Source organism: Plutella xylostella, chromosome 8 (assembly GCF_932276165.1).
Source record: "Plutella xylostella chromosome 8, ilPluXylo3.1, whole genome shotgun sequence".
Lineage (NCBI taxonomy): Eukaryota > Metazoa > Arthropoda > Insecta > Lepidoptera > Plutellidae > Plutella > Plutella xylostella.
In genome coordinates, this window is record NC_063988.1 from 4,227,881 (window position 1) to 4,463,007 (window position 235,127).

Consider the following 235,127-nt stretch of genomic DNA (forward strand, 5'->3'; position numbering starts at 1 on the left):
GAATTCGACACCCGTACATACAGTACCTACGATGCCTTCACCTTCAACTTCGCGCCAAGATAACAAGCAGCACAGCGTAAATCACGTTGCCACAGATGACGAAGAGATCTTACTGACGACCCTCTCACTAAAAATCAAGTCCATTGATGGCCGTTATATCACCCTGCGGGCCCTACTCGACCAAGGCTCCCAGATATCCCTAATATCTGAAAATGCTGCTCAGCTGTTAGGCTTACCAAGGCAACGCTATCATGCTTCAGTATCAGGCATCGGAAATGGCTCGAAACAAGGCAAAGGAATGATTACACTCGATTGTCGATCAATTCATGACGACTATAGTTTCACCACTCAAGCATTAGTGATAAAGCACGTCATTAATAATCTTCCCAACATGACCTTCAATCAAAAACCATGGGACCACCTGCAACATATCAAGCTGGCTGACCCCCAGTACAACGTATCAAGACCTATTGACCTACTACTGGACGCCAGCATCTACTCTAACATAATTATGAGTGGTCTTATCAAGGGTCCTAACATGGCACCCATCGCCCAGCAGACGAGAATGGGCTGGATATTATCAGGAAGCGTGAAAACTTTCAATTGTCACGTGGTAGTCAACAATTTATCAGACATCTCTCAATACTGGGAGCTTGAAGAGATTAACAATCAACCAGATGATCTCACACAGGACGAGCAATACTGTGAGGAGTTCTACCAATCCACTACCAGACGTCTGGAGGACGGAAGATATGAAGTGGCTATACCTATGAAGCCCAACTTCGAAGAAAAACTAGGACAATCAAAATCAAAAGCCATGGCACAGTTCCATAATTTAGAAAACAAAATGAAGAAAAATCAGAACTTTTCAGAAAGTTACATAAAATTCATGAGAGATTTTGAAGAACGCAACCACATGCGTTTAGTCAGCGAACAAGTACAAACCTCGTACTATCTCCCACATCACGGTGTGTTGAAATTAGAATCAACCACTACTGCATTGAGAACAGTATTCAATGCGTCAAGCAAGACTTCGTCTGGATATAGTCTGAACGACCTGATGGAACGCGGTCCTAACCTTCAGAAAGATTTACAAAGCTTGATACTCGGTTGGCGTCAGCACAAATACGTCATCACTGCAGACATAGAGAAAATGTTCAGACAGATCAACGTCAGAGAGTCAGATCAGCATCTACAACGCATAGTCTGGAGGGAGTCACCACAAGAAGCCCTGAAAGAGTATCAACTTTCGACCATCGTCTTTGGGCTAAAGGCCGCGCCATATATGGCAATGAGAACACTGAAACAGTTGGCGATTGACGAAGCCGACATGTACCCATTAGCATCAAGGGCATTAATGACGTCATTCTACATGGACGATCTTCTAGAAGGAGCGAGCACGATCGAAGAAGCAAAACAGCTACATAAAGAACTTATTGACATCTTGGGAGGGGCTGGCATGAATATCCGGAAGTGGTCCAGCAATACAGCGAAGCTAACTGAAGGTTTATCAGCCGAGCAACTTGACACCCCCCTCGACTTCAAGTGCTCAGAATCCAGGAAGACGTTGGGCATCCGCTGGAACCCTACAAGTGACACGTTCACATTCCAGAACAAATATCAATCAGAAAACAATGAAAAACGACTTACAAAACGAGAGTTATTATCAAAGATATCAGTGATATTTGATCCGCTAGGATGGTTATCACCACTTACTATCCGAGCGAAATTATTATTCCAACAAACATGGTCCGAGGAACCCTTAGATTGGGATGGACTATTGCCAGAATCGCTAAACAACGACTGGGAGCAACTAAAACAAGATCTTCAACACATAGATCATTTCGAGATACCTCTAGATATCTGGGAGATAAATCAAACTATCAAATACATGGATTTTGCGACGCCTCAGAGAAGGCTATTGCTTGTTCTATTTATATCACAACACACGATTCTAAGGGCGAGTTTACATCAACACTCATGACTGCGAAAACAAAATTATCACCGTTGAAAACAAAACCGTCGCTACCCAGACTTGAACTTTGTAGCGCGCTCCTATTATCACGGCTTATGGAAAAAGTCATGGAGACCATATCAGACAACACACAGATTTTCGCATGGACCGACTCTATGGTGGTCCTTGGCTGGATCCACGGAGACATCAACAGGTGGAAACCATTTGTCGCCAACAGAATACGTTCCATACTGGAAATTATCCCTGCTACATGCTGGCATCACGTCAAGTCAGAGGAAAATGCAGCTGATTGTGCCACACGAGGAGTAACTGCTGCACAGCTGTACAAACACCCGCTGTGGTGGAATGGCCCGGCTTGGTTGTCCACATTCGAAACAGAGAAGATCAAAGAAAAGACATATCAACCTCCAACAATTGAGACCAAGAAAAACAATGTGAACGCAGCCTTATGTCATAAGAATGACCTAGTGGACAAGTTATTAAACGAATGCAGTTCACTGCACCGAGTAACAACCACTATCGCTTGGCTATCACGTTACATAAAGTGGCTGCAAAATAAACAACAAGTATCATATAAAAACTACCTATCAACTGCGGAGTTGCAACAAGCACATAATTTAATTGACAAAAGTGTACAATCGGTCGAATTTGAAGAAGACTTATCAAGATTGTCAAAAAAGGAGAATCTGAGGACTTCTAGTAAACTGCTGAGCCTCAACCCATTCATCGATACGAGTGATGGACTACTGAAAGTTGGCGGACGACTCAACAATTCGTCTCTCAGTCATGCAGCCAAGCACCCCATCATCCTACCGAGTCACAGCAGACTCACTGAGCTCATCGTACAACAAGCTCACTCCGCCACGCTACACGGTGGACCGAGCCTAACATTATCATATATCAGAGACAGATACTGGATATTAAGCGGGCTCCGAACGGTGAAACGAGAATTGCGCAAGTGCGTGAAATGCAGGCGATTCAACTCAGAACAGAGACATCAGATCATGGCAGACCTGCCGGAGCCTCGAGTGACGCCATCCCGCCCGTTCACGTACACAGGTGTCGACTTTACTGGGCACTTTGACATCAAGGCCAACAAAGGACGCGGCGTGCGAACACACAAAGGCTACGTGGCGGTATTCGTATGTCTATCAACAAAGGCCGTACACTTGGAGCTAGTATCTGACCTCAGTACACCTGGATTCCTAGCTGCCTACCGCCGATTCTGCGCCAGACGGTCTACACCCCGGTGTATGTTCAGCGATAGAGGAAGCAACTTTATAGGCGCCAACAGGCTGCTGCAGAAGGAGTACAAAGAGATCCTCCATACTATCAACGAAGACCTGCTAAGTAAGATCAGCAGTGAATACCACACACAGTGGAAGTTCAACGCACCAGCATACCCATCAGCAGGAGGCCTTTGGGAAGCTGCCGTCAAGAGCTTAAAATATCATCTCAAAAGAGTGATTGGCGAACAGAAACTCACCTACGAAGAGTTTATCACTCTACTGCATCAGATCGAGGCGTGCCTCAACTCACGACCTCTCATATCATTAAGTGAAAGCCCAGATGGCGAATACTTGTCTCCAGGACACTTCCTGGTGGGCGGCTCACTAATCACAAGGCCACAGACGGATCCCGAGCAAATGAATTTGACTACGAGATGGCGTTTAATCCAATCAATGAACAAACAGTTCTGGAAGAAGTGGTCATCAGATTACCTACAACAGTTGCAAATAAGAACAAAGTGGAGAACATCTACCAAAAACATGGCAGTTGATGACGTCGTCCTTATCAAAGACGACAACCTACCCCCTGGCAAGTGGGCGTTGGGCAGGATCGTCGCCGTACACCCCGGCCAAGACGGACACGTCCGGGTAGCTACTGTAAAAACGAAAGGCGGCATCATTAAACGACCGATCTTAAAATTGGCTTTGTTGCCAGTTAGAGAAGAACACGCCACGTCACAGATAAGCGACGTACAATGCACGACACCAACGACTGATGACGTCACAACAGCTGACTCGCAAGCAGACGCGCCCGATCAAGTGACAACTCCCACGGTCAAGGCCAGCGGGCGACCAAAGCGAACAACAAGGAAAGGCATTTGTCAGTACATATCCATGGCGCTACTACTTTTCTTATCAATGATGACTTCAGCACAATGCGACTGCAATATCACACAATTTAACAACAACATGAACATGTATTTCGACAAGATGTACGATATGAGCATCGTCCGAGACGACTGGAAATTAATCATGTATTATAATATGAGTACATACTGGTCCGGACTGCAACACCTGGAAAAATACGTCTATCACCTGGAAGAATTTCTGGATTCAAATCATTTATCAACACAATACCAGAGTATCGTATATCAACTGCAACACGACTTATCAGAAATATATCACTATAATAAAATACTCAAGAAACACGTCACCAAACGGCAAAAGAGAGGCCTTATCAACGGAGTGGGATACATAGCCAACTCATTATTTGGAGTTTTAGATGATCGATTCGCAAGAAAGTATGAGAAGGACATTGAGAAGATATCTATGAACGAAAATCATCTACTACTTCTATTCAAGAACCAGACGAGTGTCATAGAAGCACAGTCGAACATTCTACAAAGGAACGAGGACATCATGAACAAGCAGTTTGGGATGATCCAAAAACACCTACAAGAAGTAAAACTCGCGAATAATAAACTGCTGACGCAAAACAATGATGAACTTTATATCATATCAGCGGCCCTCTCAGCATCAATCATGATATCCAACGTGCGCCGTGTACAAGAGAACCTTATCAACACCATTACAGACCTCACCCACGGGCACCTGGACGCGCACTTGTTGCCACCAGAACAGTTGGAGGAGCAAATGAAGGTCATTTACAGTCACCTGCCTGAAGATCTGACTGTACCTAGTGATAAACATGACTACAGAGACTTGTATAAATTAATGAAAATTCATGTGGAAGTCGGAAAATCTTACTTAATCATTGAAGTCAGAATACCGCTGGTGAGCAAAGAAACATACGAGCTGGACAAAATTATCAGTTTACCTCACCAGTCCTACATCATCGAAACAATAACTCCGTATATCGCATTTAACCTTAGAAGGGATCAACTTATATTGCTATCAGAAAGTGAAGTAAAGGAGTGCACACACACATCAGTAAATAAAATACTATGCTCCATTGATAAACTCATACATCAAGTTCAGATGACACAGAGCATATGCAACATCAGCATTCATAACAAACCCATGTGCCGTACAAGAGCGGTGCCGTGCCACGAGCTGTGGATTAAATTACACAACAACAATCGATGGTTGTACTCATGCTGTGAGAACTGCTCGCTGCGCATTTTCTGTCCTGATAACAAAATGACATTGAAGTCGTTGACCGGTAATGGCCTACTGGATATAGGTCAAGGTTGTGCAGTAAAGAGTACGACATTCTCGATCATTGGACATAGCAACTATATGAATGAGCCACATGCAGATGGAAACTGATAATACATACATTGTTGGATCATCAATTCTAAACCACATCGTGAATACGTCAGATATGACGCCGTTCGTTCCAGAAGACCACATTCATGACTGGGACAATTTGAAAACACAGATTGACGACCTGAAGCAAAAGGCTAACGAACCCCTCAGCATTCATGATGTGCACCAGTATTCGGTAATGTACACCGTAATGGGAGTCGTCATCATCTCCGGAGCTGTATACTCTCTCCTGCGATGGCGAAAATACAAGCGCCGCCTCGAGCTGACCACAACGAGCATCGAGTCCCGCGGCGCCCCCCCGGCGCTGCCGCTGCGGCTGCTGCGAGCGCGCGCCCCCGCCCCGGCCCCCGCCGCCCGCGCCCCCGCCCCCGGCACCCCGGCCCGCGGCACCCCGAGCGCGGACCACCACGACACTTGGACTACGCCGACTGTTCGACCGCGCTCAGTTAGATTAGACATTCCTTCCGTAATCATTAATAGTGAAGTGTGTGAATGAAATACTTAAGTACTTACTATATTGTATTTTTTGTATTTGAATGAAATATTTAAGTTCAATATCTTAACATTGCATTTTATACATAATTAATTTTATTTACAGTTATCATTATACTTGTAACTTTACTTTAGCTACAGTAACATTTAAATCTTATTTTATATAATGCTCTTCCTTCTTTTGAGTGGGCAGGATGTACGGGCTACGGCTACCGTACAATAGGTACTTACTTAGATGTTATATGTATTATGTATATTGCTATAAGGTTGAAATCAGATTGATACTTACACACACATACATTACTTGTTGACTATGCAGTAATATTTTATAATGGAAATAAATTAGTGTTAAAACAGCGCTCATTGGGTTTGGTACTATCAGCCTTAACATAACCCCAAATCTTATCATCTATCATTATCATAGAACTGTAAACACACTACAGGGTGGAACTTATAATTTATAATCAATTATGTAAAAAATATGTAATTATATGTAAAACCTTAGCAATTATTCACTTACAGACTCGATAACTGCATTTAATTTTCATGTCTATGTCTAATCTACATAATGTTTATTAATCCCCATACTCCATAGTAACCCGTTCATGGGATTACTATATAAAATTAGTGTTTTAATATAACATAATATACCTACCTACCTATTTAAATTTTGTTAGTTACTTGGGTTAGAAAAAAGAATGAGTCATCCCGGATTTAAATGAAAACAAATAGTGCAGTTAGCATCGGCGTCATCAATGGCATTAAATATATTTATTGCGGTAGTTAGCTTAAACTAACAGAGACAGGCGGAGGGGCGGCCGGGTTTACATCCTCGATGACAAGTGATCCGTTCGACCGCACAGGGACGGATTTAGGGATTTTCAATGTCTCAAAATTAAAATTCAGTAGGTAATGTCAAAACGTTAAATTCATTTTTGAAATTTAAAATTTTCATTTGATTAGTCCTAAACCAAATTTTCCATGTTCCAATTTTAACTGTCAGTTAATAAAATTAAATAAGCTTGAATTTCATCAGAGGTTTTATATCATTTATGTTTGAATTCTATTTAGTTACCATAGGTATGAAAATAAGATAATATATAAATAAACTAAATCACGTTTCCCGATTTAATTTACGGTTTTTATGTAAATATGATCGTGCTTCTCCTGCACTATACCTACTGCATTCATAACATTAAATTTATTGAAACAGAAAATGTTTTATAGACGATAACTACTTATGAATTCAAATAAAAATAACAAAGATAGAAACAATTTTGACCAAACTCACATCCAAATCCCTCCCTGCGACGACAAGCATCTGTTTATACAATTATCGGTTAAGAAGCAACACTGTGGCGCGCGCTGTTCCTCCTAAATGAGTCCTTCATGGACGATACCAATCGGGGCACTTATTAGTGGCCACCCGAGCGAGCAGGGATTAGTACGCTTCCCGCCTGCTACACTTACACATCAGAAGAAACAAAAACAAGTGACAGTGCTCCAAATTTGAATTTCGAAAATTACATTGCTGGCTGAAAAGTTTTGTTGGAAAAAGAAGTTTGCGCCAATAATGGAAAACTTCCTGCACTATCAGTGCAGTAATGAGAGTTGGGAGCAGCAGGTTTCGTTCGCGACTGCTGCGCAGGCGCTGCCGAGTGCTGCAGAAGTTCCAGCTGTCAAGCAGAGATGCCAGGCTAATGCCAGGGAGCGTGATCGGACGCAGAAGTGAGTATCTTTTATAATTTAATATATTATATAATAAAATAAAAGTACCTACCTAATAAATCATTCATCAAAGGATCCGTTTATGGTTGCCTGATTAGAATGCTTATAGGTACCTACGAGCGAACCTTACAAAATACAAATACAAAATATTTATTTTCAGTAACTTAGTCTATGTATAACAAAACATTGTTGGGGCTCTCCTATTAAGTAAATATACCTGTACGTAGTAAGTTACATTCAATAAACTTAAATGATGTAGGTAGGTTTAACCTTAAAGTTCCTTAAAGGAAGTTTTCCAAGCTGCCTACTGTCAATCGGGCTCGGTAGATATGACCAGCCTACTGCCACTTCAGCTTGCAGATTACAGAGAGATGTTTCGGTAGTTACCAGTAGTTTCTTACAGTTGATAGTATATCTGAACTTTTATCCCTTGCTTTGAACTTTAACCGTGAGTTAATAGCGAATACTAATGAAATAATTTTGAGTCGCCATAGCGTTTAACAGTTAAGATTAACTTTATTTATTTATCCTACACGATCATAAATGTATAGTTACCTGTAACTACACTCACTGTCCATTACAAAATAACTCCTACCATATTCTGAAAAGAGCTTCAATTCCAAGCAGCGTGAACTCGGCGTTCAGCACACTGCGGCGGCTGATCCCGACCGAGCCGGCGGACCGCAAGCTCAGCAAGATCGAGATCCTGCGCCTCGCGGGCTCCTACATCACGCACCTCGACAACCAGCTCTATACAGGTACACCTCGACAACCAGCTCTATACAGGGTACACCTCGACAACCAGCTCTATACAGGTACACCTCGACAACCAGCTCTATACAGTTACACCTCGACAACCAGCTCTATACAGTTACACCTCGACAACCAGCTCTATACCGGTACACCTCGACAACCAGCTCTATACCGGTACACCTCGACAACCAGCTCTATACAGGTACACCTCGACAACCAGCTCTATACAGTTACACCTCGACAACCAGCTCTATACCGGTACACCTCGACAACCAGCTCTATACAGGACCTCGACAACCAGCTCTATACAAATACACCTCGACCAGAATAAAACGTTTGATGTCAATTACTTTTAAAAGTGTAATTACCTGGTATTGTATGCTTAATTTTAAGATAAAAGTGTAATTGCATAAGTTATTTTACTTTAATATTTGTTATTTATCATAAATCCAATAAAGAATTTTTGAAAAAACATCTCGACAACTGGATGTCATGTATTAAACTCCTAAAGTGCAGATGCTTGAATTCAAACGTACTTTCTTATACTCTTATGATTCTGAAAGCACACAATTTGATTATAGCGATGTCTACTATAAATTTTGCCTGTGAAAATGAGATTTACGGAAAGACTTAAAGAATTTAAGGTTTTGATAGCACAATTTTTTATGTGTGCCTTCAGAATCGAAATCAATGTATACTCACTACTAAGATTGGCTAAAGAGCAGAAACGGTATATCCTTAAACCTTAGAAGCCATCTCTCTATTGATCCCTGGTCCTAAACTGAGAGAGTGTGGCTGTCCCTGGCTATTTCCACCAAGATAGGTAAATAGATCGGTAACTTTAATTTGTACCTATATTTCGTTGAGAAATATTTATGCCAACACTATTTTATAGGAATGGGACCGAACTAGGCCAACAGCTTATTCCCCGAAAGTAGCATTCTCTACTTTCTTTTCTCCCTCGTACGCCCTTGCACCAGGCTACTACGGACATCTTTGTTTAGTGGGTATAGTAGGTTGGGTACCTACCTACAGTGCTCCAAAATTGATAATGCGCATAGAGATCTTTGACAGATCGGTGGTTTTCGATTATGTGACACATGATATTGACTCCTATTTCTTTCGAACAAGGTGCAAAATGCAAGTGTTTTTTTAAGGCTCATACGATTTAATCATTCGGGTGTGAAGATCTGCATGTGCATTATTAATTTTGGACAAGTGTACTCTTATTGATATTGTGTTTTTTTCAGGAGAGATGGCGCAGCCGTGTCTTCAGAAACATGAAATAGACAGCAAAAATCCGTCACTGTGCACGTTTTGTTGGTCCGCCGTCCAAAAAGTGGTGAGTTATTTTCCATCATTTCTTTTCTATAAATACTATGCCCTTCGAACCCTTTGGATTTTTTTGTTTATTTATATTTGTGTAGCTTTTTATAAGCAGTACATCTATCAAATATACTCAGTCAAAATTGTATGAACTATTAATTCTTTCAGAAATATTCGGCTCCTCCAGGAACTGTTGGATATTTTCCGTTCTGAAATGCTGCCATCATCATCACATTCCTGTCATGCGTCTAAGGTCAAAAATTTAAACGAGATTAATTATATTTCTGACCTACTACCTACTCGTATACTGTAAAAGCAATAGATTTAAATTCGTTTAAATATTTGGCGCAAGGTTTTAAATTTCTGGTCCCTTATGCAATACTAAGAAGACTCGTTAGATACATGTGAGATAAGTAGGTACATTTAATAAAACAAATAGGTATAAGATGGCACCATTTTTTATTAATTATAATGTATAAAAGCTTCGGTAGGTATCTTTAGCATCAAATATTATGATCACAACCTGAATTTAAGTGTGCAATTTAATGCCAGACGTCTATGAAGTATGCGGTACATAGTGAATTAATTAATAAAAAATGTGAATTGGCAGTGTTTTTTGTTGCTAAGTATATTAAATTTTGATAGTAGTATAAAATCTACTTTCTTGTAAAAATGCATTGGACATGTATATGATAAATACTTTATGTATAGTTCTAAATTGTGAATAATTTAGTTTTCTACTTGATACTCATTAAGTTTATGCTCTCTACACTATTTACAGTAGAATAAGTAATAATTATGTACTTATCTATAGTTTTATTATAATTTGTTAAAGTTGAAAAACCAAATTAACTAGATTAGTACATATTAAGGACAAAAGTAGGTACCTATTTAGGAAGTTACGAAAAAAATATCCTTTTTTGGTCCAATTGCAATATTATATTTACAAAGATTTTTAAGTACAAGGTTGTTTTTTCATATTTTTCGTTGTATAATTTATCTAGCACTTCTGGATAAGCCAGTATATTATATTAAGTTGATACCTAAAGTATTTCATGACCATCAACACCTAGTTTTCAAGCATTTATATGTAACACAGCTTATTTATTAAAATTATCTGACTAGTAAAAAATCTAGTCAAAACAGTTCTTGAAAACAATTAAGTAGTTTCTTATTTAAAAGCTAATCCTTCATAAATTAAGGCAAGTTCGTATTTACAGAAATATATAAGTATCATTATATCTAAAACTTTCCAACTTTTTTACAACATTCATACCCATGATAAATGCAATCATGCAAAAAACTTCAATTTTAAAAACATACAACATAATTTTCATTTAGTACAAATCATACAATAATACATCACATACACAAAGGTTTCCTCTATGAAGACATCACAGACAAAAGATATTAAAATAACTAACGATAAACCTCTAGGTACATCAGCACTTGAATAAAACAAAATTTTTCTGTAAGGAATTCTTCAATGCTTTCTATCTTGATGCATCTCAAACCAATAGCACCCGTTTAGCACAACTCTGCTCGAAAACTATGACTATACTATACAACAAGATGAGAAAATCCATCACTGGTTCAGTGGTCATATATTATATCGTAGCGGAGGCGGAGGTGTACTAAGGGCTTGAGAAACTACACGTCGATCTAAGAAAAACAATGATATTATTCTTCCCATTTCGAAAATAATCCTGCACATGCATGCACAAACAGCACTGTGTAAAACATTGCGCACCAGGCTAGCTGTTACTAAAGTTTCACTTTATTCAGTCCAAGTCTGTTCTCACAAGGGAGCTGTAAGTCCTTGGCTATCGCAGGCTATTCCTGTCTCTCACTATGAACGGGCTCGCTTCGTGGTTGTTCTTCTCTAAGTTCCCAGAGAGTGTCGGGTCTGGTCGACTTCTCTTGAAGAAGCCGAGTTTCCACAGCGCTATGATGAGTAGCACCAGAACTATCAGTCCGACTATCACTGACACTATGATCACCCACAGTGGAACCTCTGACGGCTCGCTTATCATCAAGTCTGGATACGCTATGGTTTCCACCTGAAAAAAAAACATGACAACTTAAAATTGGACGTAGATAAACAATGTAATGATAAAATGTTATTACTTGAATAGTGTTGCAATGATTTTCGGGAATGGGAACTCCAACAGTGGGATAGTTCACCTGATAATGACCACATAACCAACACTAAAACCCACCGTAGTAAAATCGTCCTGCTGCTTATTCTGCCTGATATTATAATGCTCCGGTATGAGTATGTAGGCGGAGGAGGCGATGTTCACGTGGCTGACGCGGGGGTAGTCTTCTACCAGCGTGGAGTTCCACAGGCGGGACTTCACGGTGATGGTGGCGCCCTGCATACGGCCCAGCCGGTAGATCACGCATTGGAACTGGATGCACTTGGCCGTTTTGTTTTGACAGCTCTGTAAATAGTCAAGGACAAAATTTAGGACCAAAAAATGGTAAAGGCTTATGTATGTACGCAAACGCATAGCCAATAATAAGGTACTGCAGGACAAGAGCTTACCCCAAGAATGGAGGGTTATTGAAATAAGAAATATACCTATTAATGTTTAATTTAATAAGTAGTAAGCATATTTATTATTTGTATGTCTAAAATTGTCTTTAAATAAAAATAAAACAACTATTACCATGTTTACTATGTGTTTCCTTTGCCCATCTTTGTCCGTATAAGCCTCTGCTTTGACGGGGTCGATGTCTCTTCTTCTCCTCACTTTGTTTTCTCCAGCACTGTTATACTTCGGATCAGTATCATTGTGCTCTTCTTTCAATGGGTTGCTGGATTTCCCCATACTGAAGAACGGGTTGATTTCCAAATTCTCCAGAATCTTTTCAGTAGGACCCGGTCTGATTTTGAGAGGATTGATCTCCCGCTCGGACACGAAACACTCTCCATTGTTTTGATCTGTAACATGATTCGGAAAATTATATTAATTCGCAAACATTTGAAATTTACTTGTTAAAGTACGTACGTAGTAAGTACGCTGCCAATCTTTAAGACTTATTTCGAACTACGATATGTATTCTATAAATCAGAGGCATACCACATTCAGTATATTTTATATTTTGTACTTTAATGAAATCACAAAAAAGGTTCTAAGCATATAAAACATTGGTTTAAAGAAAACTCTAAAATTTATGATTAACTAGTTAGTTACCTCCTTCGACGGTGGGCACATCCTCGGGGTACAGCAGCCACTTCCCCTCCCTGGAGTCGGCGGCCACCTGGTGCGGCCACGAGATCACCACCTGCACCGACGACACCCGCCACGGACCCGAGTTGTGCACCTGGGTTTGGAATAGACAGTGGTAAGACGCTGGGACTTCCCAAGTATAAAACGCACTGTAGAGGTGCACATGTGAACTATTTAAAAATACATTAGTAGGTAGCTAAAGACCCAATGATGGCTTGAGCTTGGATGGCTTAATAGCCAGTTACCCCATAGATATTTCACGCATAATGGCCCACCTTAGAGCTTAATGCGGAAAATCGCCATTATAGATAGATAGATAGAAGACCCAATGATATTTAATAAAAAACACATGATCACGGACATTTTACTATTTTGCGTTCTGTTTCTATTGATTGTAGTTGATGTACTGATATAAAAGAGTAATTTAAAATTTATAACTCACATAATAGATGTGCTTGACTCTGGTACCGATATCGTCAAAGTAAGTCATCGCTGATTCTCCTTTCACCTCTCCACCATAGAATACTTGTTCAGGGGTCGCCACACTGAAATTAATATAATTAAATTAATCATCATGTACCTATTACGCAGTTGAATCTATTGAAATAGTTTGTTTATACCATCGTTATCATAAAATTTACTAACCCTCTAATAGACAATTCAGCATTCTTGATGACAAGAGCTTTAACCTCGACCGGTTTCTTTCCGGGAGTGAGTTCCTTAGACGTGGAGTTAGCCCAGACGGTGAAGACGACGAATGGTTCATTGTCATCAAGGGCTCGGGCGTCAAACCTCATCGTGATGGGCGTATCTCCCTCCAGCTGACGCTTGAAAGGGTTCTCTAGCATACACGTCACTATCGTCTTGTTAAAGCTCGTGCAGATCACGTGTTTATCCTGGAATATGTTTGAAGTGTCAGTTATTATAAATACTTAATATCGTTTTCAAACCATATAGGCAATGATGCATAGGTATACTTCATGTCTATAGTGTTAACACTACGGAATATAGGTGAAAGTTATAATGGGTGGATTTCAACAAGTCCTAAAAAATCTTCATTTCCGTGGACTTTTTTATCTTTAGGTTTTTTATATTAAAAAAACGCTTTTTTTAAAGTTTTTGTTAATGTTAGTGTTCTTACTTAATGGCTAGCAGATAAGTTAAAAACTTAACGAGATACAGATGATTAAAAATTTCGTGCCACGGCGATGAAACATGCATTCACGGCAATGAAACAAGTGTCCACGGCAGTGAAAAAAACATCCACGGCAATGAAACTAACGTCCACGGCAATGAAAGAACTGTGCTATGGATATGAAAGAATCAATCCACTGCAATAAAAAAAAACTCTGTGAAGGAAATGCAAACTTAGGCAGATTATGTATGATAGAAATATTTGGATAGATATTGGAACGAAAGAAAGAACGACAGTATACTGTATAAAATAATAAAGAATGTAGTATGGAATTCTTTATGTAGTATTATGGGGTTCGTATTGAGACTTATAAAAACGAAATGTTTAATTTGACATTAATATCGTTCACAACATATAATTAACCTTACCTATTATAACATCTATATTTTCATAAAGTATAATATTATACAGTATACTGAACTGTTAATTTTATGTAAAATTCATAAAATATACTATGATATGACATAATCTGTGCTGAATTACACATCACCGAACAAACCCCTAGCACCAAAACCTAAAGATAGGTGCAGTTAGGTGCACATGTTTGTCAACAGCGAAGCGGGGCGCAGCATGTGCACTTAACCGCTCCTCCTCGCTTTCCTCGTCATCACACCTATCTTAAGGTTTTGGTGCTAGGGGTTTTGATGGTGTTGTGTAATTTAACACAGATAACGTGATATGACAGAATATTTTATGAACTCTATGCTAAATGAAAGTATATTTTAATTGATATAATAATATGAAATGTATGTTATCATCCAGCCTATAATCATCCACTGCTGAACATATGTCTCTCCCAAGGAGCGCCACAACACTCGGTCCTCGGCCTTCTTAATCCAGCTACTACTGGCTGCCTGCCTAAGCTTTCACATTTTGTTAGCTATGTCGGTAACCTTAGTCCTCTGACGGATAGTCTCTTTTCTGATACGATCCATTAGAGAAACCCCAAGCGTAGCTCACTCCATAGCACGCTGAGTGACTTTAAATCGGTGGACCAGTCCCACTGTCAGTATCTACGTCTCTGCACCATACGTCATCACTGGCAGGGTGCACTGGTTGTAGACCTTTGTCTTCAGGCTCTGAGGAATGGCCGAGGAGCATATAGGCTATGATTCCCGAATGCACCCCAGTTAGATGCGCTTTTCAGCCTTCTTGTCGAAATTGCTTCTGCCTAGCCGAATAGTCTGCTTGAGGTAGACATATACCTAGTTGTCTCATCAACGATAACCGGCTCCCGATGATGTGATCATTCTACATGACTTTCATCTTTCCCAAGTTCATACCGAGACCTACACGTTGGCAAGCAGCATTTAGGCCACTTAGCATCCAGCTGAGTTCCTGCGGAGATGTATGTTCTATGCTATTCTATTATCTGCTGAGGGTGTAAGTACCTGCATCTGGCTCTCTCGAATGGAACCTTTGTGCATATGCCCAAGGTCTAAACTGCCTTTCTAAGCTTGGACCATTTTTGACCACGCTGGTCCACTGCGGGTTGGTGGGTTCACATATCTAGATGTGCTAAATCTAGATATGCAGATTTCCTCACGATGTTTTCCTTCACCGTAAGAGCGATGGTATACATTGAACTTAAATTCAAAGAACTCATTGGTACTTGTCAGCGCCGGGTTTGCACCCGCATCTCTGGCATGAGAAGCGGGCGCTTGAGCTAAAACCGATCTTATTTATACATAACGTTAATTATAATACTTATGTTTTAATATTTAGTTTTTATACAACGCGATACGCGCCCGTTTTATGGAACTGAAAAAAGAGGTACTTTGACAAGACCTGTAGGTAATTTTAGTTATTAGTATTACCTGTATTACAAAAGATGGTAAAGATATTTTTCTTTGCCTAATCATACATACCATGGCGATGAAAACATATGTCACGGAAATGAATCATCTGGCCACGGAAATGAATAACCAGGCCACGGCAATGAATACAAATTATTTTACAAGACATGGCGATGAAATTTTTCTCATTTCCGTGTCTTTTTTTTCATTGCCATAGCAAATTTTGGCCACGGAAACCACGGAAATGAAAGCATGGCGATGAAAATGAAGGCATTAAATATAAATAACAAAAAAAATATTAACTATTCGATGAAACTAACACTTTATAAGATGAATATTTTCAAAATGCTTTCTTTTGAATGCTTACTCAAGAAGACAAACTTAATTTTGTAGAAGTTATATCTATCCACGGCGATGAAAGAAAAAATGTCCAGTCACCAAAAACAAATATAAATTTCATTATAGCGCGAAATCGTGAGCACCTGTGTACCTCTTTCTACGTCGAGCAGTTAGGCGACACTTGTAAGAAACGATTAGCGCACCGAGGGGGGGACCAAAGTTCATAGATAAAACAATATCCTTGATCATGTTTAGGACACGGCGATGAAATGTAGTTCTGGGACACATGAATTTTCACTTACCGTTCGTTATATTCTTTATTTATTTGAATTAATCTATTTCGTAACAATACTTTAAATATTAATGTATCAAATGAAACTAAGTTTAAATCTAAACACTCAATATTTTTTCATCAATGAAGAATAATACAAAACGAGGGGACCTGGGGACAAACACGGCAATGAAAGATTTCGACGTTTAATATTTTTTTGTAAAGTATCCATTAATCCTATTGATAAAATATTTATTGCTTCATATAGATTATTATTCCACATAACCGGAAAAAAATATTAGAAAATTAGATCTTTGTTTTTTAGTACCGATTTCATTGATGCCACGCAAATTTTGGCCGCGGGAAATTCACCCTAATTTATATTAATATTATTGCAACATACAAAACGCAGATTTTTCACAAAAACATCGTTCAAACCGAATGTCCTCTTTTTTATAGCTCCTGTGTAAACTGACTTAGCAGCAATGCAGTGAGGTACCAACAAATTCAACAGTGTGGTAGAGATCAGGTTCAGATTATGTAGGCGCATTGAAAGAAAATGAGGCTGCTATTGTTAGTTTATTGATTATACTTACGCTAGTGTTAGCTGCAATGTAATGCAGGCTTTCGTGATGCATCACAATCAGTTGCCCTTCGTATGCCGATTCTCCGTAGTTGTCAACCTTCACTGCTAGCTTCACTTCTTCTTCTTGGCCCAGTGTGAGAGCATAGTCTAAACCATCTTCGGCTGAAAGAAAAAAAAAATACATTAATTATTCGGTCCTGGTAGTTTCGTAATTCCTCTCGAACTAAGTAGAATCGTGATGTAAGGTTTTCGATATCTATTTCTTATTCTATGGGGGGGTGTAATTACTTGGACCTGGCTCTCTCGAATGGAACCTCTGTGCATGTCAGCTCCGGGATTGTAACCCGCATCTCTGGCGTGAGAAGCGGACCCGACCGTACTACCACCGCTCTAGGACGTGAGGTTTCTGAGAAGCCCAATAAACATAACTGTCGTCACTGAACTCCTACTTACTCTTAGGCAGCATGAGTTGTGGGTCCACCACGAGGTCGCTCACGCAGACGGCGTCGGCGCCGCAGTCGTTGAGGAAGTTGGCGGTGAAGCTGGTCGTGGCGGTGGCGTTCAGCACGGGGTACTCATCGATGTTGGGTAGCGACCCCACGGTGCTGTAGCGCGGCTCCGCGTGAACTAGTTTGTAAGTCACTTTGAACTGGAAGTAAAAACAAATGAAGACTAAGTAAGTGAGGAAAGCTTTTAAACCGGGACCCACAAATTAACGGAAGCGTCCAGAAAAGCGACCGTGCAAAAGTAATAAATATTAATTCATCCATACTTAAAAACTTTCACGTATTAGTTGGACGTTTATTAAAAGTACATTTATTAAGACGACCGAATGGCGTAGTGGTTAGTGCCCTGACTACTGAGCCGATGGTCCCGGGTTCGATTCCCGGCTGGGGCAGATATTTGTTTAAACACAGATATTTGTTCTCAGGTCTTGGATGTGCCCGTAAAATGGCAATAGGCCCGCCCCCTATTACATTGGGACTAACATAACACTCTGGCGAAAAGTGGGTGCAGCAATGCACCTCTGCCTACCCCGCAAGGGAGTACATTAGTACAAGGCGTGAGTGCGTGTTTTTTTTTTTTTTGTTTTTTTTTTTTATTGTGTACCTACATAAATAGGTAAATACATAGTTACATACCTTGATAGGAGTCTGAATATCTCTCGTATTATTCTTTAAATACACAATGTGCTCTCGGCAGTCTTCGTAGTCTTTCTTCAGAATTATCGTGTTGTCAATAATGTTAGAATTGTTCGCGGTGGGATTAAACCCGAAGAAAACTCTTGAAAACTTCCGTCCTCCGGGAAAGGTCTCAGCTTCTATGATGTAGTTTATTTGGTGAGTGTTCGTTTGAGTGGATTTGACTAGAGATTTGATGATGCAACAAGCTTGGAAGTGGAAGCAGGTGTAGTTGGCTGAAGGGTCCGCTTCACAGCCTTGCTTCGATGGGTCGACGTTTATGATCGTGCTCGATGGTCGAACTGAGGTTTTAATATCGATAATCGGTCTTGTTCGGACTAAGGCCACGCTGCTCTGTAAACATATATAAAAAATAAATTATTAATTTGATTGATTTATAAGTACCTACTTATACAATGCGGTACTTATTATCATGTATATAAGTATGATTTTAACTAAAACTTACATTTTCATAAGCCCCAACCAATAAATCTGGATAACCGTTAGCGTCAAGGTCAACTCCACCGGATAAAGAGTATCCGAAAGTCTTCAAAACTCTGGGCAAAGATTCAGCTGCAATCACTTGATCAGCTTTGGGACTTAAGCCAGTTTTTCTGTTACCCAGATGAATGTAAACTACCCCATTGCCCTCGTATGGGCTTCCAATAGCAACGTCTTCGCAGCCGTCTTTGTTTAGGTCCCCAGCATTCGCTATTGAGATTCCGAACTGTGACTCTGGTTTTCCTGTCAGCTTCAGACTGTAGGTTTGGCTGAGATGGTGATCTTCGTTGATGTACAAGTAGACGGCTCCTCCAGCGTCTCGGGAGAAGTAGAATGGAGCGCCAACGAGAAGGTCAGGTATTCTGGAAATTAACGAAAAAATTATCGATTTAAATTAATCCGCATACATTCAAACTTATTTACTGGAAGAGAGACATGAATCTAACTCTTGATATATTTTTATAAAAAGAAGAAACATTTTTTTTGTAAAGAGCGTTGCAAAAGTGGAATACTAAGCCGAAAATATTCGTAGCACAAAAGATTTTCAGAATGTCTCCAGAGTCACCCTCTTTCGGCTTAGTATACTACTTTTGCAACACCCCGCATAGCAACACAAATTATTAGTACCTAATACCCCAGAGCAAAATATATATGTACATATTACGAGTACAGCACTATAGCCAGCTCTCTCTGAAGAAATAAAAAAAGAAAGTTGTTAACTATCAACACTTACCCATCTCCATTAACATCAGCAGCGGCGATCTCATAACCAAAACTAGAGCCGAACTGCTCCCCACTGATGATGAGGCTGACGTTGAGCAGGATGTTGGCGTAGGGGTTGGTCCAGTCGGAGTTGGGGCGCTTGTTGAAGATGATGACCTGCCCCGTGCCGCGGGAACGGGGAGCCCCGGCCGCGTACGAAAACTCTTCTTTGAAGAAACTGGCGCCGGCTACTGACATCCCTGGAATAGGTGAAAATGAGGTTTTGTTAGTGCATGGTCGATTAGGGGATTTAGTTTGGTGGTCAAAAAATATATTTTAGCAATTTCAAGTACATATAAATTTTGCCAGTGGCAAATGAGGGATATGGAGATAATCATATCATCGATTTAAATTGATCATCATCACCAGCGAGCAATCGTCCACTGCTAGACATAGACTTCTCCTATCCTTCCACCAGTCTAGGTCTCAGAATCACTACCACTAACTATTTTATTTATTTATTTATTTATACTTTTATTGCACAATATACAGAAGTAAATATGTACAATGAGGTGGACTTAATGCTAGAAGCATTTTCTACCAGTCAACCTGCAGGAGGTACCGGGAGCAAATTTTATGGGAGTGCAAAAAAAAAAAACTTTACACGATTTTAGAGAGAAAAAAAAAACAAATAAGTGCAACAAATAAATATAAAATCCTGCAACAATTTATACTTAGGGAGTTTACTAATAGATAATATATAATCCTATATGCCTATATATATATATATATATATATATATATATATATATATATATATATATATATATATATATATATATATATAAATACCTAACATAAATATATATATAATACATAAATACCTAACATAAATATATATATATACTTATATTATTATATAAACACACAATAATACAGGTGCAAGAAAAGATGAACTTTCTTCTATCCTATCCTGCTGAGATAATGAGCCCGAACCACTGATTTAAATACTGCTCGGCTGGGAGCCTTCCTGATAGACTCAGGGAGGTCATTCCACAGTCGGACAGCTGTAACGGAGAAGGAATGAAGCATAAAACCTGAATGATGTAGTGGTAAGGACAACAAAAGATTATGGGAGGAGCGGAGGTGCCTGCTATGCGTATCTGATAGAAAGTTGAACATAGATTTAAGGTAAGAAGGGGAATTAGGTTCAAAGAGGACAGAAAAAAGAAGGCAGAGAATACGTACATTCCTCCTATCTTGAATAGGAAGCTACTTTAGCTTAGCACGATAACTGGACACGTGATCATATTTTCGGAGACCAAAAATAAAACGTATACAGGTGTTCTGCAAGCGTTCCAGTTTATTAAGCAATTCCTCCGTCAGATCCAAGTAGCACACGTCAGCATAGTCAAGAATGGGCAAGAGAAGAGAGGTTGCCAGAGAAAGTTTTGTCTTGAAGTTTTTAAGGCGAATAAGAGAATGCATAGAGGCATAGATCCGACGAGACACATTATCAATTTGTGGCACCCAACTTAAATGATCGTCGATAATCAATCCAAGATCTTTGACCGTGGACGAAAATGGAATACTGCAACCATCGAACACCAATGGCACCGAAGTTAGGTCATGGTTAGACATTAATTGAGAGCTGCCGACGATGATCGCTTGACATTTCGTAGGGTTTACCAAAATACCAAAGCTTTTTGACCACTCAAGGATACGTGTTAGGTCTTCATTAAGTTGATTGATAATCAAAGCCAAGTCATCAGGATGACCCTGACTGTAAAGTTGCAGATCATCAGCGTACAGATGGTAGGAAGAAGATTAAATGAGACTAAATGAATAAACATAGAGAAAAGTAAAGGAGACAGGATACCGCCCTGAGGAACGCCAGCAGACAAATCGGACCAGTCAGATAATACCGAGCGGCTTCGGATTGCCTGCTGACGACCCCGAAGATAGGAAGAAAACTGGCTGACAGCAGGGAGGAAGATCTTGGATTTTTCCAAAACGGCTAATAGTAGGTCATGGTCCACAGCGTTAAACGCATTGCTAAAATCAATGAGGACAAGCACAGTAATCATTCTGTTCTCCATACCACACCTTATGTCCTCAGTGACTTTCAGCAAGGCAGTCGTAGTACTGTATTTTCAATCAAAAGAGTTAACAGTGTGTTAAAATCGGATAAACGATCGAATTAATTAATTAATTCCGAAAATAACAATAGAATATCAACAGTATGTGCCATTGAAGAAGCTTATTTTTGCTAAAGACCTCTGAATCAAAAAATGTTCCAAAAAACCTTGAAAAAATCCTTACCCAAATAACTATACTTCTCAACGGGGCTAAACCCGTCTTCCACAGGCGCCATGTAGACTACGGAGTCCCGCTCCAGCAGGTCCTCCTTGGCGTCTTGTCGGAACACGGTGCCGCGCCACGTGTAGGGGCCGGGGCTGCCCAGCAGCAGCGTGTCGTCGGGCAGTAGAGCGCTGCTCGTGCCCGCCTGGCAGAAGCCGTACTCTTCATGCTCTCTGGAAGTGGAGAATTTGTGATTGTGTTTTATTAAATTGTGTTTGAGTGGCCAAAGGTAACTTACAGTGGATAATTTTTATGAATAAAACATGTGAACAATTCATTACACACTGCATGAAATAAAATAGAATATTTTTTTATAGGCATCTGCATGAAAAGAGACTGCCCGAGTGATGCATCAACCTAAAGCTTAGCACACCATGGTCAGTCAGGCTGCTGGCAAATGATCTGATTATGGCTGACTCAACAGGGACAAAACCTAGACTAGCTTTGGTTCATTTGTCACCGACATATTCATATTCATACCGACACGTGAAGAAGAAGAAGTTATACTAGCAACAGTCTCTTCCATGAATTCGTCCAATTCCCAATCACGGACCATTTTAGGGCTGGCCAAATTGACACAAACATCAATATATATTTCATGTAATTACCGTTGCACAGGCCTGCCTCTGCAGGGCTCCCACACCTCGGCCAGCTCGAGCTCGTTGCTCAGCGTGTAGCACAGCCCCTGCCCGTACTGAGACTCGCCCGACTTGCGGATGTACCTGGAAGTTACCACCACATCACGCATTATAATCAGGAAAGTTTCGTGGACCAGCGTACTCTTGTGATATTAAGAGATTTATTTCTGATTCACTGATTGGAGATAGCATGAATTTCTAATAAGTAATTTTTCATTTTACATTCACAAACTACATAATTACAATAGAGGAACCCCCACCTATGTGCACAGACGACGGCCTTCCTCCCCGGCCCCTGACTCCGCACGGACACGCCCAGCCACTGGCCCGTCTTGATCTCGTAGGGGTGCGGCGCCGACAGGTGCTCCGAGTCGATCCCTGCACACAACGACCGTCAGTACCGGCCTCACCTCACTCAGACCATGATGGATGATGGCAATGGAACCGTCAATGCTTTTTATAATGCCAATGAGAAAAAAAAGCTTCATGGAAATTTTGATCAAACGACAAAGCTTCGTAAAGAAATACTGATGGTGTTAATAAAAAAAACAACCCAAACACAGGAAATTAATCACAAAGTTATCGTTAGGGTACTCGCAAAAACTTGCCGTCCATATTGGTTTTTTTGTTGCAGTTTGTTTCATAACCAAGTTTACTGTACAAAATACTGGTGCATTTCCATATTTCCTTCATGACAACTTCATCCCAGCAGGAAAACAAACTATCGGTGATAATCTTAGCAAATGCAAAGCATTGTATTCAGGCGTGTATAAGATGCAAGAAAAAGAGATCCTAGAGACAGAATGAAACAATTTTCCTGGCACAAGAATATCTTCCAATTGTGTCGATGACCAACTCCGTGCTTTTAACAAAGATACCATCAAGGCTGTAGCTCATGCACGTTCCAAACTTGCTCAAACCTAAATCTTGTGATACATGGTGACCTGTGACTTATTGACATACAATTCTTCAAACCTGTAAATGTTTTAGATCAAAAACGTGAATGTACGACTATAAACGTGTGGTCTCAGGTTAATGATCGTTATCAAGGTCTACTTTGTTAATGTCGAGCTGATACTTCGGATGGCCGATCTGTTAATTCACCAGTAAGATACCAATTAGGTTATATTTTTTTAATCATAAAATTATATGCCTAACGGTTACTTTATAAAAGTTAATCGGCCCAGCGTTATTTTGAGTAGTTCTAAATCTTTGTGTTAGGCGATAAAATGGACTACCAGACATAAATTGGTTTTATTCATGATATCAATTTAGTTATTTCGTCTTATAAACGATACTTGTAGCTTGGAAGATTTGTTGTTTTTTTTGAGTTAAATTAGCCAGTCACCGTTGCCATTGTTACGATTAGGTGTTTAATCTAGTAAAACCTGGTGGTTCTCAAATCAATTCCAACATACATAGTGTTTTTGGTTACTGCTTCATTATTTTTGTATTATTAATTAAAATAGTTGTGCTTTGATGACAAATTGTGAAGTGATATGTTTCTACATTAACTTAAAACTAAAAACTGAAACCAAAACTACAAAATAAATAAAAAGAACAGCTATTATAGTGCTGCGCAGGCGTCTGAGATGATGTTTTACAAGCTGTTAGTGCATAATCGATTGGTATATGAAGTTCTTACGGAGACGTAATTATCTTTGCATTATGTGCCTCCCAAGTAGTAAAAAGCCCACCCGTATGGAATTCAGTGAGGTGGGTTAACAGGTCCAGTTCCCAAAACAAGGCAAGGCGTGCCCTGCGGTGGGTATTACTTCATTAAGAAACCTTAAAAGAACCCCAAATGCCAATCGAATACATTAATGGATATATTTTGTGTGCATTCTAGATATACAAAGTATGTCTCATACTAGTTAGTGTTGTGCTTGAGCATGCTACAAGAGCTATGATGGATGGAACATCGGTAGCATTCAATGTCAGAAAGTTAGTACGAACCAAAAGAATACATACGATTGAATTACAGCGTCTGCCGTACAGTGAAAATTGAGTAAAACTATTGAACAGTCTAGGTAATGACATTATTTTTCCGTTCAATGAGTAGAAGTAGTTTTAACCAATTCCAAGATAACAGCAGATGGTAATCCAAAGATATGTAGAGAATTACAGCAAAGTATTAGTAGAGATTAGTTGAGGAGCAAATTATTAAAATAATAGTAATGATATTTGAGACCACAGCTCACTTACTCGTGTCTAATTTGCCGAATTCCGCTGTTTGTGGCACCACCGACAACAGATAATGGTTTCAGTTAAAATTTAAGAAAATATGACGTTCTTTTATTGAATTATTTTAAATAAAAGATGCGACGCTACGCGTTCCACCATTATTTTGTGATTGTCTAATAAAACAAAAGTGAATTTCTAATTTTAAATATTCTATATTCAATTGCTGAACTAAGCAAATCGTGATTTTAATCTAAAAGTGGTTTGTTTGCAATTGTGTAAGTTTTACTATAGTTTCGCTAGTTTCCTATTTCTGTAGCTAAGTACATACACATGTGCTTACTAATATTCTACTACTTACACTAGCTCCCTGGTTTCTTGTCAGTCATCATAATATCAAATACCATCATAAATATTATCATCTCATATTACTTGATTTCTGGTAGTGCCTTTCGCCATATAAGGTTCTATAAACAAGGCCTATAGCAACAAATCGATACATCAGTAGGTATTGACATTTGATGAACTTACAGAAACATGGCTAAGGTCTATAGGTATATAAGTATCTATATTATATACCTATAATACTCGTAATGACTAACGTGATATTGTTACAAAACAGAGTGAAGTGAAGATACTCGTTGACCTAATTGAAGATTGCTGTAAAAGGTGAACAAGGTACATACAGAGGAATAGTAGAAAATTGTGATTTAATAATAGAGAATAGAGATAATCATACATAAGGTGACCATATTGGCTAGTAAGAACAGTTGATAAAATGACAACACAGTATGATTATAACGACACAAGAGTTTAGGGTGACCATGAGGGCTCATTTACAATGAAACATTCACCGATATATGCCCAAAGCTAAGATAAGATATTTCATTCATATTTTTATGCTTAGTCAAACATGGCATTAAGGGTTTTTTTTAATAATAATTCATCAAGATCATGACTTGTGTTCAGTTGTGAGCATACTTGGCCCAATAACTACAAACTTTTTAGTCTCCCAAAATGAGAGTTAAATTTTTTTATACATAATATATTTTTTAAATATTTTTTTTACTATAAAATGGTGCACATACTCAGCTTGCCATCAGTGACGACCTGCAGACAGTCCCGGACGGCGGGCGTCAGCGGGCACTTCCACAGCGCGCCCGAGCGCGTGGTGTTCGGCTGCCGGTTCTGGTCCAGCGGAGCGCCTATTAGCAACCTGGAAATGAAAGGATATGGTTGGGAATTGTTTTTTTTTTATTTAGCTTTGAAAAAGTTTATTTCTATTTTAATATCTATTTATAATATATTATATTTTCATTCATTTAAATTCAACAATCAAAATCAATTTAAAATCTACCATCCACAAAAAGCTTCGTCATTAACCTATATAACAAATGTTATATCAGCAATATGCTGCATCCTATTATACAAAATAATTGTATAATAGGATGGTGCAAAAGTGCAGTAAGGCGAAAGGAGTTCATTATTTTAAAAAAATAATAACTTTTGTACCTGCTATAACTTATGCGAATTCGTTGGGAGTTTCGGCTTACTATTTTCAATTTCACGAATAACGGTACTTGCTCAAAGAATAAGGAGGAAGTTTTAAGATTAGTAGAGAAACAGTAAATTACTAATGTACAAAAAAATCAGGTGAAATATACACAAAAATATTAACCACCAGCAAAGTGTTCATCAATCATTTTGTTGTTTTAAAAACCTGTAATTTATCAATTAAGTACGCAAAACATATAGTCAGTGAATAACAGTATTCGACGAATTAACACACATATAAATTACACTGTAATCACATAAAATTGGTCACCCTATCGCGTCAACATCATACGCTCGAAGAAGCATTGCTAACGAGGTGACCATGATTACGGGCATTTGTGGACTTTCATTACATTACATTATAATAATGATACTATCACAGATACAGACGTCGTGGCGTTCTGTTTTGGGTACATGCATATAATTATTTAACAAGATAGTTGAAAGCCGCAACGCATGGCTACCCTTAAATTATATGCAGGTTGAAAAAACTGTAATTGATAATAAGTAGTAGGTTCTTACTTTTACGTATAAACTACCCAAAGTAAATTATTTTTATAGCAGTTTAAAAAAATAAGTTTCATAGGTTTTTTGGTAGTTTGTTTGGTACATTTTCTACATCGATCTACCTAAACTGACAGCGTTAAAACCAGAGCTGATGTATAGTGCGGTATGCCAACCTACGTATGTAGTAGTATACGTACAGTTTGAAAATGAGCGTAAACCACTAAAGCTATACATTTCCCCTACAAGTCGGCAGCGGCGGTGGTGGCGGTGGCTTCATTAGAGACGGTACGTTAACTACACACTACGCCATCGCCAGGGGACGTGTCCCTTGTCACTGGGACATAGGACATCACTCACTCTGTTAGTTATTGCACCAAAACAATGGTTTTGAGAACAAAAAAAGTAGTTTAAAATTGTTTTAACCACATTTTAACTAATAAATTGAAAATTTACATAAAATTATTATTAATTATTTTATTTTGGTTGTTATCCTTGAATTAACCGTACGATCGTAAGAACAATTTGATGTTATTGAATCAATTAATCGAATCAAAAATAATTAACTAATAAAATATTGTAGTCGATCAATCATAACGGATCGAATTGATTAGCGTACATCATTCGATCATCCGCTGGCAAATAACCAAATAACCGATTTATTCGTTATTCAATTTTAGCTACATTAGTCATGGTGATGCGGTCATCTGTCGTTCTTTGTATTGATGTAAATTGACATCTAATAATAATAAATTGTTATTCGAATATCATCATACGCACCCATAACTTTATGAGAACTTTATATCCCTTTGTTTTTATTTCCACTTAATCCTTATCGGACCGCCATTGCTCAAGATCTCCCGTGCAATGTGCATTCTGAATAAGCACTTCGCTTTGTACTAAACACCCACATGCGTAGGTCAAAGAACCCTTCAGAAGGTATTAAGAAAAGCCATGATACGAATTAAGACCTCATTGTTTCCCGCGTTGCGACATTTCCTTATCTAAACAGAGTCCCGAGAAAGCATTATGCGCTGTGCGCCCTAAATTTTGAGTTAAATAAACAGTGAGTTTAAGGCGAGGCAAGCGGACGAGGTAGTACTAAAATGACGAAAATAGTCGCCAGTTTCTTCCGCGTGTACGTTTTATAACTGCAAGAGGCAATCGGTCAGACCCTCATGACCAATTTACAGCACAAAGGGTTCATTATAACGTAGCGGAGCTCGCCCACATGCTGCCATCGATCGTGCCCTCATTGGGTGCTATAGGATGCGCCTACGCCGCGGAATATCGCAAGATACTTAACTACCCATTGGAATAATGCAATATTGAGCAGGCAATTTTCTTTACCACATTATCTCGGTAAATGTGAGTTTGAAAGGCAAATGGGTTGTAACCTGAATTTTAAACAAACGCTCCACGTAGGTACCTGTAGATATACTCGTGCATTATATGCGATCAGTTCTAACAAAAACATACAAAATTCGATCCTTCCATTAACCGCAAGTGAACAAGCCAAACAGTGGCATCGTAAAGACCGCTCCTACCTCAGCTCTACAATATCGCATCCTTGGGCACTCCCCACCTCGTGAGCTAATAAATTCCCATCAGCCACCTATCTATCCTTGACATCGACCGATAGGCCTCCATATTGCGCAACCATTTAGATAGCTGTTACAATAAGAATGCATTTTGTGGGTGGCCATCAATCTTGAGCGGCTGTGGAGAGGCCGAAAGCTTTTGTCAGATTTCGTCACATATTTGGCGTAGCGTGTTTACGGGGTTTGGTGATAAAATGCGGAGTGGCATGCGTTTAGGGTGTCGTCGTATTGTTATGGATAAGTGGTTTCTTGTTAGTGAAATATGCAGGAAATGATAAGATCCAAGCTTGATCCAAGTACAAAAACTGTTAAAATAAATATGTAGCTCGATAATACAATCTTCCGCTTCATTCACAATATCTTCATTGGCGACTCGGAACCATTAAAAGTAATAAAATAGTGAGCCCTTAGAACTCAGAAAGTCAGAACTATTCGATTAAGCCAATTGACATGATCAAAGAGCAGCGGCGTATTGAGGAAACATGTACGAGTGCGTAAGTCGTAAGTACGCATATTTAATGAGTCTAAAGTAAATCGAGCTGTATTACAGGGTAATAAGGTGGAGTGAAATGCAGATGATAAGACTGGAGAGAATGGAAGACTGGCACGTATCACGCGTGATCTGTCTTCCGTCCGGGCCGCCGCCGCCGCCGCCGCCGCCGCCGCCAGAGAAAGAAATACTCAGTTGAATGAGTGTGAAATTACTTATCAGTCTAACATACTGCATTCTAGCGGTGCGATAATAATATCAGGTCAAGAAACTGATACCTACACATTGATCTATCCATTTAATATATTATCTAATTGTTATTACATGACTATCATAATTAGATGAGGTACCTATGCTTAGTTTAATTTCTGCAGGCTGCAGCAGATAGTTCAGCGTTGATGATTATTGCCGCAGTGTAAGGGTTATGTCGCGGGAAACCTTACGAATGTTCCGTTGTCAATTTTCATAATTCTTCCTTGAAGCAGCACCAGTTCGGATGTGGTTTGCGTGAAGCGACACTTGATATGAATAATTCGTTTATTGCCACCGCAAAAGGTGTTAAATTCAAATCTGTTTTCTTTGCACGCGACAGTTAAAAAGTTACAAAAGCATTGTGTTGTGCAATTATTTCTTGCATTATAAATAGTAAACATACACAACTCTGTTAGTTTGTCTTTATATTATCCTACTGGTCACCATAACACGGCTTCTTTATATTATCCTACTGGTCACCATAACACGGCTTTTTACGGCGAACAAAGCTCCCAGCATATGAATAAACCTAATTTAAAGTGAATCTCAAATAAACCCAGCAGCCAAACAATCCATTCTCTATTCCAAGTCTCGTGCTATGATTGAGTATCAAACAACAGTAGCCTCTATTCACGAGACATAAGAGATGCATGGTGATTTGAAGAAGAGTCGAGCAGAGGTGGACGAGGAGAACACAAATGAAACGGCGTGAATCGTAGCGGCGACTTCGATCTCCGCCGGTGGTCCCGGGGACTGTGGACACAGAGCATTGTCCACGAACACGCCCGGCTACTCTGTGACCGGCGCATTGTCATGAAGTACTCACCTTTCGATTACTGGGAATGTGTGTCTAGTACTAGCTGCACACTTCCTTAGTGGCAAGAGCAAATATCATTCAGCGGTCAGCTCTAGCATTGACAAAGGAGTATTTAGAATTATTAAGGCCAAAGGTTATGAAATATTGATATCTGAAGCCACTGCAGCCGTTTATTTATTTAGTTTATGTAGTCAAAAAAGGCAAATCATTAAAGACTACGATACCGATGTCAAGTGAAGCGTCTCTTTGTTTACTACAGACATCATCCAGATATGGGAAAAGCACGTGCCACTACGTGTGTGGCGCAAATTGTATGGAAATAAGGCAACAAGTGCATGCAAATTTGTCCACTGTCCGAGAGTCATGACTTCGGGCCAACTGTTGCAGAGAGATCTCGGCCGAGACGAGAAAAGAGAATAGACAAACGTAAGTCACAATCGGTGAAAGCTTTAAAAGTGTAATGGTGAAGTCACGACGCCAGCGGCAATCGGCGAAGAAGTAATAAGCATAGATTCTGTTTCTAATCGTAAAGCATCGCTTTCCCCTGTTACGTTTGACATGGAGCTTGGCGTGGAGCATGAAACCTCTCAATTAAGTGTGTTAGTAATAACTGCGGGCCCACGACGCGGCGCGGTCGTGACCGCGGCTGTCACCAGGCACCAGGGGCTTTGTTGCTGCAAATCGAAAACAAAAACCCAACCACGTGTAACGAGAGACACTGGACTCTGCCCGCACTCTGTAAGAACGATTATACCGTGAAATAACCGGGATGACACCTCCGAGCGGTGGATCCATTATGCATCATCTTCTGTGACATTCAGAATTTATTACTCGTGTCTGAATGATAGAGTAGGTGATGCAATGTATAAGAGTATCAATAGGAAAGTAAGAAAGCTTTTGTGAATAATAAGTACAAACAAAAGCAGTTGGACAAATGGACATAGCTTTTTAAAGATAATTAACAGCTTCTTTAAAGATAGATATAATCTATCTGTCCGGTAAGTAGTTGTGTTATCATCATAATCTTCGGCCGTAACCGTCCTCTGCTGGATGCTTTATGGATGTGTCAGTGTACCTCTTCCAAGGATCATCACTAAGAAAAAGTATTCAACATATTATTATACTCTCTAGGTCTAGTAGAATCGTTTGGATGCACTTAGATTACATATTTAATAAACTGAGTGTACTAGAAATCGATTTAAACTATTGAATAGAAGTTGTCTTGGGAAATATTAAGTTCAATCTTGAAGAGAAAACAATAGAGATACAGATAATATACAAATGTCTGTATGTAGTGGTCTCGGCCGATATCTCGTGTCGCGATCTGCAGCTCATTAGAGCCGCCGCGGCCGCCGCTCGTGACCGCTCGTGTCCACGGGATACTCTAGCTTAAACATAAAAGGATCGAACAAGACCGTTTAAGCAGTGGGTACATTTAATACAACTAGATAGAGTCGTGGTTAATGCAGCAGCACTCCCGAATTTTCGTATGCTAGAGCGACTCATCTACTGCATTCTTTGCTATCGGGATCTTTCATGTCCGACTCTAACTTCGTGCTAACATCTGTAATAGATACTTCGAGCCTTTTAAACAAGTTTAAAGAAACTTAGTGAGGAAGGCAATTGATTTTATCAATTTATTGCTACTGGAAGACACGGTTGGTTTATAGCGTTTTACCCAAGCGAGTCCAGGGACGAAGTAAATCGTTAAGTTTATTGAGCTATCTCCACATCCGAGTTAACATATTGAACGGCAGACGATGATATCGACGGCACCTAATCAGCCGTTAATATCACAAAGTTGTAAACTTTCACAGACATATTAATACGGTCCCGCCTGATGGTTGATAATTTTGTTCCGCACTTTAAGTTTAATACGTCTTTTGTTCAGGCGAATAAAATAAAATGCACAAGTGTAAATGTGAAATGCCTCGGAGTCGCGACGCTCTGCGTGTCCAGCATTGCATGCGGGAGAAGCATCGGCATCGTGCAGATTATCGCAAACCAGTTTCGTTTTACGACGCGACGGCAAATAAATAATAGCTAGTTCAGGACATTAGTCAGATATCGAGCCCGCAGAACCGAGCGTGTAGGTGGCTGCATCCACGACTATAAATAAGGTTTCCAGCTAATCGGACCGGCACAGACCGCATTACTCGGTATGATAGGATACCGTTTAATCCGCCGCGCGAAATGGACTATTTTTATATTGAATCCGGGTACTGAGCCGGTACTATAACGATGGAATTCATGACGAACTTGACCGTTGGTACCTATTTACTATAGAGGTACTTTAAGAGTATCATCTGGTATGAAACTGAATCTTTCTGTGTACTGCCACTAAAAGCCGTAGACATCAATTAAGCACATTAGTCTTCCGAGGCCATGTTTGCTTGTCACAAACTGCATATTAATACATATTAAAGTATAGTAAATTATTTACGTTATGTGAGGCGTGGCCGCGGCGCCCACGCGGCCATCGGCGCTCCACGCAACGTGTGCGGCGCCTCCGCGGTCTCGGCACTTCCGACCACAAAGAGCACAACAAGATTTAAAGCCCCTCGTGACCCATCGAGCACCGATGAACAAACATACTTACAATCTATCAGAATCAGGACCGAACCCCCCGTAAATAGATAAGCAAACAAGATAAGTTTCCTTAAAAGTCCTAACGGCTTATTAGTACGAAGGTACGGGCCATGAAACAGTTTCTTGAACTTCCATTATGATATTTACTCATGATGGTCGCCGGCCAGGAATGCGGCGACCCTCGTGTTTACACACTGACATTTTGTTCCCACGCAGAGCACATAACTACTCACCCTTTCTCGCCAAACGAGGCGCCAGCTACTGATTATGATGGTTTATGAAAACACTGTTTATGTTAACGGTTTGTTTAAATAATGGTGCATCGGAAATCACTAGCTACTGCATACTGCACAAGTTACAAAAATATTCCGCCAGTCAGAGATAGCGCTGCAACCCTCGCCACCTCGGGGCCATTTTTAGAACAGCAGCCATCGGCATCCGAAGGAACTAGATTTACTGATTCGGGTCACCGCACGATGCACATTATGAGCTGCTATAAATAGATCGCTGGCCGATATTCAAAATAGCTGCATAGTTTCATAACCACTTACCTAAATTTCCCTTTATTACGTTAAGTTGTTCCAGATATTTGCCTTGTTAACTAAAGATGAATAATGAGGCGTTATCTAGTTCAGATGGTGTCCTTGAATCATGAATGTGTCGCGTGCAGGAAGTATCAATTGAGTCAATCAAAGAGCTCGGATCCACATCGCTCAGCGGCCGCGACGCACGTGTGAACTGGGTCAGTGAGCCAGGTTGATGACCCAATGATATATTTATTTACACACTACACTAGGACGACAAGGAAGGACGGGATAACAAGATCACTATGATGAAAAATTATACAAGGATAAAATAAAATGTTTTGTTATGAAAACATGTTTTGTTACTTTTCCGGCTAGATACTGAATTTACAAATTGGTTGTCGTATACATGTAAACAGAACTAATGGTGCCCGTCTGTCACAAAAATAAGCACAACCAGATATCCCGGAGTGCATGGCCAATTAGCGTTAGTACTATGCCCTCAGTTGGATACAATAATATGAATCTAAATCCATGTACGGACCAGCCATAATCGGGCAAAATTTAAACTGATTGGCTAAACAGCTGACTTAACAATACAACTATCTTCTCACTGGAGGCGGCTAGGAATTAACCCTTATCTAGTACTTCGGGCCTAATTGGCCCCCAACATGGTTATTTTCCTCGATTATCTTAAAACTTGCTCATTTGAATATCGAATAAACGGTTGCCGCTTAAATGTGCGACAGCAGAACCAGCTAATGAGGAGAGCTTGCGCGTATAGAATAGCTCGCATTCTCAGAATGGGGCATTTCTATGTAAAGCTGGATATAATCCCAAGGTTTGTTAAAGGGTCTGCTCCGGGTTACTAAAACCCTCTGAGGTGAGCTCGTCACGTCGCGTTTACCATAACAATGGCAGGTACGGACACCGGCCGACGCGTTCCCAACACGATAATTTATGGAAATGACCGGGAACAAAAACACTCGACAAAGGTGTCCTACTCGAAATTAACTAGATGGGTTGGTTGGTGTCGTGTTCTGCTATTGTCTAGCTATTGTTCGTCGCGGTCGTTATCGTAAATATCGTCTTTGGTCAGTGATTTTTACGAGCTCGAGAAGAAGTTATTGAAATGGACTTTCGCTGGACTGAGACTTTATTTACGGACATTATTTTCGTGTTAAATGCAATAATAATATGTAAATTTTGTAAGTGAAAGAGCGCCGTCATCGGCTGCGATTTAAAAAAATCGGTATCTCCGCGAGCAATAATTAAAATGTCCGCGCAATGAGCATAAATTGTGTCTCTTTATTCATTGAATATTCCATACTGAGCGGAATGCGCGGTTTGCGCCCGGCAGCTATGTTAAGTGCCCCGGCTTCGCTTTGTCGCCCGATATCGCTGCTTCTCGCTAATTGGACACAATTTACTGCGTCTGCGCAGCTAAAGCTAAAGCCGCTCTTAATCCGGGTAAGTGGTTAGCTATGCCTTTGCCCTTAAAGGGAATGAGCGCCAAATTATCAATGTAAAATATTAAAATATACAAAGAAAAACATGGCTAATAAAGAGGATGCAAAGAGAAAAATGGCAATGGCAATATTTTTATAGCCCCTGCAGTTCAGATTGCAACACTGGCTTATTTTAACTCGCGAGTTAGCAAATCGCCTAATAAATAACTATCAAACATTTTGTACGATAAGAAATCGTAATTTACTCATATTTCAATGAATTTTTCCATCTGATCCATAAATCTTAGCGTCGGTAATAAAAAGATCAAAATTTCTCAGAATCACAACGCAACTAAGAATTTTAGCGAACGACGAATAAATCATTGTGTTTTCATAGATGCTGTCAGCAGCTGATGATGTTCCGTAATAGGAGGAGTTTTTTTTAATATTATAAAAGTGCGAGTGGCATCAGAGCGATGGCCTAGTCATGCTACCTAATTTTCGCTGGTTTTCATCATCATGATAGTCAGTATCGTGTACTTAAAAATCTCCTATAAGAAAATCAATAGCATTTGGTTTCTCACCTCTCATTGTCATAGCGAAAAGTTTTTTTATTATTGCAGCCTACGCCCGACTTATGAAACTTTACCTACAGTAACGTTAACCCAGATACCTTCAGGGGCTCTTCTGTAATCAAATAACTTTCTATTTTTCGTCATCGATCTCGAATCTTGTGATTATGTCGTGGGCGATCGCATCTAGTGTCGTAAATCGACAGATAAAATTGGTTATAAAATAATGTAAACGAAAAGTGAAAAACATTGAGAAAAACTTTATTGGGTAGGTACCTACTTCCCTCATAACCCTCATAGTTCATAGTCTGAATGAAGCTCGCTTGCAGAAGTGCACATGATATTCAACTATACTAGCACTACTACAAACTTCTTTACAACGTTTTTACAGGAATAAGGCTTTTTATTCGATTTTACTGCTGCAACCTAAAAACTGTTATACACTATAACCATTGACAAGCTGAATAATTACAAATTCTATTTATTGGCATGTCATGCCTCCATCACTATAATAATTGTACTACATTTCGTCAAAATCTCCTACATAATATCGCTTATAATAAAATTGTAACACTTATCTTCCGGAATCAAACTTTAAACATACCGACATAAAGCAGGCTCTTCAAACCCTGTAATAAAACCATGTACCTATACGATAAAGTAAAATTACATACTATAAGTCTATATACTCTGTAGGGACCAGTCAGTAAATCAAGATAATTTCGAGTGAGCTAAGTACGGCTAAGTTTAGCCACGCGCACGCGCCGGTCGGATGGATCTAATCTTTTAAATAAATGGTTCCAAAGACATAGAGCATAACTTTAACCTGTTGTAATTAAGTTTTATCGCTGTTTGGGTTAAGTTAATGAAATTATGAATTTGCGTATCTTCTTTCAATATGCATACTTCATTTCATAAAAGCTCCTACCTACGTTATTTACCTACATGTATTTTAGCCAATTTCACGCCATTTTTCAGCAATTCATGCAGCAATAACAGTCCTGTAAGTGCGGGACTTGTAATGCATCTATTAGCATACAATTGTGTTACCTACTATATATCTACTATTTATCTACTATACTATTATACCTATGGGCTATCGTGCGTTCATGAGTCATGCTAGAGTGTAAGTAAAGGTACCTCTTGAGGTACGGGGTGGGGCATCAAAAATGGTTAATCATTATACGTTTCAAATTTTACTGTAGTGATACAGTCTGCAGTAATACATACGAGCAGTTTCATTTGTAATTTAAACCAATGGTCATATAATAATAATTGATTTTCTTACAGAGTATATGGTACTCTCTATAATCTTATTAAACCTTTTAAAAATTAAGGCACTGTTATAAATGAAAAAATCATTAATAACATATAGCACAGTCATTGCCATCGTCTTGCTGGGCCGCGCACATAAAAAAAACATTTCTCTGATTGAAATGAATAATTTAAATTTTAAAACAGCTGGTGGTTAACGTGTTAACTGTCTTCAAACTTATTCTCACTACAGGATCTCGCCAGTTTTCTATGAATATGCTAATGGAAAATACTACGTAGGTGACTATTCGTATCTTATTGTATACTAAATAATTGTAAAGAATACAAAACATGTGTATCACGCAATGCATGTATACAACTAATTAAAGTACATATTGCTTAATTAATTAATAGTTTTGATTAAAAATACTGCACATACATATATATTCTAGTCTTAATAACGCTCGAAAGAAAAAAAAAAAATGATGATGATGTCCTCTTCGTTGTATCCGACAACAGCGACTCTTGCTACACTCTGTTATGTGCTCTTATGTGGCTGACAAGTCCGAACTTCGTCTTGAACACCCTGTCACACTGAGCACAGTAGAGCTGTCCCATCCTGTTGTATGTATACTGTATAGTTGTAGGAGGGCTTAGGGCGTGTCTTCCGAGAGTGGCGTTTCACGTCAAGGTCTTGAAAACGAGACTTTTTAAAATTTTCTAAGCCTTTGTGGACAGAGAGGTTGTAGCCCGATAGTTAGGGTAACGTAACGTACTTACCTTGGGACGCTTGTACCTCGGGACATTGATTGTATTTTAAAAACCGGCTGAATAAACACATTAAAATTCTACCCTAGGCATAGTATTTTACTCGCTTGGCAAAACTAGTGAGTCTCGTGATCATACCAGCATCGAGTGTGTGGTGAAGACAATATGAAGTTTTTTGGAGTCAAAAGTAGTTTTTGTATAGTTTTTTGAGTTGCGTTATCTCATTGAGGCATGCTCAAAATAGAGACATGGATGTCACGTACAAATTTTCAGTAATTTAATTTTATTACATGGCAATTATCTGAAAGATTTCTAAATTAAAAATAAAGGTATTTAAATTTTGGTTAAATATTGTTTTTTTTGTACCTTGGGACACGATTAAATTTGTACCTTGGGACACTGTTTCCTATGGCTTTATACTATGGAAAATGCAAACTTCTAAATAACGCATTATATCTCTGTTCTTATTACTTCTTATTAGTGGCAGAGTGAAACTGGACAGAAGAGAGATGCAGTCAATCAATAAGAACAAAAATATAAGGCGTTATTTAGAAGTTTGCATTTTCCATAGTACAAAGCCATAGGAAACACTGTCCCAAGGTACAAACGTGTAACGGTCAAGCATTTTTACATTTATCTTAATTTAATAAAATCTGGCCACACCAAAGCTCCAGCACAAATACTAGTGATAATAGATTATATATCCTACCGAATAAATAAAATTTCACATTAATATCTTAGTTTTACGCTGCGATAGCTTCATTCAAAGTTGGGGTAGTCGAAAATGTCCCTAGGTACGTTACGTTACCCTACTTAGGCCTAATTTCACACCATTCGGTTATGTTAAAAATACCTCGGTTTGGTTAAATGTTGGACCGTTAAGGTTAGTGAGTGTCCCACCATGCTAAATCATGGGGTTAACTCCCTTGATCGCGTGATAAACTTAATTGCTGCTGTGGGGTTCCGCTAAGACTTGGTTAAGACCGGTAACCAGGCAACGGGTTGTTGACTTTTGACACATTTGTCAAGAATTCAAGATGGAAAAATGAACAGAGCCTTTGATAAACAATACACGAACTAGATGTTGTGTGACATAAAAAAATAAGCGAAATACTGTCTGGGTTTTATATACTGTCAAACCGAGATAAAAGTTTTAATTTAATGTCCTAACCTAACTTGGAACCGCAATATAGAAACACAAATTAATGGCTCTACCTGGAAATCAAACCCGGGTTCCCTGGGTGATGAAGCTGAGCTTCTACCACAGACCACAGAGGTAGATATGTCGCAGCCGGATCGTATAATCCGCCGTATTACATTATGGCTAGCCGCATTACAAGACAGGGCCTCTTTGTAATGCGGCGGATCAACGTTTAGCCGTATTGAATATGGCTGAATGAAAATGCGCCGGATTGTATTCGACATCATACGTCATTCAATATGGCTGGCCGTTATGTAATACGGCGAGAGATTAGCCGCCGCATCAAAAGATTTTAGTTTCGTTTTTTTATCCCTCGTGACACTGCTTGACATAACAACAATAATGGCGTTGGATACAGATATTTGATGATGATTAAAACAATGAAATCGTGTTAAATATGTTAGTAAACAGTGACTTCAAGAAGAATTTTCACGTGAAATTAAATAATATCTAAGTATTCCGATCGATTCGACGACCGAATGGCGTAGTGGTTAGTGACCCTGACTACTGAGCCGATGGTCCCGGGTTCGATTCCCGGCTGGGGCAGATATTTGTTTAAACACAGATATTTGTTCTCGGGTCTTGGATGTGCCCGTAAAATGGCAATAGGCCCGCCCCCTATTACATTGGGACTAACATAACACTCTGGCGAAAAGTGGGTGCAGCAATGCACCTCTGCCTACCCCGCAAGGGAGTACATTAGTACAAGGCGTGAGTGCGTGTTTTTTATTCCGATCAATGCGGAACAGTGAAAAACGTGCAAAAGTTATAACGCACATCAAACAGCTAAAGTGACCATGGATTCTGCTGGTCGGCGGATTTCCACACAGTATTACTGGGTCAAAAAATATAATTGTGGCCGGCAAAGACTATTTGATCTTGAAGAGACTGCGACTAGGCAAACGTAGTGTGGGACGCCCTCCGGCTAGATGAAATGACGACTTACGAAAGGTGGTTGGTTATGATTGGATGTGGAAAGCTCTAGATCGCATCCAGTGGTGTGCTTTGGGAGAGGCCTACGTCCAGAAGTGATGATGATGATGAAAAATAATAATTTCGAAGATCCTACAATCCGAGTAGTGCCCATGCACAGTATTTTGATACTTTAACGGAAGTCCATATGACAGCATATTTACTCTATTATGATTACAAAATGTTTGTCAAACTACCGAAACCGCAAAATTCCTTCAGCAGTAATTTCATGGACATGGTCACCCTACAATTTAGTAGTAGTACGATGCGGCTAAATATGGGCCACCGTAATGAAGAACGTATCGAAATGACAATCCGGCTAAACGTTGATACGCCGTATTACAAAGCGGCCCTGTTTTGTAATGCGGCCAGCCGTAATCTAATACGGCGGATTATACGATCCGGCTGCGACAGATATAAGAAGTTAAACCTAATGACTTAATGAGAACTATTGAATTAAGTGAAAAGTCTTCTAACAAACTATTTTAAAATAAGACTTACTTAGAAATTGAGATGTTATTTGTTGAGTCCTTTCTTTTGCACTGACACTCCATCTAGTTCGTTGTATGGTTTTTAAAGGGCATGGCGTAATTATATTATTTTCAATGACGGATGTCAAAAAACAACCTCGATAGAAATAGTAACCATGGCAACCTCAAAACCAAAAAGTTTGGTTGTTTGAGGTTGTTTGACATTATAGAGACATAGACACCAATTTCAATGAATATGACAGAATATTGAATGAAGTGTGAGTGAATGATTCACATAATGCTTGATTTATGAATGGTCTGTTAGATTTTCGTCATGGGACTCATCCAATTTATTTAACCAAACAAGGGTATTAATCCTTAAACGCGTCGTCAGCAAATCCGCTATTGAGACTGTAACTAACAGAATCATGAGAAACCAGGTCTTATAGTTTTAGACCTGGTTTCTCATGATTCTGTTAGTTACAGTCTCAATAACGGATTTGCTGACGACGCGTTTAAGGATTATTACCCTTGTTAACTGGATGAGTCCCACGACGAAAATCTAACAGACCATTCATAAATCCAGCATTATGTGTATCATTCACTCATTTCCATCACACTTCACTCAATATTCTGTCATATTCATTGAAATTTGTTGTCTATGTCTCTGTGATTTCAAACAACCTCAAACAACCAAACTTTTTGGTTTTGAGGTTGCCATGGTTACTATTTCTACCGAGGTTGTTTTTTGACATCCGTCATTGAAAATAATATTATTACGCCATGCCCTTTGAAAAACAATACAACGAACAAGATGGAGTGTCGGTGCAAGAGTAACTTCTCGGGAAATAACTTATCAATTTCTAAGTAAGGTCTTTCATATTTTGTTAGAAGATTTTTCACTTAATTCAATATTTCTCATTAAGTCATTAGGTTTAACTTCTTGAATCTACCTCTGTGGTCTAGTGGTAGAAGCTCAGCTTCATCACCCAGGGATCCCGGGTTCGATTTCCAGGTAGGGCCATCAATTTGTGTTTCTATATTGCGGTTCCAAGTTAGGTTAGGACATTAAATTTAAACTTTTATCTCGGTTTGACATTATATAAAACCCAGACAGTATTTCGCTTCATTTTTATGTCACACAACATCTAGTTCGTATATTGTTTATCAAAGGCTCTGTTCATTTTTCCATCTTGAATCTTGACAGAATGAGTGACAAGTAAACAACCCGTTGCCTGGTTACCGGTCTTAACCAAGTCTTAGCGGAACCCCACAGCAGCAATCAAGTTTATCACCCGATCAAGGGAGTTAACCCCGTGATTTAGCATGGTGGGACACTCACTAACCTTAACGGTCCAACATGTAACCAAACCGAGGTATTTTTAACCTAACCGAATGGTGTGAAATTAGGCCTTAGGTTTTTGTTTTAAACAAGGTTAGATTAAGCCTTGTAGCTGTCAAAATTATATTTTGACGACTGTAATAAAGTTATTATTAACTATAAGTACAGTTATAATAAATCTACTTCGTAACTACACTTAACGGCCTCTTAATCACTTATTCGCCGAAGCCCTTCATAAGGTTCCGCAATACGCAGCTTCGTATGCCCTTTAACCTTTCTTGATAAATAAGCTCAGAAAGCTCACTTCATACAATCATTTCATTGCACCTACCATGTGTGGAGATTCTGGCAGTAACCCTCCAGTCTAAAAGGAGGCAGGAGGAGAACACTAGTAATTTCTCAAGCAGCGTCGCGCGCTTGTCAATTCTGACGTAACTTGTATGAATCTGACAGATGTTTAACGCTTCTCCATGTATACATATATGAAGCCATTGAAAATCGCGGCCCTGCTGTTTCCATTTATCCGTGATATCCGACTACGGCACCAGATTATGCTGTAGTGCATCTGGCTTACAGATGTTAATCTCGACCCCACTTCGCCTTTAGTAAGGTTACCTTGTTGATGTGTGTAATCGTGTATACTTTAACTTCAATTGATAGAGTCCATAGCGGCATAAACATCCAAGCCATAGTAGCTTTCCTAGCTATCGTTAGAGACATAATTTACAGGGTCACTAAGAAGATAGCAAGGTTTTGTTCCACTCGCAATTTATTCCTTCAATACGAGTACAATAATGGTAACAAATTTAAAAATACTACATTGCTATTAAACATTTTTTTCAGGACGTATTCGGCCATATGTTTGCTTGAGCTTTTTCCCCACAATGCTGCGAGCAATTAAACACATATTTCATCTCAGTTCGAGGAAATGATTCGTAAGCCCCGTCACTCCGTCACTCTTGATTGTCTTAGCTCGCTCATGAATCAACAACCCGGCTCTAGTTTATTTGCTTAGCTCGCACTTCAATTGGAGATGATAACAAACAAGTTTCCCTCGGTGAATCACGGAGAGTGAGCTGTGTGAGACGGGTGGGGAGGCAATTATTCTCATTATTAGCCCCATGTGAGTCACGGAGGGCAAGGAATCATGTGTGGCGCTTATGAATTCTCAAGCTGTCGGCAGTTTAATATTACTCTGATGAATGCATTAATGCGAGTGTGCCACTTGTTTTTTTTTTAATTTGACTGCATTATTTTTGGTTTTGAAGATTGGAGTCAGCTTATAAAACACAGCTGCAGCTGTGTTTTATAAGATAAGATTTTATTTTATTTAGTCTGAGTATGAAAGAGGAATCATAATTATTTTTTTCTGACAGTCGTTTTTTACAAAAAACGTTAGAATTTCTCCTTTTACGAGAAGTAAGTAAGTGCTGAAGCCAATAGCATTAGGTACTCTGCGGTTGTGTGGCTTAGCTTGCTAACTCGCCAGATTAGAGCATTGACTCGGGCGGATATGAATAGCCGCGGGTTCTACTCCACCAGATGCTTCTAATTACTACTGCACACTGGAGATGTGTGTGTTGTTTATTTCATTGAAAGCACTAAAATATAGCGTAGTCAAGTGGGTGGTCCCGACCGTGATAACCTAGCCATCAATGAGTGAGGATTATGATAAGTTTCGTTGGTAAATAACCAACTATAAAGATTAGTAATGACTTTGGACTTCCATAAAGCACTGTTACGAGAACTTCAGATGGGTCTACTTATCCGTAGAAGCGCGAGTTAGTAGTCTACGCTTCATTGAGCCATAAAAGGATTTTATAAATAAAGATAAAAAGCTCTACTAGTCTTACAAACAGGGATGTGCAGTCAACTAAAGTGTTTAAAAGTATAATTACTTAATCTTTTAAGCTGATGTTTTTTAATCTCGACTACTATTTTAGGAGTCGGTACTTAATGAGTATAACACGATTTTATTACATATATCTAAAAACTCCTCCGGAAATTCTTGATCCCTGGAAGCTAACCACACTCAAGCCTCCCACTTGAGATTACTATAACACCTTAAATAGATTCATACAAGTGCCGGGCTTCAGGCATTTGATGTAGCCACTTGAGAGTCGAGATCAGAAGCATGCGTAACGTATGATCGCTGCGATGATTATTCCCGTCTGCTTTATGTTTAAAGCTACAGATGTCCGGTGCTATATTATTATGAATACACACGTGTCGGTGACAAGCACAAAAACTAACCTAGGTTACCTAGGGGTTGTCGCCGTGTTGAAAGGACTGGCCAGGCAGATGAGCGTCAGTCGCTGATATATCAGTCGGGGATACTCCTTTCCTGCATCCTTCGAAATCAGTGGTCTAAAATCGACTATGCTTAAGACAAACTTGGTGCGATACATCCTGCGCTGTTTACTGAATGTGAGCAGAAATATTCAACCACTACGTAATTATGTAACATCATTCATTTTCCTGTATTCTGTTTTAGGGAAATAAGTGACAAAATATTCGTTTATAATATGGCTAGCATAAATAAATGTAAAATTTCCAACGACACCAAAAACGTCAGTGTGCTATCGAATCCGAGTAAACACGTCAAAGGATCAGCTCAGAGCCAGTGAATATTAACGCGCCGTCGTAAAGTACATTCCGGACAGTTATAGGTTTGTTCTCACAGCGCTCCGGTGACCGTCCCCGACAGATAAACTCTATATTCAAATTGCCAATTTCAACTCTGGCCTGGAATTGCACAGTTTATGTACGGGACTCACTGCGGTTAACTTTAGATGTTGTTTTTTTAAATTATTATTTATTTTTTGAATAAGTATACATTATGTTATATAAATTTGAAGCTTTGGCTCGAATGTAGGTGCTGTTTTACTCTGACATTCAAGCTTATTTCAGTAAGAAAATATCATGAATTAAGTACCAAATATTCCATGTTATCCGTTTCAGTTGCTATAGGTAAGTATATAATAACTAATACCTATATGTATGTATATTATTGTCGTATCCTACCTATCGTAGTAATACACACAGTAACACACTGTGTGTTTCAATTTCTGAGCGAGTCAGCATTTGTATCAGATACAAGTAATACGGCATTGTTCGGCGTCTCATCTACATATCTCATTACTTTGTGCTCTTGTATCAGCCGACTCTACATGCCATCGTGGCGCCTTTCATTAGAAAATATACAATTCCTTCGTGTAATTCAATATATCTAGCATGAGTAACAAAAGTTGGCCTTCCGGTATGCTTTAAAATGACTGTAATTTATCATGTTTTGACGACATCAGCCACATATTTATGAGTCTACTCAAATGAAAATGATTCCCAATCCTTAAAATAGTATTGATTAATAACTTTGGTCACACAACTTACTTACACGGTCGTCTATGGAAGGTGTTTACTCAACTAATACGAGTAGAAGACTATATGCAGGAGTTCAAATAAGCTCTGCATTTTCTTACCTGAAAAAAAACGAAAAATAATGTTAAGTTCAAAAAAACCTTCAACAACCCGAATTATGAGATTGGTAACAATTTGATTAATATTCCATTGATTGGTTAGTAACAATCTACTAGCACTATGTGTCTAACGAAATTTCACCAACAGCTCCAAATAGTTCTAATAATTTCGGCCTCGTTAGCGCAGTCAGTATCTACCTAGTTAAGTAATACTTGCATCACTTATACACTCACTATCATTAACTGCATTAATTTATAATTTTTTTATAAGACAGCATTCTCTGACACATGATTGATTCTTTTCTATAATATCTGTTGATATAACCAACCTTTCTACATTATCTTAAGTGCTTCACCAGTTATCATAGGGCCATTAATTATTCAAATATAATAGTCGGTTTGATGCGCCCACGTTACCAAATGTTGTTTTGAAAGTTTAAAAGTACAGTCTTACAGAAAATTGCTTGCTATGAATTTGGTACGTTATTCATTATAGCTAAACAAGTTATTGTAGCCAAGCAAGCATGTGAATTACATATTTTTTTTGGTCATAAAGTTACTTTGTGTCATCGAAGAACTAGGTGAAATCAAAAGCTAGTATCGTCTTTGGGACTGAAAACAATTTAGTACAGACTACATTTTGTTCTCGATCATACCGAAAGCAAATCTAAATTTCTCAAAGATTACAGTAATTGATTTAAATGTAATAAGTACCTACAGGGCCGTATGAGATGGTATCAAACTATTAGGCTGCTTGTAAACAGTAATTGTAAGAACAAATTGTTTGTATGTTAGATCGTCTCGGTCTAATCAGATAAAGGCCCCTTTAGGCGCCGCGCCGTACTTTTGTGTAGATTTTGATCTTTAGGTCCATTTAAATTTCGTTATATGAATTTTAAAGCAGAAAATAATGTAACCAACATAAAAAATCAGCTGTAAATGTCGTAAACTCGTAAAATTCAATTATTTTATAAGTAAACTTCATTATTCTTAGATAGGTAGTACTTAATTCGTATTATACGTATAGTCTCTTGGTATAATAATATTTTTTGTGTGTATTGTTACAAAATATAATACACTAAAACCACGCGGTTAGAAGGATCAAAATAAGCTTTGTATCAGGTTACAAGTCGTACTTATTTATTGAGTTATATTTTAAGTGCAGATGGCATCCGCTTAGAGATTATCGTTACTCACATAAGTAGCTTTTACAATAATTTAGTTCAGAGTTCCTCATAGAAAGTACAAGGCACAATATATTTGTGAATTTCTCATTGTATGATATCTTTTAAAGTACGTATATAATTAAATAACAGATAGCATAGTTAAGATTCACGACAACTATATCCCTGAGAGGGTCATTAATACGGTAGGTTATTGCAATTTAAAATATCAATTATCTTCATGGAACCCTTTTCAAAAAGTAACGACAATCTTATAATACGGAACCCTCTATAATATTATATAATCCAGTTAAAATATGACTGTGTAACTGTTTATATTATAGCGTACCCTTTCTCACCTTCCCATGCTACTCATGTAGTGACCGGGTAATAAGGCAGGCGGGATGAAAGACTTTTATGGGCTGAACCCGGGTCGGGTTACTAGCTTCCTAAACCAAATATTTAGCTAATCAGCCGTCACATGTTTGTTTAGAGAATACCCTGCTTTATTGAATATCTAAACAGAGATTATAATCTCTTTGGATGTTTATTTGTAAACAAAACCAAGGCATATTTTGACCTACTTTTTAAACGCAGGACAACACGGTCCACAGCATTGCAGATTTAGATCATCATAAGATCTAGGTTCAGTAAAAAAAGTGTAACATATTATAACTTAAAGGTAATTAGGTACATACTACATATTTACATACATAATATTTTACTTTTGTCTCGCCAACAGTGCGTAGCGCGTATATTTCATGTGATTCATGAATAGCTACATAATAAACAGTAACGTCTCTAGACATTACCTGAAATTATGAGGCTGTAACGATGTTTTCAGACGATGACGTCACAGAGCAATGACCTCTCAATATAGCTCGTAAAATTCTTACAAGTTCGCTTGTTTTCGCAGTCAAAACAAACTCAGCTACAGCGTAACTTCCAAAGAAAAATATACTCTATATCGGGATTACTAACAGTTGGTTATTTGCCCATTGCGAAGGGAGGACGACTGTAAATAGCTCGCTCCCTTACTCGTTTCAAACTGCTTCAAACTTAGCGCTGACGTCAATTGACGGGTGTTTTATTATTCAACTTTCTTGGAATACTTGTATTCTTATATTTACCACATGTATTTAGCTACTTGAGGATAAGAACTTGCTGCTTCGACCTCAATAAGGAAAAAAATTGCCTTACATTCAAGTTAGGTACCAAAACAATGTATACCTATCAAAAAGCAGAGACTCTATTCATCTCTGTAATAGTACCTTTGGCCTTATCGCGAATACATCAGAACATTTACGAAGCATTTAGTGCCAAATTAAATACAATTTGAATTCGAAATTCCTGAATTCAGATCGTTGTCAAAACAAAATCGCGAAAGACCATAGCATTACTCCAAAAATAAATAAAATTTAGTATTCTTTTTATCTAGCTCAATATGTGAGTAGGTATATACATGTTTATCGTATATTTTATATAATTCTCGGTAATCAGATTGTAGAAGACTACGCTAGTCCACAATCAGCATACTAAGTGCATTGTTGCCATTCAAAGAGTTAGATCAAACGTGAGATCAATATCGGATTGATAGTCTTATAATGTTGACGTTTAAATTTTATGACGACACGTTGGATCAAGTATGAGTCAGATGGTAAACATTGATAAGTTTATTTAACTGGTTTACGATTAACAAGATCAAAGAGTATTAAAAGGTTGCATCGTGCATTGGTATAGATTGACACAAAGTGATAGCTTGGCCACTGATTCACATTTTATATTTTACTACCTACAAAAATTCATTATGTAACTTATTATTATTGCATAATCTCCATTGAAATTAAACCTACCTAAAGTAATAACAAAAAAACCGGCCAAGTGCGAGTCGGGCTCGCGCACAAAGGGTTCCGTAGCAGCAAATCAAAATTACAGTTAAATCAACCTATCTCAAAAACTATAAGAGATACTTTGATCAAACCAAAAATCGTTGAAAGAGTTAATTAGCATGCATCACCTCTATTTTTTTTAGAATTTTATACCCCGTAGTTATAAAAATAGAGGGGGGGGGACATACTTTTTACGACTTTGAGAGCTGATATCTCAAAAACCGTTCACTTTAAGAAAAATGTTTTTTAGAAAACTTTATATCATTTTAAAAGACCTTTCCATTGATACCCCACACGGGTATGTACATCGAAAAAAAAAATTTCATCCCTCAGTTACATGTATGGGGGGCCCCACCCCCAATTCTTTTTTTTACTATTTAGTGTCATATTTTTGTAGCGGTTCATACAACACATATTCCCATCAAATTTCATCACTGTAGTACTTATAGTTTCCGAGTAAATCGGCTGTGACAGACGGACAGACGGACAGACGGACAGACGGACATGACGAAACTATAAGGGTTCCGTTTTTGCCATTTTGGCTACGGAACCCTAAAAATATCCAGTTCGACAGTGGTTAGAAGGAATACTTTCAATACCATGTCTTTTTTAAAGTAATATTGAATCTTGAAAAATAAAACATAAAATAAAACAAAATTAACGTCAATTTCGCAAATTTACACAGAATCGCACTTCAAGCGTAAGCTGTCTGTGCTATTAAATCAAGTTATAGTTGATGAATATTCTTAATTTCCCCGGTACTTAGCAGCATTCCACAGTACAGTAACTGCAGTTGCTTCCGTCTCATTGTTGCTCGGCCTGCCGCGGTAAGCTACAGCTTGTTTAACACCACACAAACATAATATATGCCATCTAAACCAACTTAAGTATAGGCCTTTAAGGTTTTGTTCCCTAGTTCACGCCTGCACCGCACAGTTGGCAGTAGGGCATGCAATACCGGAACAATTTTCAATACCGGTATTGAGTTCCGGTATTACAACTCAATACCGGGATCCCGGTATTAATACCGGTATTAGACTTCCTTGTAATAAATGGCATATACTGTGTTTAAAGGTCGTATACATCAAAATAAAACAAGAAAATGCAATCATATTCTGTATTTTGTTGTAGATTTTTACGAGAAATCAGTTTTAGAGTTTAAATTTTAGAATAAACTATTTTTTTACATCCGGTGCCGGTTTACGCATGGTCAACAGTAGATTTCTAGCAGCCGAAAACTGCATTAAACGGTTGGGAACAAGTGCGCTTTCACAGTATATACACACACAAGGCTAACTAAATCTTAATCGCTTTATTTATAGCCTAAAAAAGTCCGATTCCGGTATTACTTCAATACCGGTATTAACTTTCAATACCGGTATTGGAAAAAAGCGGGAATTTTGTACGGGATCCCGGTATTACGAATACCGGTATTGCGGTATTGCATGCCCTAGTTGGCAGGCTGGTAAAGCACATTTCACACACAGTGCACACGCCACATTCACGGGCACCTTTATGGTCCTGCTGATTGGACTCAAAACAATACTCGCATGTAAATAACCTAACCAACGTTACAAACCGTCCAGCCATTTGGGAGCTCCACTACCACAGATAGCTATACTCAGACACACAGACACGTTAAACTTACATTACCCCTGTTTTTCTTTTAAGGGTTAAGAACAAGCATACAGAAGAATAGAAGTCGGTATTAAATGTAAAACCTCCTCCTTAGCGTCTGAGTAAGTTTAAAATGTATATCTCCTAATATTTGTGGCGCATTGCCAAATGTAAGGGAAATAAGTTTAATCTGAGTCTGCATTTAATTCGAATGAGTGAGTCATTATCATCCATCATGTCTGTGTTTTTTTATCAGAAATTATGCTCATTTATTTTTAACTGGGACTAACATAACGCTCTGGTGAAAAGTGGGTTCAGCAATGCACCTCTGCCTACCCCGCAAGGGAGTACATTAGTACAAGGCGTGAGTGTGTGTGTGTGTTATTTTTATTTTTATTCATATTAGGTATACTCAAATATCCTCAGTTGCTCTTAACTTAAAGGTAAGTATGGTTTCTTGTTAGCAAATATAATATTTGGAATGTACTCATTTATTTATTACGAGGTATAATGCTAAATTCATATCTTAAAAACAATGTCCACCGTGTATTGTACTTAAATATTATGATATTAAAATTTGTTAAATAAAGACTGATATAATAATAAAAATTAATATTAAACTTGATAATTTTACCTAGTACTTACTAAGTTAGTCTATATTTTTTTTACAGAACCCAGTCGCTTCGCGGGCGGCAGATAATGTTCAGTAATAGATAAGTCGTGACGAAACTTTATTTGTACTCGATAGAACCGAAATAAACACTGCATCGGTGTGGTCCGTATTCAATACAGTCTTGGGATTGTAATTACAACTATTGGTGCTTGTACTGTTAGCAGCAAAACGGCATTCAACAACGGGACTAGACCACAGTCTTGGGCCAAATTCACGGGTAACATAGAAATCTAAGTTTCATTAAACTATGATTTCATTAAACACGTTTATCCATTTCGTCTAAACGCGTTTAGAGCAACCTGAAATTCATCGGTGCAATTTAAATCTCGTTTACGTCACCGGTGTTTCAGCCACAGACGAGCCGGCAACACTGAAATGCGTTTAGTTATTGCGTCGCGCCGTACTTACTTTTGCGTAAGTATTTTGATTTCGAGCAATGGAGTAACAAAACGTTTTGACACATTATAAAATAAAATAAAAATATATGTCGTTGTTAGTTAGTTTTTATTTGCTCAGTGGTTTGTTTATGACGTTTGACAATGACAGCTTCTATAACTGCGTTTAGAAACGCTAACTAGCCAATTTATAGCTATTAGAGCTGTAACTGCGTTTTGCTCTAATCTAGTTTAATATATACGACCGAATGGCGTAGTAGTTAGTGACCCTGACTACTGAGCCGATGGTCCCGGGTTCGATTCCCGGCTGGGGCAGATATTTGTTTAAACACAGATATTTGTTCTCGGGTCTTGGATGTGCCCCTAAAATGGCAATATTCCCGCCCCCTATTACATTGGGACTAACATAACACTCTGGCGAAAAGTGGGTGCAGCAATGCACCTCTGCCTACCCCGCAAGGGAGTACATTAGTACAAGGCGTGAGTGCGTGTTTTTTTTTTTTTTTTTTTTATTTTAATATTGGTCGGTGAAAATCGAAATGAGCGTATAAGCTCGTTTAGAGCATAAACTGCGTTTTCGATCCTACTAACCACGTTTAATTACTTCGGTGAATTTGGCCCTTAGGTTGTTCTAAACAATAAAAGTTAGACTTGCGCAGAAAGGTTTCCACGAAAGTTTAGCAGATATATATATTTTTTAATTATGTTACATTCTAAATATAACTTTGTCATATAAATTTTTGCAAAACATGAATTCCCCTAGGCTTGAGTTAATTTTCTCTCCGACTGTACCTTTAAAACGCCTATACTGATAATGTTGTTGATAGAAGGAATATTTAATTACCGGCGTGGGGGCGTTTGTGGGAATGGCCGGATTGCTCTTTCTCTTATTAATTATATCCTATTGTTATATTTTAGACAATAGATAATGTAAACGAAAATGTTAAGCAGTAACACATTGTGAAAGAAAAGAGTGGACTGTTTCTAAAAAAAAACTACATACAGATGAATTGAGAACCTTCTCCTTTTTTCTAAGTCGGTTAAAAAGGGAGTGTACTTATCAGAAAAGGAATCTTTTGAAAAACTAAAAAAAAAGTTTTTGCTGGTCTTTTTGGTGACTCGATTAGTTTAAAAAATCACATCAAGTTGGTATATCTTACGATACTTATGTAACAGTCATATATAAATACAATATATTTAGTAGGTAAGTATTTATATAAATCACGTCATAACGGAAACATCAATCATGATCATAAAGCATGGTACCTACGCAGCTTCAAATCAAATTACTCATACGTCTGGCTTCTAGTTTTTAATCCGAGATCTTTAGCAGGAAACACATGGGCCACTTCACAGAGAGAAATGGTAATCTTTCTCGGGAAGTGGGTAGAGAGTACAAGTGGGATGAATGAGCGTATAGGTACCTACTATGTGGTATGTCGGCACACCACCCATAAACATAGAAGCTCTTTCATTTCAATTTGTAAAAAAATGTGTTTTGTGCTTGTGAAAATGTTACAGTACAATCTGCAAAACAGATATACTTAATATGCAAGCGCAAACACTTTAATTTTAAGCAAATGATTGATGATCATACCACCATTATTTAATTAATCTAATTGAAATATAATAAGTCTTGTTATGTTCAAACTGTATATGTGTTTGGGTGGATAGTTGTATAATTTTTTTTAACTTCCAGAAGTTGTAAAACACAAGATTTTGAACATTTTCAGGTAATCTCTACGGACCCTGTATACTATACTTTCTGTTGTGGTATGGCCATGTCTAACATGATCTAAGTCATTTGAAGCCCTTTATGTTGCGCGTATAAACATCATAAACTGAAGCGTTGTGCGCAGCATACGGACAATGTTAGACTTTAACTAGACGCCCTAGTGTCTAAACAAGCCTAGTTCATTGTACTAAGGTCGTCGCTCCGCTGATCCCCTTGTCCATCAAGACATACATAAACTCAGCTTAATTATCGTCTGCTATAATCTTTATTACATGACAATACATCATACTAGCGACCCGTTATGATGTTCTTGGAAGTTCGTTAGCAGAACTCATCTAAGTATCATCGAGTTTACATTCAGTATGGAATTATTTAATAAGACGATGCCTAACATTGTAGCAATAATCTATACCAAAATATAAATAAAGTCTATGCTCAAAGAATATTCGGACAGTCACGGTTAATAATGACTTTATTGCCGAATATAAACCTCTATAGAGACACGAGAAAGTGCATAATTTATTTGAGATAAAAGAGTCAGAGTTATAAAGAAACTTTCATCCGAAGGAAAGCACAATAAAACACAAGAGTCCGAAATGAAGTTGTAAATAACGGAAGAAATATAATACATACCTATAGCGGTTGGCTCTGGGTTTTGTGAATGAAAATCTCTTATACCTACTACATATATTTATATAAATCGGATGGTGCTGTCATTCGGATGGCCATTTAAAAGTGTAATGGTCTCCCGATCTCCTTGCAGTATAGCAGAAATGTTTATTGCATCGTGGATGGTATCTGGTACTGCTGATGGCTGTATCCTGTGTTTCGACTTTCGCAATATATTGCCTGCCTCCGTTTCATTGTATAGCCTCAATTTCGATACACTTATTTCATAAACTCAAATCAGTAGTTATATACTATACAACTGTGATAAGGATTAGCAGTGTTTTGAGCTCCTACTCATATGAGTGATTGCCTGAATATACCCTCGACGTTGTGAAAATACATACTATGTATATTATACCTAACGTATAGGTAACATTTCGGAGTTACGCTATCATTCAAATTTATAACACCCCTCTTTCTAATCACCGATAAGCTTTATTGATTCAAATGTATGTTGCATAGAAACTATCTCCCTGCTGGTTCGTATCTTATCCATACGATAGTGGGCCACATCCACACACATACCCACAAATATACATTTATCTAACCTAACCGGAAACGATTGGGATCAAGCCTAACTGCTAAAAAAGTTATCTTCATTTGCCCAAAGCAATAAAAAACCTCCCTGAAGATTTGTCTTCGAATAAACGTATAAAGATAAGATAAATGATAAATTTTAGCAATCATAACTCTGCTATAAAGTAAGTGTCATTGCGTGGTTCGTGGATTTCGTGATAGCGTCGCGTGCCTCTGACCAAGCCTTTAGCCCGTCGGACCGCTCCCTGCTATATACAGAGTGTTACAAGCGAAATTTTTATCTAACAATGGCAAAACATGGAATGTGACATCAAAAGCTTTCAATACTCTGTTTTATATTTTTCATAGGTCAGGTTGTCATGTTTAATTTTTTCCTTTCTTTTTGTTCCTTATACTTTGATATAATAATATAATTCCTAGTGTAAATTTAATTCTACCTTGGACACTTATACTCGGTTCTTTATCGATACACGTAAGTGGCTGTAATGTCCACTACACTCAAAGAAATTATCCTAAAATAGACATTTAATTAAAACTCATAGCCCGACGTAGTCAAGCAAGCACCATCATAACAGATAAAACCTCTATAAAGTTCATAATTACTGGTCACAAGCAGTAATGGAATAGAATACTTGGAAATCTTACAGTGCTCTTTACAAGATCATAAAATTTTACATTCACTGAGTATTATAATCTCGTAATCATAGATTTTATATATTATATTCCGTTGGCAGAATTAAACTACGCAGTAATTAAGAAAAATAATTATAATTTTCGTATAACAATCTGAAGTTAATTTAATTTTTTATGGTTTTATAGCAAGTATTATAAAGATAAGTGCTACTTTCAAGCTACTGTTCACAAGTAAATAAACATCCTTGGGAAATTAAGTTTCACAATCTGCAAGAGATGAATTTACTTACAACCTAGCGGTATCTATGACAATGTTGAACCTCTTTAAATGAGTTAAACCTCGACCAAACCCATAATATATTATGGTAGGTATACGTTTGGGTTGCACTATACAGAGTGTTGCAAAAAGGGTATACAATGCCGAAACCAGCATGTGCAGCATGTTATATCTAAGCCCGAAACTGAAATCAGAACTTCAAAATACGTGAAAAAAAAAACATAAAAATTTAGTTGGTTACGTGACTTTTTACTATGGAGAATGCTTTTTTAAGAAAAAAATGGTTTTCCATCTAAATCGGAATAGGTACGTTACTAACTTTAACTATATTTACCGCGAGTTGTCGTAATGTGATAGGTACTCCGTCTGAAATGTGTTGAGTGTTGGCGAGTGACATTAGCGTGGCACATAATTATTGTCTGACCTGGAAACTACGGTGGTCACTGTAGCTTGAAATACTATTTTGGACGTGTACCTACGCTAACTACCCCGCTTAATTATAAAAAAGTTACTGGACGCTTTAGCTAATGAACTGTTTTGTCACTCTCTGAACTCTGACAGAGAACAAATATTTGTTCTTTGACAGAGAGTGACAAAACAGTTCAATAACTAAAGCGTCCAGTAACTTTTTTATGAATAAGGGGGTACGACTCTAACGATTGCACTAGCGCTCATTAGTTCGTATTTTGTCAAGGTAGAGTAGCCCTCTGGGGCCGGCTTAATTAATGACATTGCAACACTGCCACATGCCCCACGCAGAGAATTCATTACAAAAACTAAATGAATCAGTTTTTATATACTAAATAATGGCATTCTGTAGTTTGCAAAGGTATACATAAAATGTATGGCTTTAATAGTTTATTATTGTAATGCTTTTGTAAATTGCTCGCAACTAATAGTAACAGGTATTGTATTTGTTAGAGTAGGATATATATACAGGGTGTTAACTAGAATGCGTTTGAGCGGGAAATGGGGGTTAGTATTAGTCTAACCAAGCACGTTTCTAAGAAAAAAAACATCAGAATCTCGAATATTTATGTTTAAAGTCTAAAGTAAAGTGGAAAGTTTTACCTTAATCAAAAACATGGTCACCCTACACAAACACATAACCAATGAGACATTCGATTGCAAAAGAACACACACTGTAAATTTGTTATCAACTTCACTTTTCATAATTTATTTGATGTAACTATGATTGTAATTTATTACACAGTAGGTAATAACAATTATTAAATAAAATTGAAATTATTCATGGTGATTAATGACATACTAATCAACAATTAAACAGCTGATTGTCATAAAGTTTGATAGATCGTACAGAATAAAATTTATGACTTTCTAGGAGCTCAGAACAATAATTAAACCTTTTTACTCAGAATAAGGTAAGCGTTTAGTATTCACCCTTGATACTCACCACATTTTATTTTTCTTTTATTACCTAAAGATGCGTACAGACCGGCCCAACGAACGCCCACCGATGGACATTTATCATACATAATACAGGGGCAGATTGAGCAACGAAGGTCAACAAAACCCGTTCGTTGGCGTTCGTTTGGCCGGTCTGTATGCAGCTAAAGATAAAAGACCACAATGCATAACAGGATGATAACAGGGTCTACTTCAATGACGAATTGCTTTACTTACACTCGCTCATCTCGATTTGTGTTGTGTACTTGCGATTGAGACGTCTTTGATGACGAATAGTACGGAAATCCTCATAATAAGTATGGCCTCACTTTAAATACCAGTAGAATAATAACAATCTTGCGTATCATAACCATCGAGTATTTATGATAGTCATTACCTTCTCTGTGGATCTAGTCTGTCAGTCAGTCATTGTTGTTTACTTGTTTACAATCATTTTTTACAATTATTACCTAAAAGGGAAAAGGTATCTACAATTCTATCTTTTGATTACCAAGCCTTGTTCCTCATTTCGTTTTATGTTGTGCTGTGCTGTGAATACGTGTGACCTATGTTATGAAGCATAAAATGAAAATGTTCTGTATTCATAAAAGATAATTGTGTATCAATTAAGTGATACTTATGGAGTAAAATGAAATGTCTACAATGGATTGGGTACTTTGAGTACCCAAAATCTCGGTAGGTACCTTGAGGATGTGGCTCCACGAGTGTGGTGCAGATGCACGCATACTTTTTTATTGACCTTGGCTTTGAATTGTTTGGCCTTGATCTTGGCTTTCAAGTTCATGGTCATTCTGTCAAACGTACCTAAAACTGAATAGGGTGACTATGAAATTTTAAAATGTACTAAATAAAACTGTTTTATGTTGGTCAGCTTAAAGCAAATAAAATACGTTTTTTAATGTCTTATCGTGTTCAGTATCATCAGCTGTATCTACCATTTCCCGCTCCAACGCAATTAAGTTAACACCCTGTATATATATATGTTTCGTATGTATTTCATTTCATTTCATAGGTATTATAGTACTTAAGTACATAATACGATAGGTAATCTTAACCCATAAATTACATGTACTTATACTAAATTCTATTTAAATTACAGCATATTCGACATCTTATTACACTTATGTACAGTATGTAGGTATCTATCTATACTATGTATGTACTTATATGTCACTTAATTAACAACTTTCTATCAGTGAGTAGCGACTGCAGCAGTGATTCGATAATGAGCCGCGAGCGAGCTAGGAGCGAGACACTATCCGGTCACGTCGCGATTTAATATTGGCAACGATTATCGCGAATATCAATCAACCGGCCGTTTTCCATAGTGGTCTAAGTTAAGGCGATCTATTTACTGTATTTATTTTAAAACTTACACTTTAGCCTTATTTTGTTAAGATAATGCTGCGTTGAACTGAGTATAATATCATACTAATACACAAATATGGGCTCAAAATTTATGATTTTGAGCCCATATTTGTGTAATAACCGTCTTAGTGCCATAGTCTAAATCAATCAATCCCTGTCGGTTATCTAACCGACAGGGATTCAGAGTCAAAAGTCAACCACTAAAACCTGGTTATGCTCTAACCGACAATGGAGAAATTGGCACTAGCCTAAGACTCTTGTCTTGAGCCAACTGTCATGTCTGTCGGATGTGGCGGCGCGGCGGCGCCACACATGCAAATTAGGAGGGCCCAAACCGAGTTTACAAGTAGGTAACAGTCATCAAGGCTACTAAAGGCAATACCGTATTCAGAAACGTTCGATTGAATTTTGCTGGTGTAATAATACACTTTTTAAAGGATCCCAATTGTGAAACCAGGTGAAGTGTAGAAAGTAATGTACTTATACTTAATTAGGTAGGTAAGCAATACCAAACCCCATTTTTATTAGTACCTGGTTTTTAATTTGTGGTTTTATTCGAATTCAGTTTTGAACTTCAGCACACTCAAGTATATGCAGATCTGCATAATACGTGTGTGTTTTCTATGCTGCCATCAATTAAATATGTGGTTATGAATTCAAAACATGGTTGAGGCGTTTCGTATCTTTCAAGCTTGACTGACTGAAAAATAAAATTTCTGCTCACAACAACGGATGGTTCACTTATTACGTTTATAATAGATTTTTTTCTTATTCTATATTATTATGGATATGCCTCCACTGATCAAAAAATATCTGTTATAGTCGGATAAGGCAGCTAATAAAATAATAACTGCCTATAGTTTTATGACTTCGTTGTGGAACTGGCACCAAAACTGCTTGTATCGACGTCGTAAAGTCGCCGTCATTTCCGCACTGTCATTAGATTTTATTATTGATATAAATGACGATTGTGTTGTGGTCACACTACATATAACAGTATTAGCTTGTGGCCGAACAATAAAAAATAAGATGGTTGGACCTAAGTGACCCTGTATCAATTTAGCTGTTAAGGTGTAGAAGAGAAAATCTTAATTAACTATTTACTTTTACGCGAATGCTTTTACAAAATCAATCAGTAACTGTTTTGTTTAACTATCATCGAACTGATAGAATCGCAAAGGAAAGTATGATTTACTACAGAACAGCTCCTCTAACAAATGGCTCGCTCAATATCAAGTTACAAGTTTTCACAGCCGGCCGAGCTTGTCTTTGCGAATGATTGGAACGTTTACAAATTATCAGCTCCACCTAGTCTAAACCTGAGCACTGCGCTAACGCAGTTCGACAAAACAAAGGAGAGTAAAAACAATGAACTGACATGCAATCAAAAATGAATTCTAATTTCAAAAGGAACAATTAGGGCGCATTCACGCCCCAGCGCTTGTATTCAAATTTGGAACACCGCTGAACATTATGATGACTTTTTGTTTTTTCATCCTGTCGCCTTTTGTTTTCATAGGTAAATTTTTCTTTCTCTACATCACCCGCTGGGCCGATGAGTGGGTGTGCATTTACGTTGGCCGTTATTACGTTGTTGTTAAGTTTTTAAAGCTCTCTTGCGTAATAAAATAAACTAATAAAAGTTGCATAAAAAATTTAAACAATTTTATTTCTGGCTATTTTTAGTGCGATGAATTCTACTTTAGAACTTTTTTTATATAGCCTAGTTTGTGTCCCACTGCTGGGCGAAGGCCTTCTTATGTTTTGTCCAACCATCACGATCCCCCGCAACTTCGGACCACCACTTAGAACTTAACCATACAAAATCACGTAGGTATAAGTTATACAAATGGTCGTAAATACATGTAGTGTTTCAATAGTTGAATCACAAGTCGCAAGTCAGCCCAGCAGCTGCTTGGCTCAGTATGGCTATCACTGATGGCATGCGCCGCTCTGACAGGACATACAGTTTAACTATAAATTCCTGACAATAAAGAGTGCGATTTTGCAAAGACTTTTTATTATTATCATTTATTTTTTTTTATTTTTTTTTTTTTTGTCCTTTAATAAATATAATACATCGATTAAATACGGTAACGTACGTAGTAACAATTAGTTACAATCCACTTCCGTTTTCAAAGACTTTATAGTTTTACTGTTTTGTAGCTTTACATCATTTAGCCTGCTAAGTTGAAAAACAAGCGGCATTCTGAAATAGATACATATTATACATAATAACTTAAAACCACTATCTGTAATCCCTAATTCCTAACCCACTCAGCATTCATCTAATCTATTTGTTATTTGTCATATCAATGTGGCATGCAAATGACTTATGCAAACGCGACTCCGGTTGACCGACGGAATAGTCAATGTCGGTCGTTTCGAAATAGATTGTGCTTAGACCGGTTAGTGAAATGGCAGATAATGGTAGGGCCACTTTCCCGCGATCTGGGCCACAACAACAGGAGGGATCGGTGAAATTAAACACGTCTCCAGTGTCATTCGTGCTGGGGAAATAATAATAAGGGCTATTCCCGTCTTGCTATAGAATAACACATTGAGTAAAAAAAATATTCATGAATTAAAGTAACTCGTGTAACGTTTCACATTTAAAAAGGTTGTTTTTTTTTTCAAATTTAAGTATACCTTGAAACATATCTAAATACTACATAGTATCGAAAGTATATAGGTACTTAATGAAAAATCATTAGATTATAATATATGATACTCATAGTCATCTGACTGACATCCTGAATGTAAGTACTAAATAATTGTGAAATAAATTACTGTAAGTATCACATACTTTGATCAGTTTGATTTACTAAATCTGGTACGAGAGTGCACCGGAAATGGGAAATACAATAGTGTAACTCTAACCGCTGTGTTTAATAAAAAAAATAAAGACTATTTTACCGTAATAAACTAACTCACATACGCAAACGTCAGCAACCAACTTTGTAACATGATAACAGACGATTATCGTACATGTTTGTATGACATGGAATGTTGTTTGATCGATTGATGGGGTATGATGAAACGTGGGAACATCACTAGATTTACTATGTCAACAAGGTTTTCCTCTCTACCTCCCATAACATTGCAAAATTGTATATGTATATCTTTACTCACACAACGCCATGGGTCGTCGACTTTTTGTGGAAACCTGTATATTCTAGAGTTTTTGACCACATTCCATGTAACTATACAATTACATAATCCGTAAAGTATGGACTAAAGAAACGACTAAACAGAAGAAAATCATTCAGTTTTCCGCTGGCGCCAATTCCACCCCATCCTCAACATTAACTCATTTCTATAACTTTCACGATTTATGAGTTGTCGTAAAGCTCACTAAAACTATTCAACGGACAATTTACTTGCGGAGCCGAGTGGGTAAACAGCGGAGAGTGGGCCAAGAGAAACATTGCACAGACAACTAATACTCGTTGCGAAACTTCAAGAGAGCGATGCCCGACGATGTGAAAAAAACTACCGACTCATTTGTTTAGAGTCTACAGTATGAATTGAGTGTGAACAGACAGATTCGTAAAACAACCTGAAGTACACACAGCAGCATGTTTGCAAATACCTCTACCTACTCTCTGTACGTGTAGTTAACTATACAATGACACAGATGATGTAGTGAGTAGTTATTTATATCTCGGCTGTGGACATCGGCAGTTAGGTATGCCGTATGCCAGATACATTCAGGTCAATGTCCGCATTGTGTAACTTGTGTAACACATTGTGATGCCGCGGCGGGGAAGCGAATGCTGTTTCAGGAAATATTCAACCCGATTTAATTAATTATTGTCTATTTTGCTCAGGTATTTATTCAATACTAAATTACAATACCACTAAATAATATTTTACTTAGCTTCATTTAAAGGCGGCAGCAATGTCTTGTGGAATCACAGAACTTTTGGGTCGAATAATATTATACGAGGTGGTCTTTTAGATAAGGGTTAGTGTTATTTTTTAAAAATATTTTGTAATCTTATATCGCTGATCTTTAAAGTAGGGTTTAATAGTACCTTACAATAACAATAAGAATCGTGTAAACCTACTCCGCAATTTATAAAATCCCCAACTAACTAGGTAACAACACATTCTTTTCCACTTAGTCATCGTCCTAATAGAGTAAATTACTCTACGCTCGTATAATATACTAATCCAACCTCCGCATATCATTTGCGTCTAGGGGATTAAGTTATTAAATACCATGTCGAAATAACACTAAGCGGTGATATCCTGCTACAAATTTCAAATATAACTTCACGCCTTTACTGATACTTTTAATAATTACATGTATTGTTTAGTTGATACAGTATAAAGTATAGAGTGATACATCTGCTCTGGTAGTAAAGCTAAATTTTTGTTCATGATAAGGTTAACAAATAAGTAGATATTTATGAAAAACTTCCTCAGCACCTAAACGATAATGGACAAAATTTCATTTTCTTTACCCTATATTTTTATTAGCTATTCGGAAAGTTTATAAAAAATTAGAGGACCCGTATTTTTTTATTTTGTATATACATTAATTTTTGCATGTTATTTTTAACTTTAAAGATAATTATTTAAAAACCGGAAGTGACGTAACATATTAGGTTCAATTTTTTTTTGTCTTTTGCCTTAGTCTCGAAAAAATCATAAATGACACTGACAAGTGTCATTTAAACTTTGTTTACATACCAACCAACAAATGGGTCATTTTCAAATGACATTGATATTTCTAATGATACAATAAAGTACTTATCATGTAAACAAATAAGCAGAAGCATTTTTTCAGCTATGGAGGCGGTGGCATGCTCTGGGACATAGTATATAGAGGTCATGTCTTAATACGTACTAACCATTTTATATGATAAATAAAAAAAAATGACAGAAAGTGTCAGAAGAGAATTTATGAAAATGACCCAAATAAACAACAACGTCACGATAAAACGTCAACGTCAATCAAAAATGAAAGTGACAGTTACTTTGTTTTTAAATCTATAGGCTTTGATTATCAAAATGCATCGCACCTGATGCATGACGTCATCAGCACTTTTTTACTATTTTATGATTTTCTCAAAAATGATAACTCCAAAAAATACAAAAATATTTTTTTTGTGGCCTTTAGAGCTAAATCTCGAAATGGTTTTCGATTTATAGCAGCTTTAGTTTTTTGAAATGTTGTCCATTGTACTGAATTCCCCGGAGGTCGGCACACGCCGCGTGAACAGACGACACGTGGCCAAAACCATTTAGATACACTCGATACGATACAAATACTTATTTATTTATATAGCCATCCCTCTTTTTCTTATGAATATAAAACGAAATAGAACGACGCATTCTTCATCACTTACATTATAGTATAATTGAAAGGGGAGGGAAGGAAAACCACTCATCCGAAAACTAGGGCATTCGTCAATGGTCCTATGTATGATTTTTCTTTTCCTTCGCAAGTTCCCGAACATTACGTATAATATCGTAAAACTAGGGGGTGGATGGGAGCACCGGAAATAAAAATGATAATACGTTCGTCGTAATAAATTCTGACAACATCCTATGTTTTGTTATTTTTGTAAGTGCTGTCGTAAGTCGTGACGTTTGCATTTTATTCAATAGCTGATGTTTTTTGGGTAGAAATGGGGTTTTTATAACACGCTTTCGTCTGCATATTAAAGCTTCCGTTTCATATTTTTTGTTAGGCACTTCGTGAAAAATATACCTTACACTTCGTGAATGGTGTCTACTTCAAAAACATCCAAACTTAAACTCACGACCCTATTCTTCCATTCTAAAATGCCTCTTCACGGCAAATGGCATTTTATTGTGTCGATGATTTAATGGCAAATTTAAAGGCCACTTTATAAAAACACTATTCAATTTACAAACGCGTGAACTTTCACAAAGCTTTTGTCAGACATTTCCTTTGTATTTGTAGCGCTTCGCGGTAAAGTTACTTGTGGTTTTAACTAAGAATAGCGGACTGACAATAGTGCAATAACTACGGTCTGTGGTGAGAACAGTAGCACCACTAGCACTATGTATGAAAATCAGATTTGTTTTTGTGTTTTTTTTAATGCTTAAGTATATTTATAAAAATCTGAGAATTCAATATCCTCGCAATCGCGATCGCGATGGCGTGGCGTTTCCCATGATTTCTTATGGATAGATTATTATGTAGTGAAACTTTATATTTAGGTAACTGTAACACAAATGTTTTTTTAGAGGCTTGGATTCATGGCTGTACGCGATGATTACTTAGCACTTTGGTATAATTCCATTTTCTTCCGATAAAATCATTTGTTTCTATAATAATGTGCTAGCATAATTAAATACAAGGTGCTACCTTTACTTACAGCATAAGTAAGGCTAACAAATTCTACTACCCATATCTTTGAAACAATGATCACCTCTGACCTCTTCTGTTGTAAACCTGTGAATTTAGCATGGCCGCGAATCACTGCTTACTTTATCACTCGCTCGTTGCTACATATCCAGAGTAGATCCAAAAAAGAGTATATCACAGCAGCAGCTGGTCGGGGCTCCAGGTGTGAAATTTACAACTTTACATAGAGTGACACATCTTTGCCAAATAAAGAAGCGAAAGCTACACGCGTGCAAAAATATTTCAAACAATAAGCCATTCATTTAATTAAAAAGGTTTTTAACTACACTCCCGGGCAATGAAAAGGTTCCACTGAGAAAAGCACCAAATTCCTCATAAACGGAAAGCTAGCTAGCTAGCTTAATGAAGCCTTCTGAAATAATGAAGTACATTTAACAGAGCACCAGGATATTACCAACTAAAAACGGTAATATTTTATTATTTTTTTAAAAAAATTGGGGTGTTTTGGTATCGGTATTTTGTGAGTGGAACTATTTCATTGCCCGTGAGTGTAAAATAAAAAATATTAACCATAGTATCACAATACACTTAACTAAAGCAATCCCATGCCATGTTCTTATATCCACTTATACATACAACAAAGAGCAGTGTGTTCCACTAATATGGTATGCCAGGAACAGGGCCAGCCTTGTTCCTGCTAGTGGCTGCGCACGCGCCTAATGGCACACTGTATGGGCCGTATGAGTCGTATGGCCCATGTAAGGCGAAGCCGGGCATATGAATTAGATGAATAATTAATATTTATATTTACACTCACTAGCACGTGGATTGGTGCAAGGCTGTGCAGAGTTGATTGGATTGCGCTTACCTGTAAATAGAAAAATAGATAGGTTAGTTGAGATTGTATTCAAATAGGTATCCATGGTGAAATCGGGCCTAAATGGATATAAAACTGTTTGACTGACAAAGCTAAAATATCAGCTTTAAATGCTATGTCCAATGTCTAATAGAAAGAACCTACAAACTGAATTCCAACACGATAATCGCATTCCCTCAACAAAAGGGCATTAGGCACCCCTCAATAGACAAAGAGGGAGGCGAAATGGAGTGAAAGATATAATAATTAAAAGGGAACGGCCGCCTGTCAGTCAGTCACAGTAGACGACATCCGATGACCACCCCACGGCCTTGTGTGACCACTCCATGCCAGTCATTCGAGAGATGCACAAGGGAATAAGTTCATATTAATTGTCGAAGGGTGATGATTCGGAAATCTAGCAACGTCCGAAATGCTGGTATTATGCCGAAAGGAGAACATAAAGGTTTATAGCAATATACGTATATATTATGAATCTGAGAAGATTCTGCTCCTAGTTCCGGGACTGACTGCAGGTGCAGATAAAATGGAAAATAAAAATCACAACAAAACCCCCTTTATCAAAATATTAAAGAAATATAGTGCGTTGGCTCAGTGACCCGAAGTGGATCTTAAAGAATGAAAGGTACGTACTATAATTTTAATTGATTAGAGTTGTGATAAGTAAACTATTCCGTAGTTGAAATAAACAGCTAAAGTCGGTTACATTAATAGTACGGTCTATTAAATTACCACATCTTACCATAAATAAAACTCCATCTTAATGAGTCCCATAAAAGTCTACTACTACATTATAATTTTATTAAAAACCTTTTATACTAATTAACGACTTACGAGACACATATCGTCCAGAAATCGTTCGGCTTCGTATAAAAATATCCCAGCCCTTGTTCGAAACAATCGTAAATTAGAAAGGCATTCTGTACATGCCGCCTAACACGATTAATAGCGTGTTCCGAGCATGGTAAAATGATACTTAAAAGGATTAAGCTAAGGATCTTTTGGTCAGCTGAAAACATGCATGTGAATTGTACAAAGAAATTGTTAAACCGAATGGTGGTTCGGAAATAACACGCGCAGACAGCCGGAAAAAACAAAACAACACTTTCTCAGTAAATCGAGTGCATCTCGTTATGTTACCCCAAAAAGGATTAATGCTTTTTGTGGAAAGTAAATTATTGTTCAGAGAGCCTCCGTGTGGGACCAGGCAGTTACATGAGTGAGGAATGCACTTTTACGTTATTTGTTGGCACCATAATGAAACGCTTTGATGTCCCTTACTAAAATAGTAGATTTATTTAAACAAAATATTGAAACATTTTATTGATTTCATATTACTTATTTGCCTTTTAATAAATATCTACTGACATTTAATATGGCTTAGGTAGGTACACAGCATATTATGTAAACCGATTTCCAAACACGTGTGTTAACTCTTCCCTAATCCATCTTGAATTTCATCGAAACACACACAAAACTAGCTTTACAAAGTAAAGATAAATATAACGTGTTAAACAGTTCGTTCTGTTTCCAGTCGATTATCCAGATATCGTGTTACGCCGACCGAAGTAGGAGCCGGTTATCCCACAGTTAACTTGAGTGTCCAGAATAACACCGCAAACGACATAAAAGCTAGACTTCAAACAAGAATTTATGTTCAAAATAAGAACAAGTTGTAGGTTACTTTTAATTACTTGTAAACGTTTTTATACTGGCATTCTTCGCTCCGCATAAATTACTTTGGATGCTACTTAGGTACTTTTATCTTTATTATTCATACCTTAAAGTATTTATGATTGAGTTTTTATCAGGACAAAATATATAAGCAGAAATAGTAGAACAAAACATAGCTAAATGGCACCGGCTAATTAAACATTTAAGTATTCTACTATTTCGTGATGAGTAACATATAACGGACTTCTTTTCAATTATTTACTATGTAAACACCTACATAATCAATTATTGTTAATCTTTTTCATAACAATCTGATCTTCCAATCATTGGATGGATGGACGCCGAAGTACAAAAACAAATTGCCTTCCGAATATAAATGAGGCTTTTGGCGTTTTACACGAAATTGCAGATTACAGATCGACACGTGACCACTGATCGGCAGAATCGAGAAAATACAGTGGGTTCAATAAAATAATATATTTATACCTACTCTCAGATCATTGCAATAAATACCCACTGACAATGATATAAGTAAGTAAATGATAAATATAAAGTTATTATAATAACCGAAAACCAATCACAAAATAGAATCCAAAGATGAATAAACCCAGGCGTTAAAGCAGTCATTCATAAACCAATATAAATAACAGAGACCCTATGCAATTCACCTTATATAGAGATGATGAACACCCGGAGGCGCGGGGCAGCGCCTTTCCGCGGGTCCGACGTGTCTTAATGAGCAGTCCCGAGTAACAACTCACACCGTGTCACAAAAAATAACGTCAATTAAAACCCTGGGAGAATACTGAAAAGGCCGTTTAAAATAATTGTTGATAAACCTCGCGATGAAAATCATGCAGATAAGTAAGAGCCGGGCGCGGCTCGTAATGGCGAGAATTTGCAAGCGGTATTTATGGGAAGATTTATTGCCTCACTTTTGGGACGGATGCAGTGGAAAGCTGGACATGTCTGAGCTATGCTATAAATAAAACCATCACAATATTGTGAGTTGAGTTTGAGAATGAAAACAAATCAAACGCTATTTTGTCCGAACCAATTCTACGACAGTTAAATGTTTCCCCTACATTTATAAATATAGTTCACTTGTCCATCTCTAAACACATTCATTGATCCAAAATTAATAGCGCCAGCAGGCATTTGTTGCAACTTGCAACAAAGGCTGTTAAGCTAATGGCAACATTTAATAGTCATATCCAAGTGTCGACCCTCCAATCCAATAAATTAGCAATTAGCCTGCGGACCTTCAAATGGCAGACCGGCTGGGCGAAGTGAACTGCAGAAAGTTCAGTTCACTCTCGTAATAACAATCCATCACCTTCAGACAAAAGGGCTAAGTTCAGTACTGTAACATGGGCTTACCTTAATTATGAACTAATAAGCTCTGTATTTGGCTTCATGTACTAAAATGCATGAGTAAATGCTGATGCAGAAACTATTATTTCTGTTTTGTATAAGCTCTATAAATTGATTTCATATGAATTTGCAATGCGTATTGTGTGCGTGGGATGATTATCTTACTGTCCAATACTTTGTAGTGACACCTACTTGACAGAACTAGATATTATTTTAGCTTTTAATGTTCTGTAAATAGTGCAATTATGCGTCTAGACAGCAATATCCTTAATTACACGGTTACAAGTGGGTTTGTTTAATTAAATAAACCAGTTTTACGAAAGACAGTTTCAACGCTGTTGAAGATAACACGTTACATGGGTGTAAAAAGTATGCTTATCTGTAAGCAATATGGGTAGAACCTGCAAACAAATTACTGGTTTGTAGTGGAGTGCTCATAAAACACGATTGGAATCTTCTAGACGCAGAGCAAGAAAGGGTTTGAGACAAAAAGAAGGAGCTTAGCTGGTTCGCCACCCACGCGAATTCCGCCCAGCGCAGCGCGACCCGCAGCGCCACGCCGCATGCTAGCTGGGAATAATTATACCACGGCTATGTGAGATGTCATCTCGCCTAGGAATACACAAATATAAACTACAGTTTACATTATATCCTTTAAACACATGTGTGTGCAGGAACTGAAATTAACATCTAACATCATTACTCTCGCCTTGGGGTATATGGTATATAAGCAGGTATTTAATGCGAGTATTCTAGACATAAACAGCCCATGCTGGCTTTATCAGGTGGCTGTCGTAAATTTGGAACTCCTTTGTTAGTCAAATTCGATCTGCGAGTTTAGCATGCTGTTGTTAAGACATTACGAAGAATGTTGCAATTTTGCAAGCTCCCATTTAGATATTAGGACTAGCACTTGCATTGCTGACTGATTTATTGGATAGGTACACAGTACTAAATAATATTATCATAACTTTGAAATGTCATTGCATTACTTTCGACTAGCCATTTCTTTGATAAAAATAAGTTTTTCTGTGGTAATAAAGACCTGTACTGACAATATACAGAGTGTTTCAAAAAGAGTATACGCCGAAACCTGCATGTGCAGCATGGTATATCTAAGCCCTATATTTAAAGGATTAAAATTATACTTATATCTTCCCTAAATCATAAAACTTTTTTATTATTTCATATGGTTAACCATAATTCTATTCATTCACGAGTTTCACGACCAAGTTGAATGTCGCTGTCGGTGAGATATCCTGTCGTGACGATATTGAAATGAAGTTTGCGATCGCGCTCCGCCGCTCCACCCGCGGACTAATTGAAATGTATTATGCCAACACATTTTATGTACATAAATAATATTTCCTGCCATTGGTGTTCCAGGTCAATGGCCCGCCTGATTCACTAATACGAGATTAGGAGCTGATAGTTTAAATGTAGAACGGAAGGCGGAATGGAAATCCGGTGCGTAAAATTTTAACCGCAGTTTCAGCTGACGCGGATTTTTTATAGATCATCTTCATATCAAATGCTCATAATATGCACTATGAAACAATGCACATGCTCGGGTCTCATTAAGTTCATCATTATTATGGTAACCACATTATAAGTAAAAGATTGGCTGTTTCCTTTTGTTTACTTATAAATTAATTAATGAAACTTTTCTGACGATACTCTATTCAGAAGCAATAAAATCCCATATCTATAAACCATACAAAGTACATATTAATAAATAAGCCCCTGTACTACTAGTCAGCTGAGTACAAACAAGCCCTACATAGGTCCAAGTGTAACTGTAATCAATTACAGGAGAGCCTCTCTCGACGCCGGTAACGGAAAAACGTGGACCCATTAGACGAACAGTTACGTAAAACGCATAACGCTCTACAAATGGAAAAACTGGTCACTAATGCCAAAGTGTAGCGGAGATGTAGTCGCTGAACCTCTCACCGATAACTTTTATGTGAAGCATGAATTAATAAATACCTAATGTGGAGTTAGTTTACATAAAAGCTGATATACCTACTTACATATTATGATTCACTATGTATATGTAATATCGTATAGCGATTTTTACACGTTACCCTGTCTTTCTTCAATATTCATAAGCAGGTATACAGCAATAGTCTAATAAACATTAGGTACAATATTGATAATAAAATTGTGTGACGATAAAAGGTGGCAACTGCTGTCTTGTCTACAACTGCAGTTCCACTAAATAAATATCATACGAGTACCAGTCAACCAATTTTTTTAAAATATTTGATATTTCACATAAAATCGTCAGGTAATTAAATATGTAACAGTACTGCACCCCCGCTACCTGCTGCGCCCGCGCAACTAACGGCCCGAGTGCGCAAAAGACTCAGTCAATGGGATGTGAAAAACCTGACGGGATTCTAGGCGCACTTTAATGGGCGGACGACACCGATTACGCCCAGCCCGAGTCTTTTTACAAGACAACATTATTTATTTATTTTATTAGCAATATCAAGCAAAGGGTTTAACGAATTTTCTTTAACAAAAAACATAATGCTTGTAAATGCCAAAATGCCGATGTGTTGAACTGTTCTTCAGTTTACAAGTGGTTGCATTTAAGGTGGTACTTACAACAGATCAGCGTCGAGTTTATAGCTAAGATCAAAGCTTAAATCATCATTACTTGCCATTTGCCCTTCAAATTGCCACAACAGAACACTATTTTATCAATTTGAACTCGTAACCTCAAATCAAAGCATCAAGCAGACAATCCCACACCAGGACGCGGTACAGCCGCGGCCACAAGTTGCTGGCTACACCGTTATATCGGTAACTGTACATAATACGAGACACTCCACAATTCGATACAGCTCCCTCGGATCTAGGAGTCAATTACTTGATCGAGATTTCCTTTTTTTATTGGCGCACCTGCCCGCTCGTGTTTTGTTATTGACGTTCTTACTTTATCAAGTAACTATAATTACTAAGCACATAAAAACTTGCCAACCGGATCGGAGATAAAATCTGAATAAAATTACGCGTCTAATCTGTATAACTGCAAAGTTGGCAAGTTGAGGCCAAGGAATGGCTGGTAGAGTTAGGTGGCTCCAGCAACCCAATAGATGCACTATCAAGTTCTAGTCTCGCATTGCAATAAACGAGCGTATATCTAGGCGGCACTTAGCTAGCATTAGCCTCAGACGTATCTTAGCGTGGAGTGACGTGTGCGTCTGCACGCACTGACATCTCGCCGCGATTCGATTAATGTTTGTTACCGTGTGCGGCTGAAATTACACATAATTGAGCGTAGCCGTCGTGAATAATGTCTACTCGACGATTACATATTCACATTAATGCTACAGCTGTACCGATAGCTTTTCAACTTGACGTGGCTTTGATGATAATGTTCGCTTCATAAATTAATTAGAAGGAATCTGTATTCGAAGCGTACGTCGAGGTCATTCCGGCCTGTCGTTTTATTCTTTGACCAGTCGGATCCAACAGAGATGAAAACGATAAGAAATAGTATTTGGAAGCACCCGTGACCAATAAATCATCGAAAAAGTAACTCTGTTATAATAATGTTTCCTTTTTATTCCAAGTTCGTATGTTAACATCCGCCCCTGCGACCTCCAGTTATATTCAAATATAAATTCACTATCAGATAAGCCAACTGATAACGCCTCGTATTTGATTTGTATGTGTGTCAACGTGGATTAGTTCTTATCGGACCTTCTGTTAAATTCATAGGGATTTAAGTAGAAAGTTTTATACTAACATAGGTATAGGGGTCGAATCACATCAAAATATTCGCTAAAGTAAGATTTTTGTTTGGTATTTTCGACAACCCGAATACTTATCTCAATGAATACAGCAGCAATAAATAAATTCATTCAAGAAGGTTTCAACATAGTATCTGGGTTTCCAACCTTTATAATGACGAGGGTCGAGTCTGGCGGAGATAAACCAGCCAATCCGATGACGCCATGGACGGTCCTTGCGCTGGACAAGATTAATACCGCCAACTTGACCTCATATAGCTAACGAATGGTGTGATACATGATACAGCTATGATATCATCTACAAACAGATTATCAAACATGCGAGATTACGAGTATAACGGGAGATTAGGACAACGTTTTGTATATTTTTGGCGTTTTGGGGACGTATAGTGCTCTGAATCGGCAGAAAAGAAACTGAAGATTTAAAAATAATTTAGAACTGATCAATAATACTTACTCGTATACAAGAAGCCATAACTCCCTAGTGGAATTAGCTAATTTAATCCTTTTCGACCATTCTAAGTCAGTATAATTATTGGGAAACACAAAGGGATATAATATTATAAGCTTTAATTTTTTTCTAGTTTTAAAATACTCGAAAAAGTACCAAATGAATTAATCCAAGTACCTAAGGTTAAACATTTAGAAACACAGTTTACTTGACCTTTCCAACAGTAACTAAAAGGATTGTGATTTGTGAGTCACCGAGTATTCTAGCTAACCTTCCATGGGTTCTATTGAATGAGCGCGTCGCGTCATTACGATTGAATGAGGGTACAGTCAGCTTCATGTATCAATGCAGATTTGTACCTTGTCAAACTCACAAACCACCTTATTCACGCAAACTTTGGTGGTTGGTTAGTTTGACAAGGCATAAATGTGTAGAGCTACTTATGAAGCTAACTGTACCTACTTGATGCACGAACCTATGCAGTACATTAATAAGATTTGTAGACAATTTACGATGCATTGTTTCTGTACTCGATATCGTAACCATGTAAATGTTCGCACGCGATTAAGACTATTGAAAGTTTATCAATCGATAGAAGGTATCATTTTCCAAGATGATTTTGAAGCATGGTAAATGATACCATTGCACGTTTAGTAAATAAATCGAATTAGACAGTGGAGTCGACAATAACAAAACAGTTTTGGACAAAGATAGAGCACATGTTCGGCTGCAGCTTTAGATTTCTACGTTCAATATTGAAAGGTGCAAAGACTAAGTAAAGCGTTAAAAAAAACCCCATGGTCAACTGTTGGTTGTAGGGTCCTATATTTACCTGTGCGCGGCTCGCAGCCTCTGGCCGCCGTATAGTATTGTTATTGTACCAGATTCTTAGAAGTCACGTTCCCGCCTTCTTACTTTTTCCTTTGTACTTACTAATAACGAACTTCTTTTAACATGTACTCCAGAACAACATTTAATAATAATGTTTTTAAATGTGCTTTAGTTTAGAACAAGCCAGCCTAACGACCATGCGAAATAATAAGGGCGTTCCTACATGTTTAAAGGAAATGTGAACGAAAAAGGAATAAGGGAAAACAAATGTAAGTTCTCTCCAATTGTGGTCTTCCTATTGTGCTTCGCAGCGAGTTGTTAGCGTTATGAGAAGCGCAGCGCGGCCGCAGGGCAGCTATTTACCATAACAAGGGCGGGAACACAATAGCAAAGCCGAGAGGACGCGACTAACAAGGTGTAAAACTAGCCTTAGATGCCTTTATGGGAAACAAGTGCATGTAAGTGTTTTGTAAACTCGCGCAGCACGAACTGTCTTACTAGCGCAGGTTTTCGTGAATGTGATTGAAATTGTTAGCCGAGTCAAAAACTCTTGTATTTACTTGAGGTAGGTACCAAAACTAAATAACATGCAAGCATGTCTTTCATTCTTTGTAAGAATTTCTACTTATTATCCGTATGCCAAATAAAAAAATGGTTCTACACGAATAAACTTACGCATATATAGTTAGAATCACAAAAGAAGTACCTATAGGATAGATACACAAAGAAAATAAAAAGCATAAAATATTTTCTAACATCGCCGCCGTAGAAATGAGTTATTTGAATTCAAATTTATTAATGTTCTGTTTTATTATTGAGAGTCCTTAATAAAGTATTCTTATCTTGAAAATGAAGCTACTAAACGTTGAAAATTTACTGTTATTGCATTCTAAAATGGTGATTGCTTTTTGAGTTATGGAGATCTTAAATACTTAGCGTAAATAAGCTTCTTATTATGTCAGTCATAATATTTACTCTATAAAAATAAACGTAAAATAGGAATAAATGTGTATGTTACAACTTTTATTGACGAAAGCTTGGAATGCACTATTCTATTCTATTCAGAGAGGGGGGGAAGTTCCTGTACGTGGCTTTCTCGAGTGGAACCTTCGTACATATCCCCTTAATTTCAGCTCAGCCAGCCTAGCTCCCGAGTAAACTGGAGGAGCAAGCATGGGTGTTGCAAAAGCTGAGGTGCACTATTGGAACTATTTTCACTCCTTTTCTGATCAACCCAATTCTATGGTATTTAGGAGATACATACTCATAAATTGAAATAGAATCATAGTAACTAGTATCGACGTAAATAGTAACTAATTTACCCAAGAAATAGCTACCTGTGTTGAAAAGTATCGAAAGTGGTGACCATTCCGGTACCGGGCGCTGCGCAGACGCAGACGTCCAATTAGAGGGAATGCGCAGGCGCAGGCCGACCCATGCACAGGACGTTCACTTATTGAGACCATTTTACCTACAACGTATTTATATTTATATTTACTGTACAAGCAAACATAAAAGTAACGAATTAAAAAACTCATGGAATGTATACAAACAATGGCGGGCTTACTGCCAAAAAACAGTTTCTTCCAGCCAACCTTCGACTGCTTCGGAAATCATAGCAGAACCTTGATAAATTTAATGAGGCTGAAGCTGTTGTGTGGGTCAATTTCAAAAGATAAACCTAGCGTGTCTCACAAGGCTGCGTAAATTCAGAATTGGGTGGGTTTCTTCTTCATATATTTTGGTTTTAAGTACACAATTACTTATTTAATGAAGCAGAGAGATATGACTTAATAAATAATAATATGTGTTGTGCAGTAGACATCGTTGACATTCGATACATTTATGGAAATAATAACTGGAGAAATTGTGACCTTTACAAAATGAATGGTTTACAAAGAATATAATCTTAAAATGGGCTGTGCAATAACCATATATGTGATTCATAACGACCTCGAACATCTTGTTCGTTTAATGTAAAGCTGATAACGGTAAGACTGTTTCCAGTTTCCAATAAAACATTTTACTTTCTTATTTTGCATTCGCTATCTCGTTTACAGCCAACTCTTTCATCCTTCAGTTGTAATAATACTTATTTTTAATCCCTGATGATAATAATAATTGTTTGTAGTTCTGCAGTTATGTCTGCCTGTATGTGCGGATCTCCTCTTAAGGCAACTTGTCGACAATGGCCTGGGAACTCGCCTCATTTGAAGAGAAAATATTATGGCTCGTCGCACTGACTTCAGCGAGCTAAATCGATTTTAAATGGAACCTTCCAGGCCGGGTGTCATGAAGAAATATGAAGAAGTATCGCCGCCCTGACTTCACAACAAACTCAACTTACTAGTTTTATTTTTATTTTAACCTGCCTTTTTTGACTGCATACGTCGATGCTCTAGTTTTTCGTCAATACCATTTTAAGCGATAACTATTTTAAAAGCTTTGATCCATTATGTTTACCAGCTAATTGGTCAGTATTTACATCGTTATGGGAGATCGCATTATTCAAAACGGTACTCTGATGAGCCAATTGACTATGTTTTCGATAAATTTAATATCACTCAACAAGGTGAATGGTGAATTCGGTAAATTTTCAAAATTATTACAATTTGAATAAATGTTATCATTAATGGTACCTACGTATATTTTTACTTTCACCCATATAAAAAAAAAGGTTTGAGTCAGTAAAAGTTTAATCAAACAAGCCTCTACCTTCCACAGGCAGGATGATATCATACGCGATTACGAAATGTTTATCAAATGATCAAATTAACGCTGGCGCCATATTTGTTTGATTTACTATAAACGGATTCAGGTTTTCTCGTAAAGCCCAATTTTTTGGTTATTCCAAGGTTTTTCTAGTTACCAAAACTCCTGTATTGTATATGTTACTGTAAAAGCCCGAACCACGGTAAATCCTAGGATTTACCAGTAAATCTTAGGATTTACCAACATGAGTTGGTAAATGTAAGGATTTGTGAAAATGGGTCATTTTTTTCGGGCTTTTACCATTAGAATTTGGTAAATGCTAGGTTTTACCACTGACACCTAGTAAAAGTTGGTTTTGGGAATAAAACAAAGATTAATTATTACCTATTCATTTATTTCAATCAAAAACTTAAATTATTTTCTTTCAGAATTTATATTATTTTTTATGAACAGTCATTTTAAAACCTTTAAATCAACATAATTTTTTTAAAAATGTGTAATAATCATATATTTTTTCATTTTGTAATTATTATCCACCTCTAAATTATTTCCTAAATAGTTAAAATTAAAACTATTAAAATGTCTTCTCAAAAACATAACAGAATCGATATTATATATTTTTTTTGTTAATTATTGGCATTTAGGTACAGAAATATACTTGTTGAAAACAAATTAGCTTGTAACTTAACAAATAAATTGAGAAAAAAAACAAAAGATAATTACCTACCTATTATTAAAGATAGGTAGCTAGGTTAAAAAAAATACTTGTTACAACACGGAGTGCTGTTCGGTTAGTTATAAGTTATCATCATCATCACGACTCATTACGTCCCCACTGCTGGGGCACGGGTCTCCTTCCAATGAAGGAAGGGTTTCGATCTAGTCCACCACGCTGGCCTAGTGCGGGTTGGTGGACCCCAACACAAGCAAGCTTGTGCTGAGTGAGTTGTCGGGTAAGTGGGCAACCCGACTGTCAGACGTTTTCAAGCCGCCCGAAGGCCTCTGACTAGGCTTAACGACTGCTACCGAATAGGGCGTGCAAAACCGGTTAACCGGTTAACCGGAAAACCGGTTAACCGGACAATATATCACGGTTTTTCATAACCGGTTTTGAGAGTTCAAAACCGGAAACCGAAAACCGGGTTTTCACCGATTTTCATCGTATTTTTATATACTTTTTTACATACATTAGAAGTTGAACCCATAAACTCTAAAAATAAAAGAATTTGTATATCGGTTGGCACAGTGATGGACACTAGATTAATGGTGAAACTCATAAAAAAGCACTAAAATATTGTATGGAAATTGAGTGACGATTTTCTGGTGCACATGCCGGCACTCTGCCTAGGCGCAGTAAAGCAAACACGACGTCAGTGACCGATGTGTGCGTGTGAGTTCACATTTTTTACTGTATGAAAACTTATTGCTGTGTGAAAAAAAGGTACTCTGGGTGCACATAATTATAACGTTGAAATCTGGCCCAATAAAGCACAACAAGGTGGTCTTCATACAAACTCTAGGTAAAACAGGACTGCATTGACCGTTGTTGAAAATATAATTAGGCCAAGTGCGGGGACTGCATTCGACGTTATGGACTTTTTTCATGAAGTGTTGAGGACGTCAAATCAAATGCAGTCGTATCCATCAATGAGTTAGGCTTTCTTTCGTTGCGTTGATATGAACAAATCTGTAATACATCAAAAAAAACATTCATCATCTTACTGCTACTATAGAGTGGTCGTAAGAATCAGACGATAAATGTTTTTTTTTTCAAAATCTGCCTGTATGTTTAAAATATACAATTATTGATGATAACAGAACGATATAAAAACACCATTAAGGTGCCACACTTTTTTTAGATGTGATAACAGTAAGTACCTACTATGATAATTCTTATTTAACTTTTTTTCCTGTTCACTAAATTATTAATTTGTCATATGGTTGATTAAAAATAGGTAAGTATATCATAAAAAATGTTTTATTCGTATGTTTTGTGGATATCTCTATCTAAGAATATGGGTTCCTTGTTTAATTAGTACTGTATGACAAAAAATATTTAAGTAATATCAAAACCGGTGAAAAACCGGTTACCCGGTTTTGAGGCTGAAAACCGAAAATTCAAAACCGAAAATTCAAAACCGGTTTTGAAAACCTTCCGGTTTTGCACGCCCTACTACCGAAGCAGCAACCGGGACCCACGGCTTGACGTGCCGACCGAAGCACGAAAGCATCCAGAAAAGAACCACTTGAAATCGGTCACCCATCCAATGGCTGACCATGCTGGTTGTAGCTAAACCTCAGTGATCAGTTACAATCACTGAAGCCCGCTCGACTACGGACGCTTTGTTCGACTACGGAGGTAATAAGTTATAACCTGGCTTTTTCAACATTTACCGTGCCTTAATGTAAATCCTAAGATTTACCAAGTGAATAGTGGTAAAAGTGCGAATCGCAAAATCTTTCGGGCTTTTACCATTAAGAGTTGGTAAATCTTAGGTTTTACGCGTAAATCTTAGGATTTACCGTTGTTCGGGCTTTTACAGTAACATATATATTTTCATTATTCTGAACATGCTCTTCCATTTCCTTACAAAAACATATCAAAGAGCTCTTCATATAAATGTTATCCAACGATTCACACACAATTTGATTATTACAAAGGGACATTGTGAGTCCATACAGGGCTGTGACCTTGCGGCTAACGAAGGCTGCTCCATACAAGGGTCGACAACAAGACGAAATCTGAACGCATAAAGACCTGCCACAAAAAATAAACCAATGAAAGAAGGCAGTAGGTTCGGACCACTCCATACCTTGATATTAGCCCTACATCAACCTACGTAATTCGGTAAGTTACAGAAGGCCGCTGAAGGTTTTTTTATGTAAGTAAGTACTTATAAATGGATGAAATTATACGCAATGCAGAAAAACAATAATATTACAAGTAAGTACAGATAATACATAGATAAATCCTGCAACAATTTCCATATAAATTATCTCGTGTTTTAAGTTTGAATATCTTTGCAAGATATAAGACAGTGTAAATTACAGAGCCAAGCGTTACTAAACCCTCGTGAATTCTGGGTCCAATGAACTGGTCTTATAAAAAGCAGGTATCTTGTTCAATGTTTGAGCGAGCGCGAGCCGGCTGTAGGGTATGCGTTTTTTTGGTTCTACATTCGTGTTTAATTGGAGTTGATAGCGAGAAACAAAAAGTTTTATTTTTGAATCCGTAAATTTTGAAATGCCAAGAAAGCCGTTCAGTGATTGACTAGTTTTTGTGTAAAGACTACCTTCATCCTTATATTAACTATATACCTATACTAGAATATAAGCTACTCTTTAAATACTGAAATGTAAACTTGCATCCAGATTATTCATCATCATTTCAATAATAAAGTTAATTGTGTTAACACCGGCACCGTCACCCATGAATTCCATGAGTATTTATGTATAATATGCCACTATGTACACCTTACAAAACAATAAAATTATATACTATGATTTGAATTGGCTGTAATCAATCAAAACACCCAACGGCATATACGAGTATTGTAATACGCACAGATGTGGTTCAAACTAGGTTACTCTGATAAGATAACTTCACAGAATGGTGCAAATCTCTGCACGCTCTGAACTACGTATTATGTATTGTACATATAAGTACTTATACACTGAAATAAATACAAAATGTACCTACTGTATTAAGTGAGACTGCACTATTTAAACGCTCATCAACCCATTCTAGCTAAGACGAGTGATTAACTGTGACTGGTTCGTAATGCTTTAAGAGGATTTAACGCCCCATTTTTGTCCATACACATGTATAGAGGGTGTCTTACGTTGATCCGACATGAAGAGGCAGTACCTTAAATACTGAAAATACAGCATTTTACTGAAAGGAGACTATATTCAGACAGATACTTCCCCTTTATGTGGTATCGCCGTGTGATACCCGGTATAATATACCTTTGTGTGAAGAACCTAACAGACCTATATCTTTGGGACTTGTAAGTAAGTCTTGTATGATTTCTGTTGAAGAAAAAGCAATAACTTAAATGAAATTGCTGCATGTAAATGTGTAACAACAAAGAAACAAACAATAAATTAATTAACCTCGGGTCAAAATCATAACATAAACAATACGGACCGGAGCAGGTTGCAAGAAATAAGGGACATTGGTGTCAATTATTGTTATGAAGCTCTGACTCTACGAAAATATAACCAATATGATAGGCAAGTAGGTACGTTCTTTTGTTGTACATTAAAAAAATATAACATTATTGAATTATCCGCAATATTTCCCATATACTTTGGAAAAATAATGTACTACAACTTTGCGTAATTACATTGGCATAATGAATTAGCATAGAAAACCCTTTATTTTATTTTAGTTTCAATTTTCTGTGCCCGACAGGGTGCATAAAGTTCCTAATTTAATGTATTGAACACCTGCAAAACTTATGGATGCAATAAATGATTGAGTATTGAGTATTGAATTCTGGAACCTAATGCAAAATGGATATATTATAAAAGCGGTGAAACAAGAAGGCGCAAAAACAATAGTGCCACGAAACAGTCGTAAATATTTATTTATGAATCATGATCTCATATTCATATTCAAAGTCTGCGCAAATGCGAAGAACGTGATGAGCGCTTCAATCAGTTAGTCTTTATTGATGAAGCTCGATGTTACAAAGTGGAACATTGATGTCCTCTAGTCATCATGGCATAGAATTTGCATGACTAAAATGTAAATATCTTGTCGATTCTACGGGTAAACATTTTCGAGTTGATTGCTTGGCAACTGATTCAAAAAAGCTCGCCAGAAAAGCACATTAAGTACCTATTATAATTATTAGATGTTAATCATTGTAATAAGGTTTATTAATTGTGATAAATCTAATTGGTTTCTGCATTAATATCAATTAAATATTTTACATTAAGATTTTAAAACAACTTTCACATGGGTTAATGCATATTAAAACGCTATGGACTTGGACAATACCTTAAAATGTGTGGGCGGTGGCAACTTATATACAACTAAAACCTTACATTATTAAGAGTTAAACATGAAACAGAAGGTAAGAGGCACGTTCAAGTATTCACAGTAGTTCTTAATTTGAATAAATGTCTATGGCTGGAGTTACAGCTGCCTCGTTGATATACTATCATTGTGCTGTGGCAGGTCGCCTACACAGCCTCTGAATGTAGGCGTTGCCTCTAAGCACGTCTAATGTAGACTGAAGGGTTACTCTATACTGACGAAAACAAATGAACGAGAGCTGTCGAGCAATCGGCACGTTTACTACAACGGATAGAGTCGTGGTTCGCGCAGCAGCGCTCAGCAACTTAGTTTTTCGTTATAATAGAGTGACCCCTCTGGATCTCGATGCGGTCGAACTAGTCATTTGAGCACACGATTATACAGTATTAAAAATGTAAAGTCGGACTATTAGGCATATCTGCATGGCTCGGCGTACAGATTGCTACCGGGGACTAGCCAATGGCAAGGGTATTATGGTAATAAATACTCAATATTATGCAGAATAAAATGCGTGTATTAATGCAAAGATGGTAGCTACTCTCTACGATACAAGCGAAAGCATTAAATAGCCGTTTTTAGGGTTCCGTAGCCAAAGTGGCAAAAACGGAACCCTTATAGTTTCGTCATGTCCGTCTGTCCGTCTGTCCGTCTGTCCGTCTGTCACAGCCGATTTACTCGGAAACTATAAGTACTAAAGTGATGAAATTTGAAGGGAATATGTGTTGTATAAACCGCTACAAAAATATGACACTAAATAGTAAAAAAAAGAATTGGGGGTGGGGCCCCCCATACATGTAACTGAGGGATGAAATTTTTTTTTTCGATGTACATACCCGTGTGGGGTATCAATGGAAAGGTCTTTTAAAATGATATAAAGTTTTCTAAAAAACATTTTTCTTAAAGTGAACGGTTTTTGAGATATCAGCTCTCAAAGTCGTAAAAAGTATGTCCCCCCCCCTCTATTTTTATAACTACGGGGTATAAAATTCTAAAAAAAATAGAGGTGATGCATGCTAATTAACTCTTTCAACGATTTTTGGTTTGATCAAAGTATCTCTTATAGTTTTTGAGATAGGTTGATTTAACTGTAATTTTGCTGCTACGGAACCCTTTGTGCGCGAGCCCGACTCGCACTTGGCCGGTTTTTAATATTTTATTATCAAAAATGAAGTCCTTGTAAATGTTGTAAGTAATTTAATCATTTCAATGCACGCGCAGCTTATTTTATTCCCTGCGCTTTTCTTTGATGTGTTCTTTATCTATGCGTGTATTTCATACATGCCGGGAGCCAAATTACTCTACGTGAGTTTTATAAATACTCTTCTGGATATACAAACAAGTTATCTTAGGGCTGCCTGCTACCGGTGTAATTGGAACATCAGTTTCACTTGTCAGTCTGTCCGGGGCAATGAATTACTGACTGAGCCATTACGGAGGCGGCAAACCGTGATTACGACGACTTGCCCTTAAATAAATGTTTGTTTAGATACAAGAATTCCCTTTAGGGCGGCCGCTAGAATTAATATAATGGCCTGTCAATCACAATTTCTCTAACACTTTTACATTTAGTTAAGTATGTACCTACCTATGTAAAGTATAGTTAAAATAGTTCAAATCGTTTGGTACTATCAAATAGTGATAGTGATTTTTAAGCTGTTTCTGTCATCGATTTACTAATGCATAAAAATATCGTCGATAAAACATGTAAGTATTATTTATCTACTATACTTACATGTAATGAAATTGTAAGTTATTAAATTGTATCAAAGCTATATCCTTAAAAAATTACGTTTTTTTTGCACTGGTATTGATCTTACACTGGTACTGGAATCATTTACCCATTTTGAACGCCACTCATGTACCTATATACAGTCGTATACCGACTACTCACATATTATTTTTTATAGGACTCTCCATCTCCATTCCCCATGCACATTGTGTCACTTGAGAAAGTGACAAATTCTTTCTGTCACCATCTCCCATTAGAGACCCCGTTCCCATACACAGTGTCAGTCTATCTGTCTGTGTGTCCCGCTGGGCATGACGTGTGAACATTCTAATTGGATATAATCTCTCCTAGGGGTAAACACTGGACCGAAAATTAATTCCCGCGAACTAACTTGGAACCTTGTGGTGTTTCCACAAGAGTTATAATATGTTGCTATGGTATACGTGTAGAAGATAGTTATAGTACTTAATAGAAATGGTGGCTTGCGGTTTTCCATACATATCGGGGATGTTTGAATAATGAAGTATTTTTATTGTGATAATTTTACTGGCTTTGTCTCCTGTTTTCTATTCGTATAAGCTTATTTAATGTATTTTTTACTACGGTGTGTTGGAGAATTATAGATTTTTTTAAATTATAATTCCTGTATTTTTTTGTACTATAATATTAGGACAGTATTTACGATAGGTCACCGTAGAAAAAAATCGGTACACAACTTTTCTGTGGGCTGCGGCGACTAAACTAAGACTAACGACTTAATTTACTCAAAATCCCACGTCGAAACCTCACAAGAATACAAAGTATTTTTACGATCCTGTAAAGATACATACCCATAAATGGGTTTAAAAGATATTTATGTATGCGGGTAACAAAATGTGTGTTACAGAATGTTGTGAGAAACATCAGAAACATTAGAAACAACTCTATTTGTGGTAAACTGAGAGTTACGTGCTAAAGCAGAGCCCGGCGCTGCGGGGTCACTTTAGCTTAAAAAAACGAAGTTACCGCAGCTCTAACCACGAATCTATCAAGTAGGTACTATATCCTAAAACATATTTTATTAAATTATTGTAATGATTTTTGTTTTACCTGTTATGTTACAATTAATATAAATAAATGAATAAAATAAAGTAACGATTGCGTGACAGCTCCCGTTCATTAGTTTTATGTTAAGCAAGAGTAGCCCCGCTGCGCCTGCGCCCACGCACCCTTGCATTCTAGTTTCGGGAGAAAGTCACATGCTCTCGTGAGGTTGACTTTTTCCACCATAAATGTGTATGACGTGTTGTAGGTACTTTACACGCCGACGACTGAACAGTAATCCGATCAAACTTGTTGATTTTTCCCGAGATCATTGTTTAAAGTATTTCCTCGTCAAAACATGACTGCTGAAGGTGTTGAATGTTATTTGAAGTACTTAACAATAATAACTGCCATAACTTAAGTATCAATGGTGCTTAAATTGTATCATTCCTTCTTGGTCGAATTCAATCATACATCTACCTAGGATGCACATTATCTGTGGGGGGTGTAAGTACCTGCACCTAGCTCTCTCTGAAATGGAGCCTTTGTGCATATGCCCAAGGTCTAAACTGCCTCCCTAAGCTTGATCCATTTCTAAGTAAGTATAAAATTACCCGTCGTAAGTATACTAATACTTCAGACTAGAATAATAATTGCTATTGGACGTTATCTAAGTGTCTATCATCGCCTTATCTAAACATTCCTCCGCTAAGTATTTACATAGTAGGTCAGTGTACCCAACATAATATTTACACTATACGGTCAAGGGATACGGCTGGTAACTGATTTCCTTAGATTATCCGGATCTAGCCAAAATTAAATTTTCATTGAAATGCTCTATGTTGCTGTTACTGCAAGCATTTTCCCTAATACGTCTTTAACGTATTTATAAGTAAAATACCTATGTATGTATTAGTTACAAAGATTTTGGCTGAAATATTGTGACTCATTCTATAGAAAAGTACTACGATTTACGGGGTTATCCTCATACCCCATACCTAACGTGACCATACGTCCCGCTTTGGGCGGGACAGTCCCGCTTTCAAGCTGTGCGTCCCGCTGTCCCCGGCGAGGGCAAAAATGTCCCGCTTTCAGATTCACAGACCAAGCGATAATTTAAATTACCTACATTTTGTAACTTTATCCCATATTTCCTTTCTTTCTTTTAATCACTTGAGACAACCTATTTATCTCCTTATCACTTAATCACATAGACTATAGGGAGTAATATGAGTCCGAGTTCCACTGAGACTCCGCGAGTAACTTCGTTCAGTGACGATCATTGACTCGCTCTTGCTCTATCGTGTATATTATAAATTTATCTCGCTCACCTACCGATTCCTAACAAAGAAGAAATGCGTGGGAGTACATGCTTTTCAAAAAAGTAATCTGTATTAACTTTTATGAATGTGAAAATAAGATAAGATGCACTATTGATAAGAACTTTAAATTAAACTACTAAAATTATTTAAAAAAATCAAATTTATATGATGGTTAAGAATTTTGTAGCGTCTGGTATGAGAACACCCAAAAATTCCGAAAAACATTTTCAGAATTTGAAACACCGAATGTAATATTGTAATAACGATTTTTTAAATATCGATTTATAAAAATCGAATAGGTATAATAATCACGAAGGTTTGTTATTACGATTGTTAAATACATGAACGTAAAAAAATACGATTACTTTAGTAAGTATACGAAAAATAACATATACACATTTATTATAATCACGAAAATATCAAATCCGGGCCGAAAATATGATAATTCGTGATTTTGTCAAAAATAAAATGAACGTTTCAAAAACTTTAGAACAGATAGGTGCGACGACGATCAAAGCGAGGAGGAGCGTGTTAGGTGCACATAGATATCGAAAAACAAAGCGGAGCGTTTCAAATATAGAGTAAAAATATTATTAAATAGAAAACTATTTGTAGTATTTGTTGTTAAGTTACACAACAAAGCAAAACAATTGCTCGGATTTTTACGGTGTTTAACGTTAAAAACCTTAGGACCTAAACCTAAAGATAGGTGCGACGACGAGTAAAGCGAGGAAGAGCGTTTAGGTGCACATAGATGTTGAAAAACAAAGCGGAGCACAGCGAAGTAAAAAAAAAGTTTACTTAATTGTTAACTAAGTTACATTCGGGGATTTGTGTTTTCGGAATGTTAAAACTTCGGAATTCGTTATTTAAATAATTCGAAATATTTAAAACATCGAAATTTTAATATTCCAAAAATTTACTTTGGTCATTTTAATAAATCTGTTGTTTGAAATTTCGTTTATCAACTTTTCGTAATTTTTGTTATTCGGAAACTTAAAATTTACTAGAACTATGAAATTCATAATAAAAAAAAACGTTATTTTCATATTTGTAAAAAAGTTATTCGGATTTATGTAGTGTACCCGTCTGGTATATTTATAAAAACTTAGTAAGTACTTAGGTATCCTAAATATACCAACTTTACAAGATTATTAGATAAATATAAAAAATGGTCATTCACCATTCATGCATCTCTTTCACATTTCACTTTTTCATCGTAGGGATTGAACTTTCAATTGATGCACTGAGAAAACTGAACGAAAAGATAATAATATGTATCTTTGAGGGATATGAAATTCCGCAGGTGTCCCGCTTTGACAAAAAAAATAAATGGTCACGTTACCCATACCCCCTACAAGGGGTGGTTGGATCCTCTCCAAGAAACTATCTGAGGAGGAATTGCTGACTCATTCATACACAGATTAGTTATATACCGTGTCCCGGAAACGTGACTAACGTAAACAAGAGGTAAATTATAAGGATATCTTTGAATAGGTTCAGTTTCACACTCGAATCAATGTAAATAATAATTTAGACTATAAGTAACTTCATAAGTTTTACCTACTCAACGATAATTCACTGCTGCATTCCATACCTACTCAAGTTCTGCTTAACAGGGCGTTCTCAGGTGTGATACTGTCAGTTAGTCATACAATTTAATAGCTATCTTAGCTAACTGTAAAACTAACATGAACGAAACGCAATCAGCTATAGCTAAGCTTAGGCATTTGACTAAGACTTTTATTTTGTTTGGCGTAATTACGTACAAACCGGTCGAGGTCGAAGCGAGAGGACTTGAGCTAAATCTTTATTGCCTTTTCGGCTGTTGAACTCGCGAACAGCGCTTTTTGTTTATCAAAACTCATCTAAGCCGGCTTTGCGACATTGGAATTTAACTTGTTTTAGTAATAAGAAGAACTAGCCTAAAAAATGAGCTAAAATAAGACTACTCTTGCAAAGACAGTCGAGCAACAGTCATTGCATAGTAATGGCAATATTACCTATACCACTGCCGTATATTAAATATTAAACCGAAGTAGGTACTTAATAAGTAGAATAGAATAGAATAGGTACTACTTTATTGACTTAACAGATCACAAATAACAAGAAGTTATACAGTGGATTGACGGACTTATCGATCTCTTCCAGGCAACCTTTGGGTGGAGGAATTACGTAAAGAGTACATGAGGAAGGTGTATAAATATTATAGGAACTTTTCTTGTAAGCACTGGTAAAGCTGGAGCGATGGTCGTAGAGTAGGTCAGTTGGAGCTAAGCTGGCGCCGCCCTGGATACGTAGCATCCCGACGCATCACTTGGCAGTGTTGGCATAGCTTGTATGCCAGAGTCAGCAATAAAATAGGACAGCACAACAGCTCTATATTTATATAATGTGTATTCGGTGAGGAGCGATTGTGGTATCAGTATCCTGCCAAGACGTTTTCAAGGCTGGTGATAAAGCTTACAGAAAAATAATCAGCATAGCGGTACCTATTTGTGTAATAATTTAAATAGCTATGGTTTTTACAAAAAATACCTAGATTTATCGTCAATTCATGGTAAGATTAGTTATATATAGAGATGTTGTTTATTTTTACACAGTTTCGTAGATATTTAAATGAAACATTAAGCCGAAGACATTGGAAGCGGAAATAAAGACGAGCACATCATTCTGGAAAACAAAAACAACACTATTTATTGCCTTTGTAATAAGGCTGTAAGCTCTAAGGATCCTCTGGGGCTTATCTTGGAGTAGCACCATTTGTTCATTCACTTACTTAAATAAAACTGCTTGAGAAAATGAAAATAAATTGTTTCTTAGAAACCGTTGAAGTTGTAGCACAATCAGTTATTATAGGTGAGGTAACAGGTGTAAAACTTTTGTTTGTTTAAGTGAAAATTTATGGTAAGAAGACATTGTGCCTGTTTGCCGCATACCAACACAACAATGCAGCTATTTAACATCTTAAGTTACTATTCGAATAATTATTCAATACTAGGTAGGCACTCCTCAATACAGATGGTTTTTCAGCTCCTACTTTGGCTAAGGACAATGACGCACACTGTGCTATTTGTGACCCGGCGAGACATACCTATATAATAATAAGAAACGAAATATAAAGTTACCAAGAATAAGATTACCAGGATTGTACCAGGATCTCTGTTAGCTATTACTATTGAGCCCAATAATTTTACGGGTATGTATACCTACATTCATTACATTATTTTGACATGGTGCATGCAATAAAAGAAAAGTCTAGAAAGTATAAACCACACTAACTTTTTATATTTTATTCAAGTACTTAGTTAATTTAGATAGTAAAGTTAGGTACTTACTAACCATAATGAAAGTGTGAAAGTTATACATAAACAACTTTCTTGTAAGTAATAAGGGTACCTAGACCTACTTATATGTTAAACTAGGTTCCTACCGTCTCATCACAATGAATGAGTCTGAATTGATGCAATACTATACACAAACCTACATAGATAAAAATACACTACATGCTAACTCGCACTTATCCAAGAACTCTGATAAATAAAGTTAGATATCAAGTCCACCCATATTTAATCACGTAAATAAATACGTACCTAAGTAACTAACGTGTATAAAAATGATAATAATGATGATAAGTATGTATAGTTACATTTACATAATTATTAGTTAGGTATGTTGTTGATGTTGAGTTGTTGCACCTAAAGAATGAGAATAATCTTAGGTACCTATTTCCCAAACGACTTCATTAATGAATAAGTATACCTACTTAGGTAAAACTTAATTCATGGAAGACCTTCGCAAGTGACATCATGGACTGCTCAGGTAATAAACAATATTAAACAATGAACTCTGAACTCACCAACTAGTCGAAGATGAATCCGTGATGGTCTGGTGTTCCGCTACAGAAAATCCAAAGTACGAGCCGGATCTCCCAAACTTTATCACAGGAATCCTGGGCTCCAGATTAAAACTGGCCGCACTGAGTAAAATGCACACAAATAAAACACATTCGCGCCAAAAAAATACTGCCATCGTGAGCAATGTGGTTAGGCTGTCGGTAGAAAAATAGGTCGAGAAAAGGCACAAATCACTGTGTTCTTGAGATTAATTGGCACATCGCGGTTTTCGTAACTTGTGTGTGAGACGACGAGTGGCGCGGACCCCCTGCACGGATGCCGCTCGCGGCCGGAATACTCAGAATACGTATCTGTACTGCACAGTGCGACTCTACACCACGCGACCAAACTTTATCCGTAGAGAGCGCGCGAGTCGAGGCGACTGAACTCATAAAACACGCCTATACTTGTGGACGCCAACGCCATCTATCTACAGAAGCTAAGAGTAAAAGTTGAGTGCTGCCATCTAGTGGTGAAGCTATTCATAACGACATCAGCCGCTGAACAAGCAGCTGAATGGTTGAGTTGATTGAAAGGTCGTGTAGTGTGTACTACTTATGATAAATGACATGACTATCATCTTTACTTCAAAAATTGCCATCGATCTCTTGAGCATTGATGGAAATTATTAGACAGTCTATCCTGCGATCAAGTTCTCCGAGACCTTAGTATAATTTAATCATTATATAAGTATTGCCTTCTCACACTCTCGCTATGTGATATTATAGTTTTGCATATGCGCTACAGGCTTACATACTTACCTACTCTCAGCAGTCCTTCTGGAACTTTTGCTGCTTCAGACATGAGACCGCTACATGTTCCATATTATATCCAGGGATGTCAGTCTGGTATAAAGAACCTTTCAAAGATGCTTCTTGAAAGATCCTGAGCATCTTCGAAAGGTCCTTTATACCAGACTGTTCCTATAACATGACGTTTAGCACCCTACTCTTATATTTATTAGCTAGGCTAATATTAGTATATGTTACGACCAAAAGTTCGTAACTCAAACCATTTAGTCACAGCTCAAAGAACGCAACTGGTTTTCATCGGTAATTTTTCGTGAAGTCTTTGGCAACCACCTTCCAATCAATATGAAATCATTAGCTCATTCAATCTGAGGTTATCTCCACAGCAGCGGTGCTCTGCACCTAATTAAAGATTATCACAAGGAAAACCACCTATTCAATGCTTATAAAGGACGCTTAAATTAAAATAAAAAACAATTCATTATTCAAAGTAAGATAAGTTTTAATAAATAATATTTATAAGGATACAAATTCGACACAAAAGGTGATGAAGAAATAACAATTCAGTAATTGATGAATATGATAATTAGGATTGGGAAACAGAATAATAACGTAATCTAGTCTTTATCTAGGTCTCTCCTCAAGATTTATCAGAACTTCTGATGTAATAATAGAGAAAGTTCAAAATATGATTTATCGTAAGATGTCGGCCTCCAACCACTTTGAAACATTTTGTGGTCTTGTAGGACAGGACACATGAATTAAGATAATGTAACGCTGTTCTACAGTTACAGATGCTCAGCAAACTGTGGCAACAGGAATTAATACTCTATTAATACTGTCTTAGAGTCATGTTGTTAATAACTCTGACTGAAGTAGTCAACCAGCGAGTCCACAACCTTACATTCAGCAACCGTGTGGGTTGCGCGGCGCGGGGCGCGGATTGGTTGCGAACTCGTGACCAAATCAGTTGGCATTCGACGGAGCCTATGTCACGCCAGGTAGGTGTGTGGTGTCGCATTGCGGTATAAGAACCAGCAAGCCTTGCGACACCATTCAGTGCACGGCGAGAATTTAGGGGATCGGGTGGAAAGTGAGCTCGGTCTGTGAGTGCGCGAAGAGGAGGTTGAGCTGCGAGTCCAGACCGACGTTGAACACCTTGATGAGGCGTGCTGTAGGGTTTGTCGGCTCCTTGCGGACCAGCGCCACGCCGGACACCCGCATGAGGTGCACCTCGGAGTCCACAGAGCCGCCGCCGGTGGTGGCCAGCTTCACGTGGCACGTGACGTCCACGTGGATGTACTTGTCCACGGCGGGCGCGCGCTGCCCCGGCACCTCCACGTACTCGGTCCGCTCCTCCACTTGCGGCAGGTCGGCTCTGAACACGGACGCCTCGCCCAACAGGCCCTGGAAATAACATGACTGTGAGTCACAAATAGAACGTCACGCCCACTGAGAAACGGGAAGTTATTCGCATTGCTGCGTTGGCAAGTATCCCAAAAAGAAAACAACAAAAACGTAAAAATAAACATTTCTGCTGCACTGACAGCTGCCCCACAAATCTTTGAAACTACGCTGCTGCGAGCCAAATCACTTTATGAATCAGTCTTCCAAATACCAAACGCGAATCATGTATCAACTGACCCCATTTCCAGTGACGGTAAACTTCATGCCGGTACTGACGGCGCGCGGCTCCATGCCCAGTCCATCAGGGTGCGAGTCGGACCAGAAGTAGTTCTCAGGAGCATTGAGGGTGTCTGGCTTGAAGGTGATGCGCTTGCCGTAGCCCAGGCCGACGGACTGCAGCAGCATGTCGCGGCCCTGGAACAGGTGGCGGCGGCTGCCGGCGGGGCGCACGCGGTATTGGAACCCGGCGATGATGCGCGGGTCCACGTATGTGCCTGGGAACAAGGAAGGTTTTGGGTGAACTTTCTGTTAAATAGTCTTTAGGATTGAATAAAAAGATTTTGATGACTAAATATTATTGGGACTAAATATGAAAACTACCGATTCCTCTAAGCAGTACGGGAATCAGGTAGGTACGAGAATCCGTTTTGGAAGTACATAATACATAGGCACTTAGATAACCTTTTCTAACTAACAAGACCCCGAAAAAGAGTTTGATAACGAAGTATACTCACCAATAACAGGGAATTCGTATCTTTCAAGGCCAACAATGCAATACTGGCATGGAATGTCTCCGATGTCGTCACCGTTCACAGTGATCCTCCTGGATGAAGACTCGATGCCTGGCTTCAGCTCGTATCCCTTCCTTAGCTGCTTGATTCCAATAGCAGCATTCAACACTCGGACCACGGTAGCATTTCCTCTCGCGCCCTTCCTTAGTATAGCTGTCCCAGTGACCGGGACTAGCTTAGTGGCGCCATCTTTCTCGTACCATTCCACCTTGCATAGAGTGTTAATCTTCACCTTCTTCTCGATGGTACCGTCGTCATAGATTTTCTGGTCAAGTTCTATTTGGTTCTTCTGTAGGACAATAAAATACAATTCGTTAGTTACTATGTCTATACTGCGCAGTAAACTGTAAATTGTATAGTGCATCTGGTATTCAAAATAGGGTCATGCAAATCTTTAAACAACTGGTGTCTTTGTGTCTTATGCAAAAAAAAAGAACTAGTACCTAAAAAAAATATAATAATGTCCAATAAAAAAAATATACATTGATATTCTGAAGTGGTATTTTTACCTGTTGCTGCACAACTTCTAGCGTGCCCTGCGGGTTGTGGTCCGCATCATAGATCGTGAACTTGTCTCCCACAGAGACCGCTTCAATCTCGAAGGAGAACCCTTCAGGCCGGGAGTCGGTCCAGAAGTAGTTGCAGTTGTCATTGAGCTTGGAGCCGACTGGCTCGAACGTCAGGCGCCGGGCGAACCCGCGACCGATCGACTGGAGAGTCAACGCTTTACCACCGAACAAGTAGCGCGGCTTCACGGACATGGGCGCCGCGTCTAGAGCCTGAAAATTTCAATTTGCTGTCAAATATGCTCTTTGGGGAAGATGGACTGAAGCTTATACTATGTAATACTTTTAATGGATAGGTGTTTAAAGTGAGGTAGGTTTTTTTCTTTTTTTCAAGTAAATTTGTGCATTACTTTATTTTTATAAATGTTTTAAATTAATTATTGATTGATTCTTGATTACTGTTTGTTTTCAAATGGGTGTGCTTGAAAGTTTTAATCCTGATCCAGTTTACGGCTATTTCCTCACGCATACGTCTTAATTTTGATGGTCGTCCGTGCTTACACAGACTTGTTATTAAACATGAGCCCCATGATATTAATTCACATGTAGGTATGAAGTAAATGTATGAAATGAATTGGCGATCAAATTGCAAGAGTTATGCAGGAAACAATGGATGCATGAAAAAATATCCACAAGCAAGACCAGAGTTGTGGTTTGTAATTGATATTGAACGAGGCTTGTGACCAGTATGAATGATACTTATGGTTTACCTAGTGTGAGTAAACATGCTGCCAGCAGGTCCCACAAGTCGGGGCGTCGCCATGTTTCTTCCAGTTTGTATTGCCAACGCCGCGGAGGCGAAGGGTCTGAAAAACTGGACGGTCCACATACCATCGCCTACAACGGCCAGTGCAAACAACCAGTCGACGAGACACGTGAGTGGTAGCGTGCAACGTTGGTAATGTTTTCTTTCTGTAAACGTCAGCAACGAACACTGCTACACACTCATACTATAACGCGATGCCCTAATCTCTTAGTACCCGCCCTCGGCCAATCGCCGGACTGCTGAAATCAGTTGACTGTTCACCGTCCTGTACATGCACTGAATTTGAACTCTTTTGGCTTAATTAGGAAATAGGTAATTTTGATAAAATTTACTGCATTCTCTTTGAGCATATTTTTCTGTAAGGTTGCCATTACAATAAGAAAACAATATTATAGTTACTTAAATCAAAGTTTAAGGAAATCAAATATATTTTGCTTCTGATTGTTTACTGAAGATCGCTGAAGACTATAGCAGAGTTGCAGTAGAGTCAGACAGTTCCTACTTAATAAAAATGCGAAACTAACCAATAGGAGAAATATTATGACAACCTTAGCAGCTATTGCGCTTTATCATTCGAAACTAATCCGTGAAATTCAGCACAAAGTTTCAGCAACACATCGATTCTATTGTGGCTATCAAAACAAAAACTTGGCCAAAATTGTGTAAATTATGTTATATTTTTTTTAGATCCTAGATCCTACGTCTAATTGCGAAATTATATAATGTTAGTTCTTTTACTGAAACTATCATGAAGGGTTACAAGTTTTGGCCAAGTTCATTTATATTTTTGTATGGCGTCATTACAGAACACTCACCATCCTAGTTTGTTTCTGAAATTGTGAAAACCTTACAAAAATATCTAGACTCACAATAGCCACAATACGAATAACACGATATAATTTTTATTAAACTTATTCATGTTTTACGACGTTATATCCTCATGGTTAGAGAATATCTAGGATAGAAGTCTACTTTTTATTAACAAAAAGCGCAATAATAGTATGTTCAATAAGAATGCATTTACCTTTTAAAGCTCAAATTCAGTCATAATATCATCCATCAGTCAACGATTCCTTTCACAGTCCATTAAAGTTATAAATTTTGCCCAAAGTTCTGAAAATACGAGTTTGTGGAACATCGTCGTTTTCCTGGTTACAAATGCTAAGCATCACATAGATGGTACAGAAGCGTTTATGTTTCATATTTCGATTTGTCGATGGCTAAGCAAACATTCAACAAATACGGTCCGTTGGAAAATACTCGCTTATTGCAAACATTCATACCCAACGAAGGAAAGGAAATGTGGATGATTGCCCGATCTGATAATCCTCAAACAGCAATCGTCAACACTTCGTAACAAAATAAGTCGAGTATTCCCCAGAGACACTCATATTATGCATTGTGATATACCCAATGATTAGTTATACGGAGTGAAGTGTGGTCTCACCTTCATCGGTCTGACTTTGTATCGGAACCCAGTGCGCACGCGGGTGTCCACATAGACTCCTATGACGGGCATCTCGTGGGGCGCCGGCCGGGGCACGCGGTACACGGCCGGGACGTCTCCCAGGGTGCTGGCGTCCAGGATCACCTCGCCCTCGCACTCGCTCGTGCTCCAGTACCGCTTGAAACATTCCACCGGCTCCTGCAAATGTATTTGACCCGTTGACGATATTTCAAAACAAAATACACTCGAACACTCGCCGGCAATCATTATGGCAATAAAATTATAATAAGGATAGGTCTATTCTTGATCAGGGTGAGTGATTATCTCATGGAAGTAGACGCCGGGAAGAGTCCCACGTGATGTGTTGGCAGTGTCGCGGAGAAATTATAAATTGTTGTTTATTTATAATGCCAAAAACAGACGTAACACAAATCTAATTTTAATCAATTAGCGTAATCATTAAGTATCAGTCATGTAACGCGCCTGCTTCTCATTCTCATCACAGATATGCGGATTTGAATCCCGAATATTCCCGACGGGGCATGCACTGAAATTAGTTTCTGGAAGTTTGGTGGAGTATAATAGCATAATATTTACATGTGTGAACTAACAGTGGTATGTATTATATCGTGGTGGTCCAAGCCTAGGGTAGGCAGTTTAGACCCCCTAAGAATAGAATAATCAGTACATCTCTTCATAGAATGACGCGGATTGCGCTTGAAGATTTTCCTACTTCAACTACGGCGTAGTATACGTCTTCGATAATAAAAGGAATTTAATTTGTCTATGATAAAATACCCATCCATATCAATTGAAGCTTCCTTCTACGTTTCACATAGTCAATAATGTCTCGTTAGATAAAATTGAGTTGTTGTTAGACTCCGATCTAATGCAGCTGGTACAAAGTCCAGACCCACTCACCGCCTACTTATTTATAAATTCCATCTGAGCTATTTCTGTAGCGGATAGTCTTCGTTCTACGAGCGAGGATGTTCAATTTATCTAGACGATTATTATTGGATGTTTCAATGTCAAATTTGTTTACCGTCGTCGCCTGTAAGGTCACCTAAAACCTTAGTACCTACTTGTACTGAGATAGCCTGAAATGCTTCAATAGGTTCATTGTTCGAGACAATCGAGACGGAAGCCCAACAAGAACTTATTATTCCATAGCTCGGCATGTTTTTAGATTAATTGAAGAAGGGATGCCATAGAAATGAAAAGGAAATTAGTAGTCTCAGAACTAGACTGATTGGTAGGCACCCCTATTTTTTAAGTGTATATTATACATACCTATACATTGTACTTAATGAATTCGGCAATAGGTACTAGGTATACATAGGCGGGGTGGAGGTGTGCCGAAATCCACGTCACATGACTCAAGATAAACAGGAATAGGTACAGTGGGTGACGCAATTGATAATAAAATACTTAATAATGATCTTTCACGTTGCGTCGTCTTCATAAAACAAATACGTATACTTAGAGTGTACATTGAATTACGCAAGAATAAGATCAAAATAGGCAGATTTGGTTTGTCAGTTATCATTCATGTTTTCACAGTGTTTTTCCTATAGGAGTAAGTATAACGATATAATAATTATGACAACTAATGTGAAATTTGTGGTGAAAGTAAGTTTAAGGTGCAATTAAAATGCACCAAAAATAATCATACTATAATAAGATGATTATAAATAAAATAATTTGCGACCTAACAAAAACGTGGCTAAAACGTGCTGTTGCTGTATTATCTTTACATATCAAGGTAAGCAGCAAATACATAAGATTACGATAAGCAAATAAATTTATAGTTAGGTAGCTCCTTAAGTTTTAGGGACTGCCTTATGTATAAAGAGAAATAGCACTTTATCAGATAAAATTTAAGCTATGTAAGTCTTCCTTAGATATTACCAAACATCAACAAACATAACTTTCTGAAATGTTCTTGATTGGCTGAATCCGTCATTGCCTAAGAATGAAATTTTATGAGGAATCTCAATATTTTATACTTTCATCATCATCATCAGCATACTTACATGAACCTCAAGTTCGGAGAAGGCTTCTTCACCATCGCTCTCGTAGTCAGAAGAGTACAGCGAGTAGCTCTTGGGAGTTCCTTCAAGCTCCTACGAACAAAAACATTCAACATTAGCTGACGGAACCTTTGACTTTCGTCATACCTACATGATACCTACTATATCTGCTCCAATTTACACAACAGTGCCAGTGTAAAGACTAAAGCTAGACAAGTCTATCGAGTTATCTTATCGTTAGTGAATAAGCCTAGTGATAAGATAAGAGAATTAGTCCATTCCTCAGACAGTTCCTGCCTCTGCATGAGGCATTCGGCTGAGAGATAGCGTGGCTATCTGTGACGAGGCTAGATTCTAGATATTAATTAAGTACCTACTTATGTCTATCTAGATTATGTTATTATTATACCAAGGATAGAAAGAGTTGGCTACTCCAATAATTAATACAGTTTTTTGTAGGACTACTTTTATTACTTGTTCTGTTCACAATTATGATATTTTAGTAAAGGAAGCATAGCGCAAACTTCTGAGAACAAAAATAGCGACGAAGGCCAAAATCGCTAAGTTTACATTTCCTGTAACCGACACCTACAAGCTGCGACCACAGGATGTTGATAGCTGCTATTCGGAGTAATCGTATTCCAAGTAAGCTAATTTTGTTACTTAAGTATTTATCAAATTCCAACTATTTATTTTATTTATTTATAAACGCTTTATTGTACACAAACAAACAATATACAAAACAGATTACAAATTTAAAACATATAGGACGTATACAAAGGCGGGCTTATTGCCAAAAAGCAATTTCTTCCAGCCAACCTACGACTGGGTGAAAGAGAAATAGAAAATTAAATCTTTTAACTAATTAAATTTGAAGTAGGTACAATTAACAAAAATAATAAAACCTAACTATTATTAAAGCAAACATGAGACAAAACTACAAATATAAATATAAATAATATCATAATAAATTATAAATATAAAATAGAACTGCATACATATATACTTTAAATTATAAATAATATATATTATAAAATATATACATACATATATTATTTTATCTGCCAACCTAACGATTCAAAATAGTGATTCTTCACATTTTTTTTTAAAAGTTGCCAGCGATGGTGACTGTCGCACGCTCTCTGGCAAGGAGTTCCACAGGCACGCTGCCTTCATAGCGAATGAATCGCTATATGAGGCGGAATTATGAACAGGAATGCTCAACAATTTGTTTTCTACCGACCTCAATGCTCTACCCTGAGAATGAGAACACAAAAATGAGAACTTGCACTTCAGGTATTGGGGAGATGAGGGGTTATTTAAAACACTGTACAATATGTTGAGAATATGAGTATTCCGGCGAAGGCGAATTGGAAGCCACTGTAATTGAGCTCGATACTCAGAAATGTGATCATATTTGCGCAATCCGAAAATGAATCGAATGCACAAGTTCTGGAGACGTTCGAGTTTGCTGAGTAGCTCTTCAGTGAGGTCAAGATAGCTTACATCGGCGTAATCAAGAATAGGAAGCAGTAAGGACTGTGCCAACGTAACTTTAGTGTTCAGTGGTAGAAAGTACTGCAAGCGCTTAAGAGAATGGAAGGACGCGAACATTTTCTTGCTGACAGCATCTATTTGGGGAATCCAAGAAAGAGTGCAATCCATGATCACGCCAAGATTTTTTACCGTAGCTACGTAGGGTATGTCAGTCTGATCGTACCTGACTCTCATGGCAGCTGAAAAGTCAATTTTACGAAGCATTCGTGAGCTTCCGAGAACAATTGCTTGAGACTTCGAAGGATTGAGTAGTAGACCAAAAGACTTGACCCACTTAGAAATTATTTTCAAGTTTTCATTTATACAACTAACGGCTGTGTTCAAACTCTCTGGTGGTACACCGGCATAGAGCTGAAGATCGTCTGCATATAGGTGGTAGTTAGAAGTAAGTTTGCTAGCCAGAATGTTGATGAACAGGGAAAAAAGTAAAGGAGAAAGGACGCCGCCTTGAGGGACGCCAGCCAGAACTGAACACCAAGAAGAACTCTCGGCATTAGTACGTACACACTGCTGACGCCCTTTGAGATAAGACTCGAACCAACTTATAACTGCCGGAGATACATTAAGAGATTGAATAACACCAAGGAGTAACTCAAAGTCAACCGAATTGAATGCATTGCTGAAATCCAGCAACGCAAGGACAGTAACTTGCTGATTATCGATGTTGTGCCTGATGTCATCGGTGACTTTTATTAAAGCTGTGACTGTACTGTGGCCTGGACGAAAGCCGGATTGAAAAGAGTTCAGGAGTTGGTTGTTGGAGAGGTAGGAGGATAACTGTTCGAAGACTAGGCGCTCGAGAACTTTGGACAGAAAGGGTAGGATAGAGATGGGTCGGAACTGGGACAAGGACGAGGGATTAGGGACTTTTGGTAGTGGAAGAATGAAGGCCTTTTTCCAAAGACTGGGAAAAGAACTACAAAGAAAAGAATAATTCATCAAATTGGTGATGTGCGGTAAAATGACGTCCAGAATAGAAACTATCATGTGGGCACTGATATCATCAATACCTACAGCTTTACTAGTAATATCAGAGATGCATCTCTTAACGTCACGGCCAGTAACAAGTTTGAAATTGAAAGAAGGGCAGTCAGGGATTGGCAAGGAAGAAAGATGATTAAGAGCTTCTGTTCTAATTTGATCATTTAGAACTAAAGGAGGTGTAGAGAAATGCTTATTAAGAGCAGAGAGGTCAATGTCGAAGTTAGAATTTGCCTTAGACTTCCCTATGCCCAGTGTTTTCAAAAAATTCCACAACTGCGAATTATCACAGTTTTCTATGGATGTATGGATGTATCGGCGTTTTGCGTCCCTACACACTCTATTGCAGCGATTTCTCAACTCCTTGTACACTTTCAGGTTCTCTTCAGTTGGATGTTTCTTGTAGCGGTACTTGGCGTGATCTCGTTTCGTCATGAAGCCTTTGATCTTGTCCGTAAGCCACGGGGCAGGGAGCTGTTTGACACGGACAGGACGAAGGGGTCCTATCTCATATGCACAATTGCACAAATGCACATACGCACTCATAAAATACAAATTTCATCATCATCTTCATCACGACCCATCACTACTGGGGCACGGGTCTCCTTCCAGTGAAGGAAAGGTTTTTTTAAGCCTAGTCCACCAAGCTAGCTTAGTGAGGGTTGGTGAACCCCAGTTGTCGGATAAGTAGGCCACCCGACTGTCAGATGTTTTCAAGTCGCTCGAAGGCCTCTGAAGAGGCTTAACGGCACCTAGCTTCATCGCGAAACATCTACCTATATTACATTCTACCCCTGCAATAGCATCTGTGACGTCACACACCTGAGCGGAAGGCAGGGTCTCGACGAGCTGCGGCTGCTCGTCCAGCGTGGAGGTGCCGGCGAGGCGCGCGCGCGTGAGGCTCCACAGCCGCTGCAGCGCCATCGGGGTCTCCTCGTTCTGCAGGTCCATGGCGGGGCTGGCCAGCATCTCGGTTCACGGAAACTGATCGAAAAAAGAATAAGAAATTTCTTAGTGGCCAGTACGTTTTTGAAGTGACGGAAACTTTTTGCACGGACATAAGTACCTAAATAGTGGTTGACTAGTTCGTTTTTTAAAAACAGAAACTTATGGTTTTTAAATTGAATTCGTATTGTAGCTTGCCTGCCTGTTTAAAATTTTAGTCGTTATCGATTCGAGCTTTTCTCAAGGATATGCGTGCTGGCGGGGCCGCCAAATGTAAATCAATAGCTACCAACTGCAACCTGAATACTATTATAATAGTAAGTGTGTGCTTTATGTAAGCAAGTAAGATAGTAAGTGAGCAGATCTAGAAAATAGTCCTCTTTATAAAATACGGATGCCAATAAACCTAATTGTCTCGAAATTGGTACCAACCAGTTTAGTAATAATTTGCTAAGTGAACTTACACGAAAAACTAACAAGGTACCTACATCGTGAAATTTTCCGATTGTTAGATGGTATCACTTTAACCAATTAGAAGATCTTTGGTAGGTAAATATTATATTTCCACAAGACGCTGAGGAGAGTGACTCATTTAGGTCACTTATCATAATTTATTCAGTTGTAATCCTGAAGCCATTCAAAATGACCTTCAGTTATTTCAGGAGCTTCTGTGTAATTTCTAAATTATTCATAACTTTACCAAGACAACTATCTTCGTTATATTTATAATTAAGTCTTAGTGAAGTTACTATTTTGTTTTAGTTTTTAATAGGGCCGATACGATAATCCGACACGAAAAAATAGGCATTATAAATAATTTTTCTAACGATTCCATAGACAACGTTTTTATATTATTTTGTCAACCTTGGAAAGGGAATTATAAACTTGTTTTATTTGGATTCCCAGGAAGGGCGAGGCAGGTAACCCTACCCTTGTATCTTCACTCACTCGCAAAAAAACCTGCTCTGACCTTATTGTAGCAACACCCAAAATACGTACTTATTGGCTGTTTTATTTATAAACAGTATTTTTTTATAGTACTTAATAAGCTGTCGAGGTTTAAAATTTAAAAGTTAACTCAATTGTTTTTATTGTTAGGTCGATAGGTAGGGTACAAATGTTTTAGTTAAAATCATGGAAGTAGAAAAAAAGTTAAAATCAATGGCTTAATTTCAGCATACATTAAGGGAGCATTAGGCTAGGTAGATCGGAGTAGTACTTAGTTGTTAGTTAGGATTTACATTTTACAATGTATACATATTAAAACTATAATAAATTATTATGGGAAATAATAAATTAAGTAGTATTGAACCACTTACGTAAGTAAGTAGTTATACAATAAGGTACATAGGGACACGCGTGTCTTAAAGTAGGTACTGTGTAATTAGATAGACTAAGACTACATACATACACACATTTATTTTTAATTTCATACTAACTAGGTACTTAATAGATCCGAATTTATTAATTAAGTACAAAAATAGACTTTACTGTTTCAGTTTTGTTTACACGCAAAACAGTAACTTTCAAAGTAAATACCTAGGTAGGGTACCTAATTAGTAATTAGGGACCCTAATTACCATCCAAGTAATCGTTAATTATAATTAGATAGTTATAGACTTAATTATCGCAGTAAACACAGATAGTTTCCTAAAGACTTTTAACGAAAGTAGATAGACACCTATGTTTACACAAAAAATACTTATTCTCACTATTTACTAACAGCTTTAATTGATTACAATCAGGTAAGTAGGTACCTGCCTACAACTAAAGTAGAAAGTGATTAATTAAGTGGTTCTGACTCTATTCCTGCTAGACGTGGTTGTCGTGGGAGAAAGCGCCGTATAAAAATGTCGGCCATTTGCTGCATCCGTCAGCCAATGCCGTTAACTTCTGGAAACTTCTAGTTGCATTCAGAATTTCTCCATACACAAAAACACCATGTACTTTTCTGCAATTTTTCACTCACTATCGCTTAACATATGGTAGGAATAACTTAAAATATATCAGTCGAATTAGTGCTTACCTTCACAAAGAACAAATTAACACGAACAACTGTGTCTGGCACAGAATCTCAGCTTGATTCAATTGTCAATAAATTGCGGACAGTTAAAATCTCAAATGCAAAAACTGTTACGTTTAATTCAGCAAAAGTCGGCAAGGACGGTGCAAGCGGCGGCGCTGAACAAACTGTACTGAAGAGCGAGAGCGGCGCGCGGCTATTTTAAACTTCAGTCTCGTTTGTGCGGCACTCCCAAGTATACCCGCCCGGTCGCTCACACAGGAACACCAGCCGACCCGCTATTCGACTTTATCAACAAACCCTAATCTGCATCCGTCCCTGTCTGACCCACAGCGGATGATAAGGACGGATCACGTTTTGGTAACAAGAATCTATGTCACCAGTTGAATAGCCGTCTGATACGAGATGAGAGGGACGGGTATAGGATCACGCAGGTGGCGCGTGGCGAGACGGTTCAGCAACACTTGGGTCGAGGCTATTACGCATGCGCCGTCGTGCAGTATCGAATACTCCATGGAGTTCGAATACGTCACGCACTTGGCTGTTTTCGATGGAGGGGGAGGATAAAAGGAGTGGGAAACACGTGCTAAACGTGACCACTTGTTTGGAAATTTGGTTGACATCTGGAAATGCGACCAACAAGGGTCATGTTAGACCATACCGCGACCATATCCACTTTATGTTACTTAACTTAATCAACTATTCGGATTCTATAATGAGCAATATAGTGCATATACTGAAGCAGATATACAGACAGCATAATAGATCCTTATACTTTCCTCCCCTAGCACAAACACTTTCATTGTAAAATCTATATTTCTTTTTTCTCGCTATCCCCCCGAGGAGGGATTATACCATAGGGTTTATACCAGGCGCTTCCAATATTATCGGTCGGTGGCCAGCAAGTTAAGCTCTGTTAGATGACATGATCAATTTAATGATGACTTGTTATTATCAAAATGTTTGCACTGAGGATAATGTATGTACCTATGTATGTATTGACTGTACACGGGACCTATCTAGAATAAAGTAGGTAGGCTTAATCCACGTGTCTGGTGTTCATGTCTGCCATTTCAAGTTATTCCTTATCTACCAACAATGTTACAAATTATACCATTTACGTCGCGGTCCGGTATACATAAGAAGGTAGTCTGCGCTTAGTCAGATGTTCTAGATTTATCTATGCATCTTGATCTATCTAGGCACCTAAGTAACTATCTAGTTCTTGCAAAGTTGCCTATCGGCGTCCTGTATAACTATATAATATATTTGTTGCCTACTGACTGTCATTTAGTCAATGATTTCAAAAGGAAGGATACGCCCGTCAGAACGTTTTGTCAAAAGAAAATGGCACCCGCGCGCTGGCCCTAATTCATACAAATTATGACAGATTTATGAGATTTTAGGGCCAACGCGAGGGTGTCATTTTCTAGTGCGGTTGGGCCTGTCCTTACGCTACTAATATATAAGTCAATGCATTTAGTTAGTTAAGTAGGTATACCTACATAGATAGATAAAAATTGATCTAATTTTCCTATTATCTTTGGAATAGTAAAATTAATTAATAGAATATGTCGTACGGCATCAAAGCCTTCTTGATCGAAATCGGAAAAAAACATAGCTAGGTCTACCGTGAAATTTATTTACAGTTCGCTTGAGTAGGTCGTCCCATAATGAAAGCTTTTGTTGAACTGATACATGAACATACATAGGTACTTTATGGTGTTAAGTATACCTACCATTCGTGAGTATAGGTAAGTAAATACAAAGAAGAAGATCCAACGATCTTGAACTATGATCATTGATCAAACAAAAAAAATGTTCCGGTTTCCAACATTCCTATTATACTATAGTTTTCCGGTATAAACTAGTTAAGATCAAATAATAAGTTATAAAAATACCGTTTTGTCTCGTGTCCTTCATACAAGTGGACGTGGACATTATACAAATATGTATACAGTAGGAAATTATAGTAGCTAGTGACAGGCATTTTATTATTACAACAACCTAAACCGTAAGTTGATCCAGAGTTTACCGTCGACCAGTTTAGTAATACACTACCTATGACCTATCTATACTATATAGGTAGGTACATAGTGCTTACATTGAGGTCTTATTCTAGTAAAATGTCCTAAGTACCTATAAGGTAACCTTAAAACACCAGAAGTTCTCATGTAGGTAAGCAGTTAGCGGTACATGGTTATAGGAATCTAATAAGTACTTTCTTAAAATACATCTCAATAAACAATTGTTATGTATAGCTATTGGCCACCTTCCAGCACTAGTAAGACGAAATAAGTTAAGTATGGACTTTAGGTATCCATAGGTACAATAGAGGATCTATTGCACACCTCATTGTATTAGTCCTGTAAATCCCAATAACGAGTAAGAAAAAATGTAAATCAGAATAAATATTTGATAGCAGAACTGGCCCTCAGTTCTATAGCGATGATTTCACGGAAGTATGATGTTTGTAAAACCTTTAATTCTTCAGTGAATCTTTTAAGAGAGTGTTTGTTTTAACTGACTGGTTTCAAATTATAGCATTGTATTTCGATCGTCATAACCATAACTTATTAGCAAGTAGGTGCCTTAATTAAATAAGTATAAGTATAACACGACACGACAGTATATTTCAGATCGCTTCCAGCTTTCAGTAGCAAGAACTGAATCGTATGACAGAAGAAAAAATATTAGAGTTCAGCTTTGATGATCGATGAGTAAAATTTTGGTAAATAATTTGTATTACTGTTGACTTTGTAAACTTTGAATTTCTATTTCTAGCTTCGGCTTAATTATATAAATATTATGCTTACCAAATAATTTGAAAAGCGTAGTACAACAAGGTAATTTCTATGCTACGGCGTAGCACGCAATGGCATCTAGTGTTGCCCAAATTCAGTCTTGGTCTTGCAGTCTTGGTCTTGTTCTTGCGTTTTTGCAAGACCAAGACCAAGAACAAGACCGCGTATTTTTAGCAAGACCAAGACCAAGACTGACCGTGCAAGACTTGAGCAAGAACAAGACATAGCCTGCAAGACTCTTGCGTCTTGCAGAGCGCTATTTCACTGAAAAGTTAGGTGTAACAGTTCGGTGTATAGGTAAGTACGCTTAGGAATTCTATGAGATGCAAAAAACTGTATCAAAGAAAATGAAAAACTGGACCTATGCGCATTACGACTAATACCATAAACATAGCGAATAAAAAAATATCTATTAAAATCAAAAAGTAAACTTTAATAAATAGTAATAGACTAATAGGTAATTGCAAGACTTGCAAGACTCTTGCTGCAAGACCAAGACCAAGACCAAGACTGGGAGCGCAAGACCAAGACCAAGACCAAGACCAGGTGTATTGGCGCAAGACCAAGACCAAGACCAAGACCAGGTGTATTGGCGCAAGACCAAGACCAAGACTGGCTAAGTCTCGTCTTGTTCTTGCATTTGGGCAACACTAATGGCATCGTGCATGCTCTAAAAATTTCAATAATCAAATGACCTGAAATATTTAAATAATCGCTCGTAGTTAATTGTACTTTTCTTTCAGTATTTTAAACATAGGTACGGTCAGCTGCATAAGTAGCTATACACTTTTGTTCCTCGTCAAACTAGCTACATAACTAACCGACAATGTTTTGATTTGGTTTTGATAGTCAGTTTGTGAGTTTGACTGTACCTACCCTAAATATCTGCCGCGGCCAGGAATCGAAATGTACCAACGCTACCGCGTTTTAAAGTGATAATTCGAAGCAGTTGATGCTCGTATCCATTATTATGACTAGCATTTCAGTAGGTAGTGATAGTAACAAATCCAAAGAAGTAATTGATAAGTAACGCCAACTACTGAACTTATTGTACGTACGTAACATAAAAAACTAACTTATCCTATCACTATGCGGATTGCCGCATGTCGATCTATGTCATGAGAGAAAGATTATTAGTTCAGCTGTCTCGGCGCATTCACAACAATGCTGATCGTTAGTTATTGTTAACTGTGCGTGTTTCCTTATCAACACTCATTGAAGGAAAAGCTTAGGTAGGTAACATGTTTGATACAGGGATTAATAAAATTACTTTGGGGTTATTACACTTACACATAAGTAAGTCAAAGTCAAATATTTTTATTCGTCGTAAAAATATAAAATTTTCTTATGAACTTCAATTTTTACAAACTACTCTCCGTTCGGATAAGGGGGGGCTCTTTCTGTCTAAGGAGAAGAACGGAGGCAAGAAACTCCTGAGCCATCTTTTCAAAAAAATACTTAAAACTAGTTGGTATACAATACTTATAAGCTTAATAATTATTATTATAATAATATGAGCAGAGCTAAGCACACTTATTTCTTACGTAAGATTATAATAATAATATAAGTTACTTACGTTACCGTAACTAGATGACCAGAGGAGAGATGGTGTTTGGTAATTATTATAGAAATAACACCATACAAAGCTTTCGAAGTGGTAAGCTTGGGCTACAGCTTCTGAAAGTGGGGAAGGAAAATACATACCTAAATAACTATAAATATTCCAATATCATATAGGTACTCACGATGACAATCATGACGGTTATTCATTTGCCTCCACGAGGCGTATATAGCCCCTCTGTAATTCTAGTTGTTGTCAGAATAAGCTATGGATTTGTTCCCGAGATACATAGGTCGGCTGTGTATCTGATATCTACCAACGTCATGGAATATTGTAACGACCTGTAAGTTTCCAAAACAATAGGGAATATGCAAGTGGTTCAAATAAAGGTCAAATATTATTTATAATAAACTTTCTTGTTTCTTAACTACGACTCCATCATTATTTTTGATTATAATTTATTTTTGAGCAAGTAAATGAAGTTGAAAAGTACAAAAAAACTTCGGTAAATTCTAACTTCCGAGAAACGTCACCCATTTTCTTAGGGCGGATGTGACGTCATAATTCTTTATATATCAATCTCAGAATAATAACTTCTTTGCGTTTGCGTATAGTTAAATAAATGTCAAGTGTAAACAAAGAAATGTTAATGTCACCGAGTATTTGTGATGCTCGTTGTGATCAGATACGATGGATCACATAAAAATTCTTCCAATACGAGTAGATCCTAGCCTCCTATAACCTCTCCACTTCTTGTTTGATATGCTTGTTTGTTTGCAAAGTTTAGGATTTTTTATATTTTTTTTTGGTAGTGTATGGGCTGCCACTAGTTGTTCTATTGTAATGAGGCGTAAACAGCCATTCGCTAGTCAACGAGCCACTCAAATATGATCCATATTGCAACACAATAAAATTAAATTTGTATTGTAAGTATTATGACATGAACATGACACAAGTTGCTCTTTCTACTTTTAGGTTATAATGGCAGTCGTTAGTATATTTCAAAAGTTGTTATTTTTTTCTAAATTAAGTTATGGAAGAATTCTCGTAATCAGAAGAACTGGACACATTAAATTTATTACGCAGTATGAACGAGTAAACTGTGGCCAGCTGCAGAAAAGGACAGCAAAGACTATTGAAAAGTCGAGAGCCGTGTGCCAAAATATTAGGGAATATGCATATATTTTTATACTCTTATTCGATAGTTTAGATAAGGGGGTTTAGACCTTTGAGATATGCACAATGGTTCCATTCAAGAGAGCCAGGTGCAGGTTCTTACACCCCCACAGATAATAGAATAGAATGACCCACAAACCTTAGTCTCTCTTACTGAGAACCAAAGTTACAGTAAGTACTTAAATATTTTTTTTTTATGTAGCCTGTATCGTGTCCCACTGCTGGGCAAAGGCCTCCTTATAAAATGACCACCGTTCCCGATCCCGTGCTTCTTTCGGCCATTGAGGCAAAAACCTGTCGAGGTCGTCCCGCCATCTCCGTCTGGGTCTTCCGCGACGCCGACGTCCATCACTGGGCACCCACTCGGTGACAATTCTGGCCCACCGGTCCGGGTGCATTCGACAGACGTGGCCTGCCCAGGCCCACTTCAGCTTCGCAGTCTGTGCGCCCACATCAGTGATACGAGTCGAGGAGCGTAGCATGGTATTCCGGATTCGGTCAATCCTTCGTACACCAAGAATAGTACGCTCCATCGCTCTTTGGCAAACCTTGAGTTTGGACTTCTGATGTTCGGTCAGAGACCAAGTCTGTGCGCCGTAGGTTAGGACAGGCAGAATACACATGTCGATGAGTTGGCGTTTGATAGTTAGAGGGAGAGTACCCTTCATTAGATCTTTCATGGACCAGAAGCTCTTCCAGGCGTTGGTAATGCGTCTTTCGACTTCCTTGTCCTGTCTGTTTTCGAAGGATGCTATCTGGCCCAAGTAGATATACTCATCGACATATCCTATTTCCTGCCCGTCTACCTCGACCCTACTTTTGACGCTATTGGTCATGACTTGAGTCTTAGACCTATTCATCTTCAGCCCCACCTCAAGGCTGGCCGTGCTAAGGTCTTGTAGCATTTGTGTCAAAACTGATGCGGACGGAGCAAACAAGACTATATCGTCGGCGAAGCGTAGATTTGTTAGCATTCTGCCACCAACGTCTATTCCCTTGCGCTCCCACGAGGCCGCTAGCTTTCTGAAGATTTCTTCCAGTGTGGCAGTAAACAGCTTCGGAGACAGCGGGTCGCCCTGCTTCACACCCTTCTCTATATTGAATATTGGACCTGGATTCTGTAGTTTGATATCTGCTGTGCTATTATTATATATCTTTTTCAGTATCTGTATGTAGGTAGGGTCTATGTCTTGATTCTGCAATGCTGTGAATATGGAGTTGTGTGTGATGCTATCAAAGGCCTTGCTGTAGTCTACAAAACCAAGGTAAAGAGGTTTGTTAAACTCATTGTGTTTTTCTATAATCTGATTTAGGGTGTGAAGATGGTCGGTCGTAGAGAATCCAGGTCGGAATCCGGCTTGTTCCGGTGGTTGATGGGAGTCCAGTTTTGCAGAAATACGGTTTTCAATTACTTTAATAAATATTTTATAAATATGTGAAATAAAACTAATGGGACGATAATTTCCTATATCAGACTTATCGCCTTTTTTGTGAAGAAGAATAATATTTGCATGACACAGTTTGACAGGAAGTTGGCCAATGTGAAGTATGGTGTTGCACAAGTTAGTTATATGAGGGATGAGAGTGTTTTTTCCTACTTTCAGTACTTCGGTTGTGATCCCATCTTCTCCTGGGCTTTTATCGTATTTCATACTTTTAAGGGCTGTATAAACTTCCTGTCCTGTTATTGGTGGGATGGTGTCGGGACACGTATATTCTATGTCAGGAAGTTCGTTTTTATTGGCATCCGAATATAGGTTTTTGTAAAATGTGGTACATATGGTGGTTATATTATCTCTATGGCTGTGTTTAACACCATTTTCATCTTTGAGGCAATTTATCCAGGTTTTGGACCTGTTCGCTCCCATTTTGGCATACTAGTACTTACATACAATACAAATATTACTTTATATTCATATTGCCATAATAGCGTAATATTGTGTAAAAAGGTCCTCTGGTTTGCGCGCTCCCATTTCAAAAGAGCTTCTAGCAGCTATTTACTAGCTCCCATTACAAAACAGCCACTGGTCACACTTTATTACCATTACAAAACAGCCACTGATCACACTTTATACACTTCCTTTTTCGTTTGTTACCATGACAACATTGGTTTGTTGAAAATACAAAAGAACTCTGTGATTACTTGATTAGGTAAAAAATCTATGCCAACTGACGGGACTCATTATTCTGAGCCGTGAAATTAAACGATTATGACGTCACGACAGCCCGCCATCCTGACGGGAATTTCAAAGTGGTCGTGATGGTTGTAATTTTTTAACTTTCTTTAAAATACCTTAAATTACTTATTTTGGCGTTGAATTTTTTTTTACTATAATAAAGTGATGTAAATCTATCCAGTTAAAGTATAAAAAAAAATTACGCATATTCCCTATTGTTATTTACAATTAACTTATTCGAGGTACCTACTCACTGTTTTTTTACAAATAAAAGATAAAAGCTAAATTTAAAATTCTCTTTATCACCGCGTGCTACCTATTTTTGGACACAATAAGTATAGTTTTTAGGGTTCCATTCCCCAAGGTTTCAAACGGGACCCAACTAGTACCTATGATATTTCTACCCACTATTCTTCTCCGTAATAACTATTATGTAGGTAGGATCATTTTGAAATGGAAAATAATGGTCAGTGGTGTTGAAGTTCATCGATAAACATAGGTAGGAAACATCACGCTGAACCCAAGTTTAAAAACCTGATGAGTCTGAAAAAGTAGACGACCTTTGAGAATACTCCTGATTAACTATAGGCAACCGTAGTCGCTAGGTAACTGTAAGCTTATGTCATGGCATGATATTTGGATCTGGATCTGTCTGGCAGATATCGTTATTTGTTAGTTAATTTGTTGGTTAGGCAGCTGTTCATCCACTCCAGCAGGCTATGTATTAAGCTACAGCATAGTCACTTAGTCAGATAATAAGTACAAGCTATAACTGCCAACGCCATGGATCTTTACTATTTGAGACCAAAAGTCCCCGGCACTAGATAAAGTATCATAATGTGAGCACTAATCCGAATGACCTAAGAACTCGTGCGGAGCTCGATAAACTTCTGACCCAGGTCACCAAGCCCATCTCGTCATTTAAAGCAAAATCGTGACTGTATTTCAGTGTCATAAAATATTCCGTTATAATGAAAGAGGTACTTATGAACTTACTGTAACTTTTACGTCCAATGACGAGATCCGAGGTTTTGGATGTGTCGGAGGACGAATACCCTCGAGCTTTTTCATAAGTTTTAAGTTCCTGCCTTGATTATTCAACGGGTAATTTTATAGATAGTACATGTAGTTTTGCATTTATTCCTTAAAACTATAAAAAGTCGTTCATACTGCTGAATGCATTATGTATTTCATGCAAGTTTTTACATTTATTTACGCAGTTTATTTATTATGTTTGTCTTTGATTACGAGTTCAAGCAAACAACTGTTTATTTATAGAATGTCGCATGCCCTTATGGCTTATGTTCTATAACCTGAGATAATTAGGTAAGCAAAAGCAATTATGTTTTGTTTATTCATTCATCAGACAGTTTTATCAGAAAGTATTTACGTCAATGCCCCCGGATCACCTTAATTGGGATCAGAGAGTCAGTTTAGTATTGATACCTTATCGATATTAATATTACAGCGCAAGTGGATCAGGTACAGTTAATAACAAATGAACTGTATAACTTTGTAACACCTACATACAACTTTTATCAAACTATCAGAAAATAGCGTTCATCGTAAGTATTTTTTTTACTACCTAGTGGCTGCTTAAATATTTTAAACAAAACAAACTGGATTAGTTTATAGAATATTTATTTTATTTTTTACTTAAAAAATATAAAATAATCTATGTTTAGTGGTTCTACATAAATTATAATATTAGGTTTAATTTACTTTTAATAAATTAACTTATTTTTATACATATTTGTTATGTCTTTCATACATTGCTTACTTTGTTATCACTTTCAGACTGCAATGTTTGCAGAAATGATAAATGCACGTGCCTCTTAATCGAGCAATAAATTAAATAAATAAAATGAATCATATTCACTATAAGCATTTATAAAATAATGTGCAATACGTAAATTTTCTCTCCCTCTGAACAAACAGAAAAGCGAAAATTCGCAGTGAAATCTGTGATCTAATTAAACTACTTTTCTGTCTGTCTTTTAGATTACACTACGAAAATATATCGTTAGTACATCTGGTGAAATAATGTGATAACATTAATAATTACTTTAATTGCCGCAACAAAATTAGATCTTGTTCCAAAATATTTGGTGCGTAAACAATATTAACACAAAAAACAGTACAGTAACACCGGAACGATATGTGCCCGGAACCCTTGTACAAAACTTACTTTAGGACACATTGTCTGTTACAACTTGTTCAGTATTAACATAACATCATCCATCTAACGCTATATCATACGTTATATCAAACCGCTACATATCCCAGATAAAGATCTCTTGCAGCGTCGCCAACGCTTGTTGCTGCGCATCAGATTCCGCCGTCAAACTCATCGTCACGTATTTAGCCGCTTCCAAGATGACAAGACACGAGGGGTTCTCTGGAGGCAACCTGTGGCATAGCTGCGTGAAGAGAGACTTGGCGCAGTCGTAGTGAAAGACCAGGGGGTCCAGTATGTCTGCCAGGTCGGACTGCTTGAGCAGACAGCACATGTGGGACAGGGTCACACATAGCTGGAACAAAAGCAGATATATTTTCGTTAGCGTGTTATTTTTATTAGAATAAGAATATGTTTGCAAATAGGTTTATTGAATACTACACAACATTAATCCACAAACAGTTTTAAGTTCTGGGAGGCCTTTGCAGAAAAACGTAGCATAGGAAGTTCTAATAAATTGTAATGTCTACTAATATCAGACGGTGCCTTAAATATATTGCTAAAAGCGCATAAGTACCTGCTCAGTAAGATTATCCTTATGTTTATACTCCGAAAAATCATCAAATATAGCCGCACTCTCCATGGCGGCCATGACACCTCGCCACACGGGCGCGAACTGGTCGCCGTACAGGCTGCGCGTGCGCACCGCCCGCAGCGCCGTCGCGGCGTTTATGCGAACCTTCAGGTTCTTGCACTCCTTGCTTAGTACGCATAAGCAGGGGAGCACTTGGTTCTGTAAATAAATAAGTGTACTGGTGACAAAATATCTCTCAAATACTACAGTAGTTATATGTAAGTATGTCATTTAGGAAGGCATCTGAATGTTTCTTGATTAAAGAAGGCTATAGGTGTCACAGCTAACTTAAACGGATCGCCTTTCTTTTCTTATGTCGCGAGCTCGCGTACGCTTGGTTGACCTGTCGTCGCCTGTGACCATAAATGCTGTTTTACACCTAAGTTCAACTTTTATTTTACAACCTTATAAAATTAAGTAAAAAAACCTTTTGAACATTTGAATGAGTGGGTCGTAACTGGTGATCCTCTTGATGATGTTAGAAAAAACTGATAACTCTGATAAGAACCATCGTTGATTGTACTCATCAATCAAATATTATCCTCATCAGCAAACAATCGCCCACTGTTCGACATAGGCCTGACCCAAGTAAGGCCAATAGCAGAGAAGGGTGCCTCTCCTTGCGAGTGGCTCGACTATTTACTTATTGTGGTTCTACTGAAAGAAATTACTATGTAAATGGTATCTCACCTCCCACCCCGAAAAGCAGGTATACATGCTGTCATTCTTCAGCACATTCCCGATAGCTCGGCACGCGTTCCATCGAACCTTCATAGTGTTGCCTTTGCCGGTGAGGTCAACCAGCTTCCTTATAGCCAGGGCGCATAGGGGCTTTAGTTCCATGTCCCGTTCCAAGTCCTGCTCTTTTATGAGGCGTAGGATGTTGCCCAGGGCGCGCGGCGCACTCATTTTGACCTGGAATATTGTTATACATATTAGATATTGTTACATAAGATACAATGTCAAGACTTGTTATGCTAGAAGAGAACATCAAGTATACGAAAATAAGATACAGTGTTAGTAGACTCGAGGTCGACGAATAGAAATCCGTCTGATTTAAATACAGAACCGACTTTGATGAATCTTTCCAACAATGCACTCGCAAAGTAGCTTTTAATAATAAAAAACTGCATTTAAATCAGACGGATTTTCTCGATTCAGATCTACTTGCTGCATACGACTATTTCTTCATTCGATAGAAAATAGTGGTAAAACTAGAATTACGAGATCAAAATAATACACCTACTGTCTATACATCCTAGATGTACCGGATGTATGGTAACAGACTCTCTGTTTACGTTCAAAAGTAATCAATAGTCAATAACTATTTACTATACCTTATCGTTGTCAGTGGCGCAGTCCACGCTGACCTTTAGTAGCCGGCGTAGTAGGTCGCCGTCAATGTCGTCGATATCGGGGTCCTCCCTGCAATTACAACCAGCCGTTAACCTTCATTCACACGGAAACCGGGTTAGCGGGTGAGTAAAGCCCAGTAGGGCTCGATATTAAGCTCTTGGTACTTGGCATAAAAAGTTTGCTTACATACTAGAACAAGGCTATAAATTGTCGGAAACGGCAGGGAAGGACATTACTCCACCCTCTTTGCGCTGGGGTTTATGTTGGGTAAACGCGTCGTGCTTTGAGGTTAGCGGAAAACTTGCGGAAAGCCGATGGTTTTATGATGGGGCATTCCAAGTATTTTCCCATGATTAAATTCCAGCACTATAAATCTTGCTGCCGTGCCCCCACCAAGTCGAGCAAAAAAGCGGCACGGCCGTACCATCCTTTTCTCGAAGCATTTCAGGCCATTTTCGACCCCCTGTAAGTTCGTTGTGGATAAAACTAGAAGAATGAAATTTCACTAACCATGCAGGCATTGTAAAGACACGGTATATTTCAAATTTCATTAAATTTGAAACAGTAGTTTAAGAATTATAACGGGTCAAAGTTTCTTAATTTTGTCACTCACTCACTCACTCACCGATCATAAAAATTCTAAGGTCCTTCTAGCAGACCTAGAAGCTTCAAATTTGGAATATAAGTAGTGTTTGGTGTATGAATAAAGGAAAAACTAAAATATTTGGGGGCACGGCAGTGCCCCCACCAACTCGGTCATCGCACTAAATAATTTAATTAACACGTGTTTCCATGCGATGATTTTTAAGATTGATATGCGTGCGTGGATGACTTGGTATAACATGGATCTCACAACTTTTTACCGTAGAACAACTGAGTTACGAGACTTAGTTTTTTGACAAGTATTGTTTTTGATGGGATAGTATTTAATACCTCTCAGTGTAGATAATGTAAACAGGTGTTCGAAATCAATAAAGTTCTAGAACAGAGAAAAGAGTTACTATAAACTGTGCTCTGCTATGCCTATAATCCTTCCACTGTACTATAACAATATGCAATAGTAATTTAGTAGGTCACTAGACATAGAGATAAAAGTTACAATAAACTATGCATGTCCTGCTATGCCTATAATCCTTCTACTGTACTATAACAATATGCTATAGTAATTTAGTAGGTCACCACACACAGTTGAATCCAGTCATTCATAAATTAAGAATGGCAATAAAATAAAATAATCTTTCCTTCATCCTTTGCCAACATAAACACACAGCAAGAGAAGCAAGTCTTATATTTACAGGTTCAACACGAGGGCATCGCTCAGGTTTCCGAGGGCCCAGGCGGCTTTGGTCCTCACGAACAGGGATGGTTCCGCTAACGCACGCAGGATGTTCTCGCCACAGTCGCAGACGAAGTAGATATCCTGTAACAAGTGAATACGGTAATTGGTTTTATCTCATTATTGTATGTATGAAAATATGAAGATTTAAGCCTGTATACTTTTCTAGAAAGCTTGCCTACACAGCCTACCTAATTTAATGTATTGAACACTTGCAAAACTTACTTATGGATGCAATAAAAGATTGAGTATTTAGTATCAAGGATCTTGCCACGAACTTCTTCTCCAGTGATGTCCAACGATAGCATAAATAACACAGTTCCTTGTGGTTTTAGATTGTGTATTTTAAGTGCAGCACACGCTGTGACATTGTATACTACTACTGCTATACGTCACCTCTCTGTGCGTGCGGTACATGAGCATCATGGCGAGCGCGCGCACGCTGGCCGCGCGCACCGCCGCCTCCTCGTCGCTGCACGAGCCCACTAGTAGCGTGCAGCACACACTTGTACCTCCGCTGTGACATTGTATACTACTACTGCTATACGTCACCTCTCTGTGCGTGCGGTACATGAGCATCATGGCGAGCGCGCGCACGCTGGCCGCGCGCACCGCCGCCTCCTCGTCGCTGCACGAGCCCACTAGTAGCGTGCAGCACACACTTGTACCTCCGCTGTGACATTGTATACTACTACTGCTATACGTCACCTCTCTGTGCGTGCGGTACATGAGCATCATGGCGAGCGCGCGCACGCTGGCCGCGCGCACCGCCGCCTCCTCGTCGCTGCACGAGCCCACTAGTAGCGTGCAGCACACACTTGTACCTCCGCTGTGACATTGTATACTACTACTGCTATACGTTACCTCTCTGTGCGTGCGGTACATGAGCATCATGGCGAGCGCGCGCACGCTGGCCGCGCGCACCGCCGCCTCCTCGTCGCTGCACGAGCCCACTAGTAGCGTGCAGCACACCACTTGTACCTCCGCTGTGACATTGTATACTACTACTGCTATACGTTACCTCTCTGTGCGTGCGGTACATGAGCATCATGGCGAGCGCGCGCACGCTGGCCGCGCGCACCGCCGCCTCCTCGTCGCTGCACGAGCCCACTAGTAGCGTGCAGCACACCACTTGTAGTCTCCGCTGGGGGGAAATTGAAAGAAGTTAATATCGGACTACCGATGTGGAAAGTTGGTCCAAATAATCAAGTAACTGTATAAAGTAGTTGAAGGATAGCAGTACGAGCTGGTAATACTGAGCAACAGGCTAATAAATGGGAGATATAAAAAATGAAAATCTACTGAAATGGTATCGTGCTAAATTTTCCTTCCCATTGGTGTATTCTCATTAAAATTTAACTGTTGCAACGCTGGACTAGTGGAGTATAAGATATGCTATGTTTTTCTTACCGGTAGTTCCTTATAACATCTTTCGCCAATATTCGCTATACAATCGCAGACCGCCACTTTGGCTGGCGGATTGTCGGGGCTTTGCAATATCGCTGAGAGCGGAGTGATCAGTTTCTCCCACATCGGCACTAGCTGTGTCAGCGGCAGAGATTCTTCAGTTTCATCTGTGAATAGAAACACCAAAAAATTTAGCAATAAACACCGTAAACTACAACTGAAAACTGCTGGCATGAGAGGTGTTTACCGCGATCAACTATCATCACCATGACCCCGTAATCGTTTAATAAGTACTGTAGCTATGTATGATGTAGCTACCAAGGATCGCCACAACACTATCCTGGGACTCACTGATCCAACCACAACCGCTAGTTGTCTAAGGTCGTCAGTGCAGCGGGCAACAGTGCACCAAACTAAGTTTACATCCGTTTTATAATGCATATTATACTGATGGGTTTCCTTACATTACAGACCTCATGCTGCAGCACACGTGGCTGCATATAGGAGCTAGGGGCATCACACTCTACTTACCGCTGCAGGCATTAGTGGCGCAGAACGTGGCTAAATATTGGAGCAAGGGGTGTCGCTCGCTACATATCGCTGCAATCATTGCTACTATTAACCTTAACTAGGGTTGTCACATACCGCTCGAAGCACTAGCAGCCGCGAGAGCAGCCAGAGCCCTGGCAGCCTGCAGCGCGAGCTCCGGCTGCCGCAGCAGCTCGCCCAGCAGCGCGCCCAGCTGGGCGCCCCGCGCCGCCGCCAGCGCCGCCCAGTGAGCGGTACACGCTGCTGAGATTACACGGAGAGACTCCAGGATGACTGGTGTGGGGGCTGGCAGGCATTTCTGAAAGTGTATGAAGGATTAGTGGAGAAGTTGAATGTTTCGAGGTATGATTGAGCTGCCAGCGCCGCCCAGTGAGCGGTGCACGCTGCTGAGATTACACGGAGAGACTCGAGGATTACTGGTGTTGGGGCTGGCAGGCATTTCTGGAAGTGGTGTATATGATAGGATACGGTATGATTGTATTTAAGACACTGGCGCCGATTGATAAGCGATATAGAAAGAATATGAAAATAGCGGCAGTTCCATAAGTGGGAGAAGAGTATTTACAGGAATACGCCAGAAACAGCATGAGTGCCACGTTGCGCAACACAGGCCACGTTATGCACTGCATAATTGAATCACATAAAGCTCATAATGTTGAACTAAACTCGTGTAATTGACTGCAACACTTACGACAATCTCGCCTCCTCGGAAGGTCCAGCCCATGTTTTTCAAACAGATATCTAGAATCCAACTTTTAAAATAGTGAGTATGTGTAGTATTTGCATCATCTACTGCATTTTCCTCCGTAGCTACAAACATTTCGTCATCAGAATAGCATTCCTCAAAGTCATCATCCACTAAACTGCTTTTAGTAGCATTGTGTTCTGAGGTTGCTGATTTTGTTTGTACGTTATCCTTTTCGACAGATTTTAACACTTCATCAACTGTCGGGTTAATAGACAAGACACATCCCATTGTTATTAAGGCACCAACTTGTAATGTTACATCTGAAATAAATTAATATCTCTAATTAACACTTTACATACATCTGCAGCTGTGGTAGGTGATAACAGCTGGAAAATATATTTTTTGTACTCCATGCTTTCAGTACGTCGTCAACTTTCGTCGAATTTATTCATCCATTAAAAAGGATGACCTTTTAATGTGTGTATAGCGGGAGATTTCGATTACCCCCTCACGGATGATCAAAGAAACTTACCTCTATGAACCAAAAACTTCCTGCACGATCTCACAAGCTCACTGATAAGACCCTCCTTCATCTTATGATACGGCGTGGCTTGCACCAGCGCGGCGCAACACTTCAATGCGACAAGGTTCACTGAGGCCACTCGCTCACTGTCCAGTATGCTGACTAGGACTTTGTGCAAGTTGGTGATCGTAAAACCGAGAGTCACTGAGAAGGGGATGAATGATTCGGTAGCTTTCTTGCTGCAAAATAAAGACACAAGAGACTACAGAAAATGCATATTTGACAAATGGCTAGGGATTGGTCATAGACACAAATTGGACCAACCGCAGCTTGCGCCAAAGAAATATCGCTCACTCTGGAAAATTTGCCGTGCCGGGGTGCAATGGGCATTGTCATGAAAAAATTACATGTGTGTACACAATAAAGTACCTACCTGATTTCAGCTTGAGAGAGGTACATTTTAGAGCCAGAAAGTAGTGACAGTATAACGCTCAGTACATTTGCACGGCAGCTGGCTATAGGGTCCTTCACGGCGCAATAGGTCAATGTCTCTTTTGAAGCCTCACAGTTGGACCAATCAGGGGAGTCGGGAAGCAGAGCCCACCAATAGCCGAACATGTCTCGCTTTTCAGTTACCTATAGAAAGATAAACTATGGTTATATAAGTGGTACTTTATTTACAATAATGTACCTTAAACTCATAGAAAATTCACATTGATAATGATTATTTTTCCAGTCCAATGAGTTATAAGCTTAAACTTACTTTTACCAGTACCAGCATCAAATTAGATGCGCTCAGCCTCACTCTAGACTTCAAAGCTATTAGTTTAGCTTCCTGAGCATTTTCAATATCAGACACATCAGAGTCACTAGTCAGTGGCCAAGCGGTAGTCTGTCCTTTGGGAGTATCAAGGAAGTCCAGGCTGGCCGGTGTGTATGCAGAGTTGTTGTCAAAGTGTCCCACATCATTCATGAGGCTTCTGTCGGATACAGGGATCTCTTTCTTCAGACTGTCAATGGCGTTGTTCCTGTGCTTCCTTAGTTTCTGTTTCTGAAAAAAAAATAGAATACTGAATAAATTTTTGTTAAACCAATGTTGATTGCATCAACATATTGGAATGTAGGATACAATGCTCAGATTATACAATGTACAGTGGCCTACGCCTAAAAGTATACAGGCGGAGTTTTAAAATAGCGATCTTAAGCTCACATGCTGCTCAAGCACATCCACATAAACACCACTGCTACACACATCACACCCCCAGATTTATAACAGATGTAGCTGGTCCCTTCATCATCAGGGATCGCTATTTTAAAAACTCCGCCTGAATACTTTTAGGGGCAGGCCACCGTTCTATGCCTGAAGTCTAGCTTGTAATGTTAAATCAATATTACCTTTCCTTTTCCCCCTGTGTTATGAACAATCGGCACAGGTGCAATGGTCTGCTGGGCAGGCATTATACTCGTCCAGCGGGTCGGCTGGGGCACCAGACCCAGGAGTATGAAATGCTTGGAGATACCCATCAGCTCTGGCAGAGGAATGTTCACATTGTGCCCGTGGAGGCACAGTTGTGACAGTACTCGGAGGGCTGCTATGACTACCTGGGAAATAATTATGGTATTGAGGAAATAAGCAAGGTGTGTCCACAAGAAAAGACATCATTTTTTTCCAGCTTATCTTGTACATATTTTATTTAATAACAAATATTAGTTCTATGCTAGTACTTACTTTATAGTAGAAAAAATCATCAGATTTAAAAATCTCACAGCCTCCATTTTGTAGAAAAGAAATTACAGTTTGAAACAAATTTTCTTTTATTTCTTGAGATATAGCATTGGTCAGCTCTCCCGACTTGTCATCACAAATTTGTGTGATAGAGCCAATGCACTTCAATGAAAGAAGGGTAATTTGTAAGGGATTGTCTAGACTGATACTTGAGAAATTCTTGATGTAATTTAGCAAAATGCCTCGTTTGCCAATTAGATCTTCTATGATCTGAAAAATAAATATAAGTTTGATTAAATCTGTATAATTTTAAAAGTAATGTTTATTGCAATGTAGCCAGCTACTTTAACATTCTTCTATTTAATTATTTTGTATTTGTGATCCCTTAAATGTAGAATTGAAATAAAAATCTTATGATATTTTTACATTCAAGCTAATAATTGATAAAAATATAACAGAGGAGGTACCACTGGTCTAAATAACTAATAACTTACCGGACTAGCAGCCAGTGGATTGTATTGTATAATACATTGAGTATTGTATAAAATATCAGGTAATATGTGAATCGAACATGACTTTAGGCATCCCATATGCCAAGAGAGTACATTCCTAAGGAAATCATCATTAAATTGTAAATTTTGCTTAGTAATAATGCTGTTCAGCAGATGTGATGTTTTGTCAGTTAAAAGATTATCTGTAGGCATAATATTCCGGCATAAAGTACTCACTAAATTTGTTGCATCCTTGAAAAGAAAGATAGCACATTAATTATATTTTAATAGGAAATTAAGTATACTTTAAAATATAACCTCAAATACTTACATGTTTAGAAACAAACAAGTGTGTTTTGTATGGTTTCGAATTTAAATCATCAATTAAACTATTTATCTTGGATTTTTCATAATGCTTTAAATGCAAAATATTGCATATTTCTTCAGATATTTCAAAAAACTCTTTTGCTAAACTTTTGTCCATTTTTAAATTTTTAAGTTTTGTTTTGTTTGAGTTTTGACGTAATTACAATGTCAATGTCATTGATATTCAATAGATTTTCTGAAATCTACTCTGTGGAAGACATGGTAGTGCCACCTTAAAATAATAACATGCTGTGAAATCAAGGGACAGCACGCGTAGCACAGTATGGCTGCGACAAGATATAAATGACAGCTAGTTGCAACAAATTGTGTGATACCAGTTGTCCTCACAAACGCTAACATGGCCAACACGAAATAATCACTACAAGATGTGAGTTACAATTTTGACAGCGAGATTGGAAGATTTGTCTTATTTCCTAACATGGGTGTACCAATTTGACCACACTTGTCTCAGTTTGACATTTGTTTAGGTAGCATTTTATCACTCAAATTCGAAGGTGGTGATAACATGTGACACAAATTATTATTTGTTTAGTTTGTAGTAAAACCACCAAACGTACACGATATAGGTTTATTTCCATGACTTTCAGCATTATTCATAGTTTTAGCAATAAATTACATTTTTATAATCCACAACTCGAACCACCATTTTTCATCCCAAAAACCCAACTGCCCCCTTTTTCTGACATCTCGCCTGACACCTCTTCCCTTCTGTCAATCAAATGTCAGTCTCCCTCAAGAGCGGTGTTGCCACTATTCCTCGTAACATAATAGAATCAATTAAAATATGAATTAATGTTGTGAAATAATACCCAATTTAGGATACTTTCACAGTGAACCTTACACTCGTCCATCCTGACCTCGTGTATGTCCTCATACACGGATCAAAGTAGATACAAAGGCACCTTACACTCGGCAAGTGAGACTGACTATCGATAGTATTAATTATACCTAATATCATTAAGTTAGGTAGGTCTTCACTAATATAATGAAATTATTAACTTTAACATCAGACAAAATATTTGTATAAAACAATGACTTGACAATCAATCAACAGTTATCAGTGCAAATTGTAAACGTTAATTACTACTCCTTGTACATTGTAATAACAATTTCATAAAAATGGCCATAATAAGACGTTATTTTTATATAAACGAAGAGATAACAATCTGATAATCCATCCATTTCTAGTAGAGAACCGTGTATCCAGTACTTGCTAACCCATCCATTCTAGCAACACTGGATACTTAACAAATCAAAATCTGCTAACCCATCCATTCTAGCAGACTTCAATTATTCCTATCTTGCAGGGAATCCAGTACCAGCTAACCCATCAATTCTAGCTGTACTGATAGAAAACTCATTAGTCCTGCAAACCCATTCTTGCAATACTGCAAACCCATTCTTGCAGGACTAAGATATTACTAAGTTACATCTTCTTAGAGCTTGAACTTAATCCATCATAATTCAACATCGATTCATTAAATGACCTTGGTCCTTAAAATTCATCCATTAAATATTTTTACAATAACAATCGTCTGGATCCTTGGTCCATATCTTAATACCATGATTAACTTTAAATAACATGAACTTTACTTTGATAACTGTTGTTCTTCAAATTATCCATTTAAAATCCATCAATCCATAATATCCATACACATATCTATCAATATTATTAAATAATTAAGTATATAATGTTAATATTAATTCCATAAAATTCATCCATTAAGTATTTTTACAATAACAACCTTCTGGATCTTTGTTTTGTTCCATGATTAACTTTTACATAACATACTTTGATACAGACCAACTATAAAGTCCTGACAATAAAGAGTGCGATTTTGCTAAGACTTTTTATCATTGTCAATTATTTGCTTACAGTTAGGTACATTCATTTAAAAAATAACATGCCGATTGATAATAGCTTTTAAACGGATATGTTCTTAAATAAAAATAATAAATCGATTTAAATACAGTCTAACAATAAGTTAGGTTCCACTTCCGTTTCCATGACTTTATAGTTTTGGTGTACCTAATTTTTGACAAATCATCCATAAAAATTGCATCAATCCATATCTATTATATCCATCAAAACATATATTACTTACTCCTTACAGATTAAACTACAATGTCACGCATTAATATGAAACTCTGAAAGTTATTCACTCCACAACTGGTATTAAGTATTTATAAGTATCCTTAAATAATGTTTAAACAATGAAATATATCAGAGGAGCAATCGTAAGTAAAAACCTAGGTACCAATTAACCTGAGATGTCAGAAAAAGAACTTACATATATTTTTTTTTGTGGATTTTGATGTCTATCCAAAGTCAAAGTCATTTTTTTTTGATCGTGTACATTTTTTTTTAATTACTCTCCGTTCGGATAAGGGGGGCTCTTTCTATCTAAGGAGAAGAACGGAGGCAAGAAACTCCTGAGCCATCTTTTCAAAAAAAACTTAAAACTAGTTTGGTACTTATACAATATGCTTATAAGCTTAATAATTATAATAATATGAGCAGAGCCAAGTACTTATCACAGCCATGCATTAACGTCCTCTAAGTAATCATCAATTTTATAATAAGCTTTATTTTCCAGAGTTTCTCTTTAATGTATCCTGAATACAAATTAATTATTACCTATTATCATGAACATAAAATATATCAGATGCAATCTACTATTAACTGAAAAGATACCATTAAATCCCAAAACTATTATAATAACATATAAGTAGGTAATTGCAAATTGCCGAAGATGGAACTAGGTAAGTACCTATACAATACAATGTAATCCCTGAAATTCCTTGCTGAATGAAGTTATCATTTCACGAGCATTTGAGAGCGCAGAGAGAATTAAGCTCAGGTAACTACTTATCCAAATCTATTAAGGGAAAGTAACAAGTTGCCCTATATTTTTATTCAAACAAAAGTTGCTCCAGATTTATCCAAAACTTTTGATTTAACATAACTGTTAACCAATGTAAATCCCATTTAAAATAAATATTAGATAACTAGGTACCCTAGTACTTCAGATACCTTGTTTTGACTTTTCGATACCGCTCCAGCTTTATCCAAAACTTTTAATTTTAACATAAGTACTTAACTGCTAATCAATGTAAATCCCATTTAAGTTGAATATTTATAATCACAAAATTTTAATACTACAGGGATTCAAGCTTCCATATCTAGATAACCCATCCCCTCGAGCTGCCATCCATGTATGACGATATTCAGCATATTAGTCCATCAATCCATTCATCCTTGTATGATCATGACAAAATAATCTAGTCTCATTTGTCCTTAAAGGTCAACTTTGTTCAAACAAATAGATAAAAACGACAATTTTAGACAAATTCGACTGATTGTACTATTCCATAGAATGATCATGTTCTAGAGAATATTTAGTAGGTATACAATAATAATAATCACAGCAGAAACCAACGGGCAAAACCTATCTGACATATTATTATATATCCAAGTCATAAAATTTAATAAGTAGGTAATTAATCATGTTTTTAATTCGAAGCCGGTCTAACTTCCCTGGATAAAGAGTACTTTAATAAGTTGAAAACTCCACTCTCCTACGCAACAGTTCGAATATACATTAAATACAACATGTAGTAAGTAGATACATCCATCTTTTCCTCAACTCCATCTCCGTGTAAAATTCCAGACGCTCACACACACAAATGTTCACATACCTCATGATATTCATATCCACATTAAGCGCATCCAGTAATATCCGCAGGTACCATATTGAACTGTGGAAACTTCGAAAAACACACGAGTCCTGTTGTAGCAACCGCCATTCGCCAATGGCCACATGGCAATATAAGTTCAAAATTCCCTAGGCAACAGAAACTAATCCATCTCTCAATATCCGGTCGTCACTTCAATGTAAGCCACCTTTAACCACCTATAACAGCAATAATAGATAGGTACCGTCTAAGTCACTATATGCCAAGCCTACATTGAATATTACGTAACTTCCTATAAGTAGAACTTTGCAAACCCTCATAGACTGCCACAAGTTGTAGTGGCCCCCAACTAACTATCTTTGGAAAATCATAACATTAGTCCATAAGATTTTACCTACTAGATAAACTATAGGTATGGGTGAAATAGATCCGATAATTAATTATGCAATGCTATTAGCGCACAGTCATGATCCATACTTTACCCATTAGAGAAAAGTAGAGTCATCATCATCATTTCATCTACTATACCTACCATACTAAATTATATACCTAATACTTATAAGTACCTTAATTTGGCTGGAATCCTCAATATATTATTAATAAAATAAAATTATTAGATCCAACTATAACACTTGAAATGCAACATATAAGTATTTATGACACACAGTCCCAGAATCGCAAGGCAATGACAAAAGGCATACAGTATTCCGTATTGTAGCTTCATTTGAAATCATTGCAAACAGACTCAATAATGGCTTAGGAATTTTAAACTCAAGTAAATGTATGTAGGTACCTACTGAATACTTGTTAGGACATAGCGTCATTCAAGTCCGTCGACCACAGCTGACTGATAGGTACCTACTACACAGATGCTGGATACAAGATTTGCTTCCACCTACCCCATCTTCATGGAATCAACAGGCCCACTCAACAATAACCTCTATGTGAGTGGGTAGACATACTAAAGGTCTACAGAAGGTACGTGAACCCTTCAACGTGGTCGAGAACGCCCTGCCGGACATCAGTCCCTGCCAGGTCACTTTATTTCCTTCTTTACCACCTTATTCCCCACCAATACTGCAAGCAACAACAATGTTCCTTTCAAGTAAATGTCATTAGCTGAAGTAGGTAGGTATATCAAATATTTTAGATAATGTATCAAAATCAAATGATGCCCTTGTAAAACTGGGTACATTTATGAAACAAAGAATCATTCAATCACAAAATGAATTATAGCACCCATGACACCATATCACATGACATATTTTAAGAGGAGGACTCTAAGAATATAATTATCGTTTCGGTTTAATATAGGTACACCACAAAAGAGAACAAAGCACTTAGGTACTTTTATACCTATTGTGACTTTACTCCAATTCCATATCAAAATTAGTTATTATGCGCAATTATTATGCGCAAGATTCCCTTTTTACATTGGAATAATATACAAAGCCCGACCAACAAATTAATTACTCCTCAAGTGCAACCCTTCTGTGACTCACACTCACAGTCAATGCAATCAAAACCATCAAGACTTCCTCAAATGAACATTCCATTATCAAACTTGAAGCAACTGTAAAACCTCCAAAATCACTACCTATATCAAAAAGCAATTAAGTATAAATAAAACATTCCAAGATAACTGTGCAACCATCATTCAAAATTAATAACAATACCAATGCCATGGAATTCATCCAGGTTTGAAATTAATTTTCCCTTTCCTTATAACCATAAAATAGGTACCTCATACCTTTATTAACCTACATTACGAGTATCTTTATGCACCTGATTAAAACTAACTAAATAATATGTAAATTACACCCAGTTCGGTGCTCCTTCTAATAATCATGGTGATCATGCAACTGTAGATGTACATAGCTCCAGTCCTGTTGATGACAGCGTCGCCACCGCCGCCCGCCGGCCATTGAGCATGCGGACCGAAGTTCAGACTCCCGCCTCAGTCTGGTATGGTATGGTTTGGTGTCTTCGGTCTGGGTACTGACACCACTGATAGCCATCTCCTCCACTGTTCCTCCAGCCTTGGTCCGGTTGATATTGATGTTGACAGCTCTGACAGCTGCCATCACCACGGCTCCAACTCCAGGCCTGTACCCGGAGATGTAGACGCTGGCAACCCCAGCCGCACCACCGCAGCCGCAGGCACAGCCCCAGCCGCACCCCAGGCACAGCCGCACCGCAGGGACAGCCGCACAGCAGGCACAGCCGCACCACAGGCACAGCCGCACCACAGGCACAGCCGCACCGCAGGGACAGCCGCACCGCAGGCGCAGCCACACCGCAGGCTCATCTTTGTCCATCTTCAACTCATCTGTAGTTGTGCTGCATCCCATATCTCTTGAGTGGTCCAGTTTTCTCGTTTCGTCTCCAACTCAAACAAAAAGGAATAAATTTATATTAGTAGGTATACTTATTATAATTTTATACACAGATATTATTATGTATATGTATAACCTTCAGGGTACATTGGTACATTAACTATATACATGATGACAGATAAGGTGCATATTAAATAGATAGTCCTAATTTAGCAGTCTTCAAAACTTAATATATTTGGTATCTTTTGCAACTAAAATAAAATTACCAAAATGATTAACCCATAGTAATGTTCGTTACGTTTTATGAGCCCAACGGCAACGCTATAAATGATTATACCCTTATTACACCTAATGTTAAGAAAGAACATTTTCATCAATTATCATCATTTATGAGAATTTAATTTAAGACTTATAGTCAATAACAATGACTCACGTTTATCATATTAGGCTATCTAGTATTTATAAATAATATCTACCACACGTTAGGTAGTAAGCGTAACATCGGGAAATCTTTGCAGAAACTAATAATTCGTAAAACCCAATAGTACTTTACTCAGAATAATAATGCTAATATTTTAAAGTAATCAAGGCATCGTTTTTGAATGCTCCCTGTAATGTCAACACTGTCAGATGATCAAAATGACAGTGTCAATGTCAGATGTCAATTGAAACTGGATAGTTCCCTATATTTTTAATAGATGTCGCTAGCATATCGGATTATCGATATCCAATAAAAATCTAATGAAAATGATAAATATGAGTAATATGACTATTCCGAACATTTCCTTACTATTACAAGACATAATAACATAACATTACTACTATTCGTGTGTGATCTACTGGTGAAGACACAACATTTTGATATTAAGTTCATCTCGGCCCGATAAATTCCAACAACAAGAATCACAACAAAATTTATGGGAGAAGGTTATATCCCACTTCTGATCTGTAGTAAAACCACCAAACGTACACGATATAGGTTTATTTCCATGACTTTCAGCATTATTCATAGTTTTAGCAATAAATTACATTTTTATAATCCACAACTCGAACCACCATTTTTCATCCCAAAAACCCAACTGCCCCCTTTTTCTGACATCTCGCCTGACACCTCTTCCCTTCTGTCAATCAAATGTCAGTCTCCCTCAAGAGCGGTGTTGCCACTATTCCTCGTAACATAATAGAATCAATTAAAATATGAATTAATGTTGTGAAATAATACCCAATTTAGGATACTTTCACAGTGAACCTTACAAGTTTTTGTTAATTTCATCCTCGCTCTACAAGAAGAGATGCAGGATAGGAAAATTACTATAATACTTATAGGGAGGATGATCCGGGACTCTAATAACCCGTTGAAAATGGTTTAAAAACAACATTTGTCAAAACACACATCCTCTTTTTATTTGACAAAAATTATATATCATATTACTTATATGTAGCGGTGTTAGCTCAGACGGGTAAGCGCCCGCCCCTCACGGAAGAGATGTGGATTCAAATCCTGTCGCTGACATGTGCTAATAAGTTAGATAGATAGACATTAATTTGTTCCACTTAAACATTTGTACACTTAAATTAAGAGGCGAAAAGTGTGTGTTGAAGCAGACCAACAGGGAAGCAACTCAGCGCATATGTTTGCACTTAGGAACAAACCACAGATTTTCAGTTGTCTCCCATACTTATACTTTAAGTTTGCCTATTCACGTCAAAGTATGTAGGTAATGAAGTGGCTAATTGAATAGTTTGAATGCTAAATATAGAGTTCACGAAATGTAAATAATATAAACTGTACATTGAATACATCTGGCACACCGGGCAGTCAGCGACTCATTCTAATCCTTCACCACAGCGACAAACTAGTCAGGCTTTATGATTTATCAACAACACGTGAACAACACACTAACTGAGATGAAGTGGCTAATTGAATAGTTTGAATGCTAAATGTGGAGTTCATGAAGTGTAAATCATATAAACTGTACATTGAATACATCCGGCACACCGGGTAGTCAGCGACTAATCCTTTCACTACAGTGACAAACCCTAGTCAGGCTTTATTATTTATCAACTACACACTAACTATAAAAAAATAAGTGGGTATGCTAGCATGTACTTACAACTATTTTAAATGGTTATAAAAATATAATATTTTCTTTAGGTAAGTAAAACATTTATTAAACTTTTAATTAATAAATTATAAAAAGTATTTCACACACCATAAAAGCATATAAGGTATTCTTAGTTATCAACTATCACAATAATCAGTCTGAACTTTGCTTATATCAGTCATCAAATGGGTCTCATAGTATGTATGCCAAGTTTTTCAACTTTTTCAGTTTGGTGCCGCTCCAGTTCATTGTTTCACCACAAGGTTGCTAATGTCATCTGACCATCATTCAGCACCACCATTCACCATTCAGGTGGTTTCTGCCAACAAGAGCTCTCCAACCGTGTCTAGGGCATCAATTTCTGACCGGTTTTGACCATCTTCCGTCTTGCCTACAAGCCAATTTCAATGTTCTGTAACAAACAAAAATGTTTCATTAGATTTTAGTTATACTTATGAACTAAGATTATGACTCCTATTGTCCTCTTCATCATCATCATAACCCATCACGTCCCTACTGCTGGGGTAGGGGTTTCCTTCCAATGAAGGAAGGGTTTAGGCCTAGCCGACGAAGTAGTGCCATGTGAAAAAAGTTTTTTGAGTTGTTTTATGCCCAATTATAATAACATGTGACGGGTACTGGCACTTACCTACTGTTTTTTTCCTTCCATTGATTATATAAATATTATTCAGTCAGGCCGTGGGACAAGCATCGAAGATGATATTCTGCGCCCGTCAGGATCCTGCCCGGGCTTTTTTTCTCAAGGCCTTCTAGCTCCTGGGTCCGGGTAGACAGTGGGTGGGTCATCAGTCAGGTGGCATGCTGTTTTTGTTCTTCGTCTCAGAGATCCGATGCATCGACGGCTGCCGATAGCAGGAGCTCCCAAGGAATCTTGGTCGTATATCATTTGATGAGACGATGTCCAAGAAACTCAAGAAAGTAGTTAATGAGCCAATATGAATCCATGGGGTAGCGCAAAGCAAAGTAATATTACCAAAATAATACACTCGAAACTCTCGAAAGCACCAAATAGTCAAAATTTTCTTCAAGTTTGACGTTTGGTGACATTTTAATTGTCAAAAAACCATAGACAATACAAACAACAACCACAAATGAGAGGTTTTCGGAAAAAAATAACATTTGAAAAACTTATTTGCACAGAGCAGAAAAGTTACAGTGTCACTGGGACTAATGCCGAATCACACAAATAAAATGAGTCCCATGTACACCCTATGCTAACATTTAAGACTGATATCAAAAAGTGACTCAATTTAATCAGTCACTTCACATGTTGTCGTATTATGGCCATACTAGCCGTGCTGAACTTATCTAATGATAAAAATGATGAAAAGATTGGCCATTGAGCATCAGTTTACCCATAAAAATACGAAATTCTCAAAATAAACTAAATATCTTCGATCGATGTCAAGCAACATTCATGTCGTTATAAATCTTTATATCTCAAAATAATAACGGCCTCGCTTCGCATTCACAGAGAAAAAAAACACTTCCTGCCAGTGAGCGGAGCGCCAAATTTAATTTATACATAAAAAATTTCACGAAAACTATAATTTTCTCCGTATTATTACATTGGTTTATCTGTTATACTTACCTAAAAAGGGATGTTAGCATTTCCAGCACATAAGCAGGGAGAACAGGAAACCGCTCAACATCCACTTCAGAGGTCAATTTTACAAAAACATTTAAAGAATCTGAAATACATTCATAATTCCGCCAACAATCCTGAATATCCAAAAGATCCCAAGGAAAAAGATGATGAAAGCAAGAAGAGCAAATTTGTTATTATTGGATCCATAACAAACGCATATTTCATTTATTGCGTTAAAGTTGTACAAAAATTGCACAGATATAAATCCAAAATTTACAGTGCTCCAATCATAAGAGGTAAAATTCATTTTTAATATGGTTACCTATCAACACACAGGCGAATACTAAGGTAGGATAGCATAGCTTTCGCCTCATACTCTTATATAAACTCTACCGCTTACTGCCTGAGTTAGTAACTATGCCCAGACGGCCATACCTGACTGAATATTTCTTGCGTGTTTGGGGTCTCCACTCTACTACCACACCCAAACCCCTACCGGTTAGCAGAACTTCGGGCAGTCATTACCGGCCTACTGCCACTGTCTTCAGAAGTGCAAGGAAAATAATTCAGAACGTTAATTAATCACAGGCCTCACAGCTTTTAAGCCAGCACAGGACCTACCTACCTTCCTGAATTTTTCAATCCCTATATCCATATCAAATAATGTCCCCATAACAGGTGTAACAAAAGTAGACTGGCCAATGGTGTACGCTGAATTGAGGGTTCAATATGGTGAAGCCATAGCTTGTAATCAAAACGAAGTGGTTGTGATTCTCGACGGTGAGGCTTTAGGCGGCGAAGTGGAGCTGAAGAAGTATGTGGAAGAACGTTACACCATGTACTTGGCTGTCGATTATTATGACGAAATCGTAAAAGAGTTCGTCAGATTTGTTGACTCGTCTAAGGTTTGTTGCGTACCTACTTAACTACGTAGTTACTTATGTTCAGAAATATCTACCTAACTACCAGAAGGTAGCTTGTGTCCCAATTAAAATATACCTATAGGCATTAATTATTTTCAGAGACCGTTTGCCTATATGCACATTTGTATCGATGAAGAAATAATTGGTACGTTAATATTCATGGTGAGTTCTCATGCGTCCTTTCGAGTCGTATCTAGTCCTTCCGTTTGCTATTAGCAGTATCGGTAAAAAAGTCACTGTACTGCATATAAAATTATAATAGGATAATGCTTACTACCATTACTTACTTGTATTCTCGTCACCCAGTTATATGCTGATAAGGTTCCAATAACATGCGAGAACTTTCTGCGCCTATGTGTGGCTAAGAAAGGCGGCTACTGTGGGACTCCGGTCCACCGGATAGTGAAAGACGGCTGGATCCAGTGTGGTGGTTATGGACTCGAAAACACAGCGTCTTTGAGTTGCGAAAACTTCAGCATCCCTCATAACCGTAGAGGCGTACTGTGCATGGCTAATGATGGGAAGTAAGATACTAGTCTATTTATGTAAATGATAAGTGTACCTACCTACATTATTATAAAAGAAGGATATAATATCCTCATATATGACTCCAATATAGCTATAGCTATACCAATAACTGTAGTATGATATTTGCAAGTGAAATTTAAAAAGTCTGCCGAGTCTGCCGACCGATGCGCGGTGGATAGCTATTTATGGACTAAGCACAACTCCAGTAGCTGCCAGCAGAACCTAACTGTTATAAATGCAGATACAGGAGAGCCTTAACTACGGTCAATTCGTCTTTTGTACTTCCTTCCTTAAAGTAGGTACCTAATGGATTTTTCATATTTCATACTGCTAGGCACATCGACTGCTCGACTCAATTCTTCGTAATGCTACAACCGCTACCATGGATGGACTACAAATATGTGGCTTTCGGGCAACTTGTTGAGGGAGAGAAAACACTGAAGAAAATTGAAAATGTGGCAACTTACTACGAGTCGCCATTGTCCAAGATAATTATATGCAGAGCTGGGGTCTTGAACCTGTATTGCAATGATGTGCCTTTAAACTATGGCGCCATGGAATATATACAAGGTCATATTGAAGATCTGGTAGCTTTAGCGGATTATCTTTGGGAGGTAAGAATATCTAGGTAATGCTGCTGCGTTTATCGCCCATTATTCAATATAATTTTTGCCTGCCGTCTTTAGAATCTCTTGTTATTCTAGTATTATATTGTTAAAGACGGGAGGAGAAAATGATCCTGAAGAATTTTAGATGGCTCTCCATCCACCATGGATTCTAATGAATACATGTAGCTTTAATTTTATTACAGGTCATATTGAACCAAACATTTTTAGCGATGGAATTTAAGATGGTGTCACGTCTTAGCGAACGAGGAGAGGGGTATGGAGAACAAGATTTGATACAGATTTATGGAGAACAGATGGAGATGCATGCTACACAAAGGTAATAGCTTACGTTAGATGTAGGTACTTATACGCCTCTTAACAACCACAACTAACTTCCACAAGCTTCGCTTCATCTTAAAAAGTTTTCCGTTTAAATTCCGGGAAAAAGTATAAGCCTATTGTGTTAATCCATGGAATCACTTTCGTAAATAATTTCATCAATATTAGGTAAACTGCTAAATCAATAGCAGTTTATTCGTGAAAGAGTAAAAAGCATCAATCCACACTTAGGTACCTACAGTTAGTTTGTAAGTAAGTACCTATAATAAATACCTGTCTATAATAAAGTAACGCTGTTTCATAGGTTCATGGGGATCTCTCAGGAGCTAGCGAAAAGTAAAATTCAGAGTATCGCAGAGGCAGCAACACTAGCAACAGAGGATAACATTGATTTCGACGTGGAAACCTACACTTACGAAGCGGAGAATGAGACGACAGCCACTACTAAGAGTATTGTTGTGAAGCCTGAAGTGCCCTATTATATTCCGCTGACGGATGTGCCGTATCCTGGCGAAGTGGATTCTGTTTATGACTTGAAAAAGTTTGTACTCATCATAATAATAATGAATAAGAACCCAATTGTTTAAATAACGTAATAGGTTAGATTAAACGCTGAAAAGAAGTAAAATTGTGATCTACAACGTGGTGTTTTTCCAGATTACTTAAAGGCGATTACTGCTTGGAGTCTGATCTAAATCCTAATGACGAAAAAACAAAGGCCATAGTGCTAAATAAGCAAACATTTTCTCCAGAAGCTATATTTGATGACGATGTTTCTTCCGCAGCGTCTGGTATGTAGATAACTACCTACAACTCTAAAATTTAAACCGTTTGATGTTTATTTGGTATTTATTTTGATATCTATAATACTTAGTACCTACTGTAAGAATTAGGTTTTGTTTATATTATCATCATAGTTAATTTTATTGTTTTTTTCGCTTTCAGATCTATCTTTTGACTCACATGAGGAGATGCAAGCGCGAAAGTATTTGAGGTAACTAATCATTTCATTTTATATTTATTTTTATATGTTTATACCTAAGTCGCAATTTTAATTTAATACCTACGTGCCATCTACGTGTATAGAAATTGATTTATGATCATTTCTTTATGTTCAGGTTGAACTCCGACATCGCAAGTTTTGCGGGTAACATTGTGAAAGGCATCGTAAAATCAGCAAAGAATATTAATACTGAAAACTTCTTGAAGTAAGTTCTATAAACACCGAAGGGGCATTATCCAAATAATAAAATAATGCAATCATAGACGTATGAACGAATTTATTTCTGTTTCAATTAATAAATCTGTTTTTATTAATTCTAGTTCCAAAGTCATCACAGACGAAGGGTTAAGAAGATTGAGGTACGTAGGTATAAATTAATTATGATAGGTATAAAGCACCTACGATATAATGAGAACGATGTTGGGTATAAAGTTTTGTTTATTTAATTTAAGTGTTCATATTTGATCAGGTTAGCAGCAAAAGAGCAAGCTGACCCCCAAGACCATACCGAGGATAAGTAAGTTCATAGAAATAGTAGTAAGTAGATATTATATTCTATGTTCCATATGTTTTCATAAAACACATTGTTTAATTCGTATAAAACCTCGATGACACTGTAGTCCAGTCAATAAATGACTCAAAATTAGGTGTAGAGTGCGTGAGCAGGTAACTAAGCGATTCCTTCAGAAACTTGTTCAGGGGGCTTAGGTTGTTAACATACCAAAAGTCCTGACTCCTAGGTGATGAGCGGGGGGGAGGAGGGGGGGATAAAGGTACGAATTTTTGATTATTAGCTTATATCTCGAAAACGGTGCATCGGAGAGAAATATTTTCAACTAATGAAATAAAGTTCTTAAGATTATCTAAAACTTTTATATCATGTGTTTTTTTCTAATTCCTAACCGTTTTCGAGCTATAACCCTCGGAAAAAGTTGAAATTTACAAGAAAAATGTATTCATGTCAAAACATTCATAAACATTGCATCATATTGTCTAAACCTATTGATAAATGAAAAAAATGAATAGAAAAGAAGTTGTAGATTTTTAAATTCCCTTTTAGAATATATATACATATGCTGGTTAATGTCCAACCCACCTAAAGGTACAGCTATTTTCTTCTTCTTCTTCTTCTGGTGCCGTCTCCTATCGAAGGTTGGCAATCATCCTGCTGATTTCCGTCTTGGAGGCCGCCGCACGGAACAATTCTCCTGTGCTCAGCTGGAACCACTGGCGTAGATTTTGCAGCCATGATGTCATTGGCCGCCCAGGCCTCCTCCTGCCTTGTATTTTCCCCTGTGTAATTACTTGGAGGAGTTCGTACTTGGGGTTTCGCATTATGTGGCCGAAGTATTCCAGCTTGCGTCTTTTTATGGTATTCAGTACCTCTGTGCCTTTTTTATTTAATCTTTGAAGGACTGTTACATTCCGAACCTTCTGGACCCACGATATTTTGAGCATTCTCCGGTAAACCCACATCTCAAACGCTTCAAGGCGCTTGGCCATTCTCTCGGTGAGTGTCCAGGCTTCAGCTCCATATAGAAGGACGGAGAATACGTAGCATTTTGCTATACGCGTGCGTAGATTGAGGTTCAGGTTACGGTCACAGAGGACTTTTTCCATTTTTCGGAAGGCGCTACGAGCTTGTTCGATTCGGCATTTAATTTCGAGACTGTGATCTCCTTTGTCTTTGACAGCTATTTTACTCACACTTAGGGTGCTTTTCCACCAGAGATGTGCTATGCAGCTATGCTGCGAAGATGTGATATCTACGCTACGAAAATATGTGACCGTTTCCACCAATACTACGCTAGGTAGCTGTGCGAGGAAGATGCGCTACGAAGATGCGCCGCCGCAAAGTAGCTGTGCGGGAAAGATGCGCATCTCGAGCTATGCTATGTATCGCTAGTAGGGAAACAACGGGGGCGGCGGCGCCATAGCTACACCACTCGCGATGGTCCATAGCACATATCCATAGCACGCATCCATAGCACACATCCATAGCACGCATCATTCCATACAAAAAACATATCTTAGTTGAATCCGTTTCCACCAGTGCTAAGCTATGTGCACCAATAATTATGATTGGTGGAAATCAAACGCATCCATAGCATCGTAGCATAGCACATCTCTGGTGGAAAAGCACCCTTAATCTTACTAATTCGGTGAGCTATGTCAGTGACTTTACCAAAATGCAAGTTTAAAATAGCTCTAACTTTAGGCGGGTTGGACATTGACGAGCATATGTAATATATTCTAAAAGGGAATAAAAAAATCTACAACTTCTTTCCTCTTCATTTTTTTCGTTTATGAATTGGTTAAGACAATATGATGCAATGTTTATGAATTTTTTGACATGAATACTTTCTCTTGTAAATTTAAATTTTTTCCGAGGGTAATAGCTCGAAAACGGTTAGTAATTAGAAAAAAACATATGATATAAAAGTTTTAAATAATTTTAAGACCTCCATTTTAGTAGTTTGTAATATTTGTCTCCGATGCACCGTTTTTGAGATATAAGCAAAAAACCAAAAATTCGTATCTTTATCCCCCCCTCTTCCCCCCGCTCATCACCTAGGAGTCAGGACTTTTGGTATGTTAACAACCTAAGCCCCCTGAACAAGTTTCTGAAGGAATCGCTGAGTTACCTGCTCACGCACTCTACACCTCATTCCTTGACTGGACTACTGGGCTAGTTTACATTGAGCTTTTTAAAGCCCGCTCTACACTCGCGCCGCGAACCCCCGCGAAGGTATGAGTGTAGATGTTGTTCACGCCTTCACGTTCACGGTCGCGGTTCGCGGAGTTCCCGTGCCATGGCGGTTTTTTGGCCCGCGACAAAGGGTACGCGGCGCGCGAATGCAACAACTATACTCGCTGTTTTTTCCATATATTTTCATTGAAGTTGCGAAGCTTCGTGAGTTTGGAGGGACACAGTTGTGGGCAAACCGCTGCGTAAATTCACGCCGCGGATTCACGGAGCGAATTCGCGGCGCGATTGTTGAGCGGGCTTAACAATCTGCTTTTCACTATCCGATAAAAAACGGTTAAACTCCCATTTTACGGATTTAAACTTGCTGACTACATAGTAGATAGTAAACTATCACTGTGTCATGCCAGCCTTTACTAGTACTTACTTCTTGGTAGGTCAATAACCTAATTTTTTCTGTTTCCCAAAATACCTACCTTATATGACAAACCCGCTCATCATCATTATTATTTCATGCCATATCTGCAGAAAAGTGTCGATATCAGCCCGTGCGGCGCGACACAGCGCTCGCGCCATCCAGCGGCGGCCGACCGGGTTCATCCGACACTACGACATAGACGAGCTGGGGTCGCAGAGTAGCATGGACCGCGTCACTGAGGGGAGCAGGTACAGTGCAGCGAGCACCGGATTCGATACTATTTTCGAATCTACACGAAGGTTCACTTTTACCAAACGCTAAATGTAATTAACTCAAATTTTAAATACATTTTGTACTAACTGACAGGCTACTAAATACGTTTAGCGTTTGGTGAAATTCCACCTAACATATGGAAAAAACAAATACGCAACGTTAACGGAGGTTCGAAACTTGTGCTCGCGACTCAGGTCCCCGCCGGGAGGGGGTAAACTAGGTCTTAGCACTCTCGATATTAATAGCGTAACAAGGGATTGTTAGTTGTGGATGGTAGGTATTTTGATAATATGTATTTCAGTTCATTATCCAGAAAGACAATGAAATTACGAGACGATGCGACATTCGCAGACGCCGCGCCCTCTCGATACATTTTTATGCAATTTAGAAGCACAGTTTCCTCGTCTCCTCCTTTCCTTCTGCGAGAAGCTTCTGTTTTTTTTGTTGTTAGCATCTCGTCTATTTGACGCCTTTTCAGTGTGTTTTGTGCCTTTTACCATTTAGCGCAATATGTGTGTGTATACTTCTAAATCCATCAGGAAAGTCCGTATAGCCAGTGAATGGAAGGTGGATGAGGCTGAGGAAGACGAGGCCGGCCCGCCGTCGGCCCTGCAGAGACTGTTCGACCAGGTCGCGCGCGCCTTGTGCAATGATGATGACCAGCCGCTGAGGGATCCCAAGTTAGTCTCCATTAACTATTCATAAGTTATTTTTTGAGTATAACAAGCTCAGAAAGAATTTAATAAATAATAAATATTTTTGGGCCATCTCACACACGGCAATCAGACCCCAAGCTAGGTAGAACCTGTGTCATGGGTGTCGGACAGCTGATATATCGACACACATACACAGATAGATACGAAGACCCAAGTTCAAATATCTGTCTTTAAACAAACATCTGCCCCAGCCAGGAATCGAACCCGGGACCTTCGGCATAGCAGTCAGGGGCACTAACCACTACACCACTCAGCCGTCAAATAATGCCCCCACTGACAAAAATATTTTACGTTTTTGGTGTGTGTCTGAATTTTTTAAATGCTCAATTACTTCAGGTCATCAAACGAAATGAAGCAAAAGTTCCTAATGATGAGATGTTCCCCGCTGTCCTGCTTGCACTACGGCGGCGACGACCAAACATTGCAGAACTACCCGCCAGAAGGAATATTACGCGACAACTTACTAGAAATCCAGCACGGAAAAGCGTTAGAACGAAACATATCAAACGATTACGTCAGAGGCATAGAGGAGGTTCAACAGAAATTTGGAAAAAGATCTCTGAGGGCTATAGAGTTTGCAAAGATCAGGAGGTCTATAACTGTGCAGCAATATCAGGAAAGAAACAGGGAAAGGCAAACACTGATTGGCGTTGGGAAACCAAACGCATTTCATGAACAGCTGTAGTTTGCGTGAAGTGTCCAAATTTTATTATCAAGTGCACTTGCACTGAATATGTTATGCTCGTTTTTTATGTAGGTTATCTATTGTTTTTTTTTGAGAATTTTTGTTAACAAGTTTTAAATTATAGTTCAAAAATTAAACGAATTCGTAAAATCAACATTTTATTAACACAAGCACTGCACCCTAATTTCCCATGACGATATCAAAATAATATTAATACTATTAATTATAGTTGTTGTTACAACAAAGATACATTATCACAATGTCAACTTACGTTGCAACATTTGACTTGATGAGGGTAAACTGTTATTATGCTGTTATTCTAATATACAAAAGTGATCACATTCTAACAGCTTACATAAATAAATCATAGTTTTTTTACCACTAATGTTACTTACATTTACGCAACCATTCGAAAATTCCGCAATGGCACTCTCCATAAGTAATTAATCAGTCACATAATTCATTATTCATTTGGTCAATAAAACGGCTTGTAAAAACGATATGCCTTCAATAAACAATTATTAATTTTTAACTTGAACCGTTTGGAACAAGCCATTTTAGTTCATTTATATCAATATCACACATGCATAGACTATAATTGATCTACCTTCCGGTCGGCGGCCATGTTGAGTCTATGGTTCGTTTCGCGTGTTTTCTCCCTTGTCTATGGTCTAGTGTCCGTGGCCGTGGCCGAGTGCGCCGAAGCCGTTGGTCTGGCTGGATCCTCTATGGTCCGTGTTGATGGTGGCGCCCTCTCCGTTGTTGTTGTCGTTGGGACTGCCTCGGTTTTCCAGCTGTTGCTGCCACATGGACGCGTAAATGCCGCCCTGGGCTAGGAGAGCGTCGTGGCTGAAATAAGAATGGTTTTTATCAGTTTACATAATGAGTCAAGGTGCAGGAACTAGCATACCCATAATAGAAGAGTATCAGTCGATTTGTGCTATCAATGATCTAACCATCGATAGCGGGGCCACACCTCTGTAGTTAATGTAGTTATGTATATTTGAGCTTAGAGTTGAGTTAGAGATATAACGTCCGTAAATTAAGAAACAATATTAAAAATGCCCATCAGACTCATTCACTCGTCTCATTTCATTCGATCTGTCTTCGGTAATTACAATCAAATGTATATCAATAAAAAATAGATACTCACTTGCCCCTCTCAACGATCTCTCCTTCACTCAGCACTAGTATCTCATCTGCGTGGATGATGGTAGACAGTCTGTGCGCGATGATCAGCGTCGTTCTGTTAGCGCAGACTCGTGCTAGCGCCGCCTGAAATGTGCGTGTAATGTAAGATATAGTTACAGGTAAATAGTTGCTAAATTAATATCGACACTTATTACATTCATACAAAAAAAAACATTGAGTGTAACAGATTGTGTTTTCATCATTTGCACAAACGCAAAACATAATAATAGTACAGTAAAAATCAATCGTATTAATTTTTCGCAATATGTACTTTACGATTATGACCGCTAGAGGCGCCACTTTCCACGAAAAAACAAAACATGTTAAAAATACCTGTATATTCCTCTCAGTGTTGGTATCCAGAGCGGACGTGGCCTCGTCCAGTAGCACGATCGCGGGGTCCTTGAGTATTGTCCGCGCGATCGCTATCCGCTGCTTCTCACCTCCACTTAGCCTTAGACCTCTTTCTCCCACCTGCAAATACATACTTAGTACTTACTATAATTATTGGGATTGGATGCCCTAAACCCTGCTGAATTGACGACAATAGATATTTAGCCAGCTGAATTGATTGAATTGACCAACACAGGCATGGTTAGATGACGAAGGAGTAGGACAGAGTGTTATATGGTTAGATGAGCCACGATTACGGACTATAAACCGATTTACAATACATGGTAAAAAGTTATATGTGTGATGAAAACCATGCAGTTCAGCGTGTGCCAGTATCAGTTCTATCCTACAGATAACTTTAGACACGGTGAAACCGGAGTTGAATCTCAATACTATACTATAGTATACTTGCCTGAGTGTCATAAGCGTCTGGGAATGTGAGTATTCTGTCGTGAATGTCTGCGTTCTTGGCAGCTGAAATTACGTCAGCTGTAGAAGCATCCAGTCGTCCGTACAGTATGTTGTATCTGTAATAAATAAATAAGCAGCTTTTAATGGAGAAGATAACCGGTATAAAAGTGGCAGCCATATTAGTTTAAATGAATTTCACGCTCACATTATTATGCTAAATTAAGCTTTAGAGAGCAGCCTTTGATTATCCCTAAGCCTGCCAGATTTAAACTTTCATCATGTAAAGCGTATAGTTACAGAATGTAACGTAATATACGTTACATTCTGTAACTATACGCTTTTATATTGTATACATTATTTTATATTGTATCGGTGGCAAACTAGGGAACTATACTAAGGATTGTCACCGTGAAAGGTGATTGACCAGTCAAATTAGCGTCAGTAGCTGATTGCCCAGGGAACGCCGGTAGGTCATACTTCACTTAAGGAAGCATATTCAAGCACCCCTACCTGACAGAGTTATTAAACAGCACAGTATCTTGGGGAACCACTCCTATATTCGCTCTGAGCGAGGCCTGCGTCACGGAGCGCACGTCCTGGCCGTCCACAGTCACCGCGCCCTCGTTCACGTCGTAGAAGCGGAATAGGAGGCGCATTACGGTTGATTTGCCCGCGCCGCTGGGGCCGACCTGGGGGTGGGAATTATGTTTAGATTAAGTATGGATTGAAGGCTTGTGTTGCAAAAAGAATATTCGCTTTTGCATTCGAGTAGGGCGGAAATTATACTGAATGTCACTATATAGTACATTTACCAGAACGCACAACCCCTGTAGCACGACACGCATCAAGCGCACGAATTGTCTTAAAGCTTTTATATCGAGTTCACTATCGGGGCCGCAAGTCGTCAAATTATATCGTGTCTTGCCGTGGGCGTTTTGCGTATCGTGCTACGGGACCTGAAGGGTCTACACGGGTTCTTAATCGTCGTTGATAAATATCACTATTGTGAAACGCGCATAAAACGAGTTTATCGACGTCGATAACGAGCCCGAGTAGCGGCCGTGGGTCACACCTTTCGAAGTAGTAAGTATCCCAATACACCATAGCTACACTTACTAAGGCAACAGTGGTCCCAGCAGCCACCTTAAAGCTGACATTCTTCAGTATGAGCTTCTCGGGCCCGTAGCCGAACGACACGTGCTTGAACTCGACGGCGCCGCCGCGCACGCGCAGCTCGGGCGCGCCCGCCGCGTCCTTCACTCCGAGTGCACTCGCATCAGAGGGAACATGCTCTCAACATCCTCATTCAGCCACTGTACCACCAAGGACACATTGACAATCAAAAATCCTCAAGCAGCATTGCTTATCTGCCAAATACCTGTCAGATCCATACAAATCACGTCAGATTTGACAGATGAGCAATTGGATTGTCTATTACTAATGAGTCAGTGGTAGTAAGATATTTTAGCACTATGCAATGGCCCTAGATAGTGCATAAGGCATAGTTGCAATAACATTCCCTAGCTCTACTTACCAGGGCAACAGGAAATGCCAAGAGTCACTCTGCTTATACATACTGGATACGCTTCTCAAACAGTTCAGTATCCATTCACTTTCCCAATATACCACACCAACACACACTCACCAAGGCAACAGTGGTCCCAGCAGCCACCTTAAAGCTGACATTCTTCAGTATGAGCTTCTCGGGCCCGTAGCCGAACGACACGTGCTTGAACTCGACGGCGCCGCCGCGCACGCGCAGCTCGGGCGCGCCCGCCGCGTCCTTCACGTCCGAGTCCACTCGCATTAAGTCGAACATGTTCTCCATGTCGACGAAGTTCTTCTGGATCGCTCTGTTGGTTGGGAAATGGATAGGTTGAGGCCCCATTGGTGCGTTGCGGTACGTTGCCTAAAAATATATGGCAGCGACTACGCAGCCTAACAATGGGGCTTCGCTTGTAGGTAATTATGAATCATCTCGCGCGTTAGAGGAGTGAGGGTTTTCTGTTTATTTTTATGAAACAAGTGAGTACCTATATGTATAAAAGAACATTGAAAGTTAATAATAAAACAATATGAAAATAATGGACGAACTCATAGTCATGACATCGTCCTCTCTCTCGCTGTAACTATAAGGCAGTCAATGCAAGAAGTATTACTTATGTAGCGGCCACCACTTTCATATTGTTTATTTACGGGAGTTAAACAGCAGAAATATTATGAGCTTGTGACTCCTAATTAGACTTTTGTGTCAGCACAATGAGAATTGAGTTTGGAGGTACACTAAAGTTCTTAATTCTGTAAGAGTCTAACGGAGACATGTTGCATTAACTGTAATATGTGATAACATGAATTTACCTGTAATAGGTTCCGAACCAGTTCAACGGCACATATAACTGTATGATGTAGGACGCAAACAGTACGTAGTCACCGACAGTCAACGACTTCTCGTCTACTACCAGAGACACGCAGAGCAGAGAACCCGCCAGAAGACCTTAAATCATAACGAATAATTATTAAAATACTTCAGCAAAAATAAGGGGGGTGTCCGTAAATAGTAAAAAATTATCGCAGTTAACGGATTTTGGATATTGCTTGTGAATTCATTTCGGAAAATAAAGACGAAAGAAATGACAAAGCATACCAAGAAATAAATTGATAAGCATAGAGTGTAAAATGTGTTGTTATGGATTTTGATTCGATAAAAACGTGCCATTTGTATTGTAAATATTTAGTTTAAATTATCGATATAAAGTTAGCAAACAAACCTACCTGAGCATATTATTACGTTCTGTAGTGTGTTCAATATGTTCAACGTAATCAAAGATTTAAATTCTTCTCCCTGTAAAAAATAATAAAAATAAATTATAAAATCTGTTAAATCATCTGTGTTGATCTCAACAACATTGAGCTTTACAAATTACTAATGCCAACTTTATTATTTCAGTTTCTCAATATAGACAACCTTCTATCGTCTAAGCCTATCGCACTACCAATCACTTTTTCAACATCACCAAATGTTAACTCGTAGAAAATGCTACTAGCATTAGGTTCGAATTGGTATCGATTTACTTTGTGCAATAAATAATTTAATAATAATAATTTTAAACATTATAACAAACAACTGTACCTGATATTTAATAATAGCGTCCTTATACGACACCACCTCATAGTTCTCTGCACCGTAGTATTTGACAGTCTCGTAGTTGAGCAGCGAGTCCACTGAGCGCGCCTTCTGGTCATTGTCCGCTTGGTTCATGCGCCTCTGGAACTTTGTGCGCCATTCTGTTACCGCTATCGTTATGACTGGAATAAATGTGGACAAGATGATAAACAGTACAAATACACACTGTAGTATAAACACAGTTTTGTTTCATTTAGCTAGGTACATACAACTGACACAAGCTTTACTTAAAAACTTATATGTATAATTCAGAGCCGAAACGAAAGAGTCGGCACGGTTATCAGTGTCACATTGGAATAGTTTGAGTTTGAACGACGACGATACTGAAGTTTGTATTTGTGTTTTGAATGTCTCGTCAGTTATTGGCATTCGTAAATCTGTGTTACAAAAAACACAGATCCTTTTAAGACACAATACAAAATTTATTGTGTCTGATTAACCACAACAATAATTATAAACGCTTTCGTTAAAAAGTAATATACTCACAAATATATAGAATCATAGTTGAAAACACGATCAGTCCAAACCAGATGTTGAAAGCGTGAATGAAGTACGCGACCGCTATCACTATATCCACTAGCGTAGGCGTTATAGAGAACAGTATGTACGACAGCAGGTTGTCTATGGAATCCGTGCCTCGGTCCATGACCCTCAGGACTTCCCCGGTCTTACGAGACAAATGCCATCTTAGTGGTAAACCGTGGAGATGGCGAAATAGTTCCAGCTGAAAAATTAATGGTATTTGTTAGGTGATCTGGTTGAAAATCAAGACAATACGTTGTGGGTTAAGACGCTATATCTGTATTTTTATATGGACTATATGCGGCACATTACATAAAACTAGCATCCACTGTTTGTAAAGAAATCAGAGAGAGAACAACTTGTGGAAGCTCCGTCTGTAAACCTAATATCTGTCCGAAGGCCAATATCAAACGGATCACTGGACTGACGAAATTAGACAGGTAGCTCGCAGCGGTTTCATGAGGAAGGTTGAGAATATACTGTAATAGCGCTCTGTGTTAGAGAACTATGTACAGCAGGGAACCAGTGTTAAAAACCACTGATTAAAAAGTTTTTACATTTAATTTCTCACCTGAATCTCCCTAGTAGTGTACTGTTGAACTTTAATCCAGAGATATGATCGCAAATTATTAAGCAGCCCCATGCCTCCTGTGCCGCCACCTTGCAGGAACTTAAACAGCACGTATATCACCACCAGGTCCCATCGGAACAGGAGCGGAGGGATCGATATGCTGTCCACTGTAAGCGGGAAATGTTGGGGGTTTTTATTATGGAGGTGAGCTGAGTGTAATAAATGTAAGTATGGATTTGATTTGTCAGTCTTAAGTAAAGGTCAGAGTTGTTTAGTCTAGTGACCACAAATATACAAAATGTAACATGGAAAGGCTTGCCAGAATGCCTAATGTTCGAGCAATGAAAACACTAATAATGCACTTAACGATATTTCCACCAATAAAAGGTTGGCTAGAAGAAATAGCTTTGCGCGGCCACAGGAATGGTCAGACTCGATTCGGAAGAGGTGGTAGCGTGTGACGAATACAATCTAGTACTCGATTCCCGCTAGTAGAATCGGTTATTCAATACCTTAAATGAAGAATTGAAATTAAATTAACTCACCAATCAGCTTATTGTAAATGGGCACGTATAAGTTGATAACTCTTCCGGCCACCAGCAGCAGGACACAGACCATGACGTGCACTTGAAGGCACGCACTCTTGCGAGGCCATAGGAACGGGAGTAGAGTGCGTAACTTGCTGAACACATTGCGGAATGTCGAGCGGTTTTCGTTCTGGAAATGAAGTTATTATTAAAGACGATGCTGAAGTGTAGATATTATTTATGTGTAAAAATAAGTATACAAATACAGGCGGTACAGTTGTTCAGAATGATCCCCAGAGTCATCCCCTGCGGCTTAGTATACCACTTTTACAACCTTTTTTTTATTTTTTAAAGTCTTTTTAGTTTCCCACTGCTAGGCAAAGGCCTCCCCTTTTTACAACTTTAATTATTATTTTTGTGTAGACAAAAACAGTACACAATATTGCAGATTTTATGCTATCGTATAGGATAGGAGTTCTCATGTGAATTGTGGTGAAATCAATGATAAAATCATAGAAATGATAGTTATGAAGAATGAGAAAGGTCAGGATTTTTTTTAGTTAATGTTATGAGTTATGCTCCTTTTTCATCCATGTTAATATGGTTTAAAAAGTTAATATCGTGCGTTGCATTTTCTAGCGATTGTAATTTACCGACGCGCATTCCACTTGAGCCCCTTTAAATATCAAAATATATTTCCAGGAAAAAACTAAGCACATTTTAAGTGTTGGAAAGGTATATTGCGACTGGATAAGCATTTGCGTGCAATATTGTACATGCGTGATAAATTGATAATAATTAGCTTGTTTATTACACTCAACAATGATTATGATTTCGAGTTAGGGTGCTTACATAGAGAATCGGGTTCCCTGTACCGGTAACCTGATTATGAGAAAGCGCTCATGACAACATCCGGGAAATGCTCTGTGAGTGAACGCTTTCGCATAACCAGGTTACCGGTACAGGTAGATACAGGGAACCCGATTCTCTATGTAAGCACCCTTAAAATAATTGACGGGTATAAAGACCTGCAGACCCGATACAAAATGTAAATAATAGCTAACGCATCTTATTAGCTGATTGTTAAAAAATCGTAAAAAAATACTTAAGTCACAAAATGTATGAAATAATACCGAATCGATGTCTCACAGGGATTTGACTGTACGGATATAGGTACTGCATTACGATCTATGAGTTGATGGGTGCGGCCGTGAACAGTCTGAAAATTACATTACAAACAATCAGTAAGATTACTCATAGGTATCATAAACACCTGTACAAGACTAACCCATACCTAAGTATGTAATAATAATAAATAACTTCATTTAATCCTAAATAACGCCTACAAAAGAGGAAGAACAAAACATAAATAAAATGTTTATTGGTATTTTCTACTTTCAGACTGTTCACTTACCTTGAAAACGATCTGTGACATCTCAAAATTTGGAATTTCATTGCAAATGTGATGTGTGTAAATATAAATATGTAAAACACGTTTACTAATCATGCATTGTAACCTTTTTGTTAATTATAAAGTCATTTCCAACTGCACAAACTACAAATTGATTTTGATATGGGCATAACATTCTAACCTAAAATAAATAAAACTTGAAAATGACAAAGACACGGTAATTTTTTTCGAAGTCAGAAATCAGCAAAGAGGAGGTATTTTATTATGTCTATGACTTATGTAATGCTCAAAATATTGACTCTATTAACGTAATGCAAATGCAGAAGTGCGAGTTTTTCAGAGTTTTTACATGGTTTTTACTTCGAGTGAGAGTCGCCACCTAGCGAGATACGCGCTGCATTAGCTTTGCGTCACGATTGTCGATTTTCACTGCTCGATCGGTTTAGAAACATCTATACTTGCCCCCCTCAGTATCGTGAGGAAATTTGACCATGGTACATTTCCCACCATGGCTGTGTTTAACAGCATGCGGACTTGATCACGCATGCGGGATGGTCCCGTACGCGTTCATACAAGTATCTACTGTAACGCATGGAATATGTACGCGAGACGCGGGAAAATGGCGTGATAAAATCCGCATGTTATTAAACACAGCCTGCTGATGATAGTATTACCCTGAAACACATACCCTGGGCGGAATATTCCGTCGCATGTCATCATTGTCGAGATACTCGAACTGGTGCATGATGCCAGGAGCCCTCAGCCCCAGCACGAATATCGCCATGCACGACACGTAGCGGCCCACGAACAGCGCCATCTCTAGGCGGTCTTGGAGACTGCGGAGGAACGTGAGAAATATGTTATGATGGAAAGTATAGTTTGATGGCAACTTGGCAAGCTATAGATCGCATCTAGTGGCATGCTTTGGGAGAGGTGTGCGTCCAGCAGTAAACTGCTATAGGCTGATGACCTTAGGCAAGATCCCTGGCTGATGATGATGATGATGTGAGCAAGATCATATATCTGTACGAAAAAGAAAGAAGCTACATTACAAAGTAAACAAGTTACATTATACAGTAAATAAACGATAAGATTTAAACATAATATAACTTGATTGAATCCAAACAAAAAAATACGTTACGGTTCAAAATAGTCCACTTATTATGATTTAATTCTATACAAGAAAAATATATAAATAACTGTATTTATCTACCAATAAAAACATTGTCACTCTGTTGAGATATATATATATATATATATAACGTTATCATGAAAAAAATAATTGAAAAGCAATATCAATAAACATTACACCTCATTGACTTGCAATGTTTACAAAACATTCAGATAAAAAACCTTCATGTAAGCGCTAAGTACTTTAGGTATCCTTTGTGGTAATCAATAAATTTACGAGAACAAGTAGTGGTCGCGTGACAAGGACACAACACAGTAGTTCATTCATAGATAAACACAATATTCACTGTTTATAACAGATTGTTGTAACAGCACAAGCTGAGAAAATGTCCACTGATTATTAGAAGAACAAAATACTCTTTTTCTGTTTAAAACCAAACAGACTGTACAGAAAACACGTAGAAAGCTGACTACCAGTAGATCTCTCAGTATTTTTTAAAGAAACAAAATTATTAACTAATGGAAATAAATCCATACAGACACTTATCGGATTTAATAACCAGTTGTCTACTTGTATACCTCATCATCAGCCTATATGAACCCACTGCAGGGTCTCCTATACATGCTATGCCAAGTAACATGGTCCTGTGCTACACTCATCCAGTTTGGTCCAGTTACTTTCTTAATGTCATCAGACCAACGGGTCGGCGGTCTACCGACAAAATCATCATCAGACCGTAATCGTCCGCTACAGAGTCTCTCATAGTTGTAGGTATACATACTATTAGTATTTTAACACGCTTCAAAACTTACTCCTTCAAATGCCACCACCAGCCCTCCTTATTCAGGTTCAGGAAGGACAGGTTCTCGGCCACAAACACCAGGGCCCAGAACACGAGCAGCACAAACCCGTGGCCCCGCGGCGGCACCGACGGCAGCAGGAAGCGCCGCTCGAGGATGGCCAGGTAGGCCGACAGCGGGAACGCTATCAGGTTCATTGATAGTGCCACTATCTGTAGAGGGAACGGGGAAAGAGTTTAAATACATGTGTGGTATTATATTCTATTCTGAGGGGATGTGAAGCTCATGAGGCTCCCTCGAGTGGAACCTTTGTAGGTACATATTTCCCTAATTTCAGCTCAACCAGTGTAAACTGGAGTAGAAAGCCTTGATGTTGTAAAAGCTGAGGTAGGCACTCTGTAGGTCTAATAATAGATAATGTCGTTTCTGTAGTAGGTGGACATGCTATGTAATGTACCTATGGTAGTGTTTTTGTGGTGTTGTAATGTTTCTGGTATAGTATAGTATACTATACGACACCTAAATTACTTTTTGAAATTACTCATGTATGATACTCAGAAATTGGTCTATAGGTACATGTAGTTATCTCAAACGACAGCTTCTCAGCTTCTAAGGGAACAAGTAAAGGTGCTAGATACATTTATCCCAATCCTCATTCACCCGAGGCTGCGAAACATGTCTAACCTACTTTTATTATTACTTAGTTAATCATAATTGGAGAGAGTGAGCATATAAAAAGTGAGCATACGTACAATATGTAAATTACTTATTTATTAGCATATGCAAGACTATTTATTGAAATATGTAGTGCATGAATTTGATGACCAGAGAGTAATTAGTGATCGTTTAAAGATAGTTAGATTATTTCCTTTTAAACAAAATAAATACAGATAGGATATTATCAATGAAGTGATTTTATATTGTACAAAATATGTAGAAATATAATATTATTCAAGGCCACTTTAACTCCCGATAAGTTAATAAAACTACTACCTATAAATAGCTGTTGTGGTATGCTAGATAATAGCTTTAAGTAACATTCCTAATCAACTTATGATAATCCTTAACTTAGCCGTGTACTCAACGATTTATTGATATCTTCTAATTCTAATGTTTGTTACATATCGATTCATAGCTTTGCACTATTTATCATAATACATTATAATAGGTACAATTAATTACACACTCACTATCCAGAAGTGAAGGTCAAACAAAATTCTTTTGTCATAAAAGTTATGACTGCTATTATTGTTTCGTTTCCTACTGTATCCTTTCCTATCTAACCATATCGTCAATACAGATGGTACATTATAATATGCTGTATGACTAACATATTAGTCATTCCTATTATTTTACACTTGGTTGTGAAATATATTGATTTACATTTAATATTTCGACGACCAAATGGTGCAGATGTTTGTTAGGTTTTTTATTAACAATAAAAACTAATTCATGAGAGCTGGAATAGGTATGTTAAATGCAGACATAGAATCGTGGTTAACATGCTCCAAATTTCGTAAAGTGTGTTCTCCTACATAATACAGCATAAAAGTTAAACAAATATGTACCATATATCCATAAACATGTCCTCCTTTGAACATGAACGCCTGCAGCAGAAACCGAGTGATGGCTAGAACGGGAATGAACAGGGTGAAGCACAGTTGAACGGCAAACAACCGGGAGCTTCTCACATCCATCACTTCTGTGGCATACCTGGAAATTATGCAATTCAATATGTGACAAGTATTTTGACTGTTATAATATGTTTAAAGGTTGTCTGGCAGAGATTGCTATAAATAATAAGACAGGTGGTCTTCTTTGTAGTGTTTTATTTTTAAGTTCTTATTTTGTCATTTTGGTTCTTTGTGCAAATAAAGTATTGTATTGTATTTATCAATGAACCTAGCAATATTTTTGGAATGTAATATTTATAAATACAAAGATAATAATTTACTGATAAAATAAAAACCTATCTCTACGTGACTACAAATTATAAGATAACTATTAATATGCCTATATTACTGTAATTGAATGGCATGATAATTTAACTTAAAATCCTAAGTAATATTATAAATGCGAAAGTAACTGTGTCTGTCTGTCTGTTACTCTTTCACGACAAAACCACTGAACGGATTTGAATGAAATTTGGTATACATACGGTCTAGACCCCGGGAAAGAACATAGGCTACTTCTTATCCCGGAATCCCCACGGGAAAACTTTTTAAGGCAACAGTTAGTACTTTATAAATACCGTCTATTATTATTGGTGTGAAATTAATATTCTTGAAGGGATACAGCGGGCATGGAAATTGGAAACACATGGATATCATATTCATTTCTACACAGTAGAATCAGTCTTTATTTCAAAACAGTTGATAACACTTATACAATATTAGATATTACATGCATTATGGTCAGAGTAAGTGCTCATACTCAGATAATGGAAAAAAGGTAGTAGGTCTAGGAATTGTGGTATTTGAGAATGTGTAATAGGGAAATAATTTGGTGCATTGCAAATTGTTCAGTTCCAATAAACCTAAGTTTGTTTTATTTATATTCACAAAACATATATTTTTTATGTAATAAGGTTAATTAATGCTGAAGTTAATTGATAAATTATTTATAAACCTTGAACTTTAATCATACAATTGGTACTTTACAATTGAATGTAAAAACAGTTAACTAATCGAAGTCTGTGATCAAAGTGGATTTTCATTTCAGTTTCAGGATTTTTATGTATACTTACCTTTTGATAATAGAAAAATATTTGCTAATCATTTCAGCTACTTACAGTATTAGATGTTATTATTACTCTTACCTTTTATACATGACTATTTGTATGATTCCGAAAATCAGAAGGAAACCACCAATGATGGCAGCCGAAGCCGTTTCCATGAAGCACTGGGAGATGCCATGGTCTACCCACACTTCCCCCAGGGTAACATTAGGAGGACAATATTTTATATCCATCTGAAACAATATTTATTTCCACATTGAGCTGAGCTTTTTCCAGTCTTACAATTTTAGATGATAAAAATACGCAAAATGCGGCTGTTCTAAAGTTAGATAGCAATATTTACGTTTTGAGCGGCATCAAAATCGACATAACAAAATATTTTTCCTACGCAAACAATGTATTATTTCTATTGAACTTACGTTGACGGGCAGGTTTTAAGCAGCTATTAAAAATAAACTGTGTGATAGCTTAATTATTTATTAACTTTAGCTCCAAAATTACTTAATCACGATTTTATTTGCGATTCCATTGAAATTCATCATCATGAAACATGAAAATCTGAAATGAAAATGAGTTTGACAGTTTGACAATTAATTGACAGTTGACACTTGACAGCTGGAAAAATAAGTCATAGACAATGAAAACATAGACCATTTTCGATATCCTTACACATCCAATTTCGTCGGGGGATTCATTACGAGACTTCACCGCGGGTTGTTGGTTTTTCAATATGGCAAGACTGAAATGAACGAAGTTATAATCGACCGACTGAACGAGCCATTTGAATGAATGATAGTAAAAAAAATATGTCGGTGGCGAGTTGACGGGCGATCGTGGATTTTCAGAAAATCGAAACTATTATTCGTCTCGGCATTGATAAAATACAAATGACTGATTAATTAGACTATTTTGTAAACCAATGACCAGGCGGGAGTGTATCGTTGTTTATTCTTAGGTCTTTACTTAAAAAATAGGATGTGAATTTATCAGCATGTGTCACTATTCATCAACAAATTGTATGGTGAAACGATGAGCAGTGGTGACGAGGGTTATGACTTGAAGCCCTTAGCTTTATTTGTTTAGGTGGTGACTGTGGTGTGGTGTTGTGTTGTTGAGTTTCTATTCAGTGAAGGTGGTAAATTCAGTATCAAAATGGCGGACCTCGAAGCAGTGCTGGCAGACGTCAGCTACTTGATGGCAATGGAAAAGTCCAAATGCACTCCAGCAGCTCGAGCTAGCAAGAAAATTGTCTTGCCGGACCCCAGGTAGCTACAGACAGCGACGCTTCACACAATGCCCACTAGGAAGTCTTGTGTTTACTCACAACATTGGCCCTCCACCCGAATTCTTGTTTACAAAGTGGTCTTATCAGAATCATAATAGAATGTCGCTGAATGTTGAGGTTATATGGATTTAGGTTTTCAGACAAATTGTCTGCTTTCATAACTACATAATATAAACTGTTGCATTGTAATCAAATGTTACAAACAGTAGTTCTGAACATATTGATATAATATTGGCCTTAATTTGTTGTGAAATGTTAATACCTAGTACATAAGTAATAATTTGAAGATTTCAAGTAAGTAGTAATTGTTGTTCCAAAGGTTTGGATGCATACAGCCCAACATAAACAGTTGATAGGTACATTAAGGCCACTGTGCACTGGTCTGCAGAGATAAGAAGGAAGATCAAGTGAAGAATAGTAGAAAGTTAACACTTAGCAAGTCAATTTTTTCTGAGGCATCAGTTCAAAAGATTGAAGTTTAATTTAATATGTTTGTAAAACTCAAAAAGAATAAACCTTAAGGGTCATCTGCACTCTATTTTCACAACATGAACATAGTACCATATTTGTTTCAATATGAGAGTAGATCTCTTGCACAGTGTTCATAAGGGCAGATAAATCCATAGTATCGATATACACTTTTATTGTATACATTCTATTTCAACATTATCTGAAGTGCAGTTTATCCTGTTTATACACATTCTTAATATCTTGAAAGCACTAGGTATTCAGTGTGTTCAGAACTGTATTCTGTTATTTATCGCATCTAAACAATATAGGTCTGTACAGTAAATTTGAAAATTAATGTGTGATGATTATGTTGGAATGAACAATGCTTTCCAAGGCTGATCAAGATGGCCATTCTAAAAAGACATATGTTTTACAAATTTTGAAAATGTTGTTGTTGGTCACATGACTTTTTACTATAGGCAGCGAGAATGTTGAGCTGAGTCACCCTCTACCACTCCAGTTTCAGTTCCAGTCCACTTTTCCCCCTACCATATAATTATTTAAAAAGAAAACAGTCTGAGACAAAAGCTTTTTAAGTTTTTTTTTATGAAAATAGGTTTAAAAACTTTTTTATCTTACCCCAATTAAAAACCCATTGCTGGGCAAGTTTTTGAAAATATTAAATTTAAAGATGTAATGTTTGTCATTATAAAAATGCCTAGGTTAAGCTGAAAACTGTAGAACAAATAAAAGAAGGGACATAAAACAGACCTTACAGTCTTTGTAAACAATGTAATAAAGTAAGGTTTTACTAGCCATTATGTTGTAGCTTGTATGGATTTAAATTGATTGTAAAACATATTTCTGTTTGTTTCAGTGTACGGAGTGTAATGCATAAATACATGGAAAAGAAGAATGAAATCAATTTTGACAAAATATTTAATCAAGTCTTAGGTAAGTAAACATTCTATTAATCTTATCATTAAGGGTCTGCAATAGGGAATCGAGGGTTGGCATTGTCATAGAATTATGTAGTAAATGATGCTCTACTGCCTTGAAAAAAATCACACAGGTAGTTGAAGAGTCTAGCTAGGTGCTGAATCATTCGAATTTAAGTAAATGATTATGGATAACTGTAAATTAATTTCAGAATATCAAGAAAAACCAGTCAATCACACTCCCGTATTGTAACAACTGTGTCGTAATTATAAAGAATTTTCATATGATTTTTATCATATTATAAAGTTAAAGGCTTGGACTAGGCGCTAAATACCTTGTTTTTTAATAAACACACACTTATTTTGTGTAAATTAATCCCAAACTTGAGCAATTTTTTTCCCTCAAATCTTCATACAAATATCTATGGCGGCTTTCTGTGTTATAAAATCATAAACACAAGTGACGTTTGACTCAGTTGGCCGCTGGCCTCCAAAGAAGGGTCACGTCGGTTTAGGCAGCACTGACAGCTCGCGATCTTATCGTGTACAGATACAAAATCACTGCACATTGGTTGTCATTGCACTTTTTCAACTTTTATGACACCAACATAATTTGATTTGAAATTGAGGAAGCATAATTCTTCCAGTATATTCAATACATTAAATTAAATTAGATAGTGTGCAATATTCTCGTGATATTACAGTCTCGTAAAGGTCTGATGAGGAGCAGGAATATAGCGAATGGATCTAAGTGATGACAATACGCACGAACATTAGGTTAGGGATCAAAAATACAGTCTCTTGGTGCTGGTTGAGGTATGGTCTCGTGAGGATCTGATGAGGGCAGTAACACGGTGGTGGCTCAATTTTATTTCAAAGATGTTAATAGCTAAAAGCATCGAGTTTGGGCTATTAAGTATGTTTTTCAGAGAGAGAGAAAGAGATTTTGTTTTTCCTCTGGATGTGTTAGGTTTACTGGGTTTACTAAGTTCATTCTGTTAATGGCATCAAGTTGTTATGTGTTCATAAGTAATAATTATTTATTAACAAAAAGCTGTTGATTCTCCACGAAAATGTAAAAATAAAAATAAAATAAATAAAAATAAATTCGTAACGTAAAATTGTCAATGACGGAATTTCTTCTATATACAGTAGCCACAAAAAAAACAAACGATAGATGGCGTGATTTGAAGATAAAGATACATTTTTTCGACACATAGACAGCAACAACAAAAAAAATACAGATTTAAAGAAAAGAAACACATACTTATACAAAACAACAAAGAAAAAAAAAGGATACACATCAAAATAACTGGAAAAAATATAAGCCCCAATTTACTTGTGTGGGACAGGGAGTAGGACCATAATATTTTTTTTGGGGTACTCCCCATCTATGCGAAATATCAGCTTGATATACCCGTTTCTGAGAAAAAGGGCGGTGACAGACAGTCAGTCAGACAGACGGACAACAAAGAGATCCTATAACGGTTGCTTTTTTTCTTTTGACGTTCGAAACCCTAAAATTAAGTAAAAATATTATGCTGCCAAAAAATGTACTTACAGGTATTGAAAAAGCGGTATATAAACAAATTATACCAGCAGAGGGTTCACCATTTAGCTGAATGTTACTTAGAAAACGGCCTTGAGTGGCGGTCAAGTTGGTCCCCGCCTGCGATACTTTCCATTAACATTGGGACTCGTTTTCATGTTTTTAGCGTACAGTCAGGTTTTTAGTTTTTTATAATTGTATTTTTTTATTTGTAACTTTTTAGTTGTTTTTATTTTATGAATTTTTACGTCGGTTGGTAGTTCATGATCATTTTTTATTTCAATAATTTTGGTGTTGTTATTTAAATACCTTCAATATGCATATTTTTTTAATGTGAAAATCAAGTCCTTTCATTTGATACCTTACACGGCAAAGTTGAATTATTATTTTTTCGATCATCACGTTATGTCCTCAAGAGGGCGCTATGTACATTTTAATGGAACGTCACATAGCCTATAGCCATCGCGCCATCAATACGCTTCTAACAATACCTCATACATCAAAATCTATCAAGCCGTTTAGGCTACTGGAGGGAACAAAGAAACAGACAAACATACATATATACATACATACAATCAAAAAACATTACCCTCCTCCTTCGGCAGTCGGGTAAAAAGAAGTAAGGGGGTCATTCTGAACTTTTGCTCTACGAGTTTTGGAAATTAACAAAAAAAAACCTTTTTCATAGAAACTTTGTTGGACATGTGACTTTTTACCATGGAAAACGAATATTTTTTTTCGCGAATTTGCAAATCTCGTAGAACAAAAGTTGTTCAGAATGACCCCTTGAGTCATCCCCTTTTGGCTTAGTATAGCCCTTTTGCGACACTATGTATTTACTTTGCTTTGTCGTCGGGGTTCAGTTGGCTGGAGGATGCCCGAAACTTATTATCTACACTTTAATACTTTTAGTTACCTTTCTACAAGTAAATACCACATTTGTTTGAGAAAGCTAATCGGGTTCCGAGTATAGAGTAAAGTGGCACCCCTATTAATTTCTACTCTTTCCTGGTGCCTACCAGTGTAAGTAAGAATTATACTTACTTACCCTAAAATCACCCAAAATGTACTTGAACATAATTGTCAATAAAGTTGGCGAGTAAAAGTTTATCGACCCACTGTGCAAACTTACATGTGTGCGTGTCACTGCGTGTGCTGTGTGAAGAGCATTGAAAACCCAAAATTGGCGCGGCACGTCACCCTGTACGGGCCCTTAACTGTTATTATTACCTACAGCTCTTATTTTCTATGAATGACATATTTATCTGTATCTAGAATTTTATCAGTTATGCTTCCATTCATGCATAAGTTGAAAGAGCTGACTGTTAACCATAATTATAGATAGAAATTGATATTTAAGAAATATTATTCTTTCTTTCTTTCTTTCTAATATAAAAGGTGGGCTGAATGCTTTGTACACAAACAGAAAATAAATTACAAAACATACATATACTAACACATAGGTTACCTTTGTACATAAGTACCTTTGGGTGGAAAGCCAGCCAAACATTACTAAACTATTATAATAAAAGCAACTCCAATAGGTATACATTATATATACATACAGTTATCTTTTTTAAACATACCTTCTCATTACACACACACACACACTCACGCCTTGTACTCCCTTGCGGGGTAGGCAGAGGTGCTTTGCTGCACCCACTTTTCGCCAGAGTGTTATGTTAGTCCCAATGTAATAGGGGGCGGGCCTATTGCCATTATTTAACGGGCACATCCAAGACCCGAGAACAAATATCTGTGTTTAAACAAATATCTGCCCCAGCCTACCTTCTCATTAATGTATTCTTATTTATTACCTACAATTTTATATCGCCAATTCACCACCCTCCCATCTCCCCTAATATTTGTGGTACTAGTAGGCAAGGCGCGATTGTGAAACCTCTAGCACCTCAAGAAGCTTGCCCTCCTAATACTAAGCATTTTAACCTAATTCGAAAAAAGGAGGAGCATAACTTATAATGTTTTTTTTGTAGTTATATTATCTATTTACCCTATAAGTTGGTAAAAATTCACTCATCATACTTATCATATGTAAGGTACGATTTTGTGTTCAGATAAAATCTTCATTTTACAAACAAAAGAAATCTTCAATGAATGGAATCTAAATATTCTCAGAATGTAATGTAAAGAAACTAAATAAGGCGAAACCGATCTAGTGCAAGTTGGGCACGAAAGATTCCGAACCATGAACTGTTAAATATATAGTACGTAAATATTTTTATTTTTGCACGTGCTCCCAAAATAAATGGTTCTGATTCTTGACAGACCTAGGTACAGAAAACAAAGTAATCCTATATGGGTCCAATTTTTACCTTTCGAGGAAACCGCGAAAAATCTTTAAAACTGCCAATGCCGTCTTTTCTTACATCCCTATTCCTACCTCCTGAAATATAAATTCTTCACCATAAAAGAATCTAACAATGAATTCGTCACAATTGAACTTAACTTCCCCCACTCGTGGAGTTTAAGAGCTTCAGACCTCGAGTGTGGTGCGGGCCTCGAATTCCGTTGAGATCCCGCATAAAAGGGAATAGGTGCCAGCGTTCTTAGTTTTAAATTTAGATTGGCTATTGATTCAAGCGAGGCTTGATGTGCGAGTCAAATTGAAATCACCATTAGAAGAAGCTAACGTTTTTGTCAGAAATTAATCACATAGGTTTAAAGGTTTTAAAAATAACTAATAAATAACAGAATCTTAGGTTTAAGAACCTTGCGTACATAAATGGGAACACCCAAATATTCCGAAAAACTTTTTTCCGAATTTGATAACACCGAATATGTAATTTACGAAATATTGCAATACCGATTTTTTTAAATATCGAATTATAAAAATTACGATAATTATAATTTCGAATATTATAATCACGAATATTGTTATTACGATTGTTAAATATACGAACGTTAAAAAATACGAATACTTTAATATACGAAAAATAAAATACCTATTTATTAAAATCACGAAAAATTAAAATCCCGATCGGAAATATGATAATTCGTGATTTTGACAAAAATTCATCATATAATATGCCATTTATTTCCAAACTAAAGTGACTTAAGTATATAGTTTTACATTTTACAATTTAACATTCTATATCAAAATTTTATCAATTATCTTAAATAATTTTTTATTTAGATAATTTCAAAATACAATCATGCAAAAAAATAATAATATGATGCATTATTAATTATTAACTTTACTATATTGATTACATTTCTATAACTAAGTATACATTATTTATTAATTTAACCAATTAATATCAGTACTTACTCCATTTTTATTACATTATTAATTTAAATTAAGATAATTTCATTATTAATTTTACTAAATTGATTACATTTGACAAAAATACATACACGTCTTTAAAACTTCAGAACCAAAACCAAAAGATAGGTGCGACGACGAGCAAAGCGAGGAGGAGCGTGTTGGGTGCACATAGATATCTAAAAACAAAGCGGAGCGCAGCGAAGCGGAGCGGAGCGTTTCAAATATAGAGTAAAATTTTTGTTATACAGTAAAATATTTGTAGTATTTGTTGTTAAGTTACAGAACAAAGCCAATATAATATAAATATAATATAACACAATTGCTCGGATTTTTACGGTGGTTAACCTTAAAAAGCTTAGGACCCAAACCTAAAGATAGGTGCGACGACGAGCAAAGCGAGGAGGAGCGTGTTAGGTGCACATAGATATCGAAAAACAAAGCGGAGCGCAGCGAAGCGGAGCGGAGCGTTTCAAATATAGAGTAAAATTTTTTGTTTACAGTAAAATATTTGTAGTATTTGTTGTTAAGTTACAGAACAAAGCCAATATAATATAATACAATTGCTCGGATTTTTACGGTGGTTAACCTTAAAAAGCTTAGGACCCAAACCTAAAGATAGGTGCGACGACGAGCAAAGCGAGGAGGAGCGTGTTAGGTGCACATAGATATCGAAAAACAAAGCGGAGCGCAGCGAAGCGGAGCGGAGCGTTTCATATAATACAGCTTAAAAAATATTGTTTGTATACGGATTATGCTGTTAATAAACATACTCGTACTATTCCTAATATATGACTATTTTTTGTTCACTAAAAACATTCGGGAATTTGTATTTTCGGAATATTAAAAATTCGGAATTCGTAATTTTAACAATTCGATATAATAAATAATCGTACTTTTGAAACATCGAAATTATAATATTCGGAATTATGACTTTCGTCATTTTAATTAATCTGTGGTATGAAATTTCGTTTATTATAATATTCGTGATTTTCGCTATTCGGAAACTTAAAATTCGGGATTGTAAATTATTCGGAACTATGAAATTCGTAATTATGAAAATCGTTATTTTCATATTCGTAAAAAAGTAATTCGAAATTCTGTAGTGTACCCGTCACATGTACTCGCTTTAGTATTATGTGTTTATACATTGTATGAGCAAAGAAGTTCTCGAATGTTGACCACAAACTTTAAAGCTTAGAGTGAGGCCCCCTTCGGCCCGCATTAAAGACGACCTTTGAAAGACAAGGCTGATATCCAGCATTGGACGATCACGGGCAGGCGCCATCAGAGATGAGCATTTCTCTATTTAAACAGAGGCATTATCTATCTGCGTCAAGTTGTCATCCCTATCCATTGTTAGGGTGCTTACATAGAGAATCGGTTTCCCTGTATCTACCTGTACATCAACATTACAAATCCGGGAAATGCTGAGTGCTGAGCCGTGAGTGAGCGCTTTCGTATCATCAGGTTACCGGTACAGGTAGATACAGGGAACCCGATTCTCTATGTACAAGCACCCTTATTCTGAACAATAAATGATCTAATTGCAAACTAAAGTATCTAAACCACCGGTCGAATGAAACGCGTTATTCTTAGCCATTTAGAAACACACACAAGCCATTCTGGCACTGTTTACTCAGCAAGAAGAGTATCCCCGTTCCCTCTTTACATCTCGATTGGTTTACTTTGAAACATTTTTAACTCGTTTTGAGCTAATCGTCTAAATAGAAACAGCCGGGTTTGTAAACTTTTTCAAAAGAAACGTTTTGAAACACGACGGTGGAAGTAAAAATACATTGTGAGAACGGGCGAAAACAAAGTTGTATATACCTATGAGCACGGATATCCTCGGAACACGGACAATCTAAACAATGATAATCACGAAACTACTTTTCAGAACACGATTCTCTCAAGGTACTACGTCATGATAAATTCATATATATAAAAAAAAACACCCACTCACGCCTTGTACTAATGAACTCTCTTGCGGGGTAGGCAGAGGTGCATTGCTGCACCCACTTTTCGCCAGAGTGTTATGTTAGTCCCAATGTAATAGGGGGCGGGCCTATTGCCATTTTACGGCCACATCCAAGACCCGAGAACAAATATCTGTGTTTAAACAAATATCTGCCCCAGCTGGGAATCGAACCCGGGACCATCGACTCAGTAGTCAGGGTCACTAACCACTACGCCATTCGGTCGTCTATGAAACGATATTATACACCTGAAGGGCTAGTACGGGGCGCATTTAAGACGTGACAAGAGTTTTGCATCGCGCGCACTCACATCGCGCAGCCTCAAGAGCGAACGCGACGGAGAACTTTTGTCACGTCTTAATAGCGCCCCGTACTAGCCCTTCAGGGCGGCGTTGTGGAAAAGCGATTAAACATTGCCATAATAAGTAATTACAGCATAAAAACTGCTTCTTCTAGTGCCTCTCCACTACTGGAAGAGGTTGGCGGTCAGCTCTGCATGCTCCTCTCTATTCTTCGCCAAGCGCATCAGCTGTTCTACGCTGGCCACTCCCGTTCATTCTCTTATGTTACGTTTAATACAAAGAGATCTGAGAGAGCGCGGCTCGCGCGCAGCTGCGCTCCGTAACTTCGTTTTTTAGGGTTCCGTAGCCAAAATGGCAAAAACGGAACCCTTATAGTTTCGTCATGTCCGTCTGTCCGTCTGTCCGTCTGTCACAGCCGATTTACTCGGAAACTATAAGTACTACAGTGATGAAATTTGATGGGAATATGTGTTGTATGAACCGCTACAAAAATATGACACTAAATAGTAAAAAAAAGAATTGGGGGTGGGGCCCCCCATACATGTAACTGAGGGATGAAATTTTTTTTTTCGATGTACATACCCGTGTGGGGTATCAATGGAAAGGTCTTTTAAAATGATATAAAGTTTTCTAAAAAACATTTTTCTTAAAGTGAACGGTTTTTGAGATATCAGCTCTCAAAGTCGTAAAAAGTATGTCCCCCCCCTCTATTTTTATAACTACGGGGTATAAAATTCTAAAAAAAATAGAGGTGATGCATGCTAATTAACTCTTTCAACGATTTTTGGTTTGATCAAAGTATCTCTTATAGTTTTTGAGATAGGTTGATTTAACTGTAATTTTGCTGCTACGGAACCCTTTGTGCGCGAGCCCGACTCGCACTTGGCCGGTTTCGTTAATATAGAGTGACCCCCTCGTATCTTAATTGAAATGTTACGTAGCGGCCCGAACAGGAATTCCACTGCAATATGACACTTATTAAAACTATTTTAATCGAAGTGCGTCTCTCTCTACACACAGCCTAAACAGTAAACAATGCATGCATGGATTGCATAGCCCTTGGTTCATGAGCAATCGTAATTTTTTTTTTTAATCAATTCCAAAAAATTCATCCATAATTTTTGAAGAGAGTTGTTTAAAGATAAGCAGTACAACATAATTATATCCTTCCATTATTCTTACTTCTTGTGTTTGTAACTTTTGTTCTTGTTTGTGTACAAATAAAGAATATTCTATCTATCTAAATATTATTTAGTAGGTACGGTGCTATTGTAGTGATTCAAACAAACCCTCTAAAGTAAAATCGGTTACGCGCGCAGCTTCATGGTTCCGTACTTATTTAAACAATTTTATGCAACGAATTATTTTCCAGCGGCGGCGTTCAAACTTTTAAGTGCTCCTTTCTGTTTTACTTTTGTTTTTCTCAAGTTGTCCACTCCGGTGGCCCTGTCGTATAACCGAAGTATTATTAGATCATCTTGAAGCAAATTGCGTTTGCAAGTGCACTCCGATCATTCCGCTTCTAATACAATATAGTTGGCAGTTACTGCAGCGAAGGATTCTCCAAGCGAGGTCTCCAAGCACAAAGCGAACGATTAATAACTTATTGATCCCATTGACATTCGTTTGTCGTTCTCTTAATTAAGAACTGCGCACATAGCTAGGGAGATTAACTGTAGTACCTTTGAAGGCTATGTTAATTGACCACAAACTCAAACTGATTACAGAATAAAGTAACTTTCGCGGAGCGGTGGACTCGGCTGCCGACAAGTTCTTTTCCTCATTTTCTCTAATTACATTTGCCGTAGAGGTGTAGCATCGTGGACAGATGTTCTGTCACAGTCTCAGAACTTGTGCCCTAGTGAATTCGAGGCTTTATTATGAAATGATGTCAAAAGTCAAATACTTTTATACGTCGTATAAATGTAAAATTTTCTGATGAAAGTATTTTTTTTACAAACTTCTCGCCGTTCGTCATTCATCTCTGTTTTTGGAGGAACAGAGGCAAGGAATTCCTAGCCCAGCAGATCTATCGTTTCAAAATAGGATATATAAGTAATTGTTATTTATACATAATTATATTATATGTTTTAAATTATTGATTGTTTGAAACGTTATAATAACTGCCAAATTGTGTTTGCGGCGTATTGAAAACACTGCCAGTTCGAAATTTTCCTCAATTTATATTGGAAGTCTATATCGACAACATTTAGTTAATGAAAACTGCGTTGGGCGCCGTGTTTATCGCGATAGCGCGAGCATAACGCGGAAACGGGCTTATCTCGCATCATTTGTGATGTGATTCAAACGGCTCCCCTCCTAGGGACGACATCGAGCCGAGATGCGTTGAATTACACCTCTACCGTCTACAACAATTGATTTTCCTACCCATCTCACCCTACACGACCATACACGGCCATTGCACATCTGTATAGCTGGTTCACTTTGTGTGCTAAATTCAATTTAAAGTCTTCAGAGCTTGTCTCGGGCAAGAGGACAAGTAATGGTTTCCCTTATTAGTATTACGAAGGTGACTCGACAGCTTTTTAACTTAGCACGACACGAACGTTTAGCTGACAGCTTAAATAAATTAAGTTGATGTACAGTAGAGACTGTTGCTGTGAGATAAGTCCGCTAGATGGTTCCGGTTTTTTCCGATCTTTTGTCGATGACACAGGAACGCCCTTTCCGGATCGGTTTGATTTATGGGTGAACTGCGAACCCTGAATTAATGTCGTGGCGTCCCACTCGCGATGTCTACATCTTGAGCGTCGCGGTGGTCTATTAGACAGTCTCCATTGGCCGCTATTCACTAACTAGTTAGTGAAGATTAATGCGTTTGGGTGACTCGTCCGCCAGGCTTCCGTCAAGTGGCCCATTTAGTTGAAAGATACTTTCCATACGAAGCCATTAATTTAATAAAACCGTATCGTTTGTATTTCACTCGAGTTTACTGTCTTCTTTTAGCTGTTATTAATTGGAAACTATATCACTTCAGTTTACTCATTAAATTATCAACTGGCTCTTCTGAAAGTTTAAGCGTTTTCCTAGCGTTTTTATATATCAACGTGGGAAAAATCGTTATGTGAACAGTCTCGAATGATAAATTTTATTGTTACACGGCTTCAAATGTCCATTGGGCGATATTTGAAGTCGCGAGCCAGTGTTAAAATACTCCATTCCCCGATCCACCGCAAGATATAGCACTCGATCCCCAGGGTGAGGTGGAAACGCAATTTACTCAGCACTCGGACACGGCCGGCGGACACGGTGGAAGAGGTCGGACCTCGATACAAATAAAATCACTTGGACGGGCTAACACACGCCACCTCATTATTGGAGATAGCTGTGATGTGATGGTGTTGTGTGTTTGTATTATTATTACAAACTCCTGTCTCCTGTCATTCTACAATAAGTATCAGAAAGTGTTTGTGCCCAATGCACGGTACCTTAGGTCAGCATATTATTTGATAAATATTGAAAAAAAACACCAGGTATACCATCTATGTGTCATGTGCTATGTGTATGACACAACTAGCATCACTAACAACCACAAACGACAACCGCCAATTAGGTAGATAACTATTAAATAGTAATTTACCTACATTTGTATTTACTAACAAAATCTTCTCATTGACCGCGCTAACGTTGCGTAAATACGTTACAAGTTCATTGCTGACGTCAAATGACTGTGGTTTTACGTATTCTACCACTCGTATTTTTAATATACTTAAGGTCAAAATTGAATGATCTTTAAAAGGTCATTGTGGTTCTAATCTGAACTCAGGGTAAACAGTGTCACACACTCACAAGTATCCTCGTTTTGTTGTGGGAGTGATGATAAAATTAAGACATTTTGAAAAAAATATAATTATTTATACACATACCATACATGGAACTATCGGGTGTCATAGCACTGCAACAACATAATTATGTTACATAGTTATAAACCAAACGTATAATCGAAATACAATGTAAAACCATATTATGAAAATAATTAAAATTATTACATTGTAGATGGGATGGTTCTCCGAATTTAAATAATTTCAGTATGTTAAATTGGCGATGGGATGACACTGAATTACGCTAAATATTTCGCTATCACAGACAGATATACGTAGATACAAAGACACACAGACACGTTAAACTTACACCCCTGTCTTTTCGTCGGGGGTTAAAAACAAAGTGAATCATCATGAAAGTGTGGTCTGCGAGTTGGTAGTTTCTTTAAAATATAAAAACAATACTAACGTTATTTTTCTTTGTTCCAGGTTATTTATTATTTAAGGAATTCTGCGAGCAAACGTCAGAAGCAGAACCAGTGCCACAATTAAAATTTTATGAAGAGGTAAGCATTCATTCTTCCGCAATAATAAAGTAACAATTTTAGAAAAATCGCGACTCTTTCAAGTGTCTGTTCCTGTAATGTTTTATTATTTTATAATTTGACATCCCGACTTCCCTAGGGAGTAATGTTCATTCAAGCTCAGTCAAAAATCCCCGATGGACTGCGAAACAATTCTTTGTTAAGCTATTTGCTTTTATAAAAAGCCTGAATACAAACCAATTTCTTTTATGAATAGAATTTAATTTGAAATTTACTATTAACAGAGTTTGCTTTCCGAGAAATATAACATATTTTTTGTTTGTTTAGATAAAATTATATGAAAAACAAGAATGCCCAGAGGAGAGGCGGAGGATCGCGCGAGAAATCTACGACAATTTCATAATGAAGGAATTATTAGCTCACTCACATGTAAGTAATAGTCTAAATTGTTTTATCGTTTAATGCCTGCTGGTATCATGTGCGTCTAGGTTTGATAGTTTTTTGAAAACAATAAAAGTTTAGGTTTTCTCCCATACAAAGTGGCGCCACTAGCGGAAAATATTGTGAAACTATTGACAGATAATGTATGCAGATGACAGAAGAAAACCGAAACTTATTTCGTTTTCATAAATTTCAAAATTCGTACTAGATGCTCTGTTGAGGATTTTTACCATCTTCAACGGAAGAATACTACATATTGAACTAACCGCACTATCCAAAATCACCACTACATAGATCCGGGAGTCCAGAGTATAACCACTTCAATTAGCCAACATCACGCCACTGAATCGTCCAAAGTACCTAGACTACCTAGTCTAGACTAAATGTGTAGTCACCCGCCACAGTGACATCGGGGGATTATGGCCCCAACACACGGAGATAAGCACACGCTAAACTACCGGAGACGGGGTTACTCTATATGACGAAAGACTAAGTTTCGGCGCCACGACTCTATCTCGTTGTATCAGCTCCCGTTCGGTAGTTTATTGTTAGTATGGAGTAACCCCCAACGCCCTAATCCCTGATAGCCAAGCAATCTGTAGAATTACTAGCATCTTCTTATCACTTTAGATATTTTTTCGGTAATGTTTTCACCAAGATATCCTGTGATGGGTATGTTTCACAATAAAGTTAAACCAAGCACTAGGTATAGTATTTAATTTACTAGGGCGTCTTTCATTAAACTGTTATACATGAATGTGAATGAATGACTCGAATGGTGTAACGTTTTGGGGACATTGTACTAGTTTTTCGATTGCAATCCGTTTTAGTTACTGTTAAGGTGTAAGTGATGATCCCAATCGAATAAATAGATGTACCTAATAGTCAATTTAAACTGTACCAACGCTGAGCTTACCAGTTACTGATTTCATTACATAATTTACATTTGCATAGACCACAAAATGGGGTATCGGGTAACATCCAATCAAGAAGTGGAGCACGGGGCCAGTACCTACGTACGGTCAGCTAAATAAATAGCTATACACTTTATACCTTGTCAAACTAACAAACCTTTAAGTAGGATTAACTGAATAGACGGTTTAGGAGTTTGACAAAGTACAAAAGTGTATAATAATAAGCTACTTTTGATGCTGACCGTACTTACTGAAGCACGCAGACTATCCTGTGTCGATATGATGAATATTCAATTGGGCCAGTGCATAATAACATTTGTCTGCCGTTAAGTTTTTCACATCGATTTAACGAGCGTCGGCGCTTGCCTACATTTTGGCCTCAGTCCAGAACTGCTGAAGCAGGACTCGTCAGTTATTTGTGAGGCAGGTGAACTCACCGCCCACCCTGTTATGTTATCATATTATACTAATATTTCATCTAACGTGGTTGCCCGGAAAACAGCTGCTTCCGTTCGTGTGTTGTTTTTTTTTCGCCTGAGTAAAAGGTTTACCGACTTGTGACAATAACAATACTGATTGATATTAGAAATTATTCAAGTGCGCAGATCTTCAATTGTGAACCCGATACTTTCGGGGTTTGTCCAAACTTTAAACCAATTGACCAGAGGTGTAATGCTGCTGCAGATTTATGCATAGTCCAACAGTAAACATAAACAAACTTTCTAATACGTATGCTACCTATAACTTGAATAAATTAAAAGCCGTATTTTCAGTTGGCCGTCGCTGCAGTCAGTAGCTGTTATAGCAATTATTGCTGGTGATCGGTGACCCTTATCGAGGCTGTGGAGTCGCCAGAGAAATAAATGGGTCATACTTTAGTGTCTCTAAGCGTAATAAAGATATATCATTGCCGATATTTACTGTGAAACGGCTAATCAGCCGTCGCGTATCGCAGTAAATCTGGATGTGGATCATGCGGAGGATAAAATATGAAATAAACGTAAATAACGAATAAATATGAAATAAACACGAACTGTTCTATAAAGTTATCAAATCTGAAAAATATATTACGATTTTTGATGACCGAAATATAGTTCACATTGATTTCTCATTTATTAAGTAGGTATATTTAAGAATACCGCCATAAATACATATTTTCGATGCATCATCAATTCACCGCGTTAACCCTAGCGTAAGCGCCGTAAATTTTCCATACAATTATTCAAGAGCTCAAAGTCTAGAAACAGTTTGGAGCGGCGACTTATTCAAAATCCTTCAGTGTTAATGGGGCGGACGTGATTTCTGTTCGGGCGCGCGACTACTGAGCTACGTACGCAAATATACAGGGTGTCCTTGTATACGTAGCTGCATCCTACGATGTTACATCCACAGAGTGCTACAGTGGAGAAAACGTACCGTATTTACCGTACATGTAACCTATGTATGTCGTAGAATGATTTGATAACCCGAATTTTCGCAAAAAATCTAGGAATATTACGAAAACACGGATTAGGCGATGGTGAGGTAGGTATTTTCGCGAAAATTCTATTAATCACAAAAGTTAATCCTACTTCTATTTACATACATACACTAGCTTACGAGTATGTATACCAGCTTCATCTACGCTGTGCACAGAGCAAGGCCATAATAATTCTTGTTAGTGGCAACACTTGTAAGCGCCGTCGGCCGCCACTCTTATGTTGTACTTATTCTCTCATCTTCTTGCAACCAGTTGAACCTGCCACAATGTACCTTACACCCCAGAATACAATGGCTATCTTCCCGCAACAAGGTGTCCAGATAAGCTGTAGATTTTCGCCCGGTTAATGGAAAACACTGAAGCTCGTTAAAACGCACTTAAATAGCATTTAATTTAAGTCGTTTTTAATCAATTGTAGAAACATGTTAACGATGATTAGTTTTATCATTCATCTCATTTCTGTATACCGACGCAATTAATAAGTTATAGTAGCAAAAATGGTACATAGGCTATGGTTAAAATTTGTAGTTTTATGATTCGTCTCATTTCTGTGTACCTAATGAAATAATTTCAAAATCCTAGCAATAATTTGAATCAAATAAGCGTAAGGATTTCGGGAATATCATGATAGATAGATAGATAGAGTACTCTTTATTTGTACACCAAGAAATGATTAACAATTTTACATAGACACTTAACTAGGGTACAAAAGGCGGTCTTATCGCTTATAGCGATCTCTTCCAGACAACCTTTGGATGGATGGACTAGAGATATAAAAGGGGTACAGTGTACTTACTCAAGGAATATAGTATAATTTAAGTTATGTCATTTTATGGTTCCCGATCCAATAGCGATGCCTTTATACCTACTGTCCGTTATATTCGCTGGATAGAAACAATTATTTTGTTCATTTACGAACAACTATTTCTTCACGGTTAATGACGGCTTTCATTATGCGCAGTAAGCAAATCATCATTTGCATACCCCTTCTTGCATAGAGAACAGTGGAAATTATGCTAGTAACTTCTCGACCTATATTTTATACTACTATAGTGAAAGAGGTGTGAGCAGAGCAATCGAGTGTAGCGATTTCACTTGATAAATAATGTTGGATTTATATGATGTACTATCAATTGTACATTTTCAGCAAGTTTCTTAGAAATATTTGTGGAAGATAGTTTTTTAAATAGCTGGTTATTATATAAAATTATAGCTTTTTAAATGCATATATGTGATGGTAGAATGCTAATCGAGTGCATCATTGTTGCGATTGTTTCTTAATTGTAATCCCTAGGGCAGTAATCCTATATCCTATCCCTTGCGCCGCCCCCAACCGCCCCAGTTTGTGGCAAAATTATTACACCCCGAGTACGTAGTTACCTCAACTTCATTCTAATTATCGCTGGCTTACTAGCGGGTTTATAAATAACCACTTTACCTGCCACTGGGTAGAGTCTCAGTTCGGCCCCACGCCAGACGGGTCACTCTAGGTTACTAAAAAGCAAGTTCCGAAACGTTGCTGCGCTAACCACGACTCTATATCGTTGTAATAAACTTACCGATTGCATGACTGCGGAGGTTAGTTAGTTTTTTACCAAGCTGGAGTACCTCAGGCGCCAACCATGCTCTAGTTTCTACGTTTTGTTCACGGAGCCCATGTTTCTGCTTAACTTCGCGTTTCGACTCAACGAAACTATATTTTTTCCCTCGCGTCTTTTGTTCGTGCTGTGATCGTGCTTTTCATTAATACTTTATCCGGAGGGAAATGCTTTTGTGCACAGTGTAATGGGTATACAAATACATTGTCACCCAATGGAGAATTTGTCTCGGCTTATTTTGTTGTGGTCCGAATTCCTAGTGGCTTTATCTTAACTACACTTTTCTCAGTAAAATTATCTATTCTACAGCTTATGTAACAGCTTTAGTTAGTATGTAGTACTTATATTGAATCTAAATTTCCTTTTGACATGTAACCCAATCTTAATCTCTTATTCCCTCCATCCAAAGGTTGTCTGGCAGAGATCGCTTTTAGTGATAAGACCTATCTGTGGATAACGCTGTGGGTCTTATGTTTACCTAACATAATTTACATATATACTTCCAATACCTACTATACAATGTAAGACTGTTTGTTTTCCCAAATAAAAATAAAAAAAATAAACACCGCCTTTTGTACCCTAATTAAGTTGCAATTTGTTGTTATCTTATTATTCTTTGTTGGTGTACAAATAAAGTGTATTCTATCTATCTATCTATGTTTATACCCATGTTATTTTAAATTGTATCTTGTATCTTTATTTATATTTTTAGATAATGTTAACGAAACTACATAACGTTATTCTATACCTTGCGCTTAGCCATGGCTTAGCTGGCCGGTTCCCGAGTAGTTAAACAAGGCAAGTTTGCAGCGGGACAGATAACTACGGCTTCTACTTGTTATTAAACCTCTCTGTAACAGCTGGGCACACAATCCGCTTTCATATGATTCGGTTACAATCTCTGCGTAGTTTAGGAGTTTAGGCGCCGCTAACATATCGAGACACCAAGTCTGTAATAACCTTTTTGCTTAGCCATACATTTTCTTCAATGTCGCAGTTGACGTCATTGGTTGTAAATGAAATCGTAAGGAATTTTATTTACAACTGCAGTATTTTACCCACTATATGTATTTTAAACAATAACCATTTGGCCATTTTTCTAAATCAGCCTGAATAATAATTTTAAAAAATCTAATAAAAAAAGTACCTATATTATGTGTGTGTAATATGTAGTCAATTTGTATCATTGTAGTCAAACCTAAGCGACGTAGATACGGTGTTTGCTGGTAAAACATTGCAGGACGCCAGCAAAGCAGATTAGATAACAGAGTTAGTATGACCGATGACGGGTTTAAAAAGAATTCTGCAACAACGCACTGTAATTCGATATCAAGTTTAATAATTTAATTTAGTATTTATAGAGTACTAGTATTACAGTTGCGTAGTATTTGAGAAACTGCGTAGGTATAAGAAAACCATTTCTTTGTAAGTATATATTTTCGATATAGGAACGATCTTACTTCTTATTGTTCTTTATTTTCGTATACGAATTCTCGAAAAGTTCCAGTTGCAAATAAACGAACTTTACATTATGATTGTTAAAGTTCCTGCCCACGTTCGCACAACTACACCTAAAGAAAGAAGTCCGCATAATAACAGAAGCGAGAGCTAGACCAGTAATAAAAGTCATCTCGGCAAATAGTCGGGATCGGCCCAACTGTTCTTGTTGTTAAATCAAATTGAATGTCCCGAGCCGTGAACCCGACGGGAATAACAGTGGAGAAATGTTTTAAGAAAAAAAAAACCTCTGGTAGTTGTTTGTAGTACGTACACTCACGGGCAATGAAATAGATCCACTCACAAAATTCCGACACCAAACGACCCCAATTTTTTCAAAGATTTCATTTGAAATCATAACAAACTATCACCGATTTTAGTTGGTAACATCCTGATGCTTTATTAAATGTACTTCAATGTTGCAGAAGGCGTCATTAAGTTAGCCTTTTCCGTTTAGGAGTAATTTGGTGATTTTCTCAGTGGAACCTTTTTATTGCCCGTGGGTGTATATTCATATTCTGTTGCTCACAAACTCTGTAGATATACAGTTGAATCCGTGGCGCATCCAGCTACATGAAAGGAGTGTTTTGCGATTCGCCTCAATGCTTACAGAAGACCAATGCGTTATTCCCGGAACTTATTACTTCAGTTCTCTGCATATTCAATGAAAATCTACAGCGACTGCAGTCCCGAGGATAGCGGCTGAGAGGTAATTAGAAGCAAAGAGTAAAACTCTGCTTCTAATTAACTCTCAATGTAGTAGTTACATAGATGGCTGGCTTAAATGCATTATTATAATTCATTTAGTACAATAAGCTATATACATAAGTAACTAGTAGTTTTGGTTAATTTTTTAGTTCTTAGATAAAAATCAAATTCGCTATGCTATGCTTCAATCCTTATTATAGTAGGTGTAGAATCTCTGTAATAGTTTTGTTTCCGTTTCCATCGAGCTGGTGACATTTTAATTTAGGTTGATAGTTTTGAGTTGCGATGCGGCAACGTGTGAGATTGGCTGGCTGGAAGCGGTATAAATTGAGTTGCTATGTGATTTTCGGTTCAATCCCCTATTCTTGTCGACTAAAAGATACATTCCGTGTTTTCTTATTATTTGCTCAGTTGCTGAGAGCCATTTGATATTTTACCGGATAAACCGTCTTGGTATATAGTTCAATTCAAATTCAAAATTCAAAATTGTTTATTTACGTTAACCAAAAATATGCTTAAATGCTAGTTGCTGAAGCCTCCTTTTAAGTATTACAAACACCTGTGCCAGGAGACTCCGCTCTTCCTATAGATACTTATTTTGTACGCATATACAGGTTCTAGTTTTATCACATTAACAATTTTGCTATGAATTTACTAACAAATTAAATACTAAAAACTAAATTCTAAAAGGCATGCAGGTTATTTAATGATTGGTACATTAATAACAAAAATAACTAAAGGAAAATTTTTAGTGTGTACAAAGTGTGCAAGTCTATATAGTTTCGTGTTTGTGTATATATATATATATATATATATAAGTATGTATGTACATAAATATGTGTGTGTGTGTGTGTGTGTGTGTTTGTGTGTGTGTGTGTGTGTGTGTGTGTGTGTGTGTGTGTGTGTGTGTGTGTGTGTGTGTGTGTTTGTGTGTGTGTGTGTGCGTATGTGTGTGTGTTTGAGAGAGTGTAACATTTTAGTTGGTAAGTACTTAAGAGTGGGTAATTAACTACCATTATCAATATGAGCATGGTTTAATATCTGGGTAAAGTAACGGCATTACTACTTATTACTTTATATGTGTATGATTATTATGAGCATTACAAAATTGCCTCGGTTTCATCATAATTCAGTTGATTCAACCATTTTATAATATGTTTTTTACAGTCATAGAAGTTTTTATTGTAAATGCCAATGTTTTTATTTATCATATTATAAAGGAAAGCTGATCGATAGCTATATTGTATGCTTGCAAATTTAGATTTAGTCTGTGGAATCGTGGTCACTCTGAAATTGACTCTTTTACTATAAATAGCGCTATCATATTGTAATTTTTTGTGCTGGTTTAGCGTAATTAAGAGGATATACAATTTTCTAACTGAGAGTAGATTATCAATTTTGTAAAGATCAGTAGTCGGGAAACGCTTCTTCTTAAAATACATAACTTTTAAGAGAGCACGCTGGGCTCGTTCTAATCGAGTAATAAAATAGTATATAGTGGTATGCCCTTTACACTTAACTCAATTGGTTAAAATTCAAAATGTTGTAGGATCCATATTCCCATGGACCCCCAATAAGGGGGTAAAATTGTGTAAGATACGCTAATATTCTTTGTGGAAAGCGTTTTAGTCAATCCATCACGGTGCACGTTACTGAATAAATATTGTATGAAAGGAAAATATTTTGAACAGTTTTCACGAATCGATCGTGGTTATTTTACAAGTTCGGGATTGATATCTGGTGTGACCTAGTTAACAACGATTTGCCGTAAATAGGGCATGTTTGTTATCCGTGTCCTTGTAAGATCTACCACCTTAAGTCGTATTTATACAATTTATCCACTTTAGCCTGTTCTAAATTATCTCAATGAATCTTTGTGTAACTAAAATGTTGTGAAATTATCCTTTATTGCTTTATTTACCTTGTGCTAGCCTGCTACGTCCACTATCAGATCAGATATTCCACAAGGTTTTTTAAAATATTTCCAAATAGGTATAATAATATAATCTATAGATGTTAAAAATATCTTTCAGTACGTTTGACATTTAAATGCAAGATTCCTGATCGATATTCTATTTCCCGAGGGGGCCTTGGAAATGACTCCTATGTGTTATATAAATACATACGTACATGGGTATAATAATAAATATATTCGACGAGCGTAGCTGATGTATTGAATAAAACATAGACGTTGTTTGTTGCAGGATTATTCAAAGGAGTGCGTAGCGCACGTACAAAAATATTTAATGAAACACGAAGTGCCTCCGAATCTTTTTGAGGTATGTACTTTTACGATGACGAACGTATCAATGATGTCGATTCTGAAGGCACAAAATTTCATTTTAGCGATGTAAAACCATATATTTTGCCAGTGGAAAATGGAGGTTTACGAAAAACCTTACAGAGTTAAATTTTAAGCATTTAAGTTTTTTACAGCATTAAAATTATAATGTTTGTCTTCAGAATCGACATGAATGTTATTAGTGCTATGATCTGCGGTTGAATGTTAACACGCGTGTTCTTTTTCAGCCGTACATTGAAGAGATATTTCAACACCTACGAGGGGAGCCATTCAGACTGTTCTTAGAAAGGTGAATTGAATGTATTACTTTCATGTCGAATCTTATTAAATGGCTATTTACGTTCTGTGTTTGTTCTGTTCAAGGAATTGTATATCTTATAAAGTGAGTGAAATACCTAAAATCGTATTGCGGATATCATCCTCATGGCGTGTTTTTGTAGGAAACAGATGTAAACCGCCATAGAAATATATTTGTCAGATATGAAGAAATAAAAGATACAGTCAAAAACTGGCTTCCAACCTGTAAAGCGCAATGTCGATTATAAGCCTGCCGGCTAAAAAAGTTAAAAACATAACCGAGTGGGCCTAACTACAATAACTCAATTTTTATTGACACTAACATCAAAAATTCCATTTCAGCGACAAATACACGCGGTTTTGCCAATGGAAAAACTTGGAGCTCAACATTCAGTTAACAATGAACGATTTCAGCGTCCATCGCATCATCGGTCGGGGTGGTTTTGGTGAGGTAAGCTAAATTTAACTTTGTTTACCATAAACATGCTTTCAGCGGCTTTCTATGCCAAAACAGTTCTACAAACTTACAAATATCTAACCCGGCGAGTGTGAACGAAAATGCACTCTAATACAGTAAGCTAGAGTGGAATAAATTGGTTTTATCGAAATTCGGTCGCGCAATGCTAATCGCCTGTGCGTGGTTTCTGAATTGAAGTCGCTAGCGCATTTTGTTCCATAAAACCGGCAAGGATTTATGACTTTCAAAACATACTGGCTCCGGATAAAAGGGAAACTATCGCTTCTAGGAAATATTAATGACAATCACGTGAGAGCGATAGCGGGTCTGGAAAAAATATACAGTTTCGCCAATTGAAAATAGAACTAAAACATTACAGATTAACGCTGAGTTGCAGAAAGTAACTTTAAACTAATTTCGATCTTAAATGTATAGCTGCCTTGCTCAGACAGTATACGGACAGAAATAGACACACATAGATTTAATACCGACATTATCTTAATGTTCCTTTGTGTAAATCAGGGTAAGAAAATGACTATTCATTAAATCATAATAGATAGGCATTCAAAAATGTCATCCTAACCTGTTTGCATACTAATAAATGTGTTAAACAACAGGTGTACGGGTGTCGGAAAGCGGACACGGGCAAGATGTACGCGATGAAATGCCTGGACAAGAAGCGGATCAAGATGAAGCAGGGCGAGACGCTGGCGCTCAACGAGAGGATAATGCTGTCGCTCGTCAGCACTGGGGTGAGTATAGGTTCTAGAATAGTCTACAATATTCTTCTTCTTCTTCTTCCTAGCCTTTTCCTTATTTAGGGTCGGCTTTGTGCGTCTGGTCACGCCATTTTACCATATCCTCTGTCATATCCTCATTCACTCCAATATATACTATTTATCGGGTTGGCCACTTACCCGACAACTCTCTCAGAACAAGCTTGCTTGTGTTGGGGTTGTCCAACCCGCACTGAAACTGCGTGGTGGACTAGGTAAACTACTAAACTCTTCATTCAAGGGATGTGATGGGTTGTGATGTGAAGATATTCAACATTTTACACCATGAAAGAAAATATTATAAAATAACAACTTTTAAATAAAGCAGTACAAATACGCGGTCTTATAGCCTAAAGCAATCTAGGATAAGAGCCATAATATAAGATTTGTTGTGGGGTTTACGTAAAATTATGAAGGCTCCGAAGAATCAAATAGGTTCCATACAGGATCTATGTAACATTTACAGCTTTATTTCAGTATGCTCAGTTTCTCATAATCACTTAGTTAAATACATATCTTAGTGAGCACACGTAAAAAAACAAATATTTTCTTTGAAAACCACTAAGTAAATGTTAGCACGAACGTAAAAAAATACATAAAACCGTTGCGTAACTTCGGTGCGGGCCATTGATTGTTTATCTTTGGCCGATAAATATAGACGCTTGTAAAATCTCTTATTATACCTACTACACCTGCAAATACACATGATATTCTAAGCCAGAGCGCAGTGCCGAGCGTCGACCGCATCGTACCTATTTCTATTTCTGCAAATATTACATTCAGAAGATATCTACATGATGTACTGTCAAGCCGAGTGGAGTTTGCAACGTAGTATGTACTTAATCCGTGCATAGCGTCTTTTAGAAGGCATACATAAATTACGTGCTGATGAGTTTTGGGAAATAGTTTGATGAAATGTAGTTTAAACATACAAACATTGACCACATTCAGACGTCTATGTTGTGCATATTCTATTGTAATTTCTGTGTTTATGTGCAATAAAGAATTATCTATCTATCTATCTATTCAGAGTATGAGAGATATTCTTATCTAAAAAAAATACACTTTGACTTCTAATCATAAAATGACTCTGCATAGGTACTGAATAATGGTGAAGTTCACTCATGTTATGTGCTACATGCTGGCTCATTACGAATTTCACTAAAACCCGGTTAATTAGAGTGGAGTGTGTTTCAGTGAATGTAACGGCCTGAGCCCCTTTACAGCCATTCAGGCACGGAACGGGGCAGAGGTGTGTGATGTATTCACACATCCTAACTAATATTATAAATGCGAAAATAACTGTGTCTATCTGTCTGTTACTCTTTCACGCCAAAACTACAGAATGGATCTGAATGAAATTTGGTATTCATATGGTCTAGACCCTGAGAAAGAACATAGGCTACTTTTTATCCCGGAATTCCCACGGGAAAACTTTTTAAGACGAAGCGAAGCTCGCGGGAAAAGCTATTTGGTCATAGTTGTGGTTCGTTCCACATGGCCATAGGTATCTGGCTCATATCACATTGTTCAGTATGTAACACGTCATTGGCGATTCAGAGAAATAGCATAAAAGCGGATCGGATGGCATGAAAATTACACGAAATCCGATATCCGATATGAAATTAAACGAAACATGCATGTTTTATTCGATTTTAAGTTAACGATTAATTGGTCGTTATCTGTTCGATCCTGCAGGTGTGCGAGTTTCTCTTGTAATAGGTCGAGAGTTGGCGAAATCAGCACGATGTCGTCCGCGTAGTCTAGGTCCTCTAGGACACCTGAAGCCCAGCTTATACCTCTCGGGATAGCAACCACGTTCCTCATCACATCGTCAAGGAGAATAACAAATAGGAGCGGTGACAGGAGACATCCCTGCTTGACGCCAGCTGAAATGCGTATTGGGGCCCCAAGCTCTTTTTCGTGTACGACCCTACATGTACTGCCCTCGTATAGCGAGCGTATCACTTGGATGATGCAGGCTGGTATGCCTCTGCGTTGTAGACTTGACCACAACGCGGTCCACTTCACGGTGTCGAAGGCTTTTTCGAAGTCTACAAAGGCCAGAAATAGCTCCGACTGCCATTCGACACATTGCTCAATAAGGACCCGTAGGGTGTTGGTGTGGTCAGTGCAGGAGCGTCCAGGGCGAAAGCCAGCCTGCTCATCTCTGAGGGTCACTGCTACTTTCGGCGCGATGCGGTTTAGCAGGATCTTAGCTAAGACTTTGGCGGCAGCGGGCAGTAGCGTGATGCCGCGCCAGTTGTCGCATCGCGATGGGTCCCCCTTTTTTGGAACTTTCACCAGGAGTCCTTGTTTCCACTCAGCGGGTACTTGTCCGGCTTCCCAAATACGGGTCAAAAGGGGGAACAGTAAAGTAGCAGACATTGGAGCATCAGCCCTCAGCATATCTACATGGATATTGTCGATACCTGGCGCCTTCCCCGGCTTCAGTGACTTCACAGCCGCAACTACTTCTTGGAAAGAGGGTGGCGCTGTTGGTATATCCAGAAGAATGGTGTCGTTGTCCATGCTGGTGGGCTCTTGTAGGTCTGTGCCCTGGGCTTGCTCTAGGAGACTAGAAAAGTGCTCTGTCCATCGCAGCAGCTGCTCGCTCTGGGTGCACAATAGACTGCCATCGCTGGCTCTGAGTGGCTTCCTCGCAGGTCGTGTGCGTCTTCCGCTGAGGCGTCGCGTCACGTCGTATAGCGCACGCATGTCTTTGTGGCGAGCGGCTACGTTGGCACGGTCCGCCAACTCGTCTGCGGCTCTTCGGCGGTCTCGACGTGCGGTCCTCTTAATTTGTGAGCGGAGGTTGGCGTATCGGCTTCTTAGGCAAGATGCGTCCGGCTCCACTGCAGACAGTAGTTGGCCCTTGACTTGGTGCCGATCTTCAATTGCCTGCCACAGTTCTTGCGACATCCAGTTCTCTCTTTGAGGCTTGGAGTAGCCGAGCACCTCTTCCCCTGCGTTTGTGTAGGCGTTCCTTATGCGCGTCCAAGATCCGTCCATTTCCTCGTCCTCGAGTTCTTCTAGAAGTTCGTACTGATTCCGAAGGGATATGCGGAATTTCTCCCGCCATTCCGGGTCGCGGAGTTTTCGTACTTCGAAGCTTCTAGACGTCTGCTCAGGTTTACGGCTTGGGGTACACAACTTGAGGCGCACTTCTGCTACTACAAGGTGGTGGTCGCTATCCACGTCAGCACCGCGTCGGTTCCTCACATCCAGCAACGAGGATCTCCAGGAACGACTGATCGCAACATGGTCTATTTGGTTGCGGGTAACACCATCAGGGGATATCCATGTGACCTTATGACACTCCTTATGTTTAAAAAGAGTGCCACCCACAACCAAATTCTGTGATGAACAGAGCTCGCCAAAAAGTTCTCCGTTCTCGTTCATATTTCCGGCAGCTCCTTCGGAGCCCATAAAATGTTCGCGGTTGGAATTGTCGTTACCCAGTTTTGCGTTGAAGTCTCCCATCAAGATGACGATGTCCTGCCTGGGGATGCTTCTGAGGGTGTGCTCAAGCTGCTCATAGAACGCCGTCTTAGCATCGTCTTTAGCAGAGTTAGTTGGAGCGTAGCATTGGACGATGCTAATTTTACGAGCGCGGGAGTCGAAACGTGCCGTGATTATGCGTTCCGAAACTGGCTTCCAACTCAACAGGCTCATCTTGGCACTGCGGCTTAAAAGTAGGCCAACTCCGAATTCACGGCTCGCATCCTCGTCTTCTTTGCCGCTGTACAATAGTGTGGTACTGTAATCTGCTGGATCTTCACCAAACCCATTCCATCTCGTCTCACTTAGTCCAAGTATGTGGATGCCGTAGTCGTTCATGACTTTTGCTACTTGGGGTAGCCTTTCAGGTCGAGCCATGGTCCTGACATTCCAGCACCCAATTCGTGTCCGTTTTCGAAAGCCAAAAGTCGTCGTATAAGCGGTCCGGTTATTATTGTTAAATGGAGAATTCTCAATCATCAAATGTTTTAAGGGTGTGCAGGTGATTAGCCCACAGCACCCCGATCACGACGATGGGGCTGCCATCTGTGCGTCCGTGCCCGCAGAGCCAGTCTGTTTAGGGGGTACCCCAAGGCTTCTGGCAGCCTGAGTGGTTTCATACGGAGTGTCCTTCTCCGGCCTGTTGGTCCGCGGGAACTATTTTATTTCATTCCTACCCTGCTACAGAAGTAGACGGGCGTGCCCCTATCCGCCACCTGGGGACGCGTCTCCTAGGAGTGAGGCTCTCCCGAAGAAGGAAGCCAGAGTAATGGGTCTGCGAATAAACCGACGCAAAACAGTCGATATGCGTATCAAGGCTAAAACCTCGGACGCCTTAACACTCGATGACCAACGCTTGGACTCGGTCGATGCATTTACTTACCTCGGAAGCACGGTCACCCGTCAGGGAGGAGCAGATGAGGATAGAGAGCAGGATCAAGAAGGCGAAGGCTGCGTTTGCCCAGCTCAAACCTGTTTGGGACTCGAATGTGCTCACAAGGCGGATAAAAATCTCCCTCTTCGACTCCATCGTGAAGTCCGTATTGCTCTTTGGTTGCGAAACGTGGAGAGTGACGAAAGGGCTGACGAACAAACTGCAAGTGTTCGTCAATAAGTCCCTCAGGTCGATCCTACGCGTTTTCTGGCCGAAGACAATACGTAACGAAGATCTGTGGAAGCTGTGCCGACAATCTCCCATCGGCAAGGAAATTGCAAAGCGAAAGTGGAGATGGATTGGGCACACTGTACGGAGAGGAGCTACGAATGCCGCAACTATAGCCTTTGACTGGAGGCCACCAAATGGCAAACGCTCCCGGGGACGCCCTGTCCAAACATGGCGCCGAAGCGTCGAAAACGAGCTGCGAGCCGCTGGACTAAGCTGGAGTGAGGCCAAAAGTACAGCCGAAGATAGGCGGAAGTGGCGGACGTTAGTGGAGACCCTCTGCACCTCTGGGGTGCCATAGGACTGCAACATCTGTTCGATACCAGAATTTTTTAAGTTAATATTTATACATGTTTCATACATAGACCGTACCTAAATTATGCTTCATATATTTTCAAGACATTCTAATAAGAGGTACTTATCTACCATAATATTATGTACAAGATGATTGAAAATATTGGACAAATTCATATGCATTTTTTGGTATTTCGGTAATATGATCTTCAACAATTAAAAAAAAATCAAAATTACTGGTAAAATAAATTAGTTAATTCATCAGAACACCTCTCTCTGTTTTTCACGAAGATTATGTTGCTATTTTATTGGTCGTGTCGTACCTCGGACATAGTGGCCATCAAACTTAATTTCCGATTTTACATGACGGGTCGCATTTACATTTTAAAGGCTCCGGGTAAAAATTGGAGCGTGCTGCGAAGCCCTGACATCATGATAAACGAAAGGAACCGTTTTGAAATTTATTACCCTTTGCGAGTTGATAGGTTAAGTTAAAAATTCTAAGTATTTTATCATGTTCAGCGTTAAAATTTAATAGTGTTATAATAATAGACTTGAGCATTATGTAAGCGCTGACATTCAATTATGACTCGTTTTAAGAATTTCCTTTATTTATTTCTAATAATATACCTATAAAGATGTATAACAGGTTTGTTATGCGTGCTATTTCTTATTTGATAAGCGTTCCGAAAAAAGCTGCGTGTTGAATCAAATAGCGATGGGCCAAACAAACTTAAAGTGTCGCATAATATGTACCTATATATTTTATGGTAGGTATAAGTTATTTTTTTTTTTTAATAATATTTGACCTTTATTTGAACCACTTGCATATTCCCTATTGACACGAAACCTAGAATTTGTTGCGCAATAATAAATATCTGTAGAAATTTGTATGATTTTCGAATTTTTGGTATTTATAACAGTATTTTTCTTAGCGTGTCGTATTATTTTACACCGACCGCAACTGAGAGATATTTAAAGAGTATTTTCTCCACAAATCGACTCGGTAAGTATAGCGCGAGACACAACGTGACGGCAAAATAACGTAAATCATCCTAATTGAATGAGCTAACACCCCAAATTACAACATGAAATCATTATTCCTTACGAGCTGCCGTAAAGAGGAGACTGCGGCGTGTAATAAATAAATACACCCAACACAAGTCAATGCGAGCGAAATTTCACTCTTGAGAGACAACACAGTTTCGAATTTGTCTCTCTTAGTAAATAGGTTAAGGAAGAGGCGGCATTGCGCACGCTCCGTGGCAAAGGGCTCCGCGGTACGTAAGCTCTCTTTTATATCTACGCTTATGATGAGCCAAATTGTACCTTTGAGCCGCCCCCTGACCGCGTTATTAGCACCGGGATCAACGCTTGTTAACCTGGAGAGTGACGCTCACTCGCTGACTCAAACATAATCAATATTCAGTTTAATATAGATTAGATTATGACGCTGTGATTGAATCGCGTTCTGATTGATGTAGGTGTTTACTTGCCCGCCTATAGTTTGATGTGATATGGCACCCGGGGACATAAACGATATCCGGCCAATTGGACTGTAACGAATTGGCTCGCCCTCAATTTGTCCTCGCTGTCCAATTCCCTTCCGCTGCATTTCGTTTTATCATGCCAGCCGGCGCATTCGACTTTTTATTCCATGTCTCCTCTATGGGAAAATGTTGGGGTTTAGCAGGTGCCGACAGGAACGAGGATGTAGCAATAAATAAGTACAGGACATGGCAGCTGGCTCACGAGTTTTATCCTGCGTGACCTAAAATACTCTTCGCAAAGTTTAACGGTCGGATTTCGAAGCAAGTTTATAAATCGTTACAAACGGTCTGTCGCTTTGTGCCTACATTTACACTCTATGTATAACTACAGCTGTATGTAAAGCCAACTTGTGGCATGTATTTTCTTTTACTGTGACCTTGTTCGAAAAGTTGCGCTCTGTGCGACTTCGTAATAAACGTTTTGGTTTTATGTTTACGGGCACACCAACTAGGCTTACAGTGTCGAGTCTGTGGACCATTCTTATCGATATTCGATTATGGGACATTGCCGGCTGATCAGTATTCTCGTCGCTGCCCGTGTAGAACATTTATCTGACACACTGGCTCCGGACTAGACGAATATTAGATTTTCGTTGGCAAAATGCGCGGCTGTAGAAGCCTTGTCGGATCGGACGGTGACATTATCCGCAAGACGTCTAGATCTCTATTGTACGTGAAAGATCCGTTTAGGATGGCGTTATCAATATGCTTTGCGGCGCAGGGGAGCGGAAACTCCTGGATTGTGTATTTAAGGAGGTCCTTTCATTTGAATGCACTCGTGCTCGTTACGCTCGATGACGAAGTTTATCTGACAAGGGGTCGTCGGCCCACGTCGGCGCCGGCTCGTCTCGTCTCAAAACTCCTACAAATTATATGTATAAAATATATAATATATCTATGGGTATATAAAATATTTGCTAAGCGAAGCTCTCTATACCAACCACGCTTCTGCACACCTTCTACGAGTAGCTAGATTCAACCCTATCTCGATATTCTCAGCGCTGCCGTCGCCTCCCAGACTAGATATTAAACTAATAAAACCAAAACTCACATTTGATGGTATTTCGCTAAGAAAAACATCTCAAGATCCAGATATATTTATTTACCTTCGCTTATAACTGGTCTGTAGTTCTTTTATTGGGCTGTTTGATGAGAATTAAGGTGATTCCAACTTTGGAGACCTGACGACAGAGTATAAAGATGATCCTTCAGATGTCCTTTTGTTCGGGCGCTTGTGTAAATACGTTGGTCACGTTGGTGCTGCGGTTGTATATTTTTCTCTCCTGTAATTTATGCCGATTCAGGCGTCCTCGATATAATTTAGCATTGCAATATTTTCTCATGATACGTCGCGGTAACAAAGGCGTGCTTGCGGCAGTAAAGTGCTCGGTGCCACAATATTGTCGTTCCCGAGACTGCTTTATTGAGTCGAATGACGCGGCCGCTAAGCTATATTTATCATGAATCACGATTACTGAGCGTCTGTGTGTTATCTCCAACCGGCCTGCTGAGCGAGAAGATCATAAATGGCCAATCTCCAGTCTGGAAGGGAGATAGCTAACCGCTCTGTTTGCAATGTGAGCTATGAGCTTTTGAAAAAAAACTGAAAATATTTTGTCTTCACTTTATAATTTCTTGATATATTGCGATTTTATTTGGATAAGAATGCACTATTACTATAGAGCGTTTAATAATGTGTGGTTTGTTACATGATTTTATCGTAATCCTACGATACAGGATGGACATATTCATATGTATATTTGCATGACGTAGGTATATCCACCTTCTATGAAAGATACCAACAAAACAGTTACTGTAATTGCCAGCAATTTTTTGAATAATCGTCCTTATTCAGATGAACTGCCTCTTGTACTGCTCGTTTATCGCGTATGTATACGTTCCGTTCAGCTTACAAGAGTTTCAAGCTCACCGCCACCATTTGCCTTGTCATTGAATAACCGTCCTTATTCCCTCCCCAGGTGGACTGCCCGTTCATAGTCTGCATGACGTACGCGTTCCACACTCCGGACAAGCTGTGCTTCATCCTGGACCTGATGAACGGGGGCGACCTGCACTACCACCTGTCTCAGCACGGCGTGTTTAACGAGGCCGAGATGAAGTTCTACGCCGCTGAGGTCATACTGGGTATGTGGTGTTGCTGCAGCTATCCTACCTCACTGGGGTCGCCAGATCGGCAATGAATGGACGATATGGAACGGCAATGGCAGGTGGAACTTTATCATCGCTCGCGAGTTATAATTTGGTAAGTATATAAAGTATAATAAAATCATTTGTTAGTCGTATACCTCGAAATCAAAAAATCCTTGTAGCTTTTCACGTATTCGCATTTCACCGTGATAGCGTTTTTTGTTGTAGCGTATAATATCGGTAGTATATTTTGTTACTAGCATATATTTTTACAACAGTAGCAAATTTTGATGTAGCATGTATTATCAATAGCTTATTTATTAAGCTGCATATATTTTGAATAGCAAGTAAGTATTTTTTGTCGCATCTTATTTGGGTCGCATATTGTTGTAGTGTAAAAGAAATATCGCGATATGTACCTAATAATGCATTACAAACAAATATCTATCAAGGTGAAAAGCGACTACAGTGAAGACAGGCAGGTAAGTAAATCTACTATGATTTTTTTCAGACAATTGTCAGTAGCGATCGAAAATTATACTACAAGAATAAAAATACTACGTATAATAATATACGGCTAACAAACGAATAAAATATGGTATAGTAGGAAGTTGAAAGGGGCCGACTCAAGGGCTCATTCTGAACATAAATTTTTGCACTTATTTATAGCATATAAACTTTATTGTAAACAAATAAAACTAGGGCTAATTTTGTCTAGGGTTAAAGTGTCCTCTTTCTATCATCATTCATATTTATGAGTGTATGAAGTAAAAGTATCAAATTCGCATGTCTTACGTCAATGAATAAAGCTGCAATTTGAGAAACACTTAAATCATGCTGTGACGCTGGACTGTGGTCGTCACTCATAGATAGATTAGATACCTATTAAACTCATAACCATAACATGTATTTAACGCTCATAATTTTACATGTAGGTAATCTGTACCGACATAAGATCATGTGATCAGGGGGGCTTGTCGCTCACGTCCGTAGGTACAAACCCTAGTTACCCTACACGTGCCCCCTGGGTGGTGCTAACGAGTGACAACGCCGAATGTCGGGCGGCGGTAAATCGACCCGACCTCCTCTCCTAGCAGAGGCGGCGATCTCCCGCCGTAAAAAAGGAGAATCACCAACACGCCTGCCAAGCGCGGTGATTATGGCAAATACACCTCCTAATGATGGAAAAAACAAAGCCCCGGCCCCCAGTCCCCGGCAGCCCCGCTATCCCGGACTCCGGTAGCGGTCACGGTAACGGCGGGGCAGGGGGTGCGAAGAATCTCCGGCAGAGAGTCGGCTACCAGCCCAACCGACCCTTGCACCTGGCAACATATAACGCACGGACACTGAGGGAAGACGTGAAGATAGAGGAGCTGGAAGAGGAAATCAGCAAGTTAAAATGGGACATTATAGGGTTATCCGAAGTCCGACGAGAGGGAGAGGATACGGAAATTCTCCAGTCCGGAAACTTGCTGTACCACCGGGAGGGCGACCAACTGTCCCAAGGGGGTGTCGGGTTCATAGTCAACAAGTCCCTCGTCAACAACATCGTTGAAATCGGAAGTGTGTCGACACGGGTTGCGTACCTCATCCTGAGAATATCTAAACGATACTCAATGAAGGTCATACAGGTTTACGCACCCACATCTAAGCACACCGATGATGAGGTCGAACTTGCGTATGAAGACGTATCGTCTGCCCTGCGTAAGTTCACTACTCATTTCACGGTGGTGATGGGAGACTTTAACGCGAAACTCGGAAAACAAGAAGGCGGCGAGACGAAAGTGGGGTCACATGGATTTGGAGTCAGGAACCATCGTGGGCAAATGCTGGCTGACTTCTTGGAGAAGGAGGGCCTCTATATGATGAACTCCTTCTACAAGAAGAAGCCACAAAGGAAGTGGACGTGGATTAGCCCCGATGGGAAGACTAAAAACGAGATCGACTTCATATTGACGGATAAGAAGCACATATTCAATGATGTCTCAGTGATCAGTAGGGTTAAGACCGGCAGCGATCACCGACTCGTAAGAGGCACTTTGAATATAAACTGCAAAATAGAACGCTCCCGTCTAATGAAGTCCACGCTCCGTCCTACTCCTGCTCAAATCCAGGATCCCGAAAGCTTTCAGTCTGAGCTTTGCGACCGCCTGATATGTTTAGAGAATTGCGTTACAGTTGACGATTTAAACAATAGGTTTGTGGAAACTGTCCGAGAGGTAGGATCGAAATATTTTTCGTCCCGAACCAACCGAGGACCTCAAAAACTCTCAGATGGGACTCTGAGTCTCATAAGAGAACGGAGAGAAATGAGGTTGCAGTCTTCAGTTGATATGGTCGAATACAGACGTCTAAACAGACAGATCGCCAAAGCAAGACGTTGCGATATGAGACGCTACAATTGCAAGCGCATTCAAGACGCAATAGAGCAAAACAAGGGCTCCAAAGTCTTTGCTAGAGATCGATCTGTTCGGCAGACTCTGTTGACCCAACTGAAGACCGACACTGGCAACACCGTTTCATCAGTGCCCGAAATTCTGGGAGAAATTGAGAGATTCTACGGACAGTTATACACCACAACACAAAACCCTATTACCAGCGGTGCTCACGACAGCCGAGCGCCACTCACCCGACACTATACCGAAGATATTCCGGACGTCAGTCTAGACGAGATTAGTATAGCTCTCAAACAGCTAAAAAACAACAAAGCTCCGGGAGATGATGGAATAACGACAGAACTTCTGAAAGCCGGCGGTAGACCGATTTTAATAGCACTTCGGAGGCTGTTTAATTCCGTCATACTCGAAGGCACAAGCCCGGAGGCATGGAGCAGAAGTGTAGTGACTTTGTTCTTCAAGAAAGGCAACAAAGCCCTATTGAAGAATTATAGACCCATTGCACTTCTGAGCCATGTGTACAAGCTGTTTTCGAGAGTTATTACGAATCGTCTCGAGCAAAGACTCGACGACTTCCAGCCACCCGAACAAGCCGGGTTCCGAAAAGGCTATAGTACCATAGATCACATACACACGCTTCGGCAGGTTATACAGAAGACCGAGGAGTATAATCTACCTTTATGTCTAGCGTTTGTGGACTATGAGAAAGCCTTTGATTCTATTGAGCTCTGGGCGATGCTTCAATCCCTTCAGCGGTGCCATATAGACTATCGCTATATCGAGGTGTTGAGATGTATGTACAATGCTGCCACAATGTCAGTTCGATTACACGAACATAGCACAAAACCGATCCAGTTGCAAAGGGGCGTGAGACAGGGAGATGTTATTTCTCCGAAACTGTTCACCTGTGCACTGGAAGATGTTTTTAAGCTTGTAGAGTGGAAAAGACTGGGCATTAACGTCAATGGCGAATATATCTCTCATCTACGATTTGCTGATGACATAGTTATTATGGCGGAAACGCTGGAGGAGTTGGGCGAAATGCTCACAGACCTCAATGATGCCTCTAAACAAGTTGGGCTGAAAATGAACATGGACAAGACAAAGGTCATGTCGAACGAACATGTTTCATCATCGCCCGTAACTGTAGGAGGTGTCACCATCGAAGTTGTTGATCAGTATCCCTACCTAGGACAAGTGATCCGATTAGGTAAATCCAACTTCAATAAAGAGGTAGCTCGTAGAATCCAACTCGGATGGGCAGCGTTCGGGAAATTACGACACATCTTCACTGAAAACATACCTCAGTGTCTGAAAACAAAAGTTTTCAATCAGTGCGTGTTGCCAGTGATGACTTACGGAGCCGAGACGTGGTGCTTCACCAAAGGGCTTATCCACAAGCTCAGAGTTGCTCAGCGTGCTATGGAAAGGGCTATGTTAGGCGTGTCCCTGCGAGATAGGATTCGTAATGAAGAAATCCGCAGGAGAACTAAAGTTACCGACATAGCCAAAAGGATTAGCACGCTGAAATGGCAATGGGCTGGCCACGTAGCCCGCAGAGCCGACGACCGCTGGAGTAGAAAGGTTCTGGAGTGGAGACCCCGTGTCGGCAAACGGCGTGTCGGTCGCCCCCCAACCCGTTGGTCTGATGATCTGCGGAAGGTAGCGGGAAGCCGCTGGATGCAGATGGCGGGTGACCGTTTGGGGTGGCGATCGTTAGGAGAGGCCTATGTCCAACAGTGGACTACGGAAGGCTGAGAGAGAGAGAGAGAGATAAGATCATCCAAACTCACTTCAGTACTTCATACACCTTGCGGTGTAATCAAACTTTCCGACACACAGCTCTTTATTTTTTTACTATATAATAATAGGAGGGGGGCTTAGGTATAGGTAGGTACTACCAGTTTAGCCACAGCTGGGATTCAAAGCCAGGACCTTCGGTGCTTTCGGCTCTTTACAAACTGCTGCACGGTTCCGCCGCTCTTCGTTTACTATAATTAGTACAGTAACTGAAACATTGAATTTACTAAACGCCAACGTGTCACGGATGATAGTGCTTAGCGCGAGTGTATGCAAACATCCGCCGCGGAGACAATAGGACCAACTAGTTAATGTGTGTTTTATACGATTATTCAAGCACCGAGCTCTATAAATAACGGCGGTGACAACTGTTTAGCCCCTATGCCGCCTTCTGGTTTGTGACGCTCTAGTTTTTGTTTCCTGTACGCTGTAGTGTTACTGAATTGAATGATACCGTTTTCATTTTAGACGTGCTCTGTTTGTAGTCGATAAATTATCTACTAAGTACCAAAGCTAATGTGATATTATTATGAGTTTAGCCGTTATACATCATTATCACAGTGGATGCACGATAGAAACCTTCCTGGTTGGAAGGTTCCTACCAACTTTCGGCGCACCCTGAAGGGCTATGACGGGGCGCAATTATAAGACGTGACAAAAGTTTTGCATCGCGCTTACTCAAATCGCGCAGCCTCAAGAGCGAGCGCGACGGGGAACTTTTGTCACGTGTTAGATAAATGTGCCTAGTGCTAGACCTTTTGGGCACTTCTGTCTTATGCTTTATAGCTATATTACCTTCTGGGACCACCGCTAATCCAGCTCTATCGTTTGTCACCGACAATCTACGAAAAAGACTACATAGGACTTCTCTTCTGCCACACTATTCTACTTTTTTAACTAACCCATACCATTGCCTCCCGCAGGTCTAGAGCACATGCACAAGCGCCACATCGTGTACCGAGACTTGAAGCCGGCGAACATACTGTTGGACGAGCACGGCCACGTGCGCATCTCCGACCTCGGGCTCGCCTGTGACTTCAGCAAGAAGAAGCCGCATGCCAGCGTGTGAGTACCTACCCTATGTGACTAACTTGACTTACTTGACAGTTCTATGTCCCCTAGATGGGGCAGAGGGCGTCCATAGTGATAAGATAAAGATAAAATACTCTTTATTGCACACAAACAGAAACAGAGTTACAAAAAAGAAAAGAAAATAAATAGCACAATCGGCGGCCTTATTACTAAAAGTAATCTCTTCCAGACAACCAAATTGATAGGAAATAGAAAGAAAGAAAATGGGTATCGTGTGAAAACAAGAGATATTTATAAACTACATTAATATAAAGTATAAACGATATGTAAATACCTACATCATTATAATAATACATAAAACCTACATAGTTAATAATAAATATATACCTATATGTCCTATAATAATACATAAATATTATTAAAAATAAATAAATAAATAATTGCTGGTGCATTCTAATCAGGATAAGATAAATTTAAGTAGTGCTGTCTGGGCTTGTTTTTGAAGGATGGTAGAGAGGGTGCGAGTCTGATTTCAATGGGCAGATCGTTCCATAATTTAACAGCCTGAAATGTGAATGAGCCCTCATAAAACACAGTTGTGCAAGAGGGAACATGAAGGCGAAGGTTATGAGATGAACGTAGTGAGCGGCTATATGTAGAGCATCTCAACTCAAAACGCTCCTTAAGGTATGTTGGGTAACAAGGATTGAACAGTACCGAATAAAGTAGTGAAAGTATGTGAGTATTCCGTCGAAGGCGAATTGGGAGCCACTTGAGTTTTTGTCGGAATACAGATACATGGTCATATTTTCTTAAGCCAAATATGAATCGTATGCAGTAATTTTGAAGACGCTCAAGCTTATTAAGTTGCTCCTCAGTGAGATCAAGATAGCTGGCATCGGCGTAGTCAAGAACGGGAAGAAGGAGTGATTGAGCTAAAGCAATTTTGGTGGAGGTAGGAAGGAAATTACGTAGTCTTCGAAGTGATCCCCCTGATGCAAACATCCTCCGGCTAACCGCCTCCAGCTGAGGGCTCCAAGTCATAAACTTGTCAAAAATTACGCCAAGATTCCTGACTGTATCACTATAAGGTACATGAACCCCGTCAAAATAAATTGGCGGCACCATCCGAAGAAATTTTTTATTCATTAACCTAGAACTTCCGATGAGGATAACTTGGGTTTTCTTCGGATTGACCATAAGGCCATGGTGTTTACTCCAGTCTACGATTTTAGTCAGGTCAGTGTTCATAAAATTTACTGCTTGAGCTATATCAGAAGGAGAAGCATGTGTATAAAGCTGTAGATCGTCTGCATAAAGATGGTAGGAAGAAATTAGTTTATCAGAAATGGAGTTAATAAAAATAGCAAAGAGCAGGGGGGATAGCACACCGCCTTGAGGGACACCGGCTGCAATATCACACCATTGGGAGTATGAATCCTCAATGCGTATACGCTGCCGTCGCCCCTGCAGATAACTGCGAAACCAGTCAATTACCATTGGAGATTTGTTAAGTGATCGAAGTATTCCCAGCAAGATTTCGAAGTTAACGGTATTGAAAGCATTACTAAAGTCTAACAAGGAGAGGATTGTGATTTGACCATTGTCCATGCCCTGGCGAATGTCATCAGAGATCTTTACGAGCGCTGTGACAGTGCTATGGCCAGGGCGAAAACCGGATTGGTAAGGATTCATAAGGTTATTGCGGGTAAGGAAATCGGATAGTTGGAAATGTACAAGGCGTTCTAGGACTTTTGAAAATGAGGTTGGGTTGGATTTCTTAGGTAAAGGGACAACTTGAGCTTCTTTCCAGGCAGAGGGAAATATGCCAGACGAGATGGAGGAATTGAGGATATGTGAGATAATGGGAAGGATAATATCTAGGATAGGGATTATCATGTTACGACTTAAACTGTCACTTCCAATTGCATTGGAAGTAATGGAAATAATGACCTTCTTAACATCACAATTGGAAAATTTACTTAAATGGAAAGAAGGAAAGTCAGGGGTTGGTAAGGCCGATAGGCGACCGAGTGTGCTAGATTTCACGGCATCATTCATGGCCGAGGACGAAGAGAAATGTGAACTCAAGGATTCAATGTCTAAATCTTTACGGATAGAATTATTACGAGATTTACCAACTCCCAGTGACCTAAGGAACTTCCAAACTTTGGCTGGATCGCCATTTTCTACGGAATGATGGATATGGCGGCGTTGTGCATCCCTACACAACTTATTGCAGCGATTACGAATAGCAATATACTTCTCCTTGTTAGCTTCAGAGGCACGGAGTTTATACTTGGTCTTGGCTGCATTCTTTTCAAGGATGACCTTCTTAATATCATCAGTGAGCGAGGGAGCCGGAAGATGCTTTAACCGAATCGCTTTTACTGGTGCATGCACATCGTATAGTTCAGTAAGGAGGGAGTTAAATTTATAAACCTGTTCATCAACGCTGGATGCGTTGAGGACAGGCGTCCAATCCGTACGATGAGCATCACGACGCAAACTGTCCAGGTCCATACCACCAAAACTACGCAGCATGAGAGTTCTTGACTTCGCTTTAGGTGGGCGGACTTTATATGAAAGGTATATCAAGTCATGATAAGAGAAACCAGTGGATCCGCACTGGCCGTGCTTAGCAACATGATCAGTAGAGGATACGAGAATGACATCAAGAAGAGAGGGTTCGCAGTTAGGAAAATGATGAGTGGCACTAAGTGGGAGAATATTCATGTTGCTAGACTTGACTATAGATTGAAAGGTAGAAGACCGAGAATCATTTTTAAGCAGACAAGTGTTAAAATCACCCATAATAATGGTATGACTGTAATTTGGAATATAGTTGACCAGTAGCGTTTCAAAAGAGCTGAAGAAATTTACACGCAAAGAGGAGCTGTAATACACGCCAAGTAATATCTAAGGTCACTGTCAAAATCTAAGGCAAATTTGTTAAGTAGGTCCAAAAGGGACTACGTTGGCTCTGTTCTTTTTCCATATGTTTATTAATTGTTATGTTAGCCTGTGATAGGGGCTCAGTTCCATTTAGCACAATTGTTACTGCTGGACGAGGTTCTCCGACCTCGGGCTCGCATGCGACTTCAGCAAGAAGAAGCCGAATGCCAGCGTGTGACTTGATACCCTATGTACATCTTCTACCTCTAGTGCCGTCTCCTAGCTAAGGTTGGCAATCATCCTGCTGATTTCCGTCTTGGAGGCCGCTTCACGGAACAATTCTCCAGTGCTCAGCTGGAACCACTGGCGTAGATTTTGCAGCCATGATGTCATTGCCCGCCCAGGCCTCCTCCTGCCTTGTATACCCTGTAAGATTCAAATAATCCTGACCCCTTTTCAGAAGCAATACCATGGTGGGGGTGATAAGTTCGAAACCTTGTCACCCCTTAGAGTGGCATTGCTACCGAAGTAAGAGATAGAGTTCCATTAAGCCCAACTGCATTACTTCTCTTGAGGACGGGTTGAGGGCTACACCTTTAAGAAGAGAAACATAATGGAGTTTAATCTTGTTTACCGCTCTATTTGTAACCCTCTAAGAAGCCGTATGGTTGTGTATGAATGGCATTTATTTATCTTGCCTTCAATACTGTTAAATAATAATAATGTATGATTTGTTCAATATTGCAACGTCTGCTATTAAGTTTATTTCCATTATCGACAAACCATCTTATTAGTCGTAAAACATAGGAAAGCAACCTAAGCTTCCATAACTTAGATAACTATAAAAATTTACGTTAATTTAAACTATAAAAGATTACTTATACACTCAGAAACAGTAATAATAATAATAATGTCCTCCTAGCCGAATTTCGACTACGGCGGCCAATCTCATTTGAGATCAGCCATCTACGCAGGAGTAGATTATAGTGCCCAAGTGTGTGCGCAGTACACAGGAGCACTCTCTGTTCCATCACCCTCATAACCCAATGGGACGGATTGACCGACACGACTGGAGAGAGCTAGGCGCAGGACCGACTGCTTTACATGCCCATCCGACAGCATGGATCGTTTCACTGTTTCGGACATCAGGTGATCAGCCTTCTATGTCCTAACCAAACTTAGAACCACAATTTAAAAACACAAATTGATGGTCCCACCCGGGAATCGAACCCGGGACCTCTGGGCCATGAAGCGAAGCTTCTACCACTAAACCACAGAAACAGTAATAAAATTGTCTCGTCATCACACTTCTTAAGTAAGTACATTAATTTAATCTGGAGTCGCGGGAATGCCAATCTCATATTTATTGAGTTACAATACCTAAGCACTTATGGTACAGGGTTGAATAATCTTTCCCCATAATTTCACCCGTGTCTCGACGGCACCATCTACAACTCACTACAACAATGAACAAATGTATCCAAGTATTCGAACAAGGGGTTGATGCTATCTCTTTCATTTCTATCTCGATTATTGCTCTCCAACTCTTAACTACAGAAAGATATCGAGATAGAGGAGCCTTTGTTGTGTTGTGGTGTAAGGATACGAAACTTTGCTTTGTTGCTTATTTTTTTAAAGGAACTGCAACTTCTGTAGATTTCTGAAACATTAGAAATTATAGGTATTATTGGTTCTTTTTTGGAAGTTAACTTGTTCCAGGGAATACTCTAGTCATGTTTCATAAAAGTCGGCTTATCCTTTTAAAACTAACTATATTGTACTCTCTTGGCTGGGGTTTCACAATTTAGCTAGTTATATCATAAAACTTCGAACTAAAGTTATTTTGTCCGCAAATAAGCACTGAATTTGTCTCGTTTAGTTATCTTGTCGGTGGCCAAGACGAAACATTCGCACTTGATTATCGCAGTTAGTGGGCAAAACTTACCAAACTTTGCTGGCACACTGCCGTATGTCTCAATAAATCTTCTATCTGGCATCTAAGCATGAACTAACGACTTAACAATCCTAGATACAAATTATGTACATACATCAATATATTGGTAGCCGACTGCTGAACTGAGTACCTACCGAACAAGTCCAAGACTCAGAAGACTTATAAACGAGAATTATGAGTGGAAATTTCTCCCGGCGAGACGCAAAGTTTTCAACTTTACGTGCAACTACGTCACATTTCACCTAACTTGGGACGCCGGCGTAAAATGCGGGACGGAATTCAATGTGAACTATATTTACCATGCAAAACTTGCCGGCTCCGTCGTGGTTGGAAAAATAAGACGCTGTTATCGCGTCGGATCTGTACAAAGTATTCCGGACCCGCTGTGAACTTTGCATCATACTTCATTCATGCGTCATAAAAGTTAAATTAAAGTAGATAGCGTCCTTCGCTCAATGGAACAATGAATAGGTATACCGAACGCGTTTTTATTATGAATTACCGATCTTGTTTACTCACTGAATGTTTTATTGTTACTTGTGTTATACCTAATGTACGCTCAATGTCCTATCAAGGAAAACATCTTAAGGAAATCTTGCATTTTGGTCCATTAATTTAAGCCCGAAAATCTCTTTTACACATTTTGCAATCTGTAATTTTGGACCAATCATTTAAGCCCAAAAACCTCCTTCACACTCAAACAAAACACCTATCCTTAGCACCTAACCACCTCTAAACAACCTTCAATTTCCTCCGCAGAGGCACGCACGGCTACATGGCTCCAGAAGTGCTGTCCAAGGGCACGGGCTACGACTCGTCGGCCGACTGGTTCAGCTTCGGCTGCATGCTCTACAAGCTGCTCAAGGGCCACTCGCCGTTCCGCCAACACAAGACCAAGGACAAGCACGAGATCGACCGGATGACCCTCACTATGGTAAAGGTCTAAGCGCATCCTCTGTTACCTTTTTTAATTAATGTAGTCTTAAGAGTCACTAATGTTTGTGGTTCGGGTGGTGTGGAAAGGTGAAATGCTATGTGCAGCCAACAGATTTTCAAGTATTGGATTTCGAGACCTATGCAGTAAATATGCTACTTATAAGATATCCCCAGGAGAGAAAACATCGACAACAACAAACGGTGAGGTTTAATTATAATTAAAGGTTGGATGCTGACGGTAGAAAAAACAACTTCGTAATAGATGAAGTTGATACCTACGTCATGGATAATTGTGTATTCCGTTTTAATCCAATCACTGCTTGTGTACAATTAATTGATATCTCATAGCTAATTGTTTGTATGCTGTTCTCACAATACAGATAATACTATCTAATATACAATTATCTCTAATTGTGCATCTGAGAAGGAATTGTAAATATATCGCTAAGAATGTTCCCATGCGCGTATTTATAGAGTAAATAGAGAATAATGACCTCAAGAATACTGGTATTATGCTATTATCGCGAAGAAAAACTGATGTCCTTTAAACATGAATACTGTATGCAGTAAGTATACGTAGTCATTGTATATTTTTACAGTTAATTGGACCAACACAAATGTAAACATATACTTCTTAGTCGGTCTCGTACGGTTATTGGCTTATAAATTATGCTAGATTTAACCGACCCATTGCAGATTTAATTGAAAAAAAAATTGTATATAATCTTGTCGCTAATTGATGATTTTTCAGCATCAAAGAAGGCTTATAAAGCACTTTTAGCAATTCCACCGTCGTTAATAAACTACAAGATTCATATACTTAACTCTATCAATAACGGTATATTTCCTTGCCACAGAACGTGGAGTTGCCGGATTCGTTCAGCCCGAGCCTGAAGAGTCTGTTGGAGGGCCTGCTGCAGAGGGACATCAACAAACGTCTCGGCTGCAAGGGCAGAGGGTAAGACCAGCATAGTATTTACACTAAAGAGCACTTTACACTAAATTACCTACACTAAAGAGGCATTTACACGGTTGGGTTTAGTCACTAGCCACATGAGGCTGGTGGCTGAAAGTCTTTGGGGCTTGCGGCTATGTGGTGAAAGTCTGGGCCTTGTGCGGATCTACAGTCGATGTAGTCACTAGCCTCAAAAATCATGCGGTTTAGTCGCCCATGTAAACGCTAATACACATAAGGGTTGCCACATAAACTGTTGATTAGGTGTATTTCCGCCAAACGCCGAACTAAATAAAATGTACTCTTGTTGTGTAAATCTAACTGAACAGAAGCCTAACAATAATGAAGTCACTGGACTTATTTAAAAAAAAACATCAAAATTATTACCGCACCAAACGCCGAACTAAATAAAATGTAATCTTGTTGTGCAAATCCACCTACATCGAAGCCTAACTTCTAAAAAATATCATTATTTTTTTCCATCATGGTATATCCTCAAAATTACTACCGATTACCTTACCTATATGTCCACTTACCGATTCATCAAACCTTCCAGAGCGGACGAAGTGAAGGAGCACGTGTTCTTCGCGGGCATCGACTGGCAGCAAGTGTACCACCAGAAGTACACGCCGCCGCTGATCCCGCCGCGGGGCGAGGTGAACGCGGCCGACGCCTTTGATATAGGCAGCTTTGATGAAGAGGACACTAAGGGGATCAAGGTAATTGTGGTCCTGTTGTGTGTAAAAAGTGCCCTAGAAATTAAACCCTAGGGTACTGGCAACAAGTCTACCACCATAAGTACACGTTACCAATGCGACTGATAGGGCCTTACCACAAAAACTTAGACAGTATTTAACAGATGTTTAGCGCTGTCAAACGCCTACAAAATCTGTCAAATTTCGTTTTAAACACTTGTTAAACAGTGTTCAAAGTTTTTTGTGGTAGCACAGATAGTCTTTGACTTTGACAGTTTCGATGGTCATCTTAAGACATGAACTATAAGGTCACATGAACCTACTTTTCACTAAAGGTATCTATGTAAACGTCGAACTTACCTTCTCTTAGCCACAGGTATTCCTATTGAATATGAATTCTTGGTTGAGTGCCATAAATACTAACTATATACAATATTTCCTCTCAGTTGACGGAGACAGACCAGATGCAGTACAAGGACTTCCCGCTGGTGATCTCGGAGCGCTGGCAGGCCGAGGTGGCGGAGACGGTGTTCGAGACCATCAACCAGGAGGCCGACAAGATGGAGAACAAGCGGAAGAACAAGAACCGGCAGCGGGTGTTTGATGAGATCAAGGAGAAAGGTGAGTGAAGGTTTTGTGAGAGTGGGATGATTGAGTGCAGTGTAGTGAATGAATGATTGAAGTGAATGGATCAATTTTATCATCATCCATAAAATCAATTGCAAGAATTTGCCATATGTGAATTTGGTAAATTTTGTATCCTTTTTATCCTAACAAGATGCTATCTACATTATAGCTACGTACCTATAAACTCGGTAACTACTTAAACGGAACGGGAGCAAATCTCTTCATATTTTAACACAAACCATGATCATGTCATGCCATGGAAAGAATATGAAGCTACTAAATGTAGCTTATAACGAAACCTTTATGCAACGATTATCGTATAACTTTATTGAAGATAGGGTGCAGCTAGCTCCACAATACTAACCAATTTCCCCACACCTTCCAGGCTCAGACTGCATCCTGCACGGCTACATAAAGAAGCTCGGCGGGCCGTTCGCGAGCGCGTGGCAGACTCGCTACGCAAAACTGTACCCGAATAGACTCGAGCTGCACCTCGAGAACTCCACCAAGCCCGAGATGATACTTCTGGACTCAGTCGAGGAGGTGTCCTCGGACCTCGTGAGTGTGAAGGGAGAGCAGTGCATCGTGCTGCGGACACGGAATGACACGAAGATTGTGCTCACTAATACGGTGAGTTTGCTGTTGGTTGATTAGCTTAAGTTTATATTAGGCTATTATAAGTAGGTATATAGTTAGTTATATTATTATTATTTTGTTATTATTGGTACACCGCCCTCTAATTTGTCACTTTGTTTCCGCAACATATAAGGTTGCCTGTAAGAGATCGCTCTCAGCGATAAGGCTGCCTATTCTACATTAGTTCTAGTCTATAAGTATGTTTTTTTGTATGTCTGATTTATGTGGTGTTCAATAGAGCAATATTCTATTCTATTCTAGCTTATGGTTATGTCCTTATCTAATCTTAACTATAGGAAACACAAGTCCGAAAAATCTTGGTAACGTTACATCATTTATGTTTATATCGGTTTTAGGACGAAATCGGCCTCAAGGAGTGGGCGCTGTCCCTGCGCTCGGCACACAAGTGCTCCCAGGAGCTTCTCGCCTCTATGGCGAAGAAGGCCGGCAAGATATACGGCACGGACGGGTCGAAGGACGGGGGGGCGCCCGCCCGCGCCCCCGCGCCCGCGCCCTCCCCCGCGCTCGCCCGCGCGCCCAACGGGAACAACTAGCAGGAGCTTCCCGCACCCCCCAACAAGGGTGCGAAGATGTTCCGCCGCTCCAAGAGCGCCGCGCAGCTCATCAAGTGAGCGCCACGGAACATAGTGAGTGTGTGCGAGCGTAGACTGTAGCCCCCCCCACACACACACACACACCACGGACGATAAACTCTCGGCAAATCTTATAATGTGTACGTGACGGCACACGATGCCTCCATAGATATAGCGTTAGAACTGCCAAATTGTAAACTCGCCGAGGGCTATTTATAATACAGTTTCACTTGATCCTCGTAAGTAGGGATATTCGATAATAGTGACTTTTAGGACTGCCAATTACTAATAAATAAATGCTATCCGCATTTTAATTGTTGTATGTACGAATTATTGTGATAGGACAGATCAATATGACGTGTAAAAAAAACTATTTCATTTACCTACAGTAATTTCAATGGATAATAAATAACTTTTGTAATTGTTTGCACCAATTGAATTTTGTAATTATTAATGTAATGTTCTGGATGTTGTATTTAAATACGTAGTTTATCATGTAAAAAATATAACTTAAATCGAGTAGATAATTATTAATAGTAACTTCCTATATGTGTTTGTGCAATAGATCAAATAAAATTATATTAAAAAAAGTAACTAATGACAGCATTGGTTAAAAAAATAATGTTGAATTTCGACGAAATTGGATACTCTAATTGTGCGTATGAAATTATGGATGCTTCAACTACTTATATTGTAATTAGAAAATATAGCACTTTGTTTATGCCTCTGGTTATTACGCACAAACATAATAATTATGATACTTATCATTATCAATATGGTTATAATTGGTGGCTCTCTTGTGGATATGAGTTTTAAACTTTAGCTCGTCTTCTTTAAGCATGTAACAAATTTATTTAATCATACAATCATTGTGTACTTAAAAGTTTAAACCATTTCCTGTCCTGTGATGTAACCACCGATTCAAATTCTGTTGCTTCGTGTATTGGAAGCTAATGTACGTAGATTTCATTGCAAAAGCGTCAATACAATTAACTTATGGCAATACTTTTTCTAACAACCTTTTAGGTGTGGTTATTAATAACAATAGTAGTAAATGCGATATAAATACCACAACAATTAGAGAATACTTAAGAATAATCAATGTGTATAATTATTATTTATGTGAAATTTTGTTATTTTTTATCTGTTGACTGTATGGTGTCCCCGCGACGCCGCATCGAGTTTATAGCAATGCAAGTGCAATCTATTGTTTTAAAGTTTTAAACCTGTTGTTTGACGAATGCTTGAGATGTTACATTGTTTGTGAAGGTAGCCTCGAAGTAGTCAGCTAGAGGTAGTCAATGGTCTATCTATGACAAGATGAAAATTTGTGAAATTCACACCATTATCGCACGGACTCAATGTGTCACCTCAAACAATTGAATATATTGAAATAACTACGTTGTCTGGTGCAGATTGGATGACTATACTATAGTTTATTTAATATATATAAGTTCACAGGTATAATACCAATAACTGCTTGCGTTTTCCTATACTGTGTAAGATACAAGTTTTATAAAATCTTTATTGGAAAATACAGGTACAATTTAATTTACATAACAACATCAAGCGTAATCCTATTTGATAGGTTATAGATTAAGTAGTAACTATTTTGTATAAAATTGTAGAAATTTTACAAAATAAGTGCCATCAGAAAGTTAGTTGGTGTTTTTGAAGCGTTTTAATAGGTTTCTTTCTCGTTCTGAAAGTCGGGATGTATTTGGGAGATTTTAGATGGTCGTTGTATTTGTACAATAAATATATAAATAACTAAGGGAAAGGGTCCGATGTAATAATCGTTCAATATCATTCGTCATGTTAAGAGTAGATTGTGTTTGCTTGTATGTGTGTCGAATATAATTTAAAATGTAAAAAATATTAGATGCTATGCTAGTCAATTGAATTTCTTGATTAAATAAATAAAATTAAAAATAATAGAGTACATTGACACAGTATAAACAGTATTATAGGTTAGTTTTTCCTTACTTGATAAAATCATTCTTTCTATTGTGATATTACTTTTTAAATCTTGCATAGATTAACGTAAATTTATGAGGGAAATTAATGCTTTTACTTCTTTCCAATTCGCTTCATTAGAGATATATTTCAGAGTTTTTTTGTCTACTATTTGTTAGTTGCAGTGTAGGATTCAGCTAGTTTAATTCTCTTCGCCTGCGATTTTGTTATAAAATGCAAAGCTTGATCATTTTAACATTCCGAAGCATCTTACAAATTCTTATGTATATTTTATTAGCAATTTTCGCTCATATTGTTCCTTAAAAAATTACAAACGACAGCCCAAGAAAAGTCCAAGTTTTAACAAAGGAGTGGCTAGTATCAGTGCAGTTATAGAAGAGGTGTCATGCAATAAAATGTATCAAGTTTCAAATCTATTTTAGATGTGTCTATTCAGTGTTGTAGCTATGCCTATGTAAGTACCTACATTATATGCCACAGAAACCTAGAACAGGTTTCCCAGTAGTATTGTCACTACTACTATTCGTCATCAGTCATCAAGCATATTGCACTCTGTAGTCTGTTTTAAAATCTTATTGTATTCGTTGTCTTTATTGGCGGCACCGTATTACTTCTTATTATATGGTATTACCTGGTAGGTACAGGTGGTTTGTGGGCGACACGCATCACGTGACATATTGTTGTGTAGGTACGTAGGCATATCTACAACCCTATACATAGTCCTTTTTACGTTTATAATATGAATATGAGTTGAGTAAGTGTAACTGTTTTAAGGAAACATTTCTGACTAATCGAATCTGCATCAGACAATATGAAAATATATTATTTAAGTACCTCTGTTAGAGACAATTTTTATTGTAAACCTACATTGCGTGTAGTAAATTGTTTATTTAATCAATATGGTGTTTTATTTTTCAAACTACATACCTAGGTACTATACTCTCAAATCTCTTAATACCATTTCTTTCGAATGTTAAGAAGTTAGCAGGTATAGTTCTATTCACGTAATTTGTGTATCAAAGCCCATACGTGATTATATAGCCTAGATCACCCAAAGCTGTATCCGCCACTGGTAAAGCCCAGGTGTAACAGGGTGTAAATGACATAATGATCCCGATCAATCTGAACAACTTATAACCGGTAATTAGTAAACATAACCTTGGAATTCACATTTACTTTCTTGGGGTGCCAAGGAAAAATGCTTCATTAATCAACCAAGGAATACATTCGCCTGCTAACAAGATTAATAAAATTCCATTGAGATACGTAAAACAACTGTCATGGATTTATAAGCAGGTACTAGCTATGTACTTATTTGATAAAATACAGAACAAAGAAACTATGTATGATAATTATAACATTTAATTTACTTCTATATAAACTTTTACAGCCATGTAGCATACCCATTTTTATAACATCATGTAGAACTCTTTATCTTATTATATTTGTTACCTACTGCAAAAACTATTGTTCGCTATCGTTATCACATCACAATAGGTAAACAGCTTAAATACATTTCTAGTGTTTAAACACATTTAATTGTCTATCCATTACTATAACGTACCTACAGAATGCTATATTTTTCATACTAATCCTTGAATGGAGCCCAATTTAAAATAACTATTTGATGGCAATCAGAGCAATATGATTTATTCCATGTTTAAATTTATGTAGGTCTAGGTACCTAAGTATACCGAGGAGTCACGAAACTGATACAGTATACCTAAACATTAACTTCTTAATTCATATCAGTTAAATCCTTTTAATTTTAATTATGAATAACATTTATCAAGGTATTTACGTCTAACTAAACGGTCTTTGACTTATTAAAAGTACCTACAAATAAATACGTGTAGATACTTATTTAAAATGGAAGACTTGTTTTTGCCAAGCATGTCGAATAGTCGAATATTTTATACGCTTAAATAACATTGTAAAGCTTAAATAATGGAATTGTAAGTAATATAAAAACAATGATTTACAACTAAATAACTAAAATAAATATGTACTTAATATGCACATATTTTCTTAACCGTAAACTAACAAAACGTAAAATAACAATAAAAATGTATTTGGTGCAAGTATCATTTTACTTACCACCAAATGTTCAACTCACAATAGTCACAATAGAAAATAAATTTCAAACGAAACTTTTTGGTCCATTACTTAGACAACTAGTAACACTACACTAGTGCGAATCCTATTTCATATAATAGTTATCTTACATTTACTAAACAACAACATTTGCATTCTCAATCCAACATAATTTCACCTTGATATTGATCTAGGTTTGATGCACTGCTGCCGCTACGCAGGTTCTTATCGACATAGATACACGTCGCGATTACGATTTGCCATAAATACGGCGCTATGATTTGTAGAATGCGCAGTTACGAGTTTATGGACGAATATAACGAACCCGTGTAGCGTCCCCTAATCTGCGATACCTTATGCTTCTCCTTTTGGTACTATTGGCTCCGGTTGAACTGTACGGCTTTGATGAGGCTTCCTGGGTTTTCTATGGTGGTTTTGTTTTGAACCAGCCGAAGTTCCATTAAAGCCGGCGGGATATCCCCAGTAGGCTGTTTAGCTGAAAAATATAGAATTACTATAAATTGTAGCTCTATTTACGGGTTATCTGGGAAATATCCCTTTATATAATGTTTTATTGGTTCCAAATAAACAATTATCTGTACTTTGACGAGATAATAGTTTCCTTATTTTCATTAAGTACTTACACCTTGAGCTTGACAATGAATGGTTTTATTAGGAGCTATAAACATACCTCTAGCCTTCTCAAAAGTGTCCTTTACAATAGCTTGCAGAGTAGCAATGGTCTTTTCCAAACTAATTTTCAGGTCACTGTCAGTCTTGTAGAACCATGCCAAGAAGAGTGCAGCAAATAGGTCTCCAGTGCCGACGTATGAAGCTTTGATTTTCGGTATTTCAATTGTGTAGCATGAGCCTGAAAACAAATGTAGTGGGATAACAGGTGAGGGCAACATGTTTGTGGTAAGTGCATCATTAATACCTAAACATTCAAACTCTATAATTTCTTATAAAAATATTGTATAATGTTAAAGTATGAATGTGATGTTTGATTATATTAATTTGATATAATAATATGACCCAATAAAATCCTAGATATCTAGATAACTCATTTGATTTCAGAAAGAAAGAAAACATTTATTTGACACAACTCTTTTTCAACAAAAACAGAAAAAAAGAAAGAAAAAGAATTATAACATATAATTTAATAACATTTATAGATATCAAAAGATAATTATTACTTTTACTACTAACTTACTTAAAATCTGTAGGTATTGATAAGATAAGACAGCCACAATATCAATCTAACACTCACCATGACTACTGGCAATGCCAATCATAGTGTCCTCATCTCCCAAATCGGAGCTGGACAGCACCACAGTCTTCACCCCCTTGTCATGTAGCACCTGAATGGCCCTGAGTGCATCATCCAAGTTGTTGACTTTCACTCCGGTCAGTTGTTCCGCCTCAAACTGGTTCGGAGTGAGAATGTCTGCGAGCGGAACCACCACGTCTCTGTAGACTGGCAGGATGTCGGCTGGTACATACATCTTTCCATTGTCTCCCATTACTGGGTCGCAAACTGAAACATAAAAACAAATTCAGATTACAATATAGGGGTCCCAGATCAACAGGTAAAAGTTGGTAGACATTCTTTTTTCTTTAACTGGTACCTTTTTCTGAATTCAAGGACAATAAGAAATAGGTACATCACATAAGTTTAAGAAATTACAAAAAAATATGGTTGCTTAATAATCTTTTTTGTGGCTTGCACTAGATTTTATTGCAAAATTAGTGCTGCTGAACTCTATGTAACTACAATACTACTACTGTGTTTGTACAATATAGTGAACATCTATAAAATATGTTCCAGCATGTTAATATGTCAGTAATAGATTTAGATAACATTACAAGGTTGCAATACATTACTTATTATTAGACTTTGTAAGATGAGACAAACAACCTGATTATGTAAATGTTAACAACATACATATTTATTATGAGTAGGACAACATTTTATGGTTTCGTACTTACCAGCAAATTGCCTTCAATTACTTTAGTAGCTATTAACCCTTTAACTGATGATGGCAATATACGTGCCACCATCTTATAGGCCTGAGAATTCTAAAAGTTTATTCGATCTTGCTACTGGAAACGTCACTAATACATAGCTGAATGCACATCAGTATTTTTTTTCTTCAATCAAATCAATTAGTAGTGCCAAACTGCCAACATTTAAAAAAAAAATGTCACTTGAAAAAAAATGGCCTCATTTCAATAGTACAAAGTTTATTTAAAAATATCTCATCAATCCTGCAGATAAAAATGTGAGTAACCTTCTTTTTTTATATAAACATGTAGTATAGAAGACGATATGATCAATATTTATAAAAAAAATCGACATTTTTTATTCGAATTTCCATTTTTTTGTGGTGGCCATATATATGCCACTATCAACTTGTAGGTACCTACATGGTGGCAATATAATGTACACCGCCAGTCCAAACCCCGGCAAAGCTCCGCTCCCTCCCTGCTTCCTCCAGACAACGATCCACAATGAAGCGGAACAAAGTCCCACCAGATGATGCCACCGCCCATGAGCCGGAAGACATGCCCGGCACTCCAGATGGCACGACTTCCGAAGATGACCCGGAAGAACCGGACCCAGAACAAGCTTCCACCCAAAACGATTCGACAAAGATTCGGTGAGGGCACCCACAGGCGACGACGCTCCACCCAGCTCGACGGCCCCACCGTCCCCACCCCCACCAGCCTGCCAATCTCCCCCACCCACCAGACCCCCAAGCACCTCAAGACCAACACCAGAGACTCCACATCGAAGTCCCCCAGCCACAAGACCCCAAAGTGCCTCAACATCTGCACCAACATCTCACCAACATCAAAGCCGCCCAGCTGCAAGAGCACCAAGCAACGCAGAACCAACCGCATCCCCCAACACACCAGACAGGCCATACGAAAATGAACCCCCGGACCCCCCGTCCCCAGACCCAGACTCGGACGAAGATGAGACCGACTGGAAAAAACAAGAATGGACCCAGAAACCAGATCAGCCACCCTGACACTCCGAAAGTTCAATCCCCAAAACAGCCTCCAAACAGAACGAAACCTCCGACCCACCCCTCTCCACTCTTCAGCGATGACGCACCAAACACCTCTGTGGACCAAACCAATTTATACCAAGCCCTGATTTCTTCTTTAGTGGTTGGTGTATAATTTCTCGATCCTACTTGTACAGCGTATAAATTAGTTTGGTCCACAACAATGTCCAGCACGTCATCACCAAAGAACAAAGAAAAGCAGGTCAGAGGCCCCGCTCCGCCCGGAACCCGCTCCGAAGACCGAACCCTCGGAGCACCAAAGCAGCCGAGATCCGGCCCCCGGGTCCACTCCTGCTCCCCCCACCCAACCAGTCCCATCCTCACCCGAATCCGAAGACGAGAAATCCGAAAGCTCACCCCCATCCAACCCATCCGGCATGCTAGAGGATGCAACCGGCTCCGCGCCACCCGGCACTCCCGCAGCCGAGCGGCCCCGACGCCGGGGAGACACCAGTGCAGACACCGAAGCACCCCGAGGTCCTGCAGCCGAAAGACCTCGACACAGAGCCTCCGGTGCCGATCCCGAAGCGCCCGGAAGTCCAGCAAGTGAAGGAGACCGACAAGCCGATGAGGACGGAGACGACAGCGCCGCCGAACCAAGCAGAACGCCACCACCTGCAAGCACCCTCACCAAACCACCCCGGGCAGAAACCCGTTCCGAATACGACTCCCCCAAACCATCCCCAGAAACCGCACCATCCGGAACACCAAACGCGTCCCCCCACTCATGGGCAACAGCATCATCCGACAAGACCCCACTCCGCCTCACTCCACTCATTGCAGATCACTATCCAAAAGAAACAAAGAAAAAAAACTCCACCAACGTTCAAACCGGCAGTGTACATTATATTGCCACCATGTTTTTTTCATATAAAATATATATTTTTTTAAATTTTTTTTTCGAATTTTAATAAAGCTTTACATATATAACCCATACCCAAAGTTTCATTTTTCTGCTACACTTGGATCCTTCTGCTGGTTAAAGGGACAATAGCATCCATTGATAGTTATAAAGTGGTAGTGGAAAATTTTATGTTTTTCAACTTTGCCAGATAGTATTAGGAGTAAGTTACGCTTTATCTAAGTAAGTACATAATAATAAAACCAAATACCACATATGTAAAATTCATAAGTTATGAATAAATGTGGAGTGCTATTTTAAGCTATTTGCAAGAAGGAGCTAAAGTATAAGTGTAAATAAATTATCTTGAAATACTGCACCTCAACAATATCTACAAAATCAAACCATCCTCACCATAAATTAAATTTGGATTCTTCTGTCTCAGTTTTTTTATGATTCCAGCAATTTGCTTCAAAGACTCGGGTGACCTTGAGTAGCCGGTCACAAGGTGCGTGTAGAAGTGCACATTATTCAACACCAGCCCCTGGATCAGGTCTTCCATCTCTTCATTTTTCAGCACTGTGCCTTTCACGTGTTTGTAAGCTGTGTGGGTTGAGAACTGGACCGTGTTTATAGAGTCCACCTCAAAGCCCAAAACCTGAAAAATCATAGAATTGATAGGTATTTTTAAAAAAACAATCTTATGCTTTGCAAAACATAATGAAACATTAAGTCTGCCATTGTATATAGGTATTTTGTAGTTAGGTACTTACATTTAGTTATTTTAAATATCGAATGTGAAGAACCTAAAGGTTATTAAAATCTAGTATTTGAACAATAAATACCTGCAGAGGGAAGACTGCACTTTTGTTGCCAGCATGACCGTGCACCACATGGCTCTGGATGGAGAGGACTCTTGGAGTGTCGTCATTCATTTTATTAACAGATTTATTAAAACCTATGGGTTATCTAAACCAGAATTTTGAAACCAAGTTTCAAAAACAATTTTAACACAATAGGACGGATTTTAATCAATGAACTTGAGCTAAATGAGACGACTTAGCTGAATCGCCTCCACTCAACAAATGCTGATAAGAACTGTAGGCATTATAAACTAATTTGCACTAATTAATTTAAATGTGTAGAAATAAATAGAGGAGACATACTGGCATTTCAATAATACAACTGTCAGTGTCAGTGTCAAATACATTTGTATAGTTTATCTGTGGATGTTGGAGGATGTGGGTTATAATGAATCCTTATTCTGAAGTATTTGATCGCCAGTAGGTGGTTTCCGCCGCCTTAAGACGCCGACGCGGCGGCTGTCAGCTGCGACTGATAGTGTGCATAGTCTTTTGGGACAGTTCGTGCACACTATCAGTCGCGGCTCACAGCCGCGTCCGCAAGTGTGTCGGCGCCTTTAGTAGTAGCTAGTTTGGTTCAAAATATGGCAAATCATCGTACCATTTATGCCTTCTGATCGCTGAAGCAACCAACAAGACCAAGAAAAAACTAAATTTTAAAAAAATTCAGCAATAAGCAGTTCAGCCTCGGCCAAACCTGCGACCAAAACTCTAAAGGCCACATATTTGAAATGCCTAGACTTGCGTATAATACCTAGTTATCAATGACACCACTCTGGGCAGTGCCTGCAATTAAATAGTTAGGTACCGTAAATTGCATGACATGCATGACCCGTGGGGATCTTTATCTCCAGGGTGGGTCCTACCTACTGAAGGAATAAAATGACACAGAACATTCGTTAATATGTAGGTAGGTAGGTACTTTTTAGGGTTCCGTAGCCAAAATGGCAAAAACGGAACCCTTATAGTTTCGTCATGTCCGTCTGTCCGTCTGTCCGTCTGTCACAGCCGATTTACTCGGAAACTATAAGTACTACAGTGATGAAATTTGATGGGAATATGTGTTGTATGAACCGCTACAAAAATATGACACTAAATAGTAAAAAAAAGAATTGGGGGTGGGGCCCCCCATACATGTAACTGAGGGATGAAATTTTTTTTTTCGATGTACATACCCGTGTGGGGTATCAATGGAAAGGTCTTTTAAAATGATATAAAGTTTTCTAAAAAACATTTTTCTTAAAGTGAACGGTTTTTGAGATATCAGCTCTCAAAGTCGTAAAAAGTATGTCCCCCCCCCCTCTATTTTTATAACTACGGGGTATAAAATTCTAAAAAAAATTGAGGTGATGCATGCTAATTAACTCTTTCAACGATTTTTGGTTTGATCAAAGTATCTCTTATAGTTTTTGAGATAGGTTGATTTAACTGTAATATTATAACTATTTGCTGCTACGGAACCCTTTGTGCGCGAGCCCGACTCGCACTTGGCCGGTTTTTTATTGTTAATATTTGGGTATTAAGTAGTTAACTGTAAAGAGAATGGCCAAATCTGACCCGCTTTGCAGCCACTAACCAAACCTATGATCTTTAAGCACCTAACTATATCTTCGTTCTCTCATGCCTCATAATAATAAATTTTACACCAGGATATAGTTAGGTACTGTAGTCATGGGCTACACATCAGTATTTTATTTATTTAAACACTTTATTGTATACACAAATTACATAGTTTAAAGTAAAAGTACAAGAAAAAACAATACAAGTATATATTATTATATATACATAGGCGGACTTATCACCTAAACGCGATTTCTTCCAGTAAACCTTTATATTATTATTTTTCATCAATGGCTGCTCTGGCGGGTCATGGCGCCATAGAGAAGTGGCCATTCTCATTTGACTTACCGAGGTAGTTAGTAATGTTGGTAGGTAGGTAAGTACTTAAGTTCTTAACTTATCTTAACTAGTTAGTTAAGTGATTATTCCCCTAACTTCACGAGGACCATATTGCATCTAAAGTTCTTTTCCAGACATTTCTGTCATGGGTTCTAAGTCTTTCCTTGTATTCGTCCTTTAGATCAACAATAATAGGTACCTACTTAAGTAAGTATGTATAATTTTAGTCGTAACTACCTACCATACACATCCATTATTCCATAATCCTAGGCTAGCCTAACTTACGTAGGTATATTATCGAAATTAAACTGTTACAAACATAACAACTTTTTAATGCTAAGTATTAGGTAACTTATAGATCTAACTAATAGAAATTAATACATTATTTTAATGTTGTCTTAGTGTCAGTCTCACTACCACTTGTATCAATTAACAATCAATCACTATCAGCTTCGGAATCATCAGCTTCGGTTTTAAATTGGCGAGATTGTTTCTTGGCATCACTCTTTTTGAGTCGCTGAAGTAATTTCATAACTTCGACTCTAAATTCTAGCTTAGTGTCGTTAGATAGTGTTTTGACAGCCGGAGTGATAGATTTGAAGAATGCACGGTCGTCGTCCTCTTCTTTTTGAATGAGACCTGCTAGAATAGAAACTACGCTATCGTCAAGATTTTCTGTTGAGTTGAGTTTCATCATTTTCGCCGCTGGTTCGGAGTCTTCATTTATGTCAACGAACACTTCATTCTCCCATTGCTCATCTTCATCGCCCACTTCTACTTCAGGATGATGGCTTATTTCTTTACGTTCTCGTTTGGTCTTCTTCAAGTCAACAAACATTGGATCTAAGAAGGATAATTGGTCTCCGTAAATATAGGGCCTACATTGCTTGTTTGCGTTTCTTAAAGTTTTTCGGTATGCGTCCCTCATGTTTGTCCATTTGCGTATTAATGATAGCCCTGAAAAAGTAATATAAGTAGTTAGTTGATAGGTAGGTAACTAGGTATCATTAAATATTGTAATGCGATCCTCAAAAAAGATTTTCCCGTGAAATATCGGAATCCAGCATAGCTACATACCTAGTTAAATACTTGAACTTACTTATAGTTAACTAGTTGTCTTTTCTGCCGATAGTTACCTAAAGAGTATTAACTACTTACTTTTTAAGTATATTGCTAGTTTACATGGCTCTGATTCAAAGCTACTAACTACTTATATGCAAGGTAGATAGTTAGGATAACTTATTTTAGGTATACCTACCAGAGGCTAGAGAACATACGAAGACACGACACACACTAATCCTTATCACAATTAAACCTAACCTTAGACCTTACCCATTTCATGCCGATCCGTGGCATCAGCCTCCTCATAATTAGGTTCCACCACGCTGCAGACCTCCCTCCAGGCCTGCGCCTTGGCCTCCTTGTCGTGATACCGCGCGTGGCCCTTGTCCCACAGGCAGCCCTGCTCGCGGACAGCTGATATCAGCTTCAGCGCCGGGTCCAGGGAACCTCGCTTTGGCATTTCTGTTTCTGGAGAAGAGTAAAGATGTCGTGTAATGTAGATACGCTGGCCTGAGACCTAGGTCGATGACATTGCTTGTATATGTGGACTCTGAAGTTGTAATATTAAGATTACGGCTGGGCACTGTGGGCACAACACAACTCTTCCGGGTTTTACATAGTTAGATAGCTTGCTGAACCATAGGTAGGTAATTAGAGACTCCACCTTTCAACATTATAATAATGTTCTTTTCGAATGTAGGTAAGTACTTAACTAGTTTGGTACAGGTATGCACAGAGAAAAAATAAACTATGGGTAGGCACACTATAGGCACTCTAAATATTCGACGAATTGGGCCTCATACTAATAACTAACTAAAACAAAACTGGCGAAAAACGTCTAAGTACAGCAATGCACATCTGCCTACCCCGCATTCCGCAAGGTATCAGCAAGGAGTAGATATGTGTCCGTATTGGTAGATATGGTAGTACACTCAACATTGACATAAGGTGTGAATCAAGATCAAGTTAATATTGCGGTAATTAAGTACTTAAATAAAAAATTGCTTACTTACTAGTGTAGGTACCTACCTACCTATGATTCTCTTGAACTAGTATAAGTAACTACCTATACTTACTACCTAATAATAAAAAAACGTATTGAATATCACCTCGAATAATACAAAACCGTCCGTCCGTCCCCGTGTGAGACAGTCGCGTCCGGTTTTGAATACACGGAAAATACCTACGCACATTATCACTACAAACATGGTAGGTACAAACTTACCAGATTTGATTGAAGCTACTGATAACCAGCTCAATTTCACAATAAATGCCTTGGAATTGTAATTTTTGTTGTTATTTTTGCAGTTACGATAGTTCAACTTGTATTTGTTGTTATTATTTAAATAAAGAACCGTACAGACGCGCTCTCGGTCCGGTCTCCGGAGGCGGCCTGACGATCGTATTCGATTCGGGTGCCGACGGGGCGTCAGGCGTGGCGCGCGGCGGCGGCGGCCGGCCCGGCATCCGGATGCACGAAGCGGCAACGTCGCATTCACAGAGCAATTTATTATTTCGTCTTGTTAATAATAATAACACTTTCGTTATCGTGCTCGTGCTGCACTTTGCGAACGTTCGTTGCGCCATGTAACTACTACCTATTTATTCAGAGTTTCAATAAAAATAGAGATGAGCTGAAATAAAATGTCTTCTTCCACATATACTTAATAAAAATTAGGTAGGTGACCTAGATGAGAATTAAGAACACCTAATGAGTACCTATCGCACTTGTTTGGGCTATAGTATAAATTTACTCTTATTTAGGTACTTACTTGGGTTAGGTAGGTGGATTAAATTATTAAACAAAATAATTTGTATACTAATTTAATGCACCTACCTAAATCAAGTACCGAGTTACTTCGTTTTTCTTAAGTACCTACTTACTTACCTTATTTATATAATTTTGGTCTAACTATAAATTTATCTTAGGGTATAGCCCCATGGTAGCCCTATTAGTTTAACTTATAACATTTTTGTATCAAACAATAAATTATAGACTTAAGTAGTTACTTAAGTATAATTTTCTCTTTTAACTTATAAACTAAACAATAATTCAGTAATTTTTTTATAGATACATTGAACAAATCTTATTCTACATAATTAACTTTAAGAATATTAAAGAACTTCTACCCAAGGTCAAAGGCAAAATCTTAGGGGAATGTTTTAATTTAGCTCTGCCGACTAACAGTAGGCTGCTCTTGGGTGATTTTATATGCATTTTCGAGTGTATCTGTGACAATTTTCATGTCATTCTCTATGCTCCGAGCCCAGTTCTCAACATCACCAATTTCTTTCAGAGCACTGCTAAAGTTCTCGACTAGTGCCAGCCACTGTTGTGTTTGTTTGGCAAAGTTGATGGCTCCCTGGTGCAGCAACTTTGCTTCTGCATCCAGTTTCTTCTGATTGAGATATGCTTGGGCCACCCTGGAACAAAACATATGTTTACTAGTAAGTATACTTTGAATAATAAATAGCTACATTTGGCCAGGATTCAAAATCAAGTTTTTATTTGAAAAAAATTTATAGAATTTTTGTAGCTGTGTCTGTGTATGTCTCTGTACTTTATGTATGTTGTCCAATTCTACAAAAGATGGTTTTGTTTTGGTAGAAACTGTAAAACACATAGAATAATGAGGACTTGGGTGTAGTACTTAAAGTAAGACACAACCATCCTATGTAGAGTTGGATTCTCTTAGATATGTGTGATTTGAAGAGCTAACTTTACTCTAATAAATACACCTACCCAACATTCAAGTGATCCACAAGGGCTTGAGTTAAATCGTTTGCAGCTGCGATTGCTTCTTTGCGTTTTTGTTCTGAAATAAGTATAAATTATGAAAATGTGAGGTGATATTTGAGGCACAACGAGAAGTGAACTTATACCCGCATTATTAATTATATCCAACCTTGTGTTATTTTCTTAGCTGTTTGTCGAGCTTGGTGTTCTTTTATCAGTGACGATAACATTATGATTCTGAGCCTGGAAACTTATTTTTAACTATGTAGCCAAACTTATATTTAGAAGTTTATGACGGGGACGATATAACTGAAAATACCAAGTTATAATTGATAGGAAACGCTATAACTTCGAATTATTTGCAATTTTGTAAGAAAACAGTAAACAACACACATCGTACAGCACAGCTGTTTTGACTTTGACATTTGCCACTGACAGTGACAGCTGACAGATGAGATCATCGGACAAGAGTCGGACAACGACTGACAAAGCAACGTTTTTCCAACGTTTAACTAACTTGTGTGGCATTGTTTATGCCAACGTGTTTCTTTTTTCAACCACAATAAATAGAATGAGTAAACGTTAGACAAGAACTCATAATAATAAAGACCCTACTGTTCGTAGCCGGAAGCGGCTGGTACGTCATGTAGGGTAGACCCAGGGTAGAGCATAATGGCCAATATGGCCATTTACAAGTTTCTTTCCCTCCATTGAAATTACTTGAAATCATTGTTTCCTCCACTGTCGGCTTCTCTTTTACTAATACTGTCACAACAAAGTGGTAGATAAGTTTCCCGATACCCGCGGTGCTAGTAGTTAAACTTACTCTACCAATGCCGTCGTAGTTATAACACTTACTAGGTATAGGCAGGTACTTACATTGCTCTACTGTAGCAGTTTTTAAAGTTTTAAGACGCTGTCTAACTGATGTTAAGATTCCAAACATTCCAAGAACATTCGTGAAAAACGGTAGACCCGTCGGAGGAGTGGATCGTCACTGTGATGGTTTCCCGGTTGTGCCATAGTCTTTGGGGTCCATTACCGGTCAGACATAAAGCATCTACTACTATATATTTGTTCATTGTCTTGATGGCCCGAAGGATGTCAATGGAGATATAATTGAGCCTCCTATTATTTCAGAAGTCGGACTAAACAAAAGACTGGTGAAAAGTGTGTGCAGCAATGCACTATTCCCTACCCCGCGAGGGATCAAGGCAAGGCAAGAGGGGATCAAAATCCTGGCTTTTTGAGCTTTAGTCAGAGTAGCTACTATATATTACTTAGATACGAGTATAACCGCTATGCTGTATCGTTTGAACGTCTTTATTGCATTAATTATAGGTAACCGGCTAAAGAGTCCGGTGGTATCGATTTTCGCTTATCGCCGGTTGTAGGTGCCAGCTGCCGGGCAGCGTATCGGAAAAAGATTTCAACTAACTTGTTCAGGAGTTGCAGTTGTAGGTACGTTTTACAGCATCTGTGCTTAACAGTTTATGCGCGGATAATACTTACAATGTTTCAACGTTCAACCTTGTTATGCTTAGTTTAGGGTCAAGTTTTATTGCAAACGATTCAGATTCATACTCATTCCGATGCTTTTACTTGAATTTAATATGTAAGTAAATTACATTAATATACTTTCTTACTTAGATAAATATAATATTTTATACATACCTACCAAACTTAACATTATTAAGTACTTAGGTAAAAATAAACACTGCAAGTTAATTCGATAACAAATTATTTATTACGAAATACTACCTACTTACTTATTTAAATCTTATATATAACAGAACTTATTCTAAAAGTAACACAGTTGAGTACTAGTAGGTACATCCGGTTTATCACGATTAACTATTTAGGTACTTAAACTATGAAACCCAATGAAAAACGAGATCTTGGGCTATGTTCGATATAATTTTCTTCTTTTATGCTCCGTACAAAATTCTCATCAGCCAGATTTGGCTTTCTCAGCTCTGGCCTCGTGGCTGACTACTCCGAGCTGGGACTTCAGTTTTTCAGTAAATTCAGGGTCGTCCCAGCCCCAGAGGTGGTGGGTGCCGTCGCCCGTGCGCTGGGATCTTCTCTTCACTATATCCGGAGTTACGGCTTTCAGGTCGTAGGCTTGGCCGATCTGAGAAAGAAAAACAAATTATTATGAAAATTAATAAACAATCTTGAAGAAATCCGCACAGAGTGTATTGAGGCGATCGATGTTATTTTGTGTTAGTGTAATATAACAATATTTATCTGATGAAATGTTAAAAATAGATATCCGTTTGGAAAGAAACGTTCTTCAGTGGAAAATATAAACAGGAAAAGTTAGCGTGAGTACCGCCCCGCCAATCTTTGTATATGCTCTTTGGCACACTCAAGCTTTCGCTGATTAAGTCATGACTAATCATGATTCTCAGCACAAGCTTGTTTGTGTTGGGGTCCACCAGCCCGCACTAAGCCTGCAGTGAGGATTGGGGTAGTGATGAATCATGATGACATGTCTCCTATCTTTACCGACGACGTTGGTTAATGACACTGACTGCTATGCGGAGGTCCCGGGTTCGATATTTGCACTCGGGTCGGGGCAGATATTTGTACTCGGGGCTTGGTTATCAGCTGTCTGATACCCATATCACATGCTCTGTCTAGCTTGGGGTCGGATGGCCGTGTGTGAGATGTCCTGACATTACCTTAGCCATAAGCTCAATGAAGCCGATAGTCGGGGTGAGCATGTTGTAGAAGGGCAGCTCCGTGGCGCGGTAGTCCCACGGGAACGTGTGGTGGAAGTTGTGGAAGCCCTCCACGCAGATCATCCACACGCCGATGTTCTCACGAGGGTTCAGGGACCTGGTGACAAGGATAGTTTTAGTATAGGTACTTAAAAAACAATGCTGTGTTCGCTGTCAAAATACGGAACCCTTCCTACGCGAGTCTAATGTCGTGGCCACGACGACGCAGCGGCGGCCGGCGGCACGCATTATATTATTTTACTCTATGGTGAATATTAGTCTTTTGGTGCCACTCTGCCCTCCGGCTTACCTCGCATTTGGGAGATTTTTTGCAATACCCTGTAGTATCTAGATGTTAGGCTCCATAACAAATATAGGTAACCCAACTGAGTTAGTATCGTTTGGCGTATCGTTGTAATTTGTAGCGTTACGCTCACGTTTAGACCTCTATAGCAGTGTGAGTGAGCAGTTTGCCTACTGGGAACGCAGCCTAGGTATCCTCACTATTTTCACCTATATAAACGCCTAAACTTAATGATAATATATATTACCTACGTTATACAAGAGTTCTACACTGCCTTTGCATAGGTACCTCTTTAGGGGATTACCGTTGCGAGCATACATACCACATACCTAATTATCATTAAGCTAAGTCCCAAATCTGCCCTGGATTAGTCCAGGAAACGTGTCTATTTGTATTTGGAGCTAATTTCAATAACTTGTCCGCACAAAGGGAAGAGCGCTGAGTGCGGCGACTAATTATGATAATTGATGGTAATTTACTTATAAGCTCTATTAAACTAAATTGTTGTGTTCCGAATACATACATCGCACACATTCTAGCTTCAGCTTTGAATATTAATGCTTCCTAATTAGGTTGATTATGCGAGGCGTCCTCTTTATACTTAGGTAGGTAGAGTGATTATTAGCTCTATATACTGCTTAATTTCTGTATTTTGAATGAGGAATTAGTATAATCGTGAATTGAGAGGCGTTTGTTTGTATACTTTCGTAGCTTGTATTTATCTGTTTAGTTAATATTTGATAATTACCCAATTAAACAATCTTACAATTTCACCAACCAATAATAACAACTCCTACTCACTCGTCTTAAGGTCCTTATCCGAAGCAGAGTGAAAAATTTATGTAGCGTCTATTCGTTGGGTCTTTTAACTACGGGAAATTAACACACCAACCAACAATAAACCCTACTCAGTCTTGTCGTAAAGGCCTGTATCAGTAATGTGCGAAGCTACTGATGCTACATCGTAGCTTAGGTTCCTGGGATAAAATTACCTACCAGCGAAATCGACGTCAAACCAACAAAGTCGCTAAATAATACATTGTGACCTTGTGCTTATGTCGAGAGTAGCATACACTGTGTTTTGGGTGAGAAGTCTCGGCAAAAAGCTCAAGTCCAGAAATGTGTGGCCGGTTCTGAGTCCCGTCTCTATGGGTCTCCTGCACACACATACCACCCCTACTCAGTACTCACTTGTCATAAGGCCTGTATCCGAAGTGGTGAGCGAAGCTGTTGACGCTCCACACCACATTGATGCCGATGGTGTAGCGCAGGATGGTGGGGATGAAGAAGGCGTTGGTCCAGCTCTCGCCCCAGCAGTACACGGGCAGCACGGTAGGCAGCACGAAGCAGAGCAGCGGCATCATCTTCATGTAGTGTCTGGGAAGAGGGTGATTGTCAATATTGGTGATAAAGTTTGCCAAATAGTGGTAACGTTTGCTAGTGGGTCGTCTAAGAGAGTGCATGAGAGTTGGAACCCTGAGTGAATCAACTGTACTATTATTTAATTCCGGTGCGCCCTGGGAAGCTAATCTGACCCCTCATGTTTGTCATCAAATCAAATTACTACATAATGTTTCCTGAAAATTGCTTCAGCCATACAAAAGTTACCTACAGGTAATTATCATTCTCGTTTTTTTAAAACCTGTTGTGGATAAAGTGAATATGGTTTTATCTACCTAGTTTAATAACATATTTTAGGTACTTAAGTAATTGATTTGCCTACAAAACACTCACTTCCTCTGAAACATGACCACGGGATCTTCATACAGATCCTTCAAGTCCAGCCGCTTCCCCCCCTCTATGACCTCGGGGTTCTTCTTGCAGCACAGCCAGCCCATATGTGAGAAGAACAGGCCTCGCTCCGCGTTGTGCGGGTCGGCGTCCGTGTCCGCGTACTTGTGGTGCGTGCGGTGGTCGCGCGCCCACTCGAAGATCGAGTCCTGGGGGGAATGGAGACTTTGTAGACTGGTTATGAAGGTCACAGCACACGTAAACGGCCCTTGATCTGGCCGTCGGCCAGGCGAGTCTCGAGCTCCCGCGGCGAGGCAAAAGGCGATCGGTTTATGTGTGCTGTGACCTTTATTGCCGCTCTACCTTAAGTAGAAAGTGGATAAGTTTACACCCTCCTTCCTTAACTTGAAAAAAACATTATGTTTAATTCCTTTGAACTTAGAGGTGAATATATTTGTTTAATGAGGTGTAGAAAGGGATAACGAGGCCCTTAAATGACCAGTACCTTCTTGTACTAAGGAAATTAGTTTGTCCTCCAAATATAATAAATAATTTAAAGTTGCAATGAGAAGCATTGTGCTTTCCACAAACCCTACGATCACTTACAAATATCATCTTCCACATTTTACATTCATACTGCAACATTCTTATACATCCAATAAGATACCTGGAAGCCCATGGTCTGCCAGATCATGAGCAGCACGCGCAGGGGGGTCTTGGCCTTGAAGCTGCGGTGCGTCCACAGCCGGTGCGACCCGGCGCCGATGCCGATGGCACACATCAGGTGCACCAGGAATGCTGGCGGGTGATGGGAGAGATTAGGGTTGGTGGTAGGGTTCCTAATAATAATTATTATAAAATATGTAAATGTTTGTAAGTACCTATGGGTTGATGGATGTAACTCTTCCGGTACCAATGTTTATGAAATTTGGCATAAGTATTTATAGTAAGCTGACACCCTTAAACAGGAAAATCTTTTAAAACGAATCGAAACTAGGTAACTAGGTAGGTAGGTAATAGGTAACAGAGTCTAAAATATAGCATAATTAGATAATTTTATTATCGAAGATAGTCAAAAGATCGCGCCTATTTACAAACCAACAAATCATTGGTAATCTTTACAAGAAATGGCATTCTACATTGTTACCCAAGGGGTAAGAATTGCTTATTTATTTGAAAATCATAAATAAAAAAAAAACTGCTAAGCATTGCGACTATCAGAGCATGTTCGATCAAAACATGGTAAGTATTAAAATTTCAACCACCACTCACCAAACACATTAGTCTGCCACTTAGCCGACGTCAAGCCCAAGTAGATCCCGTACAAGGACCCAACATGCAGGAACAGGAACCACGCGATGTTGCCCCAGATGTACTCATACTGCTTGGGCCCGGCCTTCTTCAGCTTGGACACGTCCTGGTCTAGACCCAGGTCTTCCGTCTGAGTGTCCGTCTCGAATAGGACTCCGCTGATCGTCGGGTCCACTTGGGGCGGCATTTTGGTTTGATTCCTGGGTGCAGAAATGGGTTCAGTTCAAAGCTAGTTCCAAAAATTTCAAGTTTGTGTGCATGAATTAAACACGCGTGTGCCATGGCTATCTACAGGGTGCAAAAAGGGTATACTAAGCCAAAAGGGGGTGAATCAGGAGGTCATTCTAGACAAATTTGGGAATAAACAGTTGCGTCTCCTTTGTGCGTAACTTTGATGATCAAGATCAAGTGACTTTTTACTGTGGAAATTAAAAACATTTACTTACCAGCTTAATTAATCCTTAAAAAATATCGACTAGCTGCTCGAAACCCTATCGAAGACTAACTTGATTAACCCAATTTAGTGCATTTATAACATTCCTACGAATAGGACAATGACTAACAATAAATTATTCAATCGCTGAGGTCCAACCTGTTACTAAACTGAATCGGTCACTGACTTTGTTTTGTAATATATAGGCCAACTTACGGGTTTGTCGAACTATTGTTTATTTCCTACTATTTGAAGGAAGTGACTGCTAATAATTATCGAGTAGATTCATTAAAATAATAGCAATTAAAGATATATTTTTTTCAGGCTGCTTAGAATTTAGGTATAAGTTCTTTTCGGCCAAAGGCAGCTCTATAGTATACCTCATAAACAGCTATCGTACTACATCCCACGAAAGTGAGAACATTAATCTGTCGACGTAAATTTACATACTTTCCGGAGCACGAGGTGTCACGCGCTGTGTTCAATCACTGTTCACGGGAACTTTCCCTCCTGTCATACACACGTGGGCCCTGAAAATTATTATAATTCTTCATCGTTTCTCCATCAGTCAACACAGCCACGGTGGTTGCCTATCGCGAAGTCGCAACGAAGTAATTAGTATCGAAATTCAATACAATTTAAATCCGATTCAAATTCAATACTATCATGTTATTAAACACGAAGGCCCATGTCATAATATATAATTTGAGTGAAACCAAAGTCAATGACAATTTATCCAATCACTGCAATGCATGCCAACTTAAGTTCTGCTTAACTTAACGTTATCAGTAGTGAAAACGGCATTTAGGGAATGTTTGTCAGAATTTACTTATGCTTATGACAAAGACGTACGATACGTATATGTATTATATAATCAGGGGAGAAGCTACATAAACAAGTATGCTATGAGCTCCTCTGTTTAATGTAACCCAGTTAATTATGTTATCTAATAGATACTGGATCGCGTGTAGCTTCGAAGCTAAATAATGCGTTAAGGTATCCAATACATTACATATTCATGAATAGAAGACATTAGGGAATGAATGAAATTAATGAGTGTTGGTATTGGTCGATACACAGTTAATAATTTATTTAGACGCCATGTCTGCTGGGTTGATAATTAGTCACGTAGAGGTGTTTGTGGGATAATGAGGATCGCTATCTACTTATTAATAGCGTAAGCAGCCCCAACACCATCAGCTAGAAATTGAGTTTTATTTGATTAATTATGGATTACCAGACTATCAATTTTATAATGAATTAAGATGTTCCCTAACCCATAAGTCTGCCATAAAATACAAAAGATAACTAATAAAAATCTTTGCGGCGATATTATGCCAGTAGGCTGTACCCTTCCTATCTGCTTCCTAGCCTTCAGTTAAAACATTTACCAATAGATATTAAGAAACCAAAACGTTTTTCTGTAAAAAAATTGGCAACCCTACTGCGTGTGCCCTGGAATTAGCCAGCCAATGGCGATCCGTAGAGGAAATGAAGAAGGCTACCCGAGCGCCTACAGACGGCCAGCTTTCAAATTAAATAACTTTCAGCTGCCGTCTAACCACAGTAAAGGAACCACATGCAATGAATATTGGCATCGAATACTCGTGAATATGGAAACGGTGGTTGTTTTATAAGTGGGAGTAGGAAGAAGAATACCTAGGATAATTCAGTTATTTCATATTATGTAAGAACATTATCATTGATACCTACTACCTACATGGTATGTTAGTAAGAAAATATGTATGATTTATGTATTTTTTAAATTGCTATAACTACCTCTAATTAAGTTATTTTATGATATGGTTCAAAGCCATCAACGTTTGTGAAATTCTAGGATCAAGGTCTATCTGCACGTATATTATTGTAGATCAGAATAGACGAGATGGCATAGGAAGTAACATATGCTATGGTTCTTTGTTCCCGTTTTATATATTTTTTACAACGCCGTAAAAATTTGGTCGTAAAAGAAATGGAAGTTTTTACATTATTATCCTTCTGGGTTTTAGGAAACTTAGGTAAGGATATGGCTTTTTATGGGATAATCTTCCAGGGACACCTTCGCGACGTAAAAAGTATCACTCGTATAAACCAGATGACTTGGAAACTGCTTGGAAATTATGTATTTTTATACTTAAACTGAGGTAATTATTACATTAAATACAAACAAACGGTTTATACCTATGTATATGTATTTCTTCGGCATAATACTTAATGAAATTCTAAGCTTTACAAGGGCCACGAATAAGTCTTAATAAAATTCGAAGTTAATCACAACGTGCCTAAGTGTAATCTGATTTTGCTAAGTTGGAAGTTTGGATTTTCGGTGAAATTCAATTAAACACAAACACGTTGGTACCTATGAATTTTCAGGGCGGGCGAGCTTACGCGGAAATTGGTTTTCAGCAGCCTCCAAGTACCCTGAAAGGGCCTCATTTAAAACCACTATCCGGGTTGCTGAAATTAAACCTTATCAGAATAACGCATACTTACCTATTACTGACGGCCCACTGATGTAGTGGTTAGTGACCCTGACTGCTATGCCAAAGGTCCCAGGTTCGATTCCCAGCCGGGGTTTTCATCGGTTTGCGCCCGTAACTCAAGGTACTAGAGTTCAAAATAAAGTAAGTATTATTTTCCCTTCGCCCTATTAAAGGTTATTTCTATAACCTTTAATAGGGCGAAGGGAAAATATTTAATATTTATACTCGGATGTAGGAACATTCTACTATAATCAAAGCCTTTAATTAACGTTTATAAAAGGCATGCGCTGAGAGCACATTGCGCTCACTTGTCATTCTTGTCGACAGTTTGGCAATTTTAGATATAAACGAAATGAAATAGCACAAAGTTGCAAAGCAACATTGCACCACTGCGTCTGGTAAGTGATAAGAACTAAGAGCAAGTTTGTTTGTCGTCTGTTTAAGTAAATTCATGCGACGCTGGTCGACGCCGCGCGGGATGCATATTGCATAGCTGCATCCACGACTAACATTGTTCAAACTGTTTTGTTTATTTCGAAATGTCCTTTCGTATTTGTTGTAGTTAGACAATTTTTTTATCTACATCAGTAAGTAGTTTATTTGTAAATTCTTTCTTGAAGTACCTATTGGCATAAACGATCACCAATTGCCTAGGTTGTAGGAAGTGCATGGCTGCACCTGCTGTTCATCGGCGTTACGTTAGTAGTTTTATTAAATACCTATGTACTTACTTCTTAAGATACTGTTTACTTTATACCAAAATTATTCGACCTTGTTTTAAGTATAATCAATATATGAAAAGCTTGATCTCCTCTAAAGTAATAAAAAAACATTGAACACCAACTACAGATCAATCAAAAACGCGTTAGGCGTAGAGCGAGAAGACTCAAAAAGAAATAACAAAACCTGATTGAATCCGATGCGAATTTTCGAACTGAGCGGGCACATAGAATTTCAATTCGGGGGCACGCAAACGAATCGTTTTTCAAGATCGGGACCCATTTAAACCACAATACCGGTAATCGGGGGCAATCGCGGTCAAAATTGCATTCGACCACCGTCCCTTGTCGATGCCGCCCCGCGGTACTGTTGGCTTCAGAATCTGTAAACAGAAATTGTAGCTGCAACCTATGTAAAATATGAATGGCAATAGAATGCAGTGATGTCAAGAGCATTTATTATTTCTTAACTGATAAGTTTAGTTCTAAGTTTGTCTAGCTCTTATTTGTGTTGCAATAATTTTACCTTTAAGGATATAGGTTTTAATTTTTATTAAAATTCAATTCTTAATTGGTTGTACCAACAGCGGCTTCCCTGGCTTTTTTTAATTTGTAAGTTATTAGTGAAAACTTTTAATTGGCTTTTTGTTTTTTACTTTTTGCTATAAGTATATGATAAATGGGTTAGCTGTAAGTTTTCTTAAATAAATAAATAAATTTACAAAAAGTTGGTAAACGAAAATAGCGAATTATATTCAGGAAACATTTAAACGTTTGATGACGATGGCCTCCTCGTCGTATCCGACGACAGCGACCCTGTCTATCACGAACACACACATAACGAAGGAAACATTTTGCACATGTACTTAGTACTTAGTATATTTATATATATATGTGTATGTATAAGTATATATAAATGTATTATTATATATTATTAGAATGTTAGGTATAGGTTTATATTTTTTTTATATATGTAGGTATAATTATGGTAGATTTTGTGTAGGTTTTTTTTTTTGTGAGATTCATTGATTGATTGTGATTTTTGTTATTTTTTTGCACTTCCCTACTTTCTGCTCCTGAACCTCCTGCAGGTTGACTGGTAGAGAATGCTCTTAGCATTAAGTCCACCTCATTGTACATCTACTTTTGTAAATTGTGCAATAAAAGCATAAATAAATAAATAAATACATTGAAAGATATTGGGTAAAGTAAAATACACGATGTTAAATCTGCTCTGACTGTACGGTTCGGTAGGTTTGTTCCCAGCGGCCGCGATATCTCACTATTTTGTAGAGAGCTAACACTCTAACGTCTATAGGAGAAGATTGTTGTATTTCTTAGGCAGAAGCTTCTTAGGAACACTTGCAACTTTCTGAACGGATTTTAACAAAGACGTTATATCTACGCTACCGCTACTGACAAATCTAGGTATATAAGTAGGTATAGTGCCACAAACTTATCTGTTCCGGTGAGAGCGAACTAAATTGGTCCATACCTCATTACTTACTGTACTAATGAATTTCATATTGACATAGATTATATGGACCAATTTAGTTCGCTCTCACCGGAACAGATAAGTTTGTGGCACTATAGGTTATGTTGACGTTTAGATCAATTTAAAATCGTGACGTTAACATAATTCCGCGGCGCCTCCGAGGAATCATCGATGAATCTTCATTAAGTGGTGTGTCGGGGGTGGGCGACATTTTGTACATTGAGGTCGGGAGCTACAAGTGATTAACTGGATTTTCGACTCCGCATTTCTGTAGATTTATTGCTGCTATAATATGCCACGTATATCCGGTGGCGCTTCTTGCGAGAGAGATACTACCGTACCACCACCGACACATTAGCAATTAACAATATTATAAACAGCAACGCTCGTCTGTCAACCTCTGTCAAATCCATACGAGTTGCGTCAGATTTGAGACGTGAGCAACGCTGCTCTTGGATTTGCTAATGTTCGGTGGTGGTAAACCAAAGGGTCCCGCAAAAGAAGTATAATTAAAAATGATTGTTGCATGAGAATAGAGATGGTAAAGTGGTATTCCTGACACCTGGAGTGCGAAGAGACGGAAATTGAAAATAATATATAGTTAAACATACCTATATTAAAAGTTTTATGGAGTCTTTGTGTACCTATCCGTGAAACAATTTGTTCTTTGCCAGAAAGTTACAAAACAGTTCAATAGCTAAAACGTTAAATATATTTTTTATGAATAACAGGATAATGCATATTATTATATACCTCTCAGGGTCAGGAGGATATAGCGATGCGATACCATATGAATATAAATACAATAAAGTCATTCATAGGTTTGCGATATGATACATACATATTTAGGTTTTCAAATTTATAAATAATAAGGAAATTGTGTCAAATACCTCGTATATAATAACCGATAATGGTGGTTTGTCTTGAGAAGCTTTAGCAGTGGCAGTATAGGTATTGTTAAATACAGAATAGCTTAGGGCTGTTTACACACAGAGTCAATATTGTTGCGGGAGACAAACTGTTAAAGTAAACCAACTAAGTCAGGATACAGACCCTTATTAGTTCAAAATGCCAAGTTTATGCGTAGACGTGACATGACTTGGGTACAACAACGAGTGAGCTAATATTACTTACCCATCAGTCAAAGTTCTATGTAATATTACGTTACAGATGTTCGGGAGTATCCGGGAGGTTTATTAATAAAAAACGGGAGCTGACGATATGATAACTGTATTGCAATGAATAGAACCGCAAGTGAAGTGTTAGTACCTAATACAATTAAATCATCTAATTAGCCTATGTTAGTATGTGCTCGATGCGTGAATTCAGGCGCTTCAACATATCCCCGGGCGTTGAAAGGATCGCTTTCAACAAGAAGAAGGTGCGACTGGCAGTGGAAATATCCTACTGAAGGCCCGTCTGATGACCCCAGTGCTGGTCCTTATGTCAGCAACCCGAGCGATTCCGTCAGAGCCCGGATGAACGGCGACGACTCTCCCCATTCTCCACTTCAGGGGGGGTAGGTTATCCTCCTTCACAACGACCAAGGTGTCCAGCTTCAGACCATCCTTGCATGAACGCCATTTTACACGCTGCTGCAGCTCCGAGACATACTCTTTGCTCCATCTTTCCCAAAAGTGTTGGCGAAGTTGCTCAATGCGTTTGAAGCGGGTCAAAAGGGGAGTGGAGTGATCCTGATAGTCTGGCTGCGGCAAGGAAGTCAGGGCACGTCCGATGAGCAGGTGTCCCGGCGTCAGTGGGGTGCAATCTGAAGGCTCTGATGATAGAGGAGTAAGCGGCCTGGAGTTCAAAATTGCTTCAATCTGGGTGAGGGTGGTGTTAAGCTCCTCGTAAGTTAGGTTACAATTTCCCAACACTCTCCGTAAATGATACTTGGTTGACTTGACACCCGCCTCCCAAAGACCACCGAAATGAGGCGTATAAGCCGGAATAAAATGGAAATTTCTGTTGTCATTGGCCATATTTTCGCTCAAAAAATTGCAATTGCTTTTTAGGAAGGCGGAAATATCATTGCACGCACCAACAAACGACGTACCGTTGTCAGAGAATATATGGAGAGGCTTTCCCCTACGTGCAATGAACCTGCGCATTGCTAATAAATAGGTATTACTTGTTAAATCACCTACCAACTCTAAATGAATTGCCTTGGTAGTGAAACAGACAAAGATGCAGATATACACCTTAACAAGCCTACACCCGCGACCTTGACGAGATGCACTCATGATGGGACCGGCGTAATCAACACCCACACTTTCAAAAGGAAAACCACCTGGAAGGAGACGCTGCTGAGGTAAGTTTCCCATCAAAGGAGTCACTACTTTACCCTTCATGCGTTGACATAGTACACACTTGTGATAGCAGGCCTTCGCTAAGTTACGACCTCCTATTGGCCAATAAGTTTCCCTAATGCATGCCAGTAACAACTGTGGACCGGCATGCAACAACCTTTTGTGTTGATAGGTAAATAATAGTTGTGTAAACAAATGAGTGGACTGTAGTAATATAGGATGCCTTTTATCATACGAAAAATTTGAGTTATCAAGACGACCTCCAACACGCATGATGTGGTCATCGTCAATAAAAACGTTAAATTTAAGCAATGGACTTTTTTTAGGCAAACTCTCTTTATTTAATAGTAATTTATACTCAGGAAAAGAATCCTCTTGACATTTTGAAATTAATAGATTTGATGCTTTACGTAATTCTTCGTCTGTCAAATAGTCAGTCTCAGAAATTTGCTTCCTGCAATGTTTAATAAAACGCAAAGCATAAGCCACTGCACGGATAAGCCGTGAATGATTTGAAAAGCGGCTAAAGTCAACGAATGCTTTTCCTTCAGAAATAGTTGCATTCAAAGATACATCAGCGTCAGGACGTGTCTCCGGTAAAGGGCCGACATGCTTGGGCTGAGAAGGCCACTCCGACAGATCATTCTTCAAGAATTCAGGACCAGACCACCACAACTTCAGACCAAGCAGGTCACCAATATCCACACCACGAGATATTGGGTCTGCTGGATTTAAATCTGTGGGAACGTGTCTCCACGTATGGTTACCAGCCTTTTCTAATATTTCAGCTACGCGGTTACGCACAAAGGGCTGAAGCTTACAAGGCAACATTCTTAACCATCCCAAGACAATTGTGGAGTCTGACCAAAAGAAAATCTGATCAATCTTGATCCGAAGTGAATCGACCACCTTCTCAAAAAGTCGCGCACCCATTAAAGCACCGCACAACTCCAAACGCGGTATTGTCGCTGGCTTAATCGGTGCTACACGACTTTTGGCTATCAATAATCGAACCGTGACGTCTCCTGTACTATCAACGCTGCGAACATACGCGCATGCACCATATGCGCGCTCAGATGCATCTGAAAATATATGCAACTGCACAGTTTTATGTGCGTCACAAACCATGATTCGTGGACAGCGAACGGCATTTAAAAGGGATAAAGATTTGGTGATCTCATTCCATCGCTTCTTAATCTCCGAAGGCAACGGTTCATCCCATGAAAGCTTGTCCAACCATAAACCTTGCATGAGCATTTTCATGGTAATAATACATGGAGCTAAAAGACCCAAGGGGTCAAACCCCTGAGCAATAACAGAAAGCAATTCACGTTTGGTATTGCCATCAGTTACCAATGAATTTAATGGAAAGCAGAGGTCATCTGAATCCGAATGCCAACCAAGACCTAACAACTTGTTCGGCTCTTGAGAACCAATGTTAAGATCAAGTGATGTCTCAGCAATCTCTGAAAGCAATTCGGGTTCATTTGACCTCCACTTTCTCAATGGCATACCTGCGGATGCTAGCACCGTGGTAACGCTTTCACGTATTGCCTTGGCTTCCTCCAAATCATCGCTGCCTGTGAGCAAGTCATCGACGTAGAAGTCATGCAATATGATTTCAGCTGTCTTCTTGTCGTTACATTCAAAGCCAAGTTGTTTAAGGCAGCGCGTAGCAAGGAACGGAGCACTGGCTGTACCATAGGTGACAGTATTCAATTTAAAGGCTGTGATGGGATGACTAGAATTATCACGCCAGACAATCTGCTGTAGATTTCTGTCATCAGGATGTACTTCTATGCATCTGTACATTTTCGCCACATCAGCTGATAAAATGTATTTATGCTGCCTGAAACGAAGTAAAATAGACAGCAAATCATCCTGGACTACCGGGCCAACCATCTGTAGATCATTAAATGAAATGCCTGAAGTTGACTGCTTGCGTTGAACACAACGCGTAGCTTTGTCGTGGAGCTGCTCTCACGTAACACTCCGTGATGCGGAATAAAGTAGGCTCCAGCGCAGGAATGAGGTCCCTCACATTCAGACATATGGCCTAACAACTGATATTCAGTGAGAAAGTCGTGGTACATTTGACTTGTCTCAGGTTTACGCTTCAAACTACGTTCTAAAGAAAACAGACACTGTGTAGATCTTTTAAGAGAGTCACCTAACAACTCAGGGTCGTTCTTAAGAGGTATCCGAACGCAGAATCGTCCATCAGGAAGACGAGACGTATTTTGAACAAAATGATCTTCGCATAACTTCTCCTCGGGCGAGTAATGTGATGACGATGACTTGGAATTAATTTCCTCTAGCTGCCAGAACCGCGTCAAGTCCTGTCTAATGTCATCCATCTCACAAGTAAAATGTGATTCAGTTTTAGCGAAGTTACATTTGATTTCGCTTGAAATCAAAGAGGCATAATTACTAGTGTTAGGACCTGAAACAATCCATCCTAACCTAGTTTCACAAAGAACAGGCCTACCAGTTCCTAACTTAATCCTTTGCGACCCTAACAAATCCCAAAAGAGATCAGCCCCGATTAAAATATCGACTTCGGCAGGCTTATAAAATGTAGGGTCAGCCAGACAAATATGAGAAGGCAGTTGTAAAGTAGATAGATCTAGCTCGCGGCCGGGGACATTACTCGTAATTGATGGCAAAACGAAACAATGAAGATCTGTAGAATAAGATTTATCTAAAGATTTTAAGTGTACACGACACCTTTTGCCTACGTGAGAAGTCACGTTATTAATTCCCATAATTGACCTATCTATCTGAGCGACATCTAGATTTAGTCGCATGTGCAACTCTTCGGTCATAAAGCTGGATGTGCTTCCGCTGTCTAAAACTGCGCGCGCGACGTGTTCGACATTGTTGCAATCAAGCAATATCACTAATGCGGTTGATAATAGCACATCTTGCTGTTGATGACCGATGTTTGCAGATAAAGCTACATTATTTATGCTAGCAGGTGCAGTGGCAGCAACAGACGTCGAAGGTTCAAATACAGACCGTTTTTCGGTCCTTTGACAGATGTTGTCAGTTGCCACTGATAATTGAGTCTGTGTTGGAGTTGTTGTTAGTGTGCTGTACGGAAACCATCGCCTTTAGTTTAGAACTCGATTTATGTGACGTCGAATTCAAGTTACGGGACATCTCTAAAGTCTCGATTAAGTCAGCCATGCCACGCACAAATTGGATAAACAAATCAAACGTGATGGAGCTATTCTGGTCTAAACGTCCTTTACACTCCTCCCACTCACGGTAAGTTTTTTGATCCAATTTATGCGTAACAATATGGATTAAAAGTGTGTCCCATTGTTTAACTGGCTCACCTAATGATTCTAACGCTCGCAGGTTATTGTTCAAGTTGTCTATCAAACGTTTCAAAACGACAGATGATTCCCTTGAGATCGGGTCAATATTAAATAATGCTGAAACGTGATTTTGTATCAGCAGCCGCTTGTTATCAAAACGCTCACATAGCACCTTCCAAGCTACAGCATAATTACTAGCCGAAAATTCAAATGATTGAATCACCACAGCAGCAGATCCCTCCAGAGAGGCACGTAGATAATGAAACTTGTTAATCTCGTCAATCTCATCATTAGTGTGAATTAGACTACTGAAGGTGTCATGAAACTCCAACCAGTTCTCGTACGATCCACTAAACTTTGGCAGTTGTATGGTAGGTAATTTAACAAGCCTATGATTGCTAGCTCGGGTAACATTCTCACTACAAGCATCATCGTTATTACTTTTATTATATTTAGTTAATAAATTCTGAGCTCTGGCCAACGCTTTGTAATATTGTGACTCGAACATAGATCGCTCATTTAACTGGGATTGCATGTCATCAGCTGCACATTCAAGTTGCAACTGCACCTCGTCATATTGCGCGTACAATGATTCCACCTTACCTATACGCAATTGCAATTCAGCAATATCGGAATTTTTTAAACTTTCTACCGTGTCTAGGTAACTAATAAACATAGTTAAACGGCCTTTGTAGCTGCTCCGTTTCTTAACTAGCTTCTCTTCGGTGGTCATTTTGGCAGACGAGAGTATCAACCTGGAATTGAGATAAAACAGCTGTTAACTTAAGTTTTATATAATTATATTCCCTGTTTTAATCTTTGTGTACTTATACTAAATTTTATTATGTAATAACTTTTATTTTGTCTTAATAACTTCTCGATATTATGTTGTAATGTAAATACTTTTATTACTGTAGCAAATTACCTGATGTTTAATTACTAATGTTCTAAACAGTAAATTGGAAATTAATTAATCAATACAGCCTGTACATATTTTAATGATTTGACAACAATATTTTAATATGTTTACGTAGATAACAAGTGTTGTATTGATATTATTATGGTGTAAATTACAGTTACGGTTGTAAATAAATAAGTCTGAAGTTTAAATTAACCTTGACCATGAGTGCATTGACATTGAATCTTTTGTTAATGAATTACCTCGCTAATCTCGCTGATAGGAATGTAACAATTAATGTAATATAGGTCAAACTGATGTAGCTAAGCTAACTATATTCTTATGAATACGATAATGAGACTATATTACTGCAAATTTATGTTATATTTGCTATTGTTAACTAACGATGCGATAGGTACAATTCTAACTCGAAAGAAATTTAACAAAAGTTATATAATTCAACCAACCTTTTAAGTCCAGTGATTAACACTTATACTTATACCTTAAATGAGAGTGTTGGGTGATAATCACTCATAAGTCCAGACTTAACACCACGTAAATCCAAAATTTGTCCAACTTCCACGTTGCCGGTAACCTCCAATTAGTTGTTAATTTTAATTAACTCCGCTTTTAATTGATTGCACGTCACTTCTTCTTATATATCCACGTAGAACAATGCAAATTTCACATCCGGCGATGATCTTGGACCATGTTCGGGAGTATCCGGGAGGTTTATTAATAAAAAACGGGAGCTGACGATATGATAACTGTATTGCAATGAATAGAACCGCAAGTGAAGTGTTAGTACCTAATACAATTAAATCATCTAATTAGCCTATGTTAGTATGTGCTCGATGCGTGAATTCAGGCGCTTCAACAACAGATTACCTATAATAAAACGAACTTACCTATAAATATAATAGTACTTACCTATAAATCAAATGACCAACTGAAGTTATTAGATAATTTTCAGAGGATTACGATACTTTGTAAGCAAATGATTGCAAACAACGAAAGCGTTTGCCTTGGTTTTAAGGGCCCGTACAGGGTGACGTGCCGCGCCAATTTTGGGTTTTCAATGCTCTTCACACAGCACACGCAGTGACACGCACACATGTAAGTTTGCACAGTGGGTCGATAAACTTTTACTCGCCAACTTTATTGACAATTATGTTCAAGTACATTTTGGGTGATTTTAGGGTAAGTAAGTATAATTCTTACTTACACTGGTAGGCACCAGGAAAGAGTAGAAATTAATAGGGGTGCCACTTTACTCTATACTCGGAACCCGATTAGCTTTCTCAAACAAATGTGGTATTTACTTGTAGAAAGGTAACTAAAAGTATTAAAGTGTAGATAATAAGTTTCGGGCATCCTCCAGCCAACTGAACCCCGACGACAAAGCAAAGTAAATACATAGTGTCGCAAAAGGGCTATACTAAGCCAAAAGGGGATGACTCAAGGGGTCATTCTGAACAACTTTTGTTCTACGAGATTTGCAAATTCGCGAAAAAAAATATTCGTTTTCCATGGTAAAAAGTCACATGTCCAACAAAGTTTCTATGAAAAAGGTTTTTTTTTGTTAATTTCCAAAACTCGTAGAGCAAAAGTTCAGAATGACCCCCTGTCTTACTCCTTTTTACCCGACTGCCGAAGGAGGAGGGTAATGTTTTTTGATTGTATGTATGTATATATGTATGTTTGTCTGTTTCTTTGTTCCCTCCTGTAGCCTAAACGGCTTGATAGATTTTGATGTATGAGGTATTGTTAGAAGTGTATTGATGGCGCGATGGCTATAGGCTATGTGACGTTCCATTAAAATGTACATAGCGCCCTCTTGAGGACATAACGTGATGATCGAAAAAATAATAATTCAACTTTGCCGTGTAAGGTATCAAATGAAAGGACTTGATTTTCACATTACAAAAATATGCATATTGAAGGTATTTAAATAACAACACCAAAATTATTGAAATAAAAAATGATCATGAACTACCTACCGACGTAAAATTTCATAAAATAAAAACAACTAAAAAGTTACAAATAAAAAAATACAATTATAAAAAACTAAAAACCTGACTGTACGCTAAAAACATGAAAACGAGTCCCAATGTTAATGGAAAGTATCGCAGGCGGGGACCAACTTGACCGCCACTCAAGGCCGTTTTCTAAGAAACATTCAGCTAAATGGTGAACCCTCTGCTGGTATAATTTGTTTACATACCGCTTTTTCAATACCTGTAAGTACATTTTTTGGCAGCATAATATTTTTACTTAATTTTAGGGTTTCGAACGTCAAAAGAAAAAAAGCAACCGTTATAGGATCTCTTTGTTGTCCGTCTGTCTGACTGACTGTCTGTCACCGCCCTTTTTCTCAGAAACGGGTAAAGATATCAAGCTTATATTTCGCATAGATGGGGAGTACCCCAAAAAAAATATTATGGTACTCCCTGTCCCACACAAGTAAATTGGGGCTTATATTTTTTCCAGTTATTTTGATGTGTATCCTTTTTTTTTCTTTGTTGTTTTGTATAAGTATGTGTTTCTTTTCTTTAAATCTGTATTTTTTTGTTGTTGCTGTCTATGTGTCGAAAAAATGTATCTTTATCTTCAAATCACGCCATCTATCGTTTGTTTTTTTTGTGGCTACTGTCTATAGAAGAAATTCCGTCATTGACAATTTTACGTTACGAATTTATTTTTATTTATTTTATTTTTATTTTTACATTTTCGTGGAGAATCAACAGCATTTTGTTAATAAATAATTATTACTTATGAACACATAACAACTTGATGCCATTAACAGAATGAACTTAGTAAACCCAGTAAACCTAACACATCCAGAGGAAAAACAAAATCTCTTTCTCTCTCTGAAAAACATACTTAATAGCCCAAACTCGATGCTTTTAGCTATTAACATCTTTGAAATAAAATTGAGCCACCACCGTGTTACTGCCCTCATCAGATCCTCACGAGACCATACCTCAACCAGCACCAAGAGACTGTATTTTTGATCCCTAACCTAATGTTCGTGCGTATTGTCATCACTTAGATCCATTCGCTATATTCCTGCTCCTCATCAGACCTTTACGAGACTGTAATATCACGAGAATATTGCACACTATCTAATTTAATTTAATGTATTGAATATACTGGAAGAATTATGCTTCCTCAATTTCAAATCAAATTATGTTGGTGTCATAAAAGTTGAAAAAGTGCAATGACAACCAATGTGCAGTGATTTTGTATCTGTACACGATAAGATCGCGAGCTGTCAGTGCTGCCTAAACCGACGTGACCCTTCTTTGGAGGCCAGCGGCCAACTGAGTCAAACGTCACTTGTGATTATGATTTTATAACACAGAAAGCCGCCATAGATATTTGTATGAAGATTTGAGGGAAAAAAATTGCTCAAGTTTGGGATTAATTTACACAAAATAAGTGTGTGTTTATTAAAAAACAAGGTATTTAGCGCCTAGTCCAAGCCTTTAACTTTATAATATGATAAAAATCATATGAAAATTCTTAATAATTACGACACAGTTGTTACAATACGGGAGTGTGATTGACTGGTTTTTCTTGATATTCTGAAATTAATTTACAGTTATCCATAATCATTTACTTAAATTCGAATGATTCAGCACCTAGCTAGACTCTTCAACTACCTGTGTGATTTTTTTCAAGGCTGTAGAGCATCATTTACTACATAATTCTATGACAATGCCAACCCTCGATTCCCTATTGCAGACCCTTAATAAACACTATCTGCTTCACAACTGAAAAAATTAAGTTAAAGTATGACAAGCAGCGCTGTGATGAGCTGAATTGTCATTCAGCAGGACTTATGTTTATGCACCTTTAGACAAAGCAATCCCACTTTTAACAGCGCCATAACTCCTTAAAAAATGTTAAATGTTTGTATGAGTTCTGTATTGTAGAAATAATTTTAAGAAAATATAACTATGCA

The 235,127-nt window shown here is 38.4% G+C and overlaps 11 protein-coding genes and 1 long non-coding RNA gene across 15 annotated transcripts; 3 read left to right on the forward strand and 9 right to left on the reverse strand.

Moving 5' to 3' along the window:
* Window positions 1–7,334: 7,334 nt before the first annotated feature.
* LOC105389438 (transcription factor 15) lies at window positions 7,335–10,102 on the forward strand. 2 transcript variants are annotated; one of them, XM_038115461.2, is made up of 4 exons: window positions 7,335–7,713; window positions 8,341–8,471; window positions 9,717–9,808; window positions 9,961–10,102. In XM_038115461.2, the coding sequence occupies exons 1-4, from the start codon at window positions 7,559–7,561 to the stop codon at window positions 10,003–10,005; spliced, it is 423 nt and encodes a 140-aa protein (XP_037971389.2). In that variant the 5' UTR covers window positions 7,335–7,558; the 3' UTR covers window positions 10,006–10,102. The 2 variants fall into 2 exon arrangements, with proteins under 2 accessions (XP_037971389.2, XP_011558845.3); XM_011560543.3 differs by having other exon boundaries at window positions 7,336–7,713; window positions 8,338–8,471.
* A 132-nt stretch (window positions 10,103–10,234) lies between these two features.
* On the reverse strand, window positions 10,235–88,440 carry LOC105389439 (integrin alpha-PS1). Its single transcript, XM_011560544.3, has 17 exons — window positions 88,007–88,440; window positions 25,868–25,995; window positions 24,804–24,827; window positions 22,859–22,976; window positions 22,569–22,682; window positions 21,922–22,133; window positions 19,631–19,859; window positions 18,863–19,259; window positions 18,358–18,750; window positions 17,669–17,864; window positions 17,226–17,377; window positions 13,674–13,924; window positions 13,471–13,573; window positions 12,993–13,122; window positions 12,465–12,739; window positions 12,012–12,236; window positions 10,235–11,852 (listed from the first exon to the last, which is right to left on the reverse strand). Exons 1-17 carry the CDS (start codon window positions 88,177–88,179, stop codon window positions 11,616–11,618), a joined length of 3,357 nt encoding a protein of 1,118 aa, XP_011558846.3. The 5' UTR covers window positions 88,180–88,440; the 3' UTR covers window positions 10,235–11,615.
* An 829-nt stretch (window positions 88,441–89,269) lies between these two features.
* Window positions 89,270–101,553, reverse strand: LOC105389440. Its single transcript, XM_038114742.2, has 8 exons — window positions 101,312–101,553; window positions 99,163–99,324; window positions 95,806–95,895; window positions 93,770–93,967; window positions 91,500–91,769; window positions 90,934–91,279; window positions 90,437–90,693; window positions 89,270–90,199 (listed from the first exon to the last, which is right to left on the reverse strand). Exons 2-8 carry the CDS (start codon window positions 99,307–99,309, stop codon window positions 89,867–89,869), a joined length of 1,641 nt encoding a protein of 546 aa, XP_037970670.2. The 5' UTR covers window positions 99,310–99,324; window positions 101,312–101,553; the 3' UTR covers window positions 89,270–89,866.
* Window positions 101,554–110,775: 9,222 nt separating this feature from the next.
* Window positions 110,776–120,432, reverse strand: LOC105389449 (HEAT repeat-containing protein 6). The gene is made up of 16 exons (XM_048622496.1): window positions 120,244–120,432; window positions 119,916–120,164; window positions 119,425–119,691; window positions 119,091–119,297; window positions 118,459–118,746; window positions 118,129–118,331; window positions 117,705–117,934; window positions 117,176–117,492; window positions 116,581–116,782; window positions 115,939–116,102; window positions 115,550–115,672; window positions 114,488–114,612; window positions 113,174–113,261; window positions 112,527–112,751; window positions 111,780–111,995; window positions 110,776–111,557 (listed from the first exon to the last, which is right to left on the reverse strand). Exons 1-16 carry the CDS (start codon window positions 120,394–120,396, stop codon window positions 111,300–111,302), a joined length of 3,315 nt encoding a protein of 1,104 aa, XP_048478453.1. The 5' UTR covers window positions 120,397–120,432; the 3' UTR covers window positions 110,776–111,299.
* Window positions 120,433–128,476: 8,044 nt separating this feature from the next.
* Window positions 128,477–129,323, reverse strand: LOC125488913. The gene is made up of 2 exons (XR_007266588.1): window positions 129,086–129,323; window positions 128,477–128,848 (listed from the first exon to the last, which is right to left on the reverse strand). It is a non-coding gene; the product is annotated as an uncharacterized LOC125488913 (long non-coding RNA).
* A 629-nt stretch (window positions 129,324–129,952) lies between these two features.
* Window positions 129,953–138,399, forward strand: LOC105389451. Its single transcript, XM_038115132.2, has 15 exons — window positions 129,953–130,341; window positions 130,724–130,950; window positions 131,068–131,130; window positions 131,275–131,492; window positions 131,831–132,110; window positions 132,308–132,441; window positions 132,748–132,984; window positions 133,101–133,234; window positions 133,389–133,437; window positions 133,562–133,651; window positions 133,767–133,805; window positions 133,916–133,963; window positions 136,682–136,819; window positions 137,384–137,524; window positions 137,897–138,399. The coding sequence occupies exons 1-15, from the start codon at window positions 130,059–130,061 to the stop codon at window positions 138,243–138,245; spliced, it is 2,430 nt and encodes an 809-aa protein (XP_037971060.2). The 5' UTR covers window positions 129,953–130,058; the 3' UTR covers window positions 138,246–138,399.
* On the reverse strand, window positions 138,391–151,704 carry LOC105389441 (ATP-binding cassette sub-family B member 6). Its single transcript, XM_048622589.1, has 17 exons — window positions 151,544–151,704; window positions 151,206–151,357; window positions 149,956–150,100; window positions 148,400–148,599; window positions 147,144–147,291; window positions 145,063–145,234; window positions 144,518–144,684; window positions 143,911–144,148; window positions 143,371–143,546; window positions 143,013–143,082; window positions 142,599–142,734; window positions 141,886–142,093; window positions 140,751–140,929; window positions 140,242–140,356; window positions 139,770–139,910; window positions 139,399–139,520; window positions 138,391–139,094 (listed from the first exon to the last, which is right to left on the reverse strand). Exons 2-17 carry the CDS (start codon window positions 151,355–151,357, stop codon window positions 138,917–138,919), a joined length of 2,547 nt encoding a protein of 848 aa, XP_048478546.1. The 5' UTR covers window positions 151,544–151,704; the 3' UTR covers window positions 138,391–138,916.
* A 203-nt stretch (window positions 151,705–151,907) lies between these two features.
* LOC105389442 (G protein-coupled receptor kinase 1) lies at window positions 151,908–202,979 on the forward strand. Of its 2 annotated transcripts, none has more exons than XM_048622590.1 (16): window positions 151,908–152,389; window positions 153,737–153,813; window positions 165,182–165,258; window positions 165,565–165,666; window positions 174,080–174,154; window positions 174,405–174,466; window positions 174,817–174,925; window positions 175,549–175,683; window positions 184,194–184,359; window positions 189,482–189,623; window positions 195,199–195,379; window positions 196,233–196,333; window positions 196,887–197,049; window positions 197,472–197,646; window positions 198,038–198,282; window positions 198,645–202,979. In XM_048622590.1, the coding sequence occupies exons 1-16, from the start codon at window positions 152,277–152,279 to the stop codon at window positions 198,840–198,842; spliced, it is 2,121 nt and encodes a 706-aa protein (XP_048478547.1). In that variant the 5' UTR covers window positions 151,908–152,276; the 3' UTR covers window positions 198,843–202,979. The 2 variants fall into 2 exon arrangements, with proteins under 2 accessions (XP_048478547.1, XP_048478548.1); XM_048622591.1 differs by having other exon boundaries at window positions 195,199–195,373.
* Window positions 202,980–203,323: 344 nt separating this feature from the next.
* LOC105392058 (pyridoxal kinase) lies at window positions 203,324–208,039 on the reverse strand. Its single transcript, XM_011563648.3, has 5 exons — window positions 207,713–208,039; window positions 207,282–207,525; window positions 204,223–204,489; window positions 203,644–203,823; window positions 203,324–203,448 (listed from the first exon to the last, which is right to left on the reverse strand). The coding sequence occupies exons 1-5, from the start codon at window positions 207,800–207,802 to the stop codon at window positions 203,327–203,329; spliced, it is 903 nt and encodes a 300-aa protein (XP_011561950.3). The 5' UTR covers window positions 207,803–208,039; the 3' UTR covers window positions 203,324–203,326.
* Window positions 208,040–209,945: 1,906 nt separating this feature from the next.
* On the reverse strand, window positions 209,946–212,305 carry LOC105392060. Of its 2 annotated transcripts, none has more exons than XM_048622630.1 (3): window positions 212,052–212,305; window positions 210,962–211,159; window positions 209,946–210,586 (listed from the first exon to the last, which is right to left on the reverse strand). In XM_048622630.1, exons 2-3 carry the CDS (start codon window positions 211,149–211,151, stop codon window positions 210,066–210,068), a joined length of 711 nt encoding a protein of 236 aa, XP_048478587.1. In that variant the 5' UTR covers window positions 211,152–211,159; window positions 212,052–212,305; the 3' UTR covers window positions 209,946–210,065. The 2 variants fall into 2 exon arrangements, with proteins under 2 accessions (XP_048478587.1, XP_011561952.3); XM_011563650.3 differs by having other exon boundaries at window positions 211,917–212,304.
* Window positions 212,306–212,694: 389 nt separating this feature from the next.
* LOC105392061 (biogenesis of lysosome-related organelles complex 1 subunit 1) lies at window positions 212,695–213,852 on the reverse strand. The gene is made up of 3 exons (XM_048622632.1): window positions 213,598–213,852; window positions 213,435–213,507; window positions 212,695–213,115 (listed from the first exon to the last, which is right to left on the reverse strand). Exons 1-3 carry the CDS (start codon window positions 213,656–213,658, stop codon window positions 212,860–212,862), a joined length of 390 nt encoding a protein of 129 aa, XP_048478589.1. The 5' UTR covers window positions 213,659–213,852; the 3' UTR covers window positions 212,695–212,859.
* A 1,440-nt stretch (window positions 213,853–215,292) lies between these two features.
* Window positions 215,293–219,695, reverse strand: LOC105392062 (acyl-CoA Delta-9 desaturase). Its single transcript, XM_048622545.1, has 6 exons — window positions 219,462–219,695; window positions 218,857–218,987; window positions 218,193–218,398; window positions 217,650–217,835; window positions 216,116–216,272; window positions 215,293–215,562 (listed from the first exon to the last, which is right to left on the reverse strand). Exons 1-6 carry the CDS (start codon window positions 219,685–219,687, stop codon window positions 215,380–215,382), a joined length of 1,089 nt encoding a protein of 362 aa, XP_048478502.1. The 5' UTR covers window positions 219,688–219,695; the 3' UTR covers window positions 215,293–215,379.
* Between the last annotated feature and the right edge of the window lie 15,432 nt (window positions 219,696–235,127).

Coding starts and splice junctions, on each gene's coding strand:
- LOC105389440 (XM_038114742.2), bottom strand. CDS start 99,309: ATGCTGGCCAGCCCCGCCATGGACCTGCAGAACGAGGAGACCCCGATG. Junction 93,968..95,805: donor TCTCCGAACTTGAGGTTCAT/GTAAGTATGCTG, acceptor ATACATTTGCAG/GAGCCGGTGGAATGTTTCAA. Junction 90,694..90,933: donor ATACGAATTCCCTGTTATTG/GTGAGTATACTT, acceptor CCTTGTTCCCAG/GCACATACGTGGACCCGCGC.
- LOC105392058 (XM_011563648.3), bottom strand. CDS start 207,802: ATGAATGACGACACTCCAAGAGTCCTCTCCATCCAGAGCCATGTGGTG. Junction 203,824..204,222: donor TGGCATTGCCAGTAGTCATG/GTGAGTGTTAGA, acceptor ATTTGTTTTCAG/GCTCATGCTACACAATTGAA. Junction 203,449..203,643: donor CACTTTTGAGAAGGCTAGAG/GTATGTTTATAG, acceptor TATATTTTTCAG/CTAAACAGCCTACTGGGGAT.
- LOC105392060 (XM_048622630.1), bottom strand. CDS start 211,151: ATGCCAAAGCGAGGTTCCCTGGACCCGGCGCTGAAGCTGATATCAGCT. Junction 210,587..210,961: donor CACGGATCGGCATGAAATGG/GTAAGGTCTAAG, acceptor TTACTTTTTCAG/GGCTATCATTAATACGCAAA.
- LOC105389442 (XM_048622590.1), top strand. CDS start 152,277: ATGGCGGACCTCGAAGCAGTGCTGGCAGACGTCAGCTACTTGATGGCA. Junction 184,360..189,481: donor CGCCGCTGAGGTCATACTGG/GTATGTGGTGTT, acceptor TGCCTCCCGCAG/GTCTAGAGCACATGCACAAG. Junction 197,647..198,037: donor TGATGAGATCAAGGAGAAAG/GTGAGTGAAGGT, acceptor CACACCTTCCAG/GCTCAGACTGCATCCTGCAC.
- LOC105392062 (XM_048622545.1), bottom strand. CDS start 219,687: ATGCCGCCCCAAGTGGACCCGACGATCAGCGGAGTCCTATTCGAGACG. Junction 216,273..217,649: donor GGATACAGGCCTTATGACAA/GTGAGTACTGAG, acceptor CCTTGTCACCAG/GTCCCTGAACCCTCGTGAGA. Junction 215,563..216,115: donor TCATTGAGCTTATGGCTAAG/GTAATGTCAGGA, acceptor TTTCTTTCTCAG/ATCGGCCAAGCCTACGACCT.
- LOC105389441 (XM_048622589.1), bottom strand. CDS start 151,357: ATGGATATAAAATATTGTCCTCCTAATGTTACCCTGGGGGAAGTGTGG. Junction 145,235..147,143: donor GACGGAATATTCCGCCCAGG/GTATGTGTTTCA, acceptor CTTCATTTCCAG/AACGAAAACCGCTCGACATT. Junction 143,547..143,910: donor AACTATGATTCTATATATTT/GTGAGTATATTA, acceptor CATTTATTCCAG/TCATAACGATAGCGGTAACA.
- LOC105389438 (XM_011560543.3), top strand. CDS start 7,559: ATGGAAAACTTCCTGCACTATCAGTGCAGTAATGAGAGTTGGGAGCAG. Junction 7,714..8,337: donor GAGCGTGATCGGACGCAGAA/GTGAGTATCTTT, acceptor TTCAATTCCAAG/CAGCGTGAACTCGGCGTTCA. Junction 9,809..9,960: donor GGTCCGCCGTCCAAAAAGTG/GTGAGTTATTTT, acceptor TAATTCTTTCAG/AAATATTCGGCTCCTCCAGG.
- LOC105389449 (XM_048622496.1), bottom strand. CDS start 120,396: ATGGACAAAAGTTTAGCAAAAGAGTTTTTTGAAATATCTGAAGAAATA. Junction 115,673..115,938: donor GATGTTATAAGGAACTACCG/GTAAGAAAAACA, acceptor ATTTCCCCCCAG/CGGAGACTACAAGTGGTGTG. Junction 112,752..113,173: donor GCGCCACTGACAACGATAAG/GTATAGTAAATA, acceptor ACAATATTCCAG/GTCAAAATGAGTGCGCCGCG.
- LOC105389451 (XM_038115132.2), top strand. CDS start 130,059: ATGTTAGCATTTCCAGCACATAAGCAGGGAGAACAGGAAACCGCTCAA. Junction 130,951..131,067: donor GATTTGTTGACTCGTCTAAG/GTTTGTTGCGTA, acceptor AATTATTTTCAG/AGACCGTTTGCCTATATGCA. Junction 131,493..131,830: donor TGCATGGCTAATGATGGGAA/GTAAGATACTAG, acceptor TCATACTGCTAG/GCACATCGACTGCTCGACTC.
- LOC105389439 (XM_011560544.3), bottom strand. CDS start 88,179: ATGGCAGTATTTTTTTGGCGCGAATGTGTTTTATTTGTGTGCATTTTA. Junction 22,977..24,803: donor ATTCGGCAAATTAGACACGA/GTAAGTGAGCTG, acceptor CGTTGTGTGCAG/GGATCGACTCGGAGCACCTG. Junction 13,123..13,470: donor GAGTCAAGCACATCTATTAT/GTGAGTTATAAA, acceptor TTCCAAACCCAG/GTGCACAACTCGGGTCCGTG.
- LOC105392061 (XM_048622632.1), bottom strand. CDS start 213,658: ATGTTATCGTCACTGATAAAAGAACACCAAGCTCGACAAACAGCTAAG. Junction 213,508..213,597: donor AGCTAAGAAAATAACACAAG/GTTGGATATAAT, acceptor TACTTATTTCAG/AACAAAAACGCAAAGAAGCA. Junction 213,116..213,434: donor GTGGATCACTTGAATGTTGG/GTAGGTGTATTT, acceptor GTTTTGTTCCAG/GGTGGCCCAAGCATATCTCA.